Consider the following 288,358-nt stretch of genomic DNA (forward strand, 5'->3'; position numbering starts at 1 on the left):
CGTAAGGGTCACAAACTCCCACCCCTTTCCCACCTTGGTAAAACAGGGCCAAGAGGTAGGAAAGGCGCTGCCCTTGCGGACCCCTCCCGCTCATGTGAACTGGGTCCACCCGGTCAGCTCTGGGCGACCACTGTTAACCGTCACGGTGGAAAATCAGAAGCTCGAAGGGATAATTGACACTGGAGCCGATTGCTCTGTCATAAATAGGGGACAGTGGAGGCGCGAGTGGCCACTCCTACAGAGCCCTCAAGCAGTGACGGGGGTGGGGGGCAATAGATCTGCCATGAAAGCAGCACACGCCCTACGGTGGTCAGCTTTGGAAGAATCTGGACTCTTCACCCCACTGTGCCTACCCGACCTCCCTTATGCATTATGGGGTAGAGATATCTTGAGCCAGCTTAACCTGACACTTGCCACCCCTGATAGCCTGCGGGGAAATTAATTGGGGCCACTCTAGAGATGAGCTTTTCCCCCAGAATAACATGGATTAATAAGAAACCTATTTGGGTTGAGCAGTGGCCCCTGACAAAAGAAAAGCTCATCGCCCTCACAGACATAGTAATGACCCTCCTGCACGAGAACAAAGTGGAACCGTCCCTTAGCCCGTATAACTCCCCCGTCTTTGTCATAAAAAAGAAAGGGGGGAGTTGGAGAATGTTGATTGATCTTCGGGCAGTAAATGCCAACATGATACCCATGGGGACCCTCCAACCTGGTCTCCCTATGCCCACTGCAGTCCCGCAAGGGTGGACTATTATAGTGATTGATGTTAAAGACTGCTTCTATAGCATTCCCCTCCACCCGGAGGACAAAGAAAAATTTGCCTTTTCCCTCCCCGCGATCAATTTCCAAGCCCCCAGTAAACGTTATCAGTTCACCGTCCTACCGCAGGGAATGGCCAATAGCCCCACCCTGTGCCAGCTTTACATGGATACTCTGCTACATCCTATCTTTTTAAACAGAAAGGGGGAGTTGGCAGGTCACTGACCCATTCAGACCTGTCTCAGGTACTATTTACCATGAATTTCCTACAAGTCAGGGATGACGGCACTACAGCCGCCCAGAGATTTTTCTCCCCAAAAGGACATGCTAAGAAAGAACCAACGCTCCTGCCCTCTCCCACCAAGGCCCTACCAGGCTCTAAAGTCATGTGGAGAGATGAAGAGGGAGGCTGGCATGGCCCTGTAACGGTAAAGAACAGAAGACAGGGCCACCTGTCATTTCATCCCGAGGATAAGATAGAAGAGCCAGAAAGATGGCTCCCTGTTTACAAGATAAGAGACCTTGATTAATGCCCAACCCTACGGGGTGAGAGGAATTTCTTTCTTTTTCAGGCCTTCTGATCATCGTAGGGATCCTTGGAGGTGCTCCATCTGAAGGAAATCCGACATGGGGAATACTCCGAGTTATTCCCTCTCCCCTTCCGGTAGCACGGAACTCCCCGATCTACCCTCGCCTGCTAGTGACCAATACATCGATGGGGCTCCCTTCTGCCTCGGTGGGGCCCCTCATGTGTGGCCACAGGGGAAGACATCGAGGATCCCATACCATGGAGGGATTGCCAGATGGCGGGAGGATACCCCCTTGAGGGTGAACAAGGACACTGATTCTGGGAATCACCCTACTTGTTGTCTGTTTCTGCCGCCTAGCTAGGCGACAGAGGGGCTATATGCTTCTTACTCAGAAAGCCTTCATGGCCATGGAGACGGGGGAGGATCCCCAAGTCTGGCTAGCCGCCATGCATGACATGTGACACCTAGGGGTAAGACGAGGTAATCCCCAAGACGGGCAACTTCTCCTCACCCAGCCACCTAAGACAGGCCCTGAGGGTGTCGGGCGCCTAGGACGGGCAAGGTCCTGGGTTGAAGGAGATGACCTAAGACAGGGTTCCTCGCCCCCGGCGGATCCCCAAGTCTGGCTAGCCGCCATGCATGACATGTGACACCTAGGGGTAAGACGAGGTAAACCCCAAGACGGGCAACTTCTCCTGACCCAGCCACCTAAGACAGGCCCTGAGGGTGTCGGGCGCCTAGGACGGGCAAGGTCCTGGGTTGAAGGAGATGACCTAAGACAGGGTTCCTCGCCCCCGGCTATCAGAGGCCAGTAGAAATGACACCGCTTAAGGCTAACCTCAGCACCGCTTAAGGTCACACCGAGTGATAACCTTGTAAAACAGAAAGGGGGAGATGTTGGGGGCGGGGGGAAGAGGCTTGGCGGTCGCTTAGAGGGGGAAACATAATCACCTTATAAGGGAATGTTACAGAACTCGGCCCCTCATTGAGTAAGAGTTCATGGGAGGGAGGACAGAGGGGATAAAAGTGTCTGCTGAGAGGTTGGGGGGAGCGGGAATGTGATCACAGAAGAATAAAGACTGATTACCCACCTCAGGCGCTCTGTCTGGTTCTTCCCCCATCAAAGAGTGGGGGCCGGAGGTACCCCGAAGACTCACCACGCGTTGGACTGGTGAGTAAGAGGACGGACTAGCATAAAGAAGCCGGCGTTGTGAATAAAAACCCGGCACTCTTATGTGGGTTTTAGACATGTTTCCAGTGCCTGGCCACCCTGGCTGCCCAGACCAAAATGGGATACAATCTAGATCAGATTGAAGGTCAGGCCCACAGGCCATGGCTTAAATTATATGATAAAGGAAGATTCCCTTAATACAAACAAAAGATTTACAAAATTTGTCTCCAATTGATCTCAACACTCCATATGACCATGGTTACCGGAATCAGTAATTGTATATTTGGGGTTATAATGTAAGAGACAGTGTCCATTATGAATCAAGTTACTGATGTTGGAGTCTAGAAGATCTAGGTTCAAATTCTGACCCAAATACTAGCTATATATTTCCTTAAGAAGCCTCTGAATTTGTTTACTACTGTATAATAGAGAGATAGCTCTTCAGTTTTCTTGTGAGGATCAATAAGACAATAAATAATGTAATTGCAAGCCCTCAGTGCTTAATAATAACAAGCTGTCTCGGTTTGTGGGTGACTATGTGTTGATCAAGGGCACAGTTAAAAGAAACCCATTAACTCATTGCTTATTTTGCTACAGATAAGTTGTTTTGTTCCATATTGTTGACATCTTGTAATTTTTGATATTAGCATCTTAAAGAAAAGTATGTGTTTGTTCCAACCATTGTAGGAACAACATTGATCTGTGTGAATGGCTTCTTAAATTGCTCTGATGATGCAATTTTGCTAATGAAGGGTTTATATGCAAAACAAAACAAAATAAACCTAGAAGGAAGGTCCCAAACAGATGAAGAAATTGAAACTACTTGTAAAGATTTCTATAACAAATTATGAAAATGAAACTACCACCTCTGAACTCTAATATTATAGTCCCTAGTGCATTTGCTATATAAGAAATGACCTTAAGGAAAACAATGTAGGAAGAAGAGCTACACTAAATTAAATATGAGCAGAGGAGAGCTATACTGGAGTTTGCATAAATTTAAGGGTAATTAGGAATTGATACTCAATATGTCTGAAAGCTGGAACTAAGAAATCCCTGAAAAAAAACTTAGACCATATTTTATATCCATATATCTATACATGTGTGTATAAACAAACATGAACATATATATATATACACAATGCATATATGTATACACAGATACACAGTATGCAGGTATACATAAACATATATGTATACATATAGATATATAGATACACACTGTTATATTCAGTGGAGGTCAAAGCTTTGGAGACTGATAATATTCCTTGAAGGCTGGTTGAGAAAGGCATCGACGATGACTGACATATGGGTGTGGGAGAATTGCTTTCAGCATAATTTTCTGATTATTCTTTTTCATGTAACCAGGAAAAAAGAACTTAAGCTAGTTTGAATTAAGGGTTCTTAACATATCTTGTGTCTTAGATTGTTTCTCCGAAAGATGTTTTTAAATGTGTAAAATAAATTATCAAGATTACCAAGGAAACTATATTGAAAAGCAGTTATCAAAATATTAAAAAAATTCAGTCTTTAAGAACTCTTTGTCTAATAGCAAGGAAACAATTCCTGTTGCTTTGACTCTCATATAGGATAAAAAAGTTAAAGGAATCATTTGAGTTCTTTAGCAGTTTCCTTCCATTCCTTAACTAGACATAATTCTTTCTTATTCAAAGAATGCTCCATTCCCTGACATGTTTTTCTCCCAACGATTACAGAGATTTCACTTTAATAGCTTGATGAAAACTCAATTTTTTAATATATAAATATTTTGTTTTCCAATTATATACAATTGTAGCTTCTACTTGTCATTTTTTTGTAATGCTTTGAATTTTATAATCCCCCCCCCAACCCTCCCTTTCCTCCCCACTCCCCCATTGAAGGCAGTCTGATAATCTTTACATTGATCAAAATTGAATGTGTTGACAGAAAAATCATATCCTTGTGAAAAAATAAAATATTAGAAATAGGAAAATTATGTAATACATAAGATAACTTTTTTTTTAAATTGAAGGTAATAGTCTTTGGCCTCTGTTTAAACTCCACAGTTCTTTCTTTGGATACAGATGGTATTCTCTGTCATAGATACCCTAAAATTGTCCCTGCTTATTGCATTGATGGAATGAACAAGTCCATTAAGGTTGATCATCATCCCATGTTGTTAGGGTGTATAATGTTCTTCTAGTTCTGCTCATCTTGCTCAGCATCAATTTGTGCAAGTCTTTCCAGGCTTCTCTGAAATCTCATCCCTCCTGGTTTCTAATAGAGTAGTAGTGTTCCATAACATATGTATACCATAATTTGTTCAGCCAATACTCCATTGATAGACATTCACTTGATTTCCAATTCTTTGCCACTATAAACAGAGCTGCTATGAGTACTTTTGTACAAGTGATGAAAACTCAATTCTTCAGTAGACATTTCAGCTGCCTGATGTACTTTTGTTGGAGGGAAATAAAATTCTAACAATATTGTTTAACATGTTACCTTAAATTAATATTTTATTAATAAATTACATTTCTAGAATTTTATTTACAAAATTTTTTCCTCAAAACTTTCCAGTAAAGTTGGTGCTCAGTCAAAAAAGCATTTAAGCATCTATTTATATTTGCAAATACAAAAGTCAGATGGCCTCTGATCTCAAAAGTTTTTACATTCTATTATTTTTTTTGCAAGGTATTGGGGTTAAGTGGCTTGCCCAAGGCCACACAGGTAGGTAATTATTAATTGTCTGAGGCAGGATTTGAACTCATGTACTCCTGACTCCAGGGTTGATGCTCTATCCACTGAGCCACCTAGCCACCCCTATTCTTATTTTTTAAAGGAGGATATTGAGAGAGGGCAAGTAAGTTGCTTAGAGTTATATCTAAATTCAAGTTTCCTGACTTGAAGAGGAATAACGTTCCCAACACTCCCCAGGCAAAATGGGAGTCCTCACCTCTTTAAAGGAATTTTTGAGTCATTTATAAAAATATATAAAGTTTGCCAAGTGTATAATTTCATTTGTTCCTCACAATCACTTTGTAAGGTAGGTAGGTATTGATGGCTCCTTTTGGAGTTTTCTTGGTAGAGATATTGCAGTGGTTCGCCATTTCCTTTTCCTGCTAATTTTAAAGATGAGGAAACTGAGACAAGTAAAGTGGTTGTGGCCAGATTTGAACTCGCGAAAATGAGTCTTCCTGACTCTAGATCCAGTGCGCCACCTAAAGTAGATATTACTGGCATCATTCTCATTTTATAGCTGAAGAACCTGAGGCTCTGGGAGAATAAGTTATTTGCCCACAGTTACAGAACTACGTATGAAAGGCAAGATTTCGAGTTAGGTCATACACAGTCCTCACTTCCCATTTCCTTCCTTCTTTGCTCTTTTCTTTTCCTCTCCTCTTTCTCCATCAAAGTACCCGGCTATTTTAGTCTGGGAGATGGTCGCTTATATGTATAAGTGTCCATGACCTCGACCTCCTGGGGGTGAGGGGCTCTCAGAGGGCACTCGGTGCTTGAATGGCTAGCTGTGTGAGCGCTGGTCGGGCTCACTCGCATTAGGATGCAGGAATTAGGTTGAGAATCACCCCAGCCGTCAGAGAAGACTTACTCTCTTCTTTCCTGACTCACTCCTTTCTTTCCTTAGGCTCTTCCTGAATCCCAACAGGTTGGGAGGAGAGCAAAACAGGGGCTGGAGAGTTGAAAGAATGGGAAGGGAAGAGGCTGTGAAGTAGAGGATGGTTAAGAAGTGGTCCAAGGCTTGCTCTGGGGTCAGAGAACAGACTCCGCTTCCTTCCTTCCCTTGCCTTGCCTTGCCTTGCCTTGCCTTGCCTTCCCTCCTCCCTAGGGTTTTCTGCAGCAGCAGCCGCCGTCACAGCAGCAAGAAGTGGGGAGGCTAGGGGGAGGGAAGGGAGGGAGAAGGAGAAGAGGAGGCTCCCTTAGGGCAAGTGGGGAGAGGAAGGGAGCACCCTCCCTGGCAGCCTCAAGAGGGAGTAGTCTCCGGAGAGCACAGGTCCGGGCAGCCCAGTTCTGGCTCCTTCTCCGCCTGGGCTCCAGAGTCCTCCGCGCCACAGGCTGGAGCTCCGGCTGTCCCGGAGCCCAGGAGGCCAGGTGGAGGATGCAGCCTCCCCCTCCTCCGGTGCCCGGCCCTCTGGCTCTCCTGGACGCTGCAGGTAAACTAAGCGCCGGGCTTCCCCGCCTGCCCCGCCCCGCCCTCGGACTGTCCAGCGGTCACTGCTCCTAGAGCATCTTTTGACTCTTCAACATTAACCGGGCCCCTGAGGGCTGGGATGAAGGTACCGCGATCGGGGGCGGGAGCCAGGGCAAAGGCGATGCTTTATTAACCAAGCTGCTATCTTTTGCTTAAGCTTTGAGAATCCTTTTTCAGTGGGGAATTCGGGAGAAATGTTCGGAATTACCTCTTGGGTTGCATTCCTTGGAGGCTTTTGGTTCCTGCCGGTGCTTTCCTACTTCCTTTATGTCTTTTCTTCATAGATTGCTTCCGTGGGCTTAAAAACATGAAAAATGAAAAATACTGAGGCTCTTCATAGGTTGTAAAACTTTTTGATCTGAAAAATACTGAGGATCTTCCTCGCACCCCCGATGTTTCCTTATTAGAAATTTCAACTCATAGCATTATTATGAAAATAACTATATAACTGATCATATCCTGAAAGAATTTTGGGAGCCTCTCGTTCCTTGGAGAATACTTTGAGAACCGTTGACATGCTTCATATTCTCCCAAAGTGGAAACTGTTGATAGTTGGGGAGGGAGGGTGTATTTTTTCAATATTTCAAAACCCCTTAGAACATCTGGGCTGTTAATCCAGGATTTAACAGGGGGAAATTAAGTTACCGGTTAGGTAACTGTTTCCTCTTAGTTCAAGAGACTAGGGAACTTCCTTTTTCCTTTTGTAAATTCATTCTAGAATGCATCACCTCTTCTCCTACCCATATTATCCAGACCACACACTCACCTCATCAGCTGCATTTTTCTTTGCCTTTGTGCACATGATCATCAAGTATGCTGAGGCCTAGGGCATAACCTAAAACCTGTAAGCTTTTTGTGCCTCAAAGAGTTTAGAAGGGAGGGTTTTAAACCTGTCCGGGATGTTTGGGAAATGTACAAGTATTGGGTGTGTTTTCCTTGAGGCAAAAGAGAACTAAACATCGGCTTGAGCAGCAAAAGAATCTTTGCTTGGTAAATACAGAAATAGAGGAAATAATTTCTTGCTCAGCCCTGTTAAAAGTTGCCATTTCAAACAGCATATTCAAATGTTTAATCACAGGAGAACCCAGTGAAAAAATACATTGTAAATACATTTAACTTGGTGGGGGAAGTCTGGGTTTTTCTCCAGTTATGGTTCAGAATTTAAAAAAAAATCAAGGAAGCTAAATTTAATTGTTCTCAGCTTTTAAAAAAATTTTAAGATGTTAATTGTTTGCATGTATGATCATCATATTCTCATTGTCATAGTAGCATTAGCTATATTAATGTATCAGGATAAAAATATTGCTGTTGGTTAACAAGAGAAAGTAATTTTTAATAAAGTTTTGTTCATTTTAAAGATTTTATTTATTTTGAGTTTTACAATTTTTATAAAGTTTTTCTAAAATGAAACCAATTATTAAGCCTCATTTAACTTCTTTCTACCTCAGTTTTCTTGACTTTAAAATGGGGATGGCTATCTATAGACTGTGTCTGAGGACCAAAGGATATACTGTGAGTAAAAGGGCTTTGTAAGCTGTAAAGTGCTATGCAGTAATTAGCTATTATTATTAGCCAGGATATGAAGACTTTTTAAATCATGCTAGCAACCTAGTTTTTAAAAGGGAAAAATTCATGAGGAAAAAAAGACCTAGAACATTTTTTGCCAGACATGAACTATCATTTTGCCTAGGTGAGAACATGTTTATCCAGAAAATAAGTGACTAAATTAACTTTTCTCTTATTGAAGTTTAATCCCTGATAGTTCTGAAACTTATAACCCATGACAACTCTGAATGCCCTTATGATATGCCCTTTCTCATGCTCCAGATCATCCTTCTATTAAGTTAGAAGGTGAGACTGGAAAAAAAAGGAGAATGATAGAAACATCTTGCCTTTCATTCAGTTATTTTAGAAATGATCAGCATTTCAATTGAGTTATGACCTATTCAAGGTTGGAATTAGATAGGAGGGAAAAATTGATGGTTAAAATAGAAAGGAGCAAAGTAATACTGGTAAGCAAGGTAGAGCACATTCAGGTGAGAAAGCTAGGAAGAGAGGTAATCTCATATTAATGGCCAATGCCAGAACAACCCCCACCCCAAACTATTCAGTTTGAAAAACATTGAGACCTGCCTTTGTTTTATGATAGTTCAGTCTAAGCCTTTAGGATAACAACAAACATGAAAGGGGGATTTGGGTAGAATTTAAATTTTACTCTGCTGGTGGTATTATCTTAAAATATAATAAGAATTTAATGATTTACATAATATATTATATGCAATATAGTCATATGTATAAGAATATATACAAGAATATAATAATATGCCAGTGACAGGTCTTTAGAGTTGTACAATATTAGATTTGAAATAATTATCTAGTTAATTTCAAGCTGTTTTCCCTCAATTTTCAACCACTTTCCTATCACCTAATAAAAATTCATGCCTTATATTATTGAGCTTTCCTGCTTCCTTTTCCTAGGTTGATATAGGATTATATATTTTAAACTGAAAGGAACAATAAAAATTTTTCTAGTCTGACTCTTATATTAGAAGAAGAAACAATGGATTTGTTTTCCAGAGAAAATTTCCAGATAAATGACTTGCCAAAGATCACATAACTGACCTTAGCAGAACCAGAATTTGAACCCAGATTCTGCTTTACTGTGCTGCTTCCCTTTCTTAGGTCTTTTCATTTTTATAGATAATTTATTTTCTCTTATTAAAAATGAAATAATAAGTATATTTTCATCTCTGTTGTTACAACTTGTGTCATTTAGGATCAGATCCTTAAAACAAGCCTACCTACTTTTGCCTATTCTCTATGAATTATACAGCCCTTGCATTAGCCTTAAGCAGCTGGCAAAAATGGAATATCACACTTCCTGGTTTTCATTATATAGCATTGTTGAAGAAAACCAGGCAGAGTAAGGAAGAAATGGTAATGGCAAAACAATATAGGGACAATTATACAAGAATCTTGAAAAATTTCCAAAACAATAGAAAAGAGTCCTTATCACTATAATTAGTGACTACCAACTTTCTGAATTATTTATCTATTTTTCAAAGGTTGCACAAATTCTGAAATTATAGTGGCTTTACATAATTTGACTTATTTTAGGTCATCCTTTCATAAAGAAAATTTTCTTTAAAGTCCAACCATAGTATTGTGTGTTTTAAGAAATAGGGAATGCTCATGGGGTTTCACTATTACAATTTCACTACACTGGTGTCTACCATGACTAATAAAAGTGACTTTCCTGTGCTTTGAAACAAAGCATTTGTGACTAGTGAATCGATCCAGCATGGTAACTATGTCATGCAATTCATCACAATGAAAAAAATGTGAAGTATTTACCAAAGTAACGTCTGATATGTCTTTCAGACATTTAGTTTCATTAAATTTGGGAGCCTATCTTAATTTTATAATGTTGACATAGCACATTTTATAATAAAAAGACTTGTAAGGGAACTAATGAAAAATAGGCAAGGAATAGTCACAGTAAAAGGCACAGGAAAGGGGTAAAGAAACTGATTGGCATTGATATAACATACATAAAAGGGGAAAGATCAGTGCTGATGAGGAAGACAATTCTTTGTCTTTCTCTATCAAAAGTACCTGACCACTGGGGACTAGTGGTAGGACAACCCTACATATAGCTTTGGAAAACTTAAATTGCTAGATAAATGCTAGCTATTATTATTAGCATAATGTTGATAATAAATATAATATGGAATGGAGAAATGGAGGTAGTGTACATGCTGACATCTTAAACAAACCTATCTCAGCTCATTTATTTAGAAAGTCAGTCTTATTACTTTATACTGACATCTCTTGTTTGAATCCTATCTACTCCCTTTCCCCTATCAATGCTTTTACTTGGTTTGATTAATTAAGTTATTTATTATGCTTTCTCAGAATGAATTCTGGCTTACTAAAAATCACTACTTTACTCAAAGGAGGTCAAGTCCTGTGTCTGAGGATAAAAAGATAAAATAGTCCCTATTTTCAAGGAGTTTAAATTCTACTAGGAGACAAAGCTTAATCATATTTAAATACATACAAAATAAAGAAAATATGGTGGTTTTTTTGAATGGGTGAATCACCAGCAGCTAGAAGTGTGAAGAAAGCCATTTGTAGTCAGGGGTACCTGAGCTGAGCTTTGAATAAAACTGATGCTTCAAAGGGGTGGAAGTGAGAAGGGAGTATTTGACAGGTGTGGCATATGTTCTTTTCAAAGAAAGGGATAAAGAAGATGGTGCATCCTGCATCAGGATCAGCATAAAGGTCAATTTGAGTGGGGCCAGAAATTGCAAGAAGAAGAAGGATGTATAATAAACCTAGAAAGTAGATTGAAGCCAGTTTGTGAAGGACTACAGTGGCTAAATAGAAAATTGAATTTGATCCTAGTGGTAATAAGAAGCCACTTCTTCTGACATGACTGGAGCTGTGACAGACAAAGACTGACATGATTGGAGTTGTGCTTTAGGAATATCACTATGGCAGCCATATGGTGGATGGAATAGAAAGAGGAGAGACTTGAGATAGTGAGACCAGTTCTGAATCTATTGCAACTGGTTAGGTGATGGGACTGAACTAAGGTGGTATAAAGAAGGGGAGGGGAAAGTTATTATGGATAAGATTTGTGATGTGGAAAGAGGGAGAAAGAGTTTGAGAGTGGTGGGACTAGAAGGAAGGTGGTTTCTTCAAGAGAAACAGGCAACTTAGAAGAATTAGGTTTGGGAGTAACAGGTAACATAATAAGTTAGAAAGTAGCAACAGGAAGAAAATGGTCTTTTAAGTTGCATCAGAGAATTGCTATATTTGCAAGAAGTTCAGACAAATGAATAATTTTCAGTTTGTGGAATTTATTTTCAGGGTCCTTTCTAATTTTGATCCCAAAGTCTAAGCACTAGTAATTCTGGATTTGTTGTGGATCAAATGAGATAATATTTGTAAATACTTGTCATCAGTGTGGGGGGTGGGAGTGGTCAGACAAGTATTTACAAATATTATCTCATTTGATCCTCAATAAATTTAGGAGGTAGATGCTATTATTAATCTCTTTTTACAATTGAGGAAACCAAGGCAGAGAGGTGCTAAGTGATCTATCTAGGTTCACATAGCTAGAATGCATGATCTGGGGACATAAATCATCTGTTTAATCTCACTGCTTAACTGCCTTGCACTTTCTTTGAGAAGACCAACTAAAACACTTCATAAGAATGTTTTGTATGGGAGCGAGTATTAGTACCTGAGTTCAAATGTGGTCTCAGACAGTTAATAATAATAGCTGCGTGACCTTAGACAAGTCACTTAACCCCATTGCCTTGCCCAAAAACAAACAAACAAACAAAAGGAATGTTTTGCATATAATGGGTACACATTGAAATAAAATAGGACTTAATACTGATGGTTTAGCCAATGACTTGGGCAGCTAGGTGGTGTAGTGGATAGAGCACTAGCCCTGGAGTCTGGAGGACCTAAGTCCAAATCTGGGCTCAGACACTTAACTAAATTTGTGATTTGGGGCAAGTCACTTAATTCTGCCTCTCATCCAGGGCTATTTCCAGTTGTCCTGATCCATATATAGTCCCTGGAATCCATATATGGTCATGGCATCACCTCCCTGAAGTCATGGTCTTCTTTGAGAATGATGGACAAATATCATTATCATGCCACCAAAATTAGTTTTACCATTTATTTAAGATTGGGCATGCAAGTCATATCACTTCTAGTTCTCAGCTTCCTTTTCTTGTGTAAAATGAGGGATTTGGGTTTCATGGATTCTAAGAGGTCCTCCAGTTTTGAATCTTTTTCTATGATTTTAGAATCCCTAAAGTTCCTTGAATTTCTACCATTGTTCTTCATGGAAAGTCAAATTTTATTTTAACTTGAAACAGTTTTAGAAAAATATAATAGTCTCTTTCTATGCTTTTCTAAATCATTCATATTCACAATTATTATTAATTTATATATTTATATTCATATAATATAAATATATTATACTATTAAATTTATTATTTATTATTATTCTATTATATTCACATATCACATGACAATGACAACTTACTACTACTATTACCAACTACTGCTACTGCTATTACCACTGCCTTAAAGTACTTCAAGCATTTATATAGTTTTTTAAAATTTGAAAAATGCTATATTAAATCAATGGAGTTTCACAGCAACTTGTGATACTGGTAATGTTATTATCCTCATTTCATAGTAAGGCAAGAGAAGCCCACTTCTGTTAAGGTTCTATTAACTTCTGTTAGGTTACTTGACTAAGGTCAATCCAACTATACTAGCTTCTGCAATTTAAATTATTTTTATTTTTTTAAATAAAATATTTTATTTTAAAATTATTTAAATTTATTTTATTTTAAATCTGTCCCCAGTATACCCTCTCCCCACCCTGCCCAGGATCATCCCCAGTGGTTTTATTGTCCTCTCTATTGTCAAGGTATAGTCACATTTACAGGTCAGTTCAAAACCAAGTTATGCAATTCAGTTCTGTCTCTCATCCATGGGCAATATTCACCTATTAAGCCTGGCTCTGACGTGACTATAGTTTGAGAGAAGCAAGAAAATTAACCTAAGGTAGTTGGAATTGGGCAGTAGAAAGTAGCCTTTTAAAGAGGGGTTGGATAGATGATATAGTGGAATGAATGATTGGAATTGTAGTCACTTGAATTTGAATCCTAGCTCTGTCTGTTACATGGTGCCTCTGTGGAAAATTTGCTTGGAAGATTACTTAAGCCTCCTGGACCTCAGCTTCTTCATCTTCAAAATAAGGTTAAATAATCTCCAATGACCCTTCTAGCTCTAAATCTGACAATTTGTCACAATTTATCCTAATGAACATAAAACAAATGGTACAGTGGGTAGTGTTAGAGCCAGGAAGATCTGAGTTCAGATACTACCACATTTACTAGCTCAATGATGCTGAATAATCCAATTAAATTCTTTCATCCTCAGTTTCTTCATTGTAAAATGATGATAATAATAGACTCAATCTCTGAATAGTTTTAAGAATTAAATGACAAAATATCATAAAGCTCTTTGCAAGCACTCTACTATCATTACTATATATTATTGTTTTTGTCATCACTAGAATACCTTGTTGATTCTGGAAAGTTCAATTAATCTTCAGTCCCATCACCTCCTCCACAGGGCAGTTTGCGAAAAGAAAGCAGATTTCTCTTTGGTTTGCTGTCTCTCTGCTGGTGGCATCCATCTTTATACTGACCATTGGCCTTGCAGCAACGACCCGAACTGAGAATGTGACTGTGGGAGGCTACTATCCAGGAATTATTGTGAGTGCAACACAGGTGTGCTTGGGATGGTGCGGATGAGGAAGTTTCACATTTCTTAGAACTTTTCTAATTGTTTTGTGCTATTAAATTGGAAGTTAAAATCACAGAAAGCTTACAGTCCCACCCATGTATCATTGTGAAACAGAAAACACCCCTCCCTCCCTCTATTACAAATCATAGCATTTCAAAGTTAGGAGCCTTGAATGGCCATTTAGTTCAACACATACTTGAACAGATACTCTCTCTGCAAGTGGTTAGCCTATCTTAGTTTAAAGACTTACAGTGAAAGTAAATTTACTATCTCCCAAAGCATCTTATTTCACTTTTGGGTAACTATTTTCCTTATATGAAACCTGAATTTCCTATTTTTTTGTAATTTCCAGTTCTTCCTTCCATTTCTACCTTCAAATAGCACAGAACAAATACAATTCCTTTTCTATAACATAGCCTTCCACATATTTGAAGACAATTGTCATATCCCCCTCAAACCTTCTATAATAATAAAAATAACTACCATTTATATCATGCTTTAAGGTTTGCATGGTACTTTACTTTTAAAATAAATTATTATAATTTTTATTTATGTACTAAAACAAGCATTACCATAACATGGTACAATAAAATAATGGTACAATAAAATAATAGTTGAACATGAAACTACAAATCTACTAAACTCAACTTGCTATTCTTTTCAAATGGGCAACAAAATTATCATGTAAATTTCTTTTTTTCATTTTTTTCTTCTCTTCCACTCCTCCCATCCTAGAGATGGCTGTGTGTGTGTGTGTGTGTGTGTGTGTGTGTGTGTGTGTGTGTGTGTTATATAAAATTATTCTTTACATACTTCTATTTATCAGTATTTTTTTTCTGGATGCAGATAGCATCTTCATATATCTTTTATAGTTAATTTGGATATTTATAATAGTCAAAATAACTTATTCACTCAGTCATTCTTAAAACTATATTGCTTTTACTATTTATAATGTTCTCTTGGTTCTACTCATTATTCTTTTCATTATTTTGTGCAAGTTTTTCCATGCTTTCTTAAGATCATTGAACTCATCATTTCTTCTAGCTCAAGAGTATCCCATCACAATCATATAGCACAACTTGTTTAACCATTCTTCAGTTGTTGGGCATCCTGCAATTTCCAGTTCACAAAGCACTTAACAATTGTTATCTTATGCTCACAATAGTCATATTATTATCCCCATTTTATGGTTGAGAAACCTGAGGCAAATCAAGGTAAAGTGATTTGAGTTAACTGATTAGAGTTGTTAATTGATTAGAGTTAAACAGCTATTGATTATCTGAGACTGTGTTTGGATTTGTATCTTCCTATTTCTAGATTTGGTCTTCTGATCACTGTACCATCTAGATGCTTCTAGTCTCTCCACACCTAGTTTCTTCATTTTGTCTTCTTATAGCATGGACTTGAGCTGCTTCAGTAGTCTGATTGCCCTCCTCTGAGCCTTCTATTTATCAAATTTACTTCCCAAAATATGGTGTCCAGAATTCAACCCAGTACTACAGAATAGTTCTGATCCAGAGTAGAGTGAATTGTATGAGGTTAGCCTCACACAATGCCAACTTCTCAAGGAATTAATTGGAATTTTAATTCTGCCCTAGGACAATTTTCTTACTCCTGGTTTTTGTTGTTTGTCTTTCATTCTGGAAAAGAATCATGACTTCATGATGACATATACCTGAATTAGATTTAAGTGAGGGGGATACTGTGTGAGGCCACCAGCCTCACTTTCACCTCTGGAATCTGATTCCAGTGACCAGATATAGATCAGGATGACTGGAGATGGCCCTGGATGAGGTGGGAGACCTTGCATTTTCCTAGGGTCATTAGCAGATTTATATCTGGATGGTTTAGTAGAAGGTATGTCATGGAATTCCATCTGGGTCAGAGTCCAAGGAGACATTATCTATGTAGGAAAGATAGGGCAAAATAAATTTATTGGTCTTACAGTTCTCTCTTCCTTGACTGCCTTCTAACTTTCCTAGTTTCTCATTAGCTAAGAAAGTCCTCTATTCTCTAAATCCACTTTATACACTTGCTACTCTGAAGAAATTCTGGCCAAGTCAAGTAAAATATTTATTTAAAAGTCTTACTATATGTGTCAGACATGGGGCTACTTGGCAGGTAAATAATACAAGCAAAAAAAAAAAATCACTGGTCTCAGCTTATTCTAATAGGGGAAAATAGTATATAAAAGAGAACTGAAAGGGGACCAGCAGGTGAACCATGGTGACGAAGTGCAGGAAGTCAGAAGCGGAGCAGTAAGAAAATAGTGAAGGATGACTGACCTAGGCCTTTCCACAAAATGGTAGTTCAGTGAGGAAGTCTCCAATGGGAGTAGGGGACTGCAGGGAGAGAGGGAACTTCAGAAAGGAGAAGGAGAACTAGGAGAAGGAGGAAAAATGCTAGTGTAGTTTGTTGAAGTAGGGGTATATTAGAAGTAGAGGCAACAACTCAGGAGAACGTTCTGCGACAGAAACAGGGAATGTGGTGTAAATTTTACTCTAGACCAAACTGAGATGAGAATGTCTTTTCTTGCCCACTTATGAGTCTTAGAATCCCTGACTCAGAGTTTACCCCAATGCCATTATGATATATGACATCTTTTCCTATCCCTCCAGCTGGTAGACTCCCTAAGAAATTAACTTGTATTGGAACAGCTTGGTGATGCAGTGTATAGAAGACCAGCCCTGGAGTCAGGAGGACCTGAGTTTAAATATGACTCAGGCACTTAATAATTACCTTAGTTGTGTGACTGTGGGCAAGCTCTTTAATCCCAGTGCCTTGCAAAAAAAGTAAAAGAAAAAGAAATTATCTTGTATATATTCTGTGTTTATTTTGTATATATGTACATGCTGTTTTCTCTGATACAAATAAGCTCTTTGAGGGCAGGGACCATTACCTGTGTCTACCACAGTACTAGACAGTAAAGAGACATTTTAAAAATACCTCAAGGCTGATGTATCATTGATTAACGTACTTTGAATCTCCTATCTTTGGTACCTGGATCTCTTGATCCAGGTTAAAAATATGGACCAATATAAATCAAATTCCACCAGATCTCCTTGTTTGTTTTTTGTTTTATGTTCTTTGTATAGATAGAAAATTCTTAGAAGCTGTGATGATGTGAATGTATACTTTTAAATTAACTGAGTCCTGGTTTTTCCTTTCAATATAACTTACTGTGTTATTTATGCTAGTCCTAAGAATAAGAATGGAGAATGGACTGTATGTAATTTTTATACCTCCCATTCCTCTTTTATGAATAGGATTTTTCTTTCAGAAATATTAAGGGCAAATAAAATGTGACATGAGATTTACATTAGGTATATGTATTTAAAATGAAGAACTAAATCCATACAATCTGTTCCATCTAAATAGTCCATCTGAATAATTTGGGTCGCAGAAAAGCATGGAATTTCAAAACTAGAAAACCTGAGGGATCACCTAGTTTAACTCCCTATTTTCACATGAGAAAATATTGAGACTCAGGGAGTTAAGTGACTGGTTTAAGGTCATGTAGGTAGGATAATGGTGGAACTGGGACTAGAATCCCAGAATCCCAGATTAGTGTTAATTTGATTCCTTAGTTCATTTTTTCCATTCACCAAATTGACAAGAGTTTTGTTTGTTTATTACCTTATTTCCTCAGAATATCCTCAACTTTTATTCATCTTTTCCCTTAGCAAATGTAGTTCTAATACAGTTACCTCCATGGTTTTAATTCTAAAACTAGCTAGCAGGTATAAAAATATATTTACTTTTAGTTTTGCAAAGGGCATTTAAGCCTTACAAAAATCATATAAGATATCAATTTGTAGATGAGGAAGTTGAGCCTGAGAAGAGATTAAGTGACTTGCCCAGGATCACATAGTTAGCCATTGACAAGGTCTCAACTTGAACTGGGTCTTCTGAGGGTTTTTTTGTTTTTGGCAAGGCAATGGGGTTAAGTGACTTGCCCAAGGTCACATAGATAAATATTAAGTATCTGAGGTCACATTTAAACTCAGGTCCTCCTGACTCCAGGCCTGGTGCTCTATCCACTGGGTCACCCTAGCAGCCCCTTTTTTTTAAAAGCAATCTGCTCTCCCTTTCACAATGATTAATATCACATACTTTCTCCTTTCTCACCACTGCAGTTGGAATGTCTTGGAGAATGTCTTGCTTCTTACTTTTAATTATGTTCCTGACAGTAAGAAGTCTCTAAAAATGACTCCTTTGTATATAGATGTTTTTGAGCCTAGTCAGCTGCTATGGTTACCCAGAAGTCAGAACAAAGGCCCTGGGGAATCCCACAAGAGTTCTACTCTGGGGGCTGCTAGGTGGCATGGCCCTAGAGTCAGGAGTACCTGGGTTCCAATCCGGTCTCAGACACTTAATAATCACCTAGCTGTGTGGCCTTGGGCAAGCCACTTAACCCCATTTGCCTTGCACAAACCTAAAAAAAAGAGTTCTACTCTGGTATGCTCTGGCATAAGCATCTTTCAGGACACCATTTAGGGCAATGTGTGGGTATTGCTGAGGAAAGAAAGGGCAAGGATCTGAATTGTAGATGGTAAAGGTTTTCCTCCTATGGTTTTAGAACTGCATGATCTTTCTGCAAACACATGAGAAAATTTTGGATCAATAAATAGCTAGTAGAATTTTTTTCTTTCAAACCTTTATTTAATATTTTTCCTAATAAGTAATATTAATGATAATAAACTATAAATAGGACATCATTGCAGGTATGATTCTCTAAGAAATATAGATACTTTGGCACAATGGAACAAGACTGTTTAAAAAGTATGTTTTGGGAGTTAAATTATGGAAAGAATTAATTCCCTGAATTCATTGGTTTGACAAATGTGTCATTTAAATCATTTATGTGGGACACTAATTAAAATTCCTGTGTGCAAGTTAGCAATTCGTTGTAATGAATTGATCATAAGAAGAAAATGATGTTTGTGTTGAAAAATAAGTAGTTAAAGAATAAGTCCATTGAAGAATCATTGAATATATCCAATGCCTAGGTCCACAACATATCATGGTTGTTAAAGTTTTTATTGGGGTTTTATTGAAGAATTTTTAGGAAATGAAATATGGGTTACATTATAACATTAATTGAATTTTCTCCTACATATTGAATCAGTGTCTTTGTAAATGTGTTTTCATCAACTTAGATTTCTTACTTTTTAAAAAAATAATATTTTCCCTCAATTATATGTAAAAATGATATTTATAATTTTTTTATATTTTGAATTTCAAATTCTCTTTCCTTCCTCTCCTCCCTCCTCCCTAATATGATAAGCATTCTGATATAGGTTATAAATGGGCAAACATGTAAATATATTTCCATATTAGTCATTTTGTGGAAGAAAACTCAAGAAAAGAAAGTGAAAAATTGCATGTATTAGACTTAGATTTCATCAATTCCTTCTTTGGAGGCAGATGGCATTTTTTCACTATTTTATCCTTTGGGCTTGTCTTGGATTGCTGAGAATAACTAAGTCATTCATTATGCTATTCTCCTGGTTCTGCTCATTTCATTTTCAATCAGTTCATGTAAATCTTTTCAGATTTTTCTGAAATCATCCTGAATTACATCCCAGTATTATACTTTTATAGCACAATGATATTCTATTATAATCAAATGAGCAACTTAGATTTTCAAAATATGTTTATAAGAGATAATAAATAAGGAAGATGCTTAGTAGATCAACACAAAAACATGGATGGTGCTATTAATAGTCTCTGGAGAATTAGAGCTCAGAATGAACTGAAAGTAATGATGAATTCTTATAACCACAGTAAAAACTCCTTTTACCAAAACTACATTGAGACTAGAGGAAAACCAAAAAAAAAAGGATAGGACCATTGATTTGAAGTCTGGAGTAAATGATCATGGACAAAGGAGGAAAGAGAGCCCTATATATACAGGTAGATCCTGATTAGTGAATTAATGAATCCCCTGAAGTAGTCATATTTTATATGATATCACACTTTTCAAAGTAATAATTATGTAAAATATGGTAATTATTTCTACTCCAACATACTGTATAGCACAAATTCAAATAATGCAAACATTTCAGAGAAATTTATTATTCACACTAATCAGGACCTAGCTATTATCAATGATTATAGCTATTCTTTCCATATCATGCCTTTCTTCATTACTATTTTGATATATCATGGGTTGGTATAAGAAATTACATGGGAATTTTTGGAGAGGTTTGCAGAAACTGTAGACAATACACAAAGGTCAGTAGATGATGTAACAAAATTTAGAAACTCAGAAATACATAAAAATTTATATATAGTATTATGTAATATCAAAAATTTTCATCTCTTTATGTCATAATAACTCAGACTTCTTCTCTGGTACTGAAGGAGAGCCAAAAAATTTTACATGGAATTGCAGATCACAGCTTCTGTGCCCCAATCCCACACAATGTGGAAGGGATAACTTTATTTATCTTCTCTTTTCTCACCAAGAAAAATGGACTTTGGATGGGAGAGATGACCTGGAATGCTCTCACAATGATCCCTTGATTCTTGGATATTTCACAAATTCTTGTATTCCATTTTTCATTAGTTCCATTTAAGTCTTTCTATTTGTTTTTTAAATATAATTGGGGAAAAATAAAATGTTATTTTTTTTAAAAAGTAAGAAATCTAAGTTGACAAAAACACATTTATAAAGATAGTGATTCAGTGTGCAGATATTTATCATATCTGACGTTTCTTGTAACACAGTAATATTCCATTACATTCTTTGTACCACGATTTTTCTAGCCATCCTACAGTTTTTACTTTGTTTCCAATTCTTTGTTTCTATAAAACATTTTGCTATAAACATTTTGAACTATATGGGACCTGTTATAATATTGATTTTTTTATATTTGAATTAATGGGATTTCTGGGACAAAGAACATTAGCATTTTAATTACTTTCTTGAATAATATGAAATGTTTTTCAGAATGATGAGATAAATTCACAGGTTTACTAATTGAGCATTAGTGTTCCTGTCTTTCCATAATCCTTCCAGCATTGATTATCCTCAGTTTTCTATCATCTTTGCCCATTTGCTGAGTGAGAAGTTAAAATCAATTGATTTGGCATTTCTCATAATTTGTAATTGGAACTTTCAATGGTTGTCATATGGTTTATGATTCTTATGAGAGCTATTTGTTCATATTTTTGGATTACTCTATTGGGCAATAACCTATCCTTTTCCTGCTATTGTTGTTGGGTCATTGGAATTTTGTCCAAGGTGTTTTCTTGGTAAATAAACTTTTTTTCCTCTAATTTTTCTTCCATTTTATAAATAAGGAACTGAGGAAAATGAAGGTTAAGTGATTTACCTATGGCTTATACCATTAGTAAGTGTCTGAGGCTGAATTTGAACTTAGATGTTTCTGACTCCAAACCTGGTTCTCTAGCCACTGTACTAACTACCTGCCCCAGTCTTCTTACTATGTTATTGTTCAATTATGTCAAACTCTTTGGTTTTTTTGTTTTTTGTTTTTAGGTTTTTGCAAGGCAAATGGGGTTAAGTGGCTTGCCCAAGGCCACACAGCTAGGTAATTATTAAGTGTCTGAGACCAGATTTGAACCCAGGTACTCCTGACTCCAAGGCTGGTGCTTTATCCACTAGGCCACCTAGCCGCACCTCTTTGGGGTTTTCTAGGTAAAGATACTGGACTGGTTTGCCATTTCCTTCTCTAGCTCATTTTGTAGATACTGAACCATACAGGGTTAAATGACTTGCTAAGGAGGCAAGTCCAGATTTGAAATCAGAAAGATGAGGATTACTGGTTCCTAGCCTAGGATTCTTTGCATTGTGACTTTTTTGAAGAAATCTCTTTTAAGGTGTTAGCACATATCTTTGATCTTCTAGGTATATTTTTCATCTTAATAGTGACCTTTAAAGACAGGAATTTTGCTTTTAAGACTCAACTTGAACTTTAATGGTGGGATTTTAGGAGTGATAAAAGGCAGGATTTTGTTGCTCTTCAAATCTCCCTTGGTCTACCCACATATACCAGAGGTGCCCAACATGGAATTTTCAAATCACTTTTCTTCCATTATTTTACATATTTCTAAACCAAAAATACATACTTCTGTGAACACATTCAGAATTCCTTCAGAAATATATATAGATATATGTATATATATATACATATATCTATATATATCCCTATGTCAAGTCTCATAGCTTGTAATCATTGCCTCTTGTCAGGGACATATAAGTAAGGCCACCAGGAAGGATTAGATTTGATGCTTTTATCAATTTGAAATACAGTTCACTCTTGCTCAGTTTCATCATCTGGCATGCATTGTGTCTGGCCTGGGGAGCAGCATAGGCAAGGGCCCTGTAATCACAGCCATTCCTGTTTGAGAGCTTTTTTTAGTTAAAAAAAATTAAAACTGAGATCCTAATTTTTGATCTCTCACAAGACTTCATGATTAGATTTTCTCGCACAACTTCATTTAGAGTTCACAGTTTGTGAGCAAATTCTCACTCTACAACATTAGATTTAGTTTTAGTTTTTTCTGCTCTAGAAAAATTGGAAAGTTGGCAAAGTATATTTCCCATCTACCTTTTTTTGCTTTCACTCTTCTCCTTTGGCTGTTTGTTTCCCCAATACTGATGGTCTCCTGTTGGCATCCTTCTGCCAAATTTAGCTTTTCTATGAAGTATCTCATATTATTCCTTTCTGAATTTTTCCTTCTGTGTTCTATTTTTTTCTTATTCCAAGGTAACCAATAAATTAATTCCCATTATGACATTTAAGTGTGATACTGATTAATATGTTGCCGCTCTCTGGTAGCTTATTTGTATTTTAGTTCTAGGGCATGTCTGGAAATTTTACCTCTCAATTAGGGATTCTTTACCTGAGGTTCGTGAATTTGTTTTGTATTTTTTAAAAAACATGCATTTTGATAATTGCATTTCAAATCCTATATATTTTATTTCATGCCCTTCCAAACTTTTTTTTTTATGAAAAGGGGATTATAGTTTTTCATTAGCCTGCCAAAGGGGTCCACAATGTAATAAAGGTTAAAAACCCATGTCTTAACTCAAAGGAAAAGAGGCATCAGTAGCATAGTAGGTAGACCTCAGAGCTAGAAAGGCTGGGTTAATGTGTTGCCTAAGAGACAACTTGACTTTGAAATCCTGGATAAGTCACTTAATTAGAGACCAATGCAACTTTCTAAGTCTCAAAGTTGAAGTACCTTTCTGCATTTGGCAATGAGATTATGAAATCATAACTTCAGTTCTAAAAAAATAAAACCTCCCGAACTCAAAGGAATTACTCTCTGCTGTTGGAATTTAGGCATGCTCCTGAAAAAACCCTTCTCTCCATATACCTGAAATAAGACCATAGAAAGGATCTGCCTCCTTTGCTTATATGTAACATGCCATAATGAGTTAGTTGCTCAGTAGATAGAGGGTTAGATCTGAAATCAGGAAGACCTGGGTTAAAAATCTATCTGCAGATACTAACTGTGATTCTGGGAAGTTCATTTAATGATGACTCAGTTTCCTCATCTGTAAAATGGAATTAATAATAGCACCTACTTCCCTTGGTTGTTGTAAACTAAAATGAATTATTTGTAAAGTACTTTGCAAACATTGAAGTGCTATATAAATGCTGATTATTATTATTATTATTACCATTATGCATTGTTTATATCCTTTACATATATGCATAAATAATGTATTCATAAATACACATACATATAAATGCACATATAATATCAAACAGCCACTCATAGACACACACATCAATACATAAACATATCTACAGACATGTTATATATATATGCATATATATATATATATATATATGTTTTATCTAGAGAGAACTCAAGACCATATTCTGAATTCAAATTTCTGTACTTTCCTTATATAAAAACTATATTTAATCATCTTCTAGGACTGGTCCATATAGCTCCAATCCAATCTGAATTACCCTGCCTTGGGGCTTGTATCAGATGGAAATGACCTCTTTTTGCTATCATAAAATGTTTTATTAGCTTTATCATTTTACTGTAAAACTTTCCTTACTAGTCTGCTAAGCATGCTGAAATATTGACCTGGTTTCCTTTTTTTTCTCCTTGTGGTTGTAGCTTGGCTTTGGGTCTTTCTTGGGAATTATTGGTATCAATTTGGTGGAGAACAGAAGACAAATGGTAAGAAAAAATTCTTTCTTTTTAACATAAAATGCAAATATTTCAGATACTGAACTTTTAGAAGAAGGTTCTTGCTATGTATACCTAAGTATAGCTCTGTAACAGGGTAATGATTTTCCACTGGGGGCACAGTGAAAAAGATCAGGAAATTGGGGAAGTTTTCTTTTTTCCTTTGTATGTGGATGGTATTTTCTATAACAGGTTTTTTCTTTTTTTTTAGCAAGGCAATAGGGTTAAGTGACTTGCACAAGGTCACACAGCTAGATAATTATTAAGTGTCTAAGGTCACATGTGAATTCAGGTCCTTCTGACTTCAGAGCCAGTGCTCTATCATTGCTCCACCTAGCTACCCCTCCCCAGGAGTAGCAAAAAACATGCATAATGATGACAAAAGGACTCTGTGAATTTAATGTCTTCCGTTTTGTGATTCAACAACTCAACTGTATTGTATTTGCTTTGAGCTATAGTTCTTGATACATAGGCACATCATTAAACTTTTTGAAATTAATTGGTTTGGGCTAAGATTGAATTCAAGAGACACACCGATATAAAGCCTAACAGTGTCTGGTGCATAGCCGTCATTTTGTAGATGTTTATTGATCAGTTGCTTGAAAAAGATTGCATAGCAGGTAGAGAATAGAGCATGAAAATTCTTATAGATTTTACAAAATGTTGGAGCTTCAGTTTTAGAAATCATCCAGACTGACCCCTCTAACTTTAAAAGTAAAGAAATAGAAACATTTAGTACTGAAGACACTTGTGCAAGATTGCATAAGTAGTTAGGAACTGAGTCAGCAGTAGAACACAGGTCTCTTGATTTCATGGTCATTTCTCTTCTTATAACATAACCTGCTACATCTCAGTTTGACTTTGTTTTGAAAGACAATTACATTTTTTAATTTTTTAAAAGTTTGTTTTTTTAATTCATGATCTCAGAAGCATTTTTGTTGCTAAGTCCATGTTTAGGCTGGGTATCAAAAATAAACAGTTGACTTTTGTTCTCTAATTATGATAAAATATTGATTGGCATTTTACAATTAAAAAGTGAGTGTGATTTGAGTATACTGGCCTTTTTTTCTTTTGTCACTTTATTTTCCTTAAAACATTTCATTAAATAGTTAAATAATCCCAAAACCAAAATCAACCCCCCCAAAAAGTTATATAATCACATGAACTACCTTGTCATCTTATTTCACCATCAAATTTACAAGTTGTTGATTGCATGGGCAAAAAACTCTCAGAAGCAAACCTCAAACCTACCTTCATATTCCCTGTACCAATCAATGCACTCTCACCATAAGGCTGTTGTGAAGGAAAGAGAGAGAGTGTCAGTCATTTCCTAATTCGGAAACTATGGTTAAATCGTGCAATCTGTCTTAATCCTTCATCAATAAAGTGAAGGGTTTGAACTTTAAGGTCCCTATGATCTAAAAAAACTAAACTAATATTGACCATTGGATTAGAGAGACCAGAATGGAATTTTTATGGCTCATAATGTTTTAATATATGTTATTTCATGTCATTTTGATGATAACCCTATGAAGAAGGTGAATTAATTATTATTAGCTACATTTACTGGTGAGGAAATGGTTCATGAAGTTGTTAAAGAAGATATCACAGATACTATGTAGTAGGGCCAAGACTTTTGGTGCCAAATCCAATACATTTTCCATTAGACCATATTCTTTTCCTGTATTTGAGAAGGAGGTTCATGATGGAATCCTTTTATAACACTGAGGGAGGAAGATGAGAAAGAGGACCAAGAAAGGAGACAGATAAAAGTATTCAGAGAGGTAGGAATTAGGAAATAAGAAATTGTAATGTCATTGAAACCCAGAGAGTAGAAAGTGTCAAGGAGGAAATGATAATTCATATCAGATGCCATATAAAGAGTCAAAGACTGAGGACTGGGAAATTGTCATTGAATTCGATTGTTAGAAAGTCAGAGAGACTTTTCAGGGTATGCATGGCAAAAGCCAGATAGAAAGAGACTGAAAAATGAAGAAATGGGGACAGTGAATATAAACTATTTTTTGAGTTTTATGTAAGAATTTTTTCTTCTTTTTAAAATGTAATTAATTAATTTATTTTTGAATTTTACAATTTCCCCCTAATCTTGCTTCCCTTCCCCTCCCCCCAGAAGGCAGTCTATTAGTCTTTACATTTTTTCCATGCTGTAAATTAATCTAAATTGAATGTGTTGAGAGAGAAATCATATCCTTATGGAAAAAAAATAAAATATAAGAGATAGCAAAATTATATAATAAGATAATGGTTTTTTTTTTTTTAGATTTTTGACAAGGCAAATGGGGTTAAGTGGCTTGCCCAAGGCCAAACATCTAGGTACTTATTAAGTGTCTGAGACCAGATTTGAACCCAGGTACTCCTGACTCCAGGGCCGGTGCTTTATCCACTGCAACACCTAGCTGCCCCTGGGTTTTTTTTTTTAAATTAAAGGTAATAGTCTTTAGTCTTTGTTCAAACTCCACAAGGAATTTATTCTTCTTAAGGACAGAATTACCTGACAGGTAATTCCACCAACTATCTAAACTGCATCATGTAGCATCTATATTGGAGAAAGAAGAGGACGGAAGCTGACTGGTATAGTTTCAGAGCACTAAATTAAGACCTTTTTGTTGCAAAATATCTTCCTCTAAGTTCTGAAATACCACCAGTAGAAGAAAAATTTGCTTTGGCCTCATGTGACCAATTGAATCAGGAACACCTGAGCACAAGTCTGATCTCAGACACTTATTAGCTGTATGACCCTGGCAAGTCACTTCACTCTGTTTGCCTCAGTTTCCTCATCTGTAAAATAAGTTGAAGAAGGAAAGGCAAACCATTCCATAATCTGCCAAAAAAATCCCAAATGAGATCACATGGAGTCAATACATACATACACATAACATGCAAACATTTTATATGTATGCCTACATATATACATATATATATATATATATATATATATATATATATATATATATATAAAATACACACATACACACCTCTATAACACACATATAGGTAGGGCTTATATCCAAACATCCACATATCTAGACACAGTGTGGCTTATTGCAATCTCTCCTAGACTTAAGAAGTTCTAGATTTCCATCATCAAGAGGAAGAAGCATTCATGAGTGCAGCATAAAGGCAGTTTGGGGCTGGATTTGCTTCATTTCAATCAATAAAGAAGTATCTGTGAATGGAAATTCTTGGCTGGGAACTCTGGCACCACAGCTGTCATCCTGGAGCTTCAGATCCATTTTTTTTTTCAAGTTTTAATAGTCTTTTCCTTATTGTACTGAATTTACCTATTTATTTATTTGTTGCTTTTTATGTTTTAAGTACCTCTAACCTATCATTATTCTTAAATAGGCCTTTTTTATTGCTGGTCAAAGGGGAGGGATGATAAGAGGTTTGATTTCTTCATCACAGGCAAATGTTTCTATATTACACCTTTCTTCCTAGAAAGACCTTATTCAGTTTGTTTCTTCCTCAAACTGTTGCTATTTCTGTTGCCTTTACCAAATAAATAAATAGTGATCCTAAATCACCATTTCTGATGTCTTTGTAAAAAAAATAGTGATGTTTTTTAGGTTTTTTTTTTAGGGTTAAATGGCTAAGGCCACACAGCTAGGTAATTATTAAGTGTCTGAGGCTGGATTTGAACTCAGGTACTCCTGACTCCAGGGCCGGTGCTCTGTCCACTACACCACCTAGCCACCCCCCAAAATAGTGATTTTAAGTCACATGCAACAGGCAGAAAGTAAATATACTGAAAGGATTGATAGTAATAGTAATTGATAGTAATAAGGAAGTAGCTTCCAATTTAGGCACTAGAGTCAGCCTGCTTTGGGGATTATGTAGATTCAGTCATTTAGGCATAGCATTTTTACTAGCATTTCCATTAAAGAGTGGGCAGAGGAAGGGAAAAGAAATGGTACATTCTTAGAATCATAGAACTTTCATTCACAGAGACTTTAGAGATTCTTAATTTTTTTTTTAATGTCATGGATCCTTTTGCCATTGTGATGAAGCTATGGACCCCTTCTCAAAATTATGTGGGATTTTTTTATCCTGATTTTCTTTTTTTTTTTAACTGCATGTAAAAACAATTTTTAACATTAATTTTTAAAATTTAATAAATGTTTATTGATTGATTCTCTACAGTGGAAGACTAAGCTGTATAGGAACACTGTAAACACCTCTTTATCCTACCATATTCAACTTTACCAATTGGCAATCACTCAGCTATAAGGGCTTAAGATACAAAAAGATACCAAAAAAACCAGAATACTCCCTGAACTCAAGGAGCTTATTTTCCTCCTTGTGTGTGCAGTACACTTACAAGTAAAAGCAAAACGTGAACAAAATTATATGGATTTCAAGAGGAATATGGGATCAGGTGGAAGTGAGGGAGATAAAGGAGAACACCCAAAAGGGTGATGAAAGCTGAATTTTGCTTAGAAGGCAAGGAGAGATTCTGGGAGGTGAATGTGAAGAAGGAATACATTTGAGACAGCTTTACAAAGTCTGGGAGAAATAAGATGAAATGTCCTTTACAGGGAACAGGTACAAAGGTAATATGACTGCATTGGAGTTTGCATTTGTAAGATGTGCATCTGCTTTAATAAGGTATTTATATCCAAATAGGCAGTTTAGACGTGGTTCAAAGACAGGTGCTATGGATAGATAGATACGTGTTAGGTTTTTGGTCCATTTTTATCCAAGGGAGATTGTGATTTCTTTTTGGAGGGAAGTTGGAGAAGGCTGTGGCTTGGTGCTTGTCCTTTCACTTATTTTTGCAAGGGGGACATAGGACTAGAATTTTATCTGTCTGCCTTTCTTAAATATTGCTGATATGGTGTTATGAGACTGATTCAGAAAAAATCAGCTTTCCTATTCAGTAGTCCTCACTGGCTTAACTCTTATCATTATCACCCCTACAATCACCATCACATCACCCTCATCCTCACCCTCACCATCACCCTCATCATCACTATCACATCACTGTCACCATCATCATCATCATCACTGTCACCATCATCATCACCATCATAAATAAACCTTTATTAAGTCCTTCCTATATGCTGGGAACTGTGCTCCACAGAGGGGGATATAAAATGAGGCAAAAATGGGGATCCATTAGATCTATTTGATTTGAAGGGTGAGGCAATATTGCAAATATATATATGTATATGTATGTGTGTGTATATATATATATGCATAAAACAAACTATATACAGGGCAGTGAGGTAGGTCAGTGGTTAGAGTGCTGAGAGGAGTCAGGAAGAGCTGAGTTCAAATCCAGTTTCAGACACTAACTAGCTGTGATCCTGGGCAAGTCACTTTATGTTTGTTTGCCTTAATCCCCTGGAGAAGGAAATGGCAAACTACTCCTATGTCTTTGCCAAGAAAACTCCATGGATAGTATTGGATGCAACTGAATGACTGAACAACCACAAAACTATATATGTAATAAATAGGAAATAATTAAAAGAGGGAAGACATTTGAATAAAGAATGGTTAGGGAAGGCATTCTATAGAAGGCAGAGTTTAGTTGAGACTTAAAGAAATCCAGGAAAGCCTAAAGTCATAGAGAGCTTCCTGCATGGCATAGGCCGCGAAAATGCCTGCAATTTTATCTTGTTTGGGGAAAAGTCACTGAATCCTGGCTACACCAAAGACCTTCAGAAATAGAGAATAGCTAAAAATCCAGTTTGTCCATCCAAAGCAGCATTTAAGAATTGGATAATTTCTACATACAAGACTCTATCAGAAAATATACAAGAGTAAATGAATTCTTTGACTGGGAGCAGGAGAACTCAGTTTTAACCAAGAGAATCTGATCTCACCCAAGACAAATTTTATCTTCAAAATATTCAGGGAAGTAAGTTAGAAGTTAAGTTTCACATTTCACATGCTGGAGAAGCAGCTTCTATTATATGTCTTTAGCTTCTAAGTTCTTTTTTCTCTCTCTGAATTTCTCTTCCAAAATGAATCAGAAGTCTTATATCTCTCCCCAAAGAAGCTCTGCCCAGATTCCCCTCTGATGCTGATCTTTAGTTATCTAGTCATCTCCCCCCACCACTAATTAATGGTTTAGATTATCCTGAAGGTGATCTTTCAGCTTCTGAATGTTAAATATTAAATTATTGAAGACATTGGATATTTTGTTATATGTTAAATGTAATTTTATATATAACATAACATAATATGATAAATATATATTAATTATGTTACATTATATTATATTACATTATAATTATATTACATTACATTGTATTACATTATAATTATATTATATTACATTACATTATATTATAACAATTATTATATAATTATGATTATTATAATAAATTATAAAATATATTATAAATTAATTATTAAATCTTTTGAGCCAGAATATTTGATGGTCAATAACAATATAATTGTAATGCAATATATTGTAATTTTGGGTACATGCCTTTAGAATAAGAGTCTTATGCTTCTTCTCTTTGATCCTAATGCAAAAGTCTCATTACCCTGTTCCTCTTCTACTCTTGCTGTATCCTATCTGGAAATCTTAGGGGAAAATAGCACAGGAAAAGAAAAGAGATAGGCATTTTATATCTGTTATAGACCATAGCAAAGAAGTAGTTACAGACTCTGATTAGTCTTTAAACCTTGATTCTCAGTTGTTAATCATCTCAAAGACAGCTCTAATCACTCAAGTTACCTGTGAAAGGAGCTAGGGTGAAAGTTTACCTTGTTTGTTAAGAATTCAAACCACATAATCTCATCCAGGTGATTTGGGGGAGGGAGGTGTGATGGAACTTATCAAATTAGCCAAGGATTTTGGTAGTCCCTCAGCTACATCTGATAAGTATAGGTCAATTTGCTGCTTTATTTCCATTCATCCCCTTCTCTGCTGCAATAATTGACTCCATAGTTATTTATAATTATACCCAGGTCAGTTTGACACCTCAGGAGATTTTGCCCAGTACTGGGGCTCCTGCCTACTGTGAATAGGACTATCCTGATTCAACTATGTAATCTTTCTTTTGTTATAATATAATAATCCAGATACTGTTCAGAATCATAGATTGTCAGAGCTAAAAGAGACCTTAGAGGGCATAAGATTCAGCACTTTCATTTAATTTAATTTTAAAATTAATTTTATTATTTATATCACAGTCATTTTTGGTTATAACTCCCCTCTCTCTGCACTGGAATCAAAACTTTTTCTCCTTACCAAAAAAAAAAAAAAGCATTTCTCCCTCAATAAACCACCTTTCCAGTTTTCTTCCACTTTATTTCCCTCCACTCTATGATTTAGAGATACTGATCTTACTTGCACCCTATCTTTTTATTGGTGACCTTCACCCTTGCCTGGAAAGTTTCCCTTTGTCACTTTCATTCCCTGGTTCCCTGGTTTCCTGGCTTTTTTTAAGAATCTATCAGGTTCATCTTCAGCAAGAGTCCTTTCCTGATTGTCAAAATGCTAACTAGTGTCTTATACTTACTCGGTTATCTTCCCCATTAGAATGTACACTTCATGGACCCATGATAAAACTGTTTTCACCTCCAGAGAAAATTGATGAATATCAAATGTAGATTGAAGCATATTTTTTCACCTTTCCTTTTCTTTTTTTGTATGTATACATGAGTATTTTTGTTTGCAATAGGGCTAATATGGAAATGATTCCACATTTATAATCGATATCATTTTGCTTGTCTTTTCAAAGGGTGGGAAAGGCTCAAGAGGTAGGAAGAATGTGAAACTCAAAACTTTTAAAAATGAATGTTAAAAATGTAAACTGTATCTGAGAAATATTTAATGACATAAATTAAAAATATCTTAAAAAATTCTCCTTGAGGGTAGGAACTGTTTCTTTGTATCCCTAGAACTTTATGTAGTAAATACTTAAATAGAAAGAAAGAAAACAAGAATTTATGAAGCTCCTACTATAATCCAAGTCCTACATTAAGTGCTTTGCAAATATCTCATTTGCTCCTCACAATAACCTTGGAAAGGAGGTTGTTTTAATATTCTTATTTTATAATTGAGGAAACTGAGGCAAAATTTTAAATAACTTGCTTCAGAGTAACAGAGTAACCCAGGGAGTGGGCCATTAATCAAGGTCAGAGAAACTTCAGAGAAAGCACCTGGCATCCCTTACTGACCAATCCACTTGGAGTTACTAAGGCCAGTGAGCAAAACCTCTAGGGATCTCAACACCAAAGGTCTCTCCCCCAACACAAGATTCTAGGAAAAGGACCCAAAATGAAGAAAAACTAGTGGAAAATGGGGTCCACTGAATGTTACCTCAGAGAGGTCTAGAGCTTCAGGGGAGAATATGAATTGGTCTCCAGCCCAGAAAGATTTCTTAGAAGAAATCAGGAAGGAGTTTAAAAATCAAAAGGAAAATTTGGAAAAAGAAATGCAAGTGAAAATTAACATCTGGCAACAAGAAAATAAATCCTTTGAAAACACAACTGGACAAGTGGAAAAAGAAAATAATTCTCTTAAAAACACAATTGGGCAAATGGAAAACTCCTTCAAAAATAGAATTGACCAATTGAAAAAAGGAGTTGCAAAAGGCAAATGAAGAAAATACTTCTCTAAGAAAATATTGGAATCTGTGGAAACTAATGACTTCATGAAACACCATGAATCTGAAAATGTAAAATACCTCATTAGCAAAATGACCAACCCAGAATATAGATTCAGGAGAGGCAATTTAAGAATCATTGGACTTTCTGAAAACTTTGAGGAGATGAAAAACCTGGACTCCATACTTCAGGATATAGTGAAGAATTACTGTGATATCATGGAACCAGAAGGTAAAATAGTTATTGAAAGATTACATCAATCCCCTCCTGAAAGGGATCCCAAACACCAAGAAATATTGTGGCCAAACTCCAGAAATATCATATAAAGGAGAAAATCCTGCAAGTGGGCAGAAAGAAACAATTCAAATACCAAGGAGACACAGAAAGGATTACACAGGACCTGGCTGCATCAACATTAAGGGCTCTAAGGGTATGGTATATGATATTCCAAGTGCAAGGCAGCTTGGAATGTAACCAAGAATTCACTGTCTTGCAGAACATCTCTTCCAGGGGAAAAGATGGACATTTAACAAAACAGGAGACTTCCAACTTTTCCTGATGAAAAGATCAGAGTTAAATAAAAAATTTGTACTTCAAACTGGAGACTTGAGAGATACATGAAAAAGTAAAAAGGGGGAAAGAAAAAAAACTGTTATCCAATAAATGAAACTGGCTATATTCCCACTTGGAAGAAAGATTCTCATAATTCTTGAGAATTATAACTCTATTAGAGGGAACATACTTAGCCAGAAATAATGGACACTCATGACCTGTCTGTGATTCTGATAGAATGACTTAAAAAATAATATCTCCTTGAAAAGGGGCAGGAGAGTAAAGAGATGAGAGGATGGGGGAGATTGAATGAGAATAAAGGAATAAATTACATCACATGAAGAGGTGCAAAGGACTTATTTCAATAGAGGGGAAGAAGGGAGATGGTGAGAACAGCCTGAATCTTACTCTCCTCAGATTTGGCTCAAAGAGGGATTAATACACACACACACACACACACACACACACACACACACACACACACACACACACACACACAGAGTTGGGTTTAGAAACTTATCTTAACTTTTAAATATTAAGAGGGGAAAGGGGAAAGGGGGGGGGAAAGAGCAACTGACAGAAGGAAGGGAAGGAAGAAGGGGCAAAGGGAAAGGAGAAAGAAAGTGGAGGGGGTTGGATAAAGGGACAAATACTGAAGGAAGTGGTATTCAGAAGCAAAATACTAGGAAATAGGGATAGGGTAAAAAAAGGAAAAATATAAACAGAAGGAAGATGGCATGGAAGGCAATAAAGAGTTAATAATTTGAATGTGAATGGGATGAATTTTTCCATAAAATATAAGCAGATAGCAGAGTAATTTAAAAAAGCAGAATCCTACAATATACTGTTTACTAGCTCTTTTGAAGCAGAGAGATACATGCAGAGTAAAGGTAAAAGGTTGGAGCAGAATATATTATGCTTCAGCTAAAGTGAAAAAGGCAGGGTAGCAATCCTTATCTCAGACAAAGCAGCTGCAAAAATAGAACTCATTAAAAGAGATAAGGAAGGAAACTATATCCTCCTAAAAGGTACCATAGTCAATGAAGTAATTTCAATAATAAATTTTTATGCACCAAGTGGTATAACATCCAGATTCTTAGAGGAGAAGCTGAATGAGGTACAGCAAGACATAGATGGCAAAACTCTACTGGTGGAAGACCTCAACCTCCCTCTCTCAGAATTAGATAAATCTAATCACAAAATAAACAAGAAGGAAATTAAGGAGGTGAAAAGAATGTTAGAAAACCTAGACATGATAGACCTTTGGAGAAAATTGAGTTAGAAAGGAATACACGGGAGTGGCTAGGTGGTGTAGTGGATAAAGCACTGGCCTTGGAATTAGGAGTACCTGGGTTCAAATCTGGTCTCAGACACTTAATAATTACCTAGCTGTGTGGCCTTGGGCAAGCCACTTAACCTCGTTTGCCTTTGCAAAAACCTAAAAAAAGAGAAAGGAATACACCTTTTTTTTTTCCTGTAGTACATGGCATGTACACAAAAACTGACTATGTACTAGGGCACAAAAACCTCATAATCAAATGCAGAAAGACAGAAATAGTGAATACTTCCTTTTCAGACCATAATGCAGTAACAATCATGTGCAATAATAGGCCATGAAGAGAAAGATATAAAACTAATTGGAGACTAAATAACCTGATTTTAAAGAATGAATGGCTCAAACAATAAATTATAGATAGAATTAGTGATTTTATCCTAGGCAATGACAATAATGAGATAACATACCAAAACTTATGGGATACAGCCAAATCAGTTATTAGGGGATATATTATATCTCTAAATGTTTACATGAATAAAGTTTTCCTCACTTCAAGACCTAGTCTTCTATCCATTAAGTAAGAAGAAAAAACAAACAAAAAGACTTAACAATATATACAACATTTAGCCCTTCTGTCACCTACTTTTCTACTGGGGGGGCAGTTTATTTCTTTTTTTATTTTAAATTTATTTATTTAGTTTCACATTACTATAATAGACTTGATGTAAAAGTAAACATAATCCCACACCCCCCCCACAAAGATATAGAAACCACAAGAAAAATAAAGTGAGAGGGGAAAAAAGTGTACATCAATCTGTGTTCAGATACCATCAGCTCTGTCTCTGGAATGGATTGCATTCTTTGTCATAAGTCCATCCAAGAAATTTCTTCAGTATTTTCTCCCCACAGTTGCTACTGCTAATTGTATTTTCTTCCAACCTATTCCTCCCCTCTCCATTTTTTCTATTTTCTTTCACCTTGTTCCTCCTCAAAAGTGTGTTGTATCTGACTACCCTCTCCCATAATTTTCCTTCTCTTCTAACATCTACACTACACCTCTCCCATCCTTTTTCTCTCCTTTTGTCCTCTAGAATAAAATAGACTTCTATACCTTATTGATTGTGTATGTTATTTTCTCTCTGAGCCACTTCTGATGAGAATGAAGACTTACTCATTCCCCTTCACCTTCCCCCCTTCCTCTCCACTGAAAAAAAAAATTTTCTTGCCTCTCTTATGTGAAATATCTTAGCCTAAAAGAATTGGAAATCAAGTAAATGTCCTTCAATTGGGGAATGGCTTAGCAAACTGTGGTATATGTATGTCATGGAACACTATTGTTCTATTAGAAACCAGGAGAGTCAGGAATTCAGGGAAGCCTGGAGGGATTTGCATGAACTGATGCTAAGTGAGATGAGCAGAACCAGAAAAACATTGTACACGCTAACAGCAACATGGGAGTGATGATCAACTTTAATGGACTTCCTCATTCCATCAGTGCAACAATCAGGACAATTTGGGGCTCTCTGCTATGTAGAATACCATCTGTATCCAGAGAAAAAACTGTGGAATTTGAACAAAGACCAAGGACTATTACCTTTAATTTAGAAGAAAAAAAACTGATACCTTATTGTCTGATCTTGCTATCTCTTATACTTTATGTTTCTTCCTTAAGGATATGATTTCTCTCTCATAACATTCAATTTGGATCAATGTATGCCATGGAAACAATGTAAAGACTGGCAAATTGCCTTCTGTGGGGGATGGGGGAGTGAAATAAGATTATAATTCAAAAAAAAATCTTAGCCTATCCTACCTCTCCTTTCCCTTTCTGCCAGTACATTCCTTTTTTTGTCCATTGATTTAATCTTTATAATATATTATGCCTTCATATTCAGGTCCTTCCTGTGCCTTCTCTCTCTCTCTCTCTATATATATATATGCCTTCTAACTGTTCTAATAAATGAGAATGTATAATTGTATAATTAATGTATAATTAATATATGACTTTTACATATCTAATACATGACTTTTCATTCTTGTGGTGGTTCTACCTTTCTAATCTTATCTAATTTTTCTTTTCTTGGTCCATCCAAACTGGCATCTTGTTGGTCCTCACACATTAATTGTTCCATGCAACATCCCTCTTCTTTCTCTTCTGCCTGGAATGTCCTCCTTTTTCATCTCTTCCACTTTTTAGAATTGATGCCCCTAGCTTCTAGTGTCTCCCCACCAAATCACATTAGATCTTAAAATATATATCATCTATTCAAACTTTTGTCTTACTTGAGTCTTTCTCTATGGATTGTTTTTTTTTGACATCTTCATATCCTCTGTGTCTAGCACAGCACCTGTTCCACAGTAGTCAGTTAGTATATATTTGATTAGTTAATTGATTGATTACTTTTATTGATCCATCTAATGACATTTCCATTTTCATATTATCCCTAAAAGCTCTAAAAAGCATTTATTCCTGGTTTGGGAGGAAGCATATAATGATCTGAATCATCAGAGTGATGCTACCTATATATCTTGGTTTCCTGAGTGAGATTTATACCCTGGAAGTTAGCTAGTTAGCTAATTTCAAGCAAAACATTTTTCGCATGCCCCTCTAATACACAGCTGTATACGTACATACATATATGTGTATATGTATATGTATATGTATATGTATATGTATATGTATATGTATATATATATACATATATCTGTCTCTCTCTCTCTCTCTACACACACATACACACACACACAGACAAACACAGTTTAAAGGTTTAGAATATTAGTAGCTCAGTACAAGGAATTGCAGATGCATGTTGTGAGACAGTATAACAAGCCAGATTTATTGAGGTGAAAAATTCACAAAACAAAGGGATGACCAGGATGAATAGGCATAGGGCTAACATACTGTATGGAGGTAGGTGCTCCATTGGGGAAAATCTAGAGGGAAGAGAGCATATTCTCTCCCAAGACAAGTAAGTTTGGTGTGTTTTTATAGGGGCATTTATCTGGCACTGGTAGGACTAGGCATTGGGAGAAAGAAATGAGGAGATTGGTCCTATTTGGTATTAGTTGAAGGGATATAGTTGAAGGCTAGAGGGAAAGACTCCTGGTCAATTGGCATCTAGTTGATATTTGAACTTCCCTTGTGCAAGAAAGAAGCTTGGGACAATATTGCTGTTATTACTCTGAGGGTGTTGGGGCTGAAGGAGTGGAAGTGACTTAACGAGAGGGAGACTTGTAGCTAAGTGCTTCAAATATAACTGTAAATGCATTTGGGGTGACACATGAAAAGGGTAATGTTATCACTGAGCATTAATGCATAGGACCACTGAAAAAGTCTTTTTTGAATCTAATACATATTTGACAAATCTACTTTAGCTTTCCAGAATAATGTATTCCTCTTTTTTATATATTTCACCCTTCACTTTACCTTTGCACGGTCTTGTTTTTGAATAAGACTATCACATTTTTACTTGAAATAAGTAGGTTGGTATTTCACTGTAAGTTGCTCTAAGTGGCAATAGCCTTGTTTCCTAGTGCCTTTGAAAACATAATTTCAATTTTTATATTATGTAGCTATCACTAAAACTACCTTATGGTCATTCTTTACAAGGGAATGAAGTGATAAATTTTATTGTTGTTCTTATTGCTGCTGCTGTTGTTAATAACTTTTGATGCTCTTTGTTCAGAGTCATTTTTTCCTCCATTATCTGGAATGCACTTGAGAGGTTCTGTACCAATGTCTCTAAAAATTGAGGTTTCTTTATGACCTGATGATTTGAATGTCATCCCTTTCCAGATAACATTTGCTGCTGTTCAATCATTTCTGACTCTTCTTGATCTCATTTAGGGTTTTCTTGACAAAGATACTGCCATGATTTGCCATTTTCTTCTCCAACATATTTTACAAATGAGAAACTGAGGCAAACAGGGTAAAGTAACTTGCCCAGAGTTGTACAGTTTCCTAAATTTAGTCTTTGTATACTATCCACTGTACCACCTTGGCTGCCCTCAGTTCTAGACTCTCTCTGGTATCAATTAACAATAGTTCACATTTCTATCATACCTTAAGGCGTATAAAATGTCCTCAAAATAATTCTGTGAGTAAATGTAAGCATGTTGTACCCATTTCATGGATGAGGCAATGAAAACTGGAGCTTAGAGGCTGAGTGACTCACCAAAAATCATATGATGGGGGCAGCTAGGTGGCACAGTGGATAGAGCACCGGCCTTGGAGTCAGGAGTACCTGGGTTCGAATCTGACCTCAGACACTTAATAATTATCTAGCCATGTGGCCTTGGGCAAGCCACTTAATCCCATTGCCTTGAAAAATCTAAAAAAAAAGTCATATGATGCTAGGTTTGCAGTTTCAATCCAGGTCTCTTGATAAGTTCAGGGCTCTTTTCTCTATCCCATGCTGTTCATCTACTCCATACTATTCTATTCATTCTTTCATCAAATAGTTATTGAGTTTAATAATGCAAAGTAGCCAAGCTTCATCTCTTTATAGATAAGGGAACTGAGGCTCAGACAGGTAAAGTAACTTGTTCATCATCTTACAAGTAGCAAATTGTCAGATCTCCTGGATCTCAAGAAGGAAGGAAGGAAGGTGTGAGTGATGGATAGTGAAAGGGAGGGATAAAGAGTGAAAGAGGAAGGGAGAGATGGAAGAAGGGAGTCAGGAAGGAAGGAGGATAGGAATGGAGGAAGGGAGGAAAGAAAGGAGGAAGGAAGAAAAAAGGAAAGAAAAAGGAAAAGAAGAGAGCTAAAGAGGGTAGGGAGGAAGGAATAAATTTAAGAAAGGAAGAAGGAAAAAAGGGAAGGAGAGAAAAATGAAAGAGTAAGAAAGAGGAAGAAAAGAGGAAAAGAGAGGGAGGGATGGAAGATAAGAATGGTGGGAGGAAGGAAAGAAAAGAGGGAGAGAGGGGGAAAAGAGGGAGGAAGGAAAGAAATGAAGGCAGAAGGAAAGAAAGAAGGAAGGAAGGAAGAAAAAGAAGGAAAGAAAGAAAGGCAGGGAGGAAGGAAAAATAAAAGAAAGGAAGAAGGAAAGAAGGGAAGGAGAGAGAGGAGGGCGAGGGAGCAAGAAAGAAAAAAGAAAATGGAAAGGAAGGAATGAAGGAAGAAGGAAAAGAAATCAGTGAAAATGGAAGTAATAGAAGGAAGAAGAGAGGGGAGGAAGTTGGGAGAAAGGAAGGTAAGGGCTTGGATATAGAGAAGCTTAAAAGAGGGAAAAAAGAAGAGGGTTGAAAGAAGGGAATCAGAAAGGAAGGGAAGGAGGATGGGGAGAAAGAGGGAGAAAGATAAAAGAGGGGGAAAGGGAGGGATGGAAGAAGAAAAAAGAAAAAAGAGAAGTTGGAAAGAAGAATTAAAAGAAAGGAAGAAGGGAAGACAAAGGGAAAGGTAAGGGAGAGAGGAAGAAAATGAGGAAGGAGGAAAAAGAGGTAGGATGAAGGAAAAAGGAAAAAATGAGGTAGAGGGAAGAAAAAAACAAGTATTTATTATTTTTAGGGTATTGTACTAAAGTTCTCAGTCTGGTGCTTTTCCACAGCAAAGATTTTCTTCTTGACTGGTTAATTATGCAGAGGTTCAAATTTGTTAAGGGAAAGACTCTGCAATATGAATGAATGAATGAATGAACTAATTAATTAAAAAAACTATTTATCAAGCACATTATGTGCCAAAGACCACTATGGGATAGGGAGACAATTAAAAAGGGGAAAGGTAGCTTCTTTCCTCAAAGAACAATAGAGGTTGGAAACACATATAGGAGGTTTCTGAAGTCCAGGGAGGAATATTTTGATCTGGAAAGTTCTCGACCTGTGGAGATCAGAGTAACATATTCAAGCATATAAATTGATCTATTGTGGATAAAATGTCTTTAAATTAGTATAGATTTATATATCTAGTATATTGGTAAATAAATTCTTCCCATTCAAGCTAATGGGAAAAATCATAGGACAAGACCTAAAAGGGAATGCAGAGGTCATTGAATCCAGTCCCCTCATTTTACTTATGAAGAAACAAACATTAACAGCTTATGTGACTTCTCAGAAATTGTGCAGGTAGTAAATAGCAAAATCCACATTTGAATCCAGGTTCTCTGACTCCAAATTCAGTATTCTTTCTACCACATCAGGTGGAGGGTATCAATTTATTAATACACCATACTATCAGATGAAAAGGAGCTATTTGTTAAGGTGAAAAATTGGGGACTCTTCAGTTGGAAAGAAAGAAAACCAGAATTTTTCCTCACAGTCATATAGTGCTGAAGAACTTGAACCCAATATTTTCCTGACTGAGTCCAGTATTCTATTTTATCAGAAGTTCAAAAGATATTGATTAGTTTCAGATCTTGTCCTTGAAATCTTAGAGGGAGAAGCAAATAAGCAATGGGTAAAAGTTGTTGAGAGACACATTGAGTGAGTGGAATGGGTCACTTTGGAGCGGAAATTAGTTCTTCCTGCTTGGAGATCTTCAAGGAAATGAGTATTTGTCACACATTTTGCAGTAGAAATTTTCCTTTGGGTATAGCATTCAGGACCTGACTTGTCTTAGTTGTAGATCCTTGGTTTGAAACCAGGACCTAAACATCCCTTAACCTCAGTTTCCTGTTCTGTAAAATGAATGGATTGGATTAGATAACCTTTATAGTCTCTTTTAGCTCTAGATTTATGCCTTCTTTTCTTTCTTTTAAAAAATTTTCTTTTTTATTTTCATTCTGAACTTATTGAACTCCAAATAAAATGATTATTTTCCATATGCATAGTAGAATAGAAAAAAGATTGTACAAAAAGTTACAGTTCTTTAGTATATTCAGTTTTCTTTTTTGTTATTTAATAAGAATCAATATATAGCAATCAATATTAAAGCTATTCTGTTTCTGTGGCCTTCCTTCTAGACTTCTGTTCTTTTATCTCTATTAAAAAAAAGATGTTTATGATCTCTTTCCAGAAAATGACAAGCAACATAAGAGTGGTTTGGTCCTGGGTTCTGTAGATACATGCCATCCAGGCAAAAAGTACTTATATCTGAGTCTGTAAAAGATTCTAGATGAGCATTATTTTTGCTTTCCTATGTCACAACACAGGTGCACTTTGGTTCCAAGCAGAATGCAATAAAATTTATTTTCTAGGTTTTATGGCTTGTAATCTATTTTCCTTGCCGTTGCCATAGCAGCAGTAAGACTGATTCAGATGGTGGGAGATATTGGAAATCCTTCTGTGTTACGGATGAGTTAGTGATCACACTGTTGATATTTTTATTATATTATTGGGCTTGCTAGCTTATAAAAATGCAATGGGTTTTCTTTCTTGAACAATGAATCCAGGTGCTTTAAGTTAACAGTATTACAATATATACAAAATGCCTTTTTTAAAATAAGAAGTCTATTTCTTTTTTATCTGCTTTTATGAGAAGCTTATAAGTGAGGCAATATGATATGGAGAGAATTCTGGACTACAATCATTGCGTGGGCATTGATTAGAGATTGCTAAGAAAGAGAGAGTCGATTGGAAGATAAAAAGAGGACCCAGGACAGAACCCTTGACTACACTCATACATAGGTGGAAGAACATGGATGATAAGCCAGCAAATAAGAAAGAAGAATGCTTCTCCAGGCAAGAGAAGCAGGAGAAAGCATTATCACAAAAACTGAGGGAGATGAGAGTATCCTAGAGTTGGGGGGTGGCCAATAGTGTCAACTGCTATAGAGAGGGACTTAAATTCCAGACTGAGGAGTTTGAATTTTATTTGGAAGGCACAAAGGAGTCATTTAAGATTTTTGAGTCCTACAGTGGTAAAGTAGGGATAGGGTATATGTGACTTTGCAAAGCTGTTTTGGGAAGATTAATCTGGTAAAAGTGTTATCAATGTGTACCATTTATGGTGAGTGGTCTGGGATATCAAAGAAAAAGGGGCAGCCCACATGAGTGTGATTGTTAATAGATTTTACTGGCTTACTCATGAGGCTGGTCTTGGTTGGCAGAGGACAGAATGGTGGATCTCCATGTCAAGTCACATATTATATGATAATTAAAAAAAAAAGGGAAAGCATCCAGGATGACCATTGGTCACATGGGTAGTTACATGTAAATTTTAACATGGGAGTTGTTGCCAGGAACCTTGATGCCATGGGTCACATTCTCAGGCTCTTGTTCCCACTAAATAAGTTTATACAGAATAGATTGAAAGGAGCAGAAAAACCAGTTAGGAATCTATCATAATAGTTAAAGCATGAGATGACAAGGGCTTAAAATAGGATTTTGGCTATGAGGCTGGAAGGGAAAAAAGACATGCAAAGGATGTTTTTGAGGAAGAACTGAAAGATTTGAAAGATGTGATATTAGAGAGCAAAAAAAAGTGCAGAACCTAATATTTTGTCCTTCAGTTACTGGAAAAATACTTCATTTCTTTGACTTCCATGGATCTCATTAATATAACCACTCTTTTCAGGGGTGCAGATCACAACCTACTTATACATTTTCACCCCAAGCAATGCAATGATTGTCCAGGGCTTTCTGTAGGTCTTTTGATAGTGTATGGATAAAATGCTTGCTTATCAGTCTCATGACATGTTTAGTATAGTTCACCTAAACAACTTTCCATCTAAACAATTGTATGAATTTTCCATTCATAAAATCCTCTGTTTATATCTTTTATGCCACTTCTTGACTGAATACCATTTTGTGACTGATAATAGTAACAAAATTAGGAGGATTATTTAGTTTGAGGGGAAGATGATGTTTAGTTTTAGATCTGTGGAGATAGAGGTGAGGGTTTAGACGTCCAGTACAGGTAGGGAAGCCTGTTAGGGATCTCTCTGAATCTTGGGAGAAGGGCTAGCACTAGAGAGAGAGATTTCAGAGTCATCCATAGTGCTTTAAATATCATTTGTTGTTTGGTTGTTCTAGGTCATTTCTTATTTTTCTTCATGTCATTTTGGATCTTCTTGGCAAAGATACTGGAGAAGTTTGCCATTTCCTTCTCCAGATAATTTTATAGATGAGAAAACTGAGCTCAGCAAGGCTGTGACTTGCCCAGAGCCATGCAGATTTGACCTCTGAAAGATGAGTCTTTTTGAGTCCAGGACCAGCACTCTATGCATTGTACCACCTAAGAGAGGCAATTAAAAAATGTTGAATTGGTGTGAATTGATATGAAAGTGACAGTTGGAAGACATGGAAATTAATACAGTGGGGAACCCAGAGAAAGGGAAAAAAAAATAGACTGAAAACTGTAGCTTGAAGAATGTCCACATATTAGGGCAATTGAGGTAGAAATAGAGAAATCAGAGAAGAAGCAATTAGAAACTTATATTTGTGTATATATGTGTAGATAATAATTTGTGTGTGTATATATATACATATATACATATATATATGTAGATGATATAACATCATGAATGACCTAGAAAAAGGACAACTTTAAGTATGGATAACATGTTAAAAAGATCAAAGGGCTTAGATGCCTTCATCTAATCTCCTCTCTTCCCCAAAATATTTCTGTATACATTTGTCAATGACTTGGAGGAAGCAGAAGTTGTGGATTTGCATGACAATGTACTCTGTCCTTGACCCTTCCTATTTGGCATTTGTAAATGACTTAAGGAAGACATAAAAGGCATATGACCAAAACCCCCAAAACAACAATTGAGAGGGATGACTATTAATATTAATTTCAATTATCATCAACTGAAAGAATGAGGATTGAAATGGGATGATAAAAGCATCAATTTTGTCATATAGGTCAAGGGAAATAATGGAGGAAAGATAATATTAAGAAAAGAACAAAATTAGTACGTCATAGGACATTGGCAATGATAAGGACAGAGGATAGTGATTATAATGAGGTCATAGGAGGATAGTGGTAGACTTATAGTCTTAGAGAGTTGCCTAAAGCATTGAGAAATTAAGTGACTTGCCCACATTCTCATAGTGTTTTCTGAAGCAAGATTTGAACCTAGGTCTTCTTATCTTCTAGATTGGCCCTCTGTCTATTAAGCCACACTGTTTTTCATCTTAGAGGTCACAGGCTAAACAGAAAGTATGTATACATATGTATATATATGTACTTTTTATATATACTTTAATATATTAATTTCAGTAGACTGCTGGGAGTAAAAAGGAACTTATGGTAGCATGTATCATATTAGAAAAATTTGCCAGTGAATCTGAGGAAGATCAAGAGCTAGAATCAATCAATCTATAAATATTAAGCACCCACCAGGCATAGTGTAGGCTCTGAGAATACAAATATGAAAAAAGATAGTCTCTGCTCTCAAAGAGCTTACAATCTAATGGAGAAAGACAGTACATAAAAGGAAGATGTAATGGGAAGGGGACTGGAAGGAAGGAGATGAATAGTCATAATGGAGAAATCAGTCAGAGAAGACCCAAAGTAATGCAGCCAGATGAGAAATGAGGAGACATCAAGGTCAAAAACAGGATTTTTTTTAGACTCAGACAATCGATGAACATTTAGAAGAAAAGGAACCACTGGAGAGAGAGGAAAGGGTTGTGATTCTAAACAGCGAAGATATACTTGAATAATGGATGGGTCAGTTGTAGAGGTTCTGAGAGGAAATAGAAAGGTACAAGTGGAAGATAGGAAAAAAGGATGAGTTGGTCTTCCTCTGACAGGAAGAAATAGAGGAGGGCTATGTGTACAGATGTCTTTTGAAGAGGAGATATCAATAATGATGCTCATACTATATGGTTTTAATTGTTTCAGAAAGTAGGAAAAAATAAGATCATCAACTGAGAATTGGGCATAATAAGGGGGAGGGCAGGAGTTTAAGGGAGAATTATTGGAACAGTATCTACAGGGAACTTAATAAATAAGGTATGAAGTCAGGCATTAACAAAATCTCTTATTATCTGTCATGATACAGTCAAATACATGGTATAGTTAAATGGATTCATGGATGATTGAACAACAATATCCAAAGAGAGCTTGTTAATAATAGATTGATGATGACAAATTAGAAATTGGTAGATTGACATGACAATGTACTCTGTCCTTGGCCTTTCCTCTTTGGCATTTGCCAATGACATGGAGGAAGATAGGGAAGGCATATGACCAAAGCCCTCAAAACAAACTGTGAGGGATGACATAATGGAATTAAAATAATGATTGAAATCCTGCTCAACAAGATGAAATTTGTTAAGGAAAAGTGTAGATTATTGCCCTTGGATTTAAAAAAGCAACAATAGAAAAAGTTCAGATTGGAGGCTATTGACAGCAAAGCATAGCATACAGTGAGCAATTCCTGTGATCATGAAACATATTCTTTAACTCAATGACAAACTCAGTAGGATTCCTGGCATTTCATTGGTTTAGGGAATTCCTGGTAAGGATACGTGGCATCTAAATCTTACAGTATTATCTGGAGTAGTGAGCGGTTAAGTCTAAAACAGGTTTTTAAAATCATTTTTTCAATCATGTCCAACTCTTCATTACAAACCTCATTTGGGGATTTCTTGGCAAAGATACTGGAGTGATTTTCCATTTCCTTCTCCAGCTCTTTTTACAGCTGAAGAAACTGAGACAAACAAAGTTTAGTGACTTGCCCAGGTTCACAGAGCTAGTAAGTGTTTGAGGTCAGATTTGATCCCAGGAAAATGAGTCTTCCTGATTCCAGACCCAGTGCTTTATCCACTATGCAACAGGTACAATTGGAGGAAGGACCTAAGCCAATGTCTTCTTGACTACATGGCTAGTCCTTTAATATGTCACACTGCCTCTCAATGCTATCTTAGTCTACAGTAAGTGACATATACTATCTAAAACATATATATATGTATGTATATATACATATACATATACATGTATATATACATATATGTATGTATATATCATGGTACTTTACATTAATCAGCCAGCAACAATAGTAATGGGTTTACTTTTGGTTATCACAGTTTGAGTTTGATAGTAGCAAACTGCAGATCTTCCAGAGGAGGACAAACAGGATGATGAAAGTCTAGAATACTTGTGATATGTGGAAAAATTAAAAAAATCTAGAAATACAAAGTCTGGTGAAAACTATAATATGTTATGTTAATGTATTGAACAGTTATATGGAAAAAGGATTAGACTTTGCTTGTTCAAGAGGTAAGAACTAGGATCAGGGAATGGGTCAATGTTGCTTGGAGGTAAATTAAGGCTCAATATAAGGAAAATGTTTTTAATGATTAGAGTTGTTTAAAAACTAAACTATCAGCCTCCAATTTAGTGAATTTCCTGTAGATATACCACTTTAACAAAGTATTTGACAAAGTACCTCATGTTATCTTTGTAGCTAAGAAAAGAAATTTAATTAAGGTATAGTTAGATGTATTCAAAACCATTTGGATGAGTAGATTTAAAGATTCCTTAATGGACCAGTGTCAGTCTGGAAGGAGGTGTCCAGTGAGAAGGGCTTCATGATTATTATACATCACATGCTGTTCAATATTTGTTATCAACAACATGAATGATAGGATGTGCAGTATCTTATGAAATCCACAAATGAAACAAAACTGGAAAGAGTAGAGTTGAGGGAAGTATATTCCTGGTATATAAGAATGTGAGTTGCTTATGGACTAACCCTATTAATTGTTGCCTTTGATGCTTTGTCCTTCGATCTGGAAGTAGACCATGAAATGAGGCAGTTGATGCCATGACATAAAAGTGAGTTGGATCTAAGTGAGAGAGTGCTATGCAAAGTCACCAGCCTCACATTCTCCTCCAGAACCATCTAGGTACAGTAGCCTTTATATGCCTACATAGTGTGCGACACATAGTAGGTATTTCATAAATGTGTGTTAGTTTAGGTTGGAAAGAGTTATTCTCATTCTTTGCTCACTCCCTCTTACTTCTTGTGTTTTTGAATTTGATTTCCATTTCAACTCTTCCAAAATTGTTTGCTCAGAGGTTACTAATGGCACACACACACACACACACACACACACACACACACACACATATCACTAAATCCAAGACTGATTTTCATTCCTCATCACACGTGACTCCTCTTCAATAATTAATACTGTTAATCAAGCCCTATTGGTGTTCTTTTCTCTCTTGGCTTCTGATACAAAACTCACTTCTGGTTCTTTTGTGTTGCTATTATTTCTTTGTCTCCACTGAAGTTTCTTCTTTCTGACCTCTTAATTTTAGTATTTCTCCAAGATTCTGGGTCTTGTACTTGTTCTTTTCTTCTGTCCTTTGGAAGCATTATTATCTCTTAAGATTTCCACTCATCATCTTCATACAATTGTCTCTCAAATCTAGATTTCTTGTTGACCCCTCTCTCAGGGTTCATATACATATATGCACACACATTCCAACTGCATGTTTTCTGTCTTTACCTAGATGTCTCTTTGATACCTCATACTTAAGCCAAAATATCATCTTCTCCCTCAAAATCTTTACCTCTTCCTCAATTTTTGAATTTTCATTGATAGTGATATCAACTTGCTAAAAAGTATTAAGATCTCAAAGTCATTTTTGAGGAACTTCTGGGTCATGTGAGCAACAATATGGTGGACTGGACATTTTCTCTGATTGCCACAACTTCTCAAACCCTTTCAAAAATTATAGCCAAAGATAAAACTACTTTAGCTGATTCTAGGACACCCAGAATTCAAAAGGTTACAAAAAAATCAAAATTCAGATTCAAGAATTGAAACTTGCTTACCCCAAGGCTACTTACTTAGAGTCCTCTTCCCCCTCCTATGCTCTTGGCAGTAAGACCACCTAGCAGAGTCAAGGATAGAGCCCAGGTTCAAATCAAAATCCATCCCTGAACCCCATTCCTCCCCTCCCTTGTTCCTTGTTTATAGACAACTTGATCCCAAGCTGTGGAAGTTTGTTAAGGCCTTGACAGCTTGGCTATAGCCCTTTAGGAGCAAAATTCTGCCAGGGGCTAAAATCAGGAAGCAGTACTGCAAAGCTTTGAACTGCTGGTGCTAGGGAAAACAGACTCTAAAACTATTAGTGCTGGGGCCAGAGAAATAAGGATCAAAGGGGCAGAATACTGTATATGTGGGGAGCTGTGCAGCACTCCACCAAGCCTGAGGGAAAGAGCATGCTCCCAACTAAGCCCAGTTCCAACACCCTAAAAGTCAGTTGAGGCAGAGGCCTAAATTGGTGAATAGAGCCAATTGCCCAGTGTGGGAGGAAGCTGAGACTTCTTTGAGATCCAACCCCAAGGAAACCAGAATCAGAGGAGAGGATGTCAAGAAATAAATGACGAAGAAAATAAAGGGGAAAAATTCTGAAACTTATCAAAAATTTCAGGAAGAAAAATATTCTAAAATCTTGAATATAACTAGATAATAGGAAAAGAGAAGGAAATATGACCTCTAGTTCAGGCATTTATGAATAAATACTAAAAGAAATAAGGAAAATTATCCAACAGTTGATAAGACATTGGGCTCTACAGAAATTGAAAAGAACATGAACCACAACATGTTCCTGAGTGACTGAAAAAAGAAATGAGAATTTTGAGTGCTGAATTTGTCCTGTACATCACTTTTAGATGCTTCAGCATAAAGGAGAAAGTAATATTATTTCTTGACAACAAAGATTCTTTTTTCCCCCTTTTCTTTTTAATATTTTATTTTTCCAATTACATGTTATAAAAGTTTTTCAATATTCATCCACATGAATATGCATATTTTTAAGTTACAAAATTTCCTTCCACCCTCCATTCCTACCCCCCCTCCCCTTCAGCTGTGAACGGTCTGGTGAATATGGTATATACATATTTGTATTTAACATGTTTAAAGATTAGTCATTTTCAGTATGAGGAATTAGGAATAAGGGAAAAGAAAGATAACCATGAGATAGGAAAGAAAAACATGAGAGAAATTTAAAAAAATTGAATGTAATATTCATTCAGATTCTGTAGGGGTTTTTTTTCTTCCTCTGGATATGGATAGCATTGTCCATAGCCAGTCTCCCAGAGTTGTCTTAGCTCTCTGAATTGCTGAGTACAGCTGCATACATCAATATTGACCAACTCATCATGGACAAGAAAGGTCTTTTAAGGAAACTATATCTTTTGCCATATCAGCAACTTTCTTTAAAATACTAGAAAGCGTGGGTTTTATTCCTGTTTCTGAGAACTAAGTCAATGATTTTTCTCCTTGGAGGCCCATCTAGCAAAAGTCTAAGAAATCCTTCTTCACAGATGAAGTTCCCATAGGCACTAAAATTACATGAAGTTCTTTGTCATATCAAGCTTATACATTAAATTATATTTAAACTTGCATTGACCATTCAATAAAGATGAGAACTAAATTAATACTATACATAGTTTTTAATATTAGAAATATTTGTTGTATTTTACCATGTCATTCAATTTCCCCCCATCAAAAACTATGTTTTTCTCCCTGTTTCTCAATTTCTAATTGTTTACTACTCTGAATACTATGAATTACTATGAGAAAATGCTATTAAGATATTTTTCTTTAAAACTTTTACATTAAGGGGCAGCTGGGTGGTTCAGTGGATAGAGCACCGGCCCTGGAGTCAGGAGTACCTGGGTTCAAATCCGGCCTCAGACACTTAATAATTGCCTAGCTGTGTAGCCTTGGGCAAGCCACTTAACCCCATTGCCTTGCAAAAAGCTAAAAAAAAAATCAAAAAACTTTTACAGTAGCAAAATAAAAAGAGAATAATTTAAAAAAAAAAGCAGACTATATAACTTGATCTGCAATGGCAAACTCCAAAGAAACAAAAGAAGCAACAATAGACTGGGAAAGTAAATACACAAAACTGAAGAGAAACAAAAATCCCCAGTAACATTAAATAAAAATATATCCACTATGTAAGCAAAACAGACTGCTTCAGTGCTTTAAGAAATAGTAGAAATAAGGGGTGTCTAGGTGGTTCAGTGGATAAAGCACCGGCCCTGGAGTCAGGAGTACCTGGGTTCAAATCCGGCCTCAGACACTTAATAATTGCCTAGCTGTGTGGCCTTGGGCAAGCCACTTAACCCCATTGCCTTGCAAAAAACTAAAAAAAATAAAAAAACTTTTACAGTAGCAAAATAAAAATAGATTAATGTTAAAAAAAAAAGAGCAGACTATGTAACTTGATCTGCAATGGCAAACTCTCCAAAGAAACAAAAGAGGGAACAATAGACTGGGAAAGTAAATACACAAAACTTAAGAGAAGCAAAAAAATCCAGTAACATTAAATAAAAACATATCCACTATGTAAGCAAAACATACTGAACCTGAAGCTAGGATGAGCAGAGACAACCTAAGGAGGATAAATCTCCCAGAAGCAGTAAAACAACCACCAAAAAACAACACCATGATGAAGGAAATCACAGAAGAGAACTGCCCATAACTTCTAAACATAGGAAATACAATTCCAATTGTAAGAATTACAGATCACTGCCAGAAAACAAAACAAAACAAAACAAAATACTTAGCACAACATATTCCATGACCACAATCATTAACACCATGGTTTAACACAGTAGTTAAATTTAACAATTTAATTAAGAAACAAGTTCTGCAGGTCATTAGGAGAAAGACCTTAATAATGCAAGACTATTCACCACTCACTAGAAAATGGAATAATGGAATAATGGGCACAGAATACAGCCTAGAGTTACCTGTCTGAATTTAACCATACAGGACAGAAGATGGACATTCAATAATAAAAAGTTGGAAGCATTTTGAGTAAGAAAATCAGATTTGCTTCTTGGAGATTGGTAGACATTGATAAAGATCAGGAGAATATGATATAGTTGGAAGGCATGAAATTCCATTGAGCTTAGATTGTGAAAAAAGTAGTTGGAGGTGTTTGCCTACTTTTTCATTGTTAACTTAAAAGGGGCTAAAGGAATGAGAAGAGTTATGGCTAGTAATGGAGAGGGTTATTAGAGATGAAGCATCATCAGTTAATTTGAGGAGTGAAAGAGAAAAAGAAAAATTTCTCTTCTTAGATTAAAGATTGACATCATGGGGTGGGCAAAAGGTAAAAAAAGCAAGGTCATCCAGGATATTTAAGGTAGCGTGGAAATGACCAATTTAGGAATCCAGGTTGGAGCCAGGAAATCTCATACAGTCAGCAGATGAATGGACTGTGTGACTTGGGACAATCAAACTTTTATAGGAATTAAAGGTGGAAGAGACTTTATAGAGCATCTGATCTATACCTTCATTTTTATAGATGAGGTGGTTGGAAACAAGTGCACATATAAATAAATGCAAAATGTATGCATATAATATTAATGAGAAAGAAAGCTCTAGCAAATGAGTATGAGAGTAAAGAGTCATGTGTAATAACTGTCACGTAAGCTGAGCCTTGGAAGAAGCTAGGAATTCTAAAAGGGTGAATATATTCACAAAATGAGAAATCCAAGGAATCATGGAGAGATAAGGTGGAATATTAAGAGGGAACAGCAAATAGAACATTTTTGTTCAAATCTAAAATTCATGAAAGAAAATGATGTGCAAAGAGGTAGCCTAGAGTCATTTTGTGAAAGTCTTTAGATCTTTTACTGAAAGTTTTCATTTCATTTTATTTTTTTTAGGTTTTTTGCAAGGCAAATGGGGTTAAATGGCTTGCCCAATGCCACACAGCTAGGTAATTATTAAGTGTCTGAGGTCAGATTTGAACTCAGATACTCTTGACTTCAGGGCTGGTGCTCTATCCACTGTGCACCTATCTGCCCCTGCATTTTATTCTAATAGCTATAGGAAGTCACTCTTGTTTCTTTAGCAACTCTCTAGAAGATGCTTTGGGAAAGAGAGAGAATGGATTTAAGAACAGTTAGGAGACTATCACAGTAGTTTGAAATGAAAACCGTATCATTTTTCTACCAGAAATAAAGAAGGCCTGAACTAGAATGGACTAGAAGAACAGAGAGAAGGGAATGAATGTAATAAAGATTAAAAAATTGGAATCAATAGAATTTCCTAAGTAGTTGGACATAGAAAGATATACAAATGGAGGAAGCAAAGATGAGACCAATGCTGCAAATGTGTGGAAACTGGATGAATAATAGTCTCACTAACATACTAAAGTCAGAAGGAGAGGCAGTATTAGGAAATATCTCTGTTACATTATATTGTATTATTAGTAATTTGAAATTATCTTTCTTTTTAAATATATTTTAAAAATTTTGAGTTTTATAATTCCCCCCCAATTTTGCTTCCCTCCCCCACCCTACCCCCAGAAGGCAGTCTGTTAGTCTTTACATTGTTTCCATAGTATACATTGATCTAAGTTGAATGTGTTGAGAGAGAAATCATATTCTTAAGGAAGAAACATATAGTATAAGATATAGCAGAATTACAAAATAAGACATTTTTTAAAATTAAAAGTAATAGTCCTTGGTCTTTGTTCAAACTCCACAATTCTTTCTCAGGATACAGATGGCATTCTCTGTTACAGATACCCCAAAATTGTGCCTGATTGTTGCCCTGTTGGTATGAGCAAGTCCATTAAGTTTGATCATTATTCCCATGTTGCTGTTAGGGTATCTTCTGGTTCTGCTCATCTTGCTCAGCATCAGTTCAGGCAAATCCTTTCAGGCTTCCCTGAATTCCCATCCCTCCTGGGTTCTATTGGAACAATAGTGTTTCATCACACACATATACCACAGTTTGTTTAAACCATTCCCCAATTGATGGATATTCCCTCAGTTTCCATTTCTTTGCCACCGCAAACAGAGGTGCTATGAATATTTTTGTACAAGTGATGTTTTTTACCCTTTTAACCCTTTTTTACCCTTTTACCCTTTTTCATAATCTATTCAGGGTATAGACCCAGTAGTGATATTGCTGGATCAAAGGATATGCACATTTTTGTTGCCCTTTGGGTGTAATTCCAAATTGCTCTCCAGAAAGGTTGGATGAGTTCATAGCTCCACCAACAATGTATTAGTCTCCCAGATTTCCCACATCCCTTCCAACATTGATCATTGTCCTTTCTGATTTGAAACTATCTTTCAAAAAGTTCTTTAAATATTTTTATTGAAATATTTTGCTTTTATATCACTTTCGTTTTTTTTTTAGGTTTTTGCAAGGCAAATAGGGTTAAGTGGCTTGCCCAAGGCCACACAGCTAGGTAATTATTAAGTGTCTGAGACCAGATTTGAACCCAGGTACTCCTGACTCCAAGGCTGGTGCGTTGCCACCTAGCCGCCCCTATATCACTTTCCATTTCAAATACATACCTTTTCCCTCACTTATTCAGAGCATCATTCTTTGTAATAAATAGAGGGAAAGGAGGTGGGGGCAGGGGAAGAGAGCAAGAGAAAGAGAGAGCAAGAGAGCGCAAAATTAACCAACATATCACCATGTCTAAGACTATATATATGCCTATTCCCCAAATCCTGCAAAGAAGGAAGGGAGGTGCAAATTCTCCTCTCCAGGGTTAAGTTTTATCATTACAATTATACAGGGTTCAGTTTTTTTTGGGTGAGGTGGGGAGCTAATGGACTGGGGGCATTATTTTTTCTATTTTTATTGTTGGAAACATCATATATATATTGTTATTTCTTTCTATCCATACATCTCCTCCTGCTTCCCTTTATATTCATCCTCACTTATAGCATGATAACTTTCCAATGAAATATTATTCATGTACAATCATGTAACACAATTTGTTTAGCCCTTCCCCCATTATTTTCAGTTCTTTGCTACTATATAAATAAATGCTATAAATATTTTGGGGCCTTTCTATTTTTTGCCATCTTAGGGAATGTACAGAGCCATAGATCTCTGGATCAAAGTTTTGGACATTTTAGTAGGATAGTTTGCAATTTTTATAAAGAGCTGTTTGTTCATATGTTTGACTATTTATCTGTTGGTAGATGACTCATGGACTTATACCTAATTTCAATATCCAGGATATTGTCATAGAGATTCAGTGCAATTTTCCTAATCAATAACTTTTAATCCTAGCTCTGTTGATTTTCAAAATTTGTGCTTTTCAATCATGCAACCAAAGCTATCTTTTTTTCTTTTGTGAATTCCTTTATCCCTTGTTTGGATATGAATTCTTTCCTTACCCAAAGTTGTAAAAAACATCTTTATCTATTTTCTCCAGGGTTTTATTTTAATGGTGTGACTTTTCATATTTAGGTCAGTTATCTATTAGGAACTTATTGTGGTATAAGATGTGAGGTGTCATTTAAATCCTATCTTTTGTCAAACTGCTTTCTAGTTTTCATAGCAGTTTTCATCAGATAAGGAGGATTCCTTTCCCCAAACTGGTTATATTTTCATAGCCTCTTCATTTTTAGGAGATAGCAAGCATCCCAGAATTGTTAGCTGGTTTCCCAAATATAAGTCATAAGTAGAGATCCCCAATTTGAACTGGATTCTTTTGACTTATCTGACTCATCCAGTGCTCATTCCATTAACAAGATTTTTCATCTCATGACTATGAACATATATGCTATTGTTGTTGAGTATTTTGTTTTTTAAAAATTTTATTTATTTAAGGCAATGGGGTTAAGTGACTTACCCAACGTCATACAGCTAGGCAATTATTAAGTGTCTGGGGTCAAATTTGATTTCAGGTCCTCCTGACTCCAGGGTCAATGTTCTATTCACTGTGCCACCTAGCTACCCTTGTTGAGTATTTTCAATTCCAATTTTTTTTTTTTTGGCAAAGATACTGGAGTGATTTGCCATTCCCTTTTCCAGTTCAAATTATAGATGAGGCAACTGGCAAACAGGGTTAAATGTCTCCTTTTTTTTTTTTTTTTTTAGATTTTTCAAGGCAAATGGGGTTAAGTAGCTTGCCCAAGGCCACACAGCTAGGTAATTATTAAGTATCTGAGGTCAGATTTGAACTCAGGTACTCCTGACTCCAAGGCCAGTGCTTTATCCACTGCGCCACCTAGCTGCCCCAAATGACTTCTTTAGGATCACACAGCTCATAAGTATCTGAGGCTAAATTTGAAGTCAAGAATTTGTGTCTTCCTGACTTCAGTCCCAGCTCTGTATCCATTGGGTCACCTAGCTAAGTGGGTACAACAAGCAAAATTTCAGTTTATAAAAATATTTCCAGTAACACCCCTAAATTCTACTTCTAACATTTTATCTATAGTTCGGAAGTCCTGCACAAAGGATTATACTTAAAATCATGGAGTTAGCATTGAAATTAAATATCTGAGGTATCTGATAAAGCATTTTATATCATTTGTGTCAGACTCAAATAGATACCTTTAGCCTGTATATTCACTTAGTTTCAAAAAATGATATTATTTATGTTTTATTATATATTTATTTTGCTAAATGTTTCCCAATTACAATTTAATCTAGTTCAGGCAATACTGGGGAGTATTGTGGGCTGTGCGTATTAGATCTCTGCTTTACAAAATGTGAAATTCCATTATATTTCTCTACCAGAAACCAAGATAAGTAAAGAAAAAAGTTGTAATTGTGTGTGTGTGTGTGTGTGTGTATTTGTGTGTACTATACAGACTCATATGTAATTATGTCATTTATGTTAGGAGGGAAAATTTTCTCTAGTTTGAGAAATTTATATTTAAAAGATTTCGTTATTACTCTAAAAAAACACATGTCCACCCCACCTTTTCTTTTCCTCTTGTAGTTGGTAGCTGCCATAGTATTTATCAGCTTTGGTGTGGTGGCCGCATTCTGCTGTGCAATCGTTGATGGAGTTTTTGCAGCCCGACACATAGTGAGTACTATCTTAATGATCCCTTTTTCCCATCTTCCTTCTATTCCTAAATGTTTTTTACAGGTAAAAATAATGAGTTCCACGGTGACACAGCTCAGAATCTTTCAATATTTGATTCTTACCACCCTTCTTTTGTGCTCATGAGAGACAGCTAGTTGACAAGAGTGGATGCTTGGAGTCAGGAAGACCTGGGTTCAAACTTAGCCTCAGATATGCTGACTGAGTGATGCAGGACAAGCCACTTAACCTCCGTTTGCTTCATTTTCTTCAACTATAAAGTAGGAATAATAGCACTTAGAGGATCAATAATGAGGATCAAATGAAATATTCGTAAAGTCCTTAGTGCCATGGAGACACACAAGTGTAGACATATTTAATGTTTGTTTCCTTCCCCCTGCCCCTTCTCCATCCTGCTAAAGAAATTCTTTGTTGGCTAACAATAGTGAGAGTTCCAGTGGATGAAGGCCAGGAGGAAACCCTTCTCTGCCAAGCACTTGTAATTAGTGCCAGCAATAGCCTGAGTTTCTAAGGAAAAAATGAGAGGAGGATAGGGCAAGATTTTCCATAGCTAATGGCTTCTTAGGTCAGAATGTTGACAATATTATTTCAGCACCTCTCCTACTCAGGCACGAGGAGACATCATGTAATGGAATGATCATTAGGCATGGAGTTGGAAGATTTGGATTTGAATCATGGGTTTACCACTTATGGTTAATTTGGGTAGATCACTTCATTTTAACCTCTCTAGGCCTCTTCTTATCTATAAAATAAGGTAATTGATTCTAAATCATGTGATAGAGCCTTGAGATTTAACCTTGATCTAAAGTCACAAAGTCAAGAAAAGAATAATCATCTAGTACATTTAGGGCAGTGTGCATATCATCTGGACACCAATTATTGATTTTTTCAAAATTTTGAAATATCTAGCTTGGCTTTTAAAGATAGCTCATACATCTAAGCTGTGTGGCCTTGGGCAAGCCACTTAACCCCATTTGCCTTGCAAAAAAAACCCTAAAAATAAAAGATAGCTCATACTCTCTAGGTAATCATAATTTTCTTTAATTTCCAATGTGCTATTCATAGCAGGATCAGGACAGATTTAAGAGATTATCAGTTAAAAGCAAGAATCTTTGACTTTCCAATCTCTTAAGATCATATTATTTTCAAATAAGGAAGCAAGCTCAGGGAGAAGTAATTTGGTCACAAAGATCATTTAATAGACTTGAATATTTAAAAAAATCATAGAATAATAAAGAAGATTATATATGCCACTGTGAACTTTGTACATGAAACTAGTTTTCTCTATTTTCAAAAATAGAATTGTGTCCCTCTTCTATGATAGAAGAGGCATTAGACCTTTGTTATTAGTTCAGAGAACTCTCAGATGATAAGAGTACATCTATCAGTGCAGGCAGGGATCTTCTCTGAAATTTATAGCCTTAAAGATTGGTCTGGGTCCATTGAAAGGAACTTGGTCAAGTTCCTACAGCCAGCATAAGTCAGAAATGGCTTCTTAATACAAGTTTTTCTTTTATGAGAAAAGTATTTTTTCAAATTTTATTTATTTTTTAATTAAAGATATTATTTATTTTGTTTTACAATTATTCCCCCAATCTTACGTCCCTCCTCCACCCCCACTGAAAGCAATTTGTCAGTCTTCACATTGTTTCCATGTTGTACTTTGATCCAAATTGAGTGTGATGAGAGAGATATCATATCCTTAAGGAAGAAACATAAAGTATAAGAGATAGCAAAATTAGACAATAAGATACTAGGTTTTTTTCCCCTAAATTAAAGGAATAGTCCTTGAACTTTGTTCAGACTCCACAGTTCTTTCTCTGGATATAGATGGTATTCTCCATTGCAGACAGCCCAAAATTGTCCCTGATTGTTGCCCTGATGGAACGAGCGAGTCCTTCAAGATTGATCATCACTCCCATGTTTCTGTTAGGGTGTACAGTGTTTTTCTGGTTCTGTTCATCTCACTCAGCATCAGTTCATGCAAATCCCTCCAGGCTTCCCTGACATCCCGCCCTTCCTGGTTTCTAATAGAACAATAGTGGTCCATGACATACATATACTACAGTTTGCTAAGCCATTCCCCTGTTGAAGGACATTTACTTGATTTCCAATTCTTTGCCACCACAAACAGGGCTGCTATGAATATTTTTGTACAAGTGATGTTTTCACCTTTTTTCATCATCTCTTCAGGGTATAGACCCAGTAGTAGTATTGCTGGATTAAAGGGTTTGCACATTTTTGTTGCCTTTTGGGTGTAGTTCCAAATTTCTCTCCAGAAAGGTTGGATGAGTTCACAGATCCACCAACAATGTAATAGTGTCCCAGATTTCCCACAAACCTTTTTTTTTTTGAAGGCAAATGGGGTTAAGTGGCTTGCCCAAGGCCACACAGCTAGGTAATTATTAAGTGTCTGAGACCAGATTTGAACCCAGGTACTCCTGACTCCAAGGCTGGTGCTTTATCCACTACGCCACCTAGCGCCCCCCCCCACAAACCTTCTAACAATGATCATTATCCTTTCTGATCACATTGGCCAGTCTGAGAGGTGTAAGGTGGTACCTTAGAGAAGCTTTAATTTGCATTTCTTTAATAAGTAATGATTTAGAGTAATTTTTCATATGACTATGGATTGCTTTGCTCTCCTCATCTGTAAATTGCTTTTGCATATCCATTGACCATTTGTCAACTGGGGAATGGCTTTTTTTTTAAAATATGACTCAGTTCTTTGTATATTTTAGAAATGAGTCCTTTGTCAGAAACATTAGTTGTAAAGATTGTTTTCCAGTTTACTACATTTCTTTTGATCTTGGTTACAGTAGTTTTTATCTATGCAAAAGGCTTTTTAATTTAATGTAATTAAAATCATCTAGTTTGTTTTTAGTGATGTTCTCCATCTCTTCCTTAGTCATAAACTGCTTCCCTTTCCATAGATCTGACAGGTAAACTAGTCTTTGATCTTCTAATTTTCTTATAGTATTGTTTTTATGTCTAAATCCTGTATCCATTTGGATCTTGTCTTGGTATAGAGTGTGAGGTGTTGATCTAACCTAAGTTTCTTCCATACTAACTTCCAATTTTCTCAGCAGTTTTTATCAAAGAAAGAGTATTTATCTCAGTAGCTGGACTCTTTGGGTTTATCAAACCAGCAGATTATTATAATAGTTTCCTGCTATTCCACCTAGTCTATTCCACTGGTCCACCACTCTATTTCTTAGCCAAAATCAGACAGGTGTTTTTTTTTTTTTTTTTCGGAAAGGCAAATGGGGTTAAGTGGCTTGCCCAAGGCCACACAGCTAGGTAATTATTAAGTGTCTGAGACCAGATTTGAACCCAGGTACTCCTGACTCCAAGGGCCAGTGCTCTATCCAGTGCACCACCTAGCCTCCCCTAAAACCAGACAGTTTTGATGAGTGATGCTTTTTAAATATAATTTTAGATTGGGTAGGGCTAAGTCCCCTTCTTTTGTACTTTTTTCATTAAATCCCTGGAAATTCTTGACTTTATTTCTCCATATGAATTTACTTACAACTTTTTCTAACTCATTTAAGTAATTTTTTGGAATTTTGATTGGTAGGACACTAAACAGGTAGTTAGTTTTGGTAGAATTGTCATTTTTATTATATTAGCTCTACCTATCCATGAGCAGTTGATATTTGCCCAGTTATTTAAATCTAATTTAATTTGTGTGAGAAGTGTTCTTAATACAAGTTTTATCCATTTTCTTTCCTCTCTTTCATATTGCTTCTTTTCCTTTCCTGAATACATCAAAATTTTATTTTGTAGCCAGATTTGTAATACCTCAACCTTTTCTGTATTCATTTTTTTCTTTAATGATAAGGAAACTGGGAACACAAATCTCTTATTCTTAATTATGAAAAGTTGGAAACAGCAAGAACTTGAGCTTTTGGCGAATGTATATATTAATGCCTGGACAAGGGGTAGGATGCATCCTCCACTTCATCCTCCACTAAAGTTTTCCACTTTGATCTCATGACAGTTTGGAGTTGATCTTGGGTTCTCAAAGACAATGCCAGTGAAACATGAAATCTGGCTGGTTTTTTGAAACTAGAGAAGTGCAGACCTGGAGATGGATGGCCAACTTTGGAGTTGCCTAGTTAAGAGTAGAGAGGCTCATTGTCAAAAGACTGAATTTTAGTGACTGTGGTGATTCATGAATCCATCACCTGAGGCACTGAGAGATTCTTTGCTTCCTGTTCTGTTTGAAGGAACATCGGCATTGTTAAAGTCACTTATCTTTTGAAATTTAGATTTGTTCTTCTTGTGAGAATTGTATTTACTAATCCTTAGTGTCTATGCAAGCTTTGACACTTTCACTGATAAGGGCATTTTTTTTTCCCACTTGGAAAGGAGATTGTGGGCATTGAATTTGGAATCAGGAGGACCTGGGTTCAAATCCTCCCTCAGACACATACTAAGGATGTGACCTTAAGTAAGTCACCTCACCTGTCTAAATCTCAGTTCCCTCAACTACAAAATAAGGAGGATAGCCCTCTGGGTCCCCAGTACCTGGTGCAGTTCCTGGCATATAGTGAATACTTAGCATAATAACCTGTGAACTTGAATTACATTGAAAATGCTTGCTCAGGACATTGAGATGTTATCCAGTTAGATTTTTCCTTTGAATATACAGAGCAATCAACTTTTTAATAATTTGGAAAAGGGCAGCAGGGTCAAAGAAAGAGCAATGGAAAAGCACAAAAGAGAGTTAGATGGAGAAGTAGATAGTGTACTGGACCTAGAGTCAGGAAGATCTGCGTTCGAATATGACTTCCTAACCATGTAAACCAGTCACTTAATTGCTGTCTACCTCAGTTTCTTTTTCTGTAAAATGGACAAAATAATAGCACCTGTCTCCCAGAATTGTTGTGAGGATCAAATGAGAAAATAATTGTAAAGTACTTTGTAAGTCTTACTATGTAAATGTTATTATTATTATTAGACCATAGTTTTGATCAACATTAGCTGACTCTTAGAACTAGAGCTAAAGGTTTGGGTAAATCCTTTTATCTCTTTGCCTCAGTCTACTTATCTGAATGAGATAATATTTGCAAAGCATTTATCACAGCGTCTGATACAGAGCAGGGGCTTAAAATATAGATGCTTCCCCTTTATAACTCTAGTGATCTATGATTCTATGACACAAGGAAGCAGCACGGTGTTGTGGAAACTACCTGATTTCAAATGTACCCTCTGCTACTAACCTTGGGGAAAAGCATTAACTTCTCTTACTCTTAGCTGCCTTACTGGCAAAATGAAGGCACTAGGCTATGACTATGGACCCTCAGGCCATTCTGGTTCTCTGTCTATGGTCCTATAAATTGGTCTCATCTCAGCTTTGCCATTAATAAACTATGTGCCATAGATAAGTTAATTAATGGCTCTGTACCTCTTTCCTTATCTGTCTAACTGTAGTCATAATAGCTTTCCCTTTTGACCTCAGGATTGTTGTGAGGCTTAAATCAGTCTTAACACATGAGAAGTGCTTTGAAAGTGCAAAGCCGCACAAATTTGAGGGATATGCTTTTCTATGGCTAGTGAGCAAGATTGGCTACCCAATCATGGCTCATCTTCGTGAAAGAACTGTATGAGGAACCACAAGAAGTGGTTTTTATTGATCACTCATGTGAAAGACAAATAATGACAAATTGGGCCAGCTGTATTTACAGTTTCTCGTATCAAGTCCTTTTGTGGCTTCTTAAGTGCTTTTGAGGTTCACTTGCCAAAATATAAATACAATGGACAAATTTGCATTCTGTAAGCTTATGTATTTTGTAGTAGAACCATTATAGAACTATTCCATCTATCAGTTTGCTTTTCATTATATAAGACTGGATGCCCTGACCCATCTACACAGTAGAGACCTCAATTCAATAGTTCAGTTCAATTCAACAAATGTTTGTTAAATGACTATGCATCAATCACCACATTAGGCTCTGGGGATGCAAAGACAAGAATGAGACAATTCTTGAAAACAAATTTTGTCCTCACAATGAGCCTAATTGCATTCTATCGGTTACTATTACTATGTTGCTGAAAGACAACAGATAAGTTTAACCAAGAGTTATGATCAGAATGTTTCTGTATGTTGCTGTGTATATCTTTATATACATATATATATATATATATATATATATATATGCAATCATACTTGGTTCAAAGAATATATAGAAAAGAAAAACATATAGAAGAATGTTATAGCATCTTGATAAATCAGTTTATCAAGGATCCCTGGTTGATTTTGTTGGTGGAGAAATTCTCTATGCCAAATACATATTGCAATCCAATATAACTCAATCAAAGATCTTAGTTGCCTAAGGATCAAGTGGGTTGAGGGACTTGTTGTTGTTTGTCCTTTGTTCTTGAAGAAGACCATAACTTCAGGGGGATGTGATGCCATGACAAGAACATAAATTAGATTTGAGGTAAGGGGGGGCTGTGCTAAGTCACCACACAGTAAATTTCAGAGTTGGATATGACTTATCTACTGGGCCTCAAGTTCAGCCATGAACATGCCATAATGTCTCCTGAAAAGTGAAAAATTCAGGTAACTGATTGTTTTTTCTATAAGATAATACACAACAGTAGGGCATAATTTTTCATTGGGGCAGCATTGGGAAGAGACAATGGATTCCCTGGCCTGATTAAAAGATTACTAGGATCATAAATGGTTTATTAGGAGACTGAAACTTTGATGACAGAACTATCAGAGCCATTGAGCTCTATAGATCAATATAGAAAAAGTGAACACAGGATTAGTGGAACTAAAGAAGAATCCCCCCAGGAGGAACAATTTGAATATAAAGGTGTGAATACCTGTTTTGGCTTCTTGGGGACCTAACCAAAATGAAATGAGGATCTGGCCATTAAATAACTACAGATAATTCAATTGATAAACCCTGGAGTAGAAGTTTTCATCTGAATTATCCAATTGACTATAAACATTGATCAAATGAATTAAATAATTACTTGATCTTCTCTTTTACTTAATGATACATTTCAAGTAATTTACCCTAATTTTGTGAATGTATACCCTAATTTTTGTGTAATGATAAGATGTCATGACCTATAAAATAATTAGAGAAGCAAAAAACCAAATTTAATATCCACTGTTCCTTGTCTTTTCTATAAGGAAGTACAGTAACAGGCTATTGAGCAGATTTACAAGTTTTCTGTGACATTATTGGAAATCTTTACTATTTATGAGTGTTAAGGTTTTATTTTTAATTAATGTAGAAGAAATGAAAATATGTTCTCACTGAAGGTTTGAAAGGTCAGAAGTAGCTCAAGGCTAACTTTAGATTTATGTCATTTAATTTTTAGTTTTATTCATTTCTGAGGAATATGAAAGAGCACATTCTAAATGAATGAAGATTTATTAAGTATAAAACTATGAATTATAACAATCAGAAGAAATAATCTTTTGATGCTGCTTCTATACATTAGGATTGATCTGTATATTTATAAATTGTTGGATATCCTTTGGAAGAGGTCAATAGGGTGAAACAATGAGAAAACAATGTGAAATACAAATCTTCACTAGTATGCCTAGAATTCTGTGGTCACAAATCATATTCTCTTCTTTAAGAAGTTTATGATGGTTTCCATGTCCCTCCCTCCCCAAAAAACCAGATCAGATATTTTTGATGCATTGACATATCAAGATGAAGAATTATGTTGATCTCTTCTTTGTTCTATGTAGACATGCATACATATGTCCTCATGTGGAGTCAGGTATTGCAATAGAAATACTATAGCCTTGTGCTTACTGTCTGTGTGAGCCTTGCCAGGCCTCAGTTTCCTCATATGTAAAGTTAGGGCATTTGATTAAATGACCTCTAGTCCCTTTCAGCACTAACTCCATAAACTATGATTGTTTACTAAGATCTTTGGTGAAAGAAATTTTATTTCATCTTTCACAATGTTACTATGTCTTAAGATCAGAAGTCCACCCTTTTTTTTTTTCTAAACTATAATCAAATGCTGCAGTGTGAACCCATTTTTCTTAGTCCCTATTCAGTGGAGATAGAAGAAAGCTGGTTAACATTAACAATCATGCTTACACATTGTGTCTACCAGGAAGGAGTGAAAGCAAGTTTCTTTACTGGGGTCATTTCTCTTGTCATTCTCAGTTCTGGCTCAACAGACGGCCGAAAGATCTTTTCTTGACCGTATCATAAGTGGACAAGACTAGACAATAGCTATGCATGTTCTGAAATATAGAACTGATCTTCCACTCTGAATCATCATGGACTTTTGGAGCACATCTAAATTGATTCCCTGAGTATATTCCCAGAAATGGGACTCATTAGATAGTTCCCCTAATACAATTATAATTTTAAAAAATCATTATTAGAATGATACCATCTCAGAGTTAGAAAGGATTTTAGGAGAAATCTAATTCCCCCCCCCCAACTAATATAGTAATTTCTATGGCAGTCATCAACAAATTAACAAATGAGTTAACAAGCATTTTGTAAGCACCTACTATGTGCCAGCTATTCTGCTTAACACTTTACAAATATTATCTCCCTTGTTCCTCATAAATTAATTAGGTGCTCTTATTACCACCTTTCACAGTTAAGGAAACGGAGGCAGGTAGACATTAAATGATTTTCCCAGGGTCTCACAGCTGGTAAGTATCTGAGTCAGGAGTCTATCCACTGTGTCATGTAGCTTGTTTTAGGCAAGGGAACTGCCAAAAGTTTGTCCTATCCTCTAGGAGTTTACATTCTAATGGGGGAAGAAAAGACAAAAAAGAGGAGCTGACAATCACTGTGGTGGTATGATGTCCAAGTCTATAGAATAGTGGGTCTTTCTAAGAATAGTGGTTCTGGAAAGAACTTAGTAATGGGATAAGGAGAGGAAGTAGATGAGCAGTCAGGATGCACCTGAATCATGGTAGCTAAGTCTTGACAATTAAGGATGGTGAGTCTAGGGTCCTTTCCCAAAATACCATCTTTAATAAAAGATGTTCCAAAAGTCTCAGGGCACCTTTAAGCTTTAAAATAGTTTAAACCTTTGTTAATAAGCCTTTGAGAATATTCTGCTTGGTGCTAAGCTCCAATGGAAAACTTTCAGTGAAGGGGGTGGCAATTCATCTCAAAGAAGCTTATTTAATTTATTTTTTAAAATAACTCACATTATTAGAAAGCTATTCCTACTTGTTGAAATCTGCCTCTTTATAACAACTTCTACCTATTGGACCCTAGCTCTTTCTAGAGTCACAAGATATAAATTGATTTCCTCTTCCCCATGATACATTATACATACTAATGATAAATTATCATTGGGAAGGGGTAATAATCTTCATTATTGCCTGAGTCTGTATAAGCTTGAGTTTGGCAATATTCCTTTTGAAATGTGGCACAGAACTTCATCATGCTCCATATTAGCTTATCAAGTCTAACCAGCACTGAATAATGGGAGTCTAGTGAAACTGGTACTATAAGCAAAGGACCTTGATTCGAATTCTACCTCTCTCACTTAAAAATAGATCTGTTCTTGGGTAAATCACAACCCCTCTGGGCCCAATTGTACTAAAATTTTCCTCTTTTTTCTTCAATTTTATTTATTTAAGGCAATGGGGTTAAGTGACTTGCCCAAGGTCACACAGCTAGGTAATTATCATCTGAGGTCACATTTGAACACAGGTCCTCCTGACTCCAAAGCTGGTTCTCTATCCACTGCACCACTTAGGGGGCCCCTAAACATCCCTTTTAGCTATAAATATAAAACCTCAGTGATTCTGGACATCATGCTTCTATTAATGTGTAAGTTAACTTTAAGCCAAGTCTGATGAGAGGAAGATTCAGGTGTTTCTCATCTCCTCCCTTCTTCCCCTCTATTGCAATAGGTCTTTTGTATCTCTTTATGTAATGAGATTTACCCCATTCAATTCCCTCCATCCTCCTGTCTCCTTCCTGTCCCCCTTTTTAAGGAGATAGTATTTTAAAATCATTCTATCTGAGTCACAGAAAATCATGAGTATCCATCACTTCTGGCTAAGTATATTCTCTCTAATAGAATTACAGTTCTTGAGAGTTATTAGAGTTTTTCTCCAAATATGGATATAGCCAGTTTCTTCCCATTGGATAGCAGTCTCATGGATAAGTCATGAGTGTCTATTAATTCTGACTAAGTATATTCTCTCTGATCGAGTTACAATTCTCAAGAGTTATGAGAATCTTTTTCCCATGCTAGGATATAGCCAGTTTTATCTTATTAGAGAGAGCAGTTTTTTTTCTTTACCCCCCCCTTTTTTTTACCTTTTCATTTGTCTCTTGAACCTCCTGTTTGATGTCCAAATTTTCTATTTAGCTCTGGTCTTTTCATTAGAATCGTTGGTAGTTTCCCATTTCATTAAATGACCATCTTTTTTCCTGGAAGTGAAGGCTCAGTTTTGCCAGATAGTGGATTCTTGGCAGCATTCCAAGTTCCCTTGCTCTTTGGAATATCTCATTCCAGGTTTGGATCCCTTAATGTCGATGCAGCCAGGTCCTGCGTAATCCTTACTGTGACTCCTTCATATTTAAATTGTTTCTTTCTGGCTGCTTGTTGAATTTTCTCTTTTATCTGATAGTTCTGGAATTTGGCTACAACATTCCTTGGTGTTTTCATTTTAGGATCTCCTTCCAGAGGGGATCTATGTATTCTTTCAATAACTATTTTGCCCTCTGGTTCCATGATATCAGAGCAATTTTCCATCACTAAATCCTGTAATATTAAGTCCAGGCTTTTTTTCTCTCTTCAATGTTTTCAGGAAGGTTTATAATTCTCAGGTTGTCTCTCCTTGTCCCTCCTATTATTTCATCTTTTATTCTTGAGGTTAGTGGTTTTGCTGATGAGATATTTTACATTTTCTTCTATTTTTTTGATTTTTTGGTTTTGTTTAACAGACTCTTGCTGTCTCATGAAGTCATTAGTTTCCTCAGATTCCATTCTTTTTTTGAGAAGAATTTTCTTCATTTACCTTGTGCAACTCCTTTTCCAATTGGTCAATTCTATTTTTTTGTTTTTTGTTTTTTTTATGTTTTTGCAAGGCAAATGGGATTAAGTGGCTTGCCCAAGGCCCAAGGCCACATAGCTAGGTAATTATTAAGTGTCTGAGACTGGATTTGAACCCAGGTACTCCTGACTCCAGGGCTGATGCTTTATCCACTGCACCACCTAGCCACCCCCTTAATTCTATTTTTTTTTGTAAGAGTTTTCCATTTGACCAATTGAAGTTTTGAGAGAATTGTTTTCTTGTTGCAAGATGTTAATTTTCTCTCCCAAATTTTCCAATTGATTTTTAAACTCCTTCCTTATTTCTTCAAGGAAGTCTTTCTGTGCTGGAGAGCAGGAAATATTCTCTTCAGAGATTCTAGGTCTCTCTGAGTTAGTGTCTTTTCCTTCCAAGAATTTTTCTATGGACCCTCCTTTGTGCTGACCTTTCCTTATTATCCTAAAACCTTGTGTTGGGGAGGGGCTGGCTGATTCACAAGAGTTTGGTGTTGGGATCCCTAGAAGCTTTATTCACTGAGTGTAATGTCTCTGGCTGGCCAGTAGGAGGTGCTGGTTGCTTTCTCTGGAGTGTCTGTGACCTTGATTGAGGCCCTCTCCCTTGGCCTGGAGGCAGTGGTTTAAGCTGTTGAATACTTTTGTCTTTGATCAATGGTGGTCTATAACCTGGGGTGAGGTCATCCCTCTCCCTAATCCCAGTTGAGCTGGTTCTGCTGTTATACCTTAGCCTGGGGCAGAGGTAGTCTGTAATTGTGTTTGTTCTGGGAAGAGGCTTCAGCTAAAATGAAGGTACAGACTCTGAGTTCCTCTGGACCAGGGGAGCCCAGGAATCAAAGTCTGCAGCTCTCTTGTACTGGAACTCTCCCTCCAGCCCTGTTGGCAAGCTCCAGATGCCTCTGCTCCCTAGTTGGCCTATGCCTCTGTGGCCAACCAAGCTTCACCAGTCTGGTTCTCAAGCCCTCAGGCTCCTGGGCTCCTGCCCAGCTGCTAATCAGGCTAATCAGAGGCTAATTCTGGCTCCCAGGCTCTCACCCGGTGCTGTGCTCCTGGCAGAGTCCACCCTCTGGGCCCAGACTCACCCATGATTGCAGAAGACAGATCCTGAGGTAGATGTTCTTCTTCTGGCTTTTCTTTCTGGGTTTTGTAGATCAGATTTCTGTTAAGATCAGGAACCCTTTAGCAGTGTGCCTGTCTTCTATCTACCATCTTCATGCTTCTATTAATGTGGCCATCTTGTTGGTTCGAGCTTACAAGCAACTTAAACTTTCTACTCTCCTCATGAATCCACATCTCTCTTCTGCAGATCTTTCTCTGTCTCTTTATTTCTCCCAATGGACAGGATTTTATTAACTTGTTCTTTTGATTAATTCTATTAAATTGATTGTTCCATGCCATCGGAATATTATTGAATATTGATTTTTGACATCCACTGTGTTAGTTATTCTTCCCTGCTTTATGCCATCCACAAATTTGATTGACACACCTTCATTTAATTAGTTGATAAAAACACTCAGGAGATCAAAACCAAGTATAGGGACATGTGGTACAAATGCCACTAGACAGCTCCCTTTCAATTCATAAAGATCAATTTAGCAAAACTCTAGGGGTACATTTATTCAACTAGCTGTGACTTCACCCAGCTGTATTATTAACCAGGCAAAACTTTTCCATCTCATCCACAAGTCTATGATGAGAGACAAAGTTTGATAAGATATTATTCAACAGATGATTTTTGAGCACTTAGCAAAGGAAGTATCCATTAATTCATTCATTGTCACTTTTCTGTCCTGACCAGGTTAAATAACCCAAAACTCTTCATATGTTTTCCTTTTCAATCCTTTAATCATTTTAATTCCGTTCATCTTCAGTGTGTCTGGGTTCTCTAGATCACTTAGAGAAGCAACATCTCAGACTGAACATGGTAATTAAATTCAGGCCTCATTAGAAAGGAGTTGAATGAGAGCCCTGCTTTCTGATTTTTACAGATTATATTACTTTTAATTTGACCCAATGAGAAATCAAACTTTTTTAAAAAAAATTATATCTCATTAATAGCACAGTTTGTGTACCACAAAATGTCCTGCTTCCTTTTCGGTTGAATTTGGATCTTCTTAATATTCATCTTTTTTTTGTTGATTTTGAAATCTTTATCAAACCTCTTGATTCTGATCATCATTTCAGATCATTTAAACTAAATTATAGGTTTGTTTTCTCTGGGAGGGTTGTCCAGTTCACTTTCTGTGCAGGACCTCTTCCTCCAATGCTCCAGGCTGCTCCCTGCATCTGGTAGTCAGAAGGGAGTGGTGAATGTGATATCCTATTTGCCCAAGAATTGGTACAAATCTCTCTGACACTTATATTTCATTCTCCTCTATATAGTGTCACTTTTGGAAGACGAACTATACTTTTATTTCAGTGTATTAATCATTGAGGGAAAAATCTAGGTATTCAGAACAACCACTGTGGATCATTATGCAATATATACCAAGATCTTTGCTGAATGATTAATTACTGACTACTTTTTGAGGATGTCCTCTACCTAGCTCCCAAGTACCAATAGGATGTTTCAACCTGCATTTTCCTGAAGTTGTTTGTAGTGAACTATGTAAGAAGCTCCTGAATTCAGTATGAACCCTTGGAAAAGAAAGCATTCTAGTCATGTAGAAAGATTAAAGCATAACCTTGATGAATGTTCTCCTTAAACATTGGTAGACCTGAAATACAAAAAAGATTTAGAGATTCTGTGAAGGATTGCTATAAGGGCCAGGACAAGAATCACATAGAATCTGCAGTGAGTGGAAAAGGCTACCTTCTTTTGTTGTCATTCAGTCATTTTCAGTCACATCTGAATACACATGACCCCATTTGGGGTTTTCTTGGCAAGGAAAGTTTGCCAGGAGTAGTTTGCTAGGTCCTTCTCTATCTCATTTTATAGATGAGGAAACTGAAGCAAACAGGGTTAAATTACTTTCCAAGAGTCACATACCTAGTAACTGGGATGGGATTTGAGCTTGGGTTTTCTTGACTCCAGGTTTGGTACTTTTATCCACTAGCACTATCTAGCCTCCCTAGAACTACCTCCATACCAATGACATTAAGGATTCATGGAATTATCCAAGTGTCCCTTTTCAAAAATACATGTCAAAGGCATTTGAACTTTCCTATTTTCCTTGTTAAAAATTAAAGTAATTGTATGGTTAACCCAAATTTTGAATTTCTTTTCTTTAATATAGCTCAATTATTTCCATTTAATGCCTTGGGAATATGGTTTCTTTAGCTTTTCAAGAGCATGTGCAGTATTCATTTAACCATGAAAGTGATTGTTTATTTCTTAGAAGACTTTTTTTACTCCATGTGATCCAGTGTAGTTATATAATCAAGGCTTAGCAATCAGCTTGAGCAATGATGTGCCTTATAATCAAGCAATGCAAATAAAAATCAAATGTAACGAGCAATTAAATGTATAATTGCAAGCAATAATTCAAATCACAGCTCAGGGTAATAACTTGAAATCAGTTGTTCGGTGCTAGAAAGCCTCTCTCCACAGAGCTCACTCCATATGCATCTTTGTGCTATGGGGCCAATGGAGAAATTATGCATGTGGATGAAAAATCCAATTGAAAATTCCTAACTGAACTGTATTGCAATGTAATTACCTCCTTCAATAATGTATTACTTCCTTTTTCTTTTGGTTACCCATTGTGCACACATATGAGTCAGTTTGTCCCTGGATGTATTCCTGTCCTCAAGGCTCTTACATTCTACTATAGCATACAGCATGTTAATAGATAACTATGCACAATAGTTTGAGAAGAGAGTAATAGTAGGAAAATCAGGAAAGGTTTTCCATAGGTGGTGCCACTTGGGTCTTGAGAGAAGCTAAGGATTTTAAAAGATGGAATATGAGGAGGAAGGGTACTCTAGGTAGAGGAAACAATCTGTGTAAAGTCAAAGGGAAGACCACAGAGGGTGAGTTTGGGGAACAAATAATTCGTTTAGTTATAAGGAAGAGTACACAGAAAAAAAAAGAATGTGAACTACATCTGCAGAGGTAGGAAGGCGTAAATCAGGGAAGGGTTTTAAATATCAAATAAAGGAGTTTTTATTTTATCCTAGAGATAGGGTAATACCATTTGGGGGGGGGTTCAAGGCAGTGGGGTTAAGTGACTTGCCTAAGGTCATACAGCTAGGTAATTATTAAGTGTCTGAGGTCACATTTGAACTCAGGTGCTCCTGACTCCAGGGCCTGTGCTCTATCCACTGCTCCACTTGGCTGCCCCTGCTAATGTTGTTTTAAACCTGAACCTTAGGAATGTTATTTTGACAGTTGTATGGATGATGAACTGGATAAGGGGGAGACTGGAACCAGAGAGAACAATTAATCAGATATACAGTCCTCTGCATTGGGGAGGTGGGTGGGGTGAGGGTGGGGATTCCTTGAATAAGTTAAAGAAAGATTTCCTAAAGAGATAGGATAAAGTTTTTATCTGTCATAACTCCTCTTTATTATCCTGGTGAATCCTATGGGATTCTTCTCAGAGAAATGTTTTTGAATGTATAAATCATAGGATTACAAAAAAATCAATTATATTGACTTGCAATTATTTGAAAAAAATTTTTTTCAAAGTTCACAGATCACCAAGTTGAGAACCCATGCATTAGAGGTTCTCCTGAAATCTCTGATTGCTGATGACATTAAGATGATTGTATCAAACTCCAGAACATTTGAGGACTTCCTTGGTGAAATCTGTGAATATTCAAAACAAGTTGATCTAATTGTCCCCATTAGAAAGACCTAATGACTGAAGAATGCCTATTATATAGACTACAACAAGAGTTAGGTGATTAGATATTCAGTTAGTTCATCAGAACACACACACACACACACACACACACACACACATTCATTTCATATATTACATATATTCAGATGGACAATGGAGATGGAATGGAACAGGAGGAAGATAGCTAGCTGGATTACATTTGGGACATTAAATAATTCTTTAACTATTTCCTGCTGCTTCCCTGCCCTAAATCCATCTTTTTTTTTACCTCCAATATTCTTCCACTTATATTTTATGATTGTGAATCTTAGAGTAGTATTACAATCTCTAAGAATTTCAAAGGAATTCCAAAGGGTAATGAAGAGGCTCATAATGAATTTAAGCAACTGTTCCAACAATAATGACCTACTAGAAGTGTTGTAAGACAAAACAGTTAGAAAAGAAGGAAAGAGTGAATGAAATATTTTAAAATATACAGAAGAGAGTAGGAGGTCCAGAAAAGAAACAGTCAAGTAAGATAGTATTATTACTGTGGTGTTAATTTTACTATATAAGCCAAGTATGGTGGTATACACCTGAAATCCCTGTTACTGGGGATATTGGGGTTGGTGGATTGCTTGAGTTCTGGTATTCTGAACTTCATTGAGTTAAGCTGCTTGGAGGTCACATTAAGTCAGAAACAAGCAGGATAAGCCCCCTGCCAGAGGCTACCAGGCTGCTTAAGGAGGAACAAGCTGGCTGAGGTCAGAAATAAAGCAAGTCAAAGATCTCTTGCTTTTCAATATTGGGATAAAGACTGTGAGCAGCTCTGTTTTGCCTTTTCTGGGCAAGTTAGAAGGATTTAGTGTCCAAAAACTGCCTCTGTCCCAAACCAAACAAGATCCAAACCATTAAAAATTCACTCCTTAACATAAGTTAACATACAATCCAAAAGAACAGAAATGTTCTTTGTGCATTGAAATATTCATATTTGTAATTGTTGATATAGCAATTATGTTTATACCAAAAAAAAAGATTAAGATAGGAAAAAATTGAGAAATAAAGGTGATATCCCTTAAAGAAGCGAGATGTTCCTTATGTCACTTGGGATACGTATAAACAGAAAATGAATTGAATCAAACATATAGTGAGAGAGATAAATCAATAGCAAATGAAAGTTGCCATGCATAGAAAGACAGACCCAGAGTCCAGATCTAAGTTCAAATCTGGCCTCAGATATCTACCAACAGTATAGTCCTAGGCATGTTGCTTAACTTTTATTTTCCTCAGTTTCCTCATCTATAAAGTGGGTAATATTTGCAGGATTATTGTGAGTATAAAATGGCATGTTATTTGTAAGGTTCTTTACAAAATGTTAAAGTGATACAGGAATATTAGCTATTGTTATTGTTGGTCTCCATGCTGCCCTGGTACCCATAAAGTTAAAAAATTCCTCAAGTAAAGTCTTTAATATAGACAGTAGAATTTATTTAATATTTCATCATTTACAAGGGATGTTGGTTCATAAACTTCAATTATTTTTGTGGCTATTTGTTTGCTTATGCTCATTATAGGGCTCATGAGCTGGGAAGATATATATGATCAATAGTTAGTTCAAGGAACCTGGATTTACCCTCTTCAATTATAGTCAACTCCCACTTATTTGTCTGACTTGAGGATTGTTATGCCTTAAACCTTCAGTGCTTGGTTGTGGTTTGAAAAACAGTTCAGACATCTGGACAGGTATATTCCATTTGGGTGAGTGGACCTTGCCTCCAGTTGTAGTCAGTGGGAATGATGAATGGACAAAGAGACAATACGTTTTGTTAATTTATTAGTTTTCTCTTTTTATTTGCTCATTTAAAAAACGCATCAACAAGAAGATTCCTTTTAAAAGATTAAAATCTGTACATCAAAGTGTATATGTAGGTGAATAATGTGGGTTTGTTTTATGTGATATATAAACAGTTGATAGGCTGTGCTATGCAATGATTAATCTTCATATAAGGAATCTTACTGAAAATGGCATATGCATTTCTTTTTAAATGTTTAATTGGGGCAGCTAGGTGGCACAGTGAATAGAGCATCGGCCCTGAAAATCAGGAGGTCCTGAGTTCAAATCCAGACTCAGACATTAATCACCTAGCTGTGTGACCTTGGGCAAGTCACTTAACACCATTGCCTTGCAAAAACCTAAAAAACGTTATAAAAGGTTTAATTGATGCCTTTTTTATACTATGGCCATTTCCCAATAGATAATTTCCCACCTCCAATGTAATCCTCTTTTGTCACAAGAAAAAGAGCATATGCTTTAGCATCTGTAGTTCTTCCTCTACTGAAAAGTAAGAAAGATTTCATCATCTCTTTTCTGATACCAGTATTGGTCATTGAATTTAATCTCTATTCAACTGCTTCTTTATATAATTATAGTCATGTGCACATTATTGTCCTGGTTCTGCTTTGTTTTTTTTTTTTTATCAATTCATACTGATTTTTATCAATTCAGCATATTTATCAGTATCGTCAGCATCAATATAAATTCATCAATCTATCAATATCATACTGAATTTTATCAGTTTATTTCATATCATTCTTGATATTTGTCTGATTTTTTCATATTTTTCATTTCTCATGGATACATTTGCTTCTCTGCATTTTTTATACAAATATAAACATGCTTATGTCTTCATCATGCTACATTATTATGCCACATTATGGCAAGGCAGACTCTTGCCATTCATGTAAATTTTTATTAAGAATGGAAAGCTTGTTACTGAGGCCAACTAAGAACCAGGGGAATACCAATTATGCAGTTTTACCTCTCGGGTTAGGAAAATTTCAATTAGAATTTGTAGTTGCTATGGTTTCTTCTTCTTCCTTGGTTAATGATCCAGTTAGTTAAGAGCTTCATGAAATTTGAATATCCCTGTCATTAATTACAGCAACAATACATTGTGCATGCCTGTTTCACAGTCTACAACAAATGTTAAGTATCACTGTGTACTTTTTGCATTTTGGTTTTAGAACATTTGCTTTCTAGGTGCCCTTGAATCTGGGAAAAGTTCTCTATTTAGCAATTCTTCCAGTAATGTAACAGAACTTCTGAAAGTTGAGGGTGTATATACCAAAGGAAGGAAATGAGAATAATAGGGAGGAAATGTCACCTTAGAGGGGTTGGTGATTTATAAAACATTCCATTACCTCCTTCACTTTCCACATCCTTGACTTCTTTTATTCTTCCTCCCTTTTCTCCCATAATGAATGATGTTTTGGGAAGCTCTTAGGATAGAAAGACCTGGTTTCAAATCTTGCCTCTAATACATAATACTTTTTTATTTTTTAGTTTTTTTTAAGGCAATGGGGTTAAGTGGCTTGCCCAAGGCCACACAGCTAGGTAATTATTAATTGTCTGAGGCCGGATTTGAACTCAGATATTCCTGACTCCAAGGCCAGTGCTCTATCCACTGTGCCACCTAACTGCCCCCCCCCACATAACTTTTTTTTTTTCTTCACATAACTTTTTAAGAAGAAGCTACAGCTTATTGACTGGCCTGATTCTGGTTCTGTGGAGAGGGAAAAATCACTTCAGAAGGAAGAAAGCTAAAGCTTAAAACTGATTTAAATAATCAATTAAATACTTTATTATCCTCCCTTTACCCATAAAACCAAGAAGGTGCCTTTTTTTTTTTGCAAGGCAAGAAGGTGCCTTTTTTTTTTTCAAGGCATTGGGGTTAAGTGGCTTGCCCAAGGCCACACAGCTAGGTAATTATTAAGTGACTGAAGGCAAATTTGAACTCAGATCCTCCTGACTCCAGGGCCAGTGCTCTATCCACTGCTACCTAGCTGCCCCCCAAAAGGTACTTTTTTCACTTGAAATAAAGCACCAGATAGACATATGTTTTAATATGTTTGATTAAATATTTTCTGTCTTTAGTCAAGTCAAGATAGCTAATCAATTCCTATCCTGTCTATTAATAAAAAGATTCTAACTGAATATTTTATGAGAAAGTATTTTTGGAGAATAACACCCAGTCAACTTAATGGAAATAAGAAGTAGAGCTAGAAAAATAAAGTGTTTTTAGTAGTGACAAGAGGAGGAAGTCCCACTAGAAAAAAAAAAAAAGATCTTAAAATTATACTTGTTTTGACACCCAGGCCTAGAATTGACGTCAACTGGTTATGTCCAACTCGTTCAGAAGGACAACTGTGGAAAACCATATCTATTATACTCTGAAATGATAGAGATATAGAGGCAACTGGACGACTCAGTGAGTAGAGTTCTGTTCCTGGAATCAGGAAATTCTGAGTTAAAATTACATAGTTTGTTGACTATATAACCCCGGGCAAGTCACTTAATCTCTCTTTGCCTTAGTTTCTCCAATTGAGGAAATGGGGATAATAATAGCATCTACTTCCTATAGGTGTAATGATGGTCAAATATGTTAATATTTGTAAAACATTTAGTACAATGCCTGCCACATAGCAGACACTAACTTAATTGGTTCTTCTTTCCTTCCTTCTTTTTAAGGCAATCAAGATTAAGTTGTTCAAGGTCAGACAAGTAGTGTTTGAAGTTAGATTTGAACTCAGATTCTCCTCAGTCCAGGATTGTTGCTTTATCCACTGCCTCATCTAACTCTTCCTTCCTTCCTTCCTTCCTTCCTTCCTTCCTTCCTTCCTTCCTTCCTTCCTTCCTTCCTTCCTTCCTTCCTAGTGCATTTTAACAGAACTTGTCTTGAAAGGTTAGGGTTATTTTACAAACAATGAACTATCATGGAAGAGAATTCCAGGTGTTAAGCCAAGGAATTCAAAACCACCCAAATATATACTTTAGATACACTCTATCAATGAACTTGATCTAATTGCATGAGTACCCACTGATCCCATTTTTCTTGAAGCATCATAAATCAGTTTAGTAACTATTTAAGAAGGTTTATCTTTCTAAACCGCCTGAGCTTGTGAACAGCCCAGGTTGTTTAGCAGCACCTGCATACTCAATGACCTGCAGTCCCAATTGTGAACTTAGGAATGGCTCAGGTTGGTTATCACAGTCTCCTCCCAGTGCCTTCTCTTCCTCTTGAAAGCTCCACAACTAGAATAGTGTTTTGGAAAGGTTCTGCCTCTGAGTTCATCTCTTCCCTGTTATCTGAACAAAGATCCTTCTAAGACTCAGATAAACTCAATTGAGCTCCTTGATTCAGTTTCATTTTTATAAAAGTCGTTATTTTTTAATCTATCTTTGACCTCTGCAATGAGTAGACTCTTCTATAAACTCTGTCTCTCTTTGATTCTCTGTATATTTCTGTCTCTTTTACTGGATATAATCACCATCTATTCATAATTACATAAATAACTACAGCCCCAAAGGCAGAATTGACATGGTCATGGGCCTTTTGACCTGTTTTCTTGAGACTAAGAGCCTAACCTAGTTTTTGTCTGCTATTTCTTTGCCTGATTCATGAAAAGCAATGGGTCCCTGGGGCCCTGTAGCGACACCCAGTGTTACTAATTAACTATGTACCTGAGAATCACTCCCTCATTTCTTGACTAGTTTGATAGTTTTTAATTGGTATTTTATTTGTCCAATTTCTTGCTTTGGTAGTTTTTCATCATTCATCCATTTGCAAATTTATAATTTACACATTTTTCTACTACCCTCCCTTCCCACCTCCCTCCCGTGGTGGCGAACCGTCTTGGTAGAAGTTGTACATGACTAATATATAAGTATGTTAAACACAAATGTACTTAGTCATTTTGTGTAAGAGGAATTAAGACTAATGGGAAGAAAGAAAGCTATGAGATAGGAAGGAAAAGCATAAGAGAAGTTTGAAAAAGTGAGCATAGCGGGTATTCAGATTCCATAGTCCCCTCTCTCCTCTTTATCCCCCACTCTGGATGTGAATGGCATTGTCATGACAAGTCTCCCAGGGTTGTCCTTGAAGTTTGATAGTTTTTCACAAAACCATGTATTCTCATCACTAGGCATCCAAGGACACACTAAGACAAAAATTCCAGGCTCTTAACTGTACTTCAGTGTGATTGCATCCCAACTCCCTGGGCATCAGGAGAGCTTTCACTCTTTTTTTTAAATGACATCACCATTGCTTTGGCATTACATGATCTGTGGAACAGAGATTCTGCGTTCATTCATTCATTCATTCATTCATTCATTCAAGCTTTTGTTAAATGTCTATTTCTGTGTTAGGCACTGTGTAGTCACCAAGAAAACAATGTAACAGTAAGTTTCAAGGACTCTTTTATCCATGTTAGTCCTCTCAGGCTGTTGGCTACAGTATATCCAGGTTAACACTGTTCAAAATACAGTTCAGTGAACGGATGTACATTCATACTTGAAATTTAACTATCTTGACACAGTTTGAACTTTTTTTCCACAAAGTCCACTCTAGTTTATGTACAGAGTCAATAGCAAATACTGTCCTAGCAAATAGAGCAAATGATGGTAACTATTACACTTCTACTACAGAACTATTCTGAACTAGGGCCAATATGCAGCATTGAGGGCTTTCTTAGCTCTGTGAGAGCTCAATATAGGTTCATGTCTGGTTTTTCTTCCTCTTCCTCTTCTTCTTCCTCCTCCTCCTCCTCCTCCCCCCCCCCTCCTCCCCTTCACAATAGGTCTCACAGATGCATATTGTCCTTCTCCCATGGCCCTCAATCTAAGGAGGAGATCTTTGTCTTTACTAACATGGAGAAGAGATCAGAGACTGGCTACCTTGTCCTATCTTATGCTCTAAGTAGATTTCAACGAGCTTCATTTAATTCCTTCCACTCTGCATGTGCACATAAGCAAACTATTCCCACCATTTCAAATTTGGTCATATGGTTTTATATGAGGAAGGAGAACCAGTCAAAATAAAAGGTCAAAGATTAAATTACAGTCAAGAAACTCATCAACTTAGACATCAGGCAGGACCCACCTGAAAGATGAGGAGTTGAAATTAAGAAGAACTGGTAAGCAACTCTTCAGCAAATCTTAGGAAGTATTAGCTCACTAGTCTTAGTCATAATGTTCCTGACTCCTTTTTATGCTCAGTCCTTTGTCTTGATGCATGCTGTGAGATTTCCTTAAGGAACCAATGACCTAGCCATCTCACTGCCCCTGGTTCCAGCTCTCCTTCACTCTGTCTTTTCAGTTCTCAGCATCTGTGATGAATCTTCCTGTGGAATTTCATTGTTGTTGTTGCTGTTGTTGCTGAGTCATTTCAGTTGATCTGTTATTTCAGATGAGTCAGTTGCTCCAGTGATTTTTAAATAACTTCAAAAGTTTGTGTTATATGGATCAATCCTATCCTGCTTTTAATTCTCAATCATATATTCAAGAGGGAGATCACTGAGTGGTTTAAGCCATAGTATCTTTATTCTTTGTTGTTGTTCATTCTTCATTCTCAAAGAGACCAATGACATCGGAAGGGTGATGTCTTGACTTGCAAGAGAATTGGTTTTAAGTGAGACAGAGTTGTACAGAGTCATCAGCCTCGCTACTCCACGATAATTAGCATCCAGTGGCAAGCATGGGTCAAGATGACTTGGGATGGCCCTGGATGCAATAGGAGACATTGAGCTTTTTAAGCCAAGGACTGTTCCAGGCCTCAGTTTGTCTGAGGTGATGCCAATTCAGTAATTAAAAGCTAAGTAAAAATGAGAGAAAAGATAGCCTGGTATGCCTTCATCAATCTGGAAGAGGAAATCCTCAGAATTTCTGACCAGAACAGAAACAATCATTGTTCTTTGCTTTGTATCAGCCACCAAATCCTAGCTAGGTACTGAACCTTTGATTTTAATGGTAAAGGAAATGCCTGGAAGAGGATATTTCAACCATTGCAGATTGGCTACCTTTTCTGCAATATAGAGTCTTATAGAGTTGACTAGAAATAGAGCAGTGATAGGTTAAGTGACTTTCCCAATCACACATCCAATATGTGTTAAAGACAGAACTTGAACCTGGTCTCTTGGATGATGAAACTGCTTCTCTGTTCATTATACTTTCTCTTCAAGTTCTAGACAAGTATTTTATTCTCAGATACTTTGGATGAGGTTGGCCTTTGAGGACCTCTACCTCCTTTGCTTCTCACTGAGATATCTACTACCTGACCTATGGACTTGATGAAGATTCTGCAAAACTATAACTTGTCAATTGATTGTTTCAGGCCAGATTTTTTGAATTGATTCAACACTTGCATTAGATTAGCTTTGTTTTCTTCCATTGGATTTATTAACATTGGTTTCCTGACTGTTTCTGGAACAAGATCCTTGTGAATGCTAAAAACTGTAAACCCCTTAAAATATAGGGTTAAAATAAATAAAATGACAAATCTCTCTCTCTCTCTCTCTCTCTCTCTCTCTCTCTCTCTCTGTGTGTGTGTGTGTGTGTGTGTGTGTGTGTGTGTGTGTGTGTGTATGTGTGTGTGTGTGTGTGTGTGTGTGTGTGTGTGTGTGTGTTGGCTGGTAAGATAATGAAAGTTGGAGCATTTATGCAAAAACAGAGAATAGGGGAAATTATTAACCTCCTTTTTGGCCTGACCATGAAGGTTGCACAATATTCAGTTGCTCAAATGCTCCTCAAAGACTTTTATCCTTGTTCAATACTTTCTTATCTTTTCTTGTCTCTGCCTGATAGGACAAGTTACCCTGCATCCTGATCATTGTTCGCCTGAGTTTTGTAATTAACAAAGGGGGAGACACGGAGGAGTCTTAATTTCTTACTAAGTTGGCAAAATACCTGATAAGGAGGCTAAATAGTCTCTAAAGAAATCAATCTTCTTACCAGAAATTTATTTTGACATGCTCCATCTCTCAAGTTCTGGGCATTTTTTCTGTGTATCCCCCAAGCCTGGAATACACCCATTACTCCTGCCTACAAACCTGCCTAGCTTCCTTTAAGTCTCAGCTAAAATCTCTTTTTTTACTGGAAGCCTTCCCCAATTACTCTTAATTCTAGTGCCTTCCTGCTGTTAATTACATCCTATTTATCCTGTACATAGCTTACTTTGTATGTATTTGTTTACATGCTATCACTTCTTCCACCCATCCCCAATAGATTCTAAGCTCCTTGTGGTCAAAGATTGTCCTTTGTCTCTTTTTTTTGTATGCCTAGTACTTAACATAAATCTGACACATAGTAAATGCTTAATAAATGTTTATTGATTCTGAAGAGTGGGTGGTATGGAAAGGGGCATCTAGATGGTACAGTATTAGAGTGCTGGATCCGAACTCAGGAAGACTCTTCTTCCCAAGTTCAAATCTGACCTCATACTTATTAGCTGTGTGACTTTGAGTAAGTCACTTAAATCTGTTTGCCTCAGTCCTTCAGCTGTTAAAAAAAGCTGGAGAAGCAAATGACTCACATTTCAATAGCTTTGCAAAAAAAAAACCTGAATGGGGTCAGAGATATGACTGAAAGAATCCAGCAACAACAGCAAATTCACCTGCTTATCCAACAGATCTCAGAAGAGGAATCAAAGTGGATAAGAGGAGGAGGTCAGATGATCCTTACCCAAGTCCTTTATACACTCATGCTTGGGCATTGTCATTATTGTTGTCAAGATTTTGAAGTAGGGAGGAAAAACTGAAAGACTAACTGGATTTAAAATATCTCCTTTAGGGTCTTATTTCTTTGAAATTAGAGTTTATGTCTTATTGGACACTATAAAAATTACCCTGAAAAGTCAGAATATGGTGTCCAATATTGTGTACTTTATTGATATTAATATAAAGGCATTTTTATCAATTGTTCACTCCAATGATTTTTTTCTTGTCTTCATATGAATTTTGTATTTATTTATCTGTAATCATCTTGTTTTCCCCCAATAGAACATCTTGAGGGCAGGAGCTGTTTCATTTTTGTCTTTGTATCCCCAGTGGCTGATTTATATGTTTGATATGTAAAAGGACTTAATAAATAGATGTGGTTAATTTGATTATGACACAGGATAAGACAGAATACGACAAGATTCTGAGATGAGGATGTGCAAGAGGTAGGGGGAAGAAAAAATATTGGGGATTAGGAATTGAATCCAGGAGAGGTGCCATAGTGTAGTTAACATGAAGTTTCTGGTAACTTGGAGACTCAGATAGGCCAACACTGGAAGGAATCATAGACCTTGGCCTGAAATTATATTTCAATAGGAAGAAATATGAAGATAGTATTTATTGTTTGTCATTTCTCAGACCAAGAAAGGTTACTTTTTATTCCTTAATAGTTCTAAAGTTTTATGCTAATTTAAGAGATGAAATAAGATTCATGAATTTTCCTCTAGAGGGCATAGGTAGTCTACTTAATTAAAAATTCAATTTTGGTAAATTAGGATTCTACAAACTTAAGTATTATGTAAAATTTTTTTTGTATTTTTATTTTCAATCCTGTCCTGCAATTTTACAGGGGAATTCTAGTACAGAAAGTCCCCGTGTTGGCAACTATTTTTATAAATTATAGCTTTAATTTAAAGTTGTATGTGGGAAGAAGCTAAATGACTTTCCAATTACTAGTCAGTCAATATGTATCAGAAGTAAGACTTGAGGGGCAGCTAGATGATGCAGTGGATAGAGCACCAGCTCTGGAGTCAGGAGGACCTGAGTTCAAATTCGGTCTCAGACACATAATAATTACCTAGCTGTGTGACCTTGGGAAAGTCATTTAACCCCACTGTCTTGTAAAAAAAAGAAAACTTGAAATCTTCTTGATTCAAACATTTGACAGTTATTCACTAAAATACTGGTCTCCAAGCTTTTAAAAATCCAGTATCTTCATTAATAAAGAGTTTTTGAGTGTGTTTCCTTAGCATATATACTCATTAATGATATACTTTTAAAATTATATAATTATATATTGAGTATATAATCATATATAATTTAATTGAGCATCATATATTTATTTTTAAAATTGTATACTCAATTATTTATTTATTTTAAAATTATATAATATGCAAAATATTATATATTTTAATTATATATTAATTATAGTGATTCATTTTGTCCTTTATAAAATAAACAAAAATGCAAATGAAAAGGAATGTTAAAAATGAAATAGTTATTTTATTTTTTAATTGGTACAAAATGAATTTGTCCTAAGGAATAGGATGAATTTATAAATAATAATTATTTATTAGTAATTAATTATTCAATTAATTTCATCAATAAAGCTAACCAAAGCAGGTGAATTTCTTTTTTTACAGATAATTTTAATGGAAAGTTACACAATACAATAATCAAATATAAACAATACAATTGCTGCCACTTACTGACTGTGTGACTCTAGGCAAGTAATTTAACCCCTTTAACCCTATTTGCCTTAGTTTCCTCATTTGTAAAGTGTCCTGGAGGAAAAAAATGGCAAATCACTGCCAAGAAAACCTCAAATGAGCTCATAAAGAGTCAGACATGACTAAAAAAATGACTAAAAAATAATAGAAATAACAGTGGACAAAATAGCTTTTCTTTTTTTTCTAGTTTTTGAGTGACAATTTGGTTTATATATTTTTATATTTTTACAATAATCTTGTTGTGAGTGTAAACATATACTTCCTCTCCCCCCAAAAGATAGAGAAACCTCTGGAATAGAGAGGAAAAAAAGTGTACTTCAGTCTGTGTTCAGATTCCAACTGCTCTGTCTCTGGGATGTTGCCTTCTTTATCATAAGTCCACCAGAGAAGTTGCTTCAATATTTTTCCCACAGTTGCTATTACTAGTTGTATTTCCCCTCCATTCTAATCCTCACCACTCCACTCTCCACTCTCATTTATTCTATTATCTATCTCCTTTCACCCTGTCCCTGCTCAGAAGTGTGTTGGATCTGAGTACCCTCTCCCACAATCTTCCCTTTCTTCTATCACCTACTATCCCCTTCCCTCCCCCCATTCCCTTTTATCCAATCCCTTTCCTCTCATTTTTCTCTAAGGTAAGATAGATTTCTTTTTTTCTTTGTGTGTTTTTGTTTTTGCAAGGCAATGGGGTTAAGTGACTTGCTTAAGGTCACACAGGTAATTATTGTCTGAGGCTAAAATTTGAATTCAGATCCTCCTGACTCCAGGGACTGTGCTCTATTCACTTCGCCACCTAGCTGCTCCAAGATAGATTTCTATACCCTATTAAGTGTGTGTTATTTACTTTCTGAGCCATTTCTGATAAGAATGAAGACTCACTCAGTTCTCCTCCCTTCCCCTTCCCCCATTCCACTCCATTGCAAAAGCTTTTTCTTGACTCTTTTATGTGAAATAACCCCTTCTTCCTCTCCTTTCCCTTCCTCTCAGTACTTTTCTTTATCACCCACTTTATACCATATTATATCATTATATTCAACTCCATCCTATGACTTGTCTATATATACTCCTTCTAACTTCTCTTTTAAATGAGAATGAGAATTCATATGAGTTATTGGTATCTTCCCATGCAAAAATACAAACAGTTCAACATCGTTAAGTTCTTTATAATTTACCCTTCCTGTCCACCCTCAATGCTTCACCTGAGTCCTGTACTTGGAGATCAAACTTTTTGTTCACTCTGGTTGTTTCAATAGGAAAGTTTAAAAGTCCCTTGGTTCATTGAAAGTCCATCTTTTCATCCCACAGAAGGCAATTTGCCAGTCTTTACATTGTTTCCAAAATATGATAAGAAAGAAATCATATCCTTAAGGAAGAAACATAAAGTATAGCAAGATCAGACAATAAGATATCAGGTTGTTTTTTTTTTCCCTAAAATAAAGGTAATAGTCCTTGGTCTTTGTTCAAACTCCACAGTTCTTTCTCTGGATATATATTGTATTCTCCATTGCAGACAGCCCCAAACTGTCCCTGATTGTTGCGCTGATGGAATGAGCAAGTCCATCAAGGTTGATCATCACCCCCATGTTGCTTTTTTTTTAGAAAGATTTTATTTATTTTGAATTTTACAATTTTCCCCCTAATCTTGCTTCTCTCACACCACCCCACCTTCAGAAGGCAGTCTTTTAGTCTTTACATTGTTACCATGGTATGCATTGATCTAAGTTGTATGTGATGAGAGAGAAATCATATCCTTAAGGAAGAAACATAAAGTATAAGAGATAGCAAAGTTATATAATAAGATGATGCTTTTTTAAATTAAAAGTAATAGTTTTTGGTCTTTGTTTAAATTCCACAGTTCTTTCTCTGGATACACCTGGATTCTCCATTGCAGACAGCCCACAATTGTGCCTGATTGTTGAACTGATGGAATGAGCAAGTCTATTAAGGTTGACCATCACCCCCATGGTGCTGTTAGGGTTTACAGTGCTCTTCTAGTTCTGCTCCTCTCACTCAGCATCAGTTTATGCAAATCCTTCCAGACTTCTTTACCACCACAAACAGGGTTGCTATGAATATTTTTGTACAAGTGATATTTTTACCCTTTTTCATAATTTCTTCAGGGTATAATACTCAGTAGTGGTATTGCTGGATCAATGTGTATGCACATTTTGGGGTATAATTCCAAATTGCTCTCCAGAAAGGTTGGATAAGTTCACAACTCCACCAACAATGTATTAGTGTCCCAGATTTCCCACATCCCTTCCCACATTGATCATTGTCTTTTCTGGTCATATTGGGAAGTCTGAGAGGTGTGAGTTGGTACCTCAGAGATGCTTTAATTTGCATTTCTCTAATAAGTAGTGATTTAGAGCAATTTTTCATATGACTATGGATTGCTTTGATTTCCTCATCTGTAAATTGCCTTTGCATATCCTTTGACCATTTGTGAATTGGGGAATGGTTTGTCTAGAATAGCTTTTCATCAGGAGTTATGTTTATGTATAAATACTCACTTTATACACTTTGCAAAAACAAGTAAATATGAATTGCCTTTCCATCCTTCTTTGTGTACATGGTTCTGCTTAGTGGATGGTATCAATTTCCTTTTCATGTTTGGATATTTTAATCATATTTTCAAATGAGAGGAATAGCAAAAGGAGAGAAAACCAAATTGGAAACAAAATTTGGTTTCAAGAATACAGACAGTAAGATATGTGAAGTTTTAAATATCAAATACAGGAATTTCTATTGGATCCTAAAACTAATAACACTACTATGTTAAATTGGGGGTTTGTGTCCCTGTACAAGGGGATGATGAAGTGGATAGAGCACTGGGCTTGGAATCAGGAAGACTTATCTTCCTGAGTTCAAATCTGGCCTCAGACACTGATTAGCTGTGTGACCTTGGGCAAGTAATTTAACTCTTTCTTATTCATTAAATTATCTACAGAAGGAAAAGACAACCACTTCAATATCTTTGACAAAAAAATCGCCAACAAACTGAAATAGAGTCATCAAGAGTTAGACATAATTAAAAATTGACAACAGCAACAACATGACAGAATTATACCTGCCCTTCAAGAAAAACAATTTGTCAATAATATGGAGGATAAATTGGAATGGAGATACTTGGGGCAGAGAGATCAATTGCAAGACCATTGCAATGGTTCAGGGAAGAGGTGATGAGGGTCTGAAATAGGGTATTGTCTCTGTGAATGAAAAATGGGGATGTCGGTGGGCAAGATTTGGACACTGATTGGATGTGTGGAGGTGTGAAGTGAGTGAGACAGAGGAGATAAAGTTAACTCTGAAGTTGGATGACCTGAAGGATTGTAGGACCCTCAGCAGAAAATAGGAAGTTTGGAAGAGAGGCAAGTTAGGTAGAGAGGATAAATAATGTAATGAAAGGATCCCATCTGTACCTATTCATCCATTGTGACTCAGTCTGCCTTACCCAAAATTAAAAAAAAAGAGTTTGAGAGAAGTAGGGCTCTTAATTTTAAAGATCACTGTCCCAGATAGAAGACTCTCCTTTCTTAGTGTTTCTCATTGTATCCAGGAAGTGATCTAGGGGACAAAGCATGAATATATTGGGGATAAGAGGGGAGGAAATTTCATAATGGCATCTGCAAATTGCTCAGGTGTTCCTGTGCTACTGATGGCAAATGCCGGGGTGAGAGAAGGCTGAGAGTTTGTACAGCACTGGTCAGAGTGGGTATTTTATTGGATGAAGGTAGGTTATTGTTATGGAGAATAGCCCCTCAATTGACTATGGAGGCACAGTTTGGATGCCACTCATAGTCTCATCTTTTGGTTGATTGAGCTCATACCCCTTAAGGCTACACCTCAGTTCTTCCAAGGAGCCAGGGTCTTTACTTTGTAAAAAACTTCTCTAAACCACTCTTCCTCTCAATATTGCCTACAAATGGAACATTTGATCATTTTTACTTTATTCATTATAATAGCATGCTGACCAAACCTTATTTCAATTAAGACCTTCTTGTTCTTTTTACCTTCCCTGCCCTTCATGTCTTTGTTCTTCACAATTTATCTAGTTACTTGAATGTCTTGTTTTCATTGTAGCTATTAAAATAGCCAACATTTTATATAGTTCTTTGAAGCCTAAAAATATTAAATATATAGATATATACATAATACTTCCTTGACTACCAAAATAACTCAGCACATTAGATGTTACAGATATTATTATTCTGATTTGCAAATGAGGAAACTGAGACACAGATTATCAATGCCTACACAATTATTAAGAGATGGAAGTGAATTTTGAACCTTGGTATTGCCTAACTTCAATTTTAACACTCTTTCCAATACTTCCTGCTGCTTTTCAAGAAATGAAGATCCTAGGCATGAGAATTTATGGATGCAAAGGAGCCCTTGTAGAGGAAATAATATTAATGTGTGTGACTGATTGGTTAGCAGAGATTTCTAGGAAAAATAAGGAAGGAAGAAAGGGAGGCATGAAGTTCAAGTGGTTAGGCAGGCAAGTAGCTGAGAAAAAGATGTTTGGGTCATATCAATACTCAGCACATCCAAAGAGACTGTGAGAACTGATGACTGCAGAGATAGATGTTGCTGAAGGTGTGGATTTGGTATCTTGAACCATTTCCAGTTGGGTGAAACAATCCCTTACAGAATTATAGAAAGTTACCAATTGTCTGACTGCCACGATTTGAGCAAGAATCTTCTGCTTCCAATTAGGCTATCTCCTGCTCATGTGTATCAATGTTGTGCTAACTAGTTTACTCTTCCCCCCAGTGATTTGTTTTCTCTCTCTCTCTCTCTATATATATATACATATATTAAAATTGGTTTACTATTCTAACCATCAGATTTTGTGCCTATCAAAAAGTGCTTGTAGGAACAAAAACTAATTTATTAGGTTCAATGCTAGAAACAAGTCCTAGGCATACAGTGTCCTCCTCAGACACTAGTCTCATTTGCAGGGTCAGCCCAAGGCAGAAGAAGTAGAAATGTAAAGACCTGAGATAGTGGCTTACTATGTGTTCCAATTATAAACCCCTTAGGGAAAGAGTTCTTTATTTTTATGAATCAGGACTCCTTTTTGTAATCTATGAAGGTCTCTTCTTAGAATGTTTTTAAATACCTAAAATAAAATACATAGAATTCTAAAACAAAACAATTGTGTTGAGGTAGTTTAATATTTTAATATTTAAAAATGTTTAAATATTTTAAAAAGAAATCAAATTCATGAATCTTGGGTTAAGAAACCCTTTGCCCAGATCTGATATAAGCCCAATATTATAGATAATTATCTATGAGTCTAATATTATTATTAGTATGGGAAAAAAGGAATCAATACTTAGTTTTCTTGCTTCTCCTCTACACTGTGCCTAACCACTCAAATCTTGGTCTGAGATCTAAATTACTTCATAGTAGATTCCCCACTGCTCTTTCTGTGTCTTTGTTTATTGTGGGTGCAAGCACTATGTCAATCTCCTTAAAGGGATGAAAAGACTAACCTCCTCTTTCTTCACAGAAGAAGGCACCAAATGCAGGGCGATCTAGAGGAATCAAAATTCACTCTTCTTCTTTCACATTATAAGTAGAGCAGTTGAACTTCAATGCACACCTGTGTGTGTACATGTGTGTGTATGTATACACATATGAGAGGCTGCATGGAGTAGTAACTGGTGGAGCAATGGATTTGCAATCTGGAAGATCTAAGTTTGAAGCATGCTTCAGATAATAACTGTATGATCCTGGGCAAGTTATTTAATTTATCTCAGCCTCAATTACCTCATCTGTCAAATGAAAATAATAATGAATAAAACTAATAATGCTTAAAAACTAAATTCAATAATATGTGAAAAGCACTTTTTAAATGTTTTCTATTGTTTAGTTGTGTCTGACTCTTTTTATCCCCATTTGGGATTTTCTTGGCAGAGATACTGGAGTTCTTTGCCATTTCCTTCTCTAGTTCATCTTACAGATGTGGAAATTGAGGCAAACAGGGTTAAATCAGGAAAATAAGTCTTCCTGACTCTAGGAATAGCATTTTATCCACTCTACCACCTTGCTACCCTTTTTATAAGTGCCGCATTATTATTATTAGCTATGTACTTGTTACTAACCTCTCTAGTTATAACTGCATACCTCAGAAGCAACCAATTATATCATGTGATATGAAATGCAAGACATAGAGTACCCTTTTTTAATTACAAACTAAATTTTTTCCCATTATTAAATGAGAATTTAGGATGGAAGACACAGCTCTCTGGGTCCAGAAGGAAATCTTGCTAATTTGCTTTTTGGGATTTTCTGTGGGTTTGCATGACTTATCTGCTTTTATTATCCAATTGAATTAATGGAAGTACTGTCAAAATTTATTAAGTTCAAAGATTAGAAAAATGTCCTGTCTAGTGCTACACATGTAGAAATGGTACCTGAGTTTTATCAGTCTGGTTTTTCTCATTCCTTGGGATGTAAAAATTATTTGTACTTTGAGGCTTCTTGCCCTCCAATTAGGACCTTGTGAGCTGATATCAGGCCTCCTTGGGTAATCAGGTCATTGTTGGCAGGATGATGAATGGCTAAATTAACCTATCTTTCTGTATTAATGTACTTCAACATTTAGTTTGCCTTGCTGGATTTTTCAGGTTTATATGACTTACCTTCTACTGTTCATTATAGCTTACATAGTGATAGAAAGAGAGAACACCGAACTGAAAATAACTGAGTTCTAGTCTCAAACTCTGGACACAGATGAGTTGGATACTCATTGTGTCTCTTTGAAGCTTTGTTTTCCTATCCATAAAATGGAGATAACATTATTTACTGTGAATTTGATAATAATAATAATAATAGTAATGAAAAACAATAATTATAATATAATGATAAGTAAAAGTGACATCATAATAATATCTATGATAATAGTAACATAATTTCATGCTCTAGAATATGGGTCTACAAATTACAACTTCCTGAATATTTTTATGAAATTTTATAGTATTTAAATATGTAAAAACCATTGGCACAGACAAAAATAGGCAGTGGGCATAGTTTGCCATACCCTGCCCTACAGCAAGGAGAGACCAGAAAGTCATTTCATATGATGCCACATTTTACATTTAATAGAGGGTCGAAAATCTAGAGAGTCCTACCATCTAGATTTGTGACCCTCAATAAAATGTAAAAGAAGCCATCTAAACTAACATCCTTATTTTACAGACGAGGGAACTGAGGCTAAAAAGAAGTCAAATGACTTGCCTAAGGACCTGTGGTCCAAAAAATATGCATTCTATTTTCAGTGGCATAGATAACAACCCAAATATACCTTCTTATTTTGTGCAACTCTTATCTAGTTCTCCATTGTGGCAAGGGACAGAGGGGGAGGTTCCTTTCAAGAAACTTAAAACTTTCCTCTAAATCAGCCCACATCTCTCTGGTTGGAAAGGAGACCCTGTGTTTGCTGACTGAGGTGGTTTCTATACCTTTTTAACCTCTGCTCTGCATAGACTGATTTATACTAGTTAAACTTCTGTAGGAAACAATGGATTAATATCAGCACCTGATCTATTTCCCGGTTTTCAATATTTAAAAAGCCCTTTGTTTAATTTAATCAGTTTGCAATTATTTTAATTTCATGTTATATCTTCCAGTTTTTATTATCCTAATTTGGTTTTGATTTTGATGTTTGCTCTTACAAGTCAGTAAGTCAATTATACACAAATAACTGATTTGAAAATGCCTCCCACATCAGTCATCAGTCATGGAAAGAGTGCTTTAGATATAATTTCAATTCTTCTTCCAACATTTACTAACTCTGTAGTCATGGGAAAATTAATTTCTCTGAACCTCAATTTCCTCATCTACAAAATGGAGTTAACTACATGTAGCAATTGCTTAATATGGATATTGTAAGGATTAAATGAGATAATAAATGGAAGGTGCTTTGAAAACTTTAAAGCATTATATAACTGCCACCTGTTGTTATTGTTTGTATTTGGAGATTCTAGAAATTTCATTTTGTCTGTGACATTATTTCTAGTGCTTTCCATTTCCAGGATCTTCCAATTCTTATTCCTTCTCTTCCTTCTTTTTCTTTCTTCTATCTTCTTCCATTTGAACCTGAGTCACTTTGTCCTCCTTAGTCAGCCTGCTGGTTCCTCATTTCCAGGTGCTCACTACATTGTTACTAGATTTAGTGCAGACATTCGATTGACTTAATCTTAATTTAACTCAGAACTTTTGCACTCAAGAAACCCACCAGTTTTGGCCTCCACAGGAAACCATATGTAGGCATTCCCAATGATTTTTTAAGTTTTTTTTTTGTTGTGCATTGTTAATACTTAAAGATTATTCCTATTTTTTTTTTTTTAGTTTTTTGCAAGGCAATGGGGTTAAGTGGCTTGCCCAAGGACACACAGCTAGATAATTATTAAGTGACTGAGGTCGGATTTGAACTCAGGTACTCCTGACTCCAGGGCTGGTGCTCTACCTATTGTGCCACCTAGCCGCCCCGAGATTATTATTCCTATTTCATGAGATGTCTCCTTTAACAAAATGAAGAAATTAAAACAAATAACACAGTGACCTCATTTGAAAGTACATATAGGTGCAACTAGCTGGAGTAGCGAATAGAGCACTGGTGCTAGAATCAGAAGGATGAGTTCAAATTCAGCCTCAGTCTCATGACACTAGCTATGTGACCCTGGGCTAGTCATTTAACCACATTGTCTCATCAGGGAAAAAAGAAGGTACATATAACATTTTCCATCTATAGCATTCCTCCACCCTTAATCAAAAAGAGAACAGAAATATACTTTCTTTCCCTATCACTCTCATCCCCTAAAAAAAGAAGAAAAACAAATTTCTTGCAACAAATATCCTTAGTTAAATAAAACAAATTCTATCAACTGCTGTACATATGTATCTCATTCCTTTCTCAAAATCCATCATTTTTCCATACTCTCTAGTATATTTCATCATCAATCCTCTGAAATAATGAATGGCCATTACATTGCCCATAGTTCCTAGATCTTTTGAAGTGTTATTGTTACCATATAAATTATTCTTCTGGTTTTACTCATTTCATTCTTCAACAATTAAAGTTTTCAAAATTGTTGTTAATATCGATGTTGTAGTATAAATCAATCTTCTAGTTGTGCTTATTTCATTTTGCATCTTTCTAAATCTTTTTGAAGTCATCTATTTCTATAAAAAGAGCTGTTCTAAATATTTTTGTTTGTTAAAGACCCTTTCCTTTTTGATATCTTTTGGGTAAATAAAGACTTCACAATAGTATAACTGGGTAAAAGGGCACATGTTATGTATAATTTCAAATTTCTTCGAGATTGGTTGTACCCATTTATAGTTCCAATGGTACACTAACTCTTATGATATATAGATTTAAGAAAAGAAATTCTTTTTTTTTCTGAACCATATTATCAACATTTTTTTTAGGTTTTTGCAAGACAAATGGGGTTAAGTGGCTTGCCCAAGGCCACACTGCTAGGTAATTATTAAGTGTCTGAGGTTGGATTTAAACTCAGGTACTCCTGACTCCAGTGCCAGTGCTTTATCCACTGCACCAGCTAGCTGCTCCAACATATTTTTTCAATATCATTTTTTAACATTCTTCCAATGCATTAAAGTCATCAAATATCAAAACATCTGCTCATTTGAAAGTCTTACCAACTACTTAGTAGAATTTTTTACCTCTTCATTTCTTCTTTTTTTGGGGGGGAGGTAACAGCTTTTGTTAATTTGAATTTAGCTACATAGTAGTAAACATGAACTCTGAAGAATGAAGTGATCAAGTTTTCCTTGCAATATTGTTTTTGTCCTTTGAAATTCAATAAAATCACTTTTGACAAATTCTTTACTTGATTCTCTAATGAGAATATGTGATTCAAGCTTCCATTTAGTTCCAACTGGTTTTCCTTTAGAATGGGAACAAATGTTGAAATGATTCCAATCATTGAACAAGTTCTCACATTTAGGGTATCAACAGTTAAATTGATGCTTTAAAAGTGCCTAAAACCTTCTGTCCTTTTTTTCTGTTATTCTGTTAGGATTATTAAAGATTGTGAGGATTAAATAGGATAATGTTTGTAAGGTGCTTAGCAAGGTACTTGAGATATAGTAGGCTCTTAATAAATGCTTCTTTTCTTTTTCATATATCACTCACTGACCACCACTACCAAACCCACTGTAGAATCTGAAGGAGGCAGCAAAGAGGCAGTAACAGACATTTTATTTTGTTGTTTTTGTTTGTTTGTTTTACAGGTTCCATATTTAAAGATTTTATCACTTAGTGTCAAACTTTCTATACTCACAATCAGGAAACAGATGTAGATTAACATGGGAGCCATTTTCAAAAGCCTTTTTATTTATGGTACATGCTGTCAAGTCTTGCATTCTGCCATTGTGTCCCATAAGAACCCAGGATTTTGCCATATTGAGACACCGAAGTCATAATATACTACTATCATTTCTACCATTATTACCATGGAGTTAGGTGGCATAATGAATAGAGTAACTTGTGAAAAATCTAGCTTCAAATCTTGCGTCTGACTTAAAAGTCAAGCTTTTTTAGCTTCAGCTAAATTAGGAAAATAATAGAACCTACCTTAAAAGATTGTTGTGAGGATTGAATGAGATAATATATGAAAAGTGCTTTGTAAAGCTTACTCTATAAATTATTATTGCTATTACTGCCACTACTATACCTGAGAAAGAGTGAAGACAAGTACCCCTTGGCTAGGACATAGCATCTTCTTAAGTTTGGACACCCATCTGGTGGAAGAACTCTACCAATAAATACAACTCAAACTCTGATGACCCTGTAATCATCTGAGCACTTGAAAATGTACAGGAAATTTCAAGAATTCATAATTAATCAGTTTTACTGCCTGACAATAAATACTTTCTGCCATGGGTAACAATCCCTTGTTCTGTTGCCTGTTTTGAGACAATTTCATATACAGAGAATCTGATTGGAGAAGCAATTAGTTTGATTCTTAAGGAACCCAAATCTATTTATGTGAAATCCTGGAGAAAACAATGTATTTATTTTTTTTCTTAATGTTATTTTATTTTTTTACAGTCATTTTTTAATAAACTTTTGAGTTCCAATTTTCCTACCTCCCTCCCCTCTCCATGACAGCAAGCAATCTGAGATAGGTTATAAATGTACAATCATGTCTAATATATTTACCTATTAGTAATGTTGTAAAAGAAGAATCAGAACTAAAGGGAAGAAAAGCAATGAGAAAGAGAAAAGTATAAAACAAGTTTTAAAAAGTGAAAATAGTATGCTTTGTTCTTCATTCACACTACATAGCTTTTTCTCAGGATGTGAATAGCATTTTCCATTACAGGTCTTTTAGAATTGTCCTTAATCACTGATGTGCTGAGAAGAGCTAAATCCATCATACAATTGATAATCACACAATGTTGCTGTTAATATGTATAATGTTCTCCTGGTTCTGTTCACTTCACTCAACATCATGAAAATCTTTCCATGATTCTCTAAAGTTCATCTACTCATGATTTCTTATAGAGCAATAATACTCCAGCACATTCATATATCATAATTTGTTCAACCATTTCCTAATTGAAGGACTTCCTCTCAATTTCCAATATTTTGTCAATATTAAAAAGAAGTGCTTTAAATATTTTATACATATGGGTTTTTTCCCCTTTTACAGATATCTTTAGGATATAGACCTAGTAGTGGTAGTACTGGATCAAAGGGTAGGCATAGTTTTATTGCTCTTTGGGCATAGTTCAAAATTGCTCTCCAGAATAACTTGGATCAGTTCAGATTTCCACCAACAGTGCATTAGTGTTCCAGTTTTCCCACATTCCTATCAGCATTGTTCATTTTTACTATTTTGTCATTTTAGCCAATTTGATAGAAATGATAAATTTTATTAGTACTTCAGAATTTTTTAAATTTGCATTTATTTAATAAATAATGAAGTAAATTTAGATTACAAAGGTCAATGGAGCCATAAGTCACAACTATATTTCCCATAAACACTTTGTAGATAAAGAGAAGAAACCAGAATGAATGTAACAGTTTAAATCAAGGCCAGTACTCAGAAGGCATGGCACAATGCCACGTGCAATTAAAAATGTTTTAAATGATTTAAGAAGATTACCATGACCATTTTAATATAATGTTCTTCCAACTTATCCTGAATTAAAGGTTATGCCAGTATTACTAAATGTCCCTTAGCACCAAGACAGTCTTTTGACTCCTTCCTAGCATCCACTAATAGACATGGAGGTGTGCCCAACTTGGCTTCTTTCCATAGTACTTCTATTATCCTAATGATGAAGGCGGCAACCCTTCTATGTAATAGCAGATGGTCTTTATGGGATAAAGTGCTTTTTCTTGCCCCAATTTATGACCAGTTTTCTAGTAAAGAATCTCTCTAAACTGCTGATCCTATAGAGGCATATACAGATTGTCCCTGGGTACCATTTCTGAGAACCTTGGGGTCACTTCAGTGCTACAGTGAGCCTTTGGAGAAGGATTTTAGTGGAAACTGCAGAGCACAGAATCAATTAAATACCTCCTTTGGTTCAAGAAAAATGCTGATTTTTGACTTTGTGCCTCAGAAATATATTCTTTTCTTTATAGAATGTTTTTCTAAAATAGGATAGACAGAAGAGAATCACAGTTTTATTCTCAGATAAATTACTTGAAGAACCCCAATTCTCAAATATCCATAATCTTCAAATATTCTCAATATTCCAGATATCCCTTTGCCATCTGATTGGGTCAGACAGTGCTTATCCCTTCCAACACCTACAGATAAATGCAGAGTAATGCAATTACTGTTTTACTCTATCCTTCCTCTCCTAGGAAAACAACAATAAGATATGGGTACATATTTTTTATGTCAGAATTTAAGGCTCAGACATAGAGGGAGATACACTCACCCTAAAGACCTATTGAAGAAGGAATCTGAAATGTAACATAGGGGAAATTTCTTCAGATAGAATGGATAGAAGACTAATATTAGATTTAGGAAGATCCAGGTTCAAGTTTTGGCTTTAATACATATTTGACCATGAGCAAGCCACTAAAATGTTCACTGTTTCATGACTATATTACAGACAAGTTACCAATATACATCACTTAGTCAAAAAGCATTTATTAAGTGCTTACAATGGACCAAGGATAGACCTTACTTACCAAAACATTGGAGGTAGTTTTCTTACTGGGAGTTCCCTATACTGATAAAATCACAGGTCTGCACTTTTTTTTCCTACATGAGGGTCCATAGAAATCAAGCAAAGTCCCTATTTTATAATAGTCTCCTCTAGTAATTGGTGTATGTAGAGGAGTTATGTGTAAGTACTGAGAATTATCAATAATCAACTCAGCAGTACTAGAAAAGTCTTCAATACTGGTTGATAGAAGTCCCAAGGTAATTATTTTTGGCAGGCGTAGCAATTAATGAGATATGAAGTATTTGTATGATTGCTTTCAAGTTATCCCATCTCTGATTGCCTTGAAACAACTAAGTGGTGCAGTGGATAGAATGTTGGTCCTAGAATCAGAAAGATCTGAGTTCAAAACCAGCCTCTACATTTACTAATGTTGTGACTGTGAGCAAGTAAATTAACATCTTCCTGCTTCAGTTTCCTCAACTATAAAATAGGGATAATAATACAGTCTTCCTTGAAAGATTGTTGTGAGGACCAAATGAGTGTTTGATATATAGTAGGCACCCCAGTGACCTATTCCCTTCCCTGGCCCTTGATCCCCTTAGGGAAATTCAAACTGATGTTTCAGCATGATGGAAGTTCATTACAATAGGTAATCAATTCTGAGATACTGGAAGCTCAAAGTCATGAACTTTGGAATGCACAAAGAATAGAGCTGCTGATTCTAGAATACAGAGAAACAGAACCAGTGAAATATGAACTCCAGATTCACATTGAAACTAAATTAATGTGATTTAGCTAGGAAACATAGTAAATAAGATATTGATTTAATTCAAGATAATAAGAATTATTTTTCAGGACAGTAATCATGATTGATTGGTAAAAAGCACACAAATCATGAAATTGTATTATCGATACTTATACATTAGGAAGTGAATTCATAAAGGAATGGAAGTTTTATATCATGCCTAGATCATTAATTTTATATGACAATCAACAAGGAGCAGACATTGCTCACTTAGAGTTAATTGCACCCTAGAATTAATGAATAAGATTTGTTGTTGTTGTTTTACATAGAGTTCACCTAACCTTATTGGGTTGAATCTATCCCAGAGGAATTAACAAAAATGATCTGCAGGTACTTTATTGTGTATCTCTTTCTGATACATTTGTTATATGTTTTTCTGCATTATAGTCCTCTGATATCTAACTGTGCCTTGGAGGTAAGTTTGAATTATGAGCTGTTTCCATAGTCCTCACAGTGGGCACTGCTTGGCACTGCTGTTGATACTGAGGTGCAAGCAGATGGGTTAGTCTTTTTGCCCTCAAAAGTTTATCTATTAATGGTCAAATAACCCTTCAATTTAGAAGGGCTTTTTTTCATTAATAGAATTAGCATATACTTCAAATTGACATTGTTTGAATAATGATGTTTTCCTTGCTTATCAATGAAAAATATAGTGCTCCCTTTGGCAGCATGCATATTAAAATTAGAATGAGATAAAGAAGATTAACAATTAACTTCCATAATTTTTTTTTTTTTGCAAAAATGATAAAACTTAGCAGTGCCAAACAAGGAACTTTAGGGATCCAAATACAAGCTATTAAAGAAGTTCCTGTATGACTGCATGTGTGTCTCTAGGAAGGATTCGGTGATGAGTCCCATCCCATCACCATATTTGAGAGAAGAGATGGGGAGGAGTGGAAGAAAAGAAAGAGAAAAATAGATACTGGTAGAGGAGATTAGAGAGTTTCTTCTTTGTCCTCTTTAATTCTCAAGTTTATTTTTTTCCTTTTCTACTTTAGATCCTAACCAGTAGCAGTAGAGTAGCCCTCCATAAGAGTCCTCCTCTAATGTTTTCTTATGACTAGAGAGTCCTCTAGATTCTCAAAGGCCATGTCACAATTTCTGGTATATTCTATGATGTTTAGAAGTCTTTGTTACCCAAGCACCAGCTTCATTCAATAGGTATTATCTCATTTGATCCTAGTGATGAATTCCTTGGTCATGACAAAATAGAAAACAAAATAAAATATAAAATGGCCCTCAATCCTGTACCTCTTCTTTCTATTTCAGCAGTCAGTAATGTTTGTCCTTCATTCTCAGAGAAGACATCAGGGAGGTGATGCCATGACAAGTATAAGAATTGCATTTGAGTGAGAGGATGCTATGCTAAGTTAACAGACTCACTTTCTCCTCCAGTGTCAACTGTCCCAGATATGAATCAGGACAACTGGAAATGACCCTGGATACAAGGCAGTCAGGGTTAAGTAACTTGCCCAGAGTCACATAGCTAGTTAGTATCAAATGTCTGAGGCTGGATTTAGACTTCTGTCCTCCTGACTCCAAGGTCAGTGTTCTATTCACTGCACCATGGTGGCATATTGATATATATGGAAAGGAGATGCTGCTAAGAATCTCATGGTTATTTAATTGTATATGAACATGGACTTAGCTTTTAGTATTTAAACATTGGTATTCTACTTGTATGTTCCTGGCTATTCCCCTGCTTGCCTCAGTTTCTACATCTGTAAAATGAGCTTAGAAGGAAATGTCAAGCCACTCCAGCATCTTTGCCAAGAAAACCCAAATGGAACCATGAAGAGTTGAACATAAGTGAAACAAATGAACAACAATTATACTATTGTGGCAAGACTTGCAAGTCTTTTTCTAATGACCAATGAGTTGATCTATGATTGGAGGAAGAGAATCCTATCAATATTGGTATTCCTATGCTGTGGAGAGTCGGAAGTTATAAATATGTTCCATTGAAATGGAATTCTGTCTCCCTGGGAAGATGGAAGGAACATTGCAAAATTGTATTTGCTAGATGTAACAAAAAATTGATTTCATGGGTTATCTTGCATTGAAATAATTTTGTTGTGTCTAAGGAAAAAATTCATCCTGCAGATAGTTGTAGTTTATATTAATTATTGCAGAGTTGATAAGGAGAGAATTTTATGAAGAACTCAATGAGACCTTCTAAAATATAGCTATTAATATATACATATATATTCACAAATATGACAAATAATAGTATTATATTTATAAATATATACTCAACCTATATTCAGTGACTTGAATGTAGAGGATAACATGACAAAAAATTGTTGGATAACATGATTCAAGACTAAGAAATAGAAGAGGACATAGTAATGAGAAGAACTAAGAAAACAATATGGAAAATTACTAAAGCAATATAAATGGAATAAACAAAAAATACTCTATGTTGTAGCTAGTCTTGGCTCCCGAGAATAACTGAGAAAAATATCTCTTTGCTGAAGTGAGAAGGGGTAGAGGGAGACTGCTTTGAGTGTAAAATATCACATATATTGTCAAACATCATTGATCCATTGATTGTTTTTTCTGAACTGATTTTTTCCTTGTTGTTTTTTAATCTTTGTTACAAGTGATACCTTAATGTATATGACAGGGAATGGGAAATTGAAGGAAATAAAAGTGATGTAAAAAAAGTAATAGAGATAACATGAAAGAAAAAAGTTAAAAAAATCTCATGTCCCTATAAAATGAAGAATTTCTTCAGGAAAAAAAAAGTCAGAAGGTAAATACTGAATAATGTAACACAAACAGAAAATTAAATTAACTTTAACATAATAGATGAGAAATAACTGGATACCAATTGAGTCATTTCCAAATCAGTGTGTGGTTAGTCCATTGACTGGGAATGCATCAGATCTCACATAGAACTCTATTTTGTACTTCTCTTTTATAACACATACACACACATTTACATATGTGTATGTGTATATATAAATATATATATATGTGTGTGTGTGTGTGTGTGTGTGTGTGTGTGTGTGTATAAAATGTGTTTTTGTGTGTTATAGCCATGAGTTAATGTTTTGTTCACTCTTTCCCTCCTAGAATGTAAACTTAAATAGGGCAGGAAGTATAAAGTTACTTAAACTTTATATTTCTTCTAATCTCAGTATACAATAAGAGCTAATAAGTGTTGATGAAATAGAATTGAAATAAAGATTGCTCCTATGCCTTCATCTCAGATGCTACTTTTATACATAATGACTTGGGTCTTGTCAGGGTTCATTCAGCACCATTATTTAAGTAGCAAAGCCCTAAATGTTTGAAGGTTGCCCCCGTACCTTGAAAGAATTCATAGTTTTCCAAAGTTTGTAATCTATGCTCTGGGAAAATCTATTGCTTACCATCATTGCTATTTTTATTTTTTCTTTCATGAGTAGATATGTGATGTGGGGGTAGGTGAATCCCATATTTCCACTGACATCTTCTGGAGATTAAAATAACATAATCATAGGAAGGAATCTCAAGAGGGCATGTGATCCTTTTCTCTGTACCTCAATCATATTGGATTGATGGAAGACACAGATGTTGTTGGGATTTTTTCCTAGCATAATGTACTGGGACACTGTGATCCTCTGCTAAGCTAGATTCTGGGCAGAGTATATTGGGCACAGGGACAATAGCATACTGCCTCAGTCTTGCCCTTGTCTATTTTGGCACCTTTTCTTTTAAGATGAGAAATGGTGCCTCATTTACTGGTTGACTAACTAAGCTAATGTTATCTCTGACTGTTCTTGGACTACATATGAAAGAAGTTTTATTCCAATTATGTTTATTCATTTATTTGCCCCTAGGAGCCAAGGCCTCTCAACACTGGAAGGTGCCAGTTTTATTCAAGTGGAGTAGGATTCTTATATGACGTCTACCAGACTGAGGTAAATGAAAACACCTTGGATTTCCTTTGCTTCATTTGCTGCTAAATTTAAAGATCTAACACATCTCCCTATGTTCCATCCTAAAAGAAAAAAGGAAAATTCCAATTCTAGCAGATATTTCTGCCATCTCTCTAACTCTTGTCATGGTGGGTAATTTATTTTCTCTGGTTGATTATTTTTTTTAGATAGCTAAAAAATCAATTATATTTATTTTGGCAGTATAATTATCCACATTCCATCTTTGGTACATCATGATCTCCTGGAAATTCATTTGTTCAGTTCTGTATGACTTTCTCCATGGGGATTATTATTCGTTATTTTTCTTTTACTGACTTTTAGTATTGCAATAAATTGCTAAGACAATAAAGCTACATTGGCTCAATATGCTCTAACTTTCAACATAATTGACCCTTCCACCAGCCAAAAAAATGTCAGTATCCTTCATAGTGATCCCCCCCCCATTTCTAGCAACATCAAAATGTTTGGCACTTTGTTTCCTTTCCTTTGCTATTTTGCTATCTATTGCTAGGCCTATTAGTTTGAGTTAAGATGGGCTAGTCAACCTGCTTCAAAAAAGGAGAAGGGATTTACAGAAAGAAAATGGAAAACAAATGACTCTATGGTTTATGGGAAGCCAGATGTCCTTCTTCACAATTTGTTCTTTGGCTCTGCAAAAAGTCACTGGAACTGCATCAAATTCCTTGATAGAATATTTCAGAGAATAGATGTTTTGAAATTCATGTGGATTGGGATTTAGTTGTGAGGAAGGGAAGAAGAATGTTAAACAAGAATTGTGTGCTTTGATGCAATATGGTCCCCAGAGTAGTTCCCCAAAGAAGAATCATTAGCTGGGTTCCACCATTTCAAGGTCCCAGGAGTGTTCTCTTGGAATGAGGCCCTGGAATTCATTCTCTTCCTTTCTTAACTGCTCTTAGAAGATCATGCCTTTTGTTTGTTTACTAGTTATATCAAAGTACACAGATTATTTTACTATAGTGAAGAAATCTTTGGAGATAAATTACATGTAAATTCCGTATAATAATATTTATATGTAGGGAAAAGTAAAATATTATTAAAATGTTTTTGTAAAATAATTATAAGGATAATGATGATAAAGAGAATCAGAGCAGATAGAAGGCCAGACTTACTGTTAGGATGATCTGGTCTCAAGTCCCATTTCTAAATACAACTGACTGTGAGTTTGGACAAGTCATTTAATTTTTCAGTATCCCTAGGCAACTGTCTAAGACTTTAGGTTGAAAAATAGCTATTTATTTTCCTTGGTAGAGGAAACTTCCTCACCAGATGCTCCTGATACTTATGAAAGTTCCGGAAATAAATTAAAAAAATAAATAACTCATTCTAAATCCCTTTAGGGGCAGCTAGGTGGTGCTGTGGATCGAGTGCTGAGCCTGGAGTCAGGAAGTTTCACATTTTTGAGTCCAAATCCAGTCCTAGTTATTTACTAGTTGTGTGACTTTGGGCAAGTCATTTAACCCTGTTTGCCTTATTTCCTCATCTGTAAAATGAAAAATAAATGGCAAAGTATACTAGTATCTTTTCCAAGAAAACCCCAAACAGGGTCATGAAGAGTCAAATACAATTGAAATGAGTAACAATCACAAAAATCACTTTGAGTTTCATCAAGTGACCATAAAATATTTCCATTTTATATATAAAAAAATGAAGTTTAGAGAGGTAATTGTCTTGCCTACATTCGCAAGACAGGAACCCAGTTTCATACCTTTCCAACTCTGTTCAACTTTTCCCAGATCCTCCCTTTCTCATATAATCAAATAAGAATTTTTCCTAAAGCCTAGCCCTTTTACTTCTTAGCTAGTTGTTCTTTATAAAAAAAATTAGTCATTAAGTTATTTCTCTTAGCTCCCTTTTTCCCTAGAAAAATCAGTTTCTGAAAGATCCTCAGATTAATTTCTTGACTTCCAATTGAACATTCCCTTTAAAATTTGAATTCTAATTTATTATTACCATCTATTGTTACTACTGTATCTACTACTACTTCCCTCAGTAGGTCTAGACACTTGAGATTCTTGCCAAGGAGAGAGATATAGCAGCTAAGGGCAACATCAGTTTAGATTATAAATTAATTTACTAAATCTTATGGAAGAGGAAGGCAAAAGTCAGAAAATAAATGACTGGCTATTGATGTGGGAGTCATTTCTGGATCAGTTGTCTGGATAAAATAGATCATCAGCTTGTCAGGACAAAACCATCTCTTCGCTGGTGGAGAATGATTACTCAATACTCCATGCCTGTGTGAGGGGTGGGGTTGGCAAGAACTTGAGAAAAAAGAGAGATTATATAGTCTTTAATTCTCCACTTTGAGAAAGAAGACATGTTTCCATATTCTCATCAGATTTCTTAGGGAAGTCAAAGTTGGGTAAGAAGCCAGCATGTAGAAGAGCTGGCACCTTGATCATGTCCCTTTTCCAGGGAATTTCCCTTTGAATTAGCTCTGGGACACTCTCTCTTTCTTGAACTATGATCCAATGAGTGACCCAATGAGTGAGCTCATTCCCTCTCTACATTATCTGGATGTATTTTCATGTGTGTTCCTTCTCTGATTTCTATTTACTATTTATAATTGCCCTAATCTTACCCATGTAAATAAACCAAGTATCATGATAATCAAGAACTAAATGAACAAGCAGATATAAAGAGAGAGTTTCATTGTTTCTTATAAAAGTTTAAATGATAATAGACAGTCACCACAATGAAGAGTCCTGATGAATTTAGGAACCACCTCAATCCACAAATATACTCTCCTTGAAAAGTGCTTTAAAGGAAACCAGTCTAAGATGTAAATTTATTTGAAAAATTGTGTAGAGAAGAATGGTGGGACATTATGAGTAGTATTGCTTTATGAAAAAGTGAGAAATGTTCAAGGGAAAAATATGCAAGAACTTTTTGCAAAACTAAGTTAAGACAGAGTGTTTAGGATGAAATTGTGAAAATACAATAAACAGTTGAAAATGGAATGGGGGAAATCTAACATTTCTAAAACAAATGATCTCTCCATTGATTACATTTGAGACCACTGAATTTTGACTCTAGCAATACAGATCCCAGTTTACTACATGGGGAATTAGAAATAGAATAAAAGAAAACAAAGTTGGAAAGAAAAGTTGAACTAGATAGTATTTGAAGGTGAAGTACAAGTTAGAAGTAGCAGTTTTTTTCTGTTTTTTTTTTTTAGGTTTTTTTCAAGGCAAATGGGGTTAAATGGCTTGCCCAAGGCCACAAAGCTAGGTAATTATTGTCTGAGACTGGATTTGAAGCCAGGTGCTTTATCCACTAGGCCACCTAGCCACCCCTGGAAGTAGCACAGTTTTGAAGATATTGAGGAGCTGATTGTCAAAATATCCAAGAGAGGGAAAGAATTCTGGTAATTGGAAAAAAATGCAAACATTATTACCACTTCCCCACAAATGAAGAGATTTCCACAACTAGGAATTCACATAGCTATTTTATCATTTATTTTTATTTGCACCCAATTGGTTATTTCATTTTAACCTTAGAAACATTCTATATTAATATTGATAGGGATCTGATCTTTAATTTATAGTCTTAGAGAGATACTTAGGGGGACAATGAATGCTTAATTGACTTGTCCAGATTTACACAGCCAGGTTATATCAGAGATGGAATTCAAATGAGGGTCTTCCTGAATCTATCACAGGCTCTCTACAATGGCATGGTTGTCTCTTTCATAAATTTCCTGTAATAATAACATATCATATCAAGAGCATCCCTGCTGAAGATATTTCCTTCTCATATTTTCAAGGGTGCTTTGACTATAAAAGAAATTGATTCAGTTGAGCAAAATGTAGCCTTAAAGGTTCTCCCTGACCAAGGTTATCACCTATGCATATGTCAAAATCATCTAAAATGCCTTTAAATATGCAACAGCAGGGGTGGTTATTTGATGAGTCTCTAATTGTTAACATCAAATGGAGTATAAATAGAAGACATAATGTTTGTCAGAGGTGTTTGTCACTTTCAAGGAGGATATAGCATGTACAGTCTAAATAGAATTAGAATTCCTTAAAAATTGGGTGGTTTTCCAGATGTTTCTGTCTAGGATGACATTGTACTGATTTCTTAATACCTTGATACATTACAGGGTCTCTTTAATGAGATTCATAATTACTCAAAAGAATATGTCTTAACAGTCCAAACAGGAAAAACTGAGTAGATGAAAAATGCCTATGGTCTAACTATGAAATGCAGTTGGTGAGAAAGTCCATAGAATTGGATATATTATCTAGGACAGACATTGTGCTTGAAGAACAAGACTGAACCCCAAACTGAAATGGAACAAGAGAGGATATAGGCTTAAATATGGGAAATTCTAAAATACTGCTAACAACTCTCCAAAACAAAAATCTTTTTTTAAATGTTACTTTTCTTCTGGTGATGCTTATATATGTGTGGATCATGGAATTCTATAGTCTCCAAAATATCAAAATCAGGGGTTAGGCAAAGGGAGTTATTTCTTTTGGCCTCATGATGATTCCCTTTCCATTTTCTCTTCCCAGATAACTTCCCTCCCAACCAGAAGCACAACCATGGCTTGATGTTACCAGGATATATAGCATTCTGAAAAGTCAGAAGATTCAAAATCATAGAGTCCTAGAGCTAAGGCTTGAGCTTACTCTAAAACAAAGGTTCTTAGCTTGGGGTCCACATTCAGATTTCAAGGGACCTTTGACCCTGAATGGGTAAAAATGACATCTCTGCTTACACTAACCTTTGATTTCCTTTGTCATTCTATGAATTTTATTTTATGTACTCAAAAACATGATTCTGAGCAGTTCACCATTGACTTCACCAGACTGCAGAGAAAACCCTGCAGTCACATTTATTTTTTTATTTTTTCTTGATCTTAATTTTTATTAAAGATATTATTTGAGTTTTACAATTTTCCCCCAATTTTGCTTCCCTCCCCCCACCCCCACCCCACAGATAGAACTCCATCAGTCTTTACTTTGTTTCCATGTTGTACCTTGATTCAAATTGGGTGTGATGAGCGAGAAATCATGTCCTTAAAGAGAACAGAATTCTCAGAGGTAACCAGATCAAACAGTAAGACATCTGGGTTTTTTTTCCAAATTAAAGGGAATAGTCCTTGTACTTTGTTCAAACTCCACAGCTCCTTATCTGGATACAGATGGTACTCTCCTTTGCAGACAGCCAAAAATTGTTCCCAATTGTTGCGCTGATGGAATGAGCAAGTCCTTCAAGGTTGAACATCACTCCCATGTTGCTGTTAGGGTGTACAGTGTTTTTCTGGTTCTGCTCATCTCACTCAGCATCAGTTCATGCAAATCCCTCCAGGTTTCCCTGAAATCCCATCCCTCCTGGTTTCTAATAGAACAATAGTGTTCCATGACATACATATACCACAGTTTGCTAAACCATTCCCCAATTGAAGGACATTTACTGGATTTCCAATTCTTTGCCACCACAAACAGGGCTGCTATAAATATTTTTGTACAAGTAATGCTTTTACCCTTTTTCCTCATCTCTTCAGGGTATAGACCCAGTAGTGGTATTGCTGGGTCAAAAGGTATGCACATTTTTGTTGCCCTTTGGGAATAGTTCCAAATAGCTCTCCAGAAGGGTTGGATGAGTTCACAGCTCCACCAACAGTGTAATAGTGTCCCAGATTTCCCACATCCCTTCCAACAATGATCATTATCCTTCCTGGTCATACTGGCCAATCTGAGAGGTGTGAGGTGGTATCTCAGCAATGCTTTAATTTGCATTTCTCTAATAATTAATGATTTAGAGCATTTTTTTCATATGGCTATGGATTGCTTTGATCTCCTCATCTGTAAATTGCCTTTGCATATCCTTTGACCATTTGTCAATTGGGGAATGGCTTTTTGTTTTAAAAATATGACTCAGTTCTCTGTATATTTTAGAAATGAGTCCTTTGTCAGAATCATTAGTTGTAAAGATTGTTTCCCAATTTACTCTTTTCTTCTGATCTTGATTACATTGGTTTTATCTGTGCAAAAGCTTTTTAATTTAATGTAATCGAAATCATCTAATTGGTTTTTAGTGATGTTCTCCAACTCTTCCTTAGTCATAAACTGTTCCCCTTTCCATAGATCTGACAGGTAGACTAGTCCTTGATCTTCTAATTTGCTTATAGTATTGTTTTTATGTCTATGTCCTGTAACCATTTGGATCTTATCTTGGTAAAGGGTGTGAGGTGTTGGTCTAATCTAAGTTTCTTCCATACTAACTTCCAATTATCCCAGCAGTTTTTATCAAAGAGGGAGTTTTTATCCCGGTGGCCTGACTCTTTGGGTTTATCAAACAGCAGATTACTATAATCCTCTCCTGCTTTTACACCTAGTCTATTCCACTGGTCCACCACTCTATTTCTTAGCCAATACCAAACAGTTTTGATGACTGATGCTTTATAATATAATTTTAGATCGGGTAGTGCTAAGCCACCTTCGTTTGCATTTTTTTTCATTAAGCTCCTGGCAATTCTTGACTTTTTATTTCTCCATATTGAATTTACTTACAATTTTTTCTAACTCATTAAGGTAATGTTTTTGGAATTTTGATTGGTAGGGCACTAAACAGATAGTTTAGTTTTGATAGAATTGTCATTTTTATTATATTAGCTCTCCCTATCCATGAGCTGTTGATATTTGCCCAGTTATTTAAATCTGATTTAATTTGTGTGAGAAGTATTTTATAATTGTTTTCAAAAAAGATTCTGAGTCTGTCTTGGCAAATAGACTCCCAAGTATTTTATACGGTCTGAGGTTACTTTGAATGGGATTTCTCTTTCTAGCTCTTCCTGCTATTTCTTGCTAGACATATATAGGAAAGTTGAGGATTTATGAGGGTTTATTTTATAACCTGCAACTTTGCTAAAATTTCTAATTGTTTCCAGTAGTTTTTTAGATGATTTCTTGGGATTCTCTAGGTAGACCATCATGTCATCTGCGAATAGTGAGAGTTTTGTCTTTTCCTTCCCAATTATAATTCCTTTAATTTCTTTTTCTTCTCTAATTGCTGATGCTAACATTTCTAATACAATATTGAATAGTAGTGGTGATAATGGGCACCCTTGTTTAACCCCTGATCTTATTGGGAATGCCTCTAGCCTCTCCCCATTGAGTATAATGCTTGTTGATGGTTTCAGATAGATACTGATAATTATTTTAAGGAACAGTCCATTTATTCCTACACTTTCTAGTGTTTTTAATAGGAATGGATGCTGTATTTTGTCAAAAGCTTTTTCAGCATCTATTGATATGATCATATGATTTCTGATAGATTTGTTGTTGATATAATTAAGTATACTAACATTTTTCCTAATATTGAACCAACCCTGCATTCCTGGAATAAATCCTACTCGATCATAATGTATTATCCTAGTGATGACTTGTTGTAGTCGTTTTGCTAAGATTTTATTTAGGATTTTTGCATCTATATTCATCAGGGAAATAGGTCTATAATTTTCTTTCTGCAGTCACATTTAAATGATTTCACACTTCCATGTTCCCTCATGCTCAATTGTTATCTTATATCAATTCTATCTCCCCCAAATCTCTCACATTTTATCCCCTTTCTTAATAACCTCCATACCAGTCACATTGCCTCTAATAGCAATAATGATATCTAGCATTTATGTACCACTTTAGGGTTTGTAAATCACTTTGCAAATATTATTTCTTTTTATCCTCATAACAACCCTGCAGGTTGGATGCTATCATCTTCTCCATATAATAGATGGAAAAACTAAGACAGACAGGTTACATAACTTGTTCAGTGTTACACATTATATCTGAGGTTCAATTTGAAGTTAGACCTTCCTGACTCAGGTCTTGTACCCCATCCATGGTACCCCCTATCTCCCATTTCTAAACTGAGTTTCCCAAGGGACAAATCTTACAGATATAAAATCCCATTTTAAGATTAAACTATTTACATTTTGATTAATAAAAATATTAATTAAATGAGATTAACTATGCATTTACTCTATATTTTCCTCTGAAACATCTTTTAAAAAAGTTTTATGATTGCATTTTGTTTTTATACAACAGGCATTTCCACTCCCTCATATTTCCATTGAACATTATTCGTAACAAAGAAAAACATTTAATCCAAGCTGTCCAATTTAGTAACTGAAATTTATAACACATTTAACATTCATTGTTCCCACTTCCCTACTGAGTGAAGGAAAGTGTGTTTCCTTGTTAGTTTTCCAAGACTGAGATCATTCCATAAATCCTTTAATTTGACTGCTATTTTAGAATTGTTAGTTGTTTAGTCAATTTTCAGTTGTGCCTGACTCTTCATGAACCCTTTTGGGGTTTTCTTGGCAAGGATAATATAGTGTTTTGCCATTTCCTTCTCCACTGAATTTTATATATGAGGAAACTGAGGCAAACAAGGACTGGGTGACTGACCTAGCTAATAAATGTTAGAGGTCAGATTTGAACTCATGAAAAGGAGTCTGACTCCAGAATCAACACTATCCTTTTTCCACCTAGTTACACTATTAGTGTTATTAACATTGCATTGTTGTCATCATTGTGTATACCTTTCTGAATTTTGCTTTCTTCACTTTTCTATCACTTCAATATAGGTCTTCCAGTACAGAACAACTTTTTAAGGACAGGTGAAGGTTGATGCCAAAGGTAGAAAGCCTCTAAAAGCTTCCTGTTGGCATGCAGAATTCTTATAATCTTAACATGATATAGGGCTGGAAAGGACCTAAGGGGCCATGAAATCAACCCCCTCCTTTTACAGATGAAGAATCCAAGACAAAGAAAAACTAAGTGGCATGCTTGAGGTTACTCAGCTAATTTCTGAGATAGGATAGGAACTCAGGTTTTATGACTATAATTCTAGTGCAAAATATATTCTATTGCAACTAGATGGTACTGTGATAGAGGGCTGAAACTGGAATCCCGAAGATTCATCTTCCTCAATTGAAATCTAGCTTCAAATTCAAGTCTTTGAACTGCTTGTCTCAGTTTCCTCATCTGTAAAATGAGCCAGAGAAAGGAATGGCAAATTACTCTATTATCTTTGCCAAGAAAACCCTAAATGGAGTTAGGAAGAGTCAGACAAGACTGAAAACAACTGAACAGCAACATATGCTCTGCATCTCTTGAAATTGTTTTCACAGTATTATTTTCTCTTTCGTCAAATAGTCTTGGAAGCATAGAAAAGTTGGACTTTTTGGCATCCTATTAGTCATATCAATGTCGAAGTCATTCTCATTCTTTTTGCAGCTCCATGTGTAGAAGTAATCTACTGGTACCATATGACAATTAATCAGTTTCATCAAGTAAAAATGATGAAGTGTCCCACAATTTAAGGCTCATTAAAATGATTTCTTGTCTGGATGAACCATGTGACTCGAATGCACACAGATCCTGCTAATGCTTTCTCTAGTCTCTGTCTATTTAAATGAACCTTTTCATTGTGTCCAAGAGCTTGTCCTCAAATCAGGACTCCTTGGTTGCTGTTTTGTTCTGTCTGTTTTCTCCTAGAGCATTAGGCTTACTGTTTTCTGGCTAAAGGGGAAATAGCAAGGTTTTTTAAGGAGGCAGAAAGAGAAAAGGAACTAATAAGCATTCTACTTGAAAGAAAACTGTGATGTCTCCAAGTCAGTAGAAATGCCTTATGTGTGTGTGGGAGGTGGAAGGTGCTCTACTTTCTGTAGTAGAGTGGGAGGTGTTACAGAGATGGAAACAGTTGAGACAACTGAAATGTTTTTTCTGCTTACAGGTGACCTGCCATTCCTTGACAAGCAAGTGCCAGCTAAAAGTGAAAAGTAATACATGCTACTGCTGTGACTTATACAACTGTGAGAAGTAAGTACCTTCTCCCCACACCCTTCTCTCTCCTCCCACACACCCCTTCCTAACATTCGGAGGAAGATCTGTGGGGTCTAGTTAAGTACTTCCACTGCTATTGGCTTTCAAAACACTGAATTCGAAGTAAGTCTGGCTCTCTCCCTGCTTGTTTCAACCCTCCCAGTTCCTTAGTCATCCTCCAAGGGGCAGACAAGCCTCCTTTGGTACTCCTGCATTCCAAGATGACAGATTATGGTTATTCATTGTTGTGCCGCAGGCAAATAGGGTAGATTGCAGAAGACCAGGGGAAAGCTATGTCATCCTATTAATGGACTCCTACATGCTGAGTGTAGACAGCAAGTAATCAATCCCATGGTCCTAGCTTTAGTGAACTTTACTGGTCATCTAGATAAGATCTCAACAGTAAAACTGCCACTTTTAGACCAGGAGTTTTATTTTTTTCCTATGGATATCCCATGCTTTTTCCAAAAGAGTTTGTGATAAAAGTGTGTAAATGGGGGCGGCTAGGTGGCACAGTGGATAAAGCACTGGCCCTGTAGTCAGGAGTACCTGGGTTCAAATCCGGTCTCAGACACCTTAATAATTACCTAGCTGTGTGGCCTTGGGCAAGCCACTTAACCCCATTTGCCTGGTAAAAACCTAAAAAAAAGTGTGTAAATGAATGACCTCTAGAAATTCTTTCCATTTTGCAATGCTTTTGATACACACACACACACACACACACACACACACACACACACACACACGGCAAACAGTAAAAAACAACCACTTTGCTTCCTGCTGTCACACAATGCTACCCCTAAACTCAGATAGGACATATGACTTCATTAGGATATGAAACTCTCCATGTGAGTACTCCCTTCATGGACTTAGATCAAAGATGATAGCTGTCTAAGATTTCATAGATAAATCCTACTGAGTTTCCCAAGGTTAAAAGCCTTCCTCAACATCAACTCACTGATAACTATTAGGGGTAGGATTTGAATCCAGGGATTTCAGACTCCAAACTCAACACCCTATCTACTATGTTTCCCTGCCTAGGTGGAGATTGACAATCCCTGTCCCATCAAAATTTGAGTATTCCAGGAGACATCACTGCTTAGTGGGGGGGGGGGGGGATTAGTTTTTGAGCCCAAAGGGATCTTTAGAGGCCATTTAGTCTAGTCTCCACATTTGAGGAAACAGAGGCACAAAGAGGGAATACCTAAAAGGGATAAAGTTATTTGTTTGTGAAGTATTGTGATAGAGGAGGTGGGTTAGAGGACTTTGAAAAAAGATAACTTGTCTCTATCAGAAGCTGGAGAGCTATGGGTTTTTCTATGAGGTGCTTTACTACTAAAAATAGAGGAAAAAAAGTTCCTCTTATTGTCTTAAAAAGTGTCATTAATATTTTCAAAAATCTATATTCTCTACACATCTACATACATATATATCTATATACATATATAAATATATACGATTAATAAAACAACCACTTCATTTTACAAATGAAGAAAACAACATGAAGTCATATAGGTAGCAAATACAGGACAGTTAGGAGGTGAAGTGAATAAAGTGGTAGATTTGGAGACAGGAAGATTGGAGTTCCATTCCTACCTCAGATACTTTCTAATTGTGTGACCAGGCAAATCACTTATCTATCAATCAATCAATCAATCAATCAGTAATTTCCTTATTTCTAAAATGGGGATAATAACCTACTTCACATGATTGTTGTGAGGATCAAAACCACACTAATTATTAAATAACAGAGATGGAGTTCTGACTCCAAATCCTCTGTTCTTTGCTGTCTAGATCAGCCTTCTTTCTGAGCACATGCTATCTGATCTATTATGTTTCTTCTTCCTCCCAGAACATTCTCTTCTTTCTATCCCAAGATTCCTAGGAACAGAATTTAGAATTGATTTTTACTATGTAGCCTGTCTATTTTGTGCCTTACATTCTTGGAAGGGGTCTCATTTCTTCCTCACTCTCCTCAAAATACAGTGATTCTCTTGGGTTAATGCTCCACTTTCTGTTGCTTCAAATTTTCTTGCAGTTCCGGAGTATGAGTTAGAAGTGACTGGATATGCTGTGCAAGGATTTCTTCATCCAAAGAAATAAATTATAGCAATTTGAGGAACCTCAGGCATGGGACAGGAGCATTGGAAGGAAATTTGGTGGCTTGTAATCTCAATCCCCAGAACTTCACTTGTGTTGTTTTGTTTTGAATGAATGAGTGAGTGTGTGTGTGTGTGTGTGTGTGTGTGTGTGTGTGTGTGTGTGTAATTCCCTCTACCTATGTAGGTCAGTCATTATACAAGCCACTTTGTATCACAGGCAGGACTTGAATCCCAAGTCTTCTTTGAAGTCAGTTCATTGTATTGTTTGTTCTTTGTGTGCCCCCCTCCTCTCTTAGACTCAGGTGTGACATATAGTAGGTACTTTATTGGCTGACTTGGCATGGTCCACTATGCCACAGTGATTTTCTAGACAGCTTTCTAGTCAGCTTCTGTAATATCTATCTATGCTAAAAAAAAACTAACCAAGAAAGAGAAGAATTTTAAACTTGTTTGGTTGATTTGGGGGGAATCCTTTTTTTGGAACCTGGAAATTATGGTTTATGGGGTTGTCATTGTTAATAGATGTAAGAAATTCCTTGGTGAGTGGCTTATCCAGAGTCACATAGTCAGCAAGTGTCAGAGGTGGTACTTTAGCCCAAGTCTTTAATTCTGAGGGTAGTTTTCTTTCCCTATATCATGCTTCTTCTCATGGTTATATTAAAATAATACCAAATGTGGTCATTTATTAAAACTGCAAACTATTTTTAGCTGGCACATGCATAATATATAAGGCATTTAATGTGTATCAGATGAATTTTGTTTTAGGTTGTATTTTATTACATCACTAAACTCAATGTGTATCTAGTAACTTGTGTAACAAAGTTACTGTTTCTCACCTGAAACGATATCATTTTTTTGATAAAATGCCATTTTTCCTTTATCTTATACAGCACAGAACACTCTACCAGTTACTATGAGTTTGTTGGAGTCAGTGGTTGTCAGGATGTGGTTCACCTTTACCGTTTGCTTTGGACCTCAACAGTTCTAAACATCATTGGTTTGTTTCTGGGGATCATCACGGCAGCTGTCCTAGGGGCCTTTAAGGACATGGTGAGTTGGAGGATTCTCTCTCTTATCCAAATTGCTTTCTCCATTCACATTAGGTCCAGAATGCTAATTAATGAATACATCTATGTGTGTGTGTGTGTGTATATATACACACACACACATAAATATGGGTATAAATATATGCATGCATACTTGTACATACATGTATACATACACACATATCTTGTATAGAATGGTTGAAAAAAATGAATCATTTTGAAATTGTGACCCAAGGAATTTTAAGATCACTGGACATGGAGTCCAAAGACCTATGTTCAATTCAAAAAATTATTTATGTACTTTGTATAGAGAACTGTGCTTAATAGTGAGAAATGCAAAACCTTGATAAAACATATCACTGCTCCCATACAGCTAAGAGCCATGCATGTTAATATATAGATTATATGCAAAGTACATTTAAAAGTAGTAAAGAAAGTGCTGGGTGATTTTAGGAAACAGTCTTTTTTTGAGAGGGAATAATAGGTGTCAGATAGTTGGCATCATTTGAGTTAAAAGTTTTAGAATCTGAAGGGATCTTTGACATCATCCAACCCATCATAATTTTACAGATAAACATAACTAGTTAAAGATAAGAACAGTGCGAATGAAGGCAGAAGTAGAAAAGTACAATGTAGTTTTCAAGGAGAAGAGTCGTGTGGTTTGGTTGAGGTCTATCACCTAAGGTCCAAGCTACTCCCCAAATTCCCAGTGTTCTGAATTTGATTCAACAATAGATTGATTAAGTGGAATACTTTGTATAGAGAACTAGGGCTTATTTACCAATAATTAGATTATATGGAAAGTACATTTGAAGTAGGTAAATAAAGTTTACATCCCCTCTCTCAATTTTCTTGTATCTATTTTGTGTGTGTATATATATATTAATATACATATATATATATATATATATATATACACCTATATACATATATGTTGGATCCCATGTTAAACTGTAAGTTCCTTGAGGGCAGGAGGAAGATTTTATTTTTGCAAAAAGCAGTTAGATGAGGCATCTAGGTAGCACAGTGGATAGAGCACCAGCCCTGGAGTCAGAAGGACCTGACTTCAAATACTTCAAATACTTAATAGTTACCTAGCTGTATGACCCTGGGCAAGTCATTTAACTCCAATACCTTAAATAAAAAAAAAAATTAAAAACCAGTTAGGTGGTATAATAGTTGAGTGTTTAAATGAATGAGGAAACGAAGGTTCTAGCTTTTAAGCATATCAATTTATTAAGCAGTGCACATCAATTCCGTAATGAATATGTTCCAGAACTTCTTCAACTCTGCCACTGGACCCTGAATACAGAAGGAGACATATTTTTATTTAATTTTATTTAATTTTAAAAACAATTTGTCATATAAGAATTAATAAAGATCAATTAGAAGAAAAAATTAATCAGAATACAAAATTGTATATCTGATTTCTAACTGGAAGAAAGATTAGGGAGTTTCCAAGTTGGGAAAGGGGGAGTGAACAGGCATAGTTTCCTGAAATCAGAAAAATAAATGTCCCATTTCCCCAAAGTGTCTGTGTTCAATCAAAGGATCATGGAAAACATGATTGATTAACTAATAACAACCCCAGTTCAGGATGGATTAATCTAATCTCTCTCAGTTGCTTAGGAAAACTCCTTGCATCATTGTTTGGATCTGAATGGTTTTCTGATCAGCAGAACTTAGGTCTTTAATTAATGGTCTCTAAGCAACAAATAGAGGTGGTCCAGTTTCCAGTCATGCAGATATAGGTTCAAACAATGCTATGAGATTTTCTCACAGTTCCCAAAATTGAATAAAATTTTCTCATACGACAGAAGTTGGACAAAAACCTATAATCGAAAAGAAAGGAAACTGAACTAGCTATAGAATTAAGTCACAAGACGGAGTCATTATGGTTCACTCAATTCCAAAAATTCATAATTTGTCATCCTAATCTTCTCAATTCTCTCAATTGCATCATCAGAATCATTTCATCTTTTACCCATCATGCAGTAGATTGGATACTGGGCCTGGAGTCTGGAAGAACTGAGCCCATCCAGTCTCAGACATTTGTTGTATGATAATGGGCAGGTCATTTAAATCTTTGTCTCATTTTCCTCATCTGTAAAATGGAAATAATAACAGCACTGGGATTATTATGAAGGTTAAAGGATTCACAGTTCTAAAGCACTTAGCATTGTGACTGACACAGAGTAATATAGTTGGCTAATATTATTTTTAGTTCCATTATTTAAAACATAAAAAAAAATTTAATGCTTGATTGGTTGAGTTTTCCTAACAGCTCTTTGGGTAACTAATTGAAGGGAACAGATCACTCTCTGACCTTGCATTTTGTTGACACATTTTCCATTCTCTGAACTAGGTACCCCTGTCCCAAATGGCCTATGGTTCTGCACCTCCTCCTCAAATTCTCTACAATCCAGCCCAGCAGATCTTGACTTATGCAGGATTCTGTCCTTCCACGGCACCACTCCCTGCCTACTCATCCTACCCATTACCCCTTCAGGTACAGTACCTTCAAATTTTGCTCTTAATAGTCACCTAGAAGAAAACCAAACATACTTCATATCAGATAAATTTAAGGAAAAGGTATTATTCTTAGTTGTCATTTAGTGGTAAAGGAGACAAAGGGAAGGACTTGGTATATCCTTGCTTTGATGCTTGGGTCACCACCTTTATTTCATATATATATATATATATATATATATACATATACATATGTATATATATATATATATATATATATATATATATATATATATATACATATCATTGAGGAAAAAGAAGTCTGGGGCTAAATCATGGTGGACAACTGCACCCTTTCATTAAATTGTCAAAGACCAAAAAATAATAATAAGTCATTGTGTGAACCAGTTTGGCATTTTCAATCTTGGCTGATCTGGAGAGAAGAGAGAGAAGAGATTGCTTACATAGTCCACAAACAAGTCTTCATAGAAGCTCACCAAAGCTGAAACCTAGAAATATTGAATGGAATGCCCCAAGAGCTTTCTTTCAGTCTCTCTCATGACTACAAAGTGTACTTCTATTGAAAAGTTTACATTATAATACTGGTAAGGCAAGAATTTCAGTGTTAGTATGGGAAAACTAAGAAGAAAGTTTGTAATAGGACTCAAAGTTTTGGATAGACAATAATAACTATTCTTTCCTACCCACAATTCCATGAGCACTTTGTCTCTCCATGCTCCCCAGTTTCAGGATCTTCCATCTGTGGCACTGGTAGAATTAAATGCCAGCTACTTCTGTACTGCTCCATTTACTATTCCTAAAACTTTCTAAACTGGAGTATTCCTCCCTGGCCAACCACATAGATGTGGTCTCTCCTTTTTGGAATGTAAGCTACTTGAGGTCAGAACTATCTTCATATTTATTCCACATTTATATCCTTAGTGCTTTGCATAGTGCTCAGTACTTTATATATAAGTGCTTAATAAATTTTTTCTTGTTCATCAACTTTATCAGTGACTCTCAAACTTTTTTTGCTATGTATAAAACTTTTCTTTATGCAAAATTCTGGCAGTACCTTTGTGATAAGTCCTCTAAAATTATTTGTTAATCATTTATTAATTAGTCCACTATTTATTATTTTAATACTTAATATAAAATAATCTGACTTTTAAAAACAACACAAAGCTCTCAAAACAAACAATTTTGAGGTGCTTCATGGTCCCTTAGAGTACAGTTTGAGGAAAATTGTATGAGATGTTAAATTTCAAAGCCAGTTCATGCAGCGATTTCTCTTAGGCTAGTAAAATGGTCCGATGTGACTTTTGTTGTCCTCTAAGGACCATATTCTGTGACCATCTCATTTACAAGAGATGAAGGGCTACATGCAAGCCATTTTGTTGGGGAAGTACCTCTGAGAGGTTCTTCTTTCTTCCCTGTTGTCCCTTATATATGTTCAGGGGCAGAGGGGTTTGGAAGGAGATGACCACTAGGGCAAAGGGTCATAACCAGGGTAAATGATCAGTAGACTCATGTGGGTATGTGGTTCACAGAGCATAATTCATTTCAAGGAACTCAAAGTAGAAAGGGTACCTGGCCTGCAACCCAGCCTCTTATTCTGTAATTGAATGAGATTCTATATAAATTCTCAATGGCTCCATTACTAGTCTAATGGTCCCAGGGTAGATAGAGTGAGACTGACATAACCCCTGAGGTTGGACATGGGAAAAAGACTTTGGACAATTACAGAGGTAGAGTTTTGTGCTCACATACTAGTCTTGAGCTTCTCAAACTTCTAACATAATAATAATAGTTTACATTTTGTAATATTTTATAATTTGCTAAATTATTTCCTTATGTAACAAACCTGAAAGGTAGGTAATATGAGTATTAGTATCCTTCTCTCTCTCTCTCTCTCTCTCTCTCTCTCTCTCTCTCTCTCTCTCTCTCTCTCTCTTTCTTTCTTTTCTTCCTTCCTTCCTTTTCTTCCTTCTTTTGTTCTTGATTTCTTGCTTTCTTTTTTTCTATCTTTCCTCGGATTTTATTAGTATGTGTAACAACAGATAAGAAAACTCCTTTTGCTCTCTTTAGTCACTTGCTTTATAACTTGCAGCCTTAATAATAAATAGCTCCACCCAAGTCCCAGAAGTCTGTGTCAGAGGTCGGACAAGGATTCACATCTTCCCAACTCCAGATCCAGCTCTCTACTTCTCATTCTGATTTTATCAATAAGACACCTGAGATCCAGAGTGGTGGAGTGATCTGCCAAGAGTTACTTAGCTAGGAAGTGTGTTAGTGTTAGAATTTGAATCCAGGGCTTCTGACCCTGAGTTTAGTGCCCCCCCCCAATTCTACCACCTGATGAGGATTCAATACTATTTAAATTTGAACAACACATAACAGTCATAGGGTGAAGTATCTTTGAATCAGACAGAGAGTTTGGAAAAACATAACGATTTTTATGTGGTGACAGGACATTGGAATTTATCATGAAGCTAAAACTGAGTTTTCTGAACTGAAAAGACATTTGAAGCTTCTCAAAATTTCTCTTGGCACTCATCTTCTCTGACTACTCAGTTCCTAGCCCATACTCATTTCCAGATAGATTTCCAATTTATAGAATTATAGATTTAATGCTGGAAGGGACTTCAGAGCTATAGAGTCCAAAATTCTCAGCTTATAGTTGAGAAAATTGAGACCCAGAAAGTTTTACTGATTTGTCCAAGGTCCACTAGGTAAGAAGCATGAGAGGCAGAATTTGAGCCTAGGCCCTCTGACTCCAGAGCCCATTCTCTTTCTATTGATGCTTTAACACTATAGTCTAGTTTCAGAATTTTCCTGAGATTCATGAACATGTAAAAAGTACTCTTTTTGCTGAGTGTGATGGTATACACAGGTATCCCACAGATCTTTGTAGTTGAGGCTGTTGGAGTTTGAGTTCTGAGCCACAATGGACCAAGCTGTTTGGGTGCCCACACTAAACCCAGCATGACTGTACTGAGCCCCTGGAAGAGGGGTGTCTAAGGGGGGGGAGTGGATCAGCCTGAATGGAAAAGGAAGCAGGTCAAAATGGGAATGGGTCTGTCTGAAACACTGTTGTACTTATAACCTAAGTAAGTAAAGGAAATCCAGGATGATGGAGGTGGAAGTAGAGAGAGAAGTAGGAGAAGGGAGAGAGAGAGAGAAAGAGGGAGAAAGGGAGAGAGGAGGGAGGGAGGAGGAGGCAGAGAGAGACAGAGAGAAGGACATGGGGAGAGAACAAAAGAGAGGGAGAAGATAGAGAAGAGGGGAGAGGGAAAGAAAAAAGAGAGAGAAGGAGAGAGGTGAGATGGAAGAGAGGGGAGGAAAAGAGAAGAAAGAAAAAGGGCAATAAGAACTCTAAAAGTCTCCTAGACATTGGTCTGAATGTCTTTGTTATGAACTCAGTATAAAGAACCTCCTTTCCCTTTTGCACTTTTGAGTCAGTTTCCCTTCTGCTTAGTTATGTGAAATAAGTAATAGAACAAAAATGTCCTGGAAGCTGAAAAGTTATGAATTCTAATTCCAGATGCCTTCTACCTTCTCTTATAAACAAATTGTGTTTACTTCTGTGCTTTAGTTTTCTAACATTGACTACCATTACAGACCATTAATCTTTGGAAAGGAAGAAAATTTTTCCTTGAGGAATATTAACCAAAAAATCATAAATTTGGAGCTGGAAGGGACCTTTGTGTTCATCTAATCCAATCCCCTCATTTTTCAGATGAGGAAACTAATGCTCCAGGAGTTTTAATTGACCTACCCAAAGTCATATATAGATAGAAAATAGAAGAAATGAGATTCAAAGTCACATACAGCTAGAAAATAGAAGAAATGAGATTCAAAGTCACATACAGCTAGAAAATAGAAGAAATGAGATTCAAACCCAGATCCCCTAATCTACAAAAATAGTCCTTTTTTTTTTCATTGTATGAAACTATTGTTCTAGTCCAGGAAGAGGAATGTGTCTTTTTTTAAAAGAGTGATTATCTTTCATAAATTAAAAAAAAACATCATTCATGAACTATTCTCATTTTATCAACATGATGTACTGTCTCCTCATCTTTCTTTTGGGATGTTGGTTTTTTTGAAAATTGTTTGAAAAATCTAACTACCTTGATTTGTCTCATGGGAGATCTTGGTCAATATCCTGATAACTTAATTAGCTGTTATGGTCAACATATGTAGGTCTGTAATTACACATACATTAACAATCAAATTTCATAAGAGAGGATAAATCAAATAAGGCTGAATGTGCTCCCTAAGAAAAGAAAACCAGAATCGATGTTTCCGCTTCAGCTAAATCCATCAGAAATGGAAAGGAAATATGTTAAGTGTTCTGTTGACATAATTAGCAGCTAAAAATACACCCACATAATAGAGAGCAGAGAATGAGCCAGCGACTTTTTAGTTTTATTTTGAGTGGTCAAAGAAAATTGGAATGAAAAATTAAAAGCCACTGGGTCTATACCAATCACAGTTCTTTACTTTTTTCCAAATCTCTTCTAGGCAAGAACCCTAAAAATTAGGCAATTTTAAAAAATCTAAAAATTAGACTTCTTAGTAAATAACATCAGTTCATATATCTTATATTTTCATATATCCTTGTCTATTTTTTCTCCTGAGCCTAAAGCTATTTTCCTTTTGTGAAAAACAGGATCATTAGCAATATTAATGCAGCTTTATATTAGTGAAGGACCAAAGGTACATACAGAGGTTAAGAAACTTGACTGTATCAAAACCAAGTCATAATTATGACTTCTTGTGTTCTGGAGAAATACCATCCATGGCAAATGGTATTAAGTATGTTCACTTCTGTTTGTGTGAATGGGTGTGTGTATTGGGCAAGGTGGCAGAGAGAATGGAGAGGACTAGAACAAGTGAGGAATTTATCAACCCAGACTAATTATTCTTGCTAGGTAAATGATAATTTCTATTGCTTCTACATTGCTAAAGGTCTGTAGGCACATCAGTGCTCCCTCAATTTGAAACATTGCCCATCTTAGATTAAAAAGATACTTTAAGGCATACGCAATAAAATATGTTTTTTGGTTGTTGTTCTCTTGAGAGAGAGGAGTGGGGGGAGAGGGAGAGGGAGAAGAAGAAATCTTGAATCCCAAGACACAAAGTTGCTAATACTTAGGTTATGATTATCTCTTCTAAGGTGATGAGTTTACATAAATTTTCTGGCTTCCATTAGAATCTTAGAGAAAATTGTCCCTTTTAAAACTTTTAAAAAAGTTAGTAGATGAATAATTAAGAAAGGAAACAATACTCTGATGGTTTAAACTCTTTCCGCTTCTCATTTGCCTCTTTCCTTCCTTGTATCAAAATCATATTTGCTCTTGTTACATCTTTTTTTTTTGCAGAGTAGGGAAAATGATTCCTATGAGTGATTTCACTTCCAATGTGGCACCCCGCTTTACAAGTGCAGCCTAGCAGTTATTTTGAAACTGTTTGAGAGAGTATGAAAAAGTTTTTTCTTTCAGTTTGATGTTAGGTGTCATACAGTCAGTTGGTAGGGAATAGAGAGGGTACCTGATCCCAGGTCTTCCTGACTTTAATGGGCGCACACTATCAATCATATTATGTTTCCTTTCCACTTTTTCCTTCTTAAAATGAAACTTTGCAGACTTCCCATTTCCAGAATGCGAATGAATAGACCAATATGATCACTTTCTTTAAAACACAGAGAAAATGTCCTTTACTGCAGAGGAATCCCCTGATAATCATGGAATTAGGGAGTGCTCTTACCAGTGCTTGAGGATGTTGGTGCTAGAAACAGAGTTCTACCTGCAGGTGATAGAAAATTAGAGTGGGATTGAAACTCTGGATGATAGATGCAAGTTTCAGCAAAGCAGGAACTGTGGATGGAAATATAATAAAACCTGGCTCTAAAGTTCTTCACTTGAAAATGCCAATCATGTGAGAAAGAGCCAGGATTTTAGGAGACTACACATTCAATATGAACTAATAATGTGATATGGACCTTCAATTCTCCCCTTCTAAAAAAGTCATCTCCTGCTGCCATTGTTTCTTGGGGGTAGAGTCTAGGCCTGTGATATAGATCATCACTTTTACATACTGGCAGTTTCTCTAGCCATGTGAAGGGGCAGAGGGAAGATATATAATACACTTAAATATATATACATATATATCTGAATATCTGTATATATTCATAGTATCTAATTATGTGCCAGATACTGAGTTAATAAATACTTTACAATATCTTATATATCCCCAATAGAAACCCTGTGAGGTGGGTGCCATTATTATTCCTATTTTACAGTTGTAGAAGCTGATGTAAACATCGGTTTAGTGATTGGGGCCACAACAGGGACCGGTGTCAGGTTCTAACCACTGCTTCCTTCTAACTACATCAGTACCCAGGGGCACTGAGAGATTCATGACTTATCTATAGTCACAACTGCCAGAATGTGACTGAGGCAAGACTTGAAATCAGCTTTTCCTAATTTGGAGACTGACCCTCTATCTACTATATCATACTGTAACTAATATCTGCTTTCTCAGGTTGTAATTAAATGAAGGACAATATCCAGAATTCCACTGGATTCTGAATTGCTTTTGTTTTCTATAGAGTTCTATGTTCAGTTATGTGAATTGAAGAGCATCTGGAAAGGGAGAACAATGAAAAATAAGTGTCCCCAAACCATTTTACCTGAGGAGTGCTAAAATGAAATGGAGATTTTCATCCTGGAGAAGAGAAACTGAGTAGGGAAACATGATAGCTATCCTGAAATATTTGAAAGGTTATCTTGAAGAAGAGTCATTATTAGATTTTATCCATGGAGCTCTTGAGGGCAGGGCTAGGACCATTATGAGAAAGTTATAGCAAGATAGATTTCATCTTAATAGAAAGAATGGCCTGTTTGCACTCTCCAAAAATAGAATAGGCTATATAGAAAAAGTGATGATCTCTCCAGCACTAGAAGGTTCAATGACCATCCACTAGGAATATTGTAAAGGGAAATTCTTGCTGGATGAAGAATTGGACTACATGGCTTCTCAGCTGTCTCCCAGTCCTAAAATTGAATGATGTTACTCTAAATGGCTATGTTTGGGAGAATACATTCTAATCCATGGTAGGTACAAGTTCTTATAATTAGGAGATACAGAATCAGGGTCTGTAAAAATGGTCTAGGACACTATGGATGAACCTTAGTATTATATATTATTTGTATTATATATTTAGTTCATAATATTTGAAATAGGAAAGACTAATAAAAGGTAGTCACCTGAAAAAATAAATGATGAATGTGTATTTTTACCCCTTATCAAATATAATAAATACGTCAAACTCTGTCCCCCTTCCCTCTTCCTGATGCAAGGCACTTTAAAGGGATGGTTTTGTCACTTAGCATTTTCCTCATGCTTTTTCATACATTACATGCATGCTGTAGCCTGAGTTTTAATCTTGCTTACTGAAGAAAGCCATTTCTGTTTAATTACAGCCTGCCGGCAATTTTCCAGCATCGTCATCCACTGATATCTCTTTATCTGATGATACCCAGCCTCCGTCTCAGTCCAGCTCCACCTATGGGCTTCCTCCCAATGCCCCACCACTCTATACACCAACTTATTTCCTCCCTGGGGAAAAGCCTCCACCATATGCACCATGAAACAGCATATATAGGTTTTCTGTAGTCACTGGCAGATTTAAAGACAACTCCAGAAAACTCAGCTGCTTTGACTGCCTGCAGATGAACCAAGAAACTCTTTCCAGTTCCATATACTGTCTTCTTCCTTCACATTCACTAAAAATGGATCAGTAGTCCAGGAGACCAAGTCAGATATATGACTAAGAAGGGGATGCTGCTGACTTGTGGCTGGGGGCCAGTGGCAGTAACCTCTTATCTTTTCTTTCCCCACTATAACTATTGAGGAAGGGGAAAAGTAAAGGTAAACCTTTATCAAGAACACTGTTTGTTCTCTAAGAAGCAGCACTTCATCATTTCAGATACCCTGGCTCCTTTTCTATAAATCAGCCAAGTACTTTGCCCCTAGGATTCTTCTTGTCTCTTCTGGTGTTTTTTCCTTTGGTTTCATTTCCTTATAGCATTTTTTAAAAAATCACTCTTTTGTCCTTGGGGAAATAGGGTCCAGAGAAAATTAGTACAATAAAATATACTACATATTTATGTATATACATATATTATATATCATATGTGTAGTCACATGTCACAGAGATATGGTCCCTCTTTATTGCTGTGATCTCTGGGTAGCCTTTGTTCTGAAAAGAAAAAGGGTTATGTTTCAATGTTATATTTCAAAGATTGTTATTTGCCTGAACCATGTGTGTGTTAACTGTAACTTCTTTAGTAAATTGTCTGTCATCACTATTGTGAAACTTTTAAATTAGGGACTCAGTACTTGATCTTTATTATGTTTGGTCTTGAATAGCATAGTCATAATGTTTTCTAGAAGATTCCTGGTTCATTAATAAGTTGAATCAACAAGTGTTTAAGTGCCTACCTTGCCAAGAAGCTGCTGTGTATAGGAATTATTTTAACTTGCTTGGGTTGGATGGGCAGAGGACATTCTTTTAGTTTTCCATTATGCTTCAATCTGTGACTCAATTACCTCATCTGTAAAATAGAAATCTTTGATTAGGTGTTTTTAAAGGGCCCTTCCAGTGCTAGAATTCTCAGATTCAATTTTGATATCTGTGCCAAAGTACTAGCTCAGTTCCTAATTTTTAAAAAAGAAATTTAATGTAGATTCATTGGAAAACACGATCTTTTGCTCCCTCTGCTGGCTATAATGTTACAGTTTTATTTTATGCGACCTTCCTTAGAATTAGATTTGACCTTGATTAGCTGTTATAGTAGACAAATATTTCTGGGTATCCACAGAAAGGATTACTGTGGGGGGAGGGGGGGCAATCTAAAAGGGAAACCACTTACATTCCAATTGAGTCTTCACAATTTCTGCTCTTGCTTGATAAAAATTGATTTTAATATTTAATATTTCCCAGGGAAAGCAGAGTAAAGAAAACACATAAGTTAAATCACAGTAAATTGGGTCAGAGAGACCAGAACATGTTATATAGGAAAGATACATGGATGGTTTGGTGGAGGAAGAGTGGGAATGATAACTCTGTGCCAATGAAGATTATATTGGGATCCAAGAATTTTTATTATCTTTCCAGTAAGAAGTTGGTTTCATTAACAACAATTGTCTCTGTGCTTATCCCAAAAGTAAAATGGTGACCAAACTGGTAATACTTGTTTCTGCCTTTCCATTAATTCATATTTCTCTATAATATCCCTTAGGAAATTAAGCAGTGCTATTAAACTTAAAATAGATATTGACATATTGACTTAGAAACAAATTAACATTGTCTGATGTTGAATTGTATTTTTCTTTATTTTGTTAAATATTTCCCAATTATATTTAATCTGGATTCAGCTGCACCTTGGAGGTACTTTTGCAGGCTGGATTTTGGTGCTGTTATTATTGATGTGTGTACAATTTAAGGAAAATTTGAATTATCAAACACAGCTAAACTAACTCTCAATGGCCAAAGGAAAATTTCAGAATGGCTTGAAATTTGTTGATTACGAGCTAATGTGTTTCCTGTTTATGGGGTATTTGGATTTGAACAACTCTGTCCTGGAGACAAAGTGCCTTCAGTCAAAGAAATGACTCGCTAGTAGTGGGAATGTCAATCATTGTGTCAAAAGTTTAGGGGAGATATTTTTAGGCAGGATGCTATGTATATCTGCAGTCATTCAAATTATAGTTGTAGAATCTGACTGCTCATTTACTTTTGTCTAAGGCAGTCCTAGTTTAAACAGCTGAATTGACTCTGCTCTTCTTTAATTGTAATTCTATAGACTTGGTCTATTTCTCACCAAAGACACCTAGTTTTCCATAATGTTCCTCATCTATCTGTCAGGGTCTGGAAGACCAAAAATGTGTAATGATGTTAAACAATGAAAAATAAAATAAAAAAGTCAAACAATGGATAAAATGTTCCTATTTCTCTTGAAGTCATACATCAAAAGAATTTGTTCTCTGTTTTACTAGAAAGTGATAATTGTTTCTAATGGGTTAGAAATAGCACACTGCCTTTTGTTTTATTAAGTTAAGGACAGGAAAGTTTTAAACTAACTTTGCAAACCTTGTGCCATCTTAAGTTCTCATGAGAAGGTAGCTTTGTTATAACCATCTTCCCTTGTTGGTGAACAAAGGAAATAAGAAAGGTCCCTGCTAGGATAATAAAAAAAAATATAGGCACAATTACAAATAAATTTACCCTTATACACAGGGGAGAAGTTTACAAAAAGTAGAGCACATATTGGCATATAAACATATATATATATATACGTCTTTATGTTCACATGCATGCATGTATATACATTTATACTAACATATACTTATTAATAAATGAATTGGCTCTGTGATTTCATTGGTATAGGGGACTGTATAGAGAGGGAAATTCATTCTGTCAATAGATTAACACCCTCTCTGAAACTTAGAGCTTTAGAGAATTACCCAGGATACTGAGTGACTAAATGGTTGCCCAGGGTCACACAGTCAATGTGTCAGAGGCAAGACTTGAACACAGGTCTTCTTGGCATTGTGGCTGACTCTCTCTCTTTCCAGTGTGCAAATCATATTACATATATACACATACATTTATATTATGTTTCAACAGGATTACATACATGATTTCCTCCAATTACTTATTCATAATGAAAATTATGACATAATTTTGAGGAAGCAAACATTCAAAATGACTATTTTTAAATCTATAACAAATTTGTATGAAAATGAGAGGGCTGAACTCTACTTTTCTTTCTAGCTATGGCATTCTACCATGCCAAATTTGTCTCCTGCCAAATAGTGATTTTTATTACATAACTGAATTAGTGAGTCCTTTCTGGCTACATTTGTAAATGCTTTTTTCATTATTAAAATTATATATACATTGTAGTAAAGAACATTCTGGATAGGTATAGAATATGAGAATGAATGCTAGTCCTTTGTCCTATCGTTTTCTTTTTCATTATTGATAGATTTACTCTGGAAGGAGTATTCAAGCAGCATTTGCCACAAAATGAATAAAATGATCAGGATCCAGGTGACTCCCTTATTAATAGGTCTTAGCACCACTATTACTAAATTCCAGCTTAATGATGGAGCAGTTTCTGTGGATATCATCTTGTAAAGAAGTAAGAAGGGAAATCATTTTCCTCTTTAAAAATCAGTATTCACTCTAAGATTGGTTCCTTCAAGACTTGAGTAATCCCAGCCTTCCCCTTTTCCTACTCTTTCAAACAGAATACCCCAGTATATACTTTGGCAGGAGTTGAAATGATCAGAAGTGAATATAGCAGAGTAATATTCCATTAAAAACTCATGGTGAGACCCTCTGGAGTGAGTTAGGATAAGGGAAGCTGAGGGAATCCTTATTCACTAGAATCAATTTACCAACAAGCTTTCCCCTCCAAATTTATTTTTATTTCTTTAAATATTTTTTAATTATATGTAAAAAATTAACATAATTTTAAAATTTTTGAGTTCCAAATTTTCTTTCTTGCTTCTGCCCAACCTCCTCTTTCAGAAGGCAAGCAATTTGATATAGATAATTGTGAAAAGTCATGTAAAACCTGTTTACCATGTTGCAAAAGAAACCAAAAGAAAACCAGAAACACAAAATACCAAAACAAACAAGCCAAAGAACTCAATAAAACCTAACTAAATCCCAGGAAAAAATGTCGAAAAAATTCTTCAATCTGTATTCAGTACTTTCTCTAAATAATATTTTCCATTCCTCTTTCTGAATTGTCTTGAATCATTGTATCACTGAGAAAAGCTAATCATTCTTAGTTGATCATCATACAATATTGCTGTTGTTGGGTACAATGTTCTGGTTCTGCTTGCTTCACTTTACATCAGTTTATATGTTTTCTCAGAATTTTTCTTTGAGCATCCTACTTGCTATTTCTTTTCTTTTTTTCCTTTTTTTTATAAGGCAATGGACCCAAAGTCACACAGTGAGGCAATTATTAAGTGACTGACTCCAGGGCTGGTGCTCTAGCCACTGCACTACCTAACCGCCTCCTACTTGCTATTTCTTATAGCATAGTAGTATTACATAACTATTATATACCACAACTTTAGACATTTCCCAATTGATGAACATCCCTCAATTTTCAGTTCTTTGCCACTACAAAAAAAGAGCTGCTATAAATATTTTTGTACGTATAGATCCTTTTCCTTTTTCTTTGATCTGTTTAGGATATAGACATAGTAGTGGTATTTCTGGCTCAGAGGATATGCACAATTTTATAGCTCTTGAGGCATAGTTCCAGATTGCTCACCAGAATAGTTAGATCAGTTCACAACTCCATCAAAAAAGCATTTCCCATATCCCCTGCGGCAATTGTCATGTTCCATTTCTGTCATAATAGCCTATCTTGTAGGAATGAGCTGGTACTTCAGAGTTGTTTCAATTTGCATTTCAATAATCACTTATTGTATAATTTAGAGCATTTTAATTGATTATAGATATCTTTGGTTTCTTCTGAAAACTGCCCATTTTTATTCTCTGAATATTTACCAATTGGCAAATGACTCATTTATTTAAACTTGACTCAGTTCTCCATATATCTGAGAAACGAGTCCATTATTAGAGGAACTTACTGTAAAATTTTTTGCCTAGTTTCCTGCTTTCCTTCTTATCTATTACTCAAATTTATTAAGTATCTGACTTATTGTCCAGGCTGTACTTATTGTTGGATAAGGAAGACAAAAATGAATAGTCTCTGTCTTCAAGGAGCCTGGATACAGCTGGGGCAAAGAACAGGTAGAAAGTCAATGCAAGGTAACTTATGTGGGGATTGGAGGCACTAACAGCTAGCTTGGTGGGGTCAGGAAAGTCTTCTTTTAGGATATGGCACTTGACTTGGGTCTTGAAAGAAGCTAGGGATTTTAGCCTATGCCAAGGCTTGGAAATGAAGGAGGTGCAGGGAGGAAACAAGGATTTGTGTATCAACAATTGTTTTAAGTCCTTAACATAGATCCTCATTTGAGGGGGCATGTTTGGGGAAGCTAGTCAGGTTGACTGAAACACTTAGCATAGAAAAGGTCATTCTATGTGATAAATCTGCAAAAATAGACTGGAGCTGGATTGTGAAAGGCTCTAAAGACATGAGCAGTAGAGTGGTAGCAGAGCTTATGCTTCCAGAACACCACTTTGGCAGCTCTATAGAGGATGAATTGGAGAATAGAGATTGAAAGCAGAACGAACAATTAGGAAACTTTTGCTGTAGTTTTAAGTGAAAAGTGATAAGGATGTTGGGCATGATGATCAGGTTTAAAATTGGATTAGCCTATACCATTAAAGATTTGGATGAATGTCTAGACCCTAAATACTCAGTGAATCTTTGTAGATGATTATAGAATTTGAAATGGTCTATAAGGGATGTTGAATTAGATAGAGGAGGAGAACAGCATAAATATGCTGTTTATTTAAACACAAATGAGTTTTTGTATGGTTCATAAATTATTTTGAAGCCCTTCCTTCTGGGACTGTATCTCTAGAAATCCTGCCCCTAATCTTACTGTTTGTCAGTCCTTCCCCATAAGGATCCTACTTAACTACCTTCTACTTAAGGAAGTAAGAAAATTTTAGGGAGTAGTGTGTTTCCCTTCTCCATATTGTCTTTCAAAAAAAGAGCATAAACTTCAGAATTGATGATTGATTTTTATGTTTGGGGACTATTTTTACCTCTGTGTGGATTTCTGTAAGAGTTTTGGGAAAGCTATTCAATTCAGTTCAATTCTACAAGTATTTATTAGCTAATTGTCCTGTTATTCCAGGCTTAGCATGAAGGCTAGGATTTTTTAAAAATAGGTCATAGGATTTAGAATTCAGAGAGATTTTAGAAATCATCTGCTTCCATTCCCTTATGATGATCAGACTGAAGTTTAGAAAGACAAATTGATGTCTTAAAACCACATGTTGAATAACCTTTTTCTTCCAAGTTATAGGTTCAGAGATTTAGATCTGGTAGAGAGCTCATAACTCATATTGACTAGACTAAGTGATTTACTTGTCCAAGGACACACAGGTAAAAGTCATCAAACCTGAGACTTCACTGGCATCCTTGAAACACCTTAGAATTTCTACCTGGGGGTAAAAAAAGGATTGGGTTTTTGAGGATTTTTTTTTATTCTTGCTTTTCTCTTTTCACTTCTGCATAAACAGAACTCCCATGTTTCTGAAAGTGTCTGAATGGCTAAATTAAGACTTGTAAGAGTCTTAATACCTCAGGTTTTCATGTTTTGGGAGTAGCTTTCCTTAGGTGGAGGACAGTGACCCTGAAGAGTTGCAGTTTCAGCTGAAACACAAGTGGGAAGGAGGAAGATTAACTCTCATCTGTAAACCAGTGGGGTGTAATAAGGAATAATTGACTACAGTGTTTCTGTGTAGAAACTCTGACTTCTTTGAATGAGGAGATATACTATACCTCAACAAAGCAGTGAGGGTTACATCTTATTTAGAGTAAAAGTAGATGTGATTACACCAAAATAACATTAACTCCACCTGCTGTTTCAGATTTGTCTGAGATCAATATCTCCTATTTCCCTTTTTAATATCTTCAAGATTGGACATGGCAAATCCTGAGGTATTAAAATAATTCTATCTTAAGGAACTCTTTGCAAGTCCAGTCCCCTTTAAGCAAAAGATATTCATATGCAAGAACATCTTTTAGTTGACCAAAAGTTGTTTATCACCATCATCTTGGTCTACTAGATTCCTTACTGTGAAGCAAAATTTTATGGAAGGAGCTACATATTTCTTGTTTCCATAAACAGTACTTGTGTTTGTGTGTATATTCATTTATTTTTTAAATTGAATTGAATTTTTTTCAAACTCAAATCCTCTTTTCCTCCCTTCTTTCTCTCCACCTTTCCACTCCCACCCTACTGAAAAAGAAAGAAAAACAACTTCATAGGAAATGAGACCTCCCTTTCCACATTGCTAAATTTGATAAGCAAATTGCTTTGAAAAGCAATATGTGCTACTTTCAATGGCTGAAATCCAGAAGTCCAACTTCCTTTGTCAAGCAAAACAAATCCCCATATTAGCTATGTCCAAAAAAAAATTGTTTCAATTTGTATTCTGAGCCCATCATCTCTGACAGGAAGGAGGTAGTATGTTTCATGATGCATCTTCTGGAATTGTGGTTAGTCATTGCATTGATCATAGTTTTTAAGGCTTTGAAAGTTTATTTTTACATTGTTGTTAATATATATATATATATATATATATATATATATATATATATATATATATATATCTTTTCCCCCTCTGGATTCTGTCCTCTTCGCTCTATATCTGTTGGCACAAATCTTCTAGGTTTCTCAGAAAATGTCTCCATTATTTTTCATAGTATTTGTTCAAATTAATATACAATGACCTGCTTAGCCATTTCCCAACTGATGAGCACCCTTTCAGAAAGGGAGACTTCTCTTTTCACATTTCTAAATTTTGTAAATAAACAGTCTTGAGAAGCAAAAATCTACTAGTCTTAATAGCTATTTCTCCTAAACTTCCTTTGTTCAAATGGAGAAAAAAAACAATAGTAATGTACCTTAACAAAACTAATCACCTTCTCTAAATTAGAGATAATCACAACAATGGTTGCATTTTCTCTTTGGACTCTGGTTAACTTTAGCAGTCTGATTTGTCATAGGTTTGGGTACTTTAGGATTTAAGAGCTGGAAGGGACCATTATTTTTGGTCCAACCCCAAGTGATTTGATAAAGGGCACACAGGCAGCAGAACCAGGAGTCAAATTCCAGTCCTCTGACTCCAAATCCAGGGATCTTTACACTACCCCCACAGTTTGACAGACATTTATTTAATACATACAAAAAGTAGAAATATTTTCTGTTTGAAATACTTTAAATTTAGCAAAACCTGGCTAGTTCTTTTTAGGTTTTAAAGGCATCTTTAAAGATTCCTTCATGAAAAGACTACTTTCTCATGGAACTTTGGGCTGAGACTGAGCCTTAGATTAAGATATCTTTGGCTAAGACTTCAAATAAGGCCAAGATACTTTGACATTTTGACCTGGGAAGGATTTTCTTTCTCATGGATAAGTTTTCAAAATATCTGGTAAGGAGCATTAAGAGAGTCACAAATAAGAGACATCCTGAGCAAGTCAGAATTGAAACCCAATAAAGTGGCTTAGCAAATAAATCCTTCCTAAAAATATTTGTGAAATAATTATTTTTTAAAAAGATATTATCATCCTAAAGATTCAGTTCTAACACAAAATACAAGAGCAGTGAAATCATGACATTTGAAATCAGGAAGAGCTCATAAAACTAAGAATATTTTTCCCTGAGTATACTACAATCAGAATGGAGATGGGAGTTACCTCATCTCACATTTACATGGAGTTTTGTTTACAAACTACTTCTCTGCTAACATTCATAAGAAACAGGAGGTACAAGAGATATCATCCCAATTTTACAGGACAGAAAACTGAGACTCAGAAATGTTAAGTGACTTTTCCATGGTCTTGTGATTAATATGTGAGACCTGGGGCTCAAGAAATCATCTTTTACATTGTTTCTACCCTTTACTCTTTCCTCTATACCATACTGTGTAAAAATTGGTGAAAGTCACAGTAGTATGCTTTCTGTTTCATGTTCTCTCAGGACAGAAACCTTCAATAGTTTTACTTTTATTTTAAAAGAAGTGATTATCAAAGCAAATGAAATCTGTGGAGATGGAATCTGTAGAAGATGGCAATCCTATAATCTTAGTGTTGGAAGGAATTTTGAAGGTCATCTAGTGAAATCACGATTTTAATCCTTTTACAAGTGGTTTTTGAGCTTTTGCTTAAAGACCTCTGGAAGTTTAGTGATGATTTCCTTACTGATCTCATCCCACTTGACCCTTCTTTCCTAGGCAGTTCATTCCAGAATTATGTACCTCTAATTATTAGGAAAATTTTCCTTCAGTTAAAACCAAAAACTCTTCCCTGTAACATGTTGGCTTATAGAATTCAGAGCTGGAAGAACCTTAGAGATCATCTAAGGGGGACTGTGAGGTGGGAAGATTCTAGACTTAGCATCTGAGGACCTGAATTAGAAGCCTGGTTCTATTTACTAACTATATAACCCTGGGTATGTCACTTAACCTATTTTCCTTAATTTACTAGAGAAGGAAATGGCAAACTACTCCAATATCTTTGCCAAGAAAACCCTTTGCTTAATTTTGGCATGCTATTGTCCCAAAGGACTGAACAATAATCTTGGATAAATTATTTAACCTTTTCAGACCTTAGTTTCCTTCTCTGTTAAAATGAAGGATTTGGATTTGAAAGGGGAAAGCAAAGAAGGAAGGAAGCATTCCTGTGTCAGTAACTTTGTTAAGAACTTTACAAATATTATCTCATTTGATCCTTACAACAACCTTGAAGGTTGTTGGTATTATTCTCATTTTTTTCAGTTGAGTTAGGCAAAGATTAAGGGACTTGTCCAAGTCATCACATTTGAACTCAGGTCTTCCTCACTCTAAGCCCAGTGATTCTATCCCCTGAGACACTAAAATGATTTCTCCCATTCCTTTTGGCTCTAAATCTGAGATCCTGTTATCTATCAAAGTCAGTCCTGTAATTTTATCAGTGAGGAAGGAGCTTAGAAGGAGCTTCTGTGGGTCTAGTTGATGCCTTTGGGGATAATTAGAACAAATCTAATCCCCTTTCCTGGGTGAGAATTTTTCCACTTCAGATGTTTGAAGACTGTTCCCTCCAAGGGAACTAATTCAGGTCCTTATTCTTCTTCATGTTAAATATTCCCAATTCTTTTTTTGTTTTTGTTTTTGCAAGGCATTGGGGTTAAGGGACATGCCTAGGGTCACACAACTAGGTAAGTATCTGAGGCTGAACTTGAACTCAAGTCCTTCTGATTTCAGGGTCAGTGCTCTATCCACTGTACCACCTAGCCGTCCCAGCATCCCCAATTCTTTTTTTTAATGTTTTATTTATTTAAAACAATGGGGTTTAGAGCAAATTGTCCAAAGTCACACAGCTAGCTATTATTAAGTGTCTGAGACTGAATTTGAACTCAGGCCCTCCTGACTGCAGGGCCAGTGCTCTATCCACTGTGTCACCTAGCTGCCCTCATCCTTAATTCTTTCAAACAAACCTCACTTAATTTCAAACCCACTAACCATCTAGTAGTCATTTATTTAATACATACAAAGTCTAGAAGTATGTCCAGATTGAAACACTTTAGGTTCAGTGAAAACTATCTAGAAGAGTTGCTTTAAAGATTACTTGTGGAAAAGATGATTTTTCCCCATGGGTTTAAGACTTCAATTATATCTTATAATTTTAAATTTGTTCTGAACCTTATCAACATCTCTTCTAAAAAGATAATACTGAAAACTGGACACTGCTGATCAGGTGTGGGCTATCAAGGACAGACACATTTAGTAGTTTTAGGCAGAGCATGAACCCATACTCTTGCACGCCCCCCCGACCCAATTCATACATACATACATACCTACAATAGATACATATTTATACTTACTTCCTTTCATTTCTTGAAATACCAGGAACCAGTACTTTCCTAGTATATTTCTCCGCTATCATGCTTCTCCTCTGCTACTGACTCTCTAGCCTCAGTAAAGGAAAGTCTTGTTGGCATAGTTTGCATTACAAATATGTAGCATTTTGTATCACTAATTGATGAATATCTTTATATAATAATAGCATGACTGGAATTTTTTCAAGAACTGAGTTCACTTCCTATCTTATTAGAATCCTGGGCCAGTAATTTAACCTCCTGAGGCTTCATTTTCTCATCTTATAAAATAAAGGCTATGGACTTTGTGGTTCTTTCTAGCCTAAAATCTGTGATCCTATGCTATGGCATTTTAAAGTTTTCAGTGCACTTTATGTACATTATCACATTTTATCCTCACAAGAACCTTGAAGATGATTGCAAATATATAGAGAGACATAAATCTCTCTCTCTCTTTTTGTATATATATACCTCTATCAGATTGCTTGCCATCTTGGGGAAAGAGGGAAAAATTTTGAATTAAAAACTTTATAAAAATGAATGTTGAAATTTGTCTTAACATGTATTTGGAAAAAGCAAAATACTATTTACATAAAAAATACTTAAACCTTGTAAAATAGGTACTATTTCTATCCTCATTTTTCCCAATGAGAAATCTAAGGCACAGAGAGGTTAAATGACTTGCTTGTATCACATAATTTAGGAAGCATTTGAGGTGGGATTTGAACCTGTCTTCCAGACTACAATTTATTAACACTTACACTACCTTTGCCTCTTACCTGTTATGAGAATCACTAGATGGCCTGCAAATAAAAGGGGTTTCTGAATAAAAAAACAAAATCTGTTTCATTATTAAATAAAAATCCAAATCCAGAATGAAATATTTTAAGTATAGCCAAAAAAGCAAAAACCTAATAGAATTTGATATGGAAAATATTAAAACTCAACCATCAGATGAAATTTCCAAAGATGTTAGGAGAAGTTGAAGCCTGAGGGCCAGAAACTAGTAAAAGTGTAGAATTCTGCTAAGTCATTCCTCCACATAAGTGCCAAATCAAGGACTAATGATCAACAATGTTAAAATGAAAGAAAGAATCAAAAGCAAGTACCAGAGTCTTGCTATGGTCTTCCCTTAATAATACAAGTCTGCTCTATCCAGTTATTCTGCTGGTCCATTCTGTTGACTGAGTACTTTAGTCAAATAATGCAATTTTATATAGTTCAACAAACATTTATTAAGTGCCTACTTCAATAAAGGTATCATTTTAGATACCTACCTACCCACTACCCTGGGGATAGAAAGACAACATTAGACAGTCTCTGACCTTCTGAATTGCTTCAACAAGATGGCACCAACTTCACTACTATGCTTTATACACATCACTGTAAAGCTCCATTGCAATGTTTGACTGACTAACTTTTTATTAACAAGGGAGAATTTTATATTAGATAATGGTGGATTTTTTTCCTTGTGATTTACATGCTATCTATAAGCTCTTGCTTCCTCATAATTTCTATTATGGAATCATAGAGAATTGGAAGAGATCTTTGGTTGTCAGTCCAACTCCTTCCTCCTCATATGAGGGATTCCAGTTATATCTCAAAATTCTTTAAAATATGGTCATTTCCCAAGACAAAACTTTCCCCAACTTATCCCTCTCTTTCATTTTAGAGCTCTAGTCCTCTCAAGCATCCAAAGTCTTATCCCCAATATGACATCCATCTATCTTGGAAACTTAGTTTCTTTGTTACTATGCCACATTTCTCTCCTTTCCCCTATCTGTCTCAACATATCTATCCTGGCCCCTTTTTGCTGATTGTATGGCTCGCTTAACAGATCATAAACTTAACATACTGACATAGTATGGGACAGTATGGTTATATGGATAAACATACACTGAATTTAGAGGTCGAGAGCCTGAGTTGAATCTTGCTCTTGTCCCCTATCTCTATGGTGATCTTTAGCAACCAGATGCCCACTTGACTGACTGGTAAGACTGAAGTTAACTTTTTCAGAGACTTCTTTAGACTTCTCACACTACCCTCACAATGACTGATTAACAACCACCATTAGTTTAAGAATGCAGTTTAAGTTGATCTTGGATTGAAAGTGTGTAATCCTGGCCAGGTTGGTCAACAATTTGCTTTCAAAAAGTATTCCGAGAGAATGTTCTCGCCAACATCCTCCCTCATTTAGGCACTTGCATCCCCTGATGAGATCTTATAACCTTGACTAGAGCCAAGAGCTGCTTGAAATATTAAACACCATAGCCAAGCAATTTTTTCTTACCCACAAAAATGTATCCCTCACCCTGACCATAAAATATGTGATTTTAATTTAATTCTCAACTTGTTCATAATTTTTTTAGGCCTCCAGTTTTTAGTTGAAACTCTAATCATCCTTCCTTATACTCTGGCAAAACAACCTTGGTTCACCTGCCATCTTGAGTGGTTTATACACTTCCTGTAGCCTTCCTATTACCTTTTCAGGTCACTGAGTGAATGAATGAATCAAGAGAAACTAGGGTCCTCGGTCATCACCAGACATTGCTAGTATACTCCTTCCTCACCATCCTCATTTATGCCCCTTAGAATTCCTTCTTTGTTTTTTTAATGGCTTAGCTCTTATGAAAGGTAGCACAGGATGATGGAAAGGATATTGGATTAGCCACCAGAGGACCTGAATTTAAATTCTGACTTCGCCACTTTCTACTACCTATGCAACCTTCAACAAGTCATTTTACCAATCTGGATCTCAGTTTCCTCATCTGCAAAAGGAAGGAAAAATATTAGATTGCCTCTAAGTCCCTTCTACTTTAAAGCTATGATCCTTATAGAAAAATTTTCCTTAATCTTCTAGTCCAGCAGTTTTTAATGTGGAGACTTGAAGTTTTTTTAGAAAATAATTTGATAGTTATTTCAATATGTTTGGTTTCCTTTGTAATCCTACATATTTTATTTTATACATTTTATGCATATAATTCTGAGTAGGGGGTACATGGACTTCACCAGACTACAAGGGGCTCCATGATACACATGAAGGTTAAGAGCTCTTGTAATTCAAAGAGGAAAGAGAAAAGACTTTGAGTTTTTAGTCTTTTCTCTTTCCTCTTCGAGTTATGTTTGTCTATAGTTTTATTTTGGGGCAACTAGATAGTACAGTGGATAAAGGACTGGCTTCGGAATCAGGAAAACTCATCTTTATGAGTTCAAATATGACCTCAGCCACTAGCTGTGTGATCCTGAGCAAGTCATTTAACCCTGTTTGCTTATTTATAAATTGAACTGGAGAAGAAAATAGCCCTTGTAGTATTTTTGCCATGAAAACCCCAAATGAGGTCACAAAGAGTCTGAAATGACTGAACGCCAAAATATTTATGTTTTGCATTTCTCAGATGAATGTAGATCATTGAGGACTGGAATTATTTTTCCTTTTAATTAGTGCTTAGCCCAAGGCTTTAAATAGAAAAGGTAAACTCTCATTGGAATGAATTCGATTTAAAGATGCCTATAATGACACCTATCAAAGAAGACTGAAGAAGATACAAATGAGAAGTTATTGCAGCTTTTCTCCATTTTTCTGGCTTATTCTTAAGACCTTATTTCTCCTAGATTCATATACTGAAAGTTGGAAGGAACCTTATAGGACTTCTAGTCCCTTCCTTTGATTTTACAGATAAGGAAATAGGGTTCCAAAGAATTTAAGTGACTTTTTTGGGGGTCACACAAATACAGTAAATGGCAGAACTGAGAGTGGAACCCAGATATCTCACTCCAAATCCAGAACACTTTACATTGTACCATGTTACCTTCTTATCTCACTTAGTAGAACTAAGTAAAACAGTAAAAACAGTAATAACTGCTGTGGACAATAAGGATTGTCCAGGTTCTTTCCTTACAATACTCTGGTAAAGTGGGGAATGCATTTGTTATATCCCCTTTTTAGCAAATAAGAAAACTGAAGCTTAGTTCATAATGTGCCTGTTCTAATTCTTCTCCATCCAAGTATTTTCCTCTTTTCACTAAGAAACAACAGGTAAGGTAGACAATATCAGTCTTTACCCCCCCTCCAAAAAAAAAAAAAAACAAGAACAAAAACCCAACAGAAGTAGGATTAGGCTGTCATAAGGACATAAAGGTTATAGGAGACTTTTTTTGCACAGCTCTGGCCCTGAGAAGGAATATCAATGCTGTCTTTCTATAATAAGATGTATATTTTCACTATGGCTTTTATAATATGTTCCAATGTTATTACTGGTGGTGGGAAAAGAATAAGAGCTTGCAGAAAGTCTTCTACTATCCCCTCCAGCAGATATGTTGTAGATTCTTTCTATACAAGTAAAAAATCCTTTACTTGCATAGGCTCTTCTTTGGGGCAGCAGCTGCTAGTTGCTATCATTACCTGCTTCTGGGAGCAAGACTAAATGAAGGGAGGAAAACCAGGGGGTCAAAGGCAGGAGTAATTCTGTTTTTCTGTCATTTAGTTGTCTTCAGCTCTATGTGACCTGTGGATTTTGTGCAAAGATGAGGAACTGAGACAGATGGGGTTAAGTGACTTGCCCAAGGACATACAACTAGTACATATCTGAGACTGGATTTAAACTCAGATCTTCTTGACTCCAGATCTATATGCCACCTGTCCCAAAAGAAGCATATATTCACATACCTCCTGAATTCTCTCTTTCTCTCTCCCACTCCCAACTTTCCTTCCCTTTTAAAAAAACAAACAGAAACTTTCAAATCTTCCTTTATAACAAATAAGCAAACTTTTTTGATTGCATCTGATTCTTCATGGCTGACTCCCATTTGAGCTTTTCTTGTCAAAGATACTGCTGTGGTTTGCTGTTTCCTACTGCAACTCATTTTTACAAATGAGGAACCTGAGGCAAACAGAGTTAAGTTCCTTGTCCAGGGTCACACAGCTAGTAAGTATCTGAAACTGGCTTTGAACTCAGCTTTTGATTCTCTATCTCTAGTCTATTCTGTCAGAAGAAGGGTAATATGCTTCATTATAGGGACTCTGGAGTCATGTTTGGTCATTGCATTCCTAAGTTTTTCACAATTGTTTTGTTTTGATATTTTTTTGTAGTCATTATGTCTCCTGCATTCTCGATAGGAACCAGAAAACTGCTTTCTGTGAGGGAGGTGCAGGGTGGGGGAGGGAAGCGGGGGGGAATTGTAAAATTTTAAATCTTACAAAAAAATGATAGGTAGAAAGTACTATTGTATAAAATTAGAAAACAAAATATTTAAGAAAAAAACAACAAAAAAGTGGCATCATACTCATTTATGCAGTTAGAGTATAGAAAATAAATCCCATTAGGAATGGAAGAAATCTTCCAGGAGACTTGTGTGGGACAAAGACTTGGCCCTCATAGTCAACTATCCCTTTAGCACCAGATCTGCAAAGTGCTATTAAGGGGAAGCTGTAATGCAAAGGAATGAGGGTTGGACCTAGAAATGTGAATTTGAGAGATTTTTATCAATAATCTTTTCTTGAGATAAGACACTTATTCCATGAATAGAGGGAGGAAAACTCTTTCCCCTAAGTCCATTCAGCTAAAAAAAAAGAAGTTTGCTTCTCTAGTAACTTTGATTCACATTCTGGGTTAGACCCTTGGTAGCTGAATAGCGCTATTTAAATTACTTAACCTTTCTCTGATCCTCAGTTTTCTCATCCTTAAAATGGGGATAAGAATACTCACACTTGATCTAGACACAGGGATGTTGTGAAGAAATTGCTTTGTTAATCTTGACAACCTATAGAAAAGTGAGTGATTATTGTTCCTGTTAATTAAGTGAAGTGAGAAATGAGGCAACAGGAAACAAACCAAAGAGAGAAGATTTTTTACAGTTTCTGATTTTTGCTTTTCTAAGTCTCTTATGATAGAAGTAACTTATGAGCATTCTACAGAATACTAAATGCTAGAAGGAATACAATTGTTGGAGCAGGTGTCATCCAGGATAAGGTTAAGACTAAGACTACAGCTGGAATAGCTATAATATATATTACATGATAAATACATTCAAGAATTATAAAGCAAAGTGCTATGGGAAGTCCAAGAGTGCAGCTCATCAACAGTCAAGGGGATGAGGAAAGACTTCCTAAAGGAGATGGCACTTGAATTAGGCTTGAGGATGACAAAGAAAGAGAGGGAGGGCATTCCAAACATAGAGAACTGGGTGAGCAAAGGTATGGAGACAGAAGAGTTCAGGGAGCAGAAACCAGCCCATTTTAAATAGAGGGCATGAAGAGAAGTAAAGATGTAAAGAGCTTTAACCCTAATTGAGGAGTTCCCCTGCCTTGGGGCAAGAGCACCACTCCAAGAAATGAGAGCAGTTTTCCCGATTTTCAAGACCCTCAAAAAAGGAACTGGCAACTCTGGTGACAGCTGTCATGTTTTCTTCATTTTATTTCAGAGCAATGAATGAAATCATAGAAAGGGCAGACATAGAGAGTAATAAAATTTTTAAAAGCTAACTTGACAAATGTTCTCTAAATAGAACTGTTGATTATAAGCACCTCCCTTTCAAAAAAAGCCTCTGAAGTCAACCCCATCCATAAATATGTCAACGGCATAATTCATTACCCCTTCCTTCTTCATAACCACAGACATGAAAACATTAGACACTTCATCTGTCACAGCCTGCTCCCTGCAGCAAAAGCAATGATTGGAATAGCAAGGGGTGTGACAAGAAGGCCAAACTGGCAGGCCCATCTACACACAGCATTTCACTTGAGAGCTGCCTTTTTTTTTTTTGATAAATAGCTTAGAGTCACCTCCCCACTCCCCTCCCCCCAAATTGGAGTAGTAATAACTGGCATTGATAAAGTGTCAAAAAAAGTTTAGAAAACACTTTACATATATTATTTCACTTGCTTTTCAAAACAACCCTGGAGATAGGTACAATTATCTCCATCTTATAACTGAGAATACTGAAGATGTCCAGGATCAGAAAGATAGTTAGGCATATTTGAGGTAAGGGCTTCTAGTCACCTAACTGGGCCCTGCAGTCTGAAGGCATTAATCAGGTAGGGCCATCCATGGTCATCAGATCATCATCACTTCCAAGAACTCTTGAACATTTTTCTGGTAAACTGTGGGGAAACCTTAGCTTTTTATGCTTTTTTCTTGGGACCAAGAAAAGGAAGTCTGTGGATGCAGATAGAGCTGTGTGTTTGTGTAGACAAACAGAGTTACAAAAGTTATTATCTGCCTTCACCTTTGGCATTATGGGCTTTTACCTGGCCAGCTCCATAGAATTCTTTTCATTCTAATCAGGGCTAGGTTTCCTCTGTTCCAATATGAAATTCTACATTGGGATCTTTGGGAATGCGACTAGAGATAGCTGTGTTCTCTCCATTCAAAGCTTGACTATTGAAAATTTGACATGTAATGGTTCTTGAAGTAAGTGGAACAATCATTAGAAGTTTGAAGATTTTTATTTCTATAACCTACATAAACATTTTCTAAACACATTAGAAAAAAAGAGATTGTATATGAAATAACTCTCTTATGTATAGATTTTCTTTTCAAATATATAACAAAATTTCATGATGTATTTAAAATGCTGAATATTTTGATCAATACAATACGATTATATACCTTATTTTTTAAATAAATGCAGAGAACTTTAAAAATAAAATAAAATATATAATGTACTTGAAATGTAACTTTCAAAGTTAAGATGCTTATTGTTGGGCTTTTTTATAACTTTCATTTGTTTTATACATTAAAAATGCTTCAATTAGCTTCCCCCTTTTTTCTATTTTCTTTTTAACTACAGTCCTACCTATACTTAAATCTAAAACACAAGTCCTTTTAACAAATGTGTATAGAAGAGCAAAGCTAGTTCTCATGTTAGCCATGACAAGAAATGTATGTCTCATTCTTCATCTTGAGTTTAGCCTCTCTCTATCAATGGTAGCATTCTTTGGTATTATTTTTTTCTGCAGTAGTATTTGATCTCTACATTGATGGGAGTTCTTAAATCTTCTGAAGTTGATTGACTTTAGGAATAACAGAACCTACCACCAGGGTGATTGTGATGAAGAAATAAGATGCTGTTTGTAAATTGTTAGCATAATCCTGGCATGTTATATGTACATAATAAATGTTTATTCTCTTCTCTTCCTTCCTCTTTGGATTTTTGACAGAATCAATTAAGCTGATATATACTCTGACTTCAGATACTTCAATAGAAGTATAAAAATTCAGTCTTTAAAGTTGATTTGAGGGTAATTTTAAGCCCATTTTTACCATAACCTATGAGATCTCAATGTGGTCTTCCTCCTAATTCATTTTTTTAAAATTTTTTAGAACCTAGTTTCACTGTTTCTGATAAGCAGAGTCCTCAGAACTATCTCATTAGGAAGAGTTATCAGCTTAGAACCAAGATAAAAAAAAAGTGGTAGGAGAAGAAGATGGAAGCCTCATTAGGGAAACTGGGTGAATTTGTGATAAGGCAGAGTCAGAGGACCTAAGTTTGACCCCTACCTTCAATGATAAATTAGCTGTGTGACCTTAGGCAAGTCACTTTATGTCCCAGGGCTTCAGTTTCCTTACCTTAAAATGAGGGGGTTGGTTTGGATGCTATCTAGATCCTTTTTTCCAATTCTTATTCAAAGAATCTGTTGTTTTTCTCTTTGACAGTTACTGAAGATAGGGAAATTATTTGTTAAATGGATCATAAGTAGCCATAGCATTCAAAGGATGCTTGGTGCATTGATCTTACAAAGTTAATTATAGAATGAGGATTATCATCTAATTTTTCTCAATCTCAACATGGAAAATTACCTGCAGCTCTTAGCAGAGCTTTCTGGGTTACTGAGTCAGCAGGATACTGACAGGAACTTAGGAAAGGGGAAAAAAAGTATCAACAAAAGCAAAATATCATGATAAAGTGAGCAAGCCCTATCATGCAAAGGATGAGCTCTCTGGGTGGAGGCAAAACACTCAAATTTTATGGATATGTGATTTAAGACATGCCTTGAGGAGCAAAACTATGAATTAAGGTCAACTGGAGCCAACAGAATAATGCTGAGTATCAAGAGCCCACGAGAGAATATTAACAGATCACTCAAGACTTTTATTATGATCAAACCCAATCTACTCCAAACTATTTCGTGCTGGAAGATGGTCTCAGGATGGATTGAAGAATTATGATCTAATTTAAAGTATAAACAGGAAGCTTTGTAATGAAGGCTTTGTGTTTTAAGAGACAGCCAGGCTTAATGAACAGTACCTAGGACCAGACATTAGTTAGTCATATGACTAGGAGTAAAATACTTAAGCTCTCTGAGTTCCAGTTTCCTCTGGATAATAATAATAATAATAATAATAATAATAATAATAATAATAATAGTAATTGTCTCACAGAATTCTAAAGAGGATCAAATGAAATAATATATTCAAAGTAAACCTTATAGTATTAGATAGATAAAATATTGTAAAATACCCTTAGTCCCCATCATGTGGTATTGATATTGGTACTCCCTTTGGTCTTTCCCTTTTTCCTGCTCCCCAGAAGGTTCACTGAGTATTATCTAGAAATGATATTTTTAGATTACCAACAGGGATTTTTCTTGCCCTTCAGGTATTTTTAAATATTCCTTTTTTTAAAGCTAGTCAACCTTGTCATATAGAGACTATGAGTTTGGAGAATTTATAGAAGAGGTTTTAGAAATGAGAGGGAAGGAAGAGAAGGAAGGAAGGAAGGAAGGAAGGAAAGAATGATAGAAAGAATTTAGGAAGGAAGAAAACAAGTATTTATTAAGATCCTACCATAAATTTACAAATATTATCTCATTTGAGACTCAACAACCCTTGGAGGTGGGTGCTATCATAATTGCTCTCATTTTAGTTGAAGAAATTGGAGCAAAAGAGGTTAAGTGATTTGTCTAGGGTCATATAGCTTGAAAATCTATAAGGCTAGATTTGAATTAGGTCTTCTTGACTCCAGGTCCAGCACACCTACCCATTGTGCCATTTAACTATCGCTAGGTGCTTTTTCTCTTGCAGTCATCTCATGCTATATTTTACATATATGAGAAAACTGGGGTCCAGAGCAGAGAGGTGTCTTGCAAGAGACCTGATTTGAGTTTTTAGGGGTCTGTTTCACTTCCTACTGCCCACCTTTAGTTCATTTTATTATTTATCAATTGTCCCCTGGCAGTGTATACTAATTTCTTTTAGAAAGGCCAACACTTACTACATCCCAGGTCATTGCTAGTCATCTAGAATTTGTCTTGCCACTTGGCTTTGATGACTGGAGGAGAAAACATAACTGAAGACTTTATACAACATTGTCTCATTTACACCCACTTCACCTGCAAGTCAAGATATCATCCTGTTATGTTATTAAAGGGCAAACAAACAACAATAACAATACAGAATTTGTGTTTTAATGGATAGGACACTCCTATGTGAGTATTTCCTCCCCAAATTTAGATTACACTTAATTTTTGATGTAATAGATAAGGCATAGAGATATGCCTGAGATACATAAAGTTAAGTGATTTACTCAGGATAAATTTCAAGCCCAAGGCCAGCATTCTATCATGGCAACCTAGACAAGGACATTAAAATTCCAATCATTTGCAATTAATGGTATAACTGCTTATTCTCTTTACAAGCTGAGAATTTGGAAGGAGGAATCATGGAACTTGAAGGGATCTTAGGTATAATTTCATTCAACTGCTTCATTTATAGAAAAAGCTGTTGCGGTCCAAAGAAAGATCATTAATTTAGAGGCACTAGAAGGGACTTAAAAACCATTTAGCTCACTCCATTTGCAGGTGAGGAACTGAGACACAGGTAGGAAGCAGTAAGATTGGAATTTGAATCCTAAGCTTCCAAATCTATTTCAATTTATCACATTTGCCACAGTTCCACAGAGCTTCTGAAATAACCCATCTAGAAGGGCTCTATGAAAGTAAGGACATACATCTAGGGGGCATAGCAGAGAAAGTTCTGGACTTGGAGTCAGGAAGACCTAAGTTCAAAACTACCTTTAGACATGTAACTAGACATGTAACTTTCTTCATCTAAAAAAGGGAGTAACAATAGCACCTATCTCCTAGGATTGTTGTGAAGATAAAATGGAAGAAGATTTGTAAAGTGCTTAGCATAAGTTGTTGTTTAGTTTTTTTTAGTGGCTTTCAACTCATGTGACTCCATTTGGGGTTTTCTTGGCAGAGATGTTGTAGTGATTTGCCATTTCCTTCTCCAGCTCATTTTACAGATGAGAAAACTGAGGTAAATAGGGTAAAGTGACTTGCCCAGGGTCACCTGGCTAGTAAGTATCTAAAGTTGCATATTTGAACTCGGGTCTTCTGACTTCTGGTCCAGTATTTTCTTCACTATGTCACTGAGGTACCTTCGACTGGCACATTAAAAGGGCTTAATAAATGCTTGTTGAAATTTAAAAAAAAATAAAAAAAAATATTATTCTGCAGTGGCAGACTCAGATTAGAACCCAGGTTTATAACTCTTAATCCATTTCTTCTAATAAACCAGCATAAATAGCATTTATACTTTTAATGTATTGGTATTTATATTTCTCTCATTTGATCTTCTTAAGCTGCCTTCTAAGGCAGCTTCTTTTTATAGAAAAAGAATAAGACGTAGACTTGAAGTAACTTTCATAGAATCTCAGGCTGAGAGTCTCCTCAGAGGGCCTAGAACTGGGATGAACCTTTGAACCATCTCATTTTTTGAAGAAGGAAGCTGGGGTCTAGAGGGGTTCAGTGACTTCCCCAAAGTCACCAAGTAGCAAAGGATAGAAATGAGTTTTAAAGCCAGGTCCCTAAATCGGTCCTTATTGTATACTGTACCACTTTATTTGTTGCTGATAGCCAGTCTTGATGTAAAGACCTTCGGTGATGGGAAACTAACTACTTCCCTTAGAGCCACAAAGCTCAAAGTTTATGAAGAAAGGGATAGCAACTTTTGAGTTTCCTGAATTAGATCAGAGCTCCTTCTACTAAACTATATTCAACCTGTTTGTCAACGAGGCATCTTGTAATTTAGTTGATGAAACAATATCTGGAAAAAGGGGATGAATTTAGAGCCCTGGGAGTTATTGGGAAAAGAAGTGAAGCAATAAAGATAAAATTCCCTTGCATATACATACTCATATATATGAATGTGCATAGGCACATAAATCCACACATACATCAACTGACTCTGATAGTTTCTTTTCAATCCTGATAATTCCATATGGTTCAGTCACATAGAAGAAAAACCAACTTCAGACATGGAGTTAAAAAGTTTTCTGTAAATATTTTATTCTTTCATATTTCATAAATCAGAAAGAAGTATTTGGTAATAAAAATAATAGAGAACTATTATTTTCTTCAAGTCTATGTTGATATGTTTCCAGGCCTCTCTGTTCCCTCAAGACTCAACATTCATTTTATGAAAAGCTTTTGGAGTTTTTGCATGTAGTTTCAGATCATTAATATTAGTCTTCTCAGTTATTTACAAATATATTACAAAGGTTTGGCCACAGGGCAAAGGAAGATTTCAATGATTGATTATAAGGATCAGTAGCTCCTACCAAACTTCAGTGTGTTTTAGAGAAACTATACAGGACAAGGAGACTGAATAATTTATACTTTTTTTTGTAAAAGAAAAGCATGAAAAGTTTTTGGTTATAAAGTGTGTAGACTGTTTCTGAGGTGCCTACTGACCAGCTTGCTCAGTTGGAGGACAAGAATGTGATGTGATGTCACCGTGTTTATACATGGCCTCGTCTAAATCCAATGTTTTCTGGTTGACCTTTAGGGTCATACAGCCATGGTAGAATGCAGTGACTGGAGCTGACATCACAGGAACATCTGGGTCAAAGAGGAAGGAAAAACAAAACATCTTTAGCATGACACAGTAATGAATGTGCCCCTCAGCTTCAGAAAATCATCTCTTTGATAATAGGCCTATACAGTGGTCACTTTTCTGCTCCCTGTGTTCATTCTGTAGAACACTCACCATCCAGTCATCTTGCCCATTCTTTATCCTTTGCTTTTCTCTGATCTTGTGAATTGCTCTCATAGTATACATTGTATATTACACAATACATACATTATCTCATTTAATTTTCTGTCTTTTCCTAGGAAGTACAGTATAATAAAGGGATAAAACACTAACACAGTTTGACAGAATATACAACATTATGTGATAACCATATCAGAAAACTATCAAATCAATTGCTCTACGATATCTGACAGGGAAGTTCATTGTCATGTTACTATAGGAAGACTTTTCTTTTTAAAATCCATCTAAGTTGGTTTCAGAAAATGAAAAGAATAAAGGAAAGATATTCTTGACATAGGAAAGAATACCATATATTGGAAAGAATCTAATTAAAAATATAGAAGAGAGAGATTATAGAATTTATTTGAGGATCAAAGTTGTGCATTTTGACCAGAATTCAGAGTACAAGGAAGAATAATAATATGAAATTAGTTTTGAAAAGAAGTGTATATGAGTTTGATGAAACCAGGAAGCAAAGTCAACTTTTATTTGTTAGGCAAAAAGATTCTTGAAGATTCATTGACAATTCTGGAAAAGAGGAATGACATGATTGAAGCTAGCAATCTTTAGCTTTTAGCTTACTATTTCAGCCAAGAAAATGGGGTTGATTCTGGGAGATAACCGAGACTCATAAACACCTCTGTTTTTGTTAACTACCATCATGTTACTCTAATCACATGTCTGTAGGCAGAAATATTTAAAAATTACTAAATTGGATAGTCTGACTCTCAGCCTGGCATGGTACTTCTTTAGATTCAACACTCCCTAGTATGTGATGGCAGGGTAGGCTAGTGGGGTTGTGCTTATCATTGCACAAGGAGCAACATAGCATGAAAGTCTCTTCAAGGGGAAACTTTTGTCCTCTAGACTGATCTCCTTTGACTGTATATGAGATGTCCAATATGCATTCTGTGCAGATTGCTCTTAAGAAAGTGGAAAGAACATTAACTTGACTCAAGCCAATTGCAAAGACTACATCTATAATTGGGATTCTCAAAGACACTTCAAATTTTATAAACAATAAGAAAGTATGAGAGAAGCTTCTAGTCAGAGAACTAACTTTGGAGTCAGGAAAGCCTACATTTAAGACACATATTAGTGAACAAGTCACTGGGTTCAGGCAGCTCCCTCTAAGATTCCAAGTTAAGGATGAGGTGCTATTTTGCATTGGTCAAGTGCAATAAATATTTAACAATCATTTCTCACAAAAAGGATAAATTATAAAATTTTAAGTTTAATCTTCATTATTACTTCAATCTTAAGTCTAGATGATCAACAAAACAACTCAGCTTCTAATTTGTAGTAATTGCCTGTATCTGAGGTTCACAAACATTTGACATTCAGTTTTGGAGCCTACTGAACATTTGAGCACATCTCTGGGAAGGGGGTAGTTTCCACACTAGAGATTCCCTCAGGCTGGTGAAGAGGACTCTGAAAAAGCAATGCTGGCTACAATATTTGGTTGTAGAAGTAATTTCCTCACTTAACTAAAGAAAGAAAGAAAGCTTATAATCAAATCCAAAGCCTCATTTTAGTAGCTGCCATGAGAAAACTGAACCTTCCTCCAAGCATCATTTTACTGTAAACAATTTTATGAAGGTTAAGGCAGATAAGGGCAGCTACATTGCTCTCATCCTCCCACTATTGCTGGTGTTTGGGCAGAAAGGGGTGGAGCTCTGAAATAGCAGATAGACAGAATTACCTGGCAATCCACCAGTATATGTTTTTAAGGAACTCTGTAGGTATTTTTTCAAGGCAGACAATCTTTCTTCCATTTGGGAGGGGTTCACTTCCATCTGTCCCTTTGTTCCATCCACAATAAGGGCTATGTCTCCCTCCTTGATGTGGACTTCCACCAAGTGATTCTGACCATCACAGACTTTTATTTCCATAAAGGTCATGGGTACATGTTCTATAGCCAGGACAACCAACTAAAGGAGAGAAAAGATAAATCTAAATAAGCAAGGGGTGATTAGTCAGAGGCATAAATGTTTACTTATCATTCATTCAACCGACTAACAATCATTAAAAAGCACCTACTAAGCACCTGGCCAGGTTCTAGGTATATAAAGGCAAGTGTGAGTCAGTCTCTGTCTTCAAGGAGATCATATTCTCCTGGAGCTTACTGATAAGTAAATTTAGACTATGGAGATCTAGATGATGCAGTAGATAAAGTACCTAGCCTGGAGTCAGGAGGACCCAAGGTCAAATCTGTCCTCAGACACTTACTAGCTGTGCGACCCTAAGAAGTCACTTAACCCTATTCATTTCAGCTTCTTATCTGTAAAATGAGCTGTGGAAGGAAATGTGAGACCCTTCTAGGATCTTTGCCAAGAAAACTCCAAATGGAGTCACAGAGAGTCAAAAATGACTGAAAATGATAACATGGACAAAAATATAGGCTATATGCAAAATAAATCCATAGTGATTTATGTGCATGTTGGGGAGGTGGACAAGCTGGGGCATTGGGAAAGGTTTCTTGTAGGTGTTATTCCAAGGTGAGTGAGCCTTGAAGAGAGAGAGAGAGAGTCAGGAGTTTCAAGTGGCAGAAGCAAGGAAGCAATAGCCTGAATAAAGGTATAAAATTAAAAGAAAAGAGATGTTGGGATAAGGGATTAGCAAGTGCATCATTTTAGTTGAATTGGAAAGTGTGGGAGAGATCCAATGCCTCATGACCCTGTTTGAGATTTTCTTGGCAATGATACTTGAGTGGTTTGCCATTTCCTTTTTTTGTTCATGTTATGGATGGATGAAAAAACTGAGGCAAACAGGGTCGCACAACCATAAGTGTCTGAGGCTGAATTTGAACTTACTTACTCCTGACTCCAGGTCAGATACTTTATCCATTGTACCACCTAGCTGCCCATGGAATGGATATTAATGTGAAATTAATTGAGAGGCTAGGCTGAAGGGCAAATTATGAAGAACTTTAAATAAAAATTTTAAAAGAGTTTATATTTTGCACTAGAGCTAATGAGAAACCACTAAAACTTAAAACTATCATTTTGGTGTTGTGTAGGGGATAGAATGGAAAGGAAAGAGAGGCAGAGAAGCCAATTAAGAGGCTATTACAATAGGCTAGGGGAGAGGTTATGTTGGCTTGAACTTGTGGAATGAGAAGAGAAAATGGAATAGAGCCAAGAGTTATTGAAGAGGTAGAAAAGATAAGACTTGGAAGTAGATGGCAGTATGCACCAGAGTTACAGAGACCATCCTCTGTCACTCAGGAAGTACCACAAAACTTGTCCAGTGCAATTAGTACGAAGGACAACTTCAAATTAATTTTCTGAGGTAATTTCATTTAAAGGGATGGTGTTGAAGAGATTTTGTGTACCTTGAATGGTGAAGGCATTCTTGGGTTTACTAGGTAAAATGTGCCTCATTTGGTAGTTCCTAGTCTTAACGAATTATTCTTGCTAACCAGGTGCTGAGTTGAGTTGTTTTTTTCTTGTTGAAGGAGTACAGGCAATGATAGGACCCTCTAAATTGTATTGTCCTGGATCAACAAATCTGAGGGATGGTTCTGAGGTTTATAGAACAAAGCTTGGATTTTCTAAGGAAGTCACCGATATGGAGAATATCAGTCCAACTACCAGTCTCGTCTTCTCTGGCTTTCAGATTTATTCTGTCAGATCTGTAAAGCATGTAGTTAAGACAATGGACCAGATATCCACATTGTTCCAGAGATAGAATTATATATTCTAAAAGTTCAGTAAGGAGCAGCTAGGTGGCGTAGTGAATAAAGCACCGGCCTTGGAGTCAGGAGTACCTGGGTTCAAATCCGGTCTCCAGCAGTCCACTTAGAATACATCAAAAACCCTTTATGCAGGCTACACTTTGAGAGTAGGGGGAATTAGCCAATGACTTCAAAAAATGAAAAGTCATGGAAGAACTAGATGTGAATCTGTGGGGAATACCTGGACCATTGAAATCAGATGCTCTAGGGGCGGTTAGGTGGTACAGTGGATAAAGCACTGGCCCTGGAGTCAGGAATACCTGGGTTCAAATCCAGTCTCAGACACTTAATAATTACCTAGCTGTGTGGCCTTGGGCAAGCCACTTAACCCCATCTGCCTTGCAAAAACCTAAATTAAAAAAAAAAGTTCAGTAAGCATGACTTTGTACTGAAAGTGGAGCTAAATTCAAGTATTTCCTGAGAGAGGAAAATATTGACTAATGTTTACTTTTTTTGTGTGTTGCTCAATTCATATTAACAATGCAATCAAAAACCAATCTCTAAATAGCAATATAGTTAATGAATTAACAGCATAATGTGGACTCTTTGGAGGGTAAAATAAACCCACTCTTCAACTAAGTGTTTGTGTACTGTTTCCTTCTTGACTTTTCTACCCAAGGGGGGAAATTAATGAACAGAAAGCTCTTTAAGAGAACCAAACTATGTATGTTATCTTTCCAATATTGTCTATTTGGTCTGGGAAAAAAATGGGGTATATGGGTCATGAGCATCTCTGTAGAATAATACAGTTCACTTGACAGTTAGCTCATCATCTGGCAGAGCTTCTATGTTTCCCTTTGGGCTCTCTCTGGTAGCAGCAGTTTTCAGAGAATCATTAAGTTTTGAGCTGAAAGGAATCTTAGAGATTTAAACCAACAATTTCATTTCATAAATGAGAAAATTGAGGCTCAGAGAGAATAGATAATTTTCTCAAAATCATGCAGGTAATGATAACAATAGCTAATATTTATATAGTGCTTATCATATGCCAGACAGTATCCTAAACATTTTACAATTATTATCTCATTTGAAGCTCACAATGAACCTGAGAGGTAGGTGCTATTATTATTTTTATTTTACAGGTAAGGAAAGTCGATTAAATAGAGGTTAAGTGAATTGCTGAGGACTTTTTAGAGTATCTAAGACCAGATTTGAATTGAACCAGGTCTTTCTTACTCCAGGTCCAGTCCAGGCTCTATCCACTGAAACACCAAGCTGCCTTCTAGGCAAAAAAGGTTATGTTACTTGTTCAGGGTCACACAGGTAGTAAGTGTCTGAGGTTTCATTTGAACTCAGCTCTTTGTGACCCCAGGTCCAGTATACCACTTAACTGCCTCAGCTACATACTTAGGTGACCCTTCCCAAAGCCAAATGAGACTTTTCCAAGCTTTCAAGTTTTTCTAGGATTAGATTAAACTAAGTTTCTGAATATGCAAAGCATAGGAAACATAACTTTATATATGTGGAGAAAGACTGGGTAATTAAATAAATGAAATAATATCAGTCATAATAAACTATCATTTATGTAACATTTTAAGTTTTACAGAATACTTTATAAATATTCTCATTTAATTCTCATAACAAGTCCAGAGGGTAGGTGCTCTACTATCCTCATTTTACAAATGAGGAAACAGATAAACAGAGATTAAATGATTTGCCCAGGGTCACATATCTAGTAAGACTCTGAGGTTGGATTTACATTCAGGTCTTCTTGAAGGTTTCTTGTTTGGACAAGTTAATGAAAAGTTTTGATAGATTTTACATTATTAGTCAAACTTACCTGTTTTTTGAGTTTTTTTGTGGAATGATAGTCCACTAAAGCCAAGGAGAAAGGGACAGTTTTTTCTTCACTAACCAAGGCCAGCAGAACTCCTGTATCGGTGGCAGGGCGAATCTCTGCAGTTATTTCTATTCCCCAGGTTCTCTGAGTTTCATTTTCAGCAGAAGGTTGAGCTATGAAAAAAGGCACATGGTAGAAAAAAGAGTGAAGGACTAACAGGAAGGCTGAATGGGGAGAGAGAGGAGAGCAAGTACAAAACCAACTTCTAATAGAATTGCTGATGTTCCAAAGCAGAGATACTTGGGTTTGTTGTGTTTCTATCATGGACTCCTTTGGCACTTTTGTATTCCCTCTTATAATGAAATTTTTAAATGCATCAAATAAGGGATAGATTTTTCAGAATTATAAAGTAAACCAATTACATTGAAATATAATTATCAACATTTCTTCTAAAAGTTCATGGACCCCACATTAAGAACCTCTACTCTAAAAAGTCCTAAGCATTGTCATGTAAATGAAAAAATGAACACAATGATAAATTTTATAGTAACATGAGGTTGATACTTTTAATTCTCAAATAGGATTCAATAACTTGGAAGGAAACCAACCTAGGAGCTGAGTCAGCAGACAATATCTAAATGTATACGTGAAGGGCAGTAGGATGTCCTTCAACTGCAGAGAACTAAGAGAATTCTAAAGTCCCTTGCAGTTCTGAAACTCTATGAGTCCATGAATAACCCCATCATCCCTTAGCTTGTTTTTGAATCCATCCCATAATCTATATTTTTCTTAATCCCTCAGCCTTTCTAGAGGAATTCAAGGACTATCTCCTCTAACCCTCAAAAAAGTCAAAGAAACTCTTTTCCTATTCCCTTTTTAGAAGCTAAAACATCATGTCAGCTATTGTGTCTTCCATATGAAGACTTACCAAGGATATAAAGATTTAGGGAGTTCATAATGATTTCCATTTGTTCTGAATTCCTAGGAGATGTTCTCTTTTCTCTTCTCAAATCCGAAGATATATATGGACAAAGTTTAAGATTTATAATGTCCCAGGACTTTATTCATCAAAAAGATAAGATTGCAGACAACATAAAATATTTGGGAGTCTCTCTGCCAAGGCAGACTCAGAAACTCTATTAAAAACAACTATAAAACACTTTTCACACAAATAAAATCAGATCTAAATAATTGGGCAAATATCAACTGCTCATGGGTAGGCCGAATTAATATAATAAAAATGATAATTCTATGAAAATTAAATTACTTATTTAGTGTCATGCCAATCAAACTTTCCCCAAATTACTATAGTGAGCTAGAAAAAATAGTAACTAAATTCATATTCAAATGTCAAGAATATCAAGGAAATTAAGGGGGGGGAAATGCAAAAGAAGGCAGCCTAGCCATACCGGAGCTAAAATTATATTATCAGGCATCAATTATCAAACTGTCTGGTACTGGCTAAGAAATAGAGTGGTGGATCAGTGGAATAGACTAGTTGAAAAAGAGGTAGCAGGAAATGATTATAGTAATCTACTGTTTGATAAACCCAGAGTCCAGCTTCTGGGATAAGAACTCACTCCGATTAAAACTGTTGGCAAAACTGGAAGATACTAAGGCAGAAACTAGGATTAGATCAACATCTCATACCCCATATCAAGATGAGGTCAAAATGGATGGGAATTTAGACATAAAAGTCAATATTATAAGCAAATTAGGAATACATGAAATAGTTTACCTGTCAGATCTATGGAAAGGGGAGCAGTTTATGACCAAAGAAGAGATAGAGAACATTATAAAAAACAAACTGGATAATTTTGATTCTATCAAATTGAAAAGGTTTTGCACAAACAAAGCCACTGTAACCAAAAGGAATGTAGTAAATTGAGAACAATTTTTACAACTAATGTTTCTGACAAAGAACTCATTTCTAAAACATATAGAGAACTGAGTCAAATTTATAAAAAAATAAAAGTTATTCCCCAGTTGTCAAATGGTCAGTGGATATTCAAAGGCAACTCTTGGATGAAGAAATCAAAGCTATGTAGAGTCATAGGAAAAATATCTCTAAATCAGAGAAATACAAATTAAAACATCTCTGAGGTATCATCTCACACTTCTCAGATTGGTCAATATGACCAGAAAGGATAATTGGATATAAAAAGGATAATAAATATTGGAAGGGAGGTGGGGAAATAGGAGATACTAATGGAGTTGTGAACTGATCCAGCCTTTCTAGAGAGCAATTTGGAATTATGGCCCCAAAGCAATAAAAATTTGCATACCTTTTGATTCAGTAATATTATTACTGGGTCTGTATCCTGAAGAGAACATGACAAAGGGTAAAAATCCCACATGTACAAAAGTATTCACAAAAGCTCTTTTTGTAGTGGCAAAGAACTAGAAATTGAAGGGATGCTCATCAATTGGGGAAAGGCTGAACAAGCTGTGATATATGTATATGATAGAATGCTATTGTTCTATAAGAAATCATGAGGGACAAGCCTGGAAAGACTTGCATGAGTTGATGTTGAGTGAGATGAACAGAACCAGAAGAACATTGTGTACACTAACAACAGCATGGGGTGATGATCAATCATGATAGACTTGTTCATTCCATCATTGAAATAATCAGGGACAATTTTAGGGGATCTGTGATGAAGAATACCATCAGTATCCAGAGAAGGAACTGTGGAGTTTAAACAAAGACCAGAGTTTATTATCTTCGAATTTTAAACATTCTCATGTGCTATGTCATTTTGTTATCTCTAATGTTTTCTTTATTCCTTTTGGATCTGATTCTTCTTTCACAATACATTCAATTTCTATCTATGTTTTTCATGGATGCAAATGTAAAGCCTATATCAGATTGCCTTCTTTTGGGGGGAGAGAGGAGGGAGGGGAGGGAGGGAGAAAAACTGTAAAACTCAAAACCTTGCAAAAAAATGATTGGTACAAATTACCATTGTATGTAATTGGAAAACAAATAAAATATTTATATAATGATAAAAAGAAAAAAGATAAGGTTGAAAAAAATCATAGCTTTTAATGTATAGGTGTGGTAGCAGTTTTCTGATGCTGACCAAGCAAACATTAGATCCCTGTGTGCTCCTCAAGGAACACAGGGACAGAAACTCTTGGCATGGTCTGTAACAGTCTTGAATGACGGTAGTTCATTGTTACTCTGGATGTATGAGCACATTGAGAAAGTGTGAATGAGAATTAAGAGAATCACCAAATCTTAGAATTGGAAAGGACCTCAGAGACTATTTTACTCTAAAAAAATGGTTTCTGTAACATACCAAGCAAGTGGTTGCCTAGCCTTTGCTTGAGGATCTTTAGTGGAACTCACTATCTATCAAGGAAGCCTATTCTACTTTGGGAAGGTTTTAATTCTTAGGAAGTTTTTTCTTTTCATCAAACTGAAATCTGCCTCTACAATCTTTCTGACACCTCCTACCTCTCATGTTGTTATATGGTCATTTCAATCGTTTTTCTTGGCAAAGATACTGGGGTGATTTGCCATTTTCTTCTTTATCTCCTTTTACAAATAAGGAATTGAAACAAATAGAATTGAGTGACTTACCTAGGGTCACAAAGTTAGTAAGTGTCTGAGTCCAGATTTGAACTTAGTAACATGAGTTTTTCTGACTTCAAATGCTCTGCTCTATCCCTGGATCACCTGACTAATCCCAACTCACTCATACACACACACACACACACACACACACACACACACACACACAGAAATTTCACATGGTTTTGCCCTCTGAGGATTTGCAGAGCAAATAAATTCCCTTTTCCAAATGACAATTTAAAAACTGAAAATCATCAATTGTATCTCATGAAAGACTTAAGGTTAAACATTGCTAGTTCCTTAAACTAATTCACAGGTCATGAATTCAAGGCCATTTACCTTCTTTTTTGCCCACATGTGAACACCTGCAAGTTTAATTACATTCTTCCTGAAAAGGTACGCCTAGAGTTAATCCTAATAGTCCAGTTGTGGATTAACTGGTTTGAAGATTTCAGTTTTTCCAATGCAAGGGGCCTGTATGATGCACTTAAAGACAGCAGTGACATGGACAGACAATTCTAAAAGTGACCTAGGGATTGAATGTGAGAAAGGGAAGGTCAGGGGAAAAAGTCTCCAAAGAAAGGCTGCAATTTCATCAGTAACCAAGAAGTTGGGCATGAACTGCAGTGAAGGGGAGGTGAAAAGTAGGGTCAAAACTTTATTCACTTTGAAATGACAAAAATCCATGTAGACTACTGCTCCTTCCCTCCCCATCCCCACAATCCCCCCAAAAGCAAGATAAAGATCAGGGATAAGACATGGATTAAGTGACCCTTCCTCAATGCCTTTAGGTTGACTAATCATAATTCAGGGAAATTAAGGAGTCTCACTAAAGAGAAGCCAGGTGTTATATATATCAGGCATAAGGGATAGATTTTTCACATTAGACAAGAAGCTAGAATAGAAGGTTCTAAAGGTCCCTTACTGGTGTAAGATTTTGTTATCCTTTCCAAATGAAGACAGAAGGATTATATGAAATTGTTAAATTTTTTTGACTTGATTTCTTAACTGTTCGCTGACACATGTGTATTTCCTAAGTATGTATCTATTTCCTAAGATTTTTGGGTACACCAGACATCATGACCAAAATGAGCATAAAATATTAGAGGTAGTGAGACAGTTGTGAGCTTAATGTAGGATCTGAAGATGAGTATAAAGAGATGGGAAGACATAGTAAGAGCCTAATTCAATCAATGATGATGAATTAGAATGAACACATAGATAGTATGCTTAATAAATTTAGAATAATGAATAATATATTAGTTAATGTAAATAAAGAACTGAAATATAATATAAATATTAACAGAATAGAATACAATTTAACAATTTTGCCCTTTCTTCCATGAGATTTCATATTTGCTAAGATTTAGAACTGGAAGCAGCATCTTTGCCCCATTTGCTCAATAATATTTAAAAACCAGACTAATAAGAATTATGTATTTAAGTAAAAATCATGGATCTCTATGTTTTTATTGCATGGAAGTTTTGTTAAGTAATAGATTAACCAAAATGTGAGATAAGTTTCAGTGGCAAATGCCTTTCAGACCACAGACAAATGATTTGAAAAGAAGTTTCATTTTGGTTAAAGAATATTGTTGTTGTTTAGTCATTTCAGTCATGTCTGACTCTTTATAACCCTGTTTGGGGATTTGTTGGCAAAAATACTGATTTGCCATTTCTTTCTCCAGCTCATTTTACAGATGAGGAAACTGAGGCAAACAAGGTTAAGTGACTTGTCCAGGGTCGTACAGTTAGAAAATAATGATCTGAGAAATAAAATCAAAGCCATTGTATTATAACCACTTACTGTAATTTAGACTAAAATATGCAAATCCGTTGCCTGGGTAGAAGGATCCTCTTGACATTACTGAGAAACACTGCATTCTACTATTTGTTTTCACTATATCTTGGATTGTGGTATCATCCCCATCTAACCAGTTCCAGCTCCTCATGCAACCATCCAGACGAGGATTTATCTAGAAAGACAGGAGAATTCCAATAGCTTCCATTATGTGGGGGTGGCAAAGAAAGATGTGTGCTCCTAGAGACCAAATAAGGGCAGTGGGATCCAGTGGTGTCACAAATATGCAGAGCAATCTATCAGGAGATTGACCAGGAGTGACTTAGTCAAAACAAATTATTTACCTCTCCATTTATAATAGAGACACATTTGAACATACATATACAAAATGACTTATAGGTTTTCAATGAAATTGTGTTTTGATTTGCTGAAATCCAATTTATATGAAATACTCATAGACTCTTAGAATTGTAAAGGACCTCAGAAACCAGCACTGAAATAATAATCCCTTCCACACTATCCTTGCCAAGTGGTTATTTCATTTAAAAACTTTTAGGAAAATGCCAGCATAGCATAGACCAGAGGTTTGAACTTAGGGATCATGAAGACACGGGTATGACTTCTACGTCAGACACTTAATAAGCTGTGTGACTCTAAGCCAGTCAATTTACCCCTCAGTCTCAGTTTTCTCATCAGTAAAATGGGAGTTAATTAAGAGATAGCATCTTTATTATAGGTTTGTTGCAAGGGTTAAATGAGATAATGTATGTAAATGATTTTTTTGCTTTTAATGTATGTATTATATAAATATGAGCACAACTTTATCAATCTATTCAATTTCTAGGTTTTTCTAATTATTAAGAAGTCTTCTTTATATTTTATCTCCTTATATGTTGCACCTAGTTCTAACCTCTGGGGCCAATAAAAATAATCTATTGCTTCTTCTACATGATGACACTTAAAATATTTTTAAAAGCACAGTTATGTGTCATTTTCCTTTCCTGGTTCCCCTATAATATAACTGAATACCCCACCATATAAGGCATCCTTTTTTTTTTTTGGACCCATTCTGGTTCTTCAGTGCCCTCTTCTAAGTAGTATCCTTAACTAGACACAAAGTATTTTAGAGGTAATATGACCAAAGTAGGAAATAAAACTAGTATTATTATTATCAGTGATGATAATGATTCCTCACATTTATATGGTACAGTTAGACAAATTATCTCTACAACAACTTTTTGAAGAAAGTATTCTGTGTATTTATCCTAAAGCTAAATTACTTCTATTAGTTTGCTAATATTGGACTTGTAGTCTTCCAAACTTTCTAGTCATACTCCATATCTCTCATCTAGAATTTGTGTAATTGATTTTTTGTCACAAGTATAATGCTTTACATTTATTCCTACTAAATGTAATCTTGTTAGCTATGCTGAATTAGTCTATCTTGCTCAGATTTTTTTAATCCTTATTTAACAGTAGCTAATATATTCTCTTAGCTTTGTGTCATGCATAAATTTGATAAGTATATGATATGTCTTAATCTGTCATAATCCTAGCATTATATCGAGGAATTATACACCGTTCACTAATACTGGAAAGGATGCTGGAATTTTAGACACAGGATAATAGCATTTAAAGCTGGAAGAGAATTTAGAGAATATATAATTCAACCCATTCATTTTTAACAAGAAAAATAAGACCCATTTTATCTTTTGTGATCCTCTCTTTTTTTGTTTAGTTATGAACTGTTTCCCTATTTATAAATTAAAAGGCAATTTTCCCCTTGTTCCTCTAATTTGTTTATAATATCACCCCTGATGTCAAAAGTATGTATCCAGTTGGAACTTATCTTGTTTTCTTTTTTCTTCTTTTTAAAAAAATGGTGGTATGGGGGGAAGGGGAAAATGTATTTTTCTTAACTAAAATATAAAAGAAAACAAGTCCTAGAAAGCTTACCTGATTTTCCCAAGGTCTTTTCATTATATTCAGAATGTGATACACATCTGAAGTCCTGTACTTTGCTTTTCCTAACTGTAAAAATAATAGTTAAAATAGCTGTCCCTGCCTCAAAAAAATATGGCCTGAGATGTTGATAGGGAAAAAACAAAACAAATAATTTTGTACTTGGTATTTGTTCCCTGATATACTTAAACTAATTTTGTTCAAACTATACCATATAAATTTTGATCAACTCAGGGCTTGCTTGCCATGACAAGAGTCTGGTCTTAGGCAAATCAATCCAATTTATTTTATTGCCATCTATTTACTTTATCTCTAAAAATTAATGAGCCAAAGAGATCTGGTCTCAACTGCTGTTGAACTTGAAACCTTGAGAGAATTAATCTGGCCTTGGAGGGGAATGTAAGAGCTGACACTCCCTTATTCTTCAGATGCCTCCCTTTTGACCACCTGTGAAGAGCAAAAGTTTAGGGAAGGTAGCCAAGAACTTTCATAATTTGACAACCCTAGATGTTCATGCTGCTGTTGCTTCTTCTTTTTCTTCTTCCTTTTTCTTTTTTTTTGGGGGGGGATATGGAAATTAAACCCACACTCATGAGGAATTCAGTCGTTTTTCTAAAGACCATTAGAGATCAGGGTAAAAAAAAAACAAGTGAAGGGTTCATTGTCACAAAAGCTGGTGGGGTGGGGAAGGAGGGAAGGCAGGATCACTTCAATTTTTTTCATCAAGATTATTTCTATGGAAATTCTGACATGTGTAACTTCCCAACTTTCTCCTAAATTTCAGTCTAATAAAGCAGATTTTTCTTTTCTAAGAAGAGAAAATATTACTTTTAATCTTAAGTGACTTTCATGCTGAAAGTTAAGTCTGAAGATAGAATGAAGATAAGCTCATCTGATTAAGAATGTAGGTCTTCTTTTTGAAATAGTGATAGTTTTAGCCTTTTCCTAAGCCCTTTGCCAAGTTTAGTTAATATTATCCACTTTTAGATGTAAGGAAAGTGCCCACCTGACACAAATTTCCACCTGTAGGACATACTGCATAATTCATTAGCATGATGGTACTTACCGGGTGAACAAGGTATTTATCTTTAAAAGGAATGCCTCCCACTGTTAGGTTCAGCTGATACAATCCTCGATACAACTGAAAAAGTTCCCCAGAGACTGCTATTTTCATAACAGCATCGTTGTTAACCTTGATCACAAGATTTTTCTCCACCTCCTCAACGGAAATCTGAGGGAGAACAAATGGTGAAAATTTTCATTCAGAGAGGGGCAGCTGAATTCTAGGGGAGAAAATAGAAGCTTAATTCTATTACTGCTCAAAGCTTCAGTTGCTTTGACCCTTCTATGCTCAGGCAAATGAGTTCATAAAGAACAATATGCGTTTTTGCCAAAAACCAGGACAATGTTTTGAGAAAGTCACAAAAGCTGGTACTGTCAAGTGAAAAAGAACCCAAGGTCTGTTCAATACTCTGATGCATGCTTAATATAATGAGACACAATTTACAACAATCTTTCAGACCACCAAAAGGTCCATTTTTCAGACACTGAATGCATCTAAAGAATAAATAGACTGATGTCTTAAGTCAAAGGCATCAGACAAAGATTAGTAGAAACACATATTTACAATGTGGTTTTTTAAAAAATCACAGGCAGAACTTTTCTCTTCTCCTTTCTGGGTGCACAGAATGTTCTTTATCCTCTCTAGTTCTCTGAAGGTACAATAAATTAACTCAGGAATAAGAAAACACAGACATAAATCAACCCAAGGTTATCTTTTAGTGAATCTACTGGGAGCTAATTTCTTCTCTACCATAGGAAGCTGTGGGTCTAGATATGATCCATGTGGACTTCATCTAAGGATCATTCCAGATAATGTCTGAGGTCATTATCACTATATGGTCACTAGAGTTATGTTCTTTCATACTCATATTGAGCTTAGATGGATGATAGATACAGTGGAAGGAGTTTGGAATTTAGAGTCAGAGGAGCTGGGTTTATATCTCTGTTACTTATTCTTTATGCAAGTTCGATTAAGTCATTTAATTTAAACTTTTACAAATGAAGGGTTAGGCCTGTAGTCTCCAAAATTCATTCTAGCTCCAATGCTATCCTCCTGTGAAAATTAGTGTGCAAATCCCTAGAGAACATACCTACTACTGCTGGGGAAGGTAGGCTACTAGTTTTGTAGAGCAACATGGGAGATCAGCCTGGGCAAATTCACAGTGTTCTATGGACAACCTAAATTCATAGGGCAGCTAGGTGGTTCAGTGGCTAGAACAACAGGTCTGGAGTCAGCTGTGTGGCTTCTGATACTTCTAGCTGTGTGACCCTGGGCAAGTCACTGCACCCTGCTTACTTCAGTTTTCTCATCTGTAAAATGTGCTGGAGAAGGAACTGTCAAATTGCTCTGATATATTTGCCCAGAAAATTCCAAATGGGGTCATGAAGAATCAGAAATGACTGAACAACAATAAATTATTAAGAAGTTTTTCCAGATATAAAGCCTAAATTTCTGTCTTGGCAACTTTCTCCCATTGCTTCTAATTCTGCCCTCTAGGGCTAAACAGAACAAGCTGAATATCTCTTACAAATGACAACCCCCAAATCCTTGAATAGAGCTATTATGTTTTTCCTTCCCACTCCTCCTCTCCCTCCCCCATTCTTCTATGAAGTCCTAAAAGATTAAGAACTAAGACTTGGACCTAAGTTCTCTGAATACAAGTCTCGGCTCTATCCCACTCTATCATGCTAAACACTAGAATCTTGGATGCTTTGGGGATCTGGCTATCTTACTGGGTGAACAAGGATAAGAACTTTGAATTTTTGTAGAATTTTGTTCAATTAAAAAAACTAATTATAAGAATAAAATAACACAAATAGCAGCAAATACATAAACTCTTGAATTGGGAGAGACTTAAAAGATCATCTAATTTAACACCTTGTATAACAGATAAGAAATCTGAGGCCCATGGAGTTTAGGTGATTTGCCTAATGCATAGCTAGCACAACCAGAATGAAATCAGATAGTCTTGAACAAATGTATCAGTTTAGGGGTTATAGTTAAGATTGTTAGATTTAAAGCCGCCTACTTTGAATAGTGCCTCTGCTTTTACCTTAACTGTCCCCAAAAAGACTATTTTGATTCACTCTTATAAGCTAACATCTTCATGGCTATAGCTTAGACGATGTATTTGATAAGTTTGTATCCCTCTCTCAGCCCCAAAAAGCCATTTCTAGAGACAAGGACTTAACAGAGAACAGGAACAGATTCCCAAATATTTGACCATTCTTGGACATTCATTGTCCTGAGATGCTACAAAAAGGGCTAGTCAATTCCAAGGCTAATACAGTGATTCAAATTCATTCTAAGGAAGTCACTGAAATGTAATTTAATTTAATATCCTATGGACTACTCCAAAGATTTCTCCAGGCAATGATCCTACATCCTTTAACCATTAATATCTTCCAGAATAGCAGATGAAGCACCTGGCCTCTAAAGCTGAGGATCCTAAAATTTAGAGCTAAAAGAGTCTTACCTGATCCTACCTTATATATATCCTATCTATCATAACTTGTCTATTCCATCCTATCCTATCTAATCCTATCCTGTACCATGCCACTTATTCTATCCTGTTTTATCTATTCTATTCTCTTACCTAAATTCCTTTATCACAGCCTATTTATGCTATTCTATTCTATACCATCTCCTCATTTTATAATTGAAGAAATGGAAACAGGTTAAATTCATTTAATAAATGCATTTATTAAGCACTTTATATGACAGGCAATTTATCAAGTGCTCTAGGAATACAAAGACAAAATTTATAATTTCCTATTTTCAAGGAGGTTATATTTTAATGGTAGAGACAAGGTATACCTTTTCAAGTATACACAAAATGAAAAAGTTGGGAATAAGTGCATTATTATCTGGGAGGAAGGCATCAGGAAAAGTCTCATGAAGAAGGTAATACAAGCTAAATCTTGAAGAAAATCAGAGATTTCAAGAGGTGGAGGTGAGAAGGCAAAGGAGACAACCTGTACAAACATATGGAAATGGGAGATGGGGCAGCTTGTGTAACAGAAAATATGATTGAGTATTATGATATGACAGTAAGATGGGATTGCAAAGAGTAAGCAAAAAGAAGTCTGAAAAGGAAGAAAGAGGCTATATTGTGAAAAGCATTAAATATTAAACAAAGGTGTTTATCGCTGAATCCTGAAACCATGGGGAATACTACTGGAGTTTGTAAAATAAGGAGGCAGGATAGAGGCAACTTGAATCAGACTTGCACTTTAGGAAAATCATTTTGGCAGCTATGTAAAGGGTGTATTAAAGTAGAGAGAGGATTGAAATGGGGAAATGAAATAGGAAGGTTTAGGGGAATAATTGTTGAGATAAGAAGAGATGAGGACTTGAAATAGGATGGTATGTTTGAGTGGGGAGGAGAGAACCTCTATAAGGTATGTTATGATGAGAGCAATGATAAGATTGGCAACTGATCCATTTATGTGAGGTGAGTGTACCACTGAAGATAACATTAAGGTTTCAAACCTAGGAGTCTCAGAATACCTTCAACACCTTGAAAGTATTAGGGAAATTTTGAAGATGGGTAGATTTGTGAGGGTAGGGGGCAGAGTGAAGATAAATAAATTAATAAAATCAGGAGAGAGTGGAGATAGATAAGTCTATCTGTAAGTCATATGCATAGACATGATAGTTGAACTCATGTGAGTTGATGAGTTCATGGAGATAGTATAGAAAGAAAGGCGAAAAGCAGAAGAGTATTGGACTTTGCCCCCAGTTAGTGGGATGAAAAGGGGCATTAAAATTCCAAGGAGTTTGAGACATAACAATTGTACAGGAAGAAGAACCAGGAGAGAGGAATGCCCTGAAGACTCAGAGAAGAGAAATTATGCAGAGGAAGAGGTTGGTTGGCTGTGCCAAATGCAGCAGAGAGGTCAAAGAGGATAAGGATTGTCCATTGCAAATGCTTCTAAATGGAGTGCTAGCAGGTGCATAGCATTTGCAGCTTGAGTATTCTTTCACCCTGGCAAATATAAATCTCATGTTAGTCTCATGAAATAAGCCTTCCTTGAAAAAAGAAACTTGTCCTGGGGGAAGTTTGTATCTGATAGTCGACAAATATCAGCAGTTTTAGATTGTTAAACCGTTATTGATTTGACCTCATATTCAAGTTAACAGTTGTTCCCTTGGTGTACATTTTTAGCATACCTTGTACATATCTTTGATCTATACCCTGATACAGGTCATTTCATTTTTATAGGTAAGGCTAATGCTAAGGGTTAACTTCTATAGAGAATTAACCTGATGATACAGCAATATAATATTTGACTGGTTGACACTCAACAGCTGTACAGTTTAGTTCTATAAAGCATCAGATCTGTACAAGTTATCTATAGGTAAAATTTCCAGCTTCTAAAAGAACTGACTTGCAAAATTTCTGTTCTGAGGCTGGTAAGAGTTTATGAAATTTCTGTTATAGCTTGCTACCACCCTAGAAGAAATATATATTGAATACAAGCCTTAGGAACCATTTTTTTCCTTAACCTACCATTTTCCCCCAGTGTCATGGGCTAAGTTACTCAACCTTGAGTTGCAAAAAAGGTCTGCATTTACAAGATATAAATTTGTGCATCTAATTAAGTTACATAAGTTTTGGTACATGACAGTACCAAATGACAGTATAATACCAAATACATGACAGTATAATACCAACTTTTGTAAGCCATCCTAAAAGTTGAGAATTGTAATGCCCAACATGTCATTATATAATGAAAATATAAGTGCTACAAGTTAAAAAAATGTCTATGTCTCTCAGACAGTTTTTCTTTTTTTCCAGGAGAAGAGGGATGAGAACACTGGTTCACTCTCTTCAAGAAATAAGAGTTCTGAGTTTTAGCATAACTGATAGGACACTTTAGATGCCCAGTCTCCTTGCCTTGGAGTGATCTTATCCAAATGCCTGGATCTTGGGAAAGTTATTAGGATGCCTAGTTGAAGAAAGGACCAGGATATCTGGCAAAGGAACAAGGGGGAAAATATCTTTGCCCTTTTCCATTTGTCCCTCTTCAACTAAAAGTGAGTATCTACAGCTATTAGCTAATTCCTTCCAGATGACTAAACTTCACTCCTGAAATGCAAGCTAGGGGTTATAATTTGGATAAAGAGAGGGCAAGTTGGGTACCCACATATCTCAGAATCAGAGAGGCCCTATGTTGGACCTCTGTCTCCATCAGCCAAATGACTTTATCAAAAGAGAAAATACACTGTAAAGGGCTGGTAAAAATCAGATTTTAAACTACTAGGTCATTATTAAGCCCTGGGAGCTGAGGGGATGGGGAGTGAAAAATATGAAAACATTCAGTTATTTCCCTCTCTATAAGGATCCCAGGATTGACAGTATAAGATAAAATCTTCAATAAATTTGGTGATTAGGAGATTATTGATGACTTTGAAAAGTGCAGTTTCAGTTGGTAGATGAAATAAAAAGCTAGATTGCAGAATGTTAAAAAGAACATGAGAAGAGAAAAAGTTGAAGCATTGGAGTTATACAAGTTTGAATACAGTGCTGTCCCTTAAATTATATAGTACTTTGACTTTTCTTAACAGGGAACTTCCAAACAAGATCTGGCCTTGAAAAATAGTTCTTTTTAGTTAAATCTCATGTTCTTTCCATTACACTAAGGAGGGGAAAAAATCTTTATTGAGCAGTTTCCTTTCTCAGTAATTTTTTTTACCTCAGTATGGCTGTGCATATCATATACCAAAAGAATGTTTAAATACATATTATCTATATAAGGTTAGGCAAATAAGAATTATATTCAGGCCAATATACTACTGGTGTTTCAATCCTTAAACACTCAGCCTATTCCTTTTATTTTATTTTTTAATTCAGAATTGGAACTAGCTACTCCCTTACTTGCCAGAGTGAGTAACCATTTGAGCCAGGTGAATAGAAAAAGGAATTCATTCATTCACTCTCTTATTAACAATGATCCTCCCTTGGGAAGGCAGACTACTAACAAATGAATATGAGTTTGGAACTGTATAATATATTTACAGAACATTGAAGACTACTTTATATAGTGTCCTAAGTCTCTGAAGTACTGAAGTTAGGAGATGGGTGGGACCTCTTAGTGATTGACAAGCAGTTTCTGACTCAGGAACAAAACTTATGAAAGACCTTTCAATGTGAACAACCACTACTGTCCTGTCTCACTTCTGCCCTGACAATGTCTTCTGTGATAAGACCCTTCTGCTTTTGCTGGATAGCCACTCCTCAAGGAACACCCTCTCACCTCATAGCTGCTCTGTCTTTCTCCCTGTGCTGCCACAGGAGTTTGCCAGACAGCAGAACTTTCAGTCTACCATCGTCCCCCTAGCTGAGGTTCAGAGGAATTCAGAATTCAAAGGGACAATGGCTTAAGGATCTCAAGGGAACTGGGCTATTATTAGTACTGCCTTAATAACATCATGGTCTCCTATGAACTGGCTTCAGAACCTACATAACATGGGTTCTATAAGAAAGTGTATTTCAAATTCCAAAGAATGATCTTACAAATCAATGCTTGAAACCCAACCCAGTTGTAATGAGAATGCCTATATTTAACATATAGAAAAACAATAATTTAGACATGGATGGTACCTCAGAGGTAGTAGTCCAACATTTTCATTTTTCTGAAGAGGAGACTAAGAATGAGAAAAGTGAAGAGATTTGCTAAATGTCTCACAGTTAGTTAAGTAGTCAAGATTTTGCATAGCCAAAATACATCTGCAGAAAACAATTTCTTCCCCAAATTGTCTAGGAAAAGCTTGGTGCATTTGGGAAACAGCACCATGCTTTCAATTATCCCAGACAATTTACAGTTAAAAACAACCTATTCTCCGAATAATGCCATAATGGTACACCAATATTTCCAGAAGAATAAATTTATAAATAACCCAAATGAAAGAACCATGGTAGGTATAGTGGCAACTAGGTGGTGCAGTAGATAGCAGTTCAAAAATGGATTCAAGAAGGACCTGGGTTCAAATGTGGCCTCAGATACTTAACTGTGTGACCCTAGGTAAGTTACTTAACCTCTATCTGACTCATTTTCCTCACCTATAAAAGGGAGATAATAATACTACCTATCTACTTCCAGTACTGTTGTGAGGATCAAATAGCAGAACACAGAGCACATGAGTGCTCTCTTTCTCTCTCTTTCTCTTTATATCTCGGTCGAATGTCCAATGGGGCTCCAGTGATCAGGTTCCATTTCAAAAGGTTACAGCCTACGAGGTGAGGATATGCCAAAAGTATATATGTGTATATATATATATATACATATATATACATATATATGTATATATATGTATATATATATATATGTATGTATTAATTTGTCTCTTTAGTCCAGAAACAAATGGAAATGCTATGAGAGAGAGAGAGAGAGAGAGAGAGAGAGCGCATCACCAACTAAAACTTGTATAAGAAATGACATTTAAGACAGTATCTAGGAAATGGGTGACTTCAGAAGGATATCTGACAGTCATCTCTCAAAAATAAGAGAAACCAAGTGATACAGTGGTAGCGTAAGATATTAAAGAATAAGAGAAGACCTTTAGTACATAGGATAAATTCTCTACAGAAGATGTATAGGTAAACATGCATAAAAATCATAGACTCATAGATTTAGAACTGGGAGAGATCTTAGAAGTCAGTGGGTCTAATACTCTCATTCTACAAATGAGGAAACTGAGACTTCTAGGGTCAATCAGCTAGTAAGTATCTGAGACTGGGTTTGAAATCAGGTCTTTTTGACTTCATACCTAGCACTCTGCTGAGCTAAGAGATGTTAAGAAGTGGGTCAAGCAGTTTTACCCATCTCCTTTAGGCTTAAGTCAAAGGACTTGAAGGACCTTCATTTTTGACATAGTCCTTGTTTTCTAAATACAGAATTCTGAACACAGAACATCTATTTAGATGTCATAAAAGGAAGGGAGCAGAGAGTGCCTCCCCATCAAGGATTGACTGCCTTTATCCTGAGAATTTCATTTGTCCTCTTGAATGAGATCTAATTCATCTAAATTTGCCACACTCCCAGACAAAACAGGGAAACTAGTTTGCTTTTCCTGGGGTGGTTGCAATTGTGACTCAACAGTGGGGGAGGATTGTATCAAATATATTCTATAACACTTTCCCAGGAGCTAAATGATCCCTGGGCCTCTCCCAGGCTCCTCACATTTAGTTAGAGTGATGCCCTTATCCAGGGGTCTGTGGAGTGAACAATATTTCAAATGTCTACAGACCAGGAAGGCCCTCAGTTTTCAGAAATCTTGGTTCCTCGAGAGTATACAGTTCCTTGATGTTCTACATTTTTATCTGCAACTTTGCTGAAACACACCCTTCCTGTTGCTTTGGTGTTACTTGTTACTTTAAGAGGTCAGGAAAGGAATGAGACATTACTTGATGGGATGGAAATATTACCAAATGTCTACAATGTCTTTATGAATACAGTTGAGAGTGAAATTTTCCACATTATCTTATTTTTAAGGGTTAGGGGGTAGTAGTTTTCCTTTTTTTCTCAAAATGGGAAAAAACCCTACTGTCAAAAAGTACATCACTTTGATGATCAAATTGACCCTTGTTATATTACAATTAAAGAATTAAGATCTCTTGCCAGGAAAGTGGCATCTAAAGAAACTTTATATCAGCTACCTAGACTAAAAGTCTCATGATGCAACTGGGAGGTAACCATCTAATTCCAGTGGGATCAAAAGGCTTAACTTGTATTTGCATACATAAAAATAGCCAGGAATATTTATATCTACACATGACTAAGTACTGAACTTTGAATAAGTAAATTTTTGCTTTAAGAAGCAAGATTAATTAATGTAATTAATGCATTAATGGAAGATGATACTGAAAAGTTAGATTGTGAATGTCAAACAATTAGAAGAATTTTATTAAAGAGTTACTAATTATTAATTTTTAAAATAGTTACTAAGTTATCTGAAATATGCATAGAAGACAAAATCCAACCCTCAATGAGCTTACATTCTACTGAGGTGATAAAACATGTAAAGTTATATGTAATACATGTAATACAAAATAATTTGAAGATGTATTGAGCAAGCACTAGGAAGTTCAGGAAAGGCTCTTTTTTTAGACGATGGGGTTGTGGCTTGAAGGAACCTAAGGATTCTAAGGGGCTAAGGTGAGGAGAATTTATAGTCTAGGCTTGTCAAAGAAGAATGTGGACAAGATTAAAGGGCTCTCTGTTTCTCACTTCATTCTGACCCACAACAGTAGGCACTTAAGAAATCTAGAAACATTTCCTTGAAGTCAATTACAACAATGTCAGACCACTGATTCTAAGAAACTAGGAATGGCAATGACTGGAGTGGCTGCTGTAGACTGGCAGTGATTCTATCAGTCATGAAGGAGAACCGAAACAATGACAACCTAAACAAAGAACATGTACTTACTGTTTGCCATATGCCATGGTTAATGACTGGCCCACTGCTGGTGACTCTCCCTATGCCGTTGTATTTCAGTTGCAGTTCCAGTCTCCCAGCCCGCAGAGCCAATATGATCCATGTGTTGTCTTGACGGCCTCCGGCAAAGAAAATGATACCTTCAGGATCAAAGGTTCTAAAGTCGAATTCAGCCACAACTCTGATCATGAGGGTGTCAAGAAACAAATTAGAATTATGCAGAGGTTATAACTACCAAATGTTTATTTTCCTATTGATAGCTCATTCAGAATGCAGTTCAGTGATCACAATGGCACATACTCATTCATAACTAAATATAGACCTTGACTACTGCCTAAATAGTCCCTGAAGTGCTCTAAGAAACCAACAATAGGAGGAATCCCCCAGCATGATGAGAATTTTTTTTTTTCATTTTGAGGGTAATAACCAGTTACCTGGGGATCAGATGGTTTCTCTATTTTTTGGTCACTGCAAGCAATGTCCCTTTAAGACAGCATTTCCATTTGTTTCTGGACTAAAGAGACAAATTAATATATATACATATATAAATAAATATATGTATATATACTTTTGGCATATCCTCACCTTGTAGGCTGTAACCTTTTGAAACGGAGCCTGATCACTGGAGCTCCATTGGACATTCGACCGAGATATAAAGATTTCACGCTTTTGGCCACATCAAAAGAAATACACGGCAATATATCCTGTTCAAAAAAAGAGTGAAAAAAGTTGAATAACAGAGAAGGGAAATCTATAGCTTTAGGAATTAGATAATTAAGGGTTAGAAGGAATCTTAGTCTTAGTCCAAACACCTCCTTCTATGAATAAGGAAATTAAACCAGGAAAGATGAAGTGACTTACACATAGTTAATGAGTGGCATAACTGGATTCCCAGTTCTCCTGATTCCTAAGGGAATGCACTTTTCACTATATTATGTCAGGAGAAGACTGAAGGGATATTAGGAGGGGATATTAGTTAGGGCAAATTTAGATTTACCAGATCACTATTGGATCCTTGAGCCACTATTGAGAATGATAATTTATAGCTTTGTGAGAAAATGAGGAAGAAATAACATCAATAACATTTTATATAGTTCTTACTCTAAGTGCTTTATAATTTTTATATCATTCAATCTTCATAACAACCTTGGGAGGTAGATGGGTGACATTATTATTCCTATTTTACAGATGAGGAAACTGAGGCAGAAAGAAGTTAAATGATTTGCCCAGGGTCACACAGCTAGAAGTGGTTGAAGCCAGATTTGAGCTCAGGTCTTCCTGAGCATTCTACCACTGTGTCATTAAGGCCATCATTGTGAATCTGGCTGATATTCACTGCCTTCCCAATTTAGTTATAGAATGCAGAAACTATATGTTATACTTTCTCAGTATCTTATAGCTAGCTGTAGAAATCCATAAAAACTTGTTTGTTCATCTGGAAGAATTTTGCTTTTTCATTTCTTCTTTTCTTTTAAGGCAAAATGTAATTTCTTGACCAGGCAGATCACTTTATGCTTTACTCAGAGACATCAGGTAAATAGCAAAAGTTGTGGATAAAGTCAGTCCTGTCAGCCCATGGAGATGTGTGATTGTTCAGCACTTAATCACATACATGTATAACTGAAGTCTTGTCTAATAGACTAGTTTCCTGAGTAAGTGTGACAGACTTAGGAGAAAATGCATATTCTCATGTGTCACCCTTTTTGGTCCACAACTAACTGTACTGGTCAGTTTTTCAAATTCATAGTTACCACGGTGATCCTGCAAATACAACCAAACATTATTATTAATGTAGAAGCAGGTCTTATACCAAGCCTCCATATATTTCCAATGAATACAGGAGGAATAGTCTTTGGCAGAGGCAAAGGGATTGCAGACCATCTCTTGACAGTTATGAATTAACTATTCCTTATAATTCAATATAGGTGGTGTTTGGCCACTTGTTTGTTTTAAAGGAAGAAACCTTTGGGATGATGAGCCCTTCTCATAAAGTCATTTGTGAATGTGGAATTCAGGAAATGGAGTCTGGGGTGACCTTTTCATTGCACAAGTATTTAAGTGAAAAGTACCTCACAAGTGTTCATGTCATGGGACAGTTTTACTCCCCCTCTGCCATCACAGTGACAAGCGTAACTCCCAGGAGAATTGACACAGGTCTGTTCACAGAGTTTTTCTTCACATTCATTCACATCTGCATGCCACAAAAGGGGAGGCAGGGAAGATAAAGAGGTATTGATGCTTGTTGAAACAAGAGAGTCCCTAAAATGCAATCTAAACAATGAGGGGCTGATAATGGGTATCAGGCAGTTAGTCTATCCTTATTCCTCCTCCTCCCTTTTAGTTTTTTTTTTAAAGTGGCAAAAGAAACTCATCCAAAGATAGTTTTTAAAAGATAAAATTTGAACAATTAATATGTGATTTAGCTTACTTGAAGATTTACACTTAATTTATAGTATGTGTCCACACACACACACACACACATACATATATGCATGTGTTTGCATCACGGACATACATTTTGGAAGCCATAAAATCAGAGCTTAGATGAGTGTTAGAAAATAGCATTACCACTGGAGATGAGCCTCTTCAATGCTAAGAAGGAAGAGAAATCACCAATTTTCACTTGCCTTTTACACCTTGCTTTTAATGCTGTCCATAGTTGTGAACAAGAAAATATTGTCCAACTTCTCAGGACAGACATGACCCAGGGACCTACTTATCATTTCTCATAAACTGTGTGTATATGTGTGTGTGTGTGTGTGTGTGTGTGTGTGTGTGTGTGTGTGTATGAGGGAGGGTTAGATATAGTTATTGTTTCTCTTCAGCTCATGGATAGTACAGTTGAGGCTCAGAAATTAGATATAATGCCCATTTCATACTCAGGTATTTACTCCAAATATATTCGTGAATATTTAGAGATTCATGTAGATTTACATTTGTCCATAGAGCACAATGATACTTTATATCTATCATCTATCTATCTATCTATCATCTATCTATCTATCTATCTATCTATCTATCTATCTATCAATCTACATTGAATAAATATGTCAGGGTGTGACTTTATCAACATAAACATATATGTGTAATTTAAGCATGTATGTGTGTATGTATGTTTTCATGTATGCTTGAAGGGAATAGTAAAAAAAGATATAGAAGGTATATTTGACAGGGGAAATAGCGAAGGTCTTTTTGTCCCTAATAAGAAATCTACATTTCTTTTCCTAACTCCATTTCTTTATTTTTTTCTAAGTCCACTTCTGACAGTTGTACAGTGTCTCAAAACTAACATCAAATTTTTCTGGAAAAGGGAACGATTTGCTTTGAAACAACTGCATATGCTCTATGAGCCACAAATAAGCAGTGGCAAATGGGGTAGGGAGGTAGGGGATGGATGGTTCTTTAGGATGTAGCAAAATATGGTGAGGGGACTAGTTGAAGGAAGAAGTATGTTGTCTCTGAAGTACCTTGGCAAACTTGTTTCTTATTCTCATACATGTAGCCTTCTTCACAAATGCATGAGTAGGAGCCCAACAAATTTTTACAGCGAGCTTCTCCACAGGTACTTGCATCCACACATTCATCTATGTCTGCAACCAAAATCCCAGAAAGACACAATCAAATTTTAACTCCAATCAAGGGAAATTCCCAAGATTATAGGATCATATTTTAGTCACAACTAGAAGGTGATCTGGTCCAAACCCCCTTAATTTTTACAGATGAAGAAACAGAGCTCCAGAAAGGCTAAATTATTTATTCAGAATTTCATAAATAAGTATTCAGTCAGTCAGTCAACATTTATTAAGGACTTACTATGTGCCAAGCTCATTGAACAAGACTCAGTTTCTGATTTGGACTCAGGTCCTCTAGCACTGTGTCTAGTACTCTTTCTCCTATATTACTTATCCTGAGCAAACTGCCAATTACTCTGTTACTGAGAGACTTCCTAATGTTTTGGCTAATTGATGCTTTCAAAAGCCTTTAGTTTCACCTGATTCTTACTCCCCTGACTCTTATCAATATGAAGCCCTACTTTCCTAAATTCCTCTTAATTTTTTCTTCTTCACCACTTCCCTCTCCCAAGGCATTACTTTTCTCTTTGGATTCTGTACAAATAGGGTGGGACATATGCCTTTGGCGATGATCACTATAAGTTTTTGGTATCATACATTTTAGAGTTTGAAGAGATTTGGAGGCTATCTTAGTCAAGTCCCTTTTTTAATAGATGAGGAAACTGAGGACCAGAGACTTGCTCAAGGCCATGTTTTGTTGTTCACTTCTGTTGGGATCATGTGGATCATACTGTCCATTGGATTTTCTTTACACCTGCCACTTCCTTCTCTAGTGAGTTAAGGCAAAGAGAGGGCAAGTGACTTGCCAAGAGTCACCCAGAGTTCAGATTTGAACCCATGACTTCTTGACTCTAGAGTCCAGCATTCTATCTACTGAGCCACATAGCTGCTTTACATAGTTGGAATTTGAACTCAGGTCCTCTGAATCCAAATCCTGTGCTTTTTCCTCCATTGTATCAGAATGCCTTTTCAATTGTGTAGCCAAGAATCAACCCAACAAAGTGTTTCAGTGAGCAAAGTGACCATGGACTTGCACACAAGTTGATTATTTCATTTAAACTTCATCAAAATACTAATCTAAAATATTTTAATTTAGAAAAAGTTGGACCAGAGTTTTTGCCCAAATCCTGCTTATTATTTCTATGGAGCATATAGTCACTAAATTCTCAGGTCTTCATTACTCAGACTTGATTGCTCTAAAACTTTATTTTCTTCTAAAATCAGCTGATAAAGTATTTATTTTAAAATTGCCAGCTTTTTTTTCTTTTGAATTTTCCCCCTCATTTTACTATTTTCAGATAATTAGACACTAAAGGAAGCAATTCCTTGAGTCACAGACTAAGGAAAAGGAATACCTAGAGTGCAGTTGAGATTGGAAATTTCCTATAATTCTTCTGGGCCAGCAATTATCCTATCTGGAGGCTTTGAGATTATTTATGACTATCTTTCCAGGGCCAACCTATGAAAGAACAAACTTCCAAAGTAAACAACTTTGAGGCATTACTCGTTAACCCTCAAAATAGAACATCACCAGTGATTTTTTTCAGAGAACTTTTGGGAATTTTGTTGTGAGTTTTGCCCTATGGGTTCTATTCCACAGGATATACCCTTGGAGCAAAGAAACCTAGGTTCTATAGCACATAGAAAATGGTCTTGAACTATCTGAAAGAGTTATTTGCGTGTCCAACAGTAGGCAAACTCTAAATACATTGAAGCCTTGCTATAAATAAAACCATGGGCCAGATTTAGTCTAACAAGGGTTACATATCTAGTTTTGGATCTTATTATAACATAACCTCACGTACAACAGTCTCACAGCATGGACACCAAGGGCAGATCATGTGATAATGCTGGTTAACACATCAGAACCTGCTCAAAATATCCCAGCTCACTCATGAAAGAGGCCGCATCATCTCTGTGCTTTGAGTTGTCTATGGTCAGCAGAGAATTGGGTTCTATGCAGTCCGCAGCAAAAAGCCCCTAAATTGCTTCAGTATAATTTCATTTCACTCAGGGACTGGCCCATCTGTTAGCCCTGTGAATATGAACGTCAACTTCTCAGGTAGACTGCAGATCTAGAGGATAGCTTTCCAGAACCTGATTCTTATCCTGTAAACCACAACTTCATAGAGGATAAGTTTGGGCAAGAAAGCTCTGTGTAACAACAGCTCTAGAGCTTATTAACAAAGTCCCAAGTTTGTTTCCAGTGACCAAATTTTGCCTGTCACTTTCAGGAATATTTTATGTACCTGGTTATCACAAGAGCCATCATTTCCACAAAGGGACTACTCTTTTAGTGCCAACCATGGCTCACACAGTGGCTAAGGTCCTTCTCAGTTGGAAAACATCCCAGAATATTGTACAGCCAGAGGCTTGGCCTGGTTTCTGATCACAGCACAGTACAGCTGATAAGATCCTGGCTACATAACAATTACAGGAAAAATCTGAGGAACAACACAGAGACCTTTACATAGTCTTTACTGAGATGATGAAAGTTTTTGATACAAATAGGCAAGCTGGCAGTATCAGAGGCTTTGCATCAGAGAAAAATAAGGATGAGACCCACAGAGTTTAATAACTCTGGGACAGCAAGAAAAGGCATGATTTGACAAGTAAAAAGCCCTTTTAAATCTCTGAACTGATATAGTATAAGCTAATAAAGCTGCACTGGGTCTTGTGCCATAGAGGAGGGCCTATAAGAGTGACGTCTGGAGAATAACTTAGTGAATTCATTACCAAGGAGAGGAAGTCTTTTACCAGGAGCTCTTTCGAAATTATAGTTCCTGTCACACACACACACACACACACACACACACACACACACACACACACACACACACAATTTTCTCATAGCTAAAACTCTAGATTTTAAGTGAGAAGTTTTGTTGTTCATTTGTTTCAGTGGTATCTGACTCTGTGACCCCATTTAGGTTTTCTTGGCAGATATCCTGGAGTGGGTTGCCATTTCCTTCTCCAGCTTTTTTTTTATAGATGAGGAAACTAGGGTAAAACAGGGTTAAGTGACTTGCCCAGGATTTGAACTCAAGAAGATGAGTCTTTATCTCTTCAGGCTTGGTGCTCTGTCCACTATGCCACCTAGCTGCCCTAAGTGAGGAGACATGACTTCAAATCTCACCTCTGCCACTTTGGGCAATTTACCTATTATCCTTGGGTATCAATTTTCTCATCTATAAAATTCGGGGGTTGAACTGGATCGTGCCTGAAGTCCCTTTCAGTTCTAAACCTATAACCCTGTGAAACTCTCAACTATGGATAATATTATAATAAAAAGATTTGCAGCTGACTCTCTGCAAAGCCCTTCACATTATATTATATTAGTTGAACTTCACACAAACCTGTGTGATAGGTGCTATTATATGCTTATTTTATAGATGAGAAAATAGGTTCAGTGAGAAGAAATATCTTATACAGCCATTAAGTATCAGATTTGGATCATTAATCTAGTTCTCTTTCTCTGAGTCCATGCTTTTTTCAAAATTACTTTTATGAACCAAGAAACACCTAAATTGCTCCTGTCCAATTTTATAGACTAATAAGAATATATGAAGCATCAATGATTTAGTAATGTGTCTAAAGTCAAACAACTAGCAAATACCAGAGGTCAAATGTGAACCCAGGCCAAATTTGAACTTTAAGTCCTGAGCTCTGAAATCCACCATGCTATGCAGTCTTCTTAATAACAGCTGTCATTCCAAAGATTATTACCTTCAAATTTTTTTAAAAAAGTTGTCTTATGTACTACATAATTTTGCTATCTCTAATTTTTTAGTTTTTTCCTCAAGAACATGTTTTTTCTCTCAACATATTCAACTTTGATCAATGCATAGCATGGAAACAATGTACAGATTATCAGACTGCCTTCTGTAGGGGGATGGGGGAGGGAAGGGAGGGTGGGGGAAAAAATGTAAAATGCAAAACCTTACCAAAAAATGATAGGTAGAAACTACCATTGTGTATAATTGGAAAACATATAAAATATTTATATAATAAAAATTTTTATTAGGTTTTTTTTGCAAGGCAAATGGGGTTCAGTAGCTTGCCCAAGGCCATACAACAGCTAGGTTTATTAAGTGTCTGAGGTCGGATTTGAACTCAGGGACTCCTGACTCCAGGGCCAGTGCTCTATCCACTATGCCACCTAGCTGCCCCAATAAAAATTTTTACAAAGACAAATATAGCTGTCATTTACACATAGTTTTAACCTCTTCATCTCTTTTCATCATCAGAATGCTCTCATGAGGTAGGTACTACTGATATTATCAGTCTTATTTCACGAATAAAGAAACTGAGCCCAGAGAAGTTATTAATTATCATGGTCATGGACACAAAACTTGGCAAGTGTTAAAGGCTAGATTTTAAAACTTTTAGTCCAAACCCACCATGCTCCACCAGATCATTTGGCATTTTCTTACCTAAAGCCCAGTAGAATGGGTGGAGGTGAGGTACAGTAGGCACTTAATAAGTTTCTTAAATATAATTATAAATGAATGCATACTTTGAAATGGAGATGGATGAAAATCCAAGGTTAGTTTCTTATACAATCCCAACCCTTCATCCCTAGTTTTCTCATCTCCACACTTCACAACTCCCCTAGCCCCAAATTCTCATTCTTAATACTTCTTTAGCAGTGTTTAACAAATACTCAAAAATGACCACAAACAACCACAGTGATCTCAATGGCTGAGGGAAGCAGCCTGATTAGAGTTAGGTCAAGTAAATACTTTTAAAACTCCACTCAGAAGGAATTTACAGCTGTGTAGTATTGGCAGCAAGCAATGGAAAACTCAGGCTGCCAGCAGAGCTCAACACCATCAGAGGGGAAGAAGGCCCCTTGAAAATAGCATTCATGCTGACACCAGAACAAGGGGATGGCCACATCTATTGAGGCAGCCTGCAGTTGGTTTGTCTTGCTAGCCATGATCCTACATGAGTCTTCCCCCATCCCTTCTGTTAACCTCCAAAGAAAAGAGATTGGGCAACTTAGACTCTTCTGCCAACACAGACCACAGAGCATTGCTCAGAACAAATGGGCATGCAACACAAGGATTTTACTTTCAAAAGGGCAGCCTCTGTGGTCACCTTCTGTGCAGAAAGCAAAGCAAGCCAGACAATTCAAGTTTTGAGTTTCTCAGTCTCCTGTAGCTGAGGTTAAAGGGGCCCTTGGTGTTCCTTGCATTATTTTTCTGTGAACCCAAGGAACAAAAATAACAGTTAGCATTTCTAAAGAGCTTTAATGTTGGCCAAGCACTTTACATATGTTATCTTATTTGATCTTTTACAACAAACCAGAGAGGTCAGTCCTATAACTATCACTTTTTTTTTAAAGAGGGAGTTGAATCTGATAAAAGTTAAGGATGTCAAAGATCATACAGCTAACATCTAAAACAGTATTTGAACCTGAACCTTCCAATTCCAACTCTAACACTCTCTGTCTCTTTTGGAAGCAATTGGGTTTAGTGACTTGCTATCATAGTAAGTGTCTAAGGTCAAATTTGAACTCAGGTCCTTCTGATTCTAGGCATGATACTCTCTTTGGAGGTTCTGTGAACCCTCCTCTTTCCTAACTTATACCTCATTCTCCCAGTCATCTCGACTCTCAATCTAAGTGTCACTCCTTACTCTCCGTTATCTCTCATATTCAATCTATTGCCAAGGTCTGTGGATTTTATGTTTATAGCATCTCTCTCATATTTCCCCCTTCTTTCTTCTGAATGCCACTCCATGGTGTAGATCTTTACTATTTCATGGCTGGACTATTTCATTACTCTGCAAGTGGGTCTGCTTACTATAAACTTCTCTTCACTCTAGCACCTTCCATTTGGTCGACAGAGTGGTCTTCCTAAAGTTTAGTTCTGATCATGTCACTTCCCTATTCAATAAACTCCACTGACTATCACTGTCTTTTGTTAAAATCTTCTGATGCAAAAATTCCTCCATAACCTGCCTCTCTTCACCTTTTCAGTTTTGTTATATCTTGTACACCCCTCCCCCCCCAAAGACATACACACATACTCTATGATATAATGACACTAACCTTTTTGCTGTTCCTTGAACAAGACACTCCTGAGCATTTTCATAGGCTGTCCCCTATGCCTAGAATCCCTCCTTCCTTATCTCTGCCTCCTGACTTTCTTCAAATCTCCACTAAAATTCCAGCTTTTACAAGGAACCTTTTTATTCCTCTTTCTTTTGATAGCTTTTCTCTGTTGGGTTATTTCCAATTTATCCTCCATATAACCTGTTTACAAAAAGTTATTTTCCAGTTGTCTCCCTCATTAAGCTGTGAGCTCCTTGAGAGCAGGGATTGTCATTTGACTTTCTTGGTATCTCCAGAACTCAGTACTTGGCACTACTTAATAAATGTTTATTGATTGACTGACTTTGCATAGCATTGCCCTAGTATTTCTGAATTACATTGTCAATTGCCTATGAAAAAGCTTTGATTTTTCCTACTTTGCCAAAAAAAAACCCAAGCAGACAAAAAGACAGGCAGTTGAGCCCCCAAGTATGTACATGGTTTTGGAGTTCCAAAGTTAAAATAGTAAAAGAGAAAGTTGTGAGTGCATGAGAGCATATCCACAGCATCTAAGAACAATCCTCTAGATTGGGTATTATGCTAATTAGACTGTCTTAAAGCAACATTTCCATGGGCAACGGCCTGCCCATCAGGATCTGTGTCTGAATGAATTATCAATGCCAGGCTGTCCTGAAAAAGAGATGGCTTGTGATTTCAGCCTATGTTTAAAACTTGAGCATAAAACTGAGACAGGAAGTGATTCTTCTGTTGTATTTTGATAACTGAAAGTTTTATTAAAGAAAGGTTTTTGTTGGTCACTATACTTAAAAAGGGGATGCAAAGAGACTGGAGGGGGTTGAGAAAAAAGAGACACTGAATCAAAAAGAGTAGAAAATTCTCAAAGAAAGGTAAAAGGAAATATGAGTCTTTAGCTTCCTAAAAAAGAAACTTAAGAAGTGGTTTGATTATAGCTTTCAGGAGGAGCTGTCTTATTCCGGGTGCTAATCTATTATCCTCCAAATCCATAAGCCTTTCCTGATGCCACACAATTGTGAGTTAGTAGTCAATCTCTCCTCAAATTACCTTTTATTTACTTATCTCTGAATCCATTATAACCCTTACCTGAATGTAAACTCCTTGAGAGCAGAAAAAATATTTCATTTTCTTTGTTAGTGCTGTCTCAGTGTCTTAAACACAAGGCCACATTGTAGGTTATTGGTAAGTATTGCAGTAAATTAGGAACTGAACTTTTAAAATTAGTATTAAATTATAAATGGAATTATGTCTACTCTGTGCAGAAGTAAAGACAATTGAAATACTTTTGGGACAAGGAATTTATAATCCTTACAGGGAGAAAACATGTAGATATATATATAAAATATAAACAAAGAATTGAGGGGAAGGTCACAACTGCTGGGGGGGAGGAAAATCAGAAAAGAGTAGAAGGGTGCTTAAGCTAACTTTTGGAGGATATAAGGGACTCTGAAACTGAGTTAGAGCTGAAAAATGCCTTAAAATCATTTAGACAAACTTGTTCACTTTATATATTAGGATCCTGAGGCCCAGGGAAGTGAATTTGGCACTTCTGGGTAATAGGAGAGCCAGGTTTATGGAAACTCCAGACTTCTGACTCACTTTCTATTATATTTAATCCACTCTACCCTTCGTGACTAGAAAAGCAACAGATAATCAGAATGGGATCCTGATGGCAGATGTAAAATTTCCATCTTTAGAGATCTTCAAAGAGTGATTAAACTAATCCTGGAAACATTTTTTTCCCAAAACTATTCACCTATCAGGTTAAAATTTCATTGCCCTTGATTTGGATATGATGCAAGGTGAACAGTAATGACAAGGTTATGTAAAATCTGTCATTTCCAGTACCATTAGGGCATGTAATACACTTTTCTTTGGATCCTCCCACCAAATGAAGACTGTAGGGAGGGAAGGGAAGAAGTATTTATATAGGACTCACTATGTGCTAGTTACTATTTTAAGTGCTTTTTAAAGACCAAACATTATCTCATTTGATCCTTGCAAGAACCTTGTGAAGTAGATGATGTTAATATCTCCATTTTACAGTTGAGGAAACTGAGGCAACTCAGGGTCACCAGATTTGGATTCAAGCCTTCCTGAATCCTTGGATGGGGAGAAAATTAACTTCATTGGCAGATGTAGATATAATACTAAAAGCCAGTGTGGTATCTTGTGCAAACAGAGTACAGTCAGATCCCATGGGGATTGGCTCCCCTGAATCCCTCTGTATACACATAGACTTAAAGGGCATGTTCTTTTTATTTTTTGGCAATGCAATGGGGTTAAGTGACTTGCCCAAGGTCACACAGTTAGGGAATTATTAAGAGTCTGAGGTAGGATTTGAACTGAAGGTCCTCCTGATTTCCAGGGTCGGTGCTCTATCTACTGTGCCACCTAGCTGCCCCCAAAGGGCATTTTCTAAAGAAGCAAAGCTACCAGTAATCAGCTGCCTGTTTGGATTAGAATATTTGAGAAAGGAATAGGAGACCATAAAAGGTACAATCTTCTAGTAGGGATAATTAGGCGGAACAATCAATTCATATAGACTCAGTGATAAATGAAAGGCACATGGGTCTTTTTGCTTTTTATTGGCAGGCTGCATCAAGCTCAGAGACCCTTATGATATTGGCATTGGTCCTCTTGAAATGTCCCAGCTGTGAATTTTATCCCCAGCATAGAAAGCAATGCCAAAACAGCAAACTTGTGTATAATAAGCCCATCGAGACTGGAAAGAGTCATAACAATTGGCCCTGCCAAGACTCTCCCCTCTTCCCAAGTCAGGATGTGAGGGCTGATCAGCTGGACCAATCTTGGCCAGTTCCAACCCACAAATTCTCTGGTGAGTCATTTTAATGTTATGGTGTTAGAGAGTAGAGTCCCAGGACCATCGGCAAGCCTAGGCATGTACTGACTTTCCTCTGGCTTCTCTCCCCTCTCTTCCTCTCAGCCCACAATAAGTAAAGGCCCCATAACTCTCCAACACCTTTTTTAAGGGAGAGCAAATACTATTTCATACAGTTGGCAATTAGAAAGGTACAACTGTGGGGAAAAAGGAAGTGATGAGCTCAGGTGGTAGAGGAAACCTAGAGAAGTCATAGTATCTTGACTTACAATTGTCACATAACCTCCATTGACTCACAACTTTGAAAATCTTAAGCTAAGTAGAACTTTCCTTACCTTCACAGGTCTTATTGTTGGGGAGGAGTTTGTAGCCACTGTAGCATGCACAGGAGAAACCACCAACTTGGTTGTAACAGATTTGACTGCAGCCCCCATTCTTGTGGTTACATTCATTGATATCTAAAAGTAAAGAAAAAGGTAACTTGGTAGCAGAAACCCAGGAACAGTAGTATAAAGACATTTTATAGCAAATGGCCCATGTCACATCTGTCCCCAAGCCTTCAAACTGATGGTATTGATTCAAATTCCAGAAGCAACAGAATGATTATTTCAGGTGAAAAAAATATTTCATGAGAGTTTTCTTTGGTCAAGCTTTAAAATAGAACTTTAAAAGTCAGTGTATATAAGTAACGGGAAACTGATATAAACTAGACTTAGAAGATCAAAAATCTTGAGCTGGAAGAGGCTTTTAGAGGTTAATCTAATCCAATCTGCTCATTTTATAGATGTAGAAACTAGAGTACATAAGTTAAGTCTTTGTTCAAAATCAGAGCTAGGACTAGAATCCAGATCTCTGAATTCTACCCCACCCCAAACTATTCTATTCATATAAAACACTCTTGTAGACACAGGTTCAAAAGATCATGGATTGAGAGTCATAAAGGACTTTAGAGACCATGGTATCCAACCTCTCCATTTTCAGGTGAGAAACTGAGGCACAGAGGGGTTAAGTGATTTTCCTATGGTCATATAGGGAGGCCAACCTCTTCATTTGCTAGATGTGGAAATGAAGGCCCAGAGAAGTGCCCAAGATGGCTCATCTAGCCAATTAATAGCAAAGTTGTAAACAGATCTTGGTCTCTCAGACTAGGGCTCTTTGCACTAAATCAGATTGTGGCTTTTTTTCTTTTTTTGAAAATTTTATCTTTTTTAAAGAAAGTTCTCCCATAACTTTCTCCCTATTTCTTGAAATCACAGAATCTCTTTATTGGGAGAGGCTTCAGAAGCCAATTTGTCCAATACATGTCCACAAAAGTGTTCCCTCCATGACACAACAGGCAAGTGGTCATCTAACCTTGGCTCTCTTCAGAGGCAGTTTCATTTCATTTGGAGTTCTATTTGATGGAAGTAACCAAGCTTTAATTTGCCTTTTCCAATGATTTCTCTTATTTCTGCCTTCTGGGGCTAAGAAGAACATAATCAAATTTCTCTTTTGGGACAACCCTTTAGATTTTTGAAGATGACTACTATATTCCCCTTGACTCTTCCCTTCAGACTAAACATCACTTGTTCTTTCTACCAGTCTTTGAATGGCATGAAATTGCACCATCCTGGTACCTTCTTTTGGAAACTCTCCAGTTGAATAATATCTTTTTAAAGTCAGAATAGTTCAGTAATGATAACAATACCCCAGAAAGGGTTTGACTGGAACAGAATGCAACAATATACTCTCTTCTTTATTCCTCAAACTCAAATTTCATATGTGTGTGTGTGTGTGTGTGTGTGTGTGTGTGTGTGTATGTGTATATAAAATACATTTTTGGGGGGGTGGAAGAACATTATATCACACTGCTGAATCATATTGCTCTTACAATTCTCCTTAGTATCCTAACTCTCTTTTTTGAGAAACTGCTAACTAATAACTTTCCTTCATTTTGTAAGAGAGAAATCTATTAAATAATTTCATTCAATTAAGAATTCAATTCTGGTTTGTCAGTTATTTTTTTGAAACTGTGATGTTATATATGCCTCACTTTTGATCATCTGAACATTTTCCAAATATGCTTTTATTTATGTTATAAATGAAAATGTTAAATATAGTTCAGTGGAATTAAACAACAGATCAGTACTTCTTGGGAAGTAGTCATTAAACAGTGATCGGTTACTGTTCTTTGGCCCCTATCATTTAACAAGTTCTGAATAAATCCCACTTCTCTATGTTTTTCCCATTAAAAATAGCAAGAGAAACTTTATCAAATTTTTTTAAATTTTTTAATTTATTTAAGGTGATGGGTTTAAGTGACTTGCCCAAGGTCACACAGCTAGGTCATTATTAAGTGTCTGAGGCCCAATTTGAGCTCAGGTCCTCCTGACTCCAGGGCTGGTGTTCTATCCACTGCATCACCTAATTGCCCATAAACTTTATCAAATGTTTTGTTAAAATCTAGGCATTTCCTCCCAAGGATAATTTTGCTTTGCATTAGAAAAGCCCTTCTGTGTATATATGTTCTATCATTCCACTTTTAAGTTTCCTAGTCTTCCTTCAGGATCATGTTAGCTCAGTGTTGGGAAGGTCACAGATAACTGAATTGAAAGAACAAGAGACTGGAACCAAAAATAAACTCAACTCCAAGGAGAGAGTTCCTTCTGTCCTACCACCCTACAGACTGTCCTAAGTATTTATGTCCTAAGTCATCAGGATAGACAATTAGTGAGCAAGAAAGATTATCAATAGTCAGAAGGTATTTCTTTTTACCTTGATCACAAGTTCTTCCATTCCAGCCAGCTTTACATTGACAGTAGAAAGTCCCCATCAGATCCTGACAGGTTACTGTTCCTTTTCTCTCACAGGGATATGGCGTACACTGGTCTGGCAAATCTGATTTTTAAAACACAATAAAATACAAAGGACAAAGGAAGCATCTCAGGAAAATTACTTCAATTGCATTTGCAGCTTTTCTACTTATTTGTTTCAAGTGAATGAAAAGGACATGAAGGAACAAGTACAGATGGTCTTCTCAAAGAGCCCCTTGCCCCCTCAAGGCAACCAGACTTGGAGAAGGAATTTCATTGGAAAATGGTAAGGCAAGTACATCATCTGTGTGAGCATGGAACTATCCTCTTCACTTGGCTGTCAAACCAGCAATAGACACCTTTTGGACAATGTGGTAGAAAACACAACATCTTGCTCTAAACAGATTTTAGTGGCCAATTTCCAGGCGGAAAAAATTCTGCTAAACAGCCCACCCACTTCAGTCAGATGGAAACATTGCTGTGACCCAGAAATGTTCAAGAGTCTGGGGTAAAGGAAAAGAGGGAGCTTGGCTCTCTCCCAAGGACCACCCAAAGAGAAAAATCAAATGGAATCATTCCACTTGACCCAAAAGGCTTCCAGACTAATTCAAAACATCTTTTATCTGCCTAATTACAGCCTCTCTCAGTAGGCCAAGCCAGGACCAGGGATGTAACCTGCCACTGATGCTTAGCTAAAATTCCTATCATCTTCAGTGAATGTTCCTTTTTACAGGGAATATTAGCAGAGGATAACTGTGAGGTTATGACACCCTTCCTTTCTGCTAAGCCAGAAGCATGCCAATCACAAGGAGATGAATCTCTCTGAAATGAGGTATTGCTTCAAAGGAACTCCAATATTATCCTTTCACAATTCAGTATTCTGACTTGAAAAGGACTTTTAAAAAAATTTCATCGCATGTCCTTACTTTTCCAATTAATTTTATAACTCAGAATTTGTCTTATTCTCCCACCTCCTTTTTCCATCTCCCTTCCCCTCACCTCCCCTATACTCCCAAGAAATTTCAAATCTCAACTTGTATTTCCAAAGTGACAGGAATTTCTGGTCGGGTTTGCTCACTTTGATTCAATCAATGCAATAAGGAAACCTCATTTCTAAATGACTTTCAACTGATCTGGTACAAGTGATGACAAGTTAAGCTGGGCATAATAAGCACATAGTTAAACATTTGCATAATTCCAGTTTGTTGTTTTAAGTGCCCCTTGGTTAAAGGAACAAATCTCATGTAGCTGCAATTCATGAAGAGTGTAGGTTCTCACCAAAATAGCTGAAGTTTCCATGATGTAGTCCCAAACGGCACCCAACAGAAACAATATCACAGAGACAGGAAAACTCACCCAAATGTGACAATTAGGTAATCCAAAAGTTTAAGGAGTTTCTACCCTACAGGGCTTAGAGTTATTATTATACACAGACGTCAAAGAATATTTTCACAATGCCCATTGCTATATCCAAAGTCTCAATGACTGGAATTTCCGGGGGATGGGAAGGGGTAGGGAAGACTAGGGAGAGAAGGAAGAGAACAAAGGATAGGAGGATACTATGTAATAAACTTTAAATTGCCAAATTTTCATCCTCTATAACCACTATCTTTCCACACATTGAACATTTTCATTGCTGACTTTTTCACAACCTTTCTCAGAGATGGTATTCAACATAGTGAAGAAAAGGGTGCTTGTTCAGAGACAACTCTGTTACCCTTATTGCATTCCTTGAAGGTTCCATAATCTCATTTTTTTTTATCTCAGGTGTTAACTGCTTGAACTTAATTCTACCGAACCAGTCCCTGACCTACAAGCAGTCCCAGAAAAGCGGTAGATGGAGTTCCCCAAGTTTATGTTAGAAAACATCATGAGCCTTTTTTTCCTTCAAACTTTGACTTTTTAGACTCAGAATACAGATCATTGATTCTAAAAAAAAATCTGGTTAGATTGCAGAACAAAATCCAGTAGATGAGTTGTAGCTCGTGTGGAATTCCTCCCCAGTGCTGAGCATCAGGCCTTCCTTAATGCAGCTGAGGTTGAATCTGGTTTTTTAACTGTTATGTGATATGGTTAGCTCATATTGAGTTTGTTGCCCTCAAGTCTATTTCAATGATGTGTTGTTTAGGCATATCTGTTCCATTTCTATATTTGTGAGATTGATGTTTTGAGTCCATGTAAGACTTTGCATTTATATCTATTAAATTTCATCTTATTGGAAAAAATTCTGCTCAATTATGATCCTATGAATGTTTAATTTTGTCACCTAAACCTAAACCTTTTCTCTATTTTATATAAATTGGGTTTAATTGATAGGTTTTACAACATCCCTGCCTCTATCAAAGATTGTATACCATCCAGCATTGAAGTGGCCTAGACTAAAGAGTAGAGGATGAACTCCTCCATCATATACTAGGTCCATGGAACCTTGGGTCTTAGGATACTCAAGAGAGCACTGGGGCTGCTTCAGAACTAAATACGGTCAGTATCATGGAAACTGGTCCCTGTCTCCAGAGTAATATTCTTATCACTGTGAGTTCAATGTGGGATTTTATTTAGAACATAGACTTAAAAACATACTTTTAAAAATCTCATTTGATTTCCAGCAGCACTGAGAAGACCTAGAAGTGATTTAACCAAGGAATGAAAATGTTCACCTTTAAGTGTCTGAGGCCAGATTTGAACTCAGGTACTCCTGACTCCAGGGCTGGTGCTCTATCCACTGTGCCACCTAGTTGCCCCTAAATTTACCTTTCTCAACTATGAATAATGACCATAGAATGGTGTAGAAGCCAGTTTTAAAGATATCAGTTCCCCATGATAGCTCAAAAGATATATTCAGTCTCTCTTCTGAGTTTCTCATTTCATACTCAGATCACACAACAATAAGATCATAGAATTTTAAGAGTTGGAAGGAACCTTCTGAAGCCTGTAGAGGTAAGTGACTTATCCAAGTTCACATAACTACTTCTCAGATTTTCTGTCTCCAATCAAACATATTTTCTACTACAGCTTACTCAAGTGTATCCATTAGAATGATGTATAATTTAAGACCACCACAGTGATAGAGAAAGAAATTTCTTTCTTCTCAGGGGAATATACCTTTATGATAAAACCAAGTTTAGAATTACTTGTAATGAAGGAGTTGTTTTACTGATCTATGTAATGCCTGGCATTATTCATAGGACTGGATGCCTTTCATAGATCCATGGGGCCATAGGATAACAGATTTACAGCTGAAGAGACCTTAAGCCATCTAACCCCTTCATTTTTAAGATAAAGAAACTATGGCTCAGGATCACATATGTTTGGTTATCAGAATCTGGATTTGAACCCAAGACTTCTGGAATCCAGGTATTTCACCTTGTGTTTGAAGTGGATAAATGAGAGATTGACTTAAAGGCCAATGCTTATGCCTAGGAAAATATACACTACAGAACACCAATGGGGGAATTTTCCCTCTTGACTATCAGAAAATGTTTTATTTGAAAAGCTTCTTTCTCTATCTTTGTACTTGAAGGAATTAAAGAAGAATATGTTTGGTTTTCTGACTGAGTTTCCAAGGAGTTTACTTCTGATTACACAGTTGTGGTTGTGGTGGTGGTACTAATAGTTATTATTATTATTTTATATTGTGCATGCCACTTTTCTTTAGCATGAATAATAACATTCACATGGTTTCAATTCTAAGAGTCACATTAGCTGGGCAATTTAGGAGCTTCTCTCTGTAGCTAAGTATAATCTTGCATAATTGTTCTTTAGTATTTTAGGGAGTTCCTTGTTTGCTTTGCAAAAAATTCAACCAACAAAACAGAACCAAGACTGTCTCTTGATAGACTTTTTAAGACCCCTGAATAATTTATTTTGGTCAGTTACCAATAAATATCTTTTTCTGATTAAATGAGTAGCAGTTGGATCCAGTAATGAAAAATAGTAATGATGAAACATAGAAACAGGATTAAAGAATAAAATGAACATCACTTACAGGTAACAACCTGAATGTTCTGTCACTCTCTTTCCTCAATATTGCTCATTTGGTAACTATATCTTTATACTTTATGCACTTTATTCTCAATATGAAGTGTCTGGTTTCAGGAAGACTTAGGAAAAAAAGTTCAGATGGTTAAGGCAATTCATCATGGAACAAAGACTGAAAGCACAAGAGTCTCTAACAGTGAGTAGGTGCTTTGTCTTGCTATAGGAAAAAAAAATTTCATGATTATTACTCCTGATGTGCCCCCAAATAATCCTTCCCTAATCTTTTCAGCATGCCTTGGTCTATTGGTAAATATTTAGTTATTGCTTAGGGATGGTGGCATGAAGAGGGATAATTTTCTCCTTTTTATTTTTTAATTAAAAATTTTAATCTGCAAAAATCTTCCTTTTCTCCCTTCTATCTTTCCTGCCCCTCCAATTCAGAAAGAAAGAAAGAGATAAAGAAAGAAAAAGAAAGAAGGAAGAAAGAAAGCAAAAGGAAGGAAGGAAGGAAAGAAGGAAGGAAGGAAGGAAGAATTCTTTTAGAAATGTATAATCAAGCAAAAACAAATTCCCACATTGGCCATATGCAAAAGAAATATATCTTATCTACATGGGTTTCTTTGACTTTCTTATCAGGGGATGAAAAGCATGTTTCATTATGAATTCTCTGAAATTGTATTTGACTATTAGGCTGAAGAGAGTTCATAAGACTTTCAGAGTGTGTCTTTATCATAATTTGTTTGTTCTCTCCCCAATTAATTGTCTATTCCCTCATATTCCAAATCTTTGCCACTACAAAAAAGAGTTGCTATAATTAGGAGTAACCTCTCCTTTGAACTACCCTCCCTCTTATGTCCCTATCTCAGTTCTCTTCTTTCCCTTCTGTTTAGTGAAATATATTTCTGAATCCAGCTCTGTGAGTGTGTGAGTGTAATCTTTCCTCCATTGACCAGCTGAAATGAGAATGAGCTTCAAGTATCACCTGCTTCCCCTACTCTTTTAACCTTATTTCTATAGACCTCTATTTGCCTACCCTGATTATGAGAGATCTTTCCTAATCTTTCCTTTCCTTTCCCCACTATTATGTTCCTGTTAATTTCCAATCACATTTCTGTCCAGACTTCCTCTATACCCCTGATAATGTTAGAGGAGGATAATGTGAGGAGACACATAACCCTATATGAGAATATAAATAGATGATCCTTATTTAGTCCCTTATGATTATTTCTTATGTTTACCATTTTATGTTTCCCTTGATTCCTATGTTTATATTTCAAAGTTTTTATAGAACTTTGGTCTTTTAATCAGGAATGCCAGGAAGTCCTCTATTTCATTTAAGATCCATTTTCCACCTAAAGGATTAATCTTAATATCACAGTAGCTGCAAAATTGTGTGCAATCCTGAATATGGCTCATTTTTTAATTCTTTCTGAGTTCTTGAAATATTTTTTTTCCTTTCACCTGGAAACTGGATTTTGGCTTTAATATTCTTGAGAGTTTTCATTTTGAGTTGCTTTTAGGAGGTGACTGGTTGATTTCTACCTTTTTACTTTACTTACTATTTCTAAGAGATTTAGGCAGTTTTTTCTTAGATTTTCTTAAAATATTATGTATACTCTTTGGGCTTTTAAGTAGTCCATTGATTTTTTTTTTTTTGCAAGGCAATAGGGTTAAGTGATTTGCCCAAGGTCACAAATGTGTCTGAGGTCACATTTGAACTAAGGTCCTCCTGACTGTGTTCTATTCACTGAGCCACCTGGCTGCTCCTAGTCCATTGATTCTTAAATTATCTCTCCTTGATTTGGTTTTGGGGTCAGTTGCTATGAGATGTCTTACATTTGCTTCTATTTTTGTAGTCTTTGACTTTGTTTTATAATTTCATATTGTTTCCTGGAATCATTAACTTCTTTTTGGTTTATTCTAATTTTCAGGAAGTTTGTTGCTTGGGTAATATTTTGCTTCTCTTGTGTCAAGCTTTTAATCCCCCTTCCATTTTTTTTATTTCATAGCTCTTATCTCATTTATTAACATTTTAAAAAACTTTTGCTTCATCTCTTCCAGGAATTCCAGTTTAGCATATGAGCAAGTTGTATTTTTCTTTGAGACTTTGTAGCTGTCTTGGAACCCTGCTCTTCTGGATTTGTGTCTTGAGTATCCCTTTCACCAAAATGGTGAAATTATTTTTGTTGTTTGTTCCAATCTGCTTCCTGACTTTGGACTTTATGTGTACTTCTAGAGAAAGTGTCTCAGCTGGTTTTGCTTTCTTGGGGTCTTGATTATTCTGTTTTTCCAGTATTTTAGGGACAGGTCAGCCTGGGGAACAGCAAACTTTCAAGGCTTTCAAAGTTGTCTGAATCAATACAAAGTTTTATTACTGCTTTCTTTGTCTGAGCTTTGCAAGTGCCTAACCTGCGCTTAAGTCTGAACAACATGCCTGTAAGCTTGCTCCATTTGTTGTCTTAGTAGATTGCTGATGGACTTAGTTCAGGCTTAAAGCTAGAAATGAGACTTTATTCTGTTTCTAATGTCCAAGTCCCATTTCTGCTGCTTGCTTCTAAACTTGTTCATTTTTCAGTAAAAAGTCTAAACTTCAATGACCACATCTTCTCTCTAGGCTAAATCCCCTCTTAGTCAATCCTAAATCTATGACTTATAACTGTGTAGTGAGCAACAGAGCTGCCAGTTGGTTCATATACTTTTATTCTTTCCAAGTTTTGGTTTATCCATGTTAGCTCTATTGCACATCCTCTCCCTGCACTGGAATGTTCTGTATGACTTTTACTGCTTATACCTGCCTTTAGTGTTCACAGACCTCTTTGTCTATCTGACCTGGACTGGAAAAACATTATTCACTGTGATTTTTCTCTTGGTTTCTCTGATCAGGATTTAGTCTGGTATATTTCTGTATCTGTTTGGAAAAGTTGGGTGGGAGGGATCTTGCTGTACTTCTTCCTATCTTGTTTCTGCCCTTTTTGTGAAAGATACTCCCCCCCCCCCCCAAAGAATCCTGGAATATTATGAGTTGGGGAAAAAACCCTTAGAAGTCAGGTTTTTTTCCAACTCAGTAAAAAATTAGGAAATGGAGGCCAGGAAAGGGAGAATGACTTGCCCAAAGTCAAATAGCTAATTTAAAAAAAGCAGAGAAGCCACTAGGTGGCACAGTGGATAGAGCACCGGCCCTGGAGTCAGGAGGACCTGAGTTCAAATCCTACCTCAGTCATTTAATAATTTTCTAGCTGTGTGGCCTTGGGCAAGCCACTTAACCCCATTGTCTTGCAAAAACCTATAAAATAAATAAATAAATAAATTTAATTTAATTAAAAAAAAAAGCAGAGCAAGGACTAGAATTCAAGTTTCCTGCATCCTAATGAAATCTGGGTCCACTAAACTATGATTATCAAGCAATTTCTAAATAATGTGTTTCAACTTAACATATACCAACCACTGTGCTTCATCTTGACACATATACCCCCAAAAGATTTTTTAGTTTTTTTTGCTAGACAATGGGGTTAAGTTGGCTTGCCCAAGGCCACACAGCTAGGTAATTATTAAGTGTCTGAGGCTGGATTTGAACTCAGGTCCTCCTGACTCCAGGGCCGGTGCTCTATCCACTGTGCCACCTAACCACCCCAAAAGATTTTTTAAAAATTTCTTGTTTCCCTTTTAAGTGGGAAATTTAATTGGCTGGATAAAGAGGCAAAGGAAAAAAAAAGTCATTTAACAGGACCCCTGAAAAATCCACCATTTGCTTCCCAGGCTACATATTTGCCAGTAAAGCTGGACCATAAACCTCTCAGGCAAGTCTTTTTCTGAGCTGAATGGTTGGGCTGGTCTCTTCACAAGTGGCATCAAGGACAGAGTTGTTCTGGAGATAAAGAATTTATCTTGGCCTCAGCAGAAGGCTATGTTTCAGGAAAGGGAGGAAGGAACTTGTTCTTTGCTGTGGAATGGAATGTGAAACATTTGCTGACTGATGAGAGAATACTTTTCTCTGTTATATTTTTGAGTGCCCCCCAAGTATTTCAGGGTGACAACAAGTATTAACTCAGGTCTCATACTATATACAGCATCCTTTGTTTGTTTTGACCTTACAGAAGGAGACCCAGGAGATTTTTTCCCCTCAAGGAAATCTGATATAGGCACAGGGTGGGGGTGGTAGTGGAATTCATCAACCCTTGTCTTGGTCAAAGATTATGTGAGGTTCCACCACGTTTTGACAGAGACATTGAGAAAGAAAATAATGCAAAACACTTAAGAAAAGGCAAAACAGCTGAAAAAAATAATGTATAATAAATATTGATGCCAAGAAACCTCACTTCTCCTAAACCAAAATGTTTTAATACTTGCAGGAACTCTTGGCTTTGAGAGGAGGAAACTTGAAATGTCTATACCTTGTAGAAAAACAAATTTAAAACTAAGTTTTTTAACATTAGGAGACCATGAAAACTTAGGAAATCAATTGCTTTAGGTTTCTGGGTCAGGGGATTCTTGCCATAGTATTTGTGGACAGATAGTAAGGGGCGTGAGAACTTGGATAGTAAGAAAAAAACTTTATATTTCAACATAATTGATTTCCTTTATAATTCTGAACTTTGAAGAACATTATTTGCAGTAGTCTATAGTCTTCATAGACTTCCACGGCATACAAAATTAGGTTAAAATTCCCGCTTTAGGCAAATGCAGGGTCCCCCACAGTGATGAATGTCTTTGGGTCAAGTCATCTCATAAGAAACAACAAAACATGTTGATTGAATATTATGTGTAGGACACTGTAATGAAGATAGAAAGGAAACAAAGTAGCACAACCTATACATACAAGATTCAAACCCCCTTATCAAGCCCCACAAGCCTTTAAAATTGAGTCATTGTTTTGCCAGGCTAAGGAGCTCTTATTATCTCTTTAATTTTAATAGGCTTAGACAATCAACTAAAAGTCAGTAGTAATAGTCCATGGTGTATTAAAAGTGAAAGGGAACAGTTATTAGACTGTAAGCTCTTTGAGGATTGTGGTCTTTGTAAACCCGGACCTAATACAGTGCCTAGCACATAGGAGATACTTTATAAATGTTTGTTGATCGATAGTTCAGCAAACAAAGAAACATAAAGGAACAACAAGAACAACAACAACAACAAACTGTTATCAGGTCAGCGTACGGCTACTGACTCTGTCTTAGCGCCTGCTTGTTAAGGGAGATAGTTGTTCTTGTCCTACCTGGCTCTTTTGGCCTGATGCTGTTGACAGTCTTTGCAACCTGTCACCAACACCCAAAATGCATTGTGTGCGAGGGAGGTCATCATATTATTCTAGTTTATTGGAATGGAAATCATATATGAAATGTCTAGTGGAAGAAGAAACACAAGATTAAATAACCAGTGACTAACCCTGGGAGGTAGACTTTGTTGCTCATTAACTATTTAATCTCCCAGGGATTGACAGTCCCAACAAAAGAGCTTTATATATACTATCTCATTTGACTTGATCTTCATAATAACCATCATCACATCATCATCATCATCATCATCATCAAATAATTCCAATAATAAAATTCACATGTCTATAGTGTTTAAGGTTTATAAAGCACTTTCTTCACAACATCTATAGGAATTAGATAGTAAAAGAATTATTATCCTTATTTTACACAGGAAGAAACAGGTTCTGAGAAATTAAGTTTGCTAGTCATGTAGAAAGAGGCAGAACAAGAATTCAAGCCTAAATCTGATTACCAGTTTAATGCTCTTTTGACCTTGGGAAGGGCTATGCTTCTCATCTGATTTCTTAAGACACTTTTAAAAAAATACTTTGACCAATCCTGGTTGCTGCTATCATAACCCATGAAATCTAGTTAAGCCTATGTGTCCATGAAAATGAACAATTTATTTCTCATTTTTTCCTTTTGTCAGAAATACCAATTCAGATCAGTTAAACAGAAATTTAATGAACAATTATGAAGCACCTACTAAGGAGAGATTAATAGAGGTAGCTAGGTGGTTCAGGGGATAAAGTGCTGAGATTACGATCTTCTTTAAATCCATTCTCAGAAACCTACTAACTGTGTGACCATCAGTAAGGCATTTAATTTCTGCTTGCCTTGATTTATTTAACTATAAAATGGAATAATAGCAACTTCTTTCCATGCTTGTTGTAAGGATCAAATGAAGTTATAATTACAATGTACTTAGAGCAGTGCCTGCCCCATAGTAGGTTCTACATAATTACTTTTATGTTTATGATTATCAATTAAGCACAAAGCATTGCCTTCAACACTTGATTCAAAAAAAAAAAAGGAAAAAAACACATTCTCATTCCTCAGAGTTTGTTTTCTACTAGAGATGATGTGGTAAGGCAATACAGCACAGATAAATAGATGTACTTATGTGCACAGATACATACTTACAAGCAAGTACAAAGTATGTACAGAGTAAATACAATGAAATTTCAGTGGTTGAGGAAAGATCTTGTATAAAAGGTGGCACCTGATCTGAGCCTTGGTGGAAGTGCTGAATTGGGAACAGTAGAAGTGAGAAGGGAGATCATTCTGAGGACAATCAGTGCAAAAAGCTCCAAAATAAAACCAAAACAATAAAAGTAGTCCTAGGGGATGGCCTCATAGTCTTTTCAGAAGAAATAAGGTATGTGGAATCCTTCCCTCAAAGAATAAAATTCACACATCATTAAACTGTAGTTTATAGAAAAAGAACTATAGGAATAGGAAGGAGACTTACCGCGAACACATGAAATGAAATTTACATTTTTGGCATAAGGGGAACCATATTTCGTAATGCAATCTGTAGGAAGAGAAAGGGCATATGTTCATTATAATAAACTCCTATGAGACAGTATGATTTGAGAATGGTTACTATTATATCTTTAAGCAATACTTGGAAGAGGAAATTCATTAGTATTCCAGATGGATTATGTTATATAAATATAAATTTTTTCTAGTTAATACAAACTCTTGATCTCTAACAAAATTGAGAATTACTTAAGCCAACTAGAACAATCTACTCAAGTTTCTACTATGAATCAAAAAATAAACATTAACAGTTTACTCAACTGAAGATGTTATTATTTGCAATGCATCTTGTAACAAATCATCCATTAGAGCTGGAAGGGATTTTTAGACTTGCTTAGGGTCAAACAGTGTCTGAAGTAGGATCTGAATTGAGATCTTGACTTCCAGTACAATGTACTGCCTATCAAAGACACACAAATGGCTTAGGAATTATGTTTTTAATTTAAAAATTATCTTGAATTTCTTCCAAGAAACAGGACCTTCTGTAGTTTAGAAAAGACTTGAAAGTGTATACTTTCTGAAGAGACACAGTTAAGCAATATGAAGACCTAGAATTATGAGTTGTTAAAAAGACTTAAGTTCATGATTGATTTTGTATGAATAAATTTTCCCTACTTCACAAACCCTTGAAGTCAAAGGTTCAAAACTGGGAAACCCACTGTCCCTAATATTTGACATTTTTCTAGTGTTTTAAGCTTGGCAAAAACCCTTTATGTATATTATTTTATTTGAACCTCAGAACATTGTCAGGAAGGTGCAAGAGATATTTCTTTCTGTATCAGTATTATTCTTGTTTTGTAACTAAAGAAATTGGGCCTTGGGGCAATTAGATGACTTTCTTAAGTTCACATGATTACAAGTGTCAGAACTAAATTAGAACCCAAGCCTCTCCTGCCAACATTTTTTCTATGATATTCCTAGGGGCAATCAGGTAATGTGTAGTGCCAGAGCTGAAATCAGGGGGATCTGATACTGAAGCCCCATTCCTCTGCATATTAAAGAATGCCTGCCCTAATCCCTGCACCTGAAGGATGTCAAGATTTTTCTTGAAAATCAATTACAATATGTTATGGCAGTACTGAGCAAGAATTTTAGGCAGAAATCTATTTTATTTCTGGACAAAATTTGGGCCCTGGAAATAGATTTTTGAAAGTATAAAATCAGTGAGATATTTTTACAAATATGACCTTTCTAAACAATACTTTAGGAGCATGTTTCCTTTATCCACGCTCCTTTATGATTTTACCAAAACATTAAAGATTTGAAGTCATAAGAAACTTTAGAGGCCCTCTGATTCAAGTCCATCATTTTGCATATGAAGAACAGTCAGAATTCAAATCCAGATTCTCTGAGTTCAAATATAGCACACTTTCCTCCATTATTCATGCAAATTATTTCTAAATGATTCCGAAAGACACTTATCCAAATTGTTTTAGATAGTACCTTTAGGATCAGTCAATATGGGTCACTTAGGAAACCATTAAAAAATTTTGGCTTGTATGATGTTGAGTTCTCACATTGGTCTATAATTAGGCAATCCTCCTCTACACTTAAGTTCTAAGTAGTTGAAGCCTCATAATTGTGCTTTGCATTTATCCAATATAAACTACATCTTCCCATAATGTCAATGAAAGGAAAGTTATAATTAAGACTCACCTAAATATCTTGGGTAAAAATATTCCTATGAGGGAAAAAAGAAAAAGGGTTGATTAGCATAATAATTGATTTCATGATAGAATCAGCATTTAGCTCATGGCATGGACCACAAACAAACCCCCAAGCCAAAGTTTGGGGCCAACTTGGATGTTCTTTTTTTTAAGTGAATTGAAGAAGTCACTATCTTAAAAGTAAAGTATTTGATAAGTAGTGAAAAATAAGAAAAAATGCTGACTGTCTTGCAGAAGTTCTTGATAGATGAGTCACAAAGTAATCATTGTTAGTTACTGTCTAGGAAGTCACTTAACCCCACTATCCAAGAGGTAAAGATTTGGCCATAGAGTGAATAAGAGAAATCAGTGGATAAAAATCAAAGGGAAAAGTAAAGAATCATTTAGCCATCTGCTTCTCTTTTCCTTTCCAGCAGAAGGGTTTTCATGCAATGGTTATCTATGACAAATGTCCACTGCATACAAAGTGACACTTCTTACTCTTTTTTTTTTCAGCTGAACTAAGTTCTTTTAAGAGACTGGATAGGTTCATCCACACACTTCATTCAACTCTTTAAGAGTAGAACTTAAGTCCAATTTACATACTTCTGAGAAGATAACCTATCTCATTTTTATATTAAGGTCTTATATCCAAATTTTCACTTGCACAATGAGAACCTTAAGAAAAAACAAAGGGCACAGAGGGTATTGACAATTATTTTTAGCAGCAATGAGGTATCACTAACCCCTTTTTATATACTGAATTCAACTCATTGACAGAGGAGGATACCACAGTCACCAGGTACAAAACTGCTAGTTCATTTTAAAAGTAATAACTTGAAATAACCCCCATCCCCCACACCAAAACATCTCTTCTTTTATAATCAACAAATATTTGCTATTTTATACATAAGCTAGCCGGCTTGTTTCAACATGAAAGTGCTAGTTCATTTATAGATTTATATTAGTTATGTGACACTTCTTACTCTTAATGGAGAGAGGCAAATAAGAGGAAAAAGCTTAAAATGCTAATACACAGAATGACTTCTGCCAAATAGCTGGTGAACTTTCTTGCTCAGGGTATCCATACCAACTTGTCCTAATGGTACTGCAAGAAGGACAACATTAATCAGGAAAAACATGATCTAGGAGTAAAATTCATTTAGGAGGCAATTTTCTCTTAGTCTTTGATTAACTCAAGATTTCTATTTAAGGAACATAAGATAATATGACCTCCAACTGACCATCTAGTCTAGTTATAATTATCTCATTTTACAGATAAGAAAATTCAGGATCCTAGGCACTTAGGATTTGAACCCAACTTCAATAGCATCAAAAACTAATACTCCTTCCACTGGACCAGGACTAGAAGAATTTTGTAATTCTTCAAAACAATTAATCTCAATGCATCTTCAATTGCTTTCAAAAATTCTTCTTGGTAAACAAGCCGATTAGAGAAGTCATATCAGAGTACCATTTGTGAAATTCTCTTCCTCCAAAACACTGGATAGATAGAGGATATAAACGACTCAAGGAATAATGAACTAAATATTAGCTCAAAGAAAAAGATTCAGAGACAGGATTTGACATTGAAGCTACTGAAGGGCACTAATTGGCAGGTAGATAGGTAGAAGGATATCCATATTAGATCTACTTATCTGCTGAGTCTGTATACTATGGCATTATTTAGGATTTTGCTATTACAGAATTGGTATTTTCACTTATGTGACACCGTCCTAAAATCTCTGTTATATTCCATGGAGACAACATTGATAGTTAGACTAACTTGCTAAAATAACCTCTGTAGATCAACTGTAATCAAAATAGGCAATTTGGATTGTGGATGGTATGATTTTGCCCTCTTGGTTTCCTAAATTGGTGAATAGTTCTTGACATCTAGAAATATTCTGAGATTTATCACATTTCAAACAAAAAGTGCTTAATTTGGTTTAACCAAAAAATCCATTAATGTTAATTAAATAAATTAATCTTACAAGATCATTTGTATACTTGTAGTAACCTTCGGAGAATTTTTTTAAATATTCAAAAGAGTCAACCTTCCAAATTTGCACTAGTCTCACCGTGTACAAAATATACCAAATGCTAAATAATAATATTCATTCTGTATCTACCTGTACCTACTTTATTGTGTTGTAATCCAGATAAATGTCTGGAACAGACACATTTAAGAGTTGTCTCTTGGAGTAAAGCTACTTGATAGCTTTCTTTACATGTGTTTCTAAAAGTTATTTTCTAGTGAAATTGTAATCTTTATCACTTTCAAGTTCTTTGAAAGAAAACAGCTGTATCAGAAGCAAAAGTTTGTATCTAATCCTGTGTGTGATGGTTGCTAAGGGACCATTCATTGCAAAAGTTGAGTAAGACCAATTCTGGTTTTAAAACACTAAGAACTTTGGTTAAAAAAAATTACTCCTTTCAGATTGAAATAATAATCCCTAGTTTTTACATTGGTCCCTTGCTTTCTCCACTTCTGTCCGTGGATGAAATAAAACCAGACTAATTGCTAGCAGTAATGTCTGCCCTCCCTTTTATTGACTGAAATCAGGGAATCATAGCTCTCTCTGGTTAGAGAGATGAATAAACAATATGGAGACTTTCTCCTTTGTTTAAGCTCTGTGCTAAAACATAGTGAGATAGAAAGTTGTTCATACAAAAAAGAGTCCTACTTGACCCTTTAGAAGGCAGTAAACCAGGTTAGTAATTAAAATTAGCTCTTTTAGTAGTTGTAAGTTTAATAGTAAGTCTTTGTAAAAAAAAATAAAAAAACCTTAATAGTAGAAAAATTATATTAATCTCCCCTCAATAAACCACACTTGACTTTTGAAAATTTGTGATCTTAACTTGGGCATTACCATTTGTGTTTCCTAGTAAAGGTGTGAAGAACTTGCTGCCAAAATATTTAAGAGCAAATTAACAATCTGTTGAGTGCTAGACTTGAAACTTCAAACCTATAAAGTGACAATAAACATCATTCCCGACATATGCAGATTTCCTTGAAAGCCAAAAAAAACTGGAATTCATTTGTTCCTCAGAAAGTTTTTTTTACTAAAAATGTTAGATGTGGTGGTAAACAATGAAAATACAAAAACAAAAGAGAAACCTATTCTGCCCCTTCCAAAGAGTTCTGATGGGAAAAGAGGACAACTTGTACACTGAATATTGGACACAAAATATAAAGTGCAGACAAATAAATACAAAGTCTTTGCATACAGTTCAAAAATAAATAAATTATTTAAAAAAATAAATACAAACTAAGGTCAGCTTGGTGGCACAGTGGATAGAGTGCTGGTCTTGGAATCAGAAAGACCTGAATTCAAATCCAGCATCAGACACTTACTAGTTGTTTATCCCTGGGCAAGTCACTTTGCCTCATTTTCCCCAGTTTCTTAATCTGCAAAATTAACTGGAGAGGGAAATAATCTCCAGTATATTTGTCAGGAAAATGGGGTTACAAAAAGTCAGACATGACTGACCAACAAATATACAAAATAACATTTGCAAAACAAAGTCCTAGCAATTATGGAGATCTGAATAGATTTCCTTTAGGAGGTGAAATGTGCTGAGCTTTGACAAAATCTAGGGATGCCATGAGGAATAGGTGAAAAGGGTATGTATTAGTGGCATAAGGAAAAGATCTGGGTGATGGGAGATGGAGAATAATGGATCTTGAATGGTAAGGGACCTAGTTTAGTGTAAGGGGGAGTATGTGAAGGAGATTAATGTGCAAAGAGCCTGGTAAGATATATTAGAGACAGATTAATAATAATAATAATAATAATAATAGCAATAATTTATATAGTACTCTAAAGTTTTCAAAGCATTTTACAGATAAATTCATTTTATCCTCACAACACCCCAGGGAGGTAGGGGTTATTATGTTCCCATCTTATATATGAGGAAACTGAGGCTGGCAGAGGTTAAGTGTTGCTCAGGCTCACAAAGTGTCAGAGGCTAGAATTCAGGACTTTCTGCATGAACAGGGCACTATTCACTGTGCCATCTAGTTCTCTGAAAAGCTTTAAAAGTCAAATAAAAGTGTTTATGTGTTATCCTAGAGATGAGAGGAAGTCATTAAAGCCTCCTAAGCAGTGTTAGACTTATGCTTTAGGAACATTAATTTAGTATTATATGGGAAATGTATTGGAGAGTGGAGAGACTGGGGTCTTGGAGATACATTAAGGGAAGGAAGGAGGGAAGGGAGGGAAAGGAAAGGAAGAAGGGATGGAGAATGTGAGGGAAGAAGGAAGAAAGGAAGGGAAAGTAAGAAAGAAAGGGAGGGAGGGAAGAAGCAAAAAAGGCAGGAAATAATAAGCATTTAATTTTTGTTTATTTTTTTTTTGCAAGGCAATGGGGATGGGTGACTTGCCCAAGGTCACACAGCTAGGTAAATCTTAAGTTCTAGATTTGAACTCAGGTCCTCCTGACTTCAGGGTTGGTGCTCTTAGTTGTCACTTAGCTGCACCAAAATTAGCATTTATAAAGTACTTTACTAATGTCATTTCATTTGATCCTTTCAACAGCTCTGGAAAGTAGAAATTATTGTTACCCCTGTTTTTATAGATGAGGTAAACAGAGATTAAGAGATATTCTCAAGGTTACAAAACTAGTAAGTTTCTGAGATCTTATGTAAATTTAGTTTTTTCTAATTCAAGGCCTAGTGTGCCATTCCCTGCATCATGCATGCAAAGGATAATAATAATAATAATAATAATAATAATAATAATAATAATAATAATTTCTAACATTTATATAATACTTCAAAGTTTGCCAAGTGTCTTACAAATATATCTCATCTGATCCTCAAAACAACTCTTGGAACTCAAAATGTAACCAAAAAACAAACAAATCCAATTCTGGAATGTATGTGCTATTATTTTCTTCCTGAAAAAGTTGGGGAAATTGAGGAGGCAGAGTTTAAGTAACTTTCCTGGTTCATGCAGCCATTAAGTCTCTAAGGTTGAATTTGAAAATCTTCCTGAGTCTAAGACCAACACTTTATTTATTGCATCACCAACATGCTACCAAAAAAGCTAGTAAATAGGAAATGAGGACCTGAATTAAGATAAGTGTGAATAGAAGGATGGACATGGTTGAGAGATATATTGTGGAGATAGAAGCTACAAAGATTGAATAGAAACTGATTGGATATGAAGGGTGAGGAATAGGGAAGAAGACTTAAAGACAACTGTGAGGTTGCTCACCTAAATAAAGTTATGAAGACAAAGAATGTATGAGCTTTCTGATAGGGTCATTAGCTGATCTCCATTATGTTTGACAAATCTTGAACTCATGTCTTCCTGACCTTAAGGCCAGTTCTCTATCTATTACTCTGTGCCATGATGCCCCTGGGTGATCTTGGGCAAGCCACTTTAGACAACTCTCTAAATGCTTTTTTTTTAGGTCTTTACAAGGCAATCGGGGTTAAGTGGTTTGCCCAAGGCCACACAGCTAGGTAATTATTAAGTGTCCAAGGCCAGATTTGAACTCAGGTACTCCTGACTCCAGGGCCAGTGCTCTATCCACTGCACCACCTAACTGCCCCTAAATGCTCTTTTAAAGCTTTTCAAGATACCCATTAGTTGGGGAACATCTAAACAAGTAATGGAATGCTATTGTGCAATAAGAACTGATAAGTAGGCAAATTTCAGAAAAAACATGGAAAGATTTGTATGAACTAATGCAAAGCGAAATGAGGAAAAACAGAAAGACATTGTACATAGTAACAGCAATATTGTGTGATAACTAACTATAAATAACTAAGGATTTCTCGGTAATACAATGGAAAAATGCTCTCCACATTCAGAGAAAGAACTGATGGACTCTGAATGAAGACTGAAGCATACTATTTTCACTTCATTTTTTTCTATTGGTCTGTTTTTTTTTCTTGGTCTGTTTCTTCTTTCACAACTGTGATGCATATGGAAATATGTCTTACATGATTGCACATATATAACCTAAATCAAATGGCTTACCATTTTACAAAGAGGGAGGGGAGGGAAGAAGAAAAATTTGGGACTCAAAATTTTGTAAAAATGAATGCTAAAAATTGTTTTTCATATAATTGGAAAAAATAAAAGCCATTTTAAAAAACAGCTTCTCAGAGAACTAAATGGGGCAATAGATAAAGCCCTATACCTGGAGAAAGACGTGAGGTCTAGTCTCTGACACTTTTTCATGAACCTGAATAAGTGACTTAACCTCTTCCAGCCTTAGTTTCTTCATTTATAAAACTGGAGTAATAATAACACCTTAATTCCCAAGGGTGTTGTGAGGATGAAATGAATTTAATATTTGTAAAAGTGCAGAGGAAGGTGTTAACCCCTCAACCAGAAGCTCCATTTTCCAATGAGATGACAGGCTAAATCCCTACTCTGCCCCTTAGCATTATATCAGTAACATCTGACATTTATATTGGACTGTAAGGTTCACATAGTACATTACATAATTATTTGTGTTGATACTCACAATAATCCTGTAGGGCAAATATTAGAGGTATTACAAATAATTTAACATTATTCTCTACATAGGAAGACTCTAAAATGTGTACTGGGAAAATAGTTTGCCCAGTACTCAGTAAGTGTTGGAGGCAGAATCCAAACTTAGGTCTCTCCTGACTCCAATTCTGACACTTCTGTACTGAACTACTTCTCTTTTTATAAAGATAAACCAAAGTTAAGATGGCTTGGCTAATGAAAACCAATTCATAAGAAAAAACATAGGGGAAAATTCCTGTCAAAATAGAAACCATTCATGCCCCTCTCAAGTTGCAGAGTATCATACATTCTTCCAAGAGAAAGAGGAGGCATATTATTGAGTGGCCACTAAGCTTGCTGGCACCAGTTTTTAAGGATTAAAGGGCCACCCCATTGATCTCCTGGTAATCAAACTCCCACATTGATATTGTAGAATCAACACAAACTAATTTCCTCTTGTGTGAGCCAGACTCTTAGCTGGCTGAAGTTTTAGCTGGGTCACTGAAATTTGGCTGAATCCCCTATGGCTAGTATTCATTTTTATAAAGAGCAGTTTACAGGAATTTAATGACAACAGACAGAAGGATTCTTGTTTCCAAGACAGGCACCTCCTCCCAGGGCCATGCAGTTGTGAGTCTGGTCAATGATTTTTCTCATTTCTTTCTAATGACTTGGTAGGAGAATGGGCTATGCTAGGAGTATGCTAGGAGAACTCAACCAATCATCAAGAATTTTTTAAGTTCCTATAATGTGCTAGGCGATAGAGATAGATACAATAAGAGAATAGTATGCAGATATAATAACAGAAGAGTAGTAGCAGTAATTAGTGAGTTGAAGTTTACATTCTAATAGAAATTGTACTTGCTTGAGACAAGTAAGAACTCTTAACTTGGAAATCTTTTTAAAGAGGAAGAAGAATATGGATTTGGACAAAGTGAGGGGAACCTAAGCCAGACTAGACCCAGCAGGTTATGTGTAGTCCAGATTTGTTGATTTATCTAACACTAAATTCAATTTAGAGAGAGATATTTGGTTTTGCTGAGATATTTGTCTCACAGGAATCATTCTATTCTAAGGGTATTTTTTGTTTTTATTCACTTTAAAAAATGTCCAATTCTTCATTACTCCACTTGGAGTTTTCTTGGAAAAGACACTGGAGGGACAGCTAGGTGGTACAGTGGATAGAGCACTGGCCGTGGAGTCAGGAAGACATGAGTTCAAATCCATCCTCAGACAGTTAATAATTGCCCAACTGTGTGACCTTGGGCAAGTCACTTGACCCATTGCCTTAAATAAATTAAAAATAAATAAATGATACTGGAGTGGTTTTTTTTTATTTCCTTCTCCAGTTCCTTTTGTAGATGAGAAAAATGAAGCAAATGGGCAAAGTGGCTTGCCCAGAGTCATATAGCTAGTAAGTATATGAGACCAGATTTGAGTTCAAGAAAATGGATCTTCCTTTAGCTGTGCCACTGAAATTTGTCTGAATCCCTTATGGCTAGTATTCATTTTTATAAAGAGCAGTTTACAGGAATTTAATGACAACAGACAGAAGGATTCTTGCTCCCAAGACAGGCACCTCCTCCTAGGGCCATGAAGTTGTGAGTCTGGTCAATGATTTTCTAGTTTCTTTCTAATGCCTTGGTAGGAGAATGGGCTATTCTAGGACTCTATCCATTGGACCACCTAGCTGCCTCCCATTAAAGGGGTTTCTAAATACTTTTCTTCATTAAAGAATCCTGAGATTAAAAGAGATCTGGGAGATCATCTTGTCTAAGCCTTTACCTAATTAGTAAATCTTCTCTACAACACCCTCACCTATCATACATTTGAAAACCACTTGGCAGGTAATTTACTCTCATAAGGTAAGTCATTCCATTTTAGGTTATTCTACTTGTTAGGAAGACTTGAGTTCAGGTCCCATCTCTGACACATATTGACTGTGTGATGCCAGGAAAGTCATTTAACTTCTTAATTCCTGAGACCACTGTCTAAGACTGTAAGTATTAGAGAAAATGTTGGCCTGAATAAGGAGAAGGAGTTTCCTTACCTGGGAGATCTCCAGTTCCTATTCCCTAGAACCATAAGAAAGTTCCTCCTTGTAGTGAACTGACACCTGCTCTTCCAAAATGTCTACCTGTTGGTTCTGTGGTCAATCTTAGATGATTTAAACCAAAAAAAAATTGACAAAACTGCTGCCATGTTCATGCAATTAGCACATTATGACATTATTGAGATCTCATCAAATGAAAGTCAAATCCCCACACCAATGTAATTACTTTCCATTTTTCTTAATTTTATTGCTTAAATTCATAAATTACTAAATGTCAGTTTAGGTGGTACAGTGGACAGAGTGCTGGACAAGGAAACCTGAGTTCAAATCCAGAACCAGTTGTTTACTGGCTATTTGACCCTGGGGGCAAATCACTTAACCTCTGTCTGTTGCTGTTTCCTACTAGTAGAATCAGTACTATAAATCCTAAGATTGTGAGGATCAAACAATAATATTTGTAAAATGCTTTGTAAACCAAGAATTACCACCACTACTACTATTATTGTTAGTAATTACGTTCATACTTGAAGCATCCATGAAATGGTTGATATCTGCCCTTCCTTCACTGACACAGATCAGAGTTCCTTCATGCCTTATTAAATAGTATTCAGGAGTTTCTCTAACTGGAAAAGTCATCACCTTCTAATGATTAATTTTCCAAACTTGGCTAGGTTGGTCCTCAGAAAAAAGCATATATTTTAACCCATCCCCATCTCCACACTTAAATGAAAACTTAATTACCACATATTTATTTTAGATTTATGAAGAATTTATCTGTGAATATGTTATATCCCTCAAGTAGACTGTAAATTCTTTGAGACAAGGCATTCTTTCATTTTTTTTTAGATTTTTTTTTCAAGGGAATGGGATTAAGTGGCTTGCCCAAGGCCACACAGCTAGGTAATTATTAAGTGTCTGAGGCCATATTTGAACTCAGGTACTCCTGACTCCAAGGCCAGTGCTCTATCCACTGCACCACCTAGCTACCCACCCCCAATTCTTTCATTTTTTGTCTTTATATCTCCAGCACCTAGCACTGCATTTGGCACATTAAAAGCATTTAGTAATTAAGATGCTTATTAATTGACTGCCAGAGTCAATAGCTCTGTTATTATTAGCTTCACTCATCAATTAATAAACAATTATAAAATGCCCACTATGGGTCAGATATTATGCTAAGTACTGGACTTACGAAGAAAGGCAAATGACAATTCCTGCCCTCAGAAAGTTCACAGTCTAATGAGGGAGATAACATACAAGTAACTGTACAAACAAGATAAAGATAGGATAAATTGGAAATATTCAACAGAGGACAGGTACTAAAATTAAGGGAAATTGTGAAATGTTTTCTCTACAAAAAAGTAGGATTTAGAGTGCCCTGGATGTCACAATGAGGCAATAAGGGTGGGAATTTAGTGGAAAGATTAACTGCTCTTTCTTTTCCTTTATTGATACCTTCTGTTTTTACATCAGAGACATTTTTTTTAAACTACTCCCCCGCTGAGTTCTCTCTTGTAATAAAGAAACCAAAGGACATAATGGTCACTTCTGGCAATTTATACCACATCCCACACCCTTAGTTCCCAAATTCTCTTTCTTAGAAAGAGATGTGTTGTTTCATCATGTCTTCTTCAGAACAAGGGTCATCATTAAGATTACTTAGAATTTGGCCCCTTTCAATGATTTTTTTATATATTATTATATAAGTTTCTCTTTCCAAAAATTAAATGTAACATACGTCAATATTTATAAGCCTTTTGCCTTCCACATATTCCAAGGGGTCTACAAAGATTCCTTTTAGTGTCTTGTCTTTAAACATTAGATATTAGATCTAGATGATGCAATTTATAGAGCACTGAACTTAGAGTCTGGAGGACATCATTATAAGTTCAAATCTGGCCTCTAGCACTTATTAGCCATGTGACCCTGGGCAAGTCATGTGATCCTGATTGCCTCAATGTCTTTATTTGTAAAATGAACTGGAGAAGGAAATGCAATTCACTGCAGTATCCCTGCCAAGACAATTCTTAAGTGGGCTCATAAAGAATTGGATATCACTTAATGGAACAACAAAAAAAATTGTATAGAATGTATAAAGTACATGAGTTGTCTAAGCACTTAGCATACTATCTTGTGGTAATAAGCACTTAATGGGTCCCCCAAATAGTTTATAATGGACAATTAAACAAAGGATTCAATTCAGCATTAAAAATTTCATACACTATATATTATCCTGTATACATTTGAAAAAATATTAAAGCATGTTTGTGGAGAAAGGCCAATCTTTGGAGTTAATTCACACACATATTTTATTCTCTTTTCTAAGACAGAGGACTTAAGTCAAAGTTCAGAACTGGGTTTTTTTTTTTAACACCTTTTGGGGGGGATGGGGAGGGCTTTCCTAGATAAACAGAGTATTTAGTTTTGTAGGAATACAAGCAGTATTAGCTTCCCTAGCTTTCACATTTTATTTGCAGTCTTTCTCAGTTTGGTTTTGTAAACAGAATAAACTGAACCTTAGAACTAAAGGCACCTTGAAGGGAATTAGTCATCCTGAACCTTTGGGGTCTACAAGAAACGTCCAAACCACAGGAATCCCTCCTGGAATATAGCAGGAGAGTTCAGCCCCCCACCCCCAGCAGATACTCCTAGTGTCCCTATTTTAGTGTTACTAATAATCGAGTTACTACTAATAAATCAAATGCATTGCCTTACTTCCAAGGGGCCTCATTAAGCCTAATATTAAACATGACCATTAATTGTAACTCTTACTCTAAGAAAGCATTTTATGCTTGACTTGAATGTTACTTTATCCAACTTAACAAAAAAAGGTCAGAGGCCTCTTTATACAATGGGAAAAGCCCTAGATTTGCAGTGAGAAACACCATGTTTGGAGCTGAGCCTCAGTAAGATTGTAGGCAAGTCTTTTTACTTCCTTGACTCTTAGTTAAGGAGTCTGCCTTCTTTCTGTAAAATGGAGTTATTCATCATGCATTTTCTACCCTCACAGGACTGCAGGGAAAACAATTTTGTGGCTCTCCCAGTATAGCAGAAATATAGACTGCTTTAAAATATGTGATACTCAGGACATATTGGCACTATTAAAAGAAAAAGATTTAACAAATTTCTCCTTAAGGGGGGGGGAGACTGTGGGGTGGGGGAGGGAAGTAAGATTGGGGAAAAATAGTAAAATTCAAAATAAATAAAATCTTTAAAGGAAAAAAAGGGGGGGAAGTAAAGAAAAGCCTTCTTTTCTGTAGATGAGGTGAGAGAATATTATCTAATAGTATAGGCCATGTGACTCATGGGTTAGGTCACTAAGTTTCCGTTGGAGTGTCAGCAAGTTTGGTGATTGATACTTACCTCACTGATAAATATTGAGATGTTTTATATGAGAAATCACCCAAGGAATCTCCACCCAACTCGTTTTCCTGTGATCATCAGATTTATTTATTTATTATTTTGCCTGCTAGCAGACCTGCCCGGTTGCAGCAAAACTGTTCTAAAGAGTAGCTGAATTATTTTGAATAGAGTACCTCAAGCCCGAATAAGTGAAAGAGTTTCCACAGACACTCTTGCTATTTTCTTTTGAAAAAGTAAAGAAAAAAGGACAATATTTTGGCTCAACTACTTAGTTTTTTCAAAGTTTTGCCTCTTTGGCTTTACACAAGTCACTTGTCCAGTCTCTCAGTGTTTGAGTCTCTAAAATGAAGGGATTACAATCCTTTGGTCTGCTAGGAAAATGCAAACTCAACCTGACATTCAAAGTCCTCCAGTGTCTAGCCTCAAGCTATCGTTCTAGCCATATTCCTTACTTATAAACCCTGTAATACCACCAAACTATTGGCCAGAACAGATTACTTAATCTTTTCCTCTCACAATATTCTTCTGTGTCTAGTTTCCTTCATCTGTAAAATGAGGGGAAGAAGGAAATGGAAAATCACACCACTGTCTTTATCAAGAAAACCCCAAATGGGTTCTACAGCTGTTATGAAGATCAAATGAGATAATAATTATAAAATGTTTAGCACAGTGCCTGTTCTATAGTAAGCAATTATATGTTACATGGTGATGGTGGTGGAAGTAGTAGTAGTAGTAGTAGTAGTAGTAGTAGTAGTAGTAGTGGTGGTGGTGGTGGTGGTGGTGGTGGTGGGTGGTGATGGCGGTGGCATATGGTAGGTATTTAATAAATGAAAGTACCTGGCTGACTAATAAAGGTCTAAACTGTTATGGGTACCATATGAAAAAAGTCCATGATAAATATTTGAGAAATTAATGAAATGAGCAAATGAAACAAAAAAAAATATCTAGTCAAAGAACCTACAGCGAGGTGCTGGCAGAATTGAGACTTAGATTAAACTTAAACTAGAAGGTAATTTGTATTAGAAAGAATTTGGGTCTTGGGGTGAGAAGTATGACTAAGACCTTCCTCTGCTTATAAGTTACAAGACCCAAACAAGATGCTAAGCTCCCTGAATTGAATCTCAGTTTCTTCACCTGTACAATGGATAAAACAATACTCCTACTTTAAATGGGTTGCCAAGAACACATTTTATAACTTTTAAAAAGCTAGATAAATATAATTTATTATTTTTAGAAGTCAGATTTCCTACCTTCTAGACTAGTGCACGCTTTAATAGATTATGCAAAAAAGGACAAATACCTAAAACAAATCCCTTAAAACAATATCACTCTTTCTATGCCTTATTTAAAAAAAAAACAGTATAAGGTCTTTACTGTGTGATCTTGAATTTCACATTGCCTTCTTGCGGTCTTGCTTTCTAAATAAAACATCTGATACCCTGGCTAGAAATCTACCTTTCTGTAGTTGTTGTGAAGTTATTCCAATCATATCTGTGACCTCATCTGGGATTTTCTTGACAAAAAAACTGGAATGTTTGCCATTTTCTTCTCCAACTCACTTTACAGATAAGGAATTGAGGCAAACAATTAAGTGACTTGCCTAGGGTCACAAAGTTATTAAGTGTCTGATACAAGATTTGAACTCAAGTCCTCCTGACTTCAGGTCCAACACTCTATCTGTCACTACCTGCCCAGAAGACTACCTACTCCAGGTATGAAATATGATGGAGAACTTATTTTTCATAGACTTTCACAAACTTTGAATTACTATAGTCATAGAATAAAAGGTCAGTAATTTAAGGCAGTCTATCAGTGATAATATCACTCAACAAGCTTATCTTCCTATTATTATTTTTATTATTGTTGTTGTTGTTTTACTTCCAATACTACTACTACTACTACTACTAATAATAATATTCAGAACTTCTGTATACAAAGTGCTTTTAACCCCCATTCTTTACAAAAGGGAATTGTTTCCACAGCTAGGAGATAGGCACTAGACATAAGATTTTATTTTTATGAGAAATTCTCAAGTAAAGGAATTCCTAACATCCTTACAAGTTGGCATCATTGCTGTAAGTTATAATCTTAAGAGAGATGCCTAAAGCATGCAGAAATTAAGTGACTTATCCAGGTTCATATTAACTGGGATCTGAATTCAGGCTTTCCCAGTTTTGAAGTCAACTCATTGTCCACTCTGCCTCTCCATTAAAAGTTTATGAATGTAAAAAGCAGTGACCGATTCCAAGCCTTATTTTGGCAGTACTCCAGAGTGTCTCCAATGATTCCAAAGAAAGGCATGACATTTTGGAATAAAGAATATGATTTTTTTCTTTCATTTTTAAAACAATACATAACTATGCTATACTATACTTTCAGGAAGGGAGGTCTTAAATAGCAAATAAACAAGGACAGGTTCCTATAATCCTCAAAAGACCAATTAAAGTAAAGCTGAGTCCTTTTTAGAAAAATAGTTTAGGATTAGGGGGTCAATAAAAGTCACTGGAGTGAGGCTTTTAATCCACCTTGGTTATCAAACCATTCTTTCTTCTAAGTGTTTTATGAATATCATGCAAGATTCTAGAGCATAGAAAGTTGATTTCAAATTCTGAACATCCATTTTACGATGATTTGAGAGGCAAGAGGAACTCTTGTTATCCTTCAACCTCTCAGTGTCCATTTAATTATGGTCAAGGTTAGAAAACTTCTTCCAAACTGGACAGGCAAGTTCCCACGACGCCAAGTCAGCAGGCCAGATTTCCAAGTGTGGTAGACTATAATTGTTTTCCTCTTGACCCTCTGGAAAAGTTCAAAGATTATGTCACATCCTCACCTATTCCCCCCTCCCCAGGTACCAGAAATATATCTGAATGTTCTCTTGGGAAATGAGAACTTAGGTGCAAGAGCATTTTGCAGAACTAACATTCCTTTTGTCCCCAGACAGCATGCTGGTCATGAATAGTTGGTTTAAATTTTTTATCCCCAAAGAAAGCTTCTTGATTGTTCCTCTTCCTTCCTTAAGACACTATGAGAAACTATACTATAATTCTTAAATGAACAATGTAGAGCATTTCAGGGGGTTCCTGTTCTAACAAAATGCTGGGCGTTGTCACCAAATCACAGAGATGACAGATGGGAAAAATCCCTTACATCACTTATCTTGGATACCCAGGGGACTACTGCAGGGCTGACCACAGTATACTTGAATACTGGATCCTTTTCTTTATGAAATGACTCAAGCAAAAGGGCTTTCCTCACTTCCCAGATCAGAATCACTTCCCACCTTAAACAATCCATTTCAAACAGCTCCACTCAGTTAAATGGGACAAACACTACCAAAAAATCAAAACAGCAAAAAAATAACAAAAACAACTCAAACTTACCTAAGTCTTTAGGATTTCAAAACAGTGTGAATGCCAGTGAGGAGAGAACTGGTCAGGAAGAGTTGAATTCAAATTTTGTCCCCAACTGTATAATTGGCAAGTCATTTAACCCTTTAGTTCCCAGGCAGTAAGGAATCACAAATTGCAGGAAAGGTGCTGACTTGCAATGGCAGAAAAATTTCCTCACCTGGAAGTTTCTTATATTAATAAAATCAGAGATCTAGTCTTTATATTCTATCCCTTTAGAAAGGAAATACTCAGGGAAGGAATTGTATTGAATAATAAAAGTTTTGAGATGGGGAGGGGAAGAACTTACCCTAAAAACCCCAAAGATTCAAAATTTTTTTATTATTTAAGGAAACTTTTAAAAACATATTATATAGTTCCATGCATTCTCTAAATGGGAAAATAATTTCACATTTCCTTGATGACTCAAGATCATTCTTTCAAATATCAGTTATTATTCTGCATTGTATTAAAAATGTCCTCAAGCCTTTATATATATATATATGGTTATCATTCCCCAGACTTATAGACATATATGGCTTATAGACCTGTATCTATTTGGTCAATATTTTTTCCTGTCTCCTCCCTTAACTGTCTATCATATGTCACTTGGAGTTGTTTTGGGAGCAATTATCCCTTCCACATCGCTATTTTCCCCATCATGGTTTCAATATATTGCAGGTTGACTTAAGAAATTAAGTTGCAGACAACACTCAGAGGCCAGCAGACAAAACAGAAAAAGTTTAGAAACTCATAAATGCATTAAATATGTATAGTATTGTTGTATGATATTAACATATTTTATATTTTCATACCATAATAATTCGTATTTCTTCTTTGACACAAAAGGACTAATCAATTTTACAAGAATTTTTCAAATCATGGGAGCTCCCCCTCCCTTACCCACACAATTTGGAAGGGGTAACTGTATCTTCTTTTAGGTTGTTATGAAGTGTGAACCCTGAGTATCATACTTTTAAAAATTATGTGTGTAATAATAAAATAATAATAATAGTAATAACAATAAAGAAACTCAAAATATAAGTTTGAGAGACTTTTCTGCAATTCTAGTGCATGAACCTGCTGATACTTAGGTCAGCTCCTTAGCAGCCTTTCCTCCTTTTTTTCTTTTTTTTCTTTGTTCTTTCTTCTGTTTTTTTCTTTGTTGTACTCTACATAGGCAAAGTTGTTATATATCTGAGTTCTAGATAGATGAAGAATACTATGTATTGAGATCATATTTGTAAAGAGCTTAACACAGTATCTGGAATATAATGGATTCTATAAAATCTTATTCCCTTCCCCATCCCTTAATTTTTACTTGAAAAACAGCATATTGTTACTATCTTTCTAGTTTTTTTTTTAAATAGCACTTGCAATGAAAACTGCTATCTGTAGATGAAAAAAATCCTCAAGTCTTTTCAATACTGTACCTATAAAAATTAGCTTTGACTTTGCTGACTGTTTTATATTATCAAAACTAGATTTTGACTTCATGTTACATTCTAATACCTCTGCCTCTTCAGACTAATCTGACTGTCATTGAAAAAATAGAATTGATATGTAAAGGAATAATGAACAAAATAAGAATGATTGTAAAGTTCTTTGAAATTCTAAAATGCTACATAAATTCTCACTACTATTATTATAGAGAAAACATGGTATAATGATTAGAGTATGAGGATGGAAATCAGGAAGATTACAGGATGCTTCTTAGAGATGATGGTTCCTCCTAGAGTATCCTCAATGGTCCTGAACACAAAAAAGCACAGTGAAGTATGCCACTGGCAATGGGGGGGGGAATGACATGGTCTCCCTTTTATTAGACCCTTTCCTCTAAGAGGTTATATTTTAGTTGGAGAATTCAGACAAATACATGGACTAAGCAGAGTCAACAGTCTGTGTAGACAAATAATTAGCTGTATGATTTGAACTGCTCCTGCTATAAAGAATTCAGAGGTGTAGCTAGGTTGCTCAATGGATAGAGTACTGGCCTTAGAGTCAGAAGGAGCTGAGTTCAAATATAGCCTCAGGCTCTTACTAGCTATGTGAATCTGGGCAGTTCATAACCCTAATTGCTTGGGGGGAGGGGGAAAGAATTCAGAGAAGAGAAAGGTCATTTCTTGTAAGTCATATCTCCAGCTAGAGATGTTTTCATGGAGAAGGTAAAGTTTGAACTGGGCTTTAAAGTATGAATAGGATTTGAAATGAAAATTTTAAAAGCTTTCTTTTTATTTATTGATAAATATTAATATTATTTATTAACCTTCTAGACTCAGAGTACTGAATGAAAAAAAACAAAGAAGTGGGAAAAATGGTCAAGTATATATGTAAGCTAGTAAGTCTTTAGGCCCTATCGGAAAGAGACTCAAGAAGTAGTGGTTACTAAGATTGAAAACGTAAGGTGGAATTCAAGTGATGAACTGTTATCTTCAGAATTCAAGAGGATCATTACAGGTTCTCAAATAGGGAAATGGAACAGTGCTTTATATCTGGCAATGGAATGTCAGGTGGATTGAAGGAGCTGTAAATGGTACACAAGTAAATAAATTTAGAGGTCATAAAATAATTCAGGCATGAAGTGATATAGAACCTGAACTAGGGTGGTGGCAAAGGAAATGAAAAGGGAGTATGAGATAAAAGAAAAATCCCTAGGGCTTGGTCATTGGATAGATATTGATAGAGCTGGTGAGCTAAGAGACTGGATGATTCAATGCTTTTGAAGATGAGGATCCAAGTATGATAGCAGACTTCACTGAGATGGAAAAAAGGGTTGGTTTAAAGGGAAAAGAAATAAGATGGTTGAACAAGAATGGGTTTGGGAGCCTAAAGTTATATCTCTGGTGGGGAATATTGTAAATGGATCAGGCACCATCTTATGACTACAGCTCCTTCTATTCTTTGGACCTCAAAGGTGACTTTCAGGCTCCAAGGTTTTGATTCTATAATCAGGGAAGATGACATAATTCAACCACCCATTCCATGTTCATATACTCAAAGAAATTTAGAGCTAGAAGGTCACTAGTAAGGAAGCTTATCTGGGTTAGGAAGCTCATTTCCTTTACCACCCACTTTAAGAACATAATAGCTAATAATATAAAAATATAAACTAATAAAGTTGACTCACATTTTCCTTGAATTAGCTAGTAGGTCATAAAATTTATAATTGGATGGAACATTGGAAGACATTCTTTTATAAATGAGAAAACTGAGGGTCAGAGAGGGGATGTGACTTTTTGGAAATAGAGACTGCCCTCTCTTGGTCATTTATTTTTTAATTCAAGCCCTACTTCAAATTCAATTGACACTATTCGTTTACTCAAACATTTAATCATGAATGGAAATCTAACAGTAAGGTCTTATGTTTACCCTCAAGGAATTTACAATCTAGAAAATCTCATGATCTTACTTTCTTTCCTTCCTGAAGCAGTTGGGGTATCTGAGGCTGTATCTGAAATCAGGCCCTACTAACTATAGGGATAGTGCTCTATTCATTGTACTACCTAGTTTCCCCTGGGGGGAAAAAAACCCTTACAATTTAAGTATCATCCTATATAGACCCTTATTAATCTTCTCTGTAGCACTATAATTTTTGCAAATGTGTTGCTAGTCAGAAGTAAGGATTAGGAAAATAGAAACCTGCTTCTGTAGAAATTAATGCTGATTGGGTTCAACAAGGAATATTTTTAAATACTACTCTTTATAAGTGCACATAATTTTTAATGACAGAAAATTCTAACCTCCATATCAGCAAGATATTTCCTTCAGAAATCACAAATGTTTAATTCAGTCTCTGGTAGATAGTAGCACACAGAGAGGGGTCTCAATAAATACCTTGTGACACTGCTGTCATATAAAGCACCTTATATACATTGAAAGAATGTGCTTGACAGCAGGTGAAACCTCTGTTCAAATCTTGCCTCTGATGCATATAAGCTGCATGAGTATGAGCAAATTGCTTAATCTGAGCCTCAATTTCATTAGCTATAAAATGGAAAAAAAATACCATCTGTATCTCTGATCTGATGTAAAGACCAAATGAGAATGTATGCATAGTAATTTGTCAACCTTAAAAAACACTATATATAAATGTTGAGTCCACAAATTGGAAGCAGGATAATTAAAGCTTTCTAATCATCTCCCTCAAAGACCATCCTCTTATAGAGGGGTTTCAGTCTATTTCTATGGGCTACTAACAAATTATGACTCTTCTAAATACTGAAATAATATATTCTTTCATACTCATTTTAAAAAAGCACTGTCAATGAAAGGCATAACATTCTTCTTTACTCTAACATTTTTCGTATTGAGTTGTACTGGTAGATTTCAGTTTCAAAGGCCTGATTTCTGTTCCTGGTTCCCAGATCAATATTTGTAAGACAAAATTCACCATTGCTTAAGATGGACAAGTTATGGTAAATTCAACTGACTTTGAAAAAACTGTACTGCTGTGCTGAGAATTTTTTTCTTTTTTTGAAGTCAATGAAGAGTATATCATACTATCTGAAATCATTCAATTGCAATTCTGCTGTGAGTTTCAATACTCAAAGGTACTAAGTAGTTTCTGATGCCAGGCAAACTTTTTTGGTTGGATGTTTAGGAAAAAGGTGTATATGTATATGTATATCTATGTTATTCATATATATATATGTATGAATATGTGCTTGTAAAGACAAATATGTGTGTGTGTTCATTTCAGTATGTCAGTTATGTCTGATTCTTTGTGACCCCATTGGGTTTTCTTGGAAAAGATACTGAAGTGGTTTGCTATTTCCAGCTCATTTTACAAAAAGAAGAAACTGAAGTAAATAGAGTTAAGATGACTTGCCCAGGGTCATAGAACTAGTAAATGTCTGAAGCAAGAGCTGAACTCAGTTCTTCCGACTCTAGACCTGGCATTCTATCCATTGTACCTCCTGCTAATTTAGATTATGTATGTGTATGTATGCACACATATAAAACTTTATATATACACACACATATAGCCACCATATATACATATACAATATAGGTATGTATAAACATGTGTTTAATACATATATATGAATATATTTTATTTTCCCATGTATAAGATGCACCTTAATTTTTGAACCTGAAATTTGAAAAAAAAGTATTACATTGAGTTATTGAACTCAAGTTTTATTCATCATAAAATTCATATAACTCCTCATCACTGTCAAAACTCTCATCCACTAGCTTGTCCTCATCTGTGTTAGATGATGAATCACTGTCTTCGGAGAGGTTCTGATTGCTCTCCTGCCTATGCTCTGGTCTGTGGTTGACTGCAACCTCCACGGGCAAGTCTGGTACATGTTTGCATGCTTAGTCCATTCTGTTTCATGAACCTGAAGCACCAATTGTGTCCTCCTTTGAAATCAATCACTTCTTTTTCAACATCTATTCTTTTTGCCTCATGCTGAACCATCTTTGTGGACATAGGAATTCCAATTGCCCTTTGCACTTCAATACATCCCTTCAATTCCCTCTCTAAATCTGACCATTCTGCTGATTTGCCTCTCATGGCCTTCTTCTGCCCTGGCTCTTTCAGTTGGGTTTCTTCTTCTTCCCATTAGCCAATTTTGGATTGCTTTCTCAGTTGGAGGAGGACCAAACTGATATTCAATAGCATGATTTCCATTCACTTTTGCAAACTGGATCACTTTGAACTTGAATTCAGCACTGTACTAAAATCTTTTCTGAGCCATTTCTGGGCAGAACGTGACAAAACATAACCTAATATACTGGTAACAGATGTGAAACAACGAGCACAAAGACAATTGTGAAAAAAGCAGGAAATGTAAATAAAAATTCTACAACAATGAGAGCAAAAAAAGCTTGAGAAAATGGGAAATTCAGGTAAAAAATCTATAAGCACTGTACATAAGATGCTCCTAGTTTTCAGACCCCAAATTTTTTGAAAAGGGTGTGTCTTATACATGGGGAAATATGGTATATGTATCATAGGATAATCTTCTAGCTCATTATATTTTTAATATAATGTGTTATTAGAGCCAGAAATATACATATACATATATATACATTCATATGTTTATTTAATATATAATACATTGATATAGACATACATGTGCATGTTATATAATCTAAATATAGTAATTTAGTTCAGTGTTTGGCACATAGTAGGTACTTAATAAATGTTTACTGAATGGCTAATAAAATGGTAATAATAATATATCATATACAATGTAATTATCTATTCATGTGTATGAAGTGACCTGGGCAATCATGGGTTTTAGAGCAGGAAGTGACCTCAGAGATTATCTAGTTTAACCCCTCCTTTTATGGAGGAAGAATTTAAGACTCATCAGGTGATTTGCCCTTAGTTTCACAAGTAATGAAATTCTAAGTCACTTCCACTGACTCCAAATCCCACTTCAGACAGTAGAGGGGATTTCAAAGCCCTCAACCTGACTTAATTGGGAGGTTTCTGATTTACAAATTTATCAGTTTAAGCATCTTCCAGTGTAGAAATCCTCTCCAATGCAGATTTGTAACTTATTTTTCAATTTGTGATCTTTGAGAGTATGTGAAGGTTAAGTGATTGGTCAAGAGTCATTTAACCAATAACATCACAGGCAGGTCTACCTGATGCCAAGATCTGTCGTTTTATCTACCATGTCCCATTATCCCTTTTCTGCAAATTACCTGAGCAATAGGTCATTTCACTCATGAATTTCTTGGATAAATACAGTTGTGTAGATAATTAATTGCTTTTGATTTAAGTGACCATCATCATTATTACTCCTACTCTATCATTTTATAAGTGATGAGCTGAGACAAGTTTTACTTTAAAACTACTCTATCCAAAAGTCAAAGTACCACTAACTTTAAAAAATTATAGAACTGGGCAAGAAAATAAGATTTTTGGTTGTGCCAATGTATACAGCAGGCCTGGGAAAATTCAACCATTTTTTATTGCATCACTGATTCTTCATTTGTAAAGCAAGGCTCATTCTTCTTGTATGATATTAAAGAAATTCAGGTTATATTTCTTTGAGATCTCTTTCATCACTAGCCATGAGTATTTGATGGGCTTTATAGTATTTTATCACATAAACTTCTTGCTGATGAGTTATTACCTAGCTAGATTTCATTTATTTATTCATTTGGGTTTTAGTTTGGCTAATTCTTGTCTTAATTCAGATTAATGGTGAAACTGAGTTTCCTGACTACTGTTCCTCATGAATCTCTGTTCTTAAATCATTGTGAATTCCACACTCTGTTGAACAAGTTTTGTTCAATCCAACAGAGAGGGTCATAGTTCTAACACAATACTAAATTCAAGACTTGTGAACCAAGCAGAGCCCTTGGTAAGACCTTTACCTGGCCAATAAACAGACTTGATTCATTTTCTCTTGGGCTCTGCTTCCTAGTCTTGGGCAAGAAGGCACCAAAGGCAGAGACTTCTGGACCCTAAAGCTAGAAGTCATCCATTTCAACCACCGAGTTGTAACCATGGTACCCACAATCTCTTGTGATTTTAACATGCTCAGTTTCTGTTGCTTTGGAAAGATGTTTCTTTAGCAACCATGCATCAGATTAAAGCAAAAGAGGGTGGTGAGAGCTGTTCTCAGATGTCAGGAGGCTTTTTAAAGGGTAGCCTTCCTTTTCTTTTTCCTCATTAAGAGAACAATTATAGTGGGAAGTCTGGTGCTCAAAAAAAGGAGCCAACCATTCTGAGACGGCATGAATTAAAACATCAGACAGATCTTGGCAGGACAAGAATACCCACTAGACTGGCATCATGGTGCTTTCCTCTGAATATTCTTTCCCAACTGCTGATCCACAACAAATTTTCACTATTTTTATAAAATTTTTATTACCCAAACCTTTCAAAGCCTATAAACATAAAAAAACTAACTTGTTTCTTTTCTTCCCTCTCTATGTAATATTCCTTCCATTCTTACCTTCTTCATTCATTGTGTCCACTCTTTACAGCAAAAAATAGAGAATTTAGATGTTTTATTGGTCTCTGTTTAGGTAAAAATACTTTAAAAGATTTCTCTCAGGAATTCTCATTGTGCACTAGGAGGCTGGGGTTAAGCTGATGGAAGGATTTGGATCATGTCTACACTGGGTCAAAAATTCATCTCTAGATCCCTAGAACAATTTGTCATTTAAAATAAGCAATTAATAATGATACAGAAAATCTGCAGTCATTTAACTAGTAGTTATGATCATTATCATCAGAGAATGAATCAACTATAAGCTGATCAGCATATATTACCTAGCCTTCTAACTCAACCCAGGCTTTTCACAGTGCTTGGATGAGAGTGGAACTGGCTCACCTCATTTTATGATGATGCATCTATTATATAATAATCTCTATATTACTATGGACCATTGGTTGTCTTTAGAAATATGTTACTGATAAATTATAAGGAGATATACAGGATGTTCCAAAAGGCTTAGTGCAGTTTTTCAAACTTAAAAGATACTTTGTATTTTTTCAAAAGTTGCTTTATATCAACATGGAGTATTAATATGGATGAACGGTCCAATGAATTAGTACATAGGCACATCTGTCTGGAACAGGGACAATAAGTGTGTCTCAAAACTGGATAGGTGAAAGTGAGCAGTTTGGATTGTTTTGGGAAATCTTGTGTAGGTCTTTGGGTATTGCATTAGACCTAGAATCAGGAAAATATGGGCTCATTCATGTATTAGTTGTATGATCCTGGACAAGCCATTTAGCCTCTTTCTATCTTAATTACCTTCTATCCTAATTACCATCTGTAAAATAGTGATAACAACAACAACTATCTCCCAAGGTGATTGTGAAGATCAAAAGCAATATATAAACAGTTTCTACTCATAAGGATTGGCACAAAATCTTCTCTCTCTCTCTCTCTCTCTCTCTCTCTCTCTCTCTCTCTCTTTCTCTCTCTCTCTGTCTGTCTCTCTCTTTAAACATTGGTCTTTTCCTGGAAATGTATATTACAAATCTTGGGATGATACAATTTCCAAGGAATCAAAGTTACAAATAACCCAAAGGTCAATGGATAGAAACATGGCAAACATTGAAAATTCATTTTAAAAAATTTTCTCACAGAAAGTAAATCAAAGCAAAATGATTAGAAATCAATATTCTTTTATATTTAAAGTTAAATTAAATAAATACAAAGAGCCAATAGATGAACAACAATTCAAAAAAAATACCTTAGATAATTTAAAAGAGTCTGTCATTCACAACTTTCTCATCTTTTCTTTAATGATGAGCTCTCATTGAGCTAATGCTCATCATTATGCATTGAAACTCTGGGTGGAGGGGCAGCTAGATGGCACAGTAGATAGAGCATGGCCCTGGAGTCAGGAGGGCCTGAGTTCAAATTTGACTTCCCATAGTTAATAATCACCTAGCTATGAGCCCTTGGGCAAATCACTTAACTCCATTAACCTGCAAAAACCAAAAAAAAAAAAAAAAAAAAAAGAAACTCTGGGTGGAGGTGAGTCAGACCTCTCTTGCTTGCCCTACCAGGACTGATACCTAGTATCAGTATTCATTGGTGTCCATGACATGATGTAGAGGGAACGCTAAAGGAAAATACATAGTCCTTATTCCCCTGGACCTCCTAGGACTATATAGGAGCATCCAACTCTAGAATCAACAGGAATTGAGGAATAGTGGCTCAAAAATCCAGGTAATTGCCAACTTTCTGGATGACTCACTGAATCACTGATTCTGTTTCTTTCTTAGTATACTAAGTTTGAAATCAGAAGCCTTGGGAGGTAGCCTTCAGAGGATCTTTATAGTCCCTCTGAGTTTTAAATCCTGTGATCCTAAGTCAAAAGGAAACATCTTTCCAATCCTTGTTGTTTCATCCTATCCAACACTTTGTGACCCCTTTTGGGGTTTTCTTGGCAAAGATTCTGGAGTGGCTTGCCATATCCTTCTGCAACTCATTTTAGAAATGAGAAAACTAAGGCATATAAGTTTAAATTACTTGCCCAGGGCTACACAGTGTCTAAGAATCTAAAGCCATATTTGAACTTAGGAAGATGAGTGTTCTTGATTCCAGGCCCAGAACTCTATCCACTTCATCACCTAGCTGCCCCTTCCCATTCTACATGTTGGCAATGTAGAACAGTGGAAGGAGCCCTGGAGCTAGTCAGAGGCTAAGCTCAAATCCTCTGAAATTTTACACCAATCAGTTCCTACCTCTGATCCTCAGTTGCGTCAATGAAGGTGGTTGTACTAGATCTTAAAGATTTCTGCCAGCTCTAAATCTACTTGGTGCAAAAAATGGATTGATTTTCACCTTTGAGTTGGTTCTATTATTATAATTTTGTTATTGTTCACTTGAATCAGTCTGATTCTTTATGACTCTTTTTAGAGTTTTCCTAGCAAAGATACTAGAGTGGTTTGTAACCTTAAAGGCAAAAGAGTGACCAGGAGAAAGGAAAACTTGAATTCAATCCATCCTCAGTTACTTACTAACTCTATGACTCTGAGCAAGTTATTTTATCTCTACCAGCATTACTTTCCTCAACTTAAAAAAAAAGATAACTAGGTGGTATAGTAAATAGAGCTCTAGATCTGGAATTAGAAAGACTTAAATTCTAATCCTGGTCTCAGTTTTACTAGTTTTGTGACCCTGGGCAAGTCTCTTAAACTTGTTTGCTTCAATTTCCTCATCTGTAAAATGAGCTGGAGAAGGAATGGCAAACCATTTCAGTATCTTTGCTGAGAAATAGGATCATGCCTGATACATGACTGATATATCAGTCAGACACGACTGATACAACTAAACAATAACAAAATTATAATAATGGTACCAACTCATAGGTAAGAATCAAATGAAACAATATTTGTAAAGCCCATAGCATAGTATTGGCACATGTTAGGGACTAAATAAATGCTTATTATTTTCTCCCCATATCTACTGATAAACAGTGACCAGCATGATTTAGGGAACAAGCTCTTTAAGACTACAAATGTAAAAGTGATTTTCTCACTCAGCTTTTTCATGTAATCCATCTCTAAGGAAATCAAAAGGAGAAATATACAGAATTTCAAATGCTTAGCAAAATAATACTGCTGATAAGATTTGCAAACAACATGCCCAGTGAGTCTATCAAGATGAGGCAGTCTTGTATAATTTTCAGTTATTTGTGAAAATCTGACAGGAGGCAATCCTGGCTGTAATACTTTCAACCTTTGGACTCTGGGCAAGTGACTTCACCCCTAGGGGCCTCAGTTTCCTCATCCATAAAATGAGGGGATTGGACTGATGAAATCCCTCTAAACCTACAATGACATATAGGTTGTTGTTGATTCTTCATTCTCATGACAAGCAAGTGAATTTATTTAAGTAAGGGAGGGCTGTGCAAAGTCACCTGTTTTCTCTCCTCCAGAGGCATTTGGGTCCTGTGGCTGGATATGGATCCAGACAACTGGAGGTGGCCCTGGATCAAGGGGGGGGCTTTGGCCACTTTAAGTGAAGTTTCAGTTTGACTGAGGCAAAACCCATTCAATGATAAAGGCTAGGTAAGAGAGAAATGAGACAAAGAATGACCTCTTTAATCTAGTCCAAAAAAAATTCAATGTGGAAAGGGAAGACCTACAAGGTTTCTGCACAAAACAAAAACAATTGCTACTTACATTCACTCTGAGACATCAGGACCCAACAAGGACTAAGTGCAATCACCCCTTACTTAGGGGGCATTTAACTTAGTCGGGTTGTAGAAATTTTATTGATGTGAAAAGGACCATGGTGAATTTAGTAAAATAATTTTAGGTAACATTTCTATGCACCTAAAGAAACTCAGATGTAAATAAAATGTTCTTTTATGAAGGTTGGCAATGACAAGTTTGTCAGGAACTGAATGCTCACCTTTATTTGCAAAGAAAAGTTCCTGAAAATATGCAAGGTCATTCCTAAATATGAATCATCACCTCAACTCCTTTGAAAATAGGATATTTCATGTCCATGTCAGTGCAAACACTGATATATTATCATGCTGCCATTATTGCTGAAGAAGCTGATTTCATTCAGATTAGACTAAAGGGAAATATGTGTGTGTATGTATACAAACATGTATATGTGTGTGTCTATCTGCATTCACTTGATGAATTTAAGGGATAAAACAGTTTCAAGCTGTTCCATTTACTAAACAGTTAACAAATTTAAAAGATACTTTCATTAATTGACACAGCATCATCTATTTAGAAGAAAGTTTACTAATCTTAGACCCAAAGGAGCCAGGTACAAGTCTCATTTCTGATATACTGTGATCCAAGGAAAAGTCACCTAATCTTAGTATTCTCAGCTATAAATCTCAGCTACCTCCCTTATAGGGCCATAAGGAAAGTGACTTTAGAAACCTTTTCTCTGCTTTGTCCAGATCTATCACTTTATTAATATACGTCTCTCCCTGTGAAGAAATGCTCTTTACTAATGCAGATCAGTGTGTCAGGGTAGGGGATAGAGCACTGAGTCTGGAGTCAGGAAGAAGTGAGTTCAGATTGGGCTTCAGTCATTTACCATCTGTATGACCCTGAGCATGTCATTTAAATTTATTTGCCTTAATTTCCTCATCTATGTAATGAACTTGAGAAAGAAATGACAAATCCCAAATGGGAATAGAGAGAGAGTTGGGACAAGACTGAAAAATGACTGAACAACAATGAAAATAAGCATTTGTTCATTAACTTATAGTCTTAGAGACCTATTTGGGAAACTGAGAGGTTAAGTGATTTCCTTAGAGTCATACAATAAGTATATGTTAGACATAAAACTTGAATGTAGATTTTCTTGACTTTAAGACTGTGTATCTATCCACTCTGCCTTCTTTTGTAAATTTCAAAGGGAATAAATGTTAATTTACCATTCTTTTTCTTCTTTGATATTTCTAATAATAGTATAATTGTAGTATGCAGGGTGTTTATCATTCAAAATAAATCTCAAAAAAATTGACTGAAATAAGGATTATTATTTAATATTAGTTTACTGTTAAAGTGTGAGAGATACAAAGTACAGAGAGAGGAACAAAATATTTCCCAAGTTACAGTATATAAATAAGAATTGGTGTAGCATGATACAGATTTGGATTTGCCCATTTTTGTTCCAATCTCACTCCAGCCTTAATTCTCAAGTAACAAATAATGGCTCTCACACCCTTTTAAAAGGATCTTCCTCACTTCCACTCCCTTCTCTCAGCAAATAAAAATGGAAGGAATTCTGCTTGTGCAAATGTCTTAATTCAGATCAAACCCTTTGAAACAAAGAAATTGATAACATGTAACAGTATTTAACTGTCCTGAAAGACACAGTCTACTTCAGTCTAAATAGGTATGAACCCATGAATGTATGAATGTATGCATGATGTCATAAGATACAGGTCATCATGAGAGAGATCTGACTTCAAGATCCACCTCTGATTTATGGCTGTGTGACTGTAGGCGAGTGCCTTAACCTCCAGGCAAGGCTCCAACATTATAAATTTCAGAGAAGGTGCCAGTTTGCATCGGTAGAGAGAGTTTGTTCACCTAGTTTTCTGTAACTATGAAATCAAGATCAAGACCAGCACATATATGAATATATAAATTTACATGTAACTACAAATATACTTCGTTATTTGTTTGTCATTTCTAACTATTCATGACTCCATCTGAATTTCCTTAGAAAAGTTACTGAAATTAACTGGTTCATTTTACAGATGAAGTAATTGAGGCAAACAGGGTTGAGGGCCTTGCCCAAGGTCACACATCTAGTAATTGTCTGAGGTTGGATCTGAACTCAGGTCTTCCTGACTCCATACCTGGGTCATACTCTGGGTACTAGTAGTGCCCAGGTACCTAGCACTGTTTATACACCTTTATTAGTGTTATCTATATGAATAAATGTTTACTTACATACACACACGAGAGAAATGGTTACCAGGTGCCTAGCATTATAGGTATATATTTGTATAGCTATACCTATAGACATGTCTACATAGCTATAGTTATTATTTTATATAGTATATACATATATGGATACTCTAACCATAGTGATATCTAGGTACCCACCAATGTGTGGCTATATATATATATATATATTATATAATATATATTTATGTGTAAGTAACTATGTGCATATAGTATCTATAACATGATGCATGCTATATATGATACATGTTAAATATATAAAAGAATGATATATAAATACATCATATCATATATGTGCTAAAGAGGGAGAAGAATATTACATAAATGTATAAAAAGCTTTCAATACTTAGATACTATTGTGAAAATGATAAGGCACTGACGAAAAGGCAGAATTTTGGACTGATAGAAAACTACTATCATGATATACAAGGCAAGAGAGGAAGCATACCCACCATCAACCTCAAACAGAATAAAATGGAAAAACAAAGAGGCCACAAGCTAGTTCCAAATGGAATGTATTTTCCAGGCTCTTCTCAAGCACTTATATTTAAAACAGTAATAAATGTAAAAATTCTGAGTTTTGGGGTGATGCAATCCTATTTTAATCTAAATCTAAGGCCTGGGAATTGAGTTACAGTAGTATGTCTTCATACAGAAAAATGTAAACATACTTGCTTTACATGCATTGCACTTTCCCTATAATCACTTGAGTTTCAGGCTGATGCAAACATGCCTTCCATTCAAGGAGAAATGAAAGAGTAAGATAGATGGCATAACCTTTCCTTAAATGAGAAAGAACCCTGAATAGAGATTCTAGAGACCTGGGCTTGTGCCCCTCTTCTTATTCTGCCCAGGACAAGGGTGAATTGACCTCCCTGGGTTTCAGTTGTGTAAGTAAAATGTAAAATGTAAAATTCATGCAGGAAGTAGTTGCTAGAGAAAAAAGAGATTCCAGCTGAGTCGAATGCATAACCGGTTGGACAGTTTTGCAAACAAGCAGTCAATTTAGAATTAAAAAAAAAATCAGCCAAGCTGGTTGTCTGACTGGTTAATTGACCAGTTTTCAGACAAGGAAAATAACAAAGGAATAGCTTTAAAAGGAGAGAGCTGAAGTAGTTTAAAAGGGGCAAGGGGGAAGCAGGACAGCTGGGAGAAGAACAGAGAATAAGGGGTAAGGGGGAAGCAGGACAGAGAATGCTCTGGAAGAGGAGGGATTGATGGCTGAGAAACCAGAGAACCCGAATGTGTGATCACAGGGAGAAAAAAAGAAGGAAATTTTCAAATTTTCAAGATAACACACTTTGCACTTAGTATGGTATCTATGTTTATTCCCAAGATCACATAAAGAAATCAGGCAGGTGGGCCTTTTCTCCTAAAAAAAAATGGTGATGGGGGAAAGAAAAAGGGATAAAAAAGGAAGTGAAATTGAAAATGAGAAACTTGGTGCCTGACTTTAAAAGGGTCAAAGGAGGACCCCATAAGACGCAAACTAATCAAACCATTCTGGAGAAAAATTTGGAACTATACCCTTTGTTAGTGTTTTTTCTATATCCAAAAAAGGGGAAAAGGATCTATTTGTACAAAAATATTCAAAGTCCCTCTTTTTGTGGTGACTAAGAATTGGAAATTAAAGGGATGCTCATCAATTGAGAATAGCTAAGCAAGCTGTGGCATGTGATTATAATGGGATATTATTATGCTATAAGAAATGACAAGCAGAATGATTTCAGAAAAACCTGGAAAGACTTACATGAATGGATAAATAGTGAAGTGAACAGAACCAGGAGAACATTGTATAATGAACAACTATGATTGACTCAGCTTTTCTCAGCAATGCAATGATCCAAGACAATCCCGAAGTATAAAGCATACTATCCGCCTCCAGAAAAAAAGAACTGATAGTGTTTGAATACAGACTGAAAGCATGCTTCTTGTTCAAACACTTCTTGTACAAAATGTCTAATGTGGAAAGGTTTTACATAACCTATATCTGATTACTTACCCTGTCATGGAGGTCAAAAGGAAGGGAGGGATAGAATTTTTAACTCAAAATTTTAAATGAAAATATAAAAATTGAAAAGAAAAACCACTATACTTTTTGGCCTTAACCAAGCTAGGTGGTTGATGAGGTCCTTACCAGCTTTAGAAATCTACCTTAACATTCTTATTTTATAGACCAGAAAACTCAGACCCATGGAAGGAAAATGATTTGTCCAACATCATAGAGCTCCATCCACTTTTTTTTGGTCATGGATTTTCCTTTCCTTTCCCACCATAGTCTAATGAAGCTTATAGATTCTTTCTGAAAAAAAAAATTTTAAGTATATAAAATAAAATATATAAGATTACAAAGGAAACCAATTATATGAAAATACAATTATCAAAATATTTTTTAGAAAGTTCATGGATCCTAGGTTAACAGAGTGAGGTTTCAAATCCAGGTCTTTTGACTCTAAATCCAAGGATCTTTTCAAATAACTAACCCAACTGGTCCATGCCATTCTGTTCTGCCCACAAACTTCCCATATTGACTCCCTGATGGAACAAAATTAGGGCCAAACTGAGGGGTAGCTTGGTGGTGCAGTGGAGTGCCAGCCCTAGAATCAGGAAGAGCTATCTTCCTGAGTTCAAATCAAGCTGTGTCACTTAACTCTGTTCATCTGTGCGATGAGTTGGAGAAGGAACTGGAAAAGTCCTCCAGAATCTTTGCCAAGAAAACCGCAAATGGGTAACAAGCCAGGTGCTTGATGTTAAGTACTTGAATACTGGTCATAGATAAAGGGATGGGACTGAATTGAGCTGTCTAACCGGCTCTTGGATTATCCTGAAATGTGCCTGCATTTGAGTGGATAAACTAGGATGAATAAACTCTGAGAGATAATATAGGATTTTTTTCCCTTTTTTAACAGGAAACCACATTTCAGAGATTTATGAACTTGCTGTGAGCATTGAGTGATATATAATATAGTTCAAAAAAAGAGTGAAGAAAGGAAAGACAATGGCCTGATTTTTCCTAAGAGAATCCTACTAGTCCAGAGCCTAAAGAGAGACATTAGAAACCATCTGATATTAATTCTGTCATTTTATATATAAGGAAATGAAGCCTAGCCAGGTGAAATGATTTACCTGAGATTACAGAAGGAGGAGTCAGGAAAATTAGACTATGGATCAAATTATTTGTTGCATACATCATTACTCAGCACTGAAAAGGACCTTATTCTAATCTAGGGCATCTAGGTGGCACAGTAGATAGAGTACTGGCTTTTGGATCAGGAGGGCCTGAGTTCAAATCCAGTCTCAGATATTCACTAGCTGTGTGACCCTGTGCAAGTCACTTAACCCCAATTGACTCACCCCCCCCAAAAAGAATCTTAACCCTCTCATATTACAGATGAGGAAATCAGGTTTCAGAGAGATTAACAATAATAATAATAATAATAACAACAACAGCTAACATTATATAGTGCTTACTTTGTGCTAGGTACTTTTACAATGACTATTTCTTTAGATTCCCCCAATAATCCTGTGAGGTAGGTATTATCTTTTTTTTTAAAGAAGAGGAAACTGAGGCAAATAGCAATGAAGTGATTTGCCCAGGATCACATAACTAGTAAGTATCCCAAACTAGATTTAAATTTGTATCTTCTTTGATCACAGACTCAGCACTCTATCCAATGAAAATCAACTAACTGCTTCTGTATCTTTTAGGTATTGTGACAAGGATTTTCCAGTCAATGGAATAGAACATATATTAGCCAAAACTATCTTTCGTGAATCAGAATAGAAAAGACACAGGTGAAGCAGGAAGTAGAGCACAAAGGAAAGAATCAAAGTTCAAAATGAATAAATATTTAAAAGTAGAATTACATGAAAATATATGTAATATAAAAATAAAATTTCCAAAAAAATTAGACCAAAACTAGGATTAGAGATTCATGGAAAAATAAGAGGTTTCATAGTAACTTAAGAACTGTGAGCTGGAAGGAACCTTAACTATCCTCTGATTTTACAGATGAGGAAACCAAGGTACCAAGAGGTAAAGTCCAGGCTGGGTGACAAGTTAGTAAATATGCAGCAGAGTCAGGTTTTTGAACCCAGCTCCTCAGCCTCCAAATCTGGTGTCCTTTCCTATATAATATGGTAGACAACAGCTATATCTATAATACAAACTCTTCATTTTAGAGAAGAAAATGAAGCCCTTAGAATGGAAGTGACTTGCAGAAGGTCATTTGGTAAGAAATAACAGAGCCAGGATTCTGGGTGACACAGTGGATAAAGTGCTGAGTCTGGACTCAGGAAGATCTGAATTCAAATCTAACCTTAGTCATTTAATACCTGAGTGATTCTGGGTAAAGCAATTAACCTTGTTTGCCTCAGTTTCCTCATGTGTAAAATGAATTACAGAAGGAAATCACAAATCACTGCAGCATCTTCGCCAAGAATGCCTCAAATGGGATCACAAAAGATCAGTCAAGACTGAATAAATTTTGATTTCAAATCTAGAACACTTTCCAAACCACATTACTCCATCAGTTCATTACTACCCACCATGCTACCAAATGGAAAAGTACTCCTCATTAAGAAAAAAAAAGAATGAAATGAAAAAAAGAACAAGAAATTATAAAACATAAGAAGGTTTATAAAAGGAGGGAAGAGAGTAAAAAGAGGGAAAGAAGCAACTCATCTTTCACTTGCAAAAAATTAGTGAAGGCTAAAAGTGGCTTGAATGATAGTTTAATAGCTGAAGTGACTGTTCAGAAGATCTCAGGAGAAGTTTATTGAGAACCATGCTAAGAAGAGTTCATTAATTTCTCCTTTGGATCCACTTAAAAGCTCAGGGAAAGGGAATGTTCAGAAATGAGCAAACGCAAGGTTATACAAACCATGAATAATTTGGGGGACAGAGGGGAAAGGCAGATTAGAGATTTGGAATGGGTATCCTTCAGAGAAGAAATTTCCTCTACCAATACAGGTCTGCACCTTTAAGTCGTAGAATTATCAATGGGCACTGAGACAGCATCCACAAAGGCATTGCAGTTTATCATAATGAACAATAATGCAAGCAGAAAGAAAGAAAACAATAGTGAATGGGAGAATGATTTTAAGTAAGGAAGATCCAAGAACAGGAGAAAGAACTTCATGATGTTCTGATCTAGCAGACTAGGCATATACTTTCTTGGGTTGTGAAAAAATAAAGCTAAGAAGCTATAGGCCTGTAGAAAACTAGACTATTAAGAAGGGAACTTTTTTTTTAAGTTTTTGCAAGGCAGTGGGGTTAAGTGACTTGCCCAAGATCACACAGGTAATATTAACTGTCTGAGTTCACATTTGAACTCAGGTCCTCCTGACTCCAGGGTCAGTTCTCTATCCACTGTGTCACCTAGCTACCCTATTAAGAGGGGAACTTAAAGAGGCTAGAAGGAACTACTTTCAGGCTACTGAGTTTGATACCTTCATTTTACAGATGAGGAAACTGAGGACCAGAGAAGTTAAGTGACTTATTCAGGGTAACATAGCAAATACCTGAGATAGGATTTCAACCCATATCTTTCTTACAGCAGATCTAAGACCCTGTCTACTTTACATATAAAAAAGCATGAAACTGCTGCCTTGAGATAAGTGACTGTCTCCTAGAGACTTAGAAAATTCACACTAGAATTCACTAAGTTGCAAGAAAGAGAAAGGGGATTCAGCACTGATGCTGTGTTCCTCAAATATCTGTTTTTAATTAATTAATTAAATTAATATTTTATAATCACTTTAGCTGGAGATCTGAACATGCCAAAAGTGGTCACTTTTTTCTTTTCCTAACATAGGTAGGTAATTCCTGTGAAAATTTGTGATAATGATGATGTTTGTCTTTCATTCTTGAAGACCATGACATCAGGGAGATGATGCCATGCTAAACATGGGAATTGGATTTGAGTGAGGGGATGCTGTGCTAAGTCACCAACCTCACTTTCTCCTCCAGAACCATCTAGGTCCAGTGACCAGATATGAATCAGGACAACTGGAGATGGCCCCAGATGGGAGGCAATCAGAATAAGGTAACTTGCCCAAGGTCACACAGCTAATATGTGTAAAGTGTCTGAGGCTGGATTTGAAGTCAGGTCCTGCTAAGTCCAAAACCAGTGCTCTATCCATTGCACCATCTAGCTGCCCTTGAGATAGCAAAGAGAAAAGAGGAACAATAAGCTTAGCTAATATTTCCCTGCTTTAAGTAAAACAAATTTGAAAAGGGCATTTCCTTCTTTTTCCTGAGAGAAATGAAACTCAGAACCACAGATTTTTAAATGAGTGAAGGACCTTTGAGATCATATGATTTTTCAGCTAAGGAAACTTTGGGATACATAAGTATAAGATCGTACAACTAATTAGTGGCAAGTTGACTTCAATTCTCCTGAATTCTATGTCTGCTATAATGTGGTTTCTCTACCATCCTGGTAGCCTAGAAGAATATTTGTAAGCATTCCATAAAAATTCTCACAGCATAGTGCCAGAACCAAAGAACTCATTTATAAAAAGAAAATGGGCATGACAAATTCAAAACACATAGAGAGCTCTTCACATCCTGAGGTAATAAAAAAAGATAATCAATCAACTTAGAAGTCACCAAGGAGAGAGAAGGACTTGTTAAAGTGTGATATATATATATATATATATATATATATATATATATATATATATTTTTAATCATCCAGGTCTGTTATTTAATCTGTGTAGGAAAGAAAAGAAACTTTCTCAAGAGATCAATCAATACCTTCTCAACTTACAGTCTTAGGGTTGGTTGGTCCTTTGTGGCTGAAGGGGACCAAAATGACTTCACTGTGTTGGGGGTCACAGTACACTGTGCCTGACTGACTGATCAGATAAATCTGATCTCAGGAGGCTCTACCACAAATCTAGTGTAGTCTATAGGAACATTTGGAATAGAGATGTCTCTAAATTTGTGCATCTCTCTTTTCTTTGAGTTACTGAAATTCTACTTTGCTCACAGGGCACAGCACCTTCTTTGATGAGAGTATGCTATGCTGGGTGGTCTTTGTGACATTCTCCCCTCTATATTTGTGCCATTTTATTTCCTTCACCCACAATCAATTCCAAAGTTCTTCAGAGAGACCTTGAGAGTCTGTCCTAACCACTGCATGAGCTCTTGCCTTGTGTGAGTTCTCTATAAAATAGTCTTTTAGACAAATATATATATATATTACATTTGAACAATGTGGCCAGCCCATCAGATTTGGCTAGGACACTAAAAAGTTAAGTGACTTACCTAGGGCCACAAATCCAAAGCAAGTATTCATTTTAGTTATTATAGTTAAATGATAGCAATGAATTTTGAGGGGAAAAGAGATGAATCAAGATAAAAAAGAGACTACAAAATTGTTTCCCCACCTTCTTCAGAATAAAGACTCTATTGTTATTAATTTCATAATGGAGCATAGAATTACTTTTTCAAGCTAACATGAATTAAAAATTAATCTTTCCATTAAAGTTTCACAACACCTGCCCTGGGATAAGTGGCTATGGTCCCAGAATCTTATAAAACTCAGACTGAGAATTCACTAAGCTGGGAGAAAGAGCAGAGGGATTTAATATACATGACGTCCTCTTGGAATATTTGCTTTTGCTGTCGATATTAGTATTTTATAGCCCTTAATGAAAAAAATAGGACTGATAAATCTGACTCAACTTACTTTTAGTGGGTATCAGGAGCATACTGCTAAATATTTAACAATCATCTCCACATACTTTAAAGTTTAATCTGCATTACTAGCATTTTCTCCATCATTTTATTAAGTCTAGACAATCAAGAAAATAGTGAATCAAGTCTTGATCTGTGGCATTTGCCAATTCTGATGTGAAAATTTAAAAATCAGGGCTGTTAAGAGCAGACTCTAAAATACCCCTGGAATAATAATAAATGATAATATCTCATATTAGTGTAATATCTTTCTGGTTTGCAAACTATTTTCTTATACATTTTCATTATGACGTTCCACAACTGAACTTCTTCCAAACCTGAGATTCTATAATATTTCAATTTTCATTTAAAGAAAAGGAAAGGAGATAAAGGTATTGAAAAAGGGAAGAAAACATATTTTCTCCTATTGGAATTGTGGAGGAAGGCAGCAAAAAATATGAAACTTATATAATGAACTTTAAAGAGACTTAATACCAATGATAATAAGAAAGTTTAACATAGAGACTAGAGAGCTGGCCTTCTAAAGAGGAAGCTGTGGGACAGGATTAGGTTAAATCCTCATCTCTAGAAAACTCTTAAGATATTTAAGTAACAGAGAAGATGTCATTTTATGTTAGTAGAACTTTCTCATTGAAAGTTCCATCTGCTAATGAAATCACTGGTCAGTCTAGTTTTTTAAAATGCAAACAGATAATTTAGGAGTTGAAATAGTCCTTGTAAGCTATTGTTTCAATTTTACTCAGTTTTATAGACTTAGACAATTTCTAAGTGCCTACTAGGGAAGCTCACCATCTTGGTATCAATCGAGTTTCTTTACAGAAGAGAAAACAGTCAAACAGAAGTTAAATGATTTGCCCTGGGCCACATAGCTAGTAGGTGCTTGAGGCTGGATTTGAACCCAGGTTTCCTCTGACTCTAAATTCAACACTCTTTCCATGATACCACCTAACTGTCTCAGTAATTTGAAAGATATTATGAAAGGTCTTCTCAAAAGACGTGATATCTGAGAAGACATATCTTCTAATAGATGCAGGTAAAGAGGGAATACGTTTTAGGGAAAGGAATAAGAATTTGTATACAATCATCAGATATCTTCCAGGTACCAGGATAAGCACTTTTACAAACATTATCTTATTTGAGACTCAAAACATTATTATATTGTCCCTATTTTCCAGTAGAGGAAATTGAGTAGTCTTACCCAGAATATTTATCCTAGTAAGTTTCTGGACTCGAACTCAAGACTTCCTGTTCTTCAGGCCCAGCATTCAGTGTACCATTGTTATTATTGTTCAAACCTATCCAACTCTTTGCAATCCCTTTGTGCTTTTTTTTTTTTTTTGGCAAAGAGTAGTTTGTCATTTCCTTTTCTGGTTTATTTTATTGATGAGGAACTGAAGCAAACAGGGTTAAGTAACTTGCCTAGGTTCATACAGCTGGTAAAGTGTCTGAGGTCTGATTTGAACTCATGAATTTGAATTCTTCTGATGCCAAGTCACCTAGCTATCTGCCCTATGTGTACCAAAGTGCCACCTAGCTATCATTCTAGACACAGACAACTAAGCTGTCTAATTTTATCAACTCTATGGAACAAGATAATCCCTGTTGTCCCCTTTCCACCTTTTTTTGCCCCCATCTGTGTGTTTTTCCCTTCACTGAACTTGAGGGCAGTGATTTTTTTTTAATTAATTGTATTCCCAGGGCTTCTTAGCACAGTGCTGGCATACTGTTTAATTGTATCCATTTCTTCATGACCCCAAGGACCACAGAACACCAGTTCAGTCCATGTGATATTCTTAGCAAAGATAATGGAGTGTTTTGCTGTTTCCTTTTCCATTGTCATAGAGTAGGTGCTTAATAAATGTTTATAGGATTGAATTGGATTAGAGAAAAGGAATATTCTAATAAATATAAAGAATTCAAAGATATAATGTAATGCATGATTTTTTTCCACCTAGGAAATTAAAGAAAGTACATATGCTGTGTTTTTGGGAAGGAGGCAGTGGAGGGGATGCTTGTTTATATTGTTACTTAAACAAGGATAAAAATCAAAAGATATATAAGTTGTGTGTAGAAATCTGAAATATGGCAAGGATCTCCAAGCATATTAGGCTGTTAAATAAGAAATGAAAAAGGGGTAAATAACTGAAGACACAGGAATGTAAGAGATCATGGACTTTCTCAGGAGATAGAGTTAGGGAGTGGACCTGGTATTTCATTGAGGAACTCCTAGGACCAATACATGTGGGACCTTTTATGCAATTTATAGAATTAGAGAGTTGCCCAGAGTACTGAGGAATTATGTGACTTGTCCAAGGTCACACAGTCATTATGAGTAAAAGATGGAATTTGAACCTAAGTCTTCTTGGCTCTGAGACCAAGTTTCTCTCTTCAAATTGAAGTGACTGCCTCTGTATATAAAGAACTTATTATTGGGGGGGGGAATACCCTTTTGTCTAAAGGATTTCTCATCTCTGATGGAATTAAAAGAATTATATTTTAAGAAATCAAAAGACAGAAGGAATCACTCCTTTAGGATTTGCAGCACAATGGAATGGTGAAAAGTTTTACAATTCTATTGGTTCTAACTTGTTTTTAATAAGGTCAAATTCTAGAATAGTGCTTCTCAAGGGAAGGACACCTTTCTCAGGGTTATATCTAAACTGGTACAACCAGGGCTGCTTGCACCAACATACAGATTAAATTTAAGAGTGCATTTCTCCTGCAGCTTTGCCCTCTCTATGCTAACTAGAGTTAGACTTCTGCTTCCAGCCTGAAAGGAGCAGTAGACAGAAGGGAGGGACAGTGCTGAGCTACTGTACCAGAAATAGCCATAAACTCAAAGCAAAATACTCAAAAATCTATTACTTCTTGCACTCTTCAATCATACAGGATAGGCAAAATTCAGCAGGCGCATCACTGAAGATAACCATATGAGAAATGGAGAGAAAAACTTTCATTGAAAATGGCACAAGAGGTTACAGGATGGGGAAATACCATGGAATGGTCCCTTATAGGCACTCAATTCATGTTTTTGAATGAGAATGATTGATGCTCTTAGTAGGGTCCAGGAATAGAATATTTAATTTAGAGCTATGAAATACATAGAGATGATCTTTCCCAACCCTTTCATTTAATGATGAAGGAAATGAATTCCAGTGCTTCAAAGTCCTGACTTATAACTCATAAGTAGCAGAGTCAGGACTGGAACCCAGGATCTGATGTCAGAACCATTCCTCCTTCTAATACACCTGGTCAATTCTGAAACTGCTAATATTATTTCAGACCTTTACTATAACTAATAATGTTTGAGAAGATATTATTAGACTTGTATCATATTTAATTCTGTGAAATAATTAGTGCTCCTATTTATAAGATGGTAATTAGGTTCACCAGCAAATTGTTTTTGCAAAAAGAACCCCAAAGGAACTGAAAAAGTCAATAGACTGATAGTGATGGAAGCATATTTTTCCAATTGCATTTGGCAAATATGATTACCAGTCATTACACGAGCAATCAAAATGAAACAATGTCAAGACTGGCTCCAGAGGAATTGTTCTCTTATCATTATAGATGTTTTCAGGAAAGCCTTATACTGGGTAAATTTGTATGTTATCTCTGGAAATTGATTTATAGTTTTTGGAAGTTGCCTCTAGGACTGAGAGAGTAAGGAAGGATCACACAGTATATGTCAAAAGTGGAAAAAAATAAAAATAAAGTGGGATGAAATCCTAATTCTGATTCTGAAGCCTCTATCCTCACTATCATGTCTGCCTCTGCAAATATAGAATATAATAATATGATAAGTTCTTATTATAGAAAGTATCTTTTTGCATATAAAAACTGAGAAAATGAATTTTAAACTGAAAATGTATTATTGCATGTATATTGAGAGATGGACAATAGATAAGAAATTACTCAAGTATTCTATGGGGAAAAAGTTATGTTTTTGTTTTTTATCTACATTTATCTGTCTGTTTACCATCTGCCTATTATCTAGCTGTTTAATCTCTCTAGTTTCCAAAAAAAAAAGGTTTGAGGCAGCATTATTATTCAATTTCCAGTGGGAATTACAATATATTTATTCTTTAAAATTATCTATTTCCAGGGACAAGGCAGTGATCTCCCCTAACACACACATAAACTCTCCAAAGACAATTAATTCTCAAACATATAGGTCCTCCTTTGTCCCCACCTTTCAAGCTCACAACCACTCTCCAGAGGCATTATTAATAATAGAAGGATGTTCTCTGCCAGCAGCTATCTGACTGTGATCTGCAGACGACTAACTGCCTCTGCACAAGCACCATGCTGTGCACTCACCTTTGCATGTAACCTTTGCTTCCCTTGTCCTCCACCCTTCCATTTAATAATCCTTTGGGAACCATTGCCTGAAGCAGAGCCTTCTATCATTTCTATTTGGGGGGTTTGGGGGGGTAGGATATGACTATTCTCCTTAAGGCTAAGCATTCATGTTCAACATCCCCTTCCCCACCCAATGTAAAGAGTTTATTGCAGAGCCAAACTTATTCCAGAACATCTAACCAGGGAAGAAAATAAGAGGGGGAGGGATAAGGGGTGAATAAGGTGGGAGGGGAAACCAGATGGGTTAAAAAACAAAAGACCCACCACATTTCTATTTACATTATATATGTGTAATATATGTATTTATATATATAGTTTCATCTACTGTATGTTTCATATATACAGTTCCCCCAAATTATTTCAAAAGTGGATTTTCCTTAAAGTTGTTACTTTGGGGAGTTTTTGCTGCAAGTTACAGTATAAGGGTATCAAAGTCTACTCTATTGTAGTTTTATTTTACTTAACAATATTACAAGACAGCGTCTTTCTAATCTTGCTGAAGTGTAGGATCTTAAAGATATTAAAGTTTTAAAAAAAGAGATATAAAAAAATTCAAATGCCTTAGATGCTTGAGAAATACTCAAGCATAAAGAAAAGAGAGAACTACTTGAAATTGCTAGAGATAAGTTAGAAGTCACAAGATACATTTTGATAACATTTGAGATAGTTTTTTTATTTTAAAAAAAGTGAGTTTCGAGTGTCTCCAAAGCTTTGTGCTCCTTGACAACCTTGCATTCTAGCTTTTTGGAATATGACTTTAAAATTAAGAACCTGTACCCCCAAACCAAAGAACTGGCCCATGAAATCCAGTAGGGAACACAAGCTGATAAAAGAATCTCAAGGGCACCCAATCAGCTAACCAGAGCTTCTGCGCATGCATATCATGTGTGTGTTTAAACGTGTGTATCCCGAAGAGAAAGAGAATTGGACTTCTCCGGCGCTTCCCCAAAACCCTGCTCAGCAAAGCCCTGGATATGCTGAGTAGTTTAAATTATTTATCTAATGGTTTGTCCTCCAAACATCTTTCCCAGCTGTGCGGACAGCTGGCGCCCTAATCCCAGATGTTTCTGACAGGGCCGAGAAGGGTGGTAGAGAAGGGGAGGAAGGGAAGAGGATGCATGAGCGCAGGCATGCACCGGCAGCTCCGGCAGAGACAGATTGGACGCGGCTCCCTCGGCCACCCCGCTCCAGGCGCTCTTCCTAACCTCCCCCCGCTCCGTCCCACGCATCCCCAAGCCATTCACTTTCCCCTCCCCCGACGCCAGTCTCCTCACCGTCTCAGGGTCGTTTTCGAATACTTCTCGGGCTTCCTCCTTGTTGCACAGCTCCTCTATGCATTCTCTCTCTAGGTGGCCTTGCTTGGTCTCTTCGAAGATCTGGTAGGCTCGGCGCTGTCTGGGCCTCAGAAACTGGGCTGCCTCCCGGGCCCGCAGCAGCACCGCTGCCCCGCACGACACCCGGCCCGGGGGAGGGGAGGGGGAGAGAGGGAGAGGGAGCACGGGTGGGAAATGGAGTGGGAGACACGGGGGGGGGGGAGAAGAGGTACCCATAAATTCAGGTACCAGCACCCAGCACCCGCCTGCAACAAGGGGAAAGGACTGCTCTCCCCCTCCCCAGCCTCCCGCACACGCGCGCTCTGCCCCCGCTGAGGAGCACTTTCCCGAGTGTCCTTGAAGGACGGGGGATGCTGCGCCAGGAGCTGCTGCTGCTGCTGCCGCCGCAGTGTAGATGGAGGGGATGGGGACGGGGGCGCATCTCCGGGAGGGTGGGGAGGGACGGAGGATCCCCCTCCCCGGGCTCTGAGCCCCAGAGGGCAGTGCGAGGCTGGGTGGGGGTGGTGGGGCAGCCAGTCCAGTGCCGCCCGGGTCCGTGCCCTGATCCCCCCCTGGCCCAGGAGACCGGAGCCAGGGAGGCGCCCGCCGGGGCCGGGGCTACTCACTCTGCGAGGAGTCGGTGGCCAGCAAGAGAAGCAGCAGGACAGCGCTGAGGGCGGCGGCGGGAGCCGGCTGCGGCGGCTGCGGCTGCGGCATGTCGTGCGACTGGCTGCGGCCGGGGTCGGAATGACTTGGAGCCGGAGCCCCGAGCCGGAGCCGGAGCCGGAGCCCGAGCCCGAGCCCGAGCCCGAGCCGGAGCCGGAGCCGGAGCCGGAGCCGGACGGGCAGCGCTGGCTCCAGGCGGGCTCAGAGTGCGGCGGGCGGAGCGAGCGCGCTGCTACTGTCAGGCCGAGCCAGGGAAACTATGCTGAGCGCCGTGGGGGAGTCGCTTTCTTCATCTTATCCAATCATTTATAAAGTTTACATCCCGGCTCAGCCACGGAGGCACACCTATTGCCCTTCTCACCATTTCGTTCCGTCTCTCATTGGAGAAAGGAGGGCGGAGGCGGGGGAGGGGGTGGTAGTGTGGAGAGCCTGGGGGTGGGAAGTCACTTTTAGAGGCTTACTGTTGAGTCCACTGACTCAGACAGAGGACTTCAGGACCACGAGAGGTTGCAAAGCTTTTGAGCTCTGCAGTACTCAGATCTTCCCAAGTTAACTTGCCATTATCAAAAGGTAATAATAATCATAATAACAATAACAACAACAATAATAATAATCATAGCGAAGGGAACAAGGAGGTGCTGGTATCTGCAAGTTCCAAGGACATTAGAAAGATGAATGAAATCCTAATACGTAAAGGAAGGACGTTCTTCCAAATACATAATTACAAGATATTTATTGCCCTTTTTAAAAGTAAAAGAAAAAACAGTCCACGATTTACGCGTTTTTTTTCCTCTCTGAGGTAAAATCCCCAGGTTCTTCCCCCCCCCCCATTTCCACCCTCTTTTCAGCTTTCAAGTCTGTATAAATTGCCCTCCGAATTAGCCAACTAAGGAATAAAGATAAACTGAGGTCAAACCAAATCCATTTTTGATTCCGGGGTGAGATTAAATTATTTCCTTTTGTAATCTACTCTTTTCATAATTATGATACTCAGAACTTGAGGTTTCTCAGCAGCTATTTAGACTGAGAACAACATTGTGTCTGTCCTGAAAGACCATATCTTTCTGTCCTCTGTGTTCTCAGAACATTTCTTGAAGAAACCGGCCAAGCCAGGGAGCATTTCCGTCACGAATCGGGGAGGAGGGGAGGCAACACGAGAGCACCAAGCTTAAAGGATGTACAACTCGGTCCATTCTACTAAGGAAAAAAAAATCATAGGATCATAGATTTAAAAGCCAGTTCAACCGCATCATGTTCAAGGTCAGAAACTGAAGGCATGAAAGGTTAATTGATTTCCACAAAAATTCAAGCCCTGGGTTGATGAAAATTCAGGGAACCTGTTTTGTGTTTCTGGCTGTCTACATATAAAAAAATGCAATTAGATTAACGAGTTATTTTTATTTTTAATCTAAGCAATCAACAAACATTTATTGAGCACATACTATGCTAGAAATAAATACATGGAATGAAACAATTCTTCCTCTCAAGAAGCTTACATTCTACAGAATAGAAAATAGTTTCAAGGAATGGTATTTCTTTCTTTAGTGAAATGATTATGTTCCCTGATTGCATCATTGCAAAGCAAGGGTTTTTCCCTTAGATCCTAGTTTCATTCCACCTTTGTAATGGAGGGAATTGCCTTTAATACTAGGTAAAATCCTTAATTTTAGAGGTATTAAATATGGAATTAAATGCACACATTGTTAAGCAGAATAATTTGGGGGGGGGGAGGACACATTTAGTACCATGAGAAGATTATTATTCGACTCAGACAAATGATGTTACTAGAGCATTTTGTGACCTTATAGTGATATGTGCAGAAATTAGTTGTGATGCAGTGGGAAAAACTCTGACTCATGAATCATGGGGTTCTAGTCACGAAACTGACTGACCTAGGGTAAACCATGTCACTTCTCCATCTGTAAATTGAGGGGATAAGATAAATAAACTTCTAAAATTTCTTAAATCTCTAAGTTTTATAAACTAGCTGCCACTCATATTTTAACTTTTGCATTTGATTCTAATGATAACTCTGGAAGCTAGGTTGTATAGGAATCAACATTCCCATTTTACAGATGAGGAAGCTGAGATTTAGGTAGGTTAACATATCAAAGGTAGAATTTAAGGTTCCTCCTGACTCCAGGTCACACTGATCTAAGTCACCTGAAGGGTAGTAGTACCTGCTAGTACTTGCGTATAACTGCAATTGACACAAAAAAAGTTATGTACATTTTTGGATTTCAATAAAATACTTAAATGTTGTTAACTCTACTCACTAGGTAAGTGGATCAAATAATGAAATTAATTTGTTTTTCTGTCTGTATTGCTCTTTTTTGAGAACTGGTTTAAAAATGTGGGTTGGATGGGAAATGTTTATTATTTTAATAGCAGATTACTTTATGTAATAGATACATGTATGTTTTCTATTGTGCAATGTGCATATTATACATCTACTGATGTGGATAATAGGAAGTTGACTGGCAAGGTTTCACTATCATTTTCTCATCTGGAGTAAGTGTTCAAGAAAAGAATTGACCTCCTTCTATTAAGAAATGCCTGTCCAGGTATCTTCTACATCTCTATTTCCCTCTTTTTTATATAACCTCCTTCCCCCAAAGTGAAAATATTGACAGTAATTAAGAAAGAAAGGAGAACTAACTCAATGTTAAAGCTCCCCAAAGTTATAAAGGGCATTACTAGAATGGAAAATTTGACTTTTACTCAATAACCTACTCACCCAGAAAGCATTTTATTAAGTACCTGCTACAGTGTACCGCATTAGGAATACTGAAATAGAAATGCTATTGACTTTACCCTCTTATATATTACCATCTAATAAAGAGAGAAGATACATACCCAAATAGCAGTAATAAAAGAGTTGCATAAGCAGAAACCAGTGGTCCAGCCGAAGTGCTAGGAGATAATTAAAGAAGAATCAATCATTTTTAGCTGATGAGTCAGAGGGAGGTTTTATGAAGAAAGCAGCATTTCATATGAGTTCTGAAGAAAGAGAAAGACTTCAGCAGCTTTTACCTAGATACACAATAAAAGAAATACATACATACATACAAATATATACTTATACATATTTGCACATATACATAAATGTACATACAATCTCCTGTCTATTTATGCATGTATAAATGTTTATGGGTATACATGTGTAAAGGTCAGCTAGGTGGCAAATGGATGGAACACCAACCCTGGAATCAGGAGACCTGAGTTCAAATCCAACCCTAGACATCTACTAACTGTGTGACTCTGGGCAAGTTGCCTAACCCTGTTTGCCTCAGTTCCTTATCTGTAAGATGAGCTGAAGAAGAAAATGGCAAACTACCCCAATATTTTTGCCAAGAAGACCTCAAATGGAGTCATGAAGAGTTGGGCACAATTGAAAATGAATAACAAAAAACCCAAGGCAGGTCATTTAAATTCTCTGTGCCTCAGTTTCCTCATCTTTAAGATTAAAAATGTAATTAATTGACCTTCTAACCCTAAATCTATCTTTCTTTGATCACCTAGTCCAATCATAACTTAACAGGAACAACATGTTCAAGTGATCTTCCTGCCTTTGCTTGAAGATTATGACGAGTATGGATGATTCTGTTGTCTGGGGCCAAGCAGTACAAATTTAATGCAAAGACAGCTCTTCAAACACTTGAAGATGCTATCATGTCATATTTTCTTTCTCCCCCACTTTCCACCTCCTTTTTTTTCCTTCTCCATGAGAGGATGAAGACTGATAAAGTGAAATGAATGTTGCATTTTGAGGGAGAAAACCTGGATCTGAATCCTGGGCCTCTGTTTTATCAGCTGTAAAAAGAGGAGTTCAGATATAATTTTTAAGATTCCTTACAACTCCAGATTTGTGATTTGTTGTGGTTGTTGTTGTTCTATTTTTAATTATGTCCAACTCTTCATGACTCCATTTAGAATTTTCTTGGCAAAGATATTAGAATGGTTTGCTATTTCCTAAATATCCCCAATTCTCTTCAAGCAAATGGGTATGACGTGATTTTAAGACTCTACCATCTTGGTTGCCTCCTTTGGATGCTTTCCAGCTTATCAATTCCCTCCCTAAAATGTATTCCCTGGAACTGAATATAATATTCCAGTGTAGTCTAATCAGGGAAGAGTTGTACCAGCACTTTCCAAATCCTTATTGAATATTGTCTTTTCTCCTTCAAGCTAAACATCATTAATTCTTTCAACTGATTCTCTTTTGTGATATGCTCTTTAACCTTCCTATTATCCTAGTCTTTCTTTTCTGAATGTATTCCAAATTACTTATGCCCTTCCTAAAATGTGGCACCTAGAACTGGACAGGTTCATCCAAATATTCTTTCGGGGATTCAGTCATCCATCATGTCAATTATCAATTTCATCACCTGCAAATTTGGCCAGAATTCACTCATCCAATAAATAAACAATCAAATAAATAATGATTCATTCATGCAAGCACACCTTCATCCAAGTCACTAATAAAACACTGCCTTTGTTTATATCTTATCTCCTCCATTACCTTGTGAGTTCTTGCACAGTAGAGACTGGTTTTGCCTTTGCTGTATCCCTAGCACTTAGCTCAATGAATGAAATATGGTATGAGCTTAACATATCCTTGTTGATATGACTTTGAGGTACTTGTAGAAATGGAATAAATAATGACTTCACAAGAGACTTTATTCCAATTAAAAACTGACCATTTACATCTACTCTTTGGGTATGGTATATTGAGTTATTTCTGAATTCATCTGGTTCTACCATTATCAAATCCATATATCTCTAGATGGTTGACAAAAATCTATTAAATGTTTCACTGAAATATGAGATTATTGCATTTTCAGAACTTCTCTGAATCAGTCTAATTATCCTGTCAAAAAGGCCATGAGTTTAGTCTATCATCACCTGTCTTGATAAAGTCACACCATTTCTAAATGCTCAAAAACCATACCTTTACTAATATTTTCTAGAATTATTCCAACCTATTTAGCCTTTGGCTTAAAGATGCTGCCTTTTTCACTGTTTGCTTTTTAAAACCAGGACAGCTCTTGCCCTTATCCAGTCCTCTGGTACTTCATTTGTTCCCTGGGGTCTTTCAAAGTCACATATAGTTGCTCTGTAATAAATTCTGCCAACTCTACACTGTACCTCCTCCAGTCCTGATAACTTCAACTTATTAAGGACAATTGGATTCTATCTTTCTATCTCTAGTTCTCTTGGATTTCAACTCCCTACTAATCAATCCCCCCCCAACATAATGTTAAAACCTTCTCTCCAAAATTTAATTCTTAATCCTATCGCCCAAACTTGTTCACCCTCCAATTTTTCTATTTCTATAAATGGTGCTGCCATCTTTCTAATTATAACAACAACAACCATTCCTTAGGTGACTGTTATGTGCTAATTTTCTGATTTATCCCTACTTGTTAGGTAGCAAAACCCTTAAAAGCAAAGTCTGTGCCATATCTAACTTTGTATCATACTGCATAGTAAACTCTTTTTGTGTGTGTATGGGGAAATGGAAATAAGTGACTTATCCAATGTCACATAGTATATAGCAAGTATCAAGTGTTTGAAGACAGATTTGAGCTCAGAGCCTCCTGACTTGAGGGTTGGTGCTCTATCCACTGTACTACCTAACTGCCCTGACCTAATAGCCTCTTAAACTTTGTTTGAGTTCATGAAATAATTTACCAACAGGAAAAAACAACAACAAAGGGAAAGTTATAGAAGAAGCATTAGAACCAGAGGTTGTTTTAGTGGAAAGAAGATGGTATTTAAAGGCTGGTGTTGAAATTGGATCTGAATACTGACTGATATTATTTGGGAGTACTTGGGCAAGCCATTTAATTCCTCTGAACCACAGTTTCCTCATCAATAAAATGAGTTGATTTGGAACATCTATCCTTTCTATTTCTAAGACCTACCATCTTACTGAATGGAAAGCATTTTGCTAAATGACAAACACTATTATGAACTCTTGGAATATACATACAAAATGTTTACATTCTAGGTGCTTTCATTCTAAGGGAAAATGACCCAGAGTTGAATAATAGGATGTTCAATTAACATTTCTTTTCCAAAAGTAAGTGGAGTGTTGATTTAACTATCTTTCTCAGAACAACACCAGGAAAGGAACCTGAGAGGGTGAATATTCCTGGCAATTGAGTAGAAGTAGTATGTAGGGGAGGGTGTATGATCTCCAAGAATGTGACTTAGTTCCTCCCATGCATGATCCAGAGGAGAGGAATCAGGCACATGAAATTCAGTGGGTAGCAGGGTGAAAAAAAATGAGATTAGCTTCAAATGGTTTTCCTTTGGTGGATGAATACTGCATTCAACCCTTGCTTCCCCATCAGTCAGTTACAAGGAATAATTAATAAAATCTCACCTTCTCCTCAATGTCCTAAAGCAGGATTATAGATTCAGGACTTCCACTACATTTCCCATTGCTCCATCTCCCCTACTGTTCATCCCTATCTTTGTGTCATCTTCTTAGTTGCTATTGCTCTTAACCTTAAAAATAAGATTTATTAGATAACAAAATTATCATTAACTATCACTAACTATTCCAAAAGCTCCCTAAAATCTGGGGTGCCTTACTTTCTCCTTAGTTAGGTAACATAGTAACTAGAGGAGCAGTCCTGGAATTAGAAAGTCCTGATTTCTTATCCTACCTCAGACTCTTACTATCTGTGTGACCTTGGGCATAAGTGCCTCAGTTTCCACATTTGTAAAATGGAATGACTATGGTCTCTACCACATAGAATTGTTGTGATGGTCAAATGACTAAAAGTTTTTGCATATATTAAAGCACTATAAAACCTATGTTAAATTGATTATCATTTCAGGGAAGAATGAAGGGAGGAAAAGAATTTAGAGTTAAAAGTTAAAATAAATGAATATTAAAAATTGTTTTTACAAGCAATTGGGAAAAATAAAATTTTACAAATTAGCTTTTATTCTTGTTTATTGGAATAATACTTAACACAATCAATTCAAACACAGAAATTAATTTGGACAGTTCTTTGTCATGAAATTTGACATATACCTATACCATGGCCTGCCAGCCATGCTATTTTCCTTGCTAAATAGTTGCTTCTTCAATGTCTAGTGTTCTCAATTTTCTGCTCCTTGTGCCCCTGTCATATCTTTTGAAATATTCAGGAGCATAATGGAACCTATTCTAATGAACTTCTGAGAGCCAAATGTTAAATTTTTCAGTATGAGCATTTCCATGTTGGAAATTGGTAAATGCTATATAGCAGGGCTTGATTTGTTGTTTTAGTCTTAAAGAAAATGTTAGTAATGCAGATTAAACTTTAAAATGTGTGGTGCTCCCATTTGATGGGGGAGAGGAGAGAGGTCAAGGAGGGTCTGTTGTTAAACATTTACCAGTATACCACTGGATAGAATTCCAGCAAGGATAGAGTAGCTTTGTGCAAGGCAAAGAGGAGGTATGAAATATTCCTCCATCATCTCTCCCTGCCCCCATCACAGTACTGTAGTGGAAAGAATGATGATTTGACAATATGAGGGGCACCAAGGTAGTTTATTGGACAGTGCATCAACCCTGGATTCAGAGGGACCTGAGTTCAAATGTGCTCTTAGACATTTACTAGCCATGTAATCCAGAGCAAGTCACTAAATCCCTATTGCCTTCAAAAAAAAAAAAAAAAAGGAAGAAGAAAATGTGGCTTCTAATCCTTAACTTTGCCACCACCTAGATAACCTTGAATAAATTGCTTAGCTTCTCTGGGTCTCTGTTTCTCCATGTGTAAAATGTTGTGTGCATTGGGGATGATGGGGTCCTTTCGAGGTCGACTAGATGATTTAGGAGTCCTTTCAGTTCTATGATTCTGTGATTCTAGACCTTTTGTCCAGGATGTCCAGGCCTTATAAGAGGACTTATAAGAGCCCTTTTAAGAGGGAAGTGAATGTACAGATGTTCGAGTACTATGAAGTAGCTCAGGAGAACATTCTTGTGATCACTGAATTAGGTTGTAATGGGATTTTATAAAAAGTCAGGGTGATTTCATAATATTTGCACCAGTAACAGCAAACCTCAGAATAGCGATAGCAGTAATCAGATTTCATGCTTCATAGGACAAAGTATTTTACTGCCAAGCTCCCAAAGGAATTATTTTTGAAAAATTTAAAAAAAAGTTAGCAAGTGATGGGCAGAATCTTCTTTTGTTTACTTTCTCAGCTCTTGAGAGGCATTAGGTATTAGTTATTAACAGGAATGTTAGATGGAGAGGCCATGGTCTGATCCAGTAAATTCTGGGAATGCTCATACTTCCACAACTGTTATCATAGTGTTTAAGGTACTATGCATTTCAAAACCATAACTTAGGTAAAGAAAGGACCCATTGGCAAAGCAACATGGAGAACTGAGGTGATTGTCTGTTTTTTTCCTATCAGAAAGTCTACATTAATTCACTCATGTATGTGCATGTAGATATGTAGGAATTTATTTTGTCTCTGCTGAAGTGTGGTCTAAATTCAAAATGAAATTGTATTTATCAAGCTGTTGAGGTACATCAATACCTGAGGTTCTCAATCAAAGCCATCACAATTCCTCATTCTACCTTTTTTTTTTTTGCTTCTGCAAGAATGTCTATTTTTAAGGTAATTTTTTATTTATTCCATTATTTAGCATTTTTCTATCTTTCATCTCCCTCAAAGTCATGAGGATGAGGGGCAAGGGAAGGGGATGTGCATTTTGTAAGAATAGTCAAGCAAAACAAATCCTCATGTTGACCACATCCAAAAATGCCTTTCTCATTCAGCATTTTAGTCCACTGTCTCTTTCATGAGGGAGGAAACAATCATAGTTGATCAATGTGTCAGAGTTCTTAATTCAGAATTGTTTGTTCTTTTAGTATTGAAATTATAGAATACATTCTTCTAATTCTGACAACTTCACTGTGTATCAGTTCATACAAGTCTTCTCAGTTCTTTCTGAAACTATCTTTCCTTTCTTATACTGCAATAATATTCCATTAAATTCACATAACTGGGGCAGCTAGGTGGCGTAGTGGATAGAGCACTGGCCCTGGAGTCAGGAGTATCTGAGTTCAAAATCTAGCCTCAGACACTTAATAATTACCTAGCTGTGTGGCCTTAGGCAAGCTACTTAACCCCATTTGCCTTGCCAAAAAACCAAAAAAAAAAATCACATAACTGTTCTCTAATGAATGGACACTCTTTAGCATCAAATTCTTTATCACTAACAAAAAAAAAAGGAGCTAGGTGGTACAGTGGATAGAGCAGAGGACCATAGTTCAAATCCATTCTCACATACTAATTGTTTTACTCTAGGAAAGTCACTTAACTTCTGTCGCAGTTTCCTCATCTGTAAAATGAGAATCTCAATAGCATCTGCATTGCAGGGTTACCATGAAGATCAAATGAAGAATTCTTGTGAAGTGCTTTTATAAACTTAAGTATTAAATAAATGATGTTGGTAATAATAATAACAATAATAATAATAATTGATGATTATTTTTAATATTTAATTTTTATAATTGAGACTTGATTCCACAAAAGACATTTCTTTTTCAAACTCTTGTAAAAGACACATTTAATTTAATTTAATTTAATTTTTGTTTTATCCCATCTCAAAGATCTCTTAGCACTTTACCTGGACAGCTTTGTATTTAAAATAATCTCCATGTATTATATAATTTAGAAATTCCTTATATTAAATAAAGTTAGAAAGCATCATAGAGGAACTTAGGGAGCTAGATGTCTAGATACATGAATTTTAGTACTGGCTATGATACTCTAGAGATTCGAAGACTTTGAGAAATTTTATTTTTATGAGCCTCAATTTCCTCATCTGAAAAATGGGGATCATATGATTTATAATAGGAGAAAGTTTAGAAATAATTATCCAGGATTGAATATATATGTATTAATAAATGATTTGCTATTATATACATATATGTGTGATATAATTAAATACATCACAAATATTAACAAGCTATTTTCTATTATATACGCATATATATGTAGATGTACATACTATATGGGTGATATTATATAAATTATTTATTATTAGTATTATTATTTTTAATTAGCCTTTTCCTCTTTCCTTGATTTCTGATGGGTATCTAGTAGTGGTATCTCAGGGTCAAAGCATATGCACAATTTAGTAATGTTTTGGAACAGAGTTTCAAATTGCTTTCCAGAATGTCTGGTCCAGTTTTTTTCTATTCATTCATTCATTCATTCATTTATTTATTCATTCATTTGTTTGTTTGTTTATTTGCTCATTTATGTATTCATTCATTCATTCATTCATTCACTCATTCATTCATTCATTCATTCATTTATTTTGTTATGCTGTCATTTCCCAATACCACCTCCCAGTGGAACTCCTTGTTATAGAGAAATTGTTAAAACATAACAGCTTGACTCCCGGATCATGCCTGGAAGCATGCTTACATATATATCTCATTCCATTCCTGTTGTTTATCCTCCTAACAAGAGTTGTTGTTGTTGTTGAGTATTTCAGTTGTATTGGACAATTTGTGGCTCTACTTGGGATTTTCTTGGCAAAGATATTAGAGCTATTTGCCATTTCTCTCTTCATCTCATTTTACAGTTGAGAAATCTGAGGCAAACAGGGTTAAATGACTTGCCCAAGTTCACACAACTAGGAAGTGTCTGAGGTCAGATTTGAACTCAGGAAGATGAGTCTTCTGGACTCCAGGCACAGCACTCTATCCACTGTGCCATCTAGCTACCCCTACCAAGAGTAGAATACATTTAAATGGATTTTTTCCAAAGAATTTTATTTACTTTATCTCAGTATGGTACTGAGAGCTGAATATGGAGTCAGAGAACCTGAGTTCAATTGCTGTTTCAACCATTAACTATTTTTGTATTCTTGAAAAAGTTCATTTAACTAACATGTCTGAGCCTCACTTTCCTCATCTGTAAAATGGGGAAATTGTACTAGATGATCTCTTTTAGTTCTAGATCTATGATTGTCACAGCAATACTGGAATAACTTAAATCCTATTGTCCTATTTTATAGATAGAGAAACAGACTCAGAGAGGTTAAGTGCTTTCAGAGGATCAGAAAAGTATCAATTGTCAGAGATAGGATTTAAATCCAGTTCTTCCTGACTCTTCCTTGCCTCCAATCCTCCAGCTGCTTAACAAAATATTGCTTCTTTATTAAGAGGAGCTGGGGGATTTAGTGGATAGAACTCTGGACCTATGTTGAAATCCTACTGACTGAGTGACCCAGGGCAAGTTACTTAAACTGCTTGCCTCAGTTTCCTCATCTATAAAAATGAAGATAATAATAATAATACCTACCTCCTAGGATTGTTGTGAAGATCTAATGAGATAATAATTGTAAAGAACTCAGCATAGGGCTTGGCCCATAGCGAACGCTATATAAATGTTAGCTTTTGTTGTTGTTATGTTGCCGTAGAGAGGGACAGCTGTGGTTTGTTTGGGTTATGAAATAACCAATTCTCTGACTCAGGGAGGTAAGAAAGGCTTAGACTTTAATTCACAGGTTGCACAAAAGTTTACAAGCCACTACAAAAGTTCACTTTAGGTTCTTTGGATAAATAGCAAAATAGTAAGTTTCCATATTGATTTAAAGGACAGGTTGATTATCAGAAGCTGAGGGAAAGAAGGGATAAAATGAAGGGAGGAAACCATGAGCCCTAATGAGGAAGAGGGAATCCAGTTTAAGTACCTTAACTAGATTAAGAAGCTGAGATTTTAAGAAGGTAATGGAGTTAAACAAAGAAAAAGTTGAGGGAGAAGAGTAAAAGGGATAGTCAAGTTAAGAAAGGGGGGAAAAGGGAAAGGGAAAGGGAGCAACCACAAGTGACTGGGCTTAGAGTAACATAGATCAAACTGCATGGAGCTGGGACACATGCGTCCTGCCTGGAGAAACGAAGAGGGAAAGAAACTGGGCAGCAGCTGTCCATCGGAGTCACATAGGAAAAAGAGAGGAATGAATGAAACCTTGCTTAAATACATTTCTGTGGTGGCTGGAACAGGGCTACATTTAAAGAGGGGTGGAATCTACTGCTCATACTCCAAGGGCGGGGCTTAACACTTGGCATAAGGTAGTGTTTTATTGCATGAATGGCAATTACTACACCTGCCTCCAGGGTGTGACCAAGGTCAGATACATGGCCACCCACCAAGTCCAGACAATGAGATACTTGGAGGGAGTTTCTAAAAGCCAATTTAACAGTATAGGAAAATTCCAATATTTGCTTCCAATACCAAAGGGTATTTCTCTGAGCCCAGAGTTCCCCGTTTCATTATAAAAATGGGCTAATAATAGTCCTGATCTTCCACAATCATTGTGAAAATGAAATGAAGAAATATTTGTAAAGTGCTTTGCAAACCTTAAAGCTTTATATAAATATTAGCTATTATGAGATAGTAAGCCAGTTATGAAGAATTTAGCACAGTCCCTGGCACATGGTAGGTGCTATGTAAAAGTTATTCATTACTATTAATATTATTATTATTTTAGATTGACCAAAGCATAGATCTCAGTTCTGATGTCTATTAGTGTTATTTTTCTTTATATTATTGTGATTGTTTCCCACACATACTTCCAAGATGATCTCCAAGAAATTTAATTGACCAGGAGATTTGGAGGCATTCTAGAAGAAAGAAGAAGATTCTGGATGATTTTTCTAATTCTGCATAGAAATTAAATAAAGTGCCTGTTTGATTGATGAGGCTGAGGGACAGGGCCATTCTTAGACCTTATTACAAGTTGAACAGTGAAGTGGAACAGTGGAATGCTGCAATTCAAGTCTGGAAGATCTGAATTCAAAACCTGTACAGACACTCACTAGTTATCTGATCCTGAGCATGTTATTTAACCTGCTTGGTCTCAGTTTTCTCCTCTGTAAAATGGGTATAATTATAGCACCTACTTCATAATGTTGTTGTGAGACTCAGATGAGATTTAGACAGATGAATAGATGTGAATTATATGTGTGTATATATATATATATATATATATATATATATATATGAATAGGCACACATTATTTATCTGTCTCTATCTGTAGTAGAGGAAATATTAGATAGAGAGATATTTTCTATAATTAAAATGTTCCTTTTGCACTGACCACTATCTTATATTTAACACTGATCTCCATCTCATTGCTCAAGGCCATTGATTCATCTATAAGCCCCTACCTCCATCCCAATTGTCTAATTATTAAGATAAGGTCAATGAACTTTAGTAATATACCTTACTCCACTGGGACAAGAACTGTCCCTGAGTACAAGAGAAGCCCATACCACCAAAACATTGGATCCCTGAACTAGCCCAAATTAAGTCTTTGAGCTACCACCCCCTCATCTACATGTTATTAATTGCTTCATTTTTGCTCTTTGAGCTACTCTCCTCATCTACATATCCCTCATTACCTCATCTCTAGTCTCTGAGCTACCTCCCTCTGTCTGTGTATTCCTAATTACCTCATCTTCCTGCCCTTTTAAAAGCCCATCCTTTCAGTTGAGTTGCAGGGTCCCTTTGGCTGGTCAGATTGATCTTGGGGAGTGTGATTCCCCCCAAAATCCTTTCATGCCCTTATTCCCTGATGGCTACTGCTGCTGCTACTTCTAATCCCCTTATGGGATCAGCTCCTTCCAACTGCCTATACTTTTTCTCTCTTTTAGCTTCTGCTAACCACAGAAATATGTAAATAATTTTTTTGTTCCTAAATACTTCTGGGGCAGGGTAAAGTCTTTTGTTATTCCTCACACATTTGAACTGAAATTAGACCATACCTCAAAATACTTTGACACTTCATACCTATAACTCTTGTTGTTTATCACAAGTTGGGCTACTGGTCCTGAATCAAAAGAAAAAAAAGGCAACACCTGGAAATTTCCCTCAAATTGAGGGGGAAGTACTGGGGAGTGGTAGGTCCATTAAAACAATCTCTAAAACATTTTCTAATCAAAGCAATGCTTCTGAAAAGATGCAGGTCATGGTTAGAACTAGGCAAGAAGTTTTTAGTGCAAACAAATATATTTATCACATCAGTCTTCTTCTTCACTGGTACCTGCATTAGTTGCCAATATTTAATTAGAGGAAAGGGGAAAATTGTAGCTAACATCCTTTCAGAAGCAAACAAGTAATTCTGGACTATGGACAACAGGAACCTGACCCTGTGTCTCCCTGGGCAAGAAGTCTTGAATGAAAACAGGTACATTCCAGAAGCTTTGATGTGGACATGCTGCAGTTTGAGAATGTGCCTATTTGGCTCTTAACAAATATATATTTGGAACTAGCTGCTGACTTATGAATTGTGGCTCCCTCTCTGATGCCAAGAAACAAACCCTTGCTTTCAAGGACAGGAAACTCTAAAGCTGTTGTCCCTGATGGGTCCATCTCAGGTCTCATTGGGGGAGATTTCCGTTCCTGCAAAGGTCAGGACTGTAGGTGACACTAACAAGGGAAAACTATAGGGACTGACCTCAGAATATCCCCACCCTCCCAGGGCATATGAAGGAAGAGTCCCTTTGACATAGACTTTATAGGGAGTCACCAAACTTTCTTGGATAATGACTGTAATTATTAGACTCACCTCTGGCAGAGGTGATCTCAGGACACTGCAGAAGAAATGTGGATTCAAAGCAAACTCGACTAAGTTTCCAAGGATATAAAAAAATTCCTCCATGTTCCTTGAAAGTGTCTGGCTATGCTCTGAAAGTATATATTTTTCCTCTCCAGAGCAGTCTATTATATATTAAGAGTTCATGATAAGCTATGACCTAGCAGAAAATGGAGAGAATAGAAATAAAGTGGTTTCATTATCTAGGGACCAGAAAACAGCAAAATCTCAAGCTGTTGTTCAGTTATTTTAATCGTTTCTGAGTCTTTGTGATCCCATTTGGGGTTTCCTTGGCCAAGATATTGGAGCATATTGCTATTTCTTTCTCCCAGTCATTTTACAGATGAGGAAACTGAGACAAAGAGGATTAAAGTGACTTGCCTAGGGTTACAGAACAAATAAATATCTGAGGTGAGATTTAAATTCATTACAAATGTGTCTTTCTCATTCCAGGGTTGGTGCTCTATCTACTCTACCACTTGACTACCAAATCTCAAGTTAGAGTCAGTCATTACCATCCTTTCTAGATATTCAGCAGAATAATAATAATATATAGCAGAACAAAGGAGATATACCAATACCCTAACTACTCACTCAGTATTCCAACAATGTTGACCTTCTTGCTATTACTTGTTCATGACACTATCTCTTGATTCTGTGCTTATTCTCTGGCTGTTCCCTATTACCTAGAATCATCTCTACCTCTAATTTCCAAGTCTTCCTCCAAGACTGAGTTCAAATCCCATTTTCAACAAGAGACCTTTATCAATGCCTCCTATATCTGGTGCCTTTTTTCTGATATTACCTCCAATTTACACTGAATATATCTTCTATGCACATAATTATTTCTATATTATCTCCCCCATTAGAATGTGAGGAATAGAAACCAGTAGCAACTTTTTTTTTAAATTGACTTTCCCTTGTATTCCCAGAGTTTAGCATAGTGTCTGGAACTAGTAAGTGCTTAATAAACACTTATTGACTGTTAACTGAGTCACTTTTTGAAATACTATAATGCAAATTGTGCTGGCCACTAAAATTAAAAAGATGTGCATAAAATAGACTGGATATGAATATTTTCATTATGGACCAATATTAGTATCATCAGGTCATAGATTTAGAAGAATGAGATATTAGAAGACATTTAAACTAGTCCCTTACTATACAGATGAGGAGCTGAGACAAAGAGAGGTCAAATAATTCATTCACAACCACATAGAAAACTTGAATGTAGCAGATATGAACAGTTTTTTTCATGCTGAAGTTCTACAGTCTTTCTGTAGTAGAAATTATATTATAATATCAATTCGAAATAAATATGACCAGTTATAAGCAGGGCATTTAAGGCAGCACAGTAAATAGAATGCCAGGCTTGGAGTTAGGAAGACCTGAGTTCAAATTTGGCCTCAGACATATGGTAATTGTGTGATCCTGAGCAAGTCATTTAGCCTTGTTTGCCTTGGTTCCTCAACTATAAAATAAGTTGGAGAAAGAAATGGCAAAGAATTCCAACATCTTTGCTAAAAAACAACCAAAAAACCCAAATGGGGTCAGAAAGAGTCAGACACTGGACAACAACAACAAAAGCAGGGGCTTCTTATTGGGTTGTATCAAGAGTGTCCTCAAGGGATCAGCTAGGTGGAAGAGTGGATAGAGCACCAGCCCTGGAGGCAGGACAACCTGAGTTCAGATACAGCCTCAGACACTTAATAATTCCCTAGCTATGTGACCTTGGGTAAGTCACTTAACCCCATTGCTTTGCAAAAATAAACAAATAAATGAATGAATAAATAAACAAATAAATGAATAAGTAGTGCCTTCAAGCTCCAACAGTATTTTGCTGACCAGCACAAGAAAATCATAAAAAGTGGGAAAAGCTGAAGACCTAGAAGTCACTGAAAATCTTGTAGACTCCAGAAATTATGCCTAATAATGAAGTATGAATTGATTTTGAAAAGGCAGTGGGCATAATTAGATTGGAAATTCAACCTCTTCAACAATATAAAGACTAACAGACTACCTTCTGTGGGGGGGGAAGGAAGGGAGATTAGGGGAAAAATTATAAAATTAAAAATAAATAAGGGGGTGGCTAGGTGGCGTAGTGGATAAAGTACCAGCCCTGGAGTCAGGAGTATTTGGGTTCAAATCCAGTCTCAGACACTTAATAATTACCTAGCTGTGTGGCCTTGGACAAGCCATTTAACCCCATGTGCCTTACAAAAACAACCCTAAAAAGAATCAACTAATTAATTAATTTAAAAAAGATCAATCTCCTTCCCCTTTTTTAACCTTCAGAGTTTGAATCCAACTAGTATACAAGTTATATGAAAGCAATGATTCAAAAATGTTGACATCTGCTTTCATCAGGAATATGCTGGTCAGTTGGTTGGTTCTTGTCCTTCATTATTAAAAAAGACCAAAATGACACCACCATGTTAGAGATAAGTTGCAGTGTATTCAACTGTGGCTGAGCAGACCAAACAAACTCAGAATGCTCTATGACAGGTTGGGAACAAATAGTCTAGGCGAACATCTTAAGCATATAAACTTACACATCTTACTTTTCCTTTGAACTTCTTCAATTCTGCCTTTCTCATGGAGCACAGCACCCTTTCTGATGAGAGCACACCATGCTGAGCAGTCCTGTGCCAGTGTCTCCCAAGTTGCATAAGTAATTCCAAAGGCTTTTTGGAAGTGTACACTTGGCTTTGAACAATGTGGTCATCCCATTGGAGTTACATTTTCTGTGGTAACATTTGAATGCTTGGCAGTTTAGCTCTAGAAAGGACCTCAGTGTCTGGTATCTTCTCTTGCCAGGTGATATTCAGAATCTTCCCAAGACAATTTAAATGGAAGTTTCCTGGCATGGCACTGGTAGACTGTTTAGGTTTCAAAGGCAAGCAAGAGATCAGAACAATGATTCTGTAGACCTTCAGTTTGATAGTTGGTCTAATTAATACTGCTTCTCCCTCACCTTTTCTTTAAGAGTCTCCCAAATACTGAGCTAGCTCTGGCAATGCTTGTCCCAACCTCATTATCCATGTGTACTTCCTTGGAAAGTATATATAGCTATGTTATTTTAAACTTCTTCATTTGCTGTAACAAATGGTTCCACATATGGTGGCTGATGGATTACTTGTGTTTTCTTGGTGTTAATTGTTAGGCCAATTAGCACAAGCAACAGAGAATCCATCCCTATTTTGTTCGTTTTTGTTTGTTTGTTTTGCAAGGCAATGTGATGAAGTGATTTGCCCTAGATCAAACAGCTAGTAGGTATCAAGTGTCTGAGGTTGAATTTGAACTCAAGATCTCTTGGCTCTAGAGCTGGTACTGTATCCACTGCACCACCTAGCTGCTCCATGAATTCTGTTTTAATGTACTCTCCTACAATATTTGACAGAGAATGTAAGAAAAATGCTTCAGGACCTGCCCAGAGGAGTTTGAAACCATTTCTGTGGTAAGCACTATAGAAGGAAACATAGAGTAAATGAGGGACTTCTCTAAGAATAATCATCAAACAACACTTTGACAGAGGCAATTTGAAAAAAAAATATTTGAAAGACATTTTAAAGGTAATTCAAGATCACTTCAATATAGCTAATACACCCTGTAGAAAACTTGAATGCCACATTACCCAATTAAAAGCAACAACAAAAAAGAAACACATGGAAGAAATCCAGAAAGCAAAAGCACAACAGAAATTCTAGATTTCCTTAATCAGCAGTTGGAAATAATAGATGAAGGTGATTTAAGGATTCAAAACATTACAAAGAGCAAAATAAACAATTCAGCATCAATCAGAACCTTTGCAGTAGAGACTTGAGAAGTAAAGACTCAGCTTCCCCTCTCCCCCATAAGAAGAATGTAAAATTTTCTGGTCATTTGTTTTGTCACAAGATAACCAACACAAGGAAAGCACAATTTGAAAACAAAATTCTTAATTTTTTTTGAGTGTATGTATGTGTGTGTTTCTGTGTGTGTACAATCATTCTATACATACATCTATTTATCAATATCAATATCAATAATTATCAATAATTCTTTCCTCTATTTGCAGATAGTATCTTCATATGTTCTTTATAGTTAAATTAGATATTTAGAAGTGTCAAAATTGACTTATTTGTTCAAAATCATTCTTAAAACTATTATATATATATATATATATATATATATTGCTTTCTTGTATATGTGTAGGGATAGGACAAGGCTTTTTTGAATTTTTTTTTAATAACGTCTCTGAGAGGTGGGAGCTCTCAATTTTATTTGTTTATTTTTTGCAAGGCAATGGGGTTGTGACTTGCCCAAGGTCACACAGCTAAGCAAGTATCAAATGTCTGAGGCTGGATTTGAACTCAGGTCCTCCTGACTCCAGGGCCAGTACTCTATCCACTGCACCACCTAGCTGCCTCAAAAGCTACTCTTGGTTTTTTGGGGGGAAGGGCAAGGCAGTGGGATTAAGTGATTACAGCTAGGTAATTATTAAGTGTCTGAGACTGAATTTGAACTCAGGTCTTCTTGACTCCAGGGCAACTACTCTATCCACTGCGCCAGCTAGCTGCCCCAGGACAAAGCTTGATCAAGATTGGTGACTGAAGTTGTAGCTTCTTTGTAAAAATAGGAAGTGCTGGGGCTGGCTAAGAGCATAATTATTGACTCAAATACTTCAGACTGCTATATGACCAATCGGGTATTTTACCAGAATCCTCTCTGATATAAGCCTGATATCACCTTTCTTAATAGAATCAATCAGTAAACATTCATTAAAAACAATGATTTTAGAAAGCATGGAAAAATTTGCATGAAATGAGGAGTGAGATGAGAACCAAGAGATACATACATGTATGCAAGAGAGCAGTGTATATATAATATTGTTTTAAGAATGATTTTGAATAAATAAGTCATTTTGACTCTTCTAAATACTGAAATTAGCTATAAAGAACATTTGAAGATGCTATCTGCAACCAGAACTGTTGATAAATAGAAGTATGTACAGAATAATTGTAGATAGACACACATACAAATTAAACCTATTATATATATATATATATATGTATGTGTATATATATATATATATATATATATATATATATATATATATATAATTGTCTAATGGTAGCCATTTGGGAGGAAGGAGAGAAGGAAGCAAAAAGGAAGAAAAAAGAAATTTACATGAAAATTTTATTGTATATTTAAAAGGAATAGTGTGTTGCACATAATGGATTTGGAGTTTCATGTGTAATCATCTTTTTCATTATGTTATGTTATAGAAATTGTTTTATTTTATTATTAAAAACATTTAAATGCCAACTCTGCTGTGCACCATGCTAAGTGCTGTAGATACAAAAAGTAATCCCTGCCCTCGGGGAGCTCATAATCTAATGAAAGCATTACTCAATCTAATGTGTTGTGGTCAGGATCCTAGGATCCTAGGATTCTAGGATTTTAGAGTAAGAGAAGTGGTGTAACAAGGGTTTTTCTTCCCTCTCAGTTTAAGTCAAAGTGGAATGAATGCTTGCAAATCAAGGGTAGGTGGCAGACTTGGCAGGGTAGGCTATGCCCTAGGGACAAGAAGTTTGTGCCCCTTGAAGATATGACAACTAAGCCATAGTGAATAAATTAAGATTTCTCTTGAGGAGACAAAAGACAAATGAGACTAAAGAGGTGATAGGACTGAAGAGCAGAAGGTCATGAACCCAGAAAGCTACCCAGCAGAATTGAAAACTGGTTGTCAGCCTGCACATCACATGGAGTTTATTGATTGAGTGGGACTGGGGGAGGGGAAATAAGAATCCTTTGAGTTTAACAAAGCAAAATCTAAATAAGGGAAATGTCTAGAAGGGAGAGAAAAAGTAGAAAACAAACAGGCTAGAAAATGACTATTTGGGGGGGAATTTTTATCTGGAAAAATAGTTGGGAAGGGAATTTTTCCCATTGAAGTGGCCTATTTCCAAAGGATTCCTCATGATAAATAATTAAAACAATAGATGCAGTGGTAGAAACCTTTGCATTTTACAAACTAAAATGCATATTCTAGTTATGAAGAAGACTGGGTTTGCATAATGGGAAAAGAGGGACCTAACCCATCAATTCATCAATTTTACAAACTTGGTCACTTTTTATGAGGAAGGTTTTTAGAACAGGAATATTTTTTGGAATGCAAAAGTATAATGTCTTATTTAAAAATCTCATTTATTTTCACATTTTTGGATACCTATAGTTACCCAGTGAGGAAACCTGGGTTAGTTTTGTTTTGATTTGTGGTGTTTTTATTCCTCCAACCCCACTCTATGCCTATGATTTCATTGATTCTGGAAATTCCCAAAGAAGGGAATTCTCTTTACCAATACAACTCAACCACTTTATACTCAGCTGTACCCTGAGAAGTTAAATGTTTAGCTCAAGGTCACATAGCCAGGATATTTTAGAATCAACCCAGAGACTCTTGATTCTGAGGCCAGTTTTTTATCCTCTCCTCAGTCAGGTTGGCCTCTTATGACAGGTATTACTTGCCATTGAACAAATGAGAAATTAGAAGCTTACGGATAGTCATTTGTCTATAGTCACAAGACTAGCTGAGGACAGAGCTAGTACTAAAAGCCAAGTCTTGTGAATACATGTAAACAGTCCAAAAGGATCTTTCTTAAGGTCACTGGAATAATGCCCTGGAGCAATTGAGTGAATGGACAGTAGTTCCCCAGACTACACCTTTATTCCTACCGATCCTCATGCCCCCCCCCCCCCCCCAGTCCAGTCCTCAACCCTGTAAAAGATTGTCCTTTTTTTAAGGGCTTTGTTTGATTCAAATTTTAAAGGGATCTTCAATAGGAGAAAATAGATAGTGTAAGACTATAGGCACTAAGTGAGTGCATTGTAAATACTCAAATGAAAAAGCTTTCACCTTTTGCTGATTCCCTTTAAAGACTATCAATTTAACTACAGGGAAGAAAAAATTTGAGTCTATACTTCTTTCTTTCTTAGATTATTTATTTAGTATTTTATTTTTCCCAATGATATGTAAAAAACAAGTTTTAAAATTCATTTTCCTCAAGTGTTGGGATTTTTTTCTTGTTTTGGTAAATATCAGAACTCTTGGCCAATCATCCATTTTTTCTTAGATGTAGTAATTGTGATACTTAGAAGGACATTGTTGACCCACATGGGGAAGGTAGATTTTAATTTTTTAAAACAGTCTGTAAGGCAATTTTTAACTTTTTGGAGACAGAGCTATATTTGTTGCTATTGAGTCATAACCCATTTGAGTTTTCTTGGCAAAATAGTTTGCCACTTCTTTCTCCAGCTCATTTTACAGATGGGGAAACTGAAGCAAAGAGGGTTAAAGTAACTTACCCAAGATAAGTCAGTAAGTATCTGAGGTTGGATTTAAACTCAGGAAAATGAGTGTTCCTGACTCCAGGTCCAGCACTCTATCCACTTTGCCACTTTTCTGCCCCATACTGCTTCCATATAGCTTTTACAGCACTTGATTCCTGCTTGTGGTGATGCATTGCATAGGGTACTGAACTGGGTTCAAATCCAGACTTACTAACTGCACAAATTACTTAATTTCTGTCTGCCTAAATTTCTTCACCTGCAAAAGTGACTAATAATAGCACCTATCAAGGTTGTTGTAAGGATCAAATGAGATAATATTTATAAAATGCTTTAAAGACCTTAAAATGTTCTGTGTTAGTTATGATAATGATGATATTTAGAATCAAAATTGAAGCCCTTGATACCACAAAAAACATTCCTTTTTCAAAGTCTTAAAAAAGATTCACTTTATTGTAAATATCATTAGTTTTATTAGAAACAAATTGCATTTTCTCTATTTATCCACCATTTGGTGGAAGTAAGTTATGGAATAGATGATTATTTCATATGATGTAGGTCTCTTCTTTAAGTACATTCCTGTAGGAAGCACAACTGTGCTTAGGTCATGGGTAGAAATGTTCTTATTGATAGTACAAGTTGACCTTGTTATATTCAAACCAAGCATTTCCTCCCCATATTCATGTCCATAAAACCAAAGATCATAGATACATTAGAGTATCCCCACATTAGTTACAGAGTCAAAGTAGCAGTTTACCTTCTTGCAAAAGTCAATCTGACCAAAGAGATTTTTATCTGTGGTCACCTTAATGTCTGACAGAGCTTTAACCCGGGCTGAAGTGCTCACCAACCAAAAATAAGTAGCATTTGAATTACATAATACTGTAAGGTTGTACAGTTCATATTATGCCTTAAGACCTGTCTTTGTTTTTAAGAGCTTTATTATATTATAAATAAAGCATAGCAAAAAAGTGTTTAATTCAGAACTTAAATCTAAATGTTAATTATAGTAAATAAAGATTTCTGAATGAAGAGATGGGTTTTTAAAATAAATAACCTTTAATACATAAAAAGGTACAACTTATTTTATTTTTTTCCCTCTTCAAATATCTCATAGCACTTTGCTTGGTCTTCTTTGTGCTTAAAATAATCTTGTATTATATAAAGTTAGAAAGGAGCATCATAGAAGAAGCCTAGCAAGTTGGCTATTTAAATACATGGGTGTCAGTACTGGATCTGACTGGCTTTGTTACCTTAGGTAAGGCACTTCATCTTTCTGAGCCTCTAACTTCACATCTGTATAATAGAGATCATATAATCTATAGCTTATTAATATGGAAGGGACTTTAGAAATAATCTCATCCAGGTTTCTTAATTTAGCAACCATGAACTTGTTTTATTTTTCAATATTTTGTTAGTTGTATGCTAGTATAATTAGATTCTTTTGTAATCCTGGGTACTGTGTTTTATGCAATTACAAATAGTCTTCTGAGAAATGTTCAATAGGCTTCATTAATCACAAAAAGTCAATGGCATACACAAAAAGTTAGGAACCCCAATCTAAATAAATATATAAAGAAACAGGGCTCCAAAGATGAGAAATTATTTGCTTAAATAAACAAAACTAGTTTATAATACTGATCTCATGTAATATTGAAAGCACTTCATAAAGATTAAAGAATTATTTGAATATGAGCTAAACTTTGTATATATATTTTTCAGTACTCTGCTACAGAACATTGATAAGAATTTGGATTCATTGAAATTTTGTACTGAGTTGGAAAATAAATTTCTAATCAGATATGATCAATTTAAATATCCCTTCATACACACATTCTATAGCCTATAAGAAGTGTGTGACAGTAGGTAACAGGTCAAAATCAAGATACACTGTGATGTTCAGTAGGGAATGGTTTGGTATCCTAGAAGGTAAGAATGGTTAGGATCTGGTAGTAGGTAAATAGAGATCAAAGTAAGCAGAAAAATCATGTTTATGTGGGATCAAATACTAACTAAACAGTTTAGGGAGCCTTGAACCTTTAGCAAATTAGTTGGGAATCAAAATAGGCAAGCAATTGACAATCTAATGTTAAGTGGTAGGGGACCCTTTCATATGGGCTGAAGTTCAACTGGCAAGATGAAGGCATTGGAAGAACCGCAATTCTCTATGGAGTGATAGTAATGGAATCAATATATTACCATCCCCATTTTATATTCTGAAAAATTCAGAAAAGTGAAATTTCTTCCCTCTGGTTATACAAATAATAAGAATCAGGACTTGGGTTCCACATACCTTTCACTAACATATTCACTGCCTTTCATCCCAAAGTAGGGGTTTGAACATAGAAACCAAGGCAGATCTAACCAACAAGAGGGATTGTGTTCTGAGTTGGCTAACTTTTGTCACTGGTTGCTAGAACCAAATAACAGAATTTTAGAAGAACTGAAAACAAGACTGGCTTAATGGTAAATTACCTGAGCTAGGGAGAAAAGGTTATTTCCCCTGGTTACTGGTTAAATTAATCCCAGAATTTAGGGCATGGTTAAGATTATAATAATAAATTAATAAAATATTCCACATTACAGCAAGGCCAAATTATTGGGGACTGGAAGGATAAGCTCAGTAGGGTGGAACTTGTCTGAGTTCTTTCTGACAATAAGAAATAAAGTAGGGATGGAACTTAACTCTACTGTTTGTTAGTTTTCCCTTAACCATATTTTGGAAGTCTAATTTATGAATGGGTTGATTTATTATTTTAGGTCTTGATTCTAAGCTAGTGGTGTATATAAGAGGCAAAGGGGAGGCTAATCTTGCCCAGGTTGGGATTAGAAGGTTTGGTACTATACGTAAAGCTGTATAGAAACATGATGGAGATAAGACCTGCACATCCTAAAACAGGATTAGAGGCAGAGATATGGGGAAGACCTGACCAAATGATTGTGTAGTAGTCTTGTTCAGAAGATCTTAGAATCAAAGGTTGATGGAACTTCAGAAGTAAAACACAACTCATTCATTTTTCAGAAGAGGAAATTGAGACTCATCACAAACACATCACAATGTTTGGGGAAGAATTTGAACTCAGGTCTTTCCAACTCTAGTCCCAGTTCTCTGTGCACCATAGTGTCTCCCCACCCACCCATCCCACCCCACCTCCCCACCCCACCCATCATGGAGATAATTGAACCTGTAATACCAACCTCCAATGGTTGTTAGATCTTAATTAGATAATTTATATAAAACATTTTAGAAAATTTAAATTGTTACATTAATGTCACTAATTATTATTCCCATTTCTTTGATCTTAGAGATATTGCTTGATTTTTCTGGACTTCAGGTTCCTTATTTATAAAGTGAGAGGAATTGAGTTAGATGATCTTCAAAATCACTCCATGATTGAAATCATACGACTCCTTTGATCTCTTGATTGTCAGTGATCTTAGGGTTTATTTACCCTAATTTTAAATGATTTACCATGATTCTAAATAGTTAGCAATAAACAAATAATTTAATAAGTGACAATTATTTACCAGACATGGTGCTAGGTGCTGGAGATAAAAATATAATCAATAAAACAATCTCTATTCATGTATATAATAATATAATATAATATAATATAATATAATATAATATAATATAATTAATATAATTAATATAATATAAATGTAATAATAATATAATAATATAATATAATAATGTGATAATACTGTATACACATGCACATATACATATACAACAAATATAAAGAGAAGAAATAACTTGGGAGAGGTGGCACTAGCTGTTGAAGGGATCAGGAATAACTTCATGTAAAAGGGGATACTTGAGCAGTCCCTACCTCCATTTTTGTTTTCTGTTAGCAGAGGTTTTTCATTTGGGGAAGAAAGCTAGAGTTGAGTCACCCATCCCTTGTTTCTCTCCTTGTCCATAATACTTTGTTTTTTAATCTGTTATAGGCAACTCACACAATCTGTCCACATTGGAGTTCTCCAGAGGAGTTATGTAGAGAAAGAGAATCTGGCCTTTGGTGTTGATTTTATATCAGGCTGTTTTAGCTTTACTAGCCTTTAAACAGTCGGCCGACATCCAATTAAATATCCCAGGATGAGTGAAAACCAGGCCATTGCTATGATTTTTTCTGTAGTGCCTCCATAACAAGGAAATGATGTACATTTAATGAATGGAAAAAAACCCAACACAACAACCCTGGAATTTATTCCATCTTTAAAAGACTGGAGACTTCCAATTTCTTTTTTTTTTCCTTTTTCTTTTGTAATGTTAGAGGCATGCATCATTTTATGCCTCATGTGCTGGAATTGATCTTGTTTTACTGGCTTTTTATTGAGGGAAGCAAGAAAACAACAGTCTAATTAGTCATGGCCATTTAAAGCTGCCAACCTTTATATATGAACCACCTGGGAGTGAATCTTAAAACATGGCTAGAAGACAGTACATTTTATTGACCACACACAGTACAGGGATCGATATATGTTAGGGTGGAGGAAGAACTAACAAAGACCAGGGTTAAGGGGGGAAATGACTTGTTGAAATCATACCCACTGGGTCAGTGATTCTCCAAGTGTGAGGCAAGCATCCCTTGGGAGTCACTAATCTTTTCCATGCAAGCCTCGGAAGGCTGGAGTGAGAAGGAAATAGATATCCCTTTTCTCTATTGGTTCATCCTTGAGCCCTGTTCTACTTTCCCATGTTTTAAATGGTACAGTTCTTGTAATGTTGGGGTAAGGCAGTCTATACTCATACAGAGTAATCAAGTGACTAGTAATGAATGCACCTAGTTCTCCATTGAGATTGGGAGGGACTGTGCATAATAGGAACAAATGAAATCTCCTCTTTAAATTTATTTTATATAATGACCATCTTGCTGGTCAATGGTATATAAATGAAATTATATTATCTTAAATAATACATGTATGTACACCGACATGTAACATGTATAAATGCATACCTGTGTATATATTATCAACAGTGAATTTTGCCTTTCTAATATTTTTGGGGGGCTCTAAGCATGGATCAGGTCCAACTTTCACTTAGATACCTTTAAGCAAGACAATTTAGCAATTGGAAGAGAGAATTCCCTTAATTATAAATAGAACAAAGGCTTCTTTACCCTGGCAAGATACCCTACAGCTGTACTTTGACTTGAAGATCTTTTCTGATGTCAGTTCCCTGAGGGTCTTCCCTCCTTTCCTCCACCTGATCCTGGATTGGGGGATCATATCCCTCTCTGATTGGACAAGAAGGAGGTGACATTTCAGATTATACCTTCTGATGAACAAGGCTATTGAAGGACAACAGTAATGCTTCATTTTTGGGGATCTGGCTCTCTAGCTAGACCTTCATCCCCCACCCTGCATGCTGGCAAAGTCTGCAACTTAGAGGAATATCAATAAATATGTATGCTAACCTAGTTCTGTTTTGTTCTTACTTAAGCCCCAAATCTCTGGAAACTTTTGTTCCTGATTAGGATAATCTCTAGGAAGATTAAAACATTTATTTCCAACAGATCAAAACGCATTGAGGACCCCTCCTTATCTTGATGAGTCTCTGTCACAATACACACAATTTACATATGTATGGTCATATATGTATTGGTCTATATGCACTAGGAGTTGTGCTAGGTGTTGGAGATACAAATACCAATAATGAAACAATCCCTATTAGCAATGATTTCACATTCTAGCATGGAAGACAAATATTCACATATGCATATGTAATACATTTTCATATGTGAATATGAGGTTAATATAAAATTTAGTAAATATAAAGTGAACAAAGGCAAAGTAATTAATTATAAAGTAATTTGGGTGGACTGGCAATAGCAGTTGAGGGAATAAGGAATGACTTGCTGTATAAGGAATACTACAGCTGCTCCTACCTCTACTTTTTTTCATGAGCTGAACATATTTGAGGCATATAAGTATATATATGTTATATAATGTGAATAGTGACTTTTGTGTGTGTATTGTGAACAGTGAATTTATGTGTTTGTAATGTGAACACTGAATTTGTGTGTGTGTGTGTGTGTGTGTGTGTGTTTTAAGCCTATATTTTTGTAATAAATGGCTAGAAAATTTACCTATTTCTAAAAAGTTCCCTTGTGAGCAGATCAGAGAATAGAGGGGTAGGAGAGGTTTAGCTTCCAACCAAGTTAGCAAAGTAGGCCTTAGCAATTGAATCAATAGGCCCTCCCAGTATAAACCTTTGAGTGGAATTCCACTGCCTCTTTTCCCCTTCCTCACCTCTCCCTGGGTTTCCTCTGCCTCTTCTGTACCTTGCCCCTGCCCCACTCCCCATCCAATGATGGGCAACTGAAACTTTCTTTGATTGGACAAACCAGAAGTGACATTTCAGATCACATCTCCTGATGGAGAAACTTATTTAAGAAAAGAGTAGCTGTTCACCCGCATGAGGTCTAGTTCTCTGGCCCTATAGGTCCCTTCACTCATGCTAGCAGAATTCTTGACTTAGAGAAATATCATTAAATATCCTTGTTAATCCATTTCTGTTTTGCTCTTTCTTTAGACCAAAATCTCTGGTAACATATCTTTGATTAACTTAACACATTTATTTCCAAGGATCTCTTCTCAATTTGAGGAGCTCCCCTCTTTTTTATTTAAAGCAATGGGTTAAGTGACTTACCCAAGGTCACACAGCTAGGAGATTATTAAGTGTCTTAGGCCAGATTTGAACTCAAGTTCTCCTGACTCAGGGCCAGTGTTCTATCCACTGCATCACCTAGTTTACCACTCCCCCTTTTAAATATACTATATAATCTACTTTTTTGATACCTTTTGTTTTTATATTTTCTTCATTTCTGAATATCTTTCCCCATCCTTTCTAAGAAGCATTCTTTATAACAAAATTTTAAAAATAAAGAGGGGGAAGTAGCTTTGCAAATATGGGAATTTGTTTTGGTTTACAATGAATATTCATTATAAAAGTTTTGTTTTAATGGGGAGAGAAGTGGAAGAAAAAATTTTCTTCATTAAAAATTAAATTTTAAAAAGTAATTCAGCAAAAAGAAAAAAAACATTGTTTTATAATATATTCAAATTCTGGATTTTCAAAATTAGTGAATTATTCTCAAATAGCCATAGCTATATAGTCTATTTTTGCCCCTAACACAAATTAAGTCTACCTCAGGCAGATGAGTCTGTCCACAGGACAGATTTTAGGAGATTTGTTGTAATGAGGCACTAATGTGGCTTAAATGAAATTGAAATGTACAGATAATCTTCATGCTTCATAAACTAGGAGTAAACTAGAAAACTAATTGAATTGATTTGGAAACTGAATTTGAATGGAAATTGAAAACTAACTGAAAACCATTTGAATCTTACCTCCTATTCTCTTACCAGTCTTCTCATCATTACTCCAACAACATACCAGTATAGGAAGAAGGGTGGGGGAGGAGAAATTGGGAGCATTTGTAATCCCCAAATCCATGAATAATCCAGAGCTGATTGCATTATCTGCCTCCATGTGTACCCCTGAGGTAGTTGACCATTCAGTAATAAAACAGATTTCCATGAGCCACAAGAGTTAACCACACTCCTTATTTCCTATGTGTGCTTTCTATTTCTGTTCAGTCTTTAAGTCTGTCACGTGTCTGTTGGCCATATATGTTGATAAATTTAGTCCCATTGTGATTTTGGTCATTTATCAATACTTTGACTACACATCTAGCTTTTGGTCATCTACAATAATATGAGCAATCTATGCTTGTGCCTATTAAACATATATATCAACTTTTGCTCATGCATGTTGATATCTTTAGTCTTGTACTGTCTTTGGGGCATGTTCATCAACACATGTGATCTATGCACATGCATGTTGATCACAAATATCAATACATGTAGTCTATATTGCTCATGTGCATAAATTTTACAAGTGTATCTGCAGACATGCATGAAAGTGCATCTGTGCACATGTTGGTTATGTATGTTACACTATAACATGTATTTGTTATTGTGCATGTCATTGTATGTAGTCTGCACAATTATCTGCAGATCTCTGATCTCATTGTAGATTAACCATGCATTTGCATGTAGGTCATATATGCCAATCAGTGTAAATTTACCTGAGTCTACAGGTCTGTATGTCACTATGAAGTCTACAGGGTTAATCATATCTGTCACTGTGCTTAGCCCACCATTTAGCCTGATGGAATACCCTCAATCCAACAGACATTTATTTGTTCTTGACTATTTTTAATTGATCTTTTGTTTGTGCATATCTTACATTATGGGTTCCTCATCACTGCTTCATAGAATTCCTCTCTTCCTTAAAATATGCAGCTCAGATATCCCCTTCTATAGATGTTGCAGTCATGTTTAATTCTTCTATATATGCTTTACTCATGTTTGACTCTTCATGACCCCTTTGGAGTTTTCTTGGCAAAGATACTGGAGAGGTTTGCCATTTTGTTCTCAGCTCATTTTACAGATGAGGAAACTGAGGCAGAGTGAAGTGACTTGCTCAGGGTCACACAACTAGTGTCTTGAGTCCACATTTGAACTACTGAAGATGAGTCTTAATGACTCCAGTCCCTTCACCACCTAGTTGCCTGATGTTAACTACATTGTATTCATTCCTTTTTAATTTGTGCTATTTATACTTACATATATTCTTGTCTCCCCTATCAAGATAGGGATAAAGAAATGAAAAAGTATTTATTAAACACTTACTGTTCACCAGGCATGTTCAGCTAGGTGGAGCAATGGATAGAGGACCCAGCCTGTGTCAGGAAGAGCTGGGGTCAGATCTGGCCTCAGACCCTTATGAGATGAATGACCCTGGATAAGTCACTTAACCCTGTTTGGCTCAGTTTTTTAATCTATGAAATGAGCTAAACAAGAAAATGAAGACCACTGCAAGTATCTCTGCCAAGAACAGCCCAAATGGGATCACAGACAGTCAGACAACAAAATGTATCTGTAACTGTGCTGCACTCCAAGGTTACAAAAAGAACAAAAGAAATTTGCTACTCCAAGAGTCTTCTATTTTAGTAAGAGAAAGACAACACATAGAGGGGCCATGGAAAGGAGGGCTGCTGGTGGAGGCTGTTCTGGCAAGAGAAAGCAAAAGCATGTCTAGAAAAACACAGGGGGATTCTTGGATGGGGTCCGAGATGGGGGAAGGGAACAGGCAAGGAAACATGAGGGTAAGTGGAGGAACTGTAGGGAGGGATGACAGAAATGATGGCACAGGTTCCTTGATTAGGGATTGTTTTATGCATTCTTTGCATTTGAATCCTGAGCTGCTAGGATAGCATCTGCCACATAGTAGACACTTAGTATATGTTTATCGGTATCCTGATGATTGACTCTATCACCCCTCTGCCAACCTGATGAGCCAGTCCATGTAACAAAGGTTAAAAAAGAAAGAGAAAAGAGGAGTCAGGAAAAAACAGCAGCATGTAAACTATGCTTGATAGTAGATGTAATATTGCATACCTGTGGTTCACCTCTATTAAGAAAGTCAGCAAACATTTAGTAAACTATGTGCACACTCCCCACATATTTTTATATGCATGTATATATCCAAATATAGAATATATTTATTTATACACACATATGCATATCCATGTCACACATATATGAATATAGATTTATATACATGTAAACATATTTAGATATACTTTATACACATTTATCTATCTAATATACATATAGTCATATATTTGTACATATATATAATGCCTGTATATTTATACACACCCATAGATACATACTTATTTAGATCTATTTATACACATATAAATATATTTATACATATATAGGTATATATACATTTATACACATATATTTATATTTATACACATAGTTATATTTATATTTATACATATATATGTGTATATTTATATATTTATACACACATATATCCATGCATAAAGAAACATATATTCATACACATATACATATTTATGAATACACATATATACATATATATGGATTTATACATAACACAATCATATTCCTATTTAGATATATTCACACACATATATATTTATATTCACATATATCCATGCACAAGCATATATTTAAAAACATAGTTATATATTTATGCACACACAGATGCATCTATATGCATGTTTATATATCATCACATATAATATTTTATACACATACACATGCATGTTTGTACACACAGAATATAACTGAGGTATAATTTAGAGTGCAATCAGTCCATAGGAAAATCCAAACTGATGATGACGGGAATAAGAGAGGGAGGGGAGATAGCAGAACCTGACCTGGTCATTGTAGAAAGTTCCAGGATCCATTCCAAGAAGCGGGGTTTAACCTAACAAAGGAGTAAAAGATATTGAAAGAGGCAAGACTGAGGAATAGATTCATGAAGGAGCCAAGCTGCAAACCTCAGATGGGGAAATCAGTGACCACAGGCTGCAGATTATATCCTTAACCCCAATTTTTGGTCCATTACAGATGAAACTGGGCAAGAGATTAAAGATCCAAAATTACTCATAAGGGTTTACCCTGATGATCCAAACTGGAGAAAAGAACTGGATGACTATAGTATGCTTAACCTGGAATCCATGGATATATTTTCAGGGTATCTGTGAACTTGGGAGGGAAAAAAATTATATCTTTATTTTCACTAACCTTTAACTGAAATTTTTTGTCAGTCATAAATTAAATAAACATTTATAAAATGTCTGTTAGGTGCCAGATAATGTTCTAAAGGAATCAAAGAAAGGTAAAAGACAATCCCTGGGGGTGGCTAGGTGGTACAGTGGATAGAGTACTGGCCCTGGAGTCAGAAGTACCTGAGTTCAAATGTCGCCTCAGACACTTAATAATTACCTAGCTGTGTGGCCTTGGGCAAGCCACTTAACCCCATTGCCTTGAAAAAACATTAAAAAAAATTTAAAAAGACAATCCCTGCTTTCAAGGAACTCCCAGACAAATGGGGGGAGAAAACAACCCAACTTTGTAGGAACAAGCCATGAGTGTGTGTGTGTGTGTGTGTGTGTGTGTGTGTGTGTGTGTGTGTGTGTAATAAATAGGCAATAAGAGGGAAGAGAATTAAGAAGCATTTAGAAAGGTTTACTCTAGAAGGTGGGATTTTAGCAGGGACTTGAAAGAAGCCAGGGAAGTCAGGAGGTGAATGAGGAGAAAGAACATTCCAGGCATGGGGATAGTCAGTGAAAATTCCTAGATCCAAGATATGGAGTATCTTGTTTGAGGAACTGCAAAGAGGCCAGTGTCACCGGAGTGGTGTGTGTGTGTGTGTGTGTGTGTGTGTGTGTGTGTGTGTGTAGATTTATTTGTATGTGTTTATGTAAAGACAGCTAGGTGGCACAATGGATAGAGTTTTCAAATTGGAAACCAAGGAGGCTCATCATGAGTTGAAATCTGGCCTCAAAAACTTAATAGCTGTGTGACCCTGAGCAAGAATTTAACTCTGCTTCATTTTTCTCATTTGTAAAATGAGATGGAGAAAGAAATGACAAACCACTCCAATATCTTTGTCAAGAAAACTCCAAAATGGATCACAGAATCAGACATGACTGAAACAACTCAACAACAGCAGATATGTACATATACATACACACACAATTGTACACTTGAATGGACAATACATAGAGTTGGTTGGGATATACATAAGAGAATAATTTTTGAAAAGTGGTAGACTCAATGTCAGGGGTGTGCAGGAGTCAACTCAAAGCAGCTCTCAAAAGTCAATTGTTAAATTTTTTGTTGTATCATTTCACTTATGCCCAACTCTTCATTACCCCATTTGGGGTTTGATTGACAAGGACACCACAGTAGTTTGCCATTTCCTTCTCTAGTTCATTTTACAGATGAATAATTGAGGCAAATAGGGGTTATCATTTGCCCAGCGTCACACAGCTAGGAAGTGTCTGAGATCACATTTGAAAGCAAGATGAGTCTTTCTGACTCAAGGTATGATATTTTATCCTCTGACCCACCTAGCTGCTCTATTAAGGTTTTAGTATATGCAATTATAATTTGGAAATTGGCAACTGCTACTAATCAGGGCTTGATTTTGTTGGCTGTTTAGACTTTAAAAAGTAATGATAAAGAGGATTTTAATATTGTAGATTGAACTTTAACATGTGTCAGTCATAGATTTTGTTCTGGAGAAAAATGTTCTCTTGAACATTTACCAGCACATTACTGCATTGGAATTGGAATCTGTGTGACCATGGTGTCCTTCAGATATCCACTGAAGTGATTGTTGGATTTCCATCTTCACATAATTAATTGCTTGGTTTTCTCCCATCATAAGAATCTTGTGATATAGACCAATGAGAGGCAATCCTACTGATTCAACCAAATATTCTTTTCCTTAGGTTCCAGAGTCTGACCTGTGACTGGTGCTGATTGACAGGTTAAGTCCCATTTGAATGATGAAGCTGGTACAGACAAGCTATTGACATATGTTGAAAGTCATCTTGAAGATCTCCTATTAGCCTGTAAAATGAATATAGGAGATTGAAGAAGATAGAGGTGGATGTCAGTTGGATTTCTGTCGGCAAGGACAAATGCCTGAGAAGTAATTGAAGTCCTGAGAAGGGACTAGTTTGTGAGTCCTAGCTGTTTAATTCATGTGAGTAAAGGACACTGGTTTTGAACGAATGAAGAACAAAGAAGAATGGATGAAGAAAAACCCATTCAGGGGGGCACTTGGTTTAAGAATTTAGAAAGTTTGGGGATGAGAGTGGTGCCTTTCTTGTTGTGAGAGTAAGAGGAAAGTCATCTTATCCTTCCTAATCTATTTGAAACTTCCCCTTGTTCTTTGTATTCCCCTACTAACCCATACCATCTGCACCTGGATTTAAATGGGCAGCTCCAGATTTCTTTTTCCCTCCAAGTCTTAAGGCTGGAGAGTTAAGGATGGCTAAGAGGTCCTGTTGCTCATTTCTTTCCTTCCCTTCTTCCTCTAACCCATTGGAAATAAGTATTACTTTAGTAATTAGCTCTTTTGCTCCAGTTATACTTACTTAGTCATTCAGTCATTTTTTGGTTGTGGCAACTCTTAATGACCCCTTTGGGGATTTTCCTGGCAAAGATACATTTCCTTCTCCAGCTCATTTTATAGATGAGGAAACTGAGGCCAATAGGGTGAAGGGATTTGCCCTGCTAGAAAATGTCTAAGGCCAGTTTTAAACTCAGGAAGATGAGTTTAACTCCTAACTCCCGGTCTGGTGCTTTATCCCCTGTTCCACCTAGCTATTTTCTTTCTTTATTCCACTAAAAATACATGGCTTGAGTCTTACTTGCCCAAGTAGTCCTTTCCCTCCAGTCCAACTAACCTATATGCTACCTCTTGTACAAAACTTTCTCCCACCTGCATTTTCACATGATCACAAGGAAGGTCTGCCAGTCCACTACTATCCAAACCTGCCTTAAAAAATCATCTTTCAGGATTAGGTGATTCTTAATATTCCTTCCTATTCATATGCTCTGTCTTCAAGGTAGATTTCTATTAACTATTTACAACTTTCCTGTTTAATGTTTTTGCCAGGAGCTGCAGACACAGAAAAAGATTAAGAATTAGATGGTCTTTTAATATTTCTTCTAGCTATACTCTTAATTTTCTTCTTAGCATTTGTAGACTCTTTACCTTATATTATTTCATATACATTGTTAAGTCATTTTGTATATGTGTTTGGGGTGATAGGATGGGTGGAGATTATGATGTATTCAATTATGTTGTAAACTTCTTTTAAGTTAGGCCTGGGGCTTTGACCTCTTTGGCATTCCTCTAATAAACCTAGTACAATACTCTACTCACAAAAGATACTTAATAAATACTTCCTTAAAGGTGGGCTTGTCTGTCAGGTTAGCTGTTTCAGTCAAACAAAGCTTGGGTGAGGGAAGGAGGAGGATAAATGACTTAAGTCAGGAGATCTTTTTCACAGGCTACCATCTTGACTAGCACTTGAAGCAGAAAATCTGACAGAGGAAGAATTTGGTTGAATAGGGATTGTTCAGGCCTAATTGAGAGTTTCTTTGATCCAACCTAGGTCTCAAGGTAAGGCAAGTTGATTTTTGGCTGGTTAAACAAATTTGAAGAGATCAAGGAAAGGATCAGGAAATGCAGGTCTAACCTAAGTTCTCCCCTTTTCTCGTAATAGTTTTCTAGATACTTTGGAGCCCTAGTACTGTCCACTCTCAGTCCATCCCTTGCAGCATCCTTCCAATGCAGCATACACTTTATTTACTCCAGCCAATTCTTTATCAGTTTGGCAAGGTTTAGTCTCCTCTTTGCCTCCTGGATAAAATTCATATGAGGACATCTAGTTTTCTAGCAGAGAGAGAGGTTAAATTGTGTCCTTGGAGATCCTCTCTACTTTGATCCAACAAGAGAGTCTACCTTATCTGGGAATAGTCTTCTACTCTTCTACCTCTTTTATTTGGTGGGAGGTAGAGGTGGTAATTTTATAAATTTGAAATTAAAAAAAGACAGACACAAAGACATTCAGAAGGAATAATGAGACACAAAAAAGTGAGCACAAGAATTACAAATATATTTAAATCTCAGACCTGGGGAATGGACTGTACATAGCCTTCTAGGAGAGAAGTTCAGAGCCTTATATGTCCTGAAAACCTTTGACATTTTTTCACTGGTTGGTAGGACATGGAAAGGAACCATGTTGTTGTTTGGAGACATCTCATTTTTACATCTGTATGACATTTACTTCTGAGAAATAATGTGATAAATAGCTCTGTAGAATTGCTTGGGAAGAACAGCCAGATAGCACAGTGCATAGAGCACCAACTCTGGAATCAGGAGGCCCTAAGTTCAAATCTGGCCTCAGACACTTAATAATTACCTAGCTGTGTGACCCTGGGCAAGTCACTTAACCCCACTGCCTTGCACAAAAACAAACAACAAAAAATGAATTGTCTGGGAAGCAGCTTCTACATTTGTAGAGTCTAATGCAGATAGCCATTCTTAATAAATGACAAGCCATTCTTTTTTGCAAAGGCTCTTCCTTCATTTGTAGAGACAGTTCTAAAATGACAAATTACACTTGTTGCCCACAAGCAGATCAACCACCATCTGACCCCCTTTATCCATCTCAAAATCAGGTGTGGTTCCCTCCAGACCAGATATCAACCTTAAGGTTCACACTGCAAGGAGTTAGATACTAATCCACTGAATTTTCCTGCAGTCTACTGGATCACAGAAGAGACAAAAAAATTCTCTTGTCCATCTTGGAAAAAACAGGTCTTCTGAGTCACTTCCATTCAAGCAGACAGAATACTTCAGTCTATGCTGAGGTGACCAAGAGGTTTTAGGAAGAGATTACCTGCAGACATCATAGAAATGCCAAAACAAGTTTAGAGCCCTCTAGGTATATTACAGGAAGGCAAAGTCAGGAGGGCTGAACTAAAGGACAGCTGCCCAGACCTGCCTTATTCTGAACAACCCTTCCAGCTGTTGGAGAACCAGCCTGCTATCAATTGGGCAGGAGAGCAACAGGAAGAACAACATGTAGATAAGACAATAAAGAAAGTGGAAGATGGTGAGCCAAAGAAAGAAAAAAGACTGTCCAGTACAACCGTGTGAAGATAAAGAGAGAGGCAAGATAGGACTATCTTATTGTTTCTTGATCTCTCTGTTTCTATCTCTCTCTTAGAGGGGGATGAGATTTATGATTTTATATGTAGGCAATATTCAGTGAGGAGACTTTCTGCACCAATGCAGATCAGCCTCCGTTCTATGATTTATAGTCTTTGATGGTTCTGAGGCACTGAGAGGTTAAGAAACTTGTCCAGAACAAGTGAGGTGACCAGTGGATAGGTAAAGTGATGAATCTGGAGTCAGGAAAACAAATCTTCTCTCGGGGCAGCTAGGTGGCCAATGGAAAAGAGCACTGGCCTTGGAATCAGGAGTACCTGAGTTCAAATCTGGCCTCAGACACTTAATAATTGCCTAGCTGTGTGGCCTTGGGCAAGCCACTTAACACCATTTGCCTTGCAAAAACATAAAAACAAAACAAAACAAAACAAAACAAAAACAACAAAACAACTGAAATCTCTCTCTCTTTCCATACATAACACACACATGTATATGTATAAATATGCATATACATATATGTATCTATGTGTATATGCATGCATATACACATACAATATCCACTTCTCTCTATTCAAGTTATTTCCCCTCAAGAGAATGTTAGTTCCTTGAGAATAGTAGATAGATAGATGGATGGATGGGTGGATGGATGGATGGGTGGATGGATAGATGGATGGATAGATAGATAGACAGATGATAGAGAGATGATGGATAGATAGTGATAGAGATATATGGCAGCTCAGTGACACAGTGGATAGTGTGACAGACCTGAAGTCCTGAAGACTTGAGTTCAAAACCAGCCTATACTCTTACTATGCATAGAATAGATGGCAGGTGATTTCAGGTGGAAAAGTACCAGCAGCTGGGGGAAGGGGAAAGGCCTCCTGCAGAAGGTATCTGAGGCTCAAAAGAAGCTGGGACTTAAGTGAAAAGAAGCCCACAACATGGAACAGGCAGATGTAAGTATAGGGACAGAAGACATAATATTGTATGTGAGGGACAGAAAGTAGGATAGTATAATTTAATTGTGGAGTACAAAAAGAGGAGCAACTACTAGAGTTTACTGAGTTGAGGGAAAAGAACAGAGAAGGTGATGTGGTCCAATCTGCCTTTGAAATCACTTTGATGGTTAAATGGAAAGATAAATTAGAATAAAATTAGTTTTCAAATTTATAAAATGAAGAGGCTGGGAGAGATAGAAGAGAAAAGAGGCAAGGAAGGAAGAAAAGGAGTGATTGAGGCAGGGAAGGAAGAAGGAAAGAAAGAATGAAGGAAGGAAAAGAGGGAAAGAAAGAAAGGAAGGAAGGAAAGAAGGAAAAAAGGAAGAGGGAAGGAGGGAGGGAAGGAAGAAAAAGAGAAGAAATTCTCTGAAATCTAAAATTATATAATTACTATTAAAATTTTTATTGTTACTGAAGGGAGAAGGGAAGAAAAAAAGCAAAGAGAACCAGGAGGGAAAAGGCTAGATCAGGGTCAGTGAGAAGACTGTGAACAACTTTCAGAAGAGGAAACAGAAACAAAACAACAGCAACAAACAAGAAACAAACAAAAAAAACAAGCCTGGGCATAGAGGTGAAGAGAAAAGCTATCTTGGGGCTGAAGGCTTATCCCTCTTACAGGGAAATCAAGAGCTGGGGGAGGAGGGAGAGAATAAGCAATCGTTGAATCAAAACTTTCCCTGGCTGAAAATCACCACTCGCTCCAAGGTAGAAGTTGGTCCAGGTGCAAGGCTAAGCCTTCCAATATGAATGGGAGGTTCTGATGGGCTTCTTGGAGAGAAGCAACACTCAGCTGCCTCTGCTTTTCTAAGGTGGCTTATATCTGGTCTATGAGAGCGGCCAACTGCCTTTGGTTCTCTGCCAATATCTATTGATCCTCAGTCAATTGGTGATAACTGTCTACCACCCCTTCAGAACCTCCAACTTCCCCCCCCCCAAAGGAAGTTAAGAATATTGTCTTTCTGGGCACCAGCAGTATCAGAGATCGAATCACCACCCATGGAAATCCCTGATGTGAAGGAGGCTGCTGCAGCTGGGTTTGTAATAATAGTGCCCACAGCAAAGGAGGTTGTAGCATCAGTGCAGGAGGGTGAGTGGCCTGTCTCAGCCTTTGGGTGGATGGATAAGCTGGTGCCCCCCCCCCCACCCTGGAGGCCAACCTGGTCATTTTGGAGGGCTAGGAAGATCAGCTACATCAGGACTACTGCTTCTTTGCCTCTCAATGGCTGCAAAGACAAGAATAACAATAGGTGCTGAGAGGACAGTCAGCATATCCATAATGTATTTGGAATGGGGCTCTCCAAATTCTTCAGTCTGTCTTTTTCTTACCTCTGTCTGTTTTAATAACTTTGTTGCTTCCTCATTCTTTTCATCTGAAAATAAAATGGTCAGACTTGTGGTCTCTGAAGTCCCTGCCAGATTTAGATATCTCACCCTGTGGAGACAGGAAGCTAGATCATGCAATGGATAGAGTCCTGGAAGACCTGAGTTCAAATTTGACCTTCAGACATATACTAACTATGTGACTCTGGGCCAGTCACTTAACCCCATTTCCCTCATTTTCCTCATCTGTAAAATGGGCTAAAGGAAATGGCAAACCACTTCAGTATCTTTGCCAAGCAAACCCCCAAAGGTTCATAAAGAGCTGGACATGAATGAACAACAATAACAACTTATGGAAACACATCAGAACTGATTCTGGAATACCACATAGGGAAAGAAGGAAAAACCGGATCAAGAACTCCTCAGCTATCATTCCTTATCCTCTGTTAATACAGGTACTGTTTAAAAAAAAACTTATATTAATCAAATAATTTTAGCAGCACCAGCCCATTCAAAATTGAATTTATTTTAAAAATTTATTTATTTAGTTTTTGCAAGGCAATGGGGTTAAGTTGTCCAAGGTCACACAACTAGGTATTATTAAGTGACGGAGGTTGGATTTGAATTCAAATCCTCCTGCCTTCAGGGCCTGTGCTCTATCCACTGTACCACCTAGCTGTCCCTCAAAATTTAATTTCAAAGTTGGGGAACATCAAAGATCATGGGGATCAGTACTCTTGAGCTAGAAGGAACCCCTTCATTTTACAGATGAAGAAAATGGAATTCAGAGAAGACTTGCCCAATGTCTCCCAGGTAGTAAATGGCAAAGGTGGAATGTGAATATATATCCTCTGACTCTTAATCTAGCTAACTCTTTTTTTGGTTGTTTTTAGGTTACACATGTGTACTCAAGCAAAATATTTCCTTAATAATTATATTGTGAAAGAAAACAGTTAAAAACAAAAAGCTTAAGAAAAATAAAGAATGTATGTTTTAATCTGAATTCAGAGTTATTTCTGTGGGGATGGATAGTATTTTTCCATCATAAATCCATCATAAGTTTATAAGTTATCTAAGTCATTCATAGCTGATTATATTACAATATTGCTGATACACAGTGCATGTTAATTTGTATCTAGTGAACACTTCTGACATAGCACAATGTTATAGGGGAGAATCTAAGATACCATAAGAAAATGACTTGAGGTAAGACTTGAACCCATGTTTCCTGATTCTGAATGAATTATTCTTTTGACTACACAATGCTTTTTCTAGACCTCTTAGTGTTTTCTAGAATGTTAATAAACATATGTAGCAAATTTGCCATATATGTAACAAAGGTCAAGGGTAAATGGTCTGAGGATTTTAATTTCTCTTTTCCCTCTTCAGTTATTTCCAATCTCCTTGAAAAAGCCAATTTTCTTGTTGTTCCCAATGACAAAAGTCCTGACCCAGGCATGTGATATTTGGGAAATTCCAGAACTCAGAGCAGGACAAGGATAAAGGAAGTTGTTTTGAGACCAGGAAAGCCATAGTTTGACTTCCCCTGATTACCTTTCATTCTTCTGGAAGACCTCTGGCTCACATCTGCTGGAAGTCACTTCAACTCCTGTAGACTGGCCCTGCTAGCCTGGGGCTTAGCTATTTCCCCCCAAAAGTGGTAGCTATTCTGCTCATTCATTTCTGTAATGGGTTTACCTCTCAACTTATTTACTGGTTTATTTATCTGGCACTAGGCAGGTTACTGTGCATTGCCATGTTGTTCCATTAAATGATAAAACATTACATTTGGTTGTAAGTTTTAGCAACCAACATTAACCCATTTCTAGGAATCCTAGGATATAGAGCTGGAAGGAAGCTTAGATGTCTTTTGAATCAATAATTCTCATTTTAAAAATGAGAAAATTGAGATTCACGGGGATTTAAGAGGTTTGAATAGAGTTATATAGAGATGAGATGACAGTCAGAATTCAAATTTCTGTCTTCCAGGCTCAAGTCAAGTGCTCTTTCTAAAACATCATGCCATATTCTATGGAAAGTTGTACATTGTCTTGGGCAGTTAGGTGGTACAGTGTATGTGGTCTAGAGTATGGGGCCTAGAGTCAGAAAGAACTGAGTTCAAATATATTCTCAGATACTTCCTAGCTGTGTGGCCCTGGGCAAGTCATTTAACAATTATTGGCCTCAGTTCCTCATCTATAAAATGAACTGGAGAAGAAATGGCAAACTACTCCAATATTTTTGCCAAGAAAAACCCAAACGGGGTCCAAAGAGTCATACATAATTGAAATGACTCAAAACGACATGTTATTCAGCCAAGGGCAGGGATCATTTTTTTTATATACATATCTCTTTGTAGTGCTTACACATAATACTCTCCCTTATAAATAGATGTTCATTTATTCATTCATGTGTCAAGAACTAAGGTTACAAAACTAAATATAAAACAGTGCCTACTTATTCCTACTCACATATACATATATATATAATAGGATATATATATATATGTATATATATATCCTATTATCTCTCTTATTAGAACATAAGCTTCTTGAGAGCAGGGGCAACATTTGCTTTCTATTGTCTCCTTGGTGTACAATATAAATATAAATATAAATATATATATATATATATATATATATATATATATATATATATATATAGTGCCTGGCACATAATAAAAGCTTAATAAATGCCTGTTGATTGATTGGTTGATCATAATTACACAGTGGAAGAAATAGGGTGATTCCAGATCCTTAGAATACTCTTGCTACCCTAATGTAGGACAAGTTTGGTAGACATGTTGATCTGAATTCTGATGGCTTTTGGTGTTGTTTTTCCTTTCTTTTATTATGATTATTTTGTTCGTGGTTATCTTGGTTTTGGAAGCATGAAAGAGCATAATCTCGTGGTGAAAGTAAATATGGAGAGTTTCCTAATATAACTAACAAATGTCCTGGTCAAAGAGACCTTTAATCAGGAGCAGGTTTGGCAGTGCATTAAGGTGGCAAAAGCCTATGCCTCAAATACAATTTCTTTTTTATCTTTCTAGCTCCCCAACACCTCAGAGAGTATTTTGCTCATACTAGGTGCTTAACAAATGTGTTGACTGATCAGAGAGCAATCTTGGATGTGCCACTATCCATTTATGTGATTTGGGGCTCTCAGATATAAATTCTTTAGGGCAGGAACTGTTTGATCTTTGTCTTTGTTGCCCTTTGCCCAGCTTAAGAAATGATGGTGTTGGTGATGGTGTTGATGATGATGATGATGTTAATGATGATAATTATAATAATAGCTAGCTATGATAGCCTATTATTGTGTTAAGTGCTTTACAAATATTAGCTTATTTGATCTTCACAATAACCCTGGTGTTGATATTATCATTTTACTGATGATAGATCAAGAAGACCCAGGTTTGAAACCAACCATAAGTAGACTTAATTAGCTATGTGACTATGGGCAAATTATTTCTTTCTCTGAGTTTTTTCAACAGTAAAAAGAGAATAATACTTCAAAGGTCATTGTGATGGGCAAATAAGATAATGTATAAAAAGTCTTTTGTGGACCTTAAAGTCCTGTACAAATTTATTTTATTTTAATTATCTTTTGTTTTTATATCACTTTAATTTCTGAACAGAACCTTTTTCCCTTGCCAACATCATGAGTCATCTCATAACAAAGATTAAAATAGAAAAAAGGGGAAAATGCAGTCCCATTAAATCAATCACTACATCCTGCTTATCTGACAATATACAAAGTGACACATATATACAATAAACAATCTAATAAAGGGAGAGAATTTAATTCTTCACCAGGACCCAGTTCCCTTGTCACTAGAGTTATGCAGATTTTAGTTTCATTTGCTTTATTGGTGGTTATCTCCCTCTATGATGTTGGAGTCATTGTGGATTTTGTTTTCCTAATGCCACTGATTCCACTCTACATTTCTTATTAGCTTCATTATATCATAGATCTAGAATTTAAAGGTATCTTCTCAATGTTCTATTCTATTTTCCTCATTTCATATATGGATGGTTCAAGTGACTTGCCCAAATTCTCAGGTTCATTCTTCTCTGATTTAGTCATTTTTCTTATAGTACAATATTATTTAATTATATTCCTTTATTACAATTTGTTTATCCAATCCTCAATCAAATATTAGATTCTTTATAACACAGAGTCTAATCCCAAGTGGACACTTACATAATTATTATGTTGAATTGAATTGAATTGTTGATTTTCACCTCTGACCAAGCTGTCCTCTTTAATTCTAGTCTCTTCCCTCTGTTGATTATTTCCAGTTTAATCTGTATATAACTTTGCATATAGTTACTTGCTTGTTCTCTCTTAAAAGCAGGATCTATCTTTTCTTTTTATTCCCAGATAAAAGGTGCCCAACATAGTACCTGGCATATTGAAGGCACATAAGCAACTGTTTATTGACTGATTGAATGTCTTTTTCAGTTAGAAAATTCTATATCTGCATTTTGGGAAGAGATTGGAAATGGAAATTTGATTGTCTACTTTAACATTCCAGTATGCCAATTATAGAATTATAAGACTGTTGTCATTGTTGGGTCATGTTAGTCAGGCCTGGCTCTTCATAACCCCATTTGGAGATTTCTTGGCAAAACTTTACTTCTCTAGTTCATTTTACAGATGAGAAACAGAGTCAAACAGGGTTAAGTGACTTGTTCAAGGTCACATAGATAGAAAATATCTTAGATTTGAACTCAGATCCTCCTGACTCCAGGACTAGTGCTCCATCCATTGTGCCACCTAATTGACTCACAACAGAATTTAAGAACAGAGATAATTCTAGTCTAGTAACCCCTGTCTTTGACAGAAGCAGAGTGGCCAGCCTCTGACTCCAGTCTCCTGTTTCCCTTCCTGACAGGAATCAAATTTCTCTTGTAGAAGATGACTCTAGAGATACCCATTCATGCTACTCTCTGAACCATATCTAGACAGACCCATCTAAACACATGTAACTTATATGGGCAAAACACAACCCCTTACCACCACCCCTTACATTTCGTTTTAAAGAGTTGAAATAATTCATAATTCATGTTAATTGGTTTCATAGTTTTCTAGAGGGAGCATGGTATAATGGAAAGAGTACTGGACTGGGAAACAGTCAGAAGAGAGCTGGGTTCTAATCCCAATTTTCACATTTATTATGTGTCCAAGGCAAGTCATTTAGCCAGAGCTTCCACTTCCTGTAAAATGAGAATAGTATTTATTTTCCAGGGTTATCTTGAGGATCAAATGAGACTATCCACATAAAGTGTTTTGTAAACCTCATCAATTATTATCATCTATGAAGTTCAGTTATCTGAATGTTGTATTTCCCCTAGGACACAGTAGAGGATACATGTTTAACAAACACTGAATTATATTGCTTGACATCAAGTAACTATTTAGGGACTTGAATTCAAGACAAGTTTCCCAACTCCCATTCCAAAGTTCTCTCTTCGTTTTCATAGAGTAGCCAGAAAGAAACAGCCATTGGGCTTTGCTATAATGAAAACCACTGCTCATCTCTTGAGACCTCTCACCTACATAATAGAGGGGACTGAAGAAACCCTGGCCCCAACTTCAGATTGATGGATCCGTGATCTTAAGCAGAGAAATAATGGACAAAAGTCCTCTGTTCTGTTGGTTGGACATCGCTACTTGGGTCTCCTGTCCACAGGAAGAACACATAGATAATAAAATCTTTAATAGGGGCAGAGATTTCCACTTTTGTCTGTCTGCAAATCCACAGACACTTTTAGCTATGCTTGGAATATACATATATATATATATATATGTATGTATGTATATATATATATAGTTTACTTTAT

General features: G+C 36.2%; 2 protein-coding genes across 3 annotated transcripts; one reads left to right on the forward strand and one right to left on the reverse strand.

Annotated features, from left to right (window-relative positions):
• The first annotated feature begins 6,461 nt into the window (after positions 1 to 6,461).
• Positions 6,462 to 167,980, forward strand: TMEM255B (transmembrane protein 255B). Of its 2 annotated transcripts, none has more exons than XM_074192114.1 (9): positions 6,462 to 6,614; positions 13,826 to 13,968; positions 24,113 to 24,175; positions 56,167 to 56,256; positions 101,144 to 101,224; positions 111,017 to 111,102; positions 114,098 to 114,257; positions 116,619 to 116,762; positions 167,071 to 167,980. In XM_074192114.1, the coding sequence occupies exons 1-9, from the start codon at positions 6,560 to 6,562 to the stop codon at positions 167,128 to 167,130; spliced, it is 882 nt and encodes a 293-aa protein (XP_074048215.1). In that variant the 5' UTR covers positions 6,462 to 6,559; the 3' UTR covers positions 167,131 to 167,980. The 2 variants fall into 2 exon arrangements, with proteins under 2 accessions (XP_074048215.1, XP_074048214.1); XM_074192113.1 differs by lacking the exon at positions 167,071 to 167,980 and adding an exon at positions 124,210 to 131,962 and having other exon boundaries at positions 6,465 to 6,614.
• Positions 142,920 to 242,851, reverse strand: GAS6 (growth arrest specific 6). Its single transcript, XM_074192110.1, has 15 exons — positions 242,601 to 242,851; positions 241,936 to 242,102; positions 199,418 to 199,442; positions 197,691 to 197,753; positions 186,952 to 187,074; positions 184,533 to 184,655; positions 175,178 to 175,300; positions 173,780 to 173,901; positions 172,296 to 172,414; positions 171,702 to 171,891; positions 162,273 to 162,437; positions 159,251 to 159,419; positions 153,867 to 154,039; positions 150,053 to 150,281; positions 142,920 to 148,157 (listed from the first exon to the last, which is right to left on the reverse strand). The coding sequence occupies exons 1-15, from the start codon at positions 242,689 to 242,691 to the stop codon at positions 148,003 to 148,005; spliced, it is 2,037 nt and encodes a 678-aa protein (XP_074048211.1). The 5' UTR covers positions 242,692 to 242,851; the 3' UTR covers positions 142,920 to 148,002.
• Positions 242,852 to 288,358: the final 45,507 nt, after the last annotated feature.

This window comes from Macrotis lagotis, chromosome 6 (assembly GCF_037893015.1).
Source record: "Macrotis lagotis isolate mMagLag1 chromosome 6, bilby.v1.9.chrom.fasta, whole genome shotgun sequence".
Taxonomy (NCBI): Eukaryota; Metazoa; Chordata; class Mammalia; order Peramelemorphia; family Peramelidae; genus Macrotis; species Macrotis lagotis.

Coding starts and splice junctions, on each gene's coding strand:
- TMEM255B (XM_074192113.1), top strand. CDS start 6,560: ATGCAGCCTCCCCCTCCTCCGGTGCCCGGCCCTCTGGCTCTCCTGGAC. Junction 6,615..13,825: donor GGCTCTCCTGGACGCTGCAG/GTAAACTAAGCG, acceptor CCTCCTCCACAG/GGCAGTTTGCGAAAAGAAAG. Junction 116,763..124,209: donor CCTACCCATTACCCCTTCAG/GTACAGTACCTT, acceptor GTTTAATTACAG/CCTGCCGGCAATTTTCCAGC.
- GAS6 (XM_074192110.1), bottom strand. CDS start 242,691: ATGCCGCAGCCGCAGCCGCCGCAGCCGGCTCCCGCCGCCGCCCTCAGC. Junction 154,040..159,250: donor ATATTTTAGTCTAAATTACA/GTAAGTGGTTAT, acceptor CTTTTTTCATAG/CTCAACCTTCTGCTGAAAAT. Junction 148,158..150,052: donor ATATACTGGTGGATTGCCAG/GTAATTCTGTCT, acceptor TCTTTGACCCAG/ATGTTCCTGTGATGTCAGCT.